Source organism: Trematomus bernacchii, unplaced genomic scaffold, assembly GCF_902827165.1.
Source record: "Trematomus bernacchii unplaced genomic scaffold, fTreBer1.1, whole genome shotgun sequence".
Lineage (NCBI taxonomy): Eukaryota > Metazoa > Chordata > Actinopteri > Perciformes > Nototheniidae > Trematomus > Trematomus bernacchii.
In genome coordinates, this window is record NW_022987727.1 from 12,735,518 (window position 1) to 13,023,875 (window position 288,358).

Below are 288,358 nucleotides of genomic sequence, written 5' to 3' on the forward strand. Positions count from 1 at the left end.
AAGTATCCAACAATGACTCCCCCTCAGCTTCAACTGTTCTTTGTGCTAAGTGCTAATTAGCAAATGTTAGCACATAACACGCTAAGTAACAATCTTAAAGAGTTCTGTATTGTTCTCCTTCGAGATCAGCTGTAATTTGCATGTGTGTTTCAGTGTCTCACTTCCAACGGAGCGCTGTCTGGATACATTCAGTAAAATAAGCTCACTAAAATAGAAAAGTACATTTCAACAAAATAGGAGTAATATCAGATTAGAATACAACTTTGAAAAAACTCATACTAACAACAGTGCCTTATAATGATCTTACTTAAAATAATGAAAGCAAGATCAATTAAGAAACTAAAATTCAAAACAAATATTGTGGATGATATTGAGAGTTATATTGTCATGCTTGTGTGAACATTAATATTCTTATATATTGGTAATGTTAACACCTCACTAGATCAAGTCAACATAAACAAACCTAAAAATCATTACAGAGTTTTTAACATTATTAAAACCAAATAAAATACATTTGTTTTACAAGGTTATTAATTATTAAATGCCTTTATTGCTGCAGCGGCTCCCCGGATTTTTATTTATTGTAGTCGTTAGAAAAAGCCTTTTAAAAAGAGTAGCAACCTGGACTTGATCCGAAGATAGAAAGAAATAGAAAAAAAAACAAAAAAAAACTGTCACAGTCACAACAAAGGAGGGAGAGGGAGTTACTTATCAGAGGGAATGTGGAGTCGCCTGTCATTCCTTCACCTGCAGCTCCAGCTGTCACACCATGGACTTCATGCAGCAGAGCACACAACAAATCAATGGTGAGTTTAATCTCCAAACCATGCTAAACTTCAAGATCTGCTGAAGAGAAAGCTGTGTTAATGCTTTTTGGTTTCTTTAAAATCAAATTAGTTTTTTTTGTTGCAATCTTTGTGCTAGATTACCATATGGTCAAATAATTCTTGCTTGGTAAGACACTTTCTAACGTGATTAAACCCATCCCACATTGGATGAATAACATCAGTTACCTCCACATAAATCAGATTTATATGTGAGTAACAACATGATAGCATTTTTATCATGTTATTCTACTGAAGACAGAGCCAAGAGGAGTTGCAAAAGTCAGGTTTTTTGCTCACCACTTGAATTACATTATGCTGAGAATTCATAATAGACTTTTCCCAATGATGGCCAAAATATAACTTCCTAATTCGTCTTTAATAACAATTATTTAGTCTAGTATTTTTCCTGAACTATATGATGACTGGTTTCCTTCAACGTTAACACAACTTCCATCTTTCCCGCTTCTTTTATTTCAGTTACCTGTCCTGGTTCTCTGAGTGATCGCAGATCTTTAATGTGTTTTTTATAATAAGTCACCTTTTTTTACCCAGGCTTTAACAATAGCCATTGCCAACTGAAGATTGTCAACTATGAGGCTGAGGAAAACAGCATTTCTCATGAGACACATGGCCTCAGCAAAAAACACCTGGTGGTGCGACGAGGGAAACCTTTCAAACTGACTCTGTGGTTCCACAGGCGGCTGTGGAATCCACACACAGAGTACCCGGTCCTCGAGGTCTTTCTGGGTAAAAAAAGATGGGATAAATTCTTCTAACATTAAGCATTAAACCAAGACTGTAGCATTTATGAAGGAAATAATTGTCCACTCCTTACATATGATAAATTACATCCAAAAGAAATAAAAAGCACACTTGTTTGATCCAATGCACTCAGGGGAGTTGTTACTATAGTTTTACTTGGTCTTGTACGACCAGTAGTTTAGCTGCAAATCTTAGCTAATGTTAGCAAAGTTCACAAAGTTATCACTGAGTCAATTTACTGACTTTTAGTTGTTTTACTAATTTAAAATATTTGGAAATACTGTTATTTACTCTTGAGTTAGGTGAGGAAAAAACATTATAATGATAATGCTCCGTTTGATAAGCTAATATTAGCCACCATTAGCTACTGGTTGTACAAAAACAAATAGATGTTGTAGCAAAACCCCTTGTCGTATTGAATGGAGAAATGTTCATATTGCTTATAAGTTAAACGTTTTTTTCTTAAGGGGAAAGTATATTATTTCTTTATTCATAATCTCACTTTAGGTAACTAGTATAATTATTTGTTTCACCTTGCAGGAAATCATTCAGACAGGATCATAGTCCAGATCTCTGACGAGCAACACGACCCCCAAGGCTGGTCAGCCAAAATCTACCCAGGCGACATTCATTCGAAGTCAGTCACCATCCACATCTGCTCCCCTGTTAATTCCCCAGTGGCTCAGTATTACCTCTTCCTCCACATTGAGACGATACATAGGAGCAGAAGTACCTTTGAAGTGGGAACATTTGTGCTACTCTGCAACCCTTGGCTGAAAGGTGGGACCATTTAGTAATATTCCTTCCTTTTATTGTCTAAATGTGTTGCTGTTACCTTGTTTTAGAGGTCACCCCGTTCCACTGCTATTGCCTTTCAGAGGATCCAGTGTACATGCCACTGAAGGCCCAAAGAGAAGAGTATATCAAGAGTGATCGCGGGATTTTGTTCACGGGCACCCCTCAAAACATTAATGAAAGACCCTGGATGTTTGGTCAGGTAGGTGATGCTCAGCTTTCATGAACGGGTCACAGCATTATGTGATGGTAAGAATACAGTACAGGAATTGTATGTTTCCATGTGTGAATATAAAGTATGAGCCTGGAGTCCTGGAGGCGTGTATGAAGCTGCTGCAGGTCAGCCAGTGGCACTTCAAGAACAAAGAAAAAGACTACATTCGACGAGCAGACCCCGTCTACCTCAGCCGGGTGATTTGTGCTATGGTGAGCGGCAACATTCACATTTACTCTTTGTGATGGATATGTAAAACATGCACATGTAATCCCTCTAATGTGAAATGTTTTTAATTGTATTATCAATAATATACAGAAGCCTCGTGAGGCAAATAAGTCTGATCGAAATAGTTTTTCTATATCTTGTTTATAACTTAAGAACAGGTTAAAGATTGTGCCAGTTCCATTTTAGGCACTTTTAAATAAGTTTTTAGGATAACATTTTTGGTGTAATTATTTCGGCCAACAAGGCAAAAGTGCTACTTAATAGGAAGTGAAAATATAAATATTTTCAGGACAATTCCTCCATGCACTCTAAACACAGGTACATATTGTTTGGTAGAAAGTTATGTGAGATAAATGTCATGACCAACTTTTAAATTGTGTATTGTTTATTTGCATTGGTCCTATTTTGAACATGGGGTAGTCGTGCACTTCAGCCTTTTCAGGTTGAAATTAGTCTAAAAAATATCACTTAGAAGAATTGCTCTGGCAAATGTATTTTAAGCCTGTTATTAAGACTTAAACACACACATTTAATCTAGAAAATGGATCACCATTTTTTCTGACACAGTTATACAAAGAATGTAATGTGTCTCTACTGTCTTAAGGTTAACTGCGACGACGACCTGGGTATTTTAATGGGAAATTGGTCAGGCGACTACAAAGATGGTGTCAGTCCCGCAGAGTGGAGCAGCAGCGCTGACATCCTCCACCAATGGGTCTTGTCCAACTGCAAACCCGTACGCTACGGACAGTGCTGGGTCTTTGCATCTGTCCTCTGCACCGGTACGGTATAAATTAGGACACTAGAGTTCTAAAATCGTGGCTGACAATCAAGTGTTATTTAGCCATCAACGACACCAAAGAGTTGCCTTACATGTCATTAAGTTTGAATTGGCCTATGATTAAGGAAGCTATCAAACTTGGCTTACAAGTATTATAAGCTAAATCCACCTGAACCTGTTTTAATCTATTATATTGATACAGTATTTGCATTGGCTTATGTTATTTAGTAGTTTTATCCCAATCCTTTGTTTCCTTTGTTCTTCTAGTAGTTTCTGAAAGGGCCAATCCTAGGATCATAAACCTAAATAAAGGGCTTTTCAACCTAAGCAAGCTGTTAGCCTGTTTCTAATAAATCGTTCATAATGGCACAAACCTGCCGACTTTTAGGTAGGGTTTGCTGTCCCTGCTTTCATCATCATCGCTACGTTATTTGAATAAAAAAGGAATGCTTTGTCTTTACAGGCTTAACATATCAAGCCATAATTTGTCATAACAGATCATTTCAAAATGTTGGTCCATCTAGTCTTATAGTGTGACTGCTTTTTTTGTGTGTTTTTTCCAGTGATGAGAGTGCTGGGTGTTCCCTCCAGGGTGGTGACAGTTTTTAACGCTGCCCATGACGCTGACAGCAACCTGATAATTGAGGAATATTTCTCAAGCAGCGGGGAAAAGCTCCCAGGACCAAAGGACAGCACGTGGTGGGTGTCTATTGCTCTCAAACAGTTGATCTTTTAGGATGATTAAACTATGCTTCGTCCAGACTTACTCTGGTACTCTATTACTCTAGTACATTAATAGTAACATTAAACTTGAAGTAATTTCCATCTTAAATGATTAATATATACACAAAACATTTGTACGTGCTTTGTATTGGTCGGGCGTAATATAATAGTTTAAATTATGTGTGTGGAAATCTCAGTTCATTTGTAGGGCTGCACGGTTATGGCCAAAAGTTTGCTGTAAATCTCACGGTAAATAAGTAAACAATTTGATCATAATCCCATTCGGTGATATTATGACCGATCATAACTCATCTTTATGCACACACATACATTTAGCATGGCTTAAGAAACGGGCTCTGTGTTACAAGACGGACACATATTAGAGTCAACACATATTGACCCTAAATATAGTCTATGTTAAGAATGAGAAAAGTTTTAACATATCGTTTTTTGTAAACATGACACATTTTGAGTGTGACGACGTCAGACCATCGTCCTAATTTAAACCCTGCCTACATTCAATATTTCAACATATTTCAACATGCATAATTTTCATTACTTCCAAAAAAGCTAAAATATAAAATGAAAGAACAAAGAAAAGGATAGGATAAAATATGGTTATCATCCCCTACACTACATCGACCAACCACACATGCATGTGCCTACTTGCAAAACAAACAACCCCCCTTCAAATGAAATAAAAATCCACACAAACACATTGATGTGAAAGACGAGCTAAAGATTATTGTTTTTCCTTTTTTTTCCTTCCCTAACATAATGACATCATTATGTAACACTCACGCTTCTATTGGCTTGCAGCCCGCCACATTTTACGTGATAGGGGCTAAAGGGCGGGACATCACACCCGGCCAGCTAACCAATCAGGGCAGAAAGAGGTGCTGCAGAACAGGCAGTATGAGAAAAATAAAGAGCTTTTTGTACATTAAAGCGTGGAGACATGTCACAGTAGAGACACAATATACAAATATGAAACCTGAAAATTAGCATAATAGAGCCTCTTTAATGTTAAGTAATATTACAGTTTTTGAGTGAAGGTGCTTCCTTATTTTCCCAGTTTTGCAGTATCAACTTTTTATAAAATAATGACGAAAAAAAGTGAGTTGGCTATCTTATTTTCCCAGTATATTTAATTTTGCATATTTGTTCATTTTTTTCAAAATGTGTGTGGTTAATTGACAGCATCCATTCGTGTTTGTCCTCTTGCAGGAACTTCCATGTGTGGGTTGAGTGCTGGATGAGGAGACCAGACCTCGGCTCAGCATTTGATGGGTGGCAGGTAGTGGACGCCACCCCCCAGGAGAAGAGTGGAGGTGGGTTCTCTGCTTTGATCAATTAATATCAAATTTGTTGACATAAGAGCTTCCTTTTTTGATTAAATGTCAAAGAAGGCGAAATACAATTGATAACTCATTTCAGAGGTAGTCAAATCGTCAAAATGGGCCAAAAATAAAACAAAGAATCATTCTATCCTGGCTATGTTGTTATGATGAATGTCTGATTTTCCATATAATTATTAGCATTATTTTCTTTTCTTTTTGATGTATAGACTATTTTGGAAAAGATATATAAGCCTTTTAATAAAACTGTTGATAAAAAATTCAAAAACATTAGCTTTCGATCAATCACAATCAGCATCTTAGCACCCTTAGAAACTAAAATTAAATGTTAAATTAGATGTTTTTATTGTGAAATAGTTGCCTTACAGTGTTAAGGCAACTATTTCACAATAAAAACATCTGATGAGTGATTTTCTGTTTTGTTCAGCAGGGGAATGAACGTACAATCAGTTTGCATCTTTCTCTCTCTCAATGTTTCGTTAACTGTTCATTTGTTACCCTTCTTTCTCTACATTCTACACAAAAAGCTCTATTTAAAACCATGAAAAGAAAGCAGGCTAAGAAACCATGTTTAACTGTATTTTGATCTCCTGCGCTCTGTCGCAGTATCATCCACGCCAAGAAAATTGTTATCCATCGTTCTAAAACAAGAGCTAAGCAAACATGCTAAGCTAAGTCGCTGTCTATGAATCTCTGCCTCAACATAGAGAGATCAATAACCATGTAGCACCATACTAGACTAATTAGATTTGTGATTTCTACATTATTGACACCCCTGGTGAGTTATTTGGGATTGTAGCTACTTAGCATGTACTGTAACTCAAACACCTTCCTCTGCAGGGATATACTGCTGTGGCCCTTGCCCAGTAGTTGCCATCCATCAACGTGTCCTTAGAGCCAGTTTCGACACCCGGTTTATCTACGCTGCTGTTGACGCTGACGTCGTACGGCTGATCATGCACAATGGACGGGTGATGAAGAGGACGGTGGACACTGAGACGGTGGGACGGCTGATCTGCACCAAGAGCATTGGCTCAGACCTACTAGAAAACCTGACACAGGATTACAAGAGCAAGACAAGTAAGGCAAAAAACAGTATTGTTTTTAAGGAAGCTATATTGTGTTAGAATGATTCAAATGCACTATTTAGAGAAAGTAGAAATAGGGTGGTTATCTTTGTTCTCTACATGTGTGGATACAGTTTTTCTCCCCATTTTTTACCCTTTCAGAACCACAAGCAGCAGGTTATGGAAGATACTCAGGTTGGAGAGGTCAGTGGTTGTGATTAAGCAATTTTATACCCATTCTCAATGTGTTTTGAGGTTTTTAATCCCCATTTTCTGTCTTTTTCAGGTGGCCAGGATCGACCAATGAGCAGAGATGGTGAAAATGTCATCCAAATTATCTTTGGAGTTTCTGTTAGCCATACCACAAATGTTTCTCTGTTTCTTGTGTTCTGGTGAGGGCATACCATTGTTGTTTTATGACAAAATCCCTTTTTCGCAGTTCGCAAGTCAGGTACACCTTTTCTGTCCAGTTCAGTGGGACATCAAGAAGGTAAGCTCTTATATTACAAATACTTTTTACATTTAACATGTCAAATTGCTATTATGCGACAATGTTTATTTTGGTGTTTTAAAATCAAAAGTACGCTCTGGTCAGAGGTTTCTCTCCCCACTGGCACAATATCTACCAAAAGGGTTTCCGCTGGGTTATAAGCATGCTTTTGATACTGGTTTTCAAATGACAAAATCCCTTTCATTTTTACAGATGGGGGTATTTTGGTGTCCCGTCAAATGTCATCACATTTTATGTCCTGTTCAGTGGGACATAAAGAAGGTAAGCTCTTATATTACAAATACTTTTTACATTTAACATGTCAAATTGCTGCTATGCGACAATGTTTATTTTGGTGTTTGAAAATCCAAAGTACGCTCTGGTCCTATACAGTCTATGCTCTGGTCAGAGGTTTCTCTCCCCACTGGCACAATATCTACCAAAAAGGTTTCCGCTGGGTTATAAGCATGCTTTTGATTCTGGTTTTTAAATGACAAAATCCCTTTCATTTTTACAGATGGGGGTATTTTGGAGTACAGTCAAATGTCAGATGGAGAAGGTAAGCTTTCATTCTAATCTAACGCTACAAGGTGTATTTAGGTGTTGCCACTGACAATAGTTTCATAGTCAGAGGGTCAGTTCCAACTGGCATCATCCCTACTAAAAATACCAACAAGTCCTCCAACTCATACGACCAAATAGGTTGATTGTTCAAGCCCTTATTACGACCAAATAGATAGATTGTTCAAGCGCTTATTACGACCTATAATCACGTTTTAAAGTTTTCTAACTCTAGTGCTCCCGTTGAATGCAAACGCTACGGAGGGTCGTATATTCACAAATAACCCTCTCTGGAAAATCCTAAATTGTAGGATAGTTTGGCCATTAAAATGCTTTTTGATTAGATTTCTAGCGAGAAGTGTATATTGTACTTTCAGAATCCACGTCCAGTGGATGTGTAGGATCTATAGTTTGATAGATTTTACGAAGATGATTTGAGGTCTCGCCAGGAGAAAGTGGAACGGCAGCGTCCATGTAAAGTTAGCGTCAACCCTCACAGGGTGAAAACAGTATTTCCGGTCTCGAAGTTTTCATAATAAAACCGTATTTCCCCCACTGTCAAATGATTTTAAAGCTATATCTGCAGTACTCATCCACTAGAAACATCAGTTTATACTTGTTAATTACATATGATTAATTGGTTTAAATTGTGTACAATGCTTTTGTGTTTTTCCCATAGGTTTTTGCCTTTCGATTCTGAGAGACACATTTCTTTTTTCAGAGGTTTTGATAAAAACAGGGGTGTCAAACTCAATTTCATCCCCGGCCACATCAGCATTATGGTTGCACTCAAAGGGCCGGTTGTAATTTTAATTATATATAAATATACATATGTAAATATATAATATATATTAAATAATGTATTATATTACATTGTTGGCCCTGCATTGGATTATTATCAGTTCTGGTAATATTTTCCTAAATAACTACGTCTGAAAGCAGAAGTCTAGTGCAAATAATTGAAAGTAAATATTCAACAATTACACCAATTGTATTGTATATTATATTCTTTGCAAGCTCTTGCGGGCCACATAAAATTAGGACGCGGGCCGGATTTGGCCCCCGGGCCTTGAGTTTGACACCCCTGGGCTAAAACATCGAACTTGAAGCTCGGTGATTGATGTTTTAGCCGCAATGCACGTTGGGATATGGTGTTTATGCGATATTAAATCCGAAAACATTTAAAAAAATAATAATAATACTTTATTACGAGTGTGCTTGCTTTTCTCTTTGGAAGTCATCACATAACGGCATTGTAATACACAGTTCGGCTGCATTAAATATTACATATCTGCCGTAGTTCTTTATTTAGAGAGAGAGGGCGATCAAGAGGAGAGAGAGAGGGCGATCAAGAGAAGAGAGAGAGGGCGATCAAGAGGAGAGAGAGAGGGCGATCAAGAGAAGAGAGAGGGCGATCAAGAGAAGAGAGAGAGGGCGAGCAAGAGAAGAGAGAGAGGGCGATCAAGAGAAGAGAGAGAGGGCGATAGAAGATTGAGAGGGTGATCAAGAGAAGAGAGAGGGCGATCAAGAGAAGAGAGAGAGTAATGTAACCTCCTAATGTAATGTATAACTCCTATGAAAATGTTCAAAAAGTGCTCAAACTTCACATGTGTGCTAACAGTCCAGCCGTGAAGACATCTACGGGACAATTTTGAGAGTTCTTCAAATGCCGTTGCCATGGTAACACGGTTTTCTCATAACTTCAGTGAAAATGCTTGAAATGGCCCAAAACTTCACAGGTTTGGTAACGATGCAGCCATCAACACATCTAAGCGTATTATGGGGTGTCATCAAATGCCGTTGCCATGGCGACAGATAATTCACCATCAAGTTAGTTCAAAGGTTTGTAGTTCAAATATTCTGCTGCTTTCCCAAGCCTTTTTACTTTCTTTTCTCATCTTAATACAAATTCATTCACTACTACTTACATCTGATATTTAACTCCTTCAGCCTATTTTCAGCTGCAGAAACCATTCAACTATTACATTATTCAGCTATTTCAGGACATCAAGGCTATACATGTTTTTTTAAACCTTTTCTTTTAAATATTAAGCTTTTTCTGCATTTTTGTAGCTAAAAGCAGCTACCATTCAGCTAATAACATATTCAGCTTTTTCTGCATATTCAGCTAAATTCAGCCACAAATGTTCACAGTTTACAGCATTCGCACGCATTTTCTGCAGGAAATGCATTTTCTAGTTTCACCAATAATTTGGCTCTCCATAACTTCAGCTTACTTTCAGCTACAGAAACCATTCAAATATCAAACTATTCAGCCTGTTCAGGAATCGATGGGAAACCTTCAACTTTTTAAAAATATTTGATACTTTTTGAAATATTCAGCTTTTTAAACTCTTTTTTTTAACATTGAAGTCAATGGGAGATGCCTTAAAATCCTCTTTTCCTACACTTTGCGCCAAATGCTACTCCTTCCACATAATTTCAGCTAGACACTTCATTCCAACTTTCAAATGATCACAACACCTTCAGCTATTCAAACTTGACTTTTATTTTTGATATCTTTTACACTTTTTGAGATATTTAACTTAGTTTGGAGCTTGGTAAAGAGGCTTTCTTCAGATTTTAACATTAGTGTGGATGGAGCAGCTCGTTAAGTCTAGAGTGATTTGATCTCAAAACAGAGTGCAGCAGTGCTCCCCAAAAAATGTTTTAAACTTGCCATAATTCCCAAACCCTACACTCCTCAGATATATTTTTTCATGAAAAACGTAGGAAAACCTCTCCTAGGTTGGAAAATAAAAAAAATGAAGAAGAAATATTAATCAAAATGCCTCATGAGGGCATGAAGAGACAAAAAGTCCACCTAGATCCCAATTGATTCCCATGTTAAATCTTTCCGGAACTTTCTTCAGAACAGAGAGAAGTACACTTTAGACAAACTGCTCGCATCTCCACATTTTACACACAAAACCAAAAAAAACAACATATATCAGTTCATTGGGGTTTCCTGATGCTCACGGTCTGGTAATCTTTTGATAGGAGCCATAGTTTTTGAACAGGTGGCAAAATTGTCAGATATAATCCTCAATGCATTCTTAATGGGACTCAGTGCTGCAGTTGGTAAATCGTCATAAGTCGTCACCATGGTAACCTTTCATCTCTGGGTTTACACACACAGGTGTTTGTAAACATTCATTCACTACTACTTACATTTAATATCTTTATTTAACTCCTTGAGCCTAATTTCAGCTGCAGGAACCATTCAAATATCAAACTATTCAGCCTTTTCAGCACATGATGGGGACACTTTCAACTCTTTCAAAATATGTTATACTTTTTAAAACATTCAGCTTTTTAAAGTCTTTTTTTAACATGGAAGTCATTGCAATGCATTTGAGCTGTAACAATTCACACACACACACTCACACTCACACTCACACTCACACTCACACTCACACTCACACTCACACTCTCTCTCTCACAGACAGACAGACAGACAGACAGACACACTCTCTCTCTCTCTCTCTCTCTCTCTCTCTCTCTCTCACACACACACACACACACTCTCCCTCTCTCTCACAGACACATCAAGAGAAGAGAGAGAGGGCGATCAAGAGAAGTGAGAGAGGGTGATAGAAGAGTGATAGGGTGATCAAGAGAAGAGAGAGGGCGATCAAGAGGAGAGAGAGAGGGCGATCAAGAGAAGAGAGAGAGAGGGCGATCAAGAGAAGAGAGAGAGGGCGATCAAGAGGAGAGAGAGAGGGCGATCAAGAGAGAGAGAGGGCGATCAAGAGTGAGAGGGTGATCAAGAGAAGAGAGAGAGGGCGATCAAGAGAAGAGAGAGAGGGCGATCAAGAGAAGAGAGAGAGGGTGATAGAAGAGTGAGAGGGTGATCAAGAGCCACGATGCTGTTACATCAAGGCTGAAAATTAGGATGAGCCAAACAGTCAAAAATGTCTTTTTCCCTCCCAGAACTACCAGCGCAGCGCCCCCCCAGATCTGGCGCCCTAGGCGACCGCCTATGTCGCCAGTGCTACGGGCCGGCCCTGACGCTGCATGAAGACGTAGTACACATTCTCCTGGCGAGACCTCAAATCATCTTCGTAATATCTATCAAACTATAGATCCTACACATCCACTGGATGTAGATTCTAAAAGTACAATATACACTTCTCGCTAGAAATCTAATCAAAAAGCATTTTAATGGCCAAACTATTCTACAATTTAGGATTTTCCAGAGAGGGTTATTTGTGAATAAACGACCCTCCGGAGCGTTTGCATTCAACGGGAGCATGTTGTTTCTTACACGACCACTAGAGGTGCTACACTTTAAAACGTGACTTTGGGTCGTAATAAGCTGCTGAACAATCGACCCATTTGGTCGTTTTTCGTAGGTCCTAGAGGACAGGCTGAAAAATACAAGTAGAACAATTGTAGTTTTACCAGCTGGTAGCTAGTTGAAACAATGCAGCGTTTTGTGTTTATGCAGCTTTTTTAGTAAACACTGCACATTTTTCAAGTTGGTGAATGTTTTCTTAATACACATGTCTTGTGAAGTTGGTGAAGATGTTCTTCATTTGCATGTGTTTTGACACATTTGTGTTTTTATATTTGCCTTGTTTTTGAAAGTGCATAACGTTTTCCTAATTGAAGTGTTTTAGGCCATTGTGGCGCGTTTGCCAACATAGAAACAAACCGGTATTACGGTTCAAGCACATTTGAGTCTCAGTTCAAGCAGGAGGCTTTGGTTGAAACACAGAAACAATAACATCCAACAAATAGTTTACATGTCAAACAAGAATATTTCAATCACTAGGGATATTTTTTAATCTTACTGGATTTTGGTCAAGCAATTGATAGCTGTTGTGTCTTTCCTTGTTGGCAGGTACATTTTTCACCTTCATAGTTAGCAAATTTGATAAATGAAAGATAAAAATACCATAAACCTTAATCTGATGTAGAAATAACAACTGATTGAGAACCCTTTCTTCCTCTCCCTATTTTTCTGGAGCAAATTTACAAAAGCCTAGTGTCGCTGCCTGATCCGTACTGGAAACCCAATAATCTGATTAGGTCATTTACAAAGCAAGATAAAAAGGTATGTTACATGTAAGGCAAATCTCTCCTTCATCTGCAGAAGAAATGCCTCCTGGTTTGGAGGTGTCCCTAAGCCTCAAGAAGGTGCCAACAGTGGGTGAGAGCATCGTCATGTGTGTAACGGTCAGGAACAACTCGAGCAGCTCCCGGGTTCTGATGGAGCACATCAACGCTCAGCTGAAGGAGTACAACAGAAACGCACAGGAGAGCTTCTGGAAGTCTCACAAAGAAGAGTGCATAAAGGCGGGGGAAGGTGAGAAGAGGATAGTATGAGTGTGTACTTTTTCTCATGCTAAAGAGGCCCTTTGGGGGTTTCCCTTTCCTGTAGCATTATAAAGGTGTGTGTGCATGTAAATGGTCTGCAAAGGCAAAAATCCCAAATATCCCTCCAGAGGGAGTTTCTCTCCCCCACACTCGCCTGAAACGCATCCATTGGACTCCTTTGTTTACTTCTCTAATAGTGACATCACTAAATAACACTCAAATCTCTAAACAGTTCACAAAAACCTATATAACACACTACAGGAAAGGGAAAAGGCCAAAACTGCATAAAAGCACCCCTTTAACAATGAATTATAAAGCTGGTAAACAAGAAGCTATACTATCCAATCATATTGTTCCTTTCTAAAAACTACAGGAATATCGATAGTTACGGCTGTAACTACGGTTCTATGAGTCCCGGATGACTGGCGGTGCTTTAGCACTGGATATGTCCATCGCACGCATGCACAGTTCGAGTACCTAATAACAACAAAGTCACCTGTGACCCACGTGACGACGGCTACATAGGCCGGCGTCATTAGCGGATCGGCTCCCAGAATCTTCTTGCGAGCACACAAGAATTCTGAGTGACAGGAAACTCTGGCGGTCATCCGGGACTCATAGAACTGTAGTTACAGCCGTAACTATCGTTCTATTTCGTCCCTACTGACCGCCAGAGGCGGTGCTTTAGCACTGGATGACCTATACCAACCATGTCATGAAGAATCAAAGCCCTTGCTCACTACTGTAAGCAGCGGAGCTCGGCAAAAGGACCACGCCCAAAGAATGCGGAGTGGCGACATTAACCTGATAACAACTGGAGAATGTGCCAGAAGACGCCCACGACGCCGCGGCGCAGATGGTCTCCAGGGGCACCACTCTCAGGGCAGCCCAAGATGTTGAGATGCTCCTTGTAGAGTGGCATCTCAGCCCTGATGGCAGGGGGCGGCCACTGGCCCCGTGGGCATGTGAGATGGTATCGACAACCCAGTGGGGAAGCCACTGGTTAGAGGGCACAAGCTCCTTTAGTGCCGCCATGGCAAAATCAAGAGTTGCTCCTACTGCCATATACAGGCAGTAGCCTCGATATACGCCCTTTGGGCACCCACAGGGCACAGCAACTTCGACGTGCCGTTCTCTTGAATGTCAAAGCGTGCCAGCTGGGCAGGCTGATTGAAGTGGGTTTGTGGAAGCACCCTGGGCAGGAATGCCACATTTGCCCAAAGGGCAACACCTGAGAGTCCCACCTCGGGCATGTATCGTTTATGGAGAGGACATGCAACTCCCCAACTCGCTTCCCTGAGGCTATGGCAAGCAGAAATGCTGCCTTCGTGGGCAGCCACCTAAGCCCCACCTGGGCTAGGGGCTCGAAGGGAGGAGATAATAGGGCATCCGGCAGCAGGGGTATGTCCCAAGCCGGAGCCCTCGGGGTGCTAGGGGGACGCTGCCGTAAAGCCCCTCTCATGAAGAGGGACACCGACCTGTGACACCCCGCCGTGCCGCCGTCGACCCGAACATGTCGGGCAGAAATAGCAGCCACATAAATTCAGAAGGGACTGCTGTCTGGGCAACAGCGTACCTGCTGTCCCAAGGAACACACACATTCTTGCCCCCCAGTTGGGGTAGAAAGTGCGTGAGTGCAAGCTGCACAGCCCGCAGCTCTAGCACGTTGACATGGCGTGCACCCTCCTGGGCAGACCACTGACCCTGAACGGTCCTGCCCTGCCGCACTGCACCCCACCCTGAGAGACATGCACCTATGGTGATGGTCTCCTGGTGGGATGGGATGGCGCCCATGGGCACGCCCATCAGGAGATAGGCCCTGCCCCTCCAGCGTGACAGAGAGTGGAGGCAACGCTGCAACACCCTGACTTTCCTGTGCCACTTGGCGTCCAAGTGAAGGCTGTTCAGCCACATCTGCATGGGGCGCAACAACAGCGGGCCTAAGGGCCCAACAGCCGAGGCAGCCGTCAGTCTGCCCAAGGGCCGGAGGAACTGAATATAAGGCACCATCTTGCCCGGCCCACGTGGAAGTAGGCATCCCTCAAGTCCACGGTTGAGAACCACTCCACCTGTGCACGTGCTGTGGTCAGCATATGGAATGGCAGCACCTTCAGGAATCGTCCAAGATCAGGCGGAATCCGCCGACTTTCTTGCTCACGAGAAAGTACGCCGAGTAGAACCCCCTGGGCTAAGCAGAGGGTCTACTGGCTCGATTGCATCCTTGGACAGAAGCACGGAAAACTCTTGGGCCAGAGCTAGGGCCTCTGCCGGATGGCTGACGACTGTCATTTTGGCCCAGCCGAAGGCTAGGGGCTGGAACTGCGGTTCGTACCCCTGGGTTAAGGTGAAAACCACCCAAGGGCCGGAAGTACAGACAGCCCAGTAACTGAGCTGCTGCTGGGAAAGCAGCCGACGACCGGCCCCGGGACTTCAGGGCCTAGCCCCCCGGCCCCCCGGCCCCTGGAGCCCCTTGGGGGGCGCCGGTAAGGCTCTGAGGCACGAGGCCGTCTGGAAGGCAGGCGACCTGGGGCACAAAAGTCATTGGGAGGCGGTTGAGTGGGCCGCTGGGACCTCTGTCGACTACCCCTGTAATCCGGTGGCGATCCGAGAGCTGCTGCCTGGTCTGCCTAGCTTGGGCAGCACGCTCCAGAGCCTCCAGGGCAGCTGACCCAAACAGCTCCCCTGGCTCGACTGGCACGCTACGGAGGACTCCCCTACATGTCTCCGTTAGTGGTGACTGGGCCAGCCAAACCTGGCGACGAGTCTGTACCAGAAAGCAGAGCAGCCCGCCTGTGACCCTGCACTGAGGTCGAGGGCACCAGACCTCAGGCCTTAGAGCCTCGTCAGGAGCGTCAGGGAGGCGATGGCAGGCTCAATGGGTGGTATGCCACCCAGCCCCACCCTCGCCGGATCCTGCATGGCAGCCAAGGCCCGGGCGTCAGAGCCAGCGTGGCAGAGGGCCCTGGTGTCCCTCCAGCATGCATGGAGCTCCCTCAGGTACTCCTCTGAAGGAGGAACGGTGAGGGGGACAGGGGCAGGGCTACGCCTGAAGAAGGCGCTAGCCTGAGCCAAGTCGGCCTGCGGAACCGGAATCTGCAAGTGCGCCAGGGTCGTACGAATAATGGCCGCCATGGAGTCGTCCTCCACGCCCTGCAGAGAACCCTGAGCAGAGGAGAGGGAAGCCTCCTCGAGCGGGACCTCGTCCTCCATCTCTTCATTGAAGAGGTTAGCCGAAGCCGCTAGCGACAAGGCATCCTCATACAGAGGTGCATCAACCGAAGGAGGGGCGGCAACCGAAGGAGGGGCAGGCGGCACGCTAGCAGCCCCTATACCGGGCCCAGGCCGAAGGGTCAAGAGGAGCGACTTCATCATGCCCATATCGGCAGCTAGCTGATCCACTTTAGAGGACAGCCTGTTTCTAGTCCTCCTATTGGGGGGAGCACCCATAGCCATCGCTCCCTCAAGTCGCCGGGAACGGCCGAACTGATCTGGAGGAGGATGTGACAAGGAGAGGTGTCCGTTGGCTGCTGCCAGACGTTCCACCTCAGTGATTCTAGCCACTCTGAGCGCCCGAGGCATGCAGCTACAGTTCATGCAGGCGTTTACCGTGAGAGCCTCCCTTAGATGCTCGAGGCCGAGGCAAGAGGGGCAGCGGTCATGGCCGTCCTCGGGCTCAAGAGAAGCCATACAGGCGCTACATGAATGAGCCATTCTGTAGGTAGCCAGATGCAGCGTAGCTGGCAGCGGGTGCGGGAACACAGCCTTCACCAGCTACCTGCTGAACGGAAAGAGTAGAGCGGTGCTGCTACTCGCCGAACAGAAAGAGGGATGTAATTACACCCACGTTACCGGCAGAGGGAGCGGGGGCGAGAACACTGCCTTCACTGGTTGAGTTAGAGACGAATGCCAGATGCAGCGTAACCGGGAGTGGGTGCGGGAACACAGCCTTCACCAGCTACCTGCTGAACGGGAAGAGTAGAGCGGTGCTGCTACTCGCCGAACAGAAAAAGGGATGTAGCTACACCCGCGTTACCGGCAGAGGGAGCGGGAGCGAGAGCACTGCCTTCACCTAGCTGGGTAAAATAAAGAAGCTTAACAGTACACGCAAGACGTTAGCCAAGCGGCTGCTGCTAACAAGCGAGATCAAGTCAAATAACACACATGTTTAAGACCAGATAACTAGCTTCTAAAGAAGAGAACAGCACAGAGCCATAGTTACAGCAGTAACCATGGCCAGTGCTTACACGGCATAGAACCGTAGTTACAGTAGTAACTATGGCCAGTACTTACACGGCTTAGAACCGTAGTTACAGTAGTAACTGTGGCCGGTGCCTAAAAGTGTCAGCCAAACGGCTGCACACTAGATAATATAATATTGGGAGGATGAAATCCTCTTTAATGGCCACACATGCAGAGCACACAGCACACACAGTGAAGATTGTTCTCTGCATATCATCCTAGTGCTAGGAGTCTAGTACTAGGAGCAGTAAATACAACGATATAGCGCTACTGCAATCAAAACCATGCGAGAGCACTTCCCTCACCGGCTGAATTAAATAATTAAGCTTAACAGTACATGCAAGGTGTTAGCCAAGCGGCTGCTGCTAACAATCAAGCAACCAAGTCAAAACACAAATGTTAAGACCAGATAATTAGCTTCTAAGAAAGAGAACAGCCCGCATAGAACCGCAGGCCATGGTTACAGTAGTAACCGCACATGCAGAGCACACAGCACACACAGTGAAGATTGTTCTCTGCATCTACTCATCTTAGTGCTAGGAGTCTAGTACTAGGAGCAGTAAATACAACGATATAGCGATTTATTGCCTGCGATTTATTGCCTGAACAAGTTAGATGCCGCCTATCACAGTGCACTGAGATTTGTCACAAATTGTAAAGCAATTACACATCACTGTACCCTGTATGCCAAGGCAGGTTTGCCATCACTTACTGTACGGAGGCTCAGTCATTGGTACACGTTTATTTATAAAGCTTTGTTGGGTAAACTCCCGTATTATATCTGCTCTCTGATAACACAGAGAGTTACAAGCAGCTATTGTCTGAGATCGCATGATGTAGTATTGTTAGATGTGCCAAGAGCAAGGATTGTCTTAGGTAAGACAGCTTTTATGTGCGCAGCTCCACTTGCTTGGAACAATCTTCAGCAAGAACTGAAACTGAGCAATCTCATTCCTCTGCATGTTGTTACCTTTTATACTGACGGTATCTCGGCACCGAAACCGTAGTTTCGGATACACACCGGTGGTTTCTGACTTGGCTCGTTGTCAGCCGGTAACCAGCTGTGCAGATATTTCGAGGGGGAAAAAGGATGAAGACGATGCGTTCGGGTGCCGTGGGAAGAACCTCCGTTTATTCACGTTCTTCAATTACATTGACACTGTATTGAATACATACAAACTAGACACTATTCCTTTTCTGACCACTTTCTCTATACTTTCGTCTCTCTCTTCATACCTCCGCACTTCGCCTTGGCCATCACATTTTTCACACACCGGACTTCCAAAAAAACCCACAACCCCTTGCGGCTGCTACTCTTAAAGTGACAGGCCAAGCCTGTAACAATGTTTTTAAAGCTAGGCTAAATGAAATGCTCGTTGATACTATGGGTACTTGTAAATGTCTATAACTATGTGTATCCTGTATGTATTTCATGTGGAACCTATATGCTGCAGGTCTCCCTTGAAAAAGAGATCTATGATCTCAATGGGACCATCTGGATAAATAAAGGTGTGAAATGAAATGAAATGAAAATAGCGCTACTGCAATCAAAACCCTACAGTATGTTACCGGGAGCGGGAGCGAGAGCACTGCCCTCACTGGCTGAGTTAAATAATTAAGCTTAACAGTATATGCAAGGTGTTAGGCAAGCGTCTGCTGCTAACAATCAAGTGACCAAGTCAAAACACAAATGTTAAGACCAGATAATTAGCTTCTATGGAATAGAACAGCCCGCATAGAACCGTAGGCCATGGTCACAGTAGTAACCATGGCCAGTGCTTACATGGCCTAGGACCGTAGTTACAGTAGTAACTATGGCCAGTACTTACCTTACTCTCTGCATCTAAACAAAAAACGGGCAAAATATGGCACCCTGGGCTTTCCATACTAAATTGAATGAGAGACGCAGCTAAAGCTGGGACTCAAATGCTAATGATAGCTCGGGCACAACGCCACAAGCAGAACTTTCAAAAGAGCATAATAAGGGCAACTTTATGGGAGAGGAAGCGGGAACACTGTCGTCACCAGAAAGTCTAAGCCAAACAATAAATAAGACAGCAATCAGGACAACTTAGCTGGGAGAGGGTGCGGGGACACAACCATCACCAACAACAAGTTGACACAAACCTGTCCGTCGAGACTCTGCACAGCGCACAGCCGGCCACAGCTCCTGGAGGACGCGTTAACAACCCGTAGCCCCGACTGTCAGTCGCTAAGCTGCACGCGGCCAGCTGCTTGCAGAGAAATCCCTCAGATCAAACGTTCAAACCTGAACGCTGTAGGCTACAAGAATGTAGCCGCGGTACTCTCGCGAAGCGAGAAGATGAAAAGGAGCCGATCCGCTAATGACGCCGGCCTATGTAGCCGTCGTCACGTGGGTCACAGGTGACTTTGTTGTTATTAGGTACTCGAACTGCGCATGCGTGCGATGGACATATCCAGTGTTAATGCACCACCTCTGGCGGTCAGTAGGGACGAAATAGAACCACCATGTTTTTTCAAAAGGCATCAGGCCTTCCTTTTATAATATGGTCTAATTTCTGTAAGGCCAGAAAAGGATAGAGGTTTTTAAGACAATATTTTTCCAAAAGACAGATATTTTATGTTTAGCTTGAAGAAGGGAAAAAACTTTGTTAAAAATGTGTTTTTTTTGTGTGTCCATATGCAGTTCTGAAGCTGGAACACTCCATCCTTCCCTCTGAGTACGAGTCTGTGCTGGCCGATGATGACATTATGAACGTGGCAGTTGTGATAAAGGACGTCCTGACGAAAGAAAGGTTCCTGGCCACGCAGGAGTTCAACGTAACCTCACCAAAGATAACCGTGGAGGTAGAGTACAGCAGCAAACTCCACCCTTCACAAATACACCATGCTGTGTTCTCTCTATTTCTTTTTCTTCTGCAGCGCTCTTTACTATGATATTCTGTATCCTGTTGGTTGCACATGACAAGATTAATATACGTAAATGAAGAGCATAAACCAAAATTTAACCAACATATGTTACTTTTTTTTAGGCAAACAACCTCCAAGAAATTACAGTTTTCCTTATCAACCAGCGCTTTTATTATAGGTACTTTTATCAAAGAACAATGTTTTAAAGGTTTTTATTTTTTAATAGATAAGCTAATATTGCCCTTTCGAGCAGAAAATAAAAATCCCTATGCTAGGTGGTAGCACTCAGTAGGAATGGTACTCAACTGTAAAGTGTGTATTGCACATGAGCAGCGCTATTGCACGCTATTGAGTTTTTTCTGTGGCTTTAGTGTGTCTTCCCATGTAAATACTTAATTTAAATGCATGTCAAACAAACGATAGGATCAGTTTTCAATTGATCTCCATCCGAGTCTGAAATCCAAATGTCCCACTATCAAACTGTGTTATCATTAAACTGTAGTCAGGGTAAGGGCATAAAAGGGATAAAGGCATGGGTTTGAAAAAGGTCTTTATTCTTTATTTTTGATCCACAATAGCTTCCATAAAGTGTTGTCCAACACTCTTTTTTGGCCAACACAAAATCAAAATAAATAAAAAAGTAAAGAGCAACAGGTTCCAAACGACCTAACTAACATAAATCAGTATTTGTTGATGGACATTTTGAAAGAAAATGTGCTTATGATCCATCTGATGTTTATGTGGAGGTAGAAGAAGCTTTAGAGAGCCAGTATTATAGTTTTATATCAGGCCCTGTTAGATGATAATCATGTTTTCATCCCACACAACCTTGCAGTGAATGTACAATGCACCACTTATCTGGCTGCTCTTGACCAACTACTTTCCTGTAATTCGAAAGAAGATGTTTTCTATCTGCTGGCAGCAAGAATGCTTGTTCTTTCTGTTGGAACAAAACCTCAACAGGAATGTAAAATGAGAATAATGACCTAAAGAAAAATGTAGTTTGTGCTGATTTAAAGGCAACTCGACCACACCTGCATTCTTTTTTTTGTAAAGAAGTGTAAGTGTTGACCAGCAAAGATTCAAAGGATTTGTTTATGTGTTTATTGATTTCACTATTTAAAGCATAAACACAACAGATAACAAAACGATGTTACGTATTGTAACCCTAGTTATATAAGCACAGGCGGAGCCCTCTACTGGACTCTATGGGTACTGCCCTTGACCTCACTATGCGAGCGTTCACCTACTGAGAAATCTATAAACGTAGCCGGCCCTGGGGGCGGGCCTACCTGAGTGCGCGCGCAGGCCCACAGTATATAAGGCGGCCTCGCCTCCCGACTGTCATCCTACACCCTCTTCAGCGAGCAGCATAGGACAGACAGGGCCCCCTAGTAGAGGGCTCCGCCTGTGCTTGTATAACTAGGGTTACAATACGTAACCCATCGTTATATCTCTCACAGGCTCCGCCCTCTACTGGACTCTATGGGTACAGTGGGTGGAACCCTGATGGATACACGCACTGTCATCCAACAACCCATCACACTGCCCCTGACAGCCACTGCACCACAACCTCTCCTCCCTCGGTTATGACCGTGGAGGAGCCGGGGCCGCAGTTTACTTGGCTGATAGAGCACACCCAGACACGCTTTCCTCGCGAAGGGTGTTCATGGGAAAAATAGTGAGGACGGCCCCTGCCTACAGATAAAACTTTATGAAGGGGCCTGGCGTGGACCAAGACGCCGCCGTGCATATGTCCTCCACACTCACGCCATTAAATAAGGCTGTTGACACAGCCATACCCCGTGTAGAGTGTGCACGGACCCCCGTGGGGAAGGCTCTCCCCGTCTGACCGTAGGCATGTGAAATGCACTCGCAGAGCCATCCTGCCAGGCGTTTCTTGGACAGAGCTTTACCGGCCACACCCCCCCCGAAGCACACAAACAGCTGTTCAGTGCGCCTAATGGCAGCCGTGCGCTCCACATAACATGCTAGCGCACGCACCGGACAGAGGAGGTGCAGTTTAGCTTCCCTGTCCCCAATATGGGGTGGAAGACTAAAGCCGCCCAGCTGTATAGCCCTTGACCTGAACGAACTCCTTAAGCTCTTGGGAGCAAAGGAGGGGTTCGGTCTGAGTGTCGCCCCGCTCTAGTCACCCCGGATCCACAGGCAACTCGGGTGCACCGACAGAGCGGTCAGTTTGGACACTCTCTTGGCCGAAGTCAAGGCAAGTAGCAACGCTGTTTTTAATGACAGTGCCTTCAGGGAGGAGAGCTCCAGAGGCTCAAATGGTTCTGTGACCAGAGCCTCGAGCACCAACGGCAGGTCCCATTGCGGGGCGGAGGCGTGCACTACTGGGCGCTGCCTCCTGACCCCCTGCAAAAACCGCGACATAAGCGGCTGACTGAACTCCTTACCTGCCGCCAAATCCCTCATGACAGGATGAAATGGCTGCTGCATACACTTTAACTGTGGAATAAGCAAGCCCTCTGTCCACCAGTAACTGTAAGTAGGACAGAATAGAGCCCATCATACATGATAGAGGCTCTAGACTCCCCTCTTCACACCATCGCTCGAACGCCAACCACTTTGGCCTGTAACAGGCTGTGGCGGATCCTGCTCTCGCTGCCTGGATAGTCTGGATATCTTTGTCAGACAATCCCCCCTGTCTCAGCCTGTCCCTCTCAGGAGCGAAGCCTGGAGAGGTTGGCCCAGAGAGGGTAACGCCCCTATTGCACCAGCCCCCTGAGACATCGCCCCCCAGACCTGAGGAACTGCCCAGGGCTGGCCCACCATCATCTGTGTCACCTCCGCGAACCACGGTGCCACACGGCGGTCTGGGGCCACTAGGATGACTGAGAGGTGTTCTCGTCTCACCCTCTCCAGGAGGGGGAGAATGAGGCGCAGCGGTGGAAAGGCGTAGAGCAGCTTTCTTGGCCATGGCTCGTGTGCAAACGCGTCCACCCCCAAGGGCGGATTGTCCCGCCGAGCCATGGAAAACCACAGAGTACAGTGGCTGTTTCGTCGGTTGGCGAACAGGTCCAGCTCCGCTCTCCCGAACCGGGCCCAGATCTGCTTCACCACCTCCAGGTGAAGCACCCACTCGTCTGGCAGGGGCCCGCCTCTTGACATGAGGTCGGCCCCCCCCGTTATCCAGTCCCGGGATGTGGAGGGCTCTCAGTGACAACACAATCTCTGAGGCCCATAACCACAGGTTCTCTGCTGTGGTCAACAAGGCGGCGGAGCGGACTCCGCCCTGCCTGTTGATGTACGCCAACTGCGGTTGTCGCTCCTCACCAGCACATGTTTGCCCTGTATTACAGGTTTGAAATGCTGGAGGACCAACACCACTACCCGCAACTCTAGGAGGTTGCTGTGTTGAGTCTCCGTCAGAGCCCAGCGACCACCTATAGCTCTCTCTAGGCAGGTCCCCCCCCATCCTGTCACGGATGCATCTGTGAACACTGTGATGTAGGAGGTCACTCGCCCCAGCGGAGCTCCCCTCCGGAGATGCACTGGGGACCCCCAGTACCGGAGGTTGCCCACCACTGAGGGGGAGATAGTTACCAGACATGTGCCTCTTGGGATCTAAACAAAGGCCGGCAAACCACCTCTGCAGACGGCGCATATGCAGCAACCCCAGCTGCACCACGGAGTGAGCAGCCGCCATGAGACCCAAAGTCTGCATGATAGTCAAAGCTGTCACTGTTGCCCCCTGTCGCAGTCTGCGAACTGCCAGCAGCAGGGACGCCTGTCTGATTTCTGAGAGGGTGGCGCGTAGCCTGCCTGCATCGAGCACCATCCCCAGATACTGCACCTGCTGGTGAGGTATGGGATTGCTCTTCTTCCAATTGACCGCAAAACCCAATTTGGTTAGGTGTAGGATCAATTGGGCTGTGTGCAACATTGCCCATTCCCTGGACCTGGCCATGACTATGAGGTCGTCCAGATAAAAGAAGACCCTCATGCCCTGGCCGTGCAGCGGCTGAAGCTCTGTGGCCACACATTTGCTGAATGTGCGTGGGGATAGGGAGTAGCCGAATGGTAATGTGCAATAGCTGCCGTGTACGGTGTACTCAACATATATTATACCTAACATAAAATGTTAATATCATAAAAACAGTGGTTGCTAACAAGTGAATAAATGAGACGACTAAACATCATCACGGCTAACATTAGCCGCTGTTAGCGTAGCGGTGGTAACGTGAATCATGTGACCGTTATGTAGTTTGTTTAGAGCAAACAGCATAACATTAGCTTTGAACTTCTTGCGATTGCAGTTCCAATGTGGTTAGATGCCTGACATAAGGACTGTGGTTAACCCTAGCTTACAAGATGTTTTTGTTCTCCGACCAAATATGTCAGTAAATGCTCGACTTGTGAATGTCCGAAGCTTCTATGTGTCATAAAAACAGCGGTTGCTACATAAACTTATAAACGTCATCACATGACACAAGTCTGCTTGGTTGTGCGCATCACCACCACCCAGACGATGTAGTTCGTTTATAGCTTAGCATTAGCTTTTTACTCCTGCCGATAAATGATAATTGTGGTATTAATATTTGGAGATTATCCTGCTGAACAAAACCATGTACCATAAACGTTTGTTTGCTAAAGAGTTTATTTTTTGCAACATTCAGAAGTCCAATGGTAAAATGTCATTGCTTTGTATGTAGGGAGCCATGTGCTAACTTCCAGGTTGACCTAACAAAATATGTCATTCTCTATACTAGACCACTCTATACTGTAAAATAAAATAAAACTGTAAAATATTTTTTGAATAATTTATAAAGAATTATTGCACAGAGCTTGTTGTCTCGCGTCTCATCATTTTACTGTGTCTCTTCCACAGATTGAAGGAGGGGACAGCATCCAGATGAAGAAGGAGTACAAAGCCCATGTGTCCTTCACCAACACATGCAGCAATAGTGTGAATGGAGCCGTGCTGACAGTAGAGGGGTCTGGCCTGCTGCAGGGCAAACAGGAAGCCAGGTGAGTCTGACACAAGGGCCTCAGGCTTAAACAATAAATAATCTTGTGCCAAAGGACAGGTGGCGTTAAAAAGAAACCCTCCAAGAAAATGTTGTTACCTTGGAGGGTTAGACATATCCTTCCTTTATCTGTGAGCTGGATGAAGAGTTGGTCTGTATAGTGTCTGAGGAATGCTGTCAGATCAGTTTGTGCAGAAGGATAACATCTGAACGTGTTTAACTAAAGTATGGACCTGTCATCCTCGTTAAATGCAATAATATATATGCATGCAATGATCCCCTCCTGACTTTCTAACCATTATTCAAAGTACAATGTTCTTCATTGGCAAAGCAGGTAACGATTGAAATCGAATTAAAAAACTAGATTTTTTAAGAGCATTATAATCTATGGCAATAGAAACTAATTATAAAATTGACATTGAAGTACATTTAAAAACACTTAAAAGGCCAAAAACATACAAACTACAACAAGGTAAAATAAATAATAACTGTTGAGAAATACAAGAATATAAACACTTAATAATGAAATGCAATGATGAGGGCCGGTTTCAGACAGAGGGTGAAAAGAGGTGCTCCAGCACAGGCAGTATGAGAAAAATAAAGACCTTTTTGAACATTAAAGCATGTAATCATGTCACTATGGAGCACGACGTACAAATATGAACCTGAAAAGGAGAAAAATAGTGCCCCTTTATGTTCAAATACACACATTAAAAACAAACTGGACCTATACACAATAGGCCCAATTTACACATACATTATTGTACTATAAAAGAAAAACAGAACAAAAGCAATGTTACCTTCCTGTAGGGACGTTTTCAAATTTGTATCAGCGGTAAAGAACACAGCAGAAACAAAGAAATGTGGTTTTGCAATACTTTCTTAGTCTATTTGCTCCATGCGGGGGCTTGAATCGTAGACCATCTTAACCCAAGCCAACCCATGCTGACTGAGCTAAACACAACCATAAATACTATGGCATGTGGGCATTATTCAAATTCACATTTTCTGCCTCGCCTTTATTAGAGGGATTTCATTTTGCAGTGATCGCTTTTACCTCTCACCTTTGTTTCTGATGTTTAAATTCCTCCTGATGCAAATTTGAGAAATGCCTTACAGGAATGTAACACTGGTTATGTTTTCTGACAAAGCTGCAACTGCATTTAGTTGTGCAATCCCATTGTGCAGAATGAAAATAACGGATCCATGAAACCTTTTATTTTTTAGACAATCTGTTTTTCTCTGGGTTCTCTGTCACTGTCACTAGTTCATTATGTTATAAGTCTTTGCAATGCATAATCAATAACACATTTTAATATCCATTTGTCTTTATTTGTTCATTTGTTTTTAATCCATTGTAGTGTTAAGATGTAATCTCATGTTTCCCTCCCAGACAGGAATAAGATTGCTAGTAAGAGAAGATATTCAGCAGAGTCATGTAGAGGGATGACTGTAAGAGGGATCAATGTGCTTTGGCATTGGTTTTATTAGCTTGAAGGGGCCCTAAATGTTCATATTTGTAATTGTTGCCTCTTCTGTGAAATGTTTACATGCTTTAATGTTCAAAAAGCTCTTTATTTTCATACTGCATGTGCTGCAGCAACTATTTTCACCCTCTGTCTGAAACCAGAGCCCAGTCTGCTCTGATTGGTTAGCTGGCCGGCTCTGTGGTGATTGGTCAACTGCCTAGAGATGTCCCACCCCTCAGCCTATCACGTACAATGTGTTGGAGTGCTGGCCAATAGAAGCGCAAGTGTGACAAAGTGATGTCACTATGTTACGGAAGTAAACAGAGGAGTCCAATGGAGGAGTTTCAGGCAGGGGGGGAGTGTGTGGGAGAGAAACTCCCTCTGGAGGGAACACAGGGATTTTAGCCTTTGCAGACCATTTACATGCACTAAAATCTATATATAGAGCACTACAGGAAAGGGATAACCCCAAAAAGCATAATAGGGCCCATTTAATAATCTCCATACCTGGTAAAAGATGTCTTGAATAACTTGAAGTATAAATCAACACTCATCGCCGACACACACAGAACTATTAGGATTGTTTTTGGCTATCTCACAACAACAATTGATCTCTGTTTCATGGCTGCTCTGATCATATTCTAAGTGGGTCCTTGTGTGTGTTGAAATGGGGAAAGATTACAGTTTTTTCTCTCTCTGTTAGGATGGCTATCCTGAAGCAGGACGAGAAGATAGAGAAGACAGTGACCATCATGGCCGCTGGCCCCGGCACTAAACTGCTGAAGGTGACTTTCTCACACAGTAACAACCCCAAAGCCATTTCCAGAACCTTCCACAAAGTCACCGTCGTGAGTGAATGACACTCATGAGTCCATCCTCCAGAAAAGCTCCAGGAAATTATTTTCTTTGCAGTAAGACCTGGACAGTGACTTTGTTTCATTGTTAAAATGTTGTGTTTTGGTAGTCTCCATTCATTGATCCATTCAAAATAATCGATATACACTATATTCTGTAACGGTGATCGGGTCCATCAAAGTCAAAGAACAATATTTCTGTATTCTATCATACATGGTTTGATCATTAAAAAAAATATCCAACAGGTTTTACATACATGTACCATACTATACACAAAACATTTTTTATATATGATAATATGAGTATATCATAGTATTTAGTACTTTTCTTCTTTACCTTTTCTTTTGGAGTTGCATACATACATTTCCCTCAGTAAACTCAACCAGCTGATTGTCTCAGAGATTTCAGGCAAAACGAAAAGTCTCTAATATGATTGGTAGCAACCACGCCTAGAAGAAATCACTTATTAAGTAGCCAGTTTCAAAAAGATCTGATGACAGCATTGTGAGTATATGTCTTCACACTGATGGTTCATATATAAAGAATACTCACTGTATACTTTTCACTTTATGATTATAAAGAAGGGGCCTTATGTGACTTATGATTAAATAGTTATCACAAAGATCGGAGATAATGCCATGAATCCTTAACCTCTAGTGAGTCAGATCATGGGACACTTAGTTGCCTTTAACTTCCTGTCTTGGTGCTCAGTGTGAGTTCAAGTCTTTGAGTTTCCTCACAAGGAAAGGTTTGACAGTTAAGACAGAAAAGCTTGAACAAATAAATTATTCATTAGAAAAAGAAATGTGTATACATTCAAACACACTGCCTAGTTTATTACTGATAACGTTAGACAGAAATCATCGGAATAAAAGTTCTTCATTTTCAAGTTGCCTCATAATGAATCTATTGTTTGTTAGGTATTTTCAAGCTGGTAGCACAACATTTTTACCATAAATAGCATAACAAAATTATATATATTTTGTATTAATCAACCAAATAGTAAAACATATAAAACAATAAAATTGTCTAGCAGACCAAATACCAACTGGAAAATGGGAATACACGATTATTTTGACTGATGTTGCAATTAGATATCGGAGAGATTCATCATAATTGAATGATTAAAAAACACATATAATACATGCTCATTGAGTGATTTTTATTTTCAAGAGGATCTGTACCAAACTAAAGGCTTTTTTAAGTCTGTAGAATACAATTTGTAGGCCGGTACTTCTCTGCTGCTTAAAAATACTTAAATCATATTGGGATTTTGTTTACACTTTTGATTGAATGTGCAGCCCTTCTGGAAGAGGTGCCAATACAGAAAATGCTCGATTTCCCTTTGACCTACTTCCTGTTACCCTTGCCAGTCAAGTTTCTCACCATTCATAGAAAATAGCAGTATAACAGGCATGTAATTAGTAGGTTTGTCCTGTCAACACCCCCAACGTGCCTTTGACTTTCTGCGAATGTCACTGAGTTCAAACCTGTAATCATGCATTACATGGGAAATGACAATAGTCAAGCCAGGTAGACTGTGTGCTAGATAATAAACGTGTAACTTGTGATTGTCCCTATACAGGTTGAACTGCATTTCTGTTATTGAGTATCAGCACTAGATGGCAGCATTGGAGTATCTACCAATGAGTCTGTGTCTGTTTTCTCTCTAGAAATCAATGATCTGCTTTCCTACGCTTTTGACTCTGGTTATTTTATCACTTTGCCTTTGGCACTGCCTGCGCCCTGTGATCATTAAGGGAATATTTGACATTTAGTCTCAGAAGTCAATTTAAATTAGTGGCTAAATGATTTTGCATGTGTTCCTTTGCCCCTTTTGTAAAACGATGTCTCAGCTGTCAGAGTTACAGTGCAAAGAGCATACACATTTTTTTTCCATGCACACCAATTGCTTAATGCATCTGTAATTAGTTTTTAATTGGCACAATGTCTTAAAAAAAATTATTTACTTTTTAATTGAAAAATGTTAGTTGCTGTGAACATCGGGAGAGAGAAAGAAATGTTAAAATTCCTATATTTCAGACTTATTTCAGAACTTATAATCACAGATTCTTGTGACTAAATTCTTTTGACTTGGACTGATATGGGTTGAACAGATAATTAAACTCATCAAATTTAGAAAAGGTCCCATCATGCATTGTTTCATAGTTAAAAGCAACCATTTAACACCTGCAAATAAGTCATGGCTGTTTCTCTGTTTTCTAAAATGTTTTTTTGTGTGTAGTGTTTTCACATTATTTTGACAGATGAAAATGTGGAGCAGAGAAAGCAGGGTAAAAAATGCAACAATTGTCCCAAAGCTGGAACCATAATAAATTAAACAATTCTGACGACGATAACGTTTGGTATAACATTGATTGTAAATGCTCCTTTGTTAACCTTAGTTTTGTTGTTACATCTTGTTAAATTTCAGGGATAATTGTGGTCAAGATTCATAGTCACCAATGATGACTGTCCCATTGTTTGTTTGTTTATTGGTTGAGTTGTCAGGGACCATGTACAGAAGAACATAAATCCCAGATGCGTTGTAGCAGATTATAGCAGTTTGCTCATTTCCATCTGCAGTCCACATTATGTAATTCGTCTTAAATTCACTTTACTATTTATTTACCTGTCTATTTGTCCTTCTATCATATAAAGTCAGGCTGATCCATTCCTCTTTGGTTCCGTAGTGTCTTGTCATTGACAAAAAAGCTAATTGATCAGCATATTAAGTGATATATGTATGTAACACCTCTTAAATGTCAGCTTAATTTAGCTAAACTCATATTGTTAGGGGAGCTAAACCCAGTTTAAATGTTTTTCTATAGTGGAGAAGCATTGTTAACTAATATAAGGTAAACTCTATTCGTGTTATATACTTTTCCAAACTCTTTCCATGAGTCTCCTGCATGTTGTACAGACCATTACCAGCAGCTCGAAGATCATTTTGGCCACTGAAAGAGAAGCTACTTTACTGGAGTAATTCCTTCCAGAAATAGGCCCATCAGAAAGCCTGTAAAACTATACTGAGTGAGCGCGGACAAGGGCACTTTACTGCTCACCCTGCACTTTTCCCTGTCAATATAATGGGCTTATAAATGGGATGATATAGAAGACCTCAGCTCTGTATTTGGGCATTTAATTTCAGGCAGCTCTGAGAAGCTTTCCACTGAGATGCTTCACGGATGCAGCTTCCTCCACGAGGATTGTTTTGACCTGAAGGATTCCAGGCTGACATGTTTGTACCGAGCAGCTTGTGATCTCACCTCGGTGTCAGGGAGATGGAAGCAGAGGCGTTGGCAGACGGAGACGATAATCAGACTCCACGCTTGCTGATTTTCAGACAAATTAAACGTCAGGGGAAAGCAGGGAGCGGGACCGCTGGGCTGCTTTGAAAAGCTGAGGCTATCATAAATTATTAATGGCTCCCCGTCACGGCCTCCCTCTCTGCATCCCTCGCTCTCTTCAACCATCCTGATCTTCATCCATCCTCGACTCTGTTGATCCCATTTCTTCCTTTCTTACTTTGTTCCTCTTCCTCTGTCATTTCTCCCTCCTCTGCACCAATCACCTCTTTTTTTAATCACTTCTTCTTCGCCTCCTTTATCTTCTGTCCATACCTCCCTCCCTCGGTTCTCCCCCTCATTTCTGCCTTCTTTTTGACTTCACTGATTTCCCTCCCTCCCATCCATCTGCTGTTCATTACCTCTACCCTCCTTAATCTTGATCACTTTTTCCTCTTTTGCATATCCCTCCCTTCCTTCATTACTTCCTTCACTTGAACCCTTATTGCCTCCTGTTTTCCCGTTGTTTTCTCTTCTGATTTGTCCTTTGTCATTGTAAGGCCAATAGTTAAGCTAGCTAGTAAACATATCTATTTTAGATATTGTATCAAACTTTGACTTTAGTAAAGATCCTCAAACACAGCCCACTATCCAAGCAATTCCAATCATAGACAATTCTGCACCCAACGATTAACAGCCAATACTAACATTTAGTAAAAATGCAGGTCTCCTATCATGCAAAATGCACTTTTTGATGTCTTTTATACATAAATACGTCAGGGAACTCACAAAGTGTCAGAAAACAAAACGTTCTCTCTTTTCCCCCGTACCCAAACCCTAAAAACGGGGGTACAACGGAGCTGATCCAGATTTGCTGCCGATATGACGTAATATCGGAGGTGTGGGCTGGCTGTACGCCCACAGCCCTATCAGAAACGTTGCTATCAGAAGGCTCACCAGCGTCTCTTCTTCTTGAGGGGACTAAAGAAAAATCACCACTCTCCTCAGATTCTGGTAAACTTGTATCGCGGCACCATCGAGCGCATCCTGACCAGCTGTATCACAGCCTGGTATGGGAATTGCTCAATGTTCAACAAGAAGGCATTGCAGAGGGTGACGAAAATCGCCCAACACATCATCGGTGTCCCACTCCCTGCCATCGAGGACATCCAGGGGATACTGTGTCTGCAGAGGGCGCGTAACATCATTAAAGACACCTCTCATCCTGCGAACAATCTGTTTGCCCTCCTACCCTCGGGGAGGCGCCTCAGGAGCCTCCAGTCCAAGACCAGCAAGTTCAGGAACAGCTTCTTCCCCAGGGCTGTTACCCTGCTGAACTCTGCCCCCCGATAACCCCATGCCCACACCCAATACTCACCCCTAAATACCTAGGTGTAATATTTAATCTTAAAATCTGTTTATTACATATGTTTTAAAGTTTAGCACCTCTAGTGGTCGTGTAAGAAACAACAATTTGCGGCATATTGGCTGATGCTCACGTTGATTGCAAACGCTCCGGAGGGTCGTATATTCACAAAGTGTATATTGTAATTTTATAATCCAGGTCCAGTGGATGTGTAGGATCTATAGTTTGATAGATATTAGGAAGATTATTTGAGGTCTCGCCAGGAGAACGTGTATATGCTACGTCTTTCCCCTATTAATTTCTATTGACGGCAGTATCCATGTAAAGTTGGCGTCAACCCTCACGGGGTATTTCCGGTCTCGAAGTTTTCATAATTAAACCGGAAGTATTCCCCTCACTGTCAAATGATTTCACAGTGATATCTGCAGTACTCATCCACTAAAAAACATCAGTTTATCCTTTTTAATTACACAACATTGATTGGTTTAAATTGTGTACAATGCTTTTGTGTTTTTAACCTTTGATTCGGAGAAACAAATAGTTTTTTGGGAGTTTAGGATGGCCGAAGGCACTACACTACCCATAATCCTCAGCTATCGTTTGGGACTACAACATCCGCTTTGCTTGACAAACCCCGTGATTAGACCTCAAGCTCTGTGATTGGATGTTCGAGTGGCAGTGCGCCAAGGTTACGCCGAGCGCCAAACAGCTCTTTGAAATGGAATGAAACCACGGCAGACTATCCAAAACTAGACTCGAACGGGTTCATAGCTGGTCTTATGTCTGTGACCCCTCCTGTTGTTAATTGATAAGCCTGAAACATGCACTTGTCAAGGTTCAGAGGCACATTTTGCAAATATGGCAGTAGCCATCGATCATCTTAAGATAAGATATACTTTATTGATCCTAAGTTGGGAAATGTTTTTGTTACAGCAGCATGTACAACATGCAATTTATTGTTACTTTGTAATTCTACTCCACTACAATTCAGAGGTTAACCTGGTATTTTTACTCCACTACATTTATTTTAGTTACTTTGCAGATTCTGATTAATGATGTGAAATATATTTTAGTTACACCTGAGTAAAATTCAGGGAAGGTGATTGTCAAATGCCAAAATAAACTATGCAATATATTAGACGTTAAGTAATTTGTCAGGCTTAATATTTATCTGTTGATACCCCCAAAGTTTTGTTGTTATTCAAAAGAAGACCATAAAGTATTCTTTAATGTTTAAATAAAGCCTTATTAGTTAGTCTGTTTTGCAAATCCTCCTATTAATATTTTTGGACGTCCTGCACTAGCTGTTTTATTGTAGAGATCACTACAGTATCTTCTTGATAGTTTCTATTCTATATTTCTATCATTGACCTTCTACTTTCCCCCTATTGTGTATGTAGGCTACTCTTAATATTTAAATGTTTTCATCAAATATAACATATTCAACAAAAAAAATTAAATAACGTACTTTAACCACTAGTATATATATATAGGCGGTGCGGGTTAAAAAACTGTCAAGTTTACAGTGTTAACACAATAAATTATACTTTCCAGTATCATTTACAGTTTAGTTTATGATGGATTTATTTGTATTATTAGTGTAGGACACTTATGTACAGGGGTGCACATAACTGGTACGCAGGTACGCATGCGCGGCACAAATCTGAATTGCGTAACGTCACTTGTGTCACTACGCGCCTTTGCGTACCTCAAAACATCAAAACAAAACACATATTTCGTCTACACGTGTTTCTTGTCAACACTCAATGGAGTAAACTACTAGGCATGTCAAAAAACCCAAAGACATTAAGCAGCTACGTTGCCGTTTCGCTCCCTGCAAAAAATCTTTCTATGACTGATTGAACTGGAGCTGGGTGAGCCGCGCAGGACATAACCGACGGACCTGTGAAGCTTTCCAGGAGGCACAGGCTTAGATCACTGGACGACAGAGTTGGTCGCCGTGTGCACAGACAGGGTTAACGTCGGTATAAACAACAGAATTGTGCCAAAAGTCCGCCAACTGGCTGCGGTGGGAGACTCCCCTGTGCACATTCTGTGCCCCGCGCACACACTGGAGAACTGCGCAAAATCATCTGATCACAACGTTCACGCTCTGTGGTCAAGCTGCTGCAGTTTTATTTACACCAAAGTGGAGTGAAACACACAGCTGCAAACTTACTCAGGGTGTTATGGAAGAGTTTGAAATCAGACAGAGGTGGAAGAAGTACTCAGATCTTGTGTAGGAATACTCAGTTACAGTAAAAGTCCTGCATTCAAAATGTTACTCAAGTAAAATTAGAAAAGTATTATCAAAATATAGTGAAAGTAGCGACAGTAAAAGTATTCATTGTGCAGATTGGTCCATTTCAGAATAATATGATATGTTTTATAATGATTGATCATGAAAGTGTTCTCAAAGCTGGTAAAGGAGCAGCTAGTTTGAATGACTTTGTATACTGCAGGGTAGCTTGTGAATTTACTCCAGGTGGAACTAAAGTCTGATTTAACACTTGATTAGATTTCACATCATTCATCCACATCTGTAAAGTAACTAAAGGTATTAAATACATGTAGTGGAGTAAAAGTAGAAGTACAAAGTAGCATAAAATAGAAATACTCAAGTCAACTACAAGTATCTCAAAATTGTACTTGAGTAAATAAGTGTGCTTTGTTACTTCCCACATTTGAAATCAGATATGACTTCAAGTCATGTGATAATTTCTTAGTATTTGATCCTTCAACTTGGCCTCAGGAAATGCAAGGACTTCACAGTTTTGGCAACAAGTTTTGGAGAAAGCAAATCGGAGGCTTAAAAAGAGACAGGGAGGTGCATCTTCATCATCTTCATCATCTAGCATGCAAGAAGTGTAAATTGAGGACAGTGAAGGAGACACTGAGGAGGACCACGCTTCGTGTGGGGTGAGTACCAAACGCTGTCTCTTGGTACTCATCTGAGTAACTCACTAAAAAAGTTATGTGCACCCCTGCTTATGTATGTATAACATCTGAAGATGTGTAGTTTTATTCATGTTTTCACATAATTTTACAGGATATTGCTATATTATTTCACATATTGTAGTTCTAGACATTAATATCTGATTTGCAAAATATCATAGACACAAAGGTATATCCGTCATTTAATGGTAAGCTATTGAAATTCTGATTCCATAGATGTGTCTCTCATCACCCAAAACCCCTGACTATTCTCTCAACTCAGTATTTACATTCTTTAATTCAAAGAAAATCAGTAATGTCTTTAAAAAGGTCCCTGTCTATCAGCTGTGCACCATTATGGTGTAAATATAGCCTATCTACCAATTGGATCAAATATAAAAGTCAGCCAAATTACTATTGATACTGCAAGGAGACGTATTTTGTGAAAATAAATGTAAGATGTTGTTTAATTGTTGATATATTTATGATCCACGTCACATATTCAGTTTTGGCGGCAGTTCTTCAAGTTTGTCCAGAAGTCTTCTCATTAGGGCAGATGTGTAATATTTAATGCAGCCGAACCGTGTATTACAATGCCGTTATGTGATGACTTCCAAAGAGAAAAGCAAGCACACTCGGAATAAAGTATTCTTTTTCTTTTTTTTTTTTTATGTTTTCGGATTTCACATCGCATAAACACCATATCCCAACCTGCATTGCGGCTAAAACATCCAATCACCGAGCTTCAACGATAGCTGAGGATTATGGGTAGTTCGATGTTTTAGCCTATCAAAACCTCTGAAAAAATAAATGTGTCTCTCAGAATCGAAAGGGAAAAACCTATGGGAAAAACACAAAAGCATTTTACACAATTTAACCCAATTAATGGCCTCACAGGGGGGCCCGCCCAACGCTTTTTTTTCGAGACTGTGTCTCAGGGCTTCTTAACATTTATGAAACTATTAATGTGTAGCACCAGATTAATGGGAAGAATCTCAGCTAACTGAAGATGCGAACCATTTTTACCAAAACAAAACACAAGTCTCATAAGAAGCGTCTTAATGACCCCTGAGCGATACAATTCTAACGCACTGCGGCACAGAACTCAAGATAAAGATACCCTTATTACTCATCGTAACTGCACATACAATATATCCGATTAAAGCTGAGACTCCACAGATTATATAGGTATTAGTATCATCACTGAGCGATCCGAACTTGCAACAGGGGAAGCAAACACAGACATCACAACACGTACCTTTACGGAGCTTTTACGGCAGATCGTCTCACCGTAGCTGTCAATTAGATCAAAAGACGTGTTCAATGGCATTAAAACGAGAAAAAACGAGGCTGTATAGGTTGATCCATGGGTTGATAATGTGACTGTCGGTTTGAAAAAATTATTTATAATCCATAATCTCCATTTTTATGTACATTTCGGAGCAAATAAGTTAGCTGCTAATGGTAGCCACCAGAGTGTATGCAGCTTCCGGTTTTGGCCACGCGTCACTCTCACTCCTTATTTGTTAACGTGTTGATGTGTGTAGAACTTCCCCTCGATTCCATTGGCTCTAGCGGTTATAAAGAGATTTCATTCATCAAAATCGACCAAGGGGGGCCAGAGATATGGAAAATCCACCCAAATGACCCCAGAAGTGTTTTTTTTTTGGCTAAATCTCTCTAAAAAGGTCAAATTTAACTTGTTTTGCATCAATCTTGATACAGGGTACTTATTATATGTTGTACTTTGGATTCCTAAAGCTTTTAGTCTACTAACCCATCATCCAAGGGTAGTTTTTACTATAAGTCAAAAACAAATTTGGACGGACACTATAATTTACAGTTTTTTACTATGTTCAATCTGAATTTTCTTTAAAATAAAAAACATCTATATTGATTCTGACTTTTCAACATCCAACTCACAGGTTTATCATTACTTTGAGAACAAAGATTATTATTATCCCTTTTAGAAGGGAAGATATGGTCATTTGTTCTGGGAATGTCATTTTCGAGCCTGAGACCTGAAAAACAGGCTCAGGTCTTAACAGGTTAACAAGGATAAACTGATGTTTTTTAGTGGATGAGTACGGCAGATATCACTGTGAAATAATTTGACAGTGAGGGGAATATGGTTTTATTATGAAAACTTCGAGACCGGAAATACTGTTTTCACCCCGTGAGGGTTGACGCTAACTTTACATGGACGCTGCTTGAACAATCTACCTATTTGGTCGTAATAAGCGCTTGAACAATCGACCTATTTGGTCGTATGAGTTGGAGGACTTGTTGCTCAGAGCTAAGCTGTACTGGAGAGACTGTGTAAAAAAGGAAGATATAAAAAGGCATTCACCTTGTGGTAAACCTGCAAGAGAAAAAGCATTTGAGCTCCATACTGTTTCAGAAATAATCCTTGATGTGGTTTGGAACATCATATGGCATTTAATCACGGCAGCATTTAGCTGAGTATCTGCCGGTAGAAATCTCTCTCTTCTCTCTGGAGCTCACAGTGTGCCTGCGTGATCCAAAGGGGGCGGGGCCAGCATCTACTGACCTAGAATTAGCCCTTCTCTAACAGGGCTGAAATAGAGGGATATGAGGGATGTCTAAAATGCATGATCTGGTTGGTATTTTGAGCAAAACACATCATAGACATGTTTTTTATATATTTGTATATATCTGAGACCCATAATGTATGACTAAAAATAGCATAATAGGACACCTTTAAGTGGCTAACTCAAGGGTCAACCTCCACTAAATCAAGTGCATTACACTTGCATTCTCTCTAATGGCCAGCAGGAGGCAACTCCACTGATTACAAAAATAAGTCTGGTTGTAAAGAAGCCTATGAAAAATGACCCTATACTTCTCACTGGATAAATTACCTAAGTAAACATTTTACTAATGAGTTTATGGTGTCAAATTGTTGGTTTTATGTGTTCTTCAACAAAGCATGATGTTCATCTTTTAAACTATATTTAAGTAGTAAAAAAGACAGCTAAGCAGGGTCTGCTTTGGGGCAGAGCTACCCTGTCATTGTCTGGTCTTGGTGTCTGTGTTTTCATCCTACGTTCACAGCATGTTTTCAGTTGATCAAAGTTAATTTTAACATTGTGGTTGCCTTAAAAGATGTATTGTTCAGGATTGTACTTTGCTCCACCGATTACTTCTGGTTCCAAAAAAACAAGATGGTGTTGAACAAGAACAAGAACCAAAGTCCACAAACCAATTGGTGACGTCTCAGTGACTTTGTCCACTTCTTTGACAGTTTTGAGCGAGATGGAAGGTAAGGCTGTCTCGTTTCGGGTGGTGGACTTGCATGTAGTTCCCATGCTTAAAAATATAAAAAGTAAGAATTGTAACATGTCAGTATTGTGTCTCTAATAAGTGAGAGTGTAACTGTTAAAACATGTGCTTCAAGCTCTGTGGCTCAGCTTTAGGTCCTCCTCCCCCTTCCTGCTATTGGCTGTTGAATGTGGGACCCTGCAGCCAATCACAGTTCATCTCTAAGTTTTTAAAGAGCTGCACCTGTGGAGGACTACCCGGCAATTTTCTGCTCCCTGCTTGCACCAAAACTGTTGGTTTTCCTTACCATTTTTAACTCCTACAATATGGTGAGTCATAAGCTTTAAATCACATTCTCTGAATACCAAACTGAAGATGTAATTGTCCAAAGAAAATCTATTACTTAAAAAGTTCTAATTAAATCATCAGTAAAATGTGACGAGTGGTGGAAGAGGAACTCAGATCTTCAGTTAAAATGCCTTTTTTACTTCAGTAACTGAGTGACATCACTATATAACACTTGCGTTTCTATTGGCTAGCCCTCCAACACATTGTACGTGGGGCTGGATATCTCTAAGCGGTGGACCAATCACAATATAGCCGGCCAGCTAACCAATCAGTGCAGACTGGGAGGCACAAAATACAAATATGAACCTGAAGATGAGCGTAATAGGGCCCCTTTATAAGAACAGCAATCGCTTATTTCAGGGTACTAATATGTCAAGTCATATCGCTGTGGAGAGCAAGTATAGTATTACATTGTTGATGTGCTCAGTGCTGCTAATCCACTCCTCCCTCTATCCTGCAGCCCGAGAAACAGAAGTTTGTAAACTTCCCGCTGCAAGTCGACAAGAGAGGGAGCGGTGAGGGAGCAGATTGATGGATCGGCGCTTGATGGATTCAGCTGAACAGATGGAACAGCTGCAGAGCCCTGAAGTGGCCGTCCATCCTCAAACTTGTGTGAGCAAACCGAGACAGGATTTGTAATGGGCCTATTCTCCAGATTTAGAGCTTGAGCTTCAACTTGTGATGGTTAAAAAAAATGTTTTCCGCAGGGCAAAATCGAGTCCATGTTATTTGAAATGACAGACCTACTCATTGCAGCCCATAACATATGAGCAAAATTGTTCCTAGCAATAAAGGCAGGGATATCCTTTTTCACCGTATTGTAATGGTCTATAACTGCTTGTAACAGTATCTGTCTTGTGCTTTATATTCTCACACACACAGTATATACCTCTACCAGCAAGCCCAGCAAGCTGCAATAAAGGCGGCGCTGATAATTATGATAATGAATCTAGCTTCTGTCTGCCGTCTATTGTCACCCCGTAATGAGTTTGTCCCGAAGGTCACTGCTGTAATAGCTCATTACCAGCGCTGGCTAATGCTGCTGTGATGTAGCTCACCATTGCCGGAGGGGCATTGGTCAGCCTGGGCTATTTGTTTGCTGTAGTGCTGAATGGCTGTTTGTCTGACCCCGTCTTTCACCGTTGATCAGTGTGGGTTTCATTACTGCTGAGGAGCAAAGTGGGGCTGGAATGAATAACAAAACCTGGAAATGACTTAGCATTTGACCACTTCCGGTTTACTTGTCTCAGAGTCAACGCCTTTTGAACGTGTTTTTGCTTACAGTCGATTCCTTAATTAAAATCTGTGAAGCTGAAAATATTTTCAATTGTGTTGTCATAAAACATAAAATAATAATCAGTTAATACTTGACTGGTGAATGTCCGAGGCTTCTATGTCATGAAAAAGGTGGTTGCTAACAAGTAATTAAATAAGACTACTAAACGTTAGCCACCTTTAGCTTAGCGGAGTTGAAGCGCATTAGTGTTGTTTGTCATTTTTAATCATCATACATATGTGTGCCACAGACCTTGTTGTAAGCAACATTCCAAAATCCCAATGCTTTTAGTGGAGAAAGCCCTTGCGATGCTAACTTCTGAGTAGGCCTACAAAAAATATTCATCACTACAATTACTGGTATATGTGGCAGAATTAGTTTTTGTGACAGCTTTCAAGGTTCCACAATATGTTGCATAAAACACAATGATACAAAATAAATAAAACACAATGATAACAAATGTATAAAACACATTTCAGAAGAATATGTTACGGCAAACAAAACATTTTATAAATGTTAAAGAGAATAGACGACAACAAACAAAAGCTCAGAAAATGTAATCTATCTGTTAAGCTCTGAGCCTGTTTTTCAGGTCTCAGGCTCGAAAATGACATTCCCAGAACAAATGACCATATCTTCCCTTCTAAGGGTTAAATTAATAATCTTTTTTCTCAAAGTAATGATAAACCTGTGAGTTGGATGTAGAAAAGTCAGAATCAATATAGATGTTTTTTATTTTAAAGAAAATTCAGATTTTACATAGTAAAAAACTGTAAATGATAGTGTCCGTCCAAAAATTATTTTTGATTTATAATGAAAACTACCCTTGGATGATGGTAAGGTAGACTAAAAGCTTTAGGAATCCAAAGTACAACATATAATAAGTACCCTGTATCAAGATTGATGCAAAACAAGTGACATTTGACCTTTTTAGAGAGATTTAGCCAAAAACACTCCACCTCTGAGGTGATTTGGGTGGAAATGTTTTTCTTTTCATATCTCTGGAACCCATTGGTCGATTTTGATGGTTGACACCTCTTTCTGATCGTTAGAGCCAATACAATCGAAGGGGGAGTCCCCCACATACACTCATTGTGAAACAAAAAGGTGGGGGCTTTGCTCATGTAATTTTGCATTAGAGTGAAGCTACAGTCTAGCTCTGACATCTAGAAACGTAAAAGCATGGATTATCCGTTTTATTGCTCATGGATTATCAGAAATCAGTTCAAAGGGACACAGACACATTGGATTAACCTATGGATTAACTTCAGCAGCGTTTTAATGCCATTGAAGACCACTTTGGAGAGACTACAGAGCCAAGGTAAGAATGTTAGCATTTTTAGCTACCTAGCGTCACCTGTTTTGATGTCTGTTTTTGTTTATAACGTCGCAAATTCGTATAATTCAGTGATAATGAGGGTACCCATCGATTCTGTGTCACCTCACGATGTGAATCGATGTCATGGATGTGGAGAAAAGATAAATAATAAGGTTTTGTGAGTGATTTTCGGTGCAGTAACCTGTTAGCATTTTTCGCTCGTTGCTAATTCAGAGGCTCAGTGTTAGCATTGTGGATTTTCTTTTGAAAAAAAAAAAAAATGATCAGTTAGATGAGTTTCTTCCCGTTACATGGATATAAAACATTCATAGTTTATTAAATGAACATGCCCTCAGACACTGTTTCCTGCAAGACGTTGCGGCAGTGCCCCGGTACCGGGGTCTCTCGGGCTTAACAGGTTAAATATACATAGTAAACTTTCATATTTAACAAAATAGGTAGTTTTAGAAGAACATAGTTCTTTAAAAAAGCACATTTAAGGGAGAAGTATTATTACAGAAAAATGTTACCTTTGAAATGCTGTTGTTGGCACTTAAGGGCCACCGTAATGTTGGCCTGTTTCTGTATCCTGTCTGTAGGTGTGTATGTTCACGCTTGCATGAGTAAAACTATGTGTGAGTGTGTGGTTGTAATATGACCACTACTCACTGACACAGCACTGCCTCATTAGCTCAGTGCAGACGGATGTCCTCGGTCACTGCATTTTCCCATAGACGAACTATTGCTATCGCTGCCTATGGGGCATCCTAATATAAATGAATTGGCCCCTGCAGGTTCTTGCTCAGGCACTTGGCAGCCCAACGATCACACATTTTCTCTCTAATGCATGCCTTATTTTTCACCCAGGGACCCATATGACAAATTCATCCTCATTCTGGGACCAATGCTCGTGAAAACATATCGATAAATTAGCCATGGAAGCATAGGTCACATTAGTTTCCTCATTTTATTCACAGTGACTATAATACTGGGAGTTTGAGAATAAATGTATCTACATAATCCTGTCAGGTACTAAAGTTATAGTTCTGGCCTTAAAATGAATCATAGACTTCCTGTTGTTGGATGCCTGCAGGAAAAGTAAAACTTTTAAATAACACAACTTTCATGTGTCAGTAAATCACAATTTGTTTATTCATTAATACAGAGTCAGTTCAATAAATCAATATCTCAGGATACGAAACTAGGTGGTCCATGGCACATTTCTACGTGTAGTTTACGATCATCACAGGGGTTACAGACTTATTTATTTTTGGGATAAGATATCATGTTCTTTCGTCTGGCGAATTCAAAATAGACTTAACCCTGGAGCTTTTAACTTGTTCGCTCCCAAGTCTTGTTGTCGAGGCATTGCACATGAAGGCATTGCACATTAAAGGGGACCTATCATGCAAAATGCACTTTTGTACGTCTTTTATACATGAATATGTGTCCCCGGTGTTCCAGGGAACTCACCAAGTGTCAGAAAACACAACCCTCTCTATTTTCCTCCATACCCAAATCTCTAAAAAAGGGGCTGCAACAGATCTGATAAAAACTGATCCAGATTTGAACACTGTCCTGACGTCAGGACAGTGGCGCTACGGCTATTGGGCCAACTCCACCAATCAGGAGGAGACAGCCATGGCCATTGCCGTTCGAAAGCCCTGGAGACGCTGTAGTACATATGCCAGGCCTGTAGGTGGTGCTGTTCTCACAGAATCAGCCCTTGCAAAAACAGAGCTACATTTTTTCAAATTGAGCGAAATTAGGCATGGATCAAATGCATGATCTGTTTGGTATTTTGAAAAAAAAAAAGTATAAATATGCCTTATATAGGTATGATCCTACACTATATTATTCAAATATAGCATGATAGGTCCACTTTAAACTAAACATTTAATTAAATGTAAATTAACATAGTAAATAACAAAAATAGACAATAACATAAACAATTAAATCAACAGTGAAAAATGTATAGAGTATCTCCATCGAATACACAATATACAAATACAGAATTGAAGGCAGTGCACAAAGCCAACCTCAAAATAACATAATGTAAACATAGGATACTATTTACATTTAGCGTGCAAAAGATAAATTACAAGATATTGTAGAAAGATGCTTTGCCCTTGAATGTGATTACAGTAGATTACTGTAGATGTTTTCCATAGTCACATGTTCACTGGTCTGACATATGCCCTCACTCAGAAAAATAACTGTTGCCACAGTTTGCTCAAACCTCTTGATGCTGAATGCAGCTTTGAAGATTGGCCTCCCGCTGTGCATTCTGGATCATAGCAATACTATGGACTCCTGCTGTGCATGATATACACCCTTAAAGGACTCCCAGTGCAGTCCTCATTCTCAATTTCAGCTTTGGCAACTGCTGTCCATGGTTCACATTTTAGACCAATGTATTTCTTTACATACTTTGAGTTTATAACCACCAATCGCGGTCAACAACGTTGATGCATTTTCTTGTCATATTTTTCTAGGTTGCTTCTTTTGTCCTCGCTTCCCTTTGAATAGCTACTTGGACTTTAAGTAATCTGAGGTCGCATTCACACCAGCCTTGTATAGTCCGGTTGAATCGAACCCTGGTGCGTTCACCGCTTGGTGTGGTTAGTTTGGGTTGGTGTGAACGCAGTCCGAGACCTCCGAAGTGAACTAAACAACCGGACTCTGGTCCGCTTAACCCTCCTGTTGTGTTCGGGTCAAATCTGACCGATTTACTACTTTCATCAATCATAGCTTTTTTGTTTTACATTCGATTGCATTTAGGCTTTATGATATCCTTCCCAGTAGACATTTGAACATATCAAATTGCTGATCACCACCTTCATTGAATTTTGGATGATTTAGTCAACTTTGTAACATCCATGGTGTTCCGCCATAAAAAAAGGAATTAGTAACCATCCGGATCAGATAAAACACACACACACACACACACACACACACACACACACACACACACACACACACACACACACACACACACACCCACACACACACACACACACACACACACACACACACACACACACACACATACTCTAGATGTGTTCCCCCCCTTATGTGCCCAATCCCCCCCCATGTGAATCACACCTGGCACACACAAACACACACACACAGAACAGAACAGAATTTCAATAGCTTACCATTAAATGATGGATATACCTTTCTGTCTGTGATGTTTTACAAATCAGATAGTAATGTGTAGAAGTAAAACATGTGAAATAATATAGCAATATCCTGTAAAGTTATGTGAAAACATGAATAAAACTACACATCTTCAGATGTTATACATACATAAGTGTCCTACACTAATAATAAAAAGTGGTTATGGCATTGTATGATGTGTGTACCTTGTGTGCACCGCCTAGTGGATAAAGCACGTTATTGAATTATTTTTGTAATGTTATATTTGAGAGTACATACAAAATAGGGGGAAAGTAGTAGAAGGTCAATGATAGAAATATAGAATATAAAAAATCAAGAAGATACTATACAATAAAACAGTTTACTGCCGGATGTACAAAGATATTAATAGGGGGATGTGCAAAACAGAAAAACGAATTAACCGAGCTTAAACCATAGCTGAGGATCTTCGGTAATCAGTTCAGTGGGTGTGTATCGCAATGATGTTCGAAATTTCCCATATGCCTACGTCTGTTTCCTGTTACTTTATTTTGAAATTCATTTCCTGACGGACGGCAAAAAAGCCAGAGATTATAGAATTAAACAAATAAATAAAAACAAGGATAATTGTGTGTTATTGTTGAGTAAATAACAGTGTGTTATTTAGAAAAGAATAACAAATTAGATGGAATTTTCTTTTAAAAAAATAGAGTAAATACAGATTTCAGTATTCTGAGGCTCTGAGCCCCATTTATTTTCCTCACGGACGGCAAAAGAATTCTGACATTATACGATTTTAAAATAAAAACAATAATCGTGGCTTGATATTGAGTAAGAACATGTTTTTATGAACCCCACAGCTTCCGGTCTTCCAAGACCCGACCGGACAAAAAGACGTGTTGCAGGCACAAAACACACTACCAATAGAAATACATTGCTTTTCAAATCGTTCTGTCTAACACTAAAAAAAGGGGAAAATCGTGTTGGTGAACACGAATCAATAGATTAAATGTTGTGACTATAACACCATGTACCAAAAAAAAGCGAAGCAAGACATTTTGGTAGAAGGGGTCTAAATTGAGTTGTATTTTTTATAAGATGGGAATGGCATCCAACTTACATTTAAACTAACTACAAGGTGTAAGGTTCAAGTTTGAGCTACATTTCAGTTGCACTTCGTATGTTGGGGATGCAAAATTCACAGATGCTAGCAGCTAGCCTGAGAATAAATCAAGGCCTGACCTGAACTACCACCAAAGATCGTTTCTTTTTTGATCATTTTAGCAAGTGGGCCTTAAGTTTTATCCTGTTTACTCTCTCACCCTTGCCCCAGACCTTTCTAACCAAAGTGAACCTTTTCACATTGCTTTATGTGGCACATTTAGATTCACCTTTCTATGTGAAAAGAAACCAAACAAAGGGAAAAACTATTTGGCCGACTGCAAACAAACCACAGGAATGTGAATTCCTGCAGGAGATGTCTATAGCTGTCTCATGTGCTCAATATAATTTGAATAAAAATAGAATAAAATAAAAATAGTGCCCATAAAATGAAAGTGGCCAATAAATTCAGGGAAATTGGATTGCAGTCAGCCATTTTGCAACCAGAATATGTGTCACGGTTTAATGAGTCAGTCGGCCATTTTGGCTTCAGGAGACACGACTTAATCAGTCAATTACAGCGACGGTTGATTAATACGACCGGACAGGGAGAATTCTCAGCCAAGAGAGAAATGGGCCGGTGAATGAGTAATGACCACCGGAGAGCTGGAGCGCTGCTGCGTGAGTTATAATCATCAAAGATTAAAGGGGGAAATAAACTCAGATTTTAAATATATGGCCCTGGCACTCAGTTCCTGAGTATGATGATCCATGGGCAATTTTTCTGAATGACTGGAGAAGGATAAAAGTTCAAAGACGGTAATTTGCCAATTGAACAATAAGGACATCTCTGGGGGCTATGAGGAGCAGAGTAATGAATCCAAAAATACTGGCTATAAATCTTTAGTCTCTCCTACTTTGTGTCACTTTCAAAAGACTGAGTAGCCCTTATGTACAATATGACATAATTATATGTATTAAAGGGGACTTATTATGCCAATTTTCAGTTCCATACTTGTATTTTGGTTTTCCACTAGAACATGTTTACATGCTTTAGAGTCCAAAATAGACATTAGGCGCGTTCACACCGCAGTACTTTTCCCACTTTAGTTCCGATATAGTTCCGAAATGTCGCGTTCACACCAAAAAAATCCGGAACTAAAATTAGAGAACCTTTTTACCACAATAGCCGTGTTCACACCGGAGTACTTTTCCTCGTACTTTTCCCCGTACTTTTCGCGTTTAGTTCCGTTAGTACCCCTTATGTCGCGTTCACACCAAAAAGAGTACTTCAAGCCGGGAACTTTTACCCCCATTTTTAGTGCCTGCTGAGAGATGGTACTTTCCTGGGGGAAAAAAGTGCCCCAGTTCTGATTGGCTGGGCGAATTGCAAACCACGCCCCGTAAAACTCTGAAATGTTTTGTAGAGCCGCCATTTTATTATCCTCGCATTAGCATTATTAGCATTAGCATTCGCCCAGCGCACAAACGCAGAGAGACTAACTTATGGCAACACAAAATAAAACATGGGAGTGGTGGAGTGATGAGGAGGTGTCGGCGTTCTGGCGATTTACTCGGAAGGCTTCAGTAGAAGCTGCTGGGAGTCCCAGCAGCTTCTACTGAAGCCAGTGCCCAACTCCGGGGACTTCCGGCCGGGGACTCCGGGTGGCAGTATACGCCGTGAAGTTGTTTGCGGCCTGCCAGTAAACCCAAAGCAGAAGAAGACGAAGTGACGTCAGCGGCTCATTTGCGTAATCTTCCCTCAGGGAACTTATTCCGGTGTGAACGCGATCTGTACTAAGTGCCCTGGGGTAATAAGTGCCGGGGCACTGAGTGCCGGCACTAAGTACGGCAAAGTACTTGGTGTGAACGCAGCTCTTTTCCGTCCCTGCTAGAGAGCAGGGACTTTCGTGGGAGAAAAAGGTTCCTATTTCTGATTGGCTGGGCGGATTGCAAACCACGCCCCGTAAAACTCCCAAAAAGTTTGTGAAGCCGCCATTTTATTATCCTCGCATTAGCATTATTAGCATTAGCATTAGCCCAGCGCACAAACGCAGAGAGACTAATTTATGGCAACACAAAAGAAAACATGGGAGCGGTGGAGATGAGGAGGTGTCGGCGTTCTGGCGATTTACTCGGAAGGCTTCAGTAGAAGCTGCTGGGACTCCCAGCAGCTTCTACTGAAGCCTTCCGAGTAAATCGTCCCCAACTCCGGGGACTTCCGGCCGGGGACTTCGGGTGGCAGTATACGTTGTGAAGTTGTTTGCGGCCTGCCAGTAAACCCAAAGCAGAAGAAGAAGAAGTGACGTCAGCGGCTTCATTTGCCTAATCCTCCCCCAGGGACTTATTCCGGTGTGAACGCAATCTGTACTTAGTTCATCAGAACTAAAGAGTTCTCATGAACTACTGTAAGTTCTGATGAACCTTTGTGGGAAAAGTACTGCGGTGTGAAAGCGCCTATTATTGTTCTCATACTGTCTGTCTGACTTTATCTATTCACCACAGAAACTGAAAAAGTGGGTTTTTCTTAACATGACCCCTTTTATTGTCAATACAGAGTAATTATCCATCTTTGAACAATGGATACATTTATAAATAATGATTGAGCTGTTGCCACCAAGGCAAAACATTTGTTACCTCAAATGTAATACCAAAACTTTAGTCCTAACTTTTATACCTTTCAAACAATAAGTTAGTGTGTATAGTGCTTGCATGGCATTATGTTTCTTCTCTGTGTAAGCTAGTGGCAATGCTACTGCTACAAAGATAAACCAGTAGAATGTAGCAGTAAAATATCATACTAATATTCAGTCATCTTGATGATATTTGTTTAGCCACACAGTATGCAGTATGAAAAGTGCTCTCTGACACATATGTACGGTGGCCGACAGGTGCAGACACGTTACCACGGCCCGAAATATTTCCATTAGGAGGAATGCGCTGCAGTTCTAAAAACTATGCAAATTATCTCTCTGTTTCCGTTGTGTTATGAGTTTCCTGCAGCGTCTTTTTATTTGCAGAATTTTGTATTTGCAGTGTTTCATTTATGCTTTTAGTAAACCCTGCACATTTCTCGTCAAGTTGGTGAAGAGGTTTTTTCATTGCATGTGTTTTGGCACATTTGTGTTTTTGGATCTGCTTCGTTTTTGAAACTGCTAATGGAAGTATTTTTTGCCTTGTCAGCCACCATACTTTTAGTAAAAACACACCTACCATATCTTCTTAATCCCTAATCTGGGTGCTCCAAAAGTGAATCAAAAATAGGAAGAATTGTGTAAGTGTGAATTTGAACATTATTGATGTTTCCCAGAAGGTGTCCCTGTATCACTTGCATCATAAAGGAAGATAGGATCACATACATTAAACAAACTGCACAAAAAACAAAACAAGTATGGACGACATTAAAGACCCCAAATATATAAGTGACCACAGTTGCTTCGAAGTGCATCAGCAAGGAATCTTTTCTCACACTTGTCTCACTCTTAACTTCTAAACCTGACAGCTTTAATGTCTTCATGGATGTTTTTATCCCTGTCACCAGGCGTCAGCGTCAGAGCTTAAGCGCCAGTTATATCTGGCTGTAATAATCACATTTTCCAGTATGGATTTCATATGTATTGCTCCGCAGCCTCATTTTTAAGGTTTGACCAGTGATAATAACCTTCCTGGTTCAAGTCCCCGAACAGACTTAACATATGGAGTGTGTACTGTTACTTGGAGAGGTCCCAGTTCACCTCCTGGGCCCTGCCGTGTTGCCCTTGAGCAAGGCACCGGACACCTCCCCACTCCCATTGCTCCCCGGGCGCTGTGCAATAGCTGCCCACTGCTCCTAGTACTGGGTCAAAAGCAGAGAACAAATGTCACTGTGTGTGCTGTGTGCATGAACATGTGTGACCATTAAAGAGGGTTTCATCCTCCAATTTTAAGGCATACATTACTTATGTGCTTAGAAGTAAGGTAAGGAAAGTGTTTGAGGTGGCCCACATTGCAAGGTCACTGAAGGATGTTTCAATCCTGTGTTAAAATGTAGTTTATTGTCACATTTGATGAATATAAATGAACTGCATTTTATTGGCTTTTAGCGATTTAATTAATGTTTTTTTCCAAATACAGCTTTTCCTCTTGTAGAGTTTTATGGTGCAGCATTTATTTTGCATACACAGTCATTTTTATCTGTTCTGCTGATTTTATCACAAATCTGTTTAATCCCTTTGTTTATTTAGTTGTTGTAACATATTAAAAAGCCCAAAAATAAAGACGGTGGCTGCAAATTAACTTCAGCTAGGCATTTGTGCATTACATCTTCTTGGTTTATGTTGGGGCTTATGCAAATTCAGGAGAGTTTATTGGAATTTTGCTTTGAAATCATTGAATCCATTTCATGTTTGATGTTTTGTGCTTTTGGCATTACCAATAATACTGTGGTTGTGCTTTTTTAAACAAACGATTAAATAACGTTCATACACAGTTGTCTTTTTACCTGCCCTGAGGATTGTGTTTGGTTGACATCTCCCTCATTCTTCCGTTGCACCTGTTAAGGCGGGACAACCTGTAGCTTTATCCTGATCAGAGGAATAACTGAAAACACCTGTGTGACTGAGCAGTGGATCATACGTGTGGGTCACTTTGAGGAAAACAGAAAGTCATGTTTAAGCTGGAGTATGGGCTATTCCTGAGAATGGTTCCTGTTTTATAGTTGTAAGAAGACTCATTCTGGTACGTTTATTCTTTAATACTTAATATTTATCTCTAAAAGTGATCAAATTTGAAAGAATAACAGAACCCGTGGTGCAAGATTTAGCTTCTCTGTCATTTAGCCCCTCTCACATACAGACAAGGGAGTCATTTTGTTTTAAAAATGTCTCTTTTTTTAAATAAATGAAAATCTTTAAAAAGGTAAGTGCAGTAGAGTAGTAGGCCTAACATATTTCCCAGCAACCCAAACGGCCTAAGTCCAAATGTACTACTTATAAGCTGAACTTTACTGTAAATCCCTGTAAAACGCAATAATCTTAATATGAATGCAAACCTTAAACTATTCTAGCTTGATCCTTTATTCTAGCTATAGCTAAATACTCAGTCAATCTAAAGGGTTGAGCTACATTCAGAGTTTCCAGTAAACTGATCACATCTATTATTTGATTGAATAGTTGAACAGTTTTCCTGCACATGTTGTGGACTGTTGCTTAGCCTTTTTTTGTGCGCCATATTTTTCAGAACATTTTAACAAATTACGACTATTATGTCAATTATTTGGTGGGCCATTTCAAAAGTTGTTTGTGACATGTCCCCAGTGTCCCCAGCGTAAATAACAACAATGCACACTGAAGAAATACTTCAAATATTAAAAACCAGCATTGAGTGAAACAATACAAATATGACAGATTCTTGCACGTTTAAAAAAAATGCTCTAGTCCCATAGCTGAATGGACGAAATACCGTCTACCTTTATCCTATGTGAACATCTGATTGAATACCCCTGCACTGTCTTCCATTGTTTTTTAATGTAACTTATATCATAAAATGTTTTCTGAAGTTTATATGAGGTGTCTTTTCTTTACAGTGTGAAGAGGTCGTAGTGGATGAGTGTCTCAACAGGAAAAGAAGCTGCTCTGTTGCCTGGCATGCAGATACTGGGGTAAGTTAAATTCTTATTCGAAACACAACTGTTGTTATGTAAATAATCAACTGGAAGACACTACAGACTTTTTGGTGATAGGTCAAATGTTGACTGTCTTAAACGAGGTCCCAGTGAACCTCCTGTTTACTACCACTTAAATCAAGTTTACATGGGATGAGTAATTGATGTAAAAATGGTTTTAAGGGGAATTATTCCTTTAAGGCATGAAATAAAAGCAAGGCTCCTCCAATACACTGACTGGAAAATAAAGTAAACTTTCTTCAACATGGAAATAGTCATGTATTCCGAACAATGTATAAGCAGTGAACAATTCCAGCATGAAATCAAATAAGTATAAAAATATGTTTTCATCGCATTGACTTGGACAAACTCCAACCTCATCAGAAGGGCACATTTATTTCAGAGTCCGGAACGCATTGGCTTTAATTTCACGCTGCGCACATTTCGATACGAGCAAGAGGAGAGAGGAAAAGAGGGGGACAGGGAGGGAGACAAAGAGGAAGAGAGGGGAAATATGAAGTTTATTTTTCTGCCAAAAGTCCTCTTACTAAAGAGAATTAAAGCTCATACACTTGCAAACAAAAGGAGCAAGAGTGGGGAAGTAAGAGGAAATGATGGTTTGTGTGAATTCAGGGGAGGAAATTGGAACTTTGTTTTAAAAATAATTTAATGTGTGCAGGTGCAAGTTTTGATGTCTTTAGCTTTGTGCATCTTTAAAACTTTTAATATCTGGGAGTGAAGACCAGTTATGAACACAAGGAAAATGCTTCTGTTGTTGTAAATGCTATTTGTGTGATGGACTTTCATTAAATAATGGAATGAGAAGACTAAGGGGTAAACATATTTGTTGTTGTAATTTAATGTTTTCTCATTGAAGATCAGAATGAATAGAATAGAATAGAAAATAATCCTTTATTGTCATTATACAGGTATACAATGAGATGAGTAGAGCTACTCCATTTTTTAAGGTGCCATCAAAAATACAAAAAAACAACTAGAGACGTACAACATTCAGTAGGAGACAACATACAAACAACAAGCATTCATACTTCAATATTCAGATAAGTTTAAAGTGCATGAATATATCGGTTTAAGTATGTATACAAAAATATATGTGTATATACAGTATCAGGGTTGCCAACTTTGGGTACCTGGCTGGAGTGAGATTTTGATATCATGGGTTTAATTACACATATGCGCACTAAATGACTGCTATCGTGTCAGCAGCGGGACCTTAGCATATATATAGGATATATATACAATATATACAAATACACAATATTGGACACAGACTATAAAGTAATAAAATTATAAAATGCAATAACGTGCTTTAACCAGTAGGTGTCCCTTTCTATCAGCTGTGCACCGTTATGGCGTAAATACAGCCTATCTACCAATTGGATCAAATATAAAAGTCAGCCGAATTAGTGTAGATACTGCAAGGAGACGTATTGTGTGAAAAGAAATGTAAGATGTTGTTTAATTGCTTATATATTTAAGATCCAAGTTTTCAGTTTTGGCGGCAGTTCTTGTTTGTCTAGAAGCCTTGTCATCAGGGCTCTATAAATAGAGTTAAAGGGCCCATGTCATGGCCATTTCCACTGATCATAATTACATTGGTGAACACAGTAGCTTGCCAGCTAATATGCTAACCTAGCTTTGTTTACCTTGGTAGCAAACACGATATGAACGCTAGCTCGGAGGAACGGCAACTATAATGTAGAGTAATAAAACGACTATGAACAAAAGCTAGTGGTTCATATTAGGCTAGCAATAACGTGTTTATAATTGCAATCTTATACGGGTAGTCTGCTACGTTCGGTCATTCATTGTAACGGTCATGAATACATTGTTTTTGCGCTAGCATGTATAGCTAGCCTCGTTAGCTATACTGTTGATATATTTAAACGCTAGCAACGTCGTTAGCCCAGTAAGCTGGGCTTGTTTAGTGTAATAAAACCACTATGAACAAAAGCTAGTGATTCATATTAGGCTAGCAAGAACGTGTTTACAATTGCAATCTTATACGGGTAGTCTGCTACATTCATTGTAGCTGGCATAACAAAAAAAATTCCCGAGCAAACCCATGTCTAGCTCCATTGGTTAGCTCGGTAGCATACACGCTACGCCAGCTATAATGTAATTACGTTTTGCGACTGACCGTACGGCAAATCACCCGGAGTATACTGTCTATGAGTATTTTGTGTGTGAATGCAGACATTCTCCTGCTATGAGATACATGTACTGTATGCAAGGTCATCTGCTGATATTAGAGTTGATATATGGAAACGCTAGCAACTTAGTTAGCACAGTTAGCACTGTGTCAATGGCTTAGCAGTCCGACACAGTTTATACATTTAAACAGTCTTGTTTGATAAATACACAAATAACAATGCAAACTTACAGGTTGTGTACCCGAATCTTCCCCTGCTCCAAACGGTCCAAACAAACTAGGAATAGCATCGTCCTTCAGTTTCAAATGCTGTGCATATCCGGCCTCAAACTGGGCAATGTTTTGGAAGCTTTCGTCTGTGAAATGCCGGTTCTTCGAACCTCTGAAGGAACAGTGTTAAAAAGAAATTTCAACCACTGACTTCGTCGTGGTTCTTCCGTCGGTAGGACAAACAGCTCAGATTTCTCCTCACATTTCAGGAAACAGGTCCTTGGCAGTGGCATGACTGGATCGATTGTGAACTGAACCAGAGCTTCCAACAGTAAATGTTAGGCTGGCAGAGGGTGCGGCCAGCGCCGCTGGGTGTGGCCATAGCTCTTCGGGATTGGTCCATTTCGTTCCGGGTACCGCATGACATCATGCCGTACCCGGGACTAAATGGGAGACTCAAATGGGCAGTGACGTATCTCCAACGAGGCGTTTTGGGGAGGTATTTTCTGTGTTAGAGTTTTACTCGCTACAGGGTGTACTTTGAGGGTTTTGACTCTGCACACCGTTTACATGCATAAAAACCTTCATAACACACAAGGGGACGGGTAATAACCGGAAAAGCATGACATGGGAGCTTTAACTACGGCAGATATGTAATATTTAATGCAGCCGAAACGTGTATTACAATGCCGTTATGTGATGACTTTCAAAGAGAAAAGCAAGCACACTCGGAATAATGTATTATTTAATTTGTTTATACAGTCTATGGTTGCTACAGAGGATTGTGGGTAATGTAATGTCTTCGGCCATCCAAAACTCATAGAAAATGACTTGTTTCTCAGAATTGAAGGGGAAAACGTGACAAAAGCATTGTACACACTAAAACCTATCAATGTCGTTTAATTAACAAGGATAATCTGGTGTTTTTGAGTTGATGAGTAGTGGATATATCACTGTCAAATCAATCGACAGTAAGGGGAATACTTACTTCCGGGTGTACAATTCTCCGTTATCCAATGGGAATGGACGCTCACATTGCCTTTAACAGCCTCCGACACAAACGAATGCCGTGCTTCCATGAGCGTCAAATCCCGCCGCAGATGGGAATACATTGCAATCAGTTGAAAGCTATTTGCGTCTGTTTATGAAGCTGAAGGAGCCTATGAGCGTCCCAACTGCACGCCTCGGGACCCTGACCAAGCGTCGCTCCTGGACGTTTATGGAGTGAGAGTGTGTTGGTTCTCACTGTAAACATCGCGTCGTCGTAGGTAAGTTTGAGAAACCGGCTCGAGATCGCTAGAATTTGAAAATACACAACCGGAGAAAATCTGCCACTTCAACACACTCTCACTCCCTAAGCGTCCAGGAGCGACGCTTGGTCAGGGTCCCGTGGCGTCCAGTTGTGACGCGCCGAGGCTCCTTCAGCTTCATAAACGGACGCAAAGAGCTTTCAACTGATTGCAATGTATTCCCATCGGCGTCGGTATTTGACGCTTAGGGAAGCACGGCATTCGTTAGTGTCGGAGGCTGTTAAAGGCAATGTGAGCGTCCATTCCCATTGGATAACGGAGAATTGTACACCCGGAAGTAAGTATTCCCCTTACTGTCGATTGATTTGACAGTGATATCTCCACTACTCATCAACTCAAAAACACTAGATTACTGTATCCTTGTTAATTAAACGACGGTTTTAGTGTGTGTACAATGCTTTTGTCACGTTTTCCCCTTCAATTCTGAGAAACAAGTCGTTTTCTATGAGTTTTGGATGGCCGAAGACATTACATTACCCACAATCCTCTGTAGCAACCATAGACTGTATAAAACAATTAAATAATACATTATTCCGAGTGTGCTTGCTTTTCTCTTCAAAAACACCAGATTATCCTTGTTAATTAAACGACATTGATAGGTTTTAGTGTGTGTACAATGCTTTTGTCACGTTTTCCCCTTCAATTCTGAGAAACAAGTCGTTTTCTATGAGTTTTGGATGGCCGAAGACATGACATTACCCACAATCCTCTGTAGCAACCATAGACTGTATAAAACAATTAAATAATACATTATTCCGAGTGTGCTTGCTTTTCTCTTTGAAAGTCATCACATAACGGCATTGTAATACATGTTTCGGCTGCATTAAATATGACATATCTGCCGTAGTTAACTCTATGTATAGAGCCCTGATGACAAGACTTCTAGACAAACAGGAACTGCCGCCAAAACTGAAAACTTGACGTGGATCTTAAATATATAAGCAATTAAACAACATCTTACATTTATTTTTCACACAATACGTCTCCTTGCAGTATCAACACTAATTCGGCTGACTTTTATATTTGATCCAATTGGTAGATAGGCTGTATTTACGCCATAACGGTGCACAGCTGATAGAAAGGGACACCTACTGGTTAAAGCACGTTATTGCATTTTATAATTTTATTATTAGATATTAATAGGATCCCTATAAAGTATATTCTTTACTCGTCGTTATTCTCTACTAATAGTTAATTAAAGACTGTATATAATGACTATTTTGCACATCCCATTCAAGATTTCAAGATTTTCTAAGGTTTATTGACATATCATATTATACACAACTACGGTGTAGTTATGCAATGAATGAAAAACTTAGGTCGCAGGTTCCTCAACAGTGCATTACAAGACATCTATCAATATGTGTGTACCTCCACCATTACATTGTCATATTCTGCACATTTCTTATACTATCTACATACATCTTATAAGAGTATAATACATATGTATAATATCAGTTAAAATAAGTGCTTAAACATAGTTAAAAATGCAGGAAAGCAATATATTAGACATTAAGTACTTTGTCAGGCTTAATATTTATCTGTAGATACAAATTTCACTGTGTGTGCTGTGTGCTCTGCATGTGTGACCATCAAAGAGGATTTCATCCCTCCATATTCATCTTCTATACCCCCAAAGCTTTTTTCTTATTCAAAAGAAGACCTTAACCTAAAGTATTCTTTAATGTTTAAATAAAGCCTTATTAGTTTGTCTGTTTTGCAATAACTGTCTCATACATGTTTGCGCCATCATATTCCAGCTTAAATCACAAGTATAAAGACAGATTGCACACACACTTGATGCTTGGGAATCCACCCTGACACATAAAGCGGAAACATTTAGCCATCAGAACATAATGTGCATCTATCTTCACCACCAGCTCATTTTGAAATGTAATATGTGCTACAAAGTGTGCAGTGACACGGGGACAATGATGGATGGCTTTATAAACCAAGTCCAGCATGAAGAAACATGTCCTACATGCACAAGCGAGAAAGCAATTACAGCAGAGATAATTCTCATGTACACACAAATGTCATCTCGCTCCTCTTCATCCAACATCCTCCGTCTGTCTGCCTCTCCCCCGCCACCACTCACTTTCTCAAATATTTAAACTGGTGGAGCTGCACTGTGTTCATATTTCACATGATTACTCGGCAGGCTTGAAATTAGATACATATTTTTTATGACAAGGAAACTGAAGCGTTGGAGTTTTTAAAATATTTAAAAAAGGCATACTAATTGGTTATCATTTCATCACTTTCAGCAATTTAACCATTGGAACCCATGTCGTGACAGAAAGTATGTCTATAATCAAAGGAAGTGGTTGCTCTACATTAGAATAGATATAGTTTATTTATTCTAAATTGCAATATATTTTTTTGTGTCAGCAGCCTATTACCAGGCATTACACATTAGTTGAAATACATTAAAATGAAATAAAACATATACAAAAAAATAAGCCGTGAATATATACATATCAACAGAAGGAAATGGGGGTGTAACAGTTCACAGAATTCATGGTTCGGTACGGGTTCGGTACAACAAGAAAAAGCAAAAAAAAGTCCCAAATGCATAATTCCAGGTTTGTTGTTATTTATTTTTTAACAGTAGTGCAAGTTTTCAGTATAAAAATAAGGAGCTCTTACATTTTGAATAATTAACTGTATTACACAGTTAATAAAAACAAACCACAAACAGTGCCACACACACTCGGATGGCCTTATTATCTATAATGGCTGATGTCAAACAGAAAGGTTTCATCAAGCTGTATAACTAAAAAGAATGTCTTGAAAATATTACAAAATAAATAATAAGAAAGTGTTTCAAGGGTGCATGCATAGCCGTTGAAATATATATGCCAATAGCTTCCGTTATTTATTTTGGTCTCTCAGCTTTCATGTCTATTGGCTTCTTAAAAACAGCGGGGATAAGCTGTTGAACTGCTGTTGTCTTTTGTCGGGCTCCGGTGATTGGTAAATCTGGGTGATGCCTTCTGATATGATTTAGCATGTTTGGCGTGTGTTACCATTAGCATACCGCATCTCTGTCGAACAACGCCGACACACCGTCCTCGTCCGATCCACCGTCCTCGTCCGATCCACCACTCGCACTCCATCGTTATTGTAGTCCACAGGGAACCCGAAATGTTCCCACACAGCTGATTTAAAAGAAGTAGGTGGGTCTTCTAGCTCCTGTGTGTTATCTGAAATCGCCATACTAACTTTTCTTCTTCTTGTATTTTGTTCGTTTTTCTTCTTGTTCTTCATTTGTTGTTTAACCTGTTAAGCACCAAGCCTGTTTTTCATGTTTCAGGCTCGAAAATGACATGCCCAAAACAAATGACTACAACTTAACTTCTAAAAGGGTTATATGAATAATTTATTTTATCAAAGCAAGGTTACATCTGTGAGTTGGATGTAGAAGTGTCAGAATCAATATAGATTTTTCTCAGTCAGAATAAATTCAGATGGAACATGGTAAAAAAAGGTAAATTCTTACCTCCGCCTAAAAAAAAAACATTACTTATAGTGAAAACCACCCTTGAATGATGGGATGGCAGACTAAAAGCTTTAGGAATCCAAAGTACAACATATAATAAGTACCCTGTATCGACATTGATGCAAAACAAGTGACATTTGACCTTTTTAGCCAGGTTTAGAAAAACAAAACCACCTCTGGGGTGATTTGGGTGTAAATGGGCGTTTTTACAGTTTCTCTGGAACCCATTGGTTGATTTTGGTGATTGTAATCTCTTCCTGACCGTTAGAGCCAATAGAATCGAAGGGGGGTTTTCACATAGACACCAACATTAACACAAAAAGGTTGGGGCTTTGCGCATGCAGGCTTGCATCAGAGTGAAGCGATCTCTCGCTCTGACATCTGTCAGATGCCGCTCATGTCTGAGGTCGGAAGGTAAACAGACGCCTCATATACAGCAGGTGGGCGTGGCAGTATATGCGGGAGGTTTTTCTTCTTCTTCTTCTCTCGGTTTTTTGGCGGATTGCAACTTTAAGGTGCATACCGCCACCTACTGTACTCGCCGTGAAGTTGTTTGCGGCCTGCCAGTAAACCCAGAGCAGAAGAAGAAGAAGTGACGTCAGCGGCTTCATTTGCCTAATCCACCCCCAGGAACTCATTTTGGTGTGAACGCGATCTGCTTTAGTTCATGAGAACTAAAAGAGTTCTCATGAACTACAGTTCTCATGAACTATTGTGGGAAAAGTACTTGGTGTGAACGCGCCTATAGTGTAGTGGATACTATTCGTCGTGTGACTGCATGTGCCAAACCGTGACGTCCGAACCGTGACGGCCGAACCGTGACGGCCGAACCGTGACGGTTCGGGACGAATACGGATACCGTTACACCCCTAGTCGGAAAGATGTTTATCAATCGAGTATCTAAAGAATACACAATAAAAAATGCACAGAACAACGAATAACTTAGTTACGTCTGTTAATATTGGACCATTCTTCAGGGCAGGCGCGGCGCCTGGGCTGGGCATCCGGGGTGTTTAATGTTTAAACTGTCAGTCGGACTCTGAGTTTTTGAAGACGGACATAAGAATTTCTTTTCTTAAAAAAGACGACAATTCTCAAGTGGTGGCTCACCAGTTGCGCCAGGTAAACAAGGTATGTAAATGTCAGTAAACTTCCAAGTTATGCGAACATGTAAGCAAAGCATAAATTACAGCTACGTTGTTGACGTTACTTTGAATCGCGCGGGTAAGCTAAACTGTTAGGAAGTAGCTATAGCTAGCCAGAGATATTCAATTAACACTTTGTCATACAATATACATTTTATGTTTTTTAGCGTTACCTGGTGATTGAAAAGAAAGCTCTCTGGAAAATGTTGACTTACTGTCAGTGTTCGACATGAAGCTAGAAGCTACTTTACATTACACAGTCACAGGGGAGTGATTTGTAAAATATCCATAAAGAAAAAGAAAATCTGATATCAGTTCTGTTTCATATGGGTGTTGAAAGATGTATGCATATCTCTTCATTTTGCTCTCAAAGTGCACCAGATTGATGCTTTTAACTTTTGACCCCCCTAGAGGAGGTGAGGACCCCCCTAGAGGAGGTTACCCCTGCTTACACCTATATGACGTGAGCTGATTATCGAGCCTTCATTGTAACAGTCGCGGGTGCACTGTGTATGTGCGTGTGGGGAGTGTTGCAGTAGAAATTTCCACTGTAGCGCCCGGTAGCTTAATGTACAACACACTCTCACTCCCTAAACGTCCAGGAGCGAAACTTGGTCAGGGTCCCGTGGCGTGCAGTTGGGACGCGCCGAGGCTCCTTCAGCTTCATAAACGGACGCAAAGAGCTTTCAATTGATTGCAATGTATTCCCATCGGCGGCGGTATTTGACGCTCATGGAAGCACCGCATCCGTTTATGTCGGCGGCTGTTTAAAGGCAATGTGAGCGTCCATTCCCATTGGATAACGGAGGATTTTACACCCGGAAGTAACTATTCTCCTTACTGTCGATTGATTTTACAGTGATATCTGCACTACTCATCAACTCAAAAACACCAGATTATCCTTGTTAATTACACAACATTGATTGGTTTAAATTGTGTGCAATGCTTTTGTATTTTTCCCCTTCGTTTCGGAGAAACAAATATTTTTCCGGAGTTTAGGATGGCAGAAGACACTACACTACCCAGAAATCCCCAGCTATCGTTTAGGACTACACCATTTGCTTTGTTTGACAAACCCCGTGATGAGTTCTCAAGCTCTGTGATTGGTTGACCTCCAACTGCATTCCATATGAAAAAAAACGTTTCGTAAAAGATAAAATCATACTTTATTCAGCAGTGCTTGCTTTACTCTTGCTTTTTGAAAGTCATCACATGAATGCATTGTGATAAATGGATCGGCTGCATTAAATATTACACATCTGTCGTAGTTCTTTATTTATCTACAGAGATCAGGCCTCAGAATAGACCGGAAACTATTCTTTTACCGTTCTGTTTTAATTTCACAATAAAGTTAGTAGTAATATTTTGTTTGATATTATTGTTTTTTATTAACTACTAGACAGCTGGGTCATGTTAAGACCATCTTTTCTGTGTTGCTGTGGGTTTTTTCCATCGCTTTTGTGTTACAAATATCAAAACAATAACAAAATATATCCGTCGTAAACTAAACCGGAAACAGCAGTATATTTTATTTTGTTAACACTATAAACTTGACAGCTTTTTAACCCAAACCTCCTACTGGTTAAAGCACGTTATTACACGATTAGAGTAATTGCAATGCAGGTAGATTGTGTTGCTTTTTAATTACTGTTTTTAAATGCCTTTTTCTTAATGTCTTTCATTTTTGTAAAGCACTTTTGAATGTGTTATATTTTATGAAAACATTTAAATATTAAGAGTATATACAAAAATAGGAGGAAAGTAGAAGGTCAATGATAGAAATATAGAATAGAAAATATCAAGAAGATACTGTAAATGGTATCTAGAATAAAACAGTTTAGTGCCGGATGTACAAAGATATTAATAGGAGGATGTGCAAAACAGACAAACTAATTAGGCTTTATTTAAACATTAAATAATACTTTAGGTTAAGGTCTTCTTTTAAATACATGTAAGCAGAAAGCTTTGGGGGTATCTATATTAAGCCTGACAAAGTACTTAACGTTTAATATATTGCATGGTTTGTTTTGGGACTTGACAATCAACTTTCCTGCAATGTTAACTATGTTGAAGCACTTATTTTAACCGATATTATACATATTTATTATACTCTTATAAGATGTATGTAGATAGAATAAGAAATGTGCAGAATATGACAGTTTAATGGTGGAGGTACACACATATTGATAGATCTCTTGTTGAAGAACCTATGACCCAAGTTTGTCATCATTGCATAACTACACCGTAGTTGTGTATATGATATTTCAATAAACCTTTGAAAATCTTGAAAGGGATGTGCAAAATAGCCATTATATACAGTTTTTGATGAACAATTAGAGAATAACGAGTAATGAATATGCTTTATAGCATTTTTTGTCTTCTCAAGCACCAACTATCAAATAACTCGCCTGATTGTTTGCACTTGACAATCACCTTCACTGAATTTTACTCAGGTGTAACTAAAGTCTGATTTAAGGGTTGTTTATATTTCACATCATTAATCCAAATCTGTAAAGTAACTAAAATAAATGTAGTAAAAATACCAGGTTAACCTTAAAGAAAGCCTTCAGGATTATAAAAGACCCCCATCACCCCAGCCACAAACTGTTCTGTCTGCTGCCGTCTGGCAGGCGGTACCGCAGCATCTGGACTAAAGGCCCAGACACACCAGGCCGATATCGGCCGTCTTCGGTTGTCTGGCGACAAAGCGTGCCCTGTCGCCCAAAGTCAATTTGGTATGTCCCGAACCCTCGGCCGTGACACGCCTTATTTGGCCTTTCACAAGCTATCGGGCCAAGAAACCACTCTGATCAGCTGTTCAGCTAGCAAATGAGAAGCGAAACGGAAGTGAGGGACATAAACAAACGATTTAAGAAGGCACAGGACAGCAGCTAAACCCCAGCAGGTGATACTTAAAGACATCAAACATAGCCCTTAAATGTCCTCTCTTACCTCCCACACATATCGGCGGGAGCGTCCCCGGCTGTCCTCTGCTGAGAGCTCCGTGATTTGTTTGGTCAAGTCCGGTTTTTCATCTCATCGGTTTATTTGTCAGTATAAAGTTGCAGGATTAGTCTCAAGTACCTCAACATTGTCCTTAAGTACAGTGTCTAAGTAAATGAGATAGTGTCTACTGCTGTTCATTTACCTATTGTGAGTCGCCTCGGATAAAAGCATCACATGGACATGTACATTTAGCAAGAAGTGGCCATTATTACATTACATACATTACTACATTGCTGACTCAATAAACTACACACCCGTCAGAACACTGCGATCATCAGATGCAGGTCTATTAACTGTGATTTTATAGTATGTCTGCACTTTATGTGCTCATTTCATCATTCATGTATTTTTATATTCTAAAACATGTTTTCGATGGACGAGAGTGAAAATGGAACGCACACGCTATTTGTTGTTTGTTTATATCAGTCTGTTCTTCTTCTCTGTCTTCCGGTTGTTGCCTATTTTGAATGACGAATACACACTACCGCCGCCTGCTGGTAAGGAGAGTTATTGCCACTCACGCATGCGCAGTTCGTACGTGCTCGGCTGAAGTCTTTGTGGTGTGTTCCAGTGCGACACATGGCCAAGACGCAGGAGAACTCGCCGATGCAACAGTCGATGTCGGTGTCGGCGAGTTCTCTGGTGACTGCCTGGTGTGTCAGGGCCTTTAAACCACCAGACTCAGGGACAGCTTCATCCCACAGGCCAGAAGACTGTTGAACACCTGAACTTTGAAACAACATCCATAACATTCATCTGGCTGCTACTTAGAAATTATTTGTCTAATATATCATATTCCAATCACTTGTATATAGACTCTTATTGCACTATATTACTTTTTACTATTTTACTATTTTTCTTTTTGTATTTACTTGCACTATTTTTTCTGTGTATCTGTTTTATTGTGTTGCACTGTTGGAGGAGCCTGTGACACATTCGAGTCTTGATTTGGATAGTGTGCCGTCGATGGGTTTCTTTCCATTTCAAAGTGCTGTTTGACGCGGTGTAAACTTCGCGCACTGCCACTCCAACATCCAATCACAGAGCTTGAGAACTAATCACGGGGTTTGTCAAACAAAGCACATGGTGTAGTCCCAAACGATAGCTGAGGATTCTGGGTAGTGTAGTGTCTTCTGCCATCCTAAACTCCGGAAAAATATTTGTTTCTCCGAATCGAAGGGGAAAAACACAAAAGCATTGCACACAATTTAAACCAATCAATGTTGTGTAATTAACAAGGATAATCTGGTGTTTTTGAGTTGATGAGTAGTGCAGATATCACTGTAAAATCAATCGACAGTAAGGAGAATAGTTACTTCCGGGTGTAAAATCCTCCGTTATCCAATGGGAATGGACGCTCACATTGCCTTTAAATGCCGCCGACATGGACCGAGGCGGTGCTTCCCTGAGCGTCAAATACAGTCGCCGATGGGAATACATTGCAATCAGTTGAAATCTCTTTGCGTCCGTTTATGAAGCTGAAGGAGCCTCGGTGCGTCCCAACTGCACGCCACGGGACCCTGACCAAGCGTCGCTCCTGGACGTTTAGGGAGTGAGAGTGTGTTGTAATGTACCTTAATGAACTGTGGGCTAAACCCCGAATGTTTCCAGGTCCAGGTTCCAGGTTTGATTTAGAAGAGGCTGCTCTGATTGTTCAATAGGGTAGAGGACACCATCATTATTCTAAAGACAGCAATTGATCACCTTGTTCCTGTTTGAAATTTGCATGATTTTATTTTTCTTCAGCTTAGGGTTTAGGTTTAACAGAGGAAATTAAAACATCTATGTGATTGTCACAGGGCTTTACACACATTATACACCACATTTCATCTACATTAGAATTATTATAAATATTTAAGTATAAATGTACTTTTGAAGGATGCAAGCACATCTCAGCTGTGCACCACTGTTCCTTTTATTGTCTCTTTTTCTATACCTCATGCTGCAGGATCAACATTCTCACACACGCACACGCGCACACACATGCGCACACACACACACACACACACATACAAACCCATGTAGGCCTACGGTACATAGACAGAAAGAAACACAGCATGTATACACTCTTCACACGACTTCAGAGACATACATATGCCCACACCCTGCAGAAGACGTGATTGCTATAGTAACATCCGTGGAGATACATAAAGCATCTTGTTTGGTCACTGCCCTTTTGAGACAGTCTTCCACTGAGGCCTTTTTCTGAGGAGATGAAAGTGCAGATTTAAAAGCGTCCTTGCATCTACAGCTCAATTTTTATAAACACATAGTGTGCTCATACATGTGATTACTTGGCATTTAATTCTCTTTACCCCTTTTCTTGACATTAAAAATATGCAGTATATATTGTATTTATCTTAGAAGAACAACAAGTTTGAGTCCAATTTAAAGATGGATACTTTCATGCATTGGAAGGTTTGGATGTTTTACATTATCTTTATTATTTGTATCATCATCTGCAGCAAATTTCATTCATAGCAGATCACCAAACATGAAAAGTTTGGACAAGAGATCTTAGAGACATTTTCTGCTCACTTTCAGGTTCATGGTTGTATTTTCTGCCTCTACTGTGACATGTTTACATCGTTTAATGTTCAAAAAGCTCTTTATTTGTCTCATACTGTCGGAGCAGCAGCACCTCTTTTCACCCTCTGTCTGAAACCAGAGCCCAGTCTGCTCTGATTGGTTAGCTGGCCGGCTCTGTTGTGAAAAACACAAAATAACACACCACGGGAAAGGGAAGCCCCTAAAAATCATTCTCTCTAATAGACAGCATTGGGTAACTCCAATGGTTGCACAATGAAATCAGATTGCATAGAAGTCTAAGAGAAATTATTCTACTTTTCACTTGATTTATTACCTTAGTAAACATTTTAGGGATGAACTTACTGTCTCAAACGATTGTTTCAAGTCTTCTTCAAGACCCCATGATGTGCATTTATTAAATTATAGTCCCACTAAAGTGGTATAACCTATAAAGCAGTGTATGCTTCAGTGTGTCAAACCTGCCTGTTCTTTGCCATGTTTGAACAAGTCCATTATATCAATGTAGCTGTTTTACCTTTAAATCCATTACCCTGACATGTTAGATGCAGAGACAGTGAAAACATGTTAAGAAAGTATTGCTGTCACACTGAGTCATACAGTACACTCTGTACGTAGCTGGCACGTCAATGTGAGGGCAGGCGGTGTGGGTGGTGATGCACTGAGGGGGGTCGATAGGGTTCACACCGGGCCTTCAATATCACACCATCACCCATCTCAAAGCTCCATCTTAACAGAGGTAATCATTTATCCTCTGTGGGTCCACTGAAATGACACACACACACACACACACACACACACACACACACACACACACACACATACACATACACATACACATACACATACACATACACACACACACACACAGACAGACGTATTAGTCAATTCGCGCTCCCTCTGCTGACACCATCACAGATAGAGTGATGAAATGATTTTCTCCTCCAGTGCTTTTCAATTCACATTAGGGGCAATATCTTGCCCCCCTTTTAAAACGATTGCAGGTAAATCAAACTATATTGGGTCCACTGAAAGTCAACCCTTGTCTCTTTATCAGCGCCATCCAGGGAGGGCCATATATCTGATGGCATATCTAAAGTGGAGAGTCATTTTTATTGTATAGTTTGAGTGCATTGGGATTTTTATGTGCAATCTAAATTATAATCATTTTGCAGGTTTTACCTCTCTTTCTATTGATTTTATGGCACAATAACAGAATCGAGTTGAACTGATTTTTGCTACATACTTTATCTGCTACCCCATATACACTTCTGTAATATGACATCTGAATGGCTGTAGGATATGAGAAAATAAATCTGCAGCCAGCCGTGATGATTTTCTCTTCCCTCTTCAAGGTGGCTCAGACCTGGAACTGTTACAAATTAAGGTCCTTACACACCGAGCCGATTTTCGGCGTCGATAGATGTCGGGCCGTCGATGAGCGTTGTGTCGCCCTACTCAGATTGGTGTGTACTGCACCATCGTGTCTTGTCGGCCGTGCCGACACCTTCCGCCGCCGATTCGACATGTTGAATTGGTAGGCTGTCGGCCAAAGGCCGTCGGCCAAAGAAATCACTCTGATTGGCAGTTCAGTAGGGGTGTAACGGTTCACAAACATTTCGGTTCGGTACGTACCTCGGTTTTTAGGTCACGGTTCGGTACGTTTTCGGTACAGCAGAAAGAGGCGACGTGAGGCGACGTTCCATCGGGACGTGTTCTTTGGTGTTCTTTGGTGTTCTTTGGTGTCAGTTTGGTGTGTAAAGCCTCTTAGTCAGTCAACTCACAGAAATTACCCTAACACACTTTTTACACAAACTAAAAGAAAACAGAGATTTCTATTAAAAACCGGCTGCAGAGAAGCTGATGAACAAACAGCTATCTGAACAAGAACAAAGCACTACAAAGCAAATCAACGCTCGATGCCAGCGTAATGACATCTGGGAATGAAATCACTTCAGAGAGCTGCAGTCAGGTATTACCATCCCACGCTAACTCCAAAAAAACACACCAACAAACTCTGCTATTCAAATAGAAGGCACAGAGTCAAAACAGTCTTTCTTCTATTTCCCTCTGGCACAGGATTTTTGTCCTGACTGTTTAAAGTCTTTAAAACTTGCCAGCAATAAGTTCTACTGGCCAAGTTTTGGTCTTCTGATTGGTTGTAAGCAGGCTTGAGAAGGAACGGATTTCATGTACTGTAACGGTATTGCATAATAAGGATTAAAAAGGGAACTGTATTCCCATTTTAGTAACATAAGTAAATCAGTTAATTGGTACATTGGAAAAAAATGGGATTACAAAGTTTTAATACTTTTTTAAATAAATATCCATATGTTACAAAGCACATGCTTGAAGTATGAATTAAAGTAAAACAGAGCATTTCCTCTTTGCTCAAATTGTATTATTTATTTGTAAACTACAATGTGGTCATGTGTGCACTTTCATTGTTGGTCTAAAGACTACTGCATCATTATTCTTGATGATTAGGGGCCCATCCATCCATCCATCCATCTTCTCCCGCTTATCCGTGGTCGGGTCACAGAGGTAGCAGTTCCAGCAGAGAGCCCCAAACTGTCCTTTCCCTGGCCACATCAACCAGCTCTGACTGGGGGATCCCAAGGCGCTCCCAGGCCAGCGAAGAGATATAATCCCTCCTCCTGGTCCTAGGTCTACCCCTCGGTCTCTTCCCAGCTGGACGTGCCTGGAACACCTCCCTAGGGAGGCGCCCAGGTGGCATCCTTACTAGGTGCCCGAACCACCTCAACTGGCTCCTTTTGACGCAAAGGAGGAGCGGTTCAACTCCGAGTCCCTCCCGGATGACTGAACTTCTCACCTTATCCTTAAGGGAGACGCCTGCTACCCTGCGGAGAAAACCCATCTCGGCCGCTTGTATCCGCGATCTCGTTCTTTCGGTCATGACCCATCTGTAGTGGCCAATTGTCCAAAAAAGGAATGTTCAAAGGCCACTTAGTCTAGGAGGCGAAATCGAGTATTGACTCGCGTATGTTCAAGAAACCCAAATACCTTGCTCGGTCCATTCAAGTGCTTTATTAGGAGGTTCAATGGGTCAGCTGGCGGCCCAATGCCGACGTGCAACCTGTACACGATATTTAAACATATATAAACAAACAAATCCCAGTCGTACGGATGTGTGCGGTCAAAATGTGTGATGAGTGAAGAAAAGAAGTAAAAAAGGCTTGGAAAAGCAGCAGAATATTTGAACTGCAAACTTTTTGAACTAACTTGATTGCGAATGATCTGTCGCCATGGCAACGGCATTTGACACCCCATAATACGCTTAGATGCGTTGATGGCTGCAGAGAGAGAGAGAGAGAGAGAGATAGAGAGAGAGAGAGAGAGAGAAGAAGAGATAAGAGCCATAGAGAGAGAGAAGAGAGAGATGAGATAGAGATAGATAGATATAGGCTATTCCTCTCTCTCTATCTCTCCTCTCTCTAGCTCTCTCGCGAGCGCTTAGATCCGTATCTCTCTCCTACTATATTACGATATCTTCTATCTCTCTCTACCATCTCTCTAGCTCTTCTGATCTCTCTCTCTTCTCTCTGGCTCTCTCTCTTCTCTCTCTCTCTTCTCTCATCTCTCTCTCTCTCTCTCTCTATCTCTCTCCTCTCTCCTCTCTCTCTCTCCTCTCTCGTTCTCTCTCTCCTTAATCTGCCTCCTCTCCTTTCCTCTCTCTCATTCTCTCTCTCTCCGTCTCTCGCTCGCTCTCTCCTCTCTCGCTCTCCGCCTCCTTTCTCTCTCTCTCTCCTCTCTCTCTCTCTCTCTCTCTTCTTCTACAATCTCTACTCTTCTCTCTCTCTCCGCTCTCTCTCTTCTCGCTCTCCTTTTGTTCTTCTACTGAAGTGTAATTTTTGTGTACTTTCGGGTTAATAATGTGGCCTTTTTGGCACTTTAACTAAAGGTGTGCGGCTGCTGCTGTGAGGAAGGAAATATCAGCCTGAAATTACAATGGGTTTTAAAGGAGACATGTGGAACGTTTTTGTCACTTCATGCCCTCAAGACACATTTTGTTTAATTATTTTTGCTTAATTATTTGTCATTTTTCAAGTTACGAGATGTTTTCCTACGTTTGTGATGAAAGATTATGTCTCAGGAATGTAGGGTTTGGGAATTATGGCAGTTTTAAAAAAATATATGAAGGCAAATTTCAAGATTTCCTACCCTCTAGCTGTGACATCACGCACTCTGCCTTAACGAGCTGCGCAATGTTAAAGTTAAAATGTTAAAAATGTGATGAATTATGGGATGTATCTCTGGAATTATGAAAGTTATGAATGATAAAAGTAATAGCCATCGATTCCCGACCGAGCTGAACGTTTTGATGTTTGAACGGAGTTTCTGCGATGTTGAATGTGGGAGGAGAAGAGGGACAAAATAACTGGACGGAATAATAAGAATTTTGTCCGTAGCATAACATATAGTTGGAATGCTGTATCAATGCTGTAACGTAAAATTGTTGTGGCACTAACAATTAAAAAGGAATTTATGTTGGATCTGCAATTTGCTGTTTGTATTTAACCAACACTGTCCGACAAAGTCAGCGTCAACCATTTTCCATGGATACAGTCCAATCAAATGGTGTTGAATTAGTACAATAAGGATGATCTTTAAAAAGAGGGATATTTTTAAGTTATTCAAAACTCATGTCCATCGAAGTCACCAAGTCACATCTTGTGCAGTTTTGGTTTCCAGTTGGATTCAACACCCACTGGCCAGCTGTGGTGGTGAAAGTGTTTTTGTAACTCGTATAAACCAATGTAGCTGGGAGAGAGCTGATCTACAAAACCAAAAATAGGATTATTAATGGGATTATGGAAATCCCATTGAAAATGAATTGATAACACTGGTTAGTTTCTCCCCAAACATTAACAAAACAAGACTTTCTTGCTAAGCCTTCCCTTTCTTTTACTCTAAAAGTGGTTCCTTTATCATCCCAGCTATTCATTAGAGACCACATTGCTTGAGCAGCTTACAAAATAGAAGAATTTTCAGTTAATAAGATAGAATCACACAGAGGTAATTATTTGGATTGATTTATCTGTCATAACAGAAGAGAGTTCTCCTCTCTCTCAGCTTTCCAATCACAAACACTCACACAAACAGGACGTGATGGGAATGATGGGAGTTGTGGGCCCAGTGTTATTACCCATAGTTCTCTGTGGGACATGTGTTTGTCTGATAAGGCTTGGGTTTAAGGTGGGGTGAGGTTAGACATATGAATCTGAAAGGGGCCATTACACACTTATACTTGTTATACTTAGGACGCGTTCACACCAGCCTTGTTTGGTTGAATCGAACCCTGGTGCATTTAACCCCTTGGTGCGGTTCTTTTGGGTTGGTGTGAATGCAATTCACGGAGATATAAACAACTATAAACATAAGCTAGGCTATATTTGCTTCTGTGACTGCTTGCCTCACTGGTCCCTTGTGTACAGTAAAAAGGCTGTGGTACAATCTCATCAGAGCCACCTGTCGTTGGTGAAACATCCTCCTTACTGCAGAACGTCTCTCATTATACGCATAAACAAACCAAAGCTTCTGAAAAATTAAACAATGTAACAAACTTGCTTCAAAGAAGCGGACTATAACTGTAGGTGTGAATGCGACCTTAAAGCACATTTCGATGCCAATACTTTTGTACTTCTACTAAAGCAATTTTTTGAATGCAGGAGTTTGACTTAACATAATATTCTTACGATGTAGTATTGTTACTTTTACTGTTTCAGGGCTCGTGACCAGGGACGTATTACAGAAACATCTGTCTTCACTTTAGAGAAGATACAAATCCTAACTAATTTATTAACCATAACTTATCTTACTTCATCAATTCTTATCTCAGGTTAGAAAATCCTAAACACTTAAATGTTATGTCTGTTACCTAGCAACTCACAATACCCTATGTTGTTTTTTTCCTCCCATTTATTCGTCTCATCCTTATTCAGAGTTTTGCGTAGACTACAGCCACCCGACCTTGGATGTATTGTCCTCCACCAAATGTTTAATTAGTAATATACACCTCTGAAGTGACTTGCTTGTAAGTGTCAATCTCAATAATTTCACTTCAGTTTTTCTGACGAATGGCCATTATGAAGTTGGTGGGGATTCCCCCGAAGGCACGTGCAGAGGGGAATACAAAGAGGGCAAGTTTAACAACTAATGAATTTTTCCGAGATCAGGTCCAACCCCTTATTGCCATGATTACAAAAAAGTTGTGATAGGATCAGAAAGTAAAGTGTCTGTTAATCAGCCCCAGGGCTAAAGAGCATGATTTTAGAAACACTGAGGTTTCTGTCAAAACTCCTCAAAGAAAGGTTTTATAATGTTTGACCACCACTAAATGGGGCGAAGCCTGCGAGCTAGTTCAGGCAGTCAACTCGGGCCCCAATCAGACATTAACACGTGACGCACCTCGTCCGTCTTACAACCAACCAAACACATTCTCCTAAACATGCCGCTCTATTTAAGCTGCCAGGTCTTCCTGCCTCTGCCTCGCTTATGCTGCTGCTGCCACTGCTGTGTTCACTTGCTATTGCTACGTTCATGTTCCTGCTGCTGTGTTTCATGCTGCTGCTGCTTGCCTGCCCCACCACCACCCCAGCTTCCACCTGTAGGCTCGGGGGATAGTTATCTAATCATCACTCAATGTTCTTTGTAAATCTGTGGAGTGATGAGGCCCGCCAAACTCAAACTATATGCTGCTTCTAATAAACATATTAAGAAACACGTGAGTTGTCTGACTGAACTAAGCCCTGTTTTATAACCTTTGCCCCACTGCCAGGATATAATGTTACCTTAGCCCTTCTTTATTGTCCAAAACAACTTAATGTTAACAACTTTATATAAGAATAAATACCAACCTACCTTTGCTAGATGAATTCAAATGAATGCTGATGCTGCTCAAGATGTTTTTCCAGGCAAGTTCGCAGCTAAAACATTAGCTATACTTTAAAAGCAGTCGATATATCAATGTTGAGTTCACAGCTTGTTATACTTTTCCCAAGTGCACTGCTGAAAAGAAAATCAATCAAATTTCCTTGGATGTCAATTAAAATGCACTGTAAAAAAAATATATATAATGATATACTACTGCTGCTGCTTTGAGAAATTAGTAGGCATGACTGTTTGTTTTAAATATAGGCACCCAGACGCTCTTCATCACGGGGCTGGTTCGAGGTAAATCCAGCTCTGCAGTTGCCTGTCTGAGGGCCCGCTGTGTGAAGAGAAGGACGTGCTTTGAATTCCTAATTTTCCCCAAAATAATGCCAACATCCTGAGTCTGTACGAACACGCAGACAACAAAGAGCTGTGAGACTTCAGAGACATTTGCTGAATCCACAGAACACTGCTTACAAAGACACTAAGTGAAGAATCGCCGTTTGGGGAATTTGCTTATTGCAATGAAATTAGATGTTAAAGATACTTCCCTTTTAATATAAAATATATAAAGTAATGTAACCATAGCAGCATGAAGTGGAAATTATGAAAAATACTGCAGCATGATGAGCAACAGCTTTTAATGTGGTTGTTATCAGAATTCATGAGGGAATGATAACGCAGAAAGATTCATCTGCTTTTAATGACTTTTGTAAGCATTTGCAAAACAAACTAATTCATAGCAATACATCTGTTTTACATCCAGGACAGAGAGCTATGGGGCATTAGCACAGGGAGCTGGAGAATAAAGAAAAACAGCGTACAGAAAAGACAGGCAAGTTAAGAGAAAGAGAGATTGCCACCTTAAATTCTCTGCCCAGGGATAAAGAGATCGCTACCCTCCATCTCACAAGTCTGTCCCTGATGAGTGGGTTTAGTCGGTTCTGCTTAGAGGTGGGCCAGCCGCAATTACTGGCAATCCACTTAACTGGTGACAGCTTCCCTAAACGTGATAAATTAGACTGGCGGTGCAGAAATAACATTCTAAACTTTTGTTTGATGAATTTGGTCTTTGTTTTGTTATAAAACTTTGCAAGGTAATGAGCGAAGTCCCACAGCTCCCAAGGTTTTTCATTGGTGTGTTTGGTCGTGATTGTTGTTTCTAAAGAGGTGTAGGAGAGTGTTTGTGACATTCATTTCTTTCTTTCCATCTATCTATCTATCCATCTATCCATCTACCCATCTATCCAACCAACCAACCAACTCATTAATTACAAAGTAACATATTTGATAACGATTTTTTTTGTCTTTGATAATAAAATCCAATCCATGTTCCATTTAATTATTTGGGGGACTGTAATCATTTTGTGTTCGTTGTCTACTGTCAAAGGGTCAGAAAAGGCTTGTCTACAATCTGAGGTGTTTGCCGGATGCAACGGTGACAATTCATAGCCCTAGTTTTGTTTGGACGTGATGCACAACTTCACAATGAATATTGGAAATTAAAGTATGTTTTCCGAGGGGAACTCTTGTGTTACTTTTCTGATTAGTATCCCTGCCAAGGAGGTTATGTTATAGGTTTGATTTGTTTGTTTGTCAGTAGGATCACGGAAAAACCACTGGCCTGATTTTCATTCAAACTTGGTGAAAAGGTGTACCATGGACCATTAGGGTTGGGGGATACGGATACAAATCATACATGATTTTTATCTTTTCATTGTTGGTAACAGCCTTTGAGGAGCTCTACGCTTTCTAATTTAGTATTGAAATCATGTTTCAGCCATTGTGTTGGACAGAAAGACTTGTTTGCCCGGTGAAGCTCATTGGTTAAGCCTGTTGTGATTGTGATACAATGCTGGTTTGTTTAGGTTTTTTTTATGGCCGACTTTCGTCTGCAAACATCCAATGACTTCTTGATGACTTAATTCCTTACAAAAGCAAATACAATCTGCATATTCACTGCTTCATACAAACATGAACCATTTCCTAAACACACATCATGTTACTCCTTTGAGTAATTCAACACACGTTCAAATTGTTTCGGAAGCCAGCCAGTAAAGGTCAATGGAGGGACTGTCAGTCGTGCAACCTCCTTAATTGGCTTTGAACGCTGATGCCAGTCTTGGCTCCTCGGGCTCCACAATGTCATGTCCAGAACCCAACTAACTTGTTCCTGACGGGAGTGAGGGACCAAGAAACACTGGGAAACACCAGAGGCTTTGGCTGCAAAGGCCTGGCAAAGAGAAAAGCTTTTATGCCTCGTTGTTATGCAGCAACAGCAGCACTGGATTTTCCTCTCTGAATCCTAGAGTTCATTAGTACAAGGGTACATTCATTACATGCTATGGTTTTGAAATGTTCTAAAATACAAAAATAGATAGATAAAACTATTAAGTGAAGTGCTATGGTATTTCTCTGTCTGTCTCTCTTTGTTTCTGGGACAAAAGATTGGTTTATGTTTTTCTTCATTCATCCATCCATCTGGCACATACACATTCGGAACACTGCAGATCAGATATTGATGTCACATGGGGAAAGAAGCATATTAACCATGCTGTCCGCTGGCATCACAGGCTCTGCCCTTGCATGGTTCAGGTCCTACCTGACAGACCGTAGCTTCTCGGTACAGCTAGGTGCCTTCTCCTCTGCCAAAGCCCCTCTTACCTGTGGTGTTCCCCAAGGCTCGATTCTGGGCCCCATCCTTTTTCTACTGTACATACTGCCCCTAGGTTCAATTCTCACAAAACATAACATTCCCTTCCACTGCTACGCCGACAATGTACAGATCTATCTGCCTCTCAAAGCAAATGTCAAACACTCACTACAGCAGTTGATGGACTGCTTAGCAGAGATAAAATCCTGGCTGAGCAAAAACGTTCTCAACCTCAACGAGAGCAAGACTGAGGTCATCTTTTTTGGACCGCAACCTCCAGCCTCTCCGGTTGATATTCTGGGCTCTATAAAAAAAAACATCCTCCCCTCGGTCATGAACCTTGGAGTGACCTTCACTAGCACTTTTAAATTCGACAAGCAGGTCAGCACCGTAGTAAAATCCTGCTTTTTTAAAATAAGACTATTGGCCAAAACCAAGTCGTATTTATCTTTTAATGACTTAGAAAGGGTTATTAACGCCTTTGTAACCTCGAGACTGGACTATTGTAACGCTCTGTATGTGGGTATGGACCAGGCCTCAATTAAACGCTTACAGCTAGTCCAAAACGATGCTGCACGTTTGCTGACTGGCCACAAAAAGCGTGACCACATCACCACTATTCTGGCCTCACTAGACTGGCTTCCAGTTCGGTTCAGAATTGATTTTAAAATCCTTTTATTTGTTTTTAAAGCACTAAATGGGCTGGCTCCGGCCTATATAGCTGAACTGCTCCAGTGCTACACCCCAGCCAGAGCTTTAAGGTCTGCTGACCAGCTGCTGCTGGTAGTGCCCAAGACCAGGCTAAAAACCCGAGGGCACCGAGCCTTCGCAGCAGCTGGCCCTAGGCTCTGGAACACTCTGCCCCTCCATGTGAGGTCGGCCCAGACCCTAGGGGTTTTTAAAACTAAACTAAAAACACCCTTCTTCTCTCTGGCTTTCTAGTTAGAGCGGAGCACGACTCCTGACTTTTCCGTGTGTTTTATTTTTATTTTGTTTTTAAGATATATCTGTTGTAATTTATTGTCGTTTATTGTGATTTGTAGTAATGTGTTTTTATTACATGTACAGCACTTTGGCTTGACCAAAAAATCGCTTTTAAATGTGCTATATAAATAAAACCTGATTTGATTTGATTTGATTTGATGCTCTCTACTACTTCCAAAACTGGGTTAGAAACACAGCAGTTCAACATTTTGAGAGATAAGCCTACAATCTTTTCAGAAATTAGATAAGAGGATGGATATTGATCTCATATCTGTGTATAAGATAACGAGCTGAAATGTTGAGTTTAGCTTAGCATAAAGGCTAGGGGAAAACAGCTTGTTTCAAGTCAAAATCAAACAGCAACATTAATGCCGAATTAAAATGTTGTATCTCAGCTGTACATGAAAAACTAATATAAACGTATATTTGTGATTTAATGGGACTTTCATTTGAACTATACTTGACGACAAAACTTTGGGTTGCTGTGCTCAGGCAATGCACCAGGCTGTTGTTTCCCCATAAATACTCAGGCTGAGTTACTCCCTCTAAAACCATACATTTCTCTGTTTAAATGTTTGTCTTCTGTGCTTGTTTAACAAAGTATATGAATCATGTTTTTCGACAGCAACAGATGTTTTTCCCTTCTTCTCAGTCATTTCGCTAAGCTAGGCTAGCCACGTCCTGATTTCAGCTCTGTGTTTAATGCAATTGATTCTCAATCTCACTGCTTGGCCTGAAATGGGATTTCTTTGTTTATGGGGTACAACATGTTTACCCTTTACTTTGTTTCCTTATGGATTAATATATATGTTTTTTGTTTCTTATGCTCAAAATGTAATCTCTAAAAACAGATGTCTAAAGATGAATGCACAATCTGAAGGCAATAGGAACAGATTTTGGTTACATGTTTATGCTGTGTAGAATTGATCAACCATCTGTGAGCAAGATTTAGTAGAATACAGGTTAAAGGTCTGGATGGAGGCAAAATTAATTGTCTGGAATGCAATCTTGGAACCCATTGGTTATTGTCCAACATTAGTTTTTATCATCCTTAAAATAGCTATAAAAGGTGTCTAGTTTCCAACAATCCGGTTGATGTTGTTTCTCGACTTTAACTCCATCTTTGCGTCTCAAGTTGCTTGTCAGCCTAAATAATGACCTGCACATATAAAAGGAATTATTCTACCATGAAGCCAATGGCTACACTTAAACCCCTAAATGATGTCTCCCTTTCCCCCCTGACAGCCAAGGGGTTTTGAGATTCCATTCTTCATCGTTATTCTTTCTCTTTCTTGTTCACCTTATGCTTTGTCTCTTGTGGACATCTATTTCGGACACACACAGAATCACTGACATTTCCCCCCTCTCTTCTCTCTTCCCTCTCCTCCCCCAACTCATTCAGATCCATGGCTGTATATTTGGCCTAGAGACAGCCTCGCTCCTGGAGGATTCTCCTGGAATCAATTTACCCTGCCAGTGCCAAGCCAGTGATCAACAATTTACAGGCCATCAACTGCTGGGCTGCTGGTTAACCGGTATATTAGGTGTCTGACATGACAGAGCATTTACAGCAGGTATAGTCTCTGCTTTAAACACCAAATGTAAAATACCTTTAGTATTCTGTCTGCACCATTACATATTATCCACAGCAGTTTCATTTACCCTGCAGTCGCTTTCTTGTTTGCTGACATGCTGCCTTTTGGGACCCGAGTAGATTCAATCGATAAGGATTTACACTGTAACACAAATGTGCTGCGGCAAACTGTTCAGAGCTCTAAGCCTGGATCTTGTAATACAAATATTATTGGGTTGATAAGCCAAAGTTCTTTGCATGTCTGAAGTTTGTTTGCAAGTTAGAATCGTACTCAAACTGTCAACATCATTGGGACAGAAAGATGAAGGCTAAATAAGTAATATAAAACACCTACAGCAACACCAGTCAAATGCATGGATATATTTGCAGCAGACATGCAAACCCCATTACAGAGAACATCACATGCCATTGCTTTCTTCTGTTGAACATTGCAGTATACCATTTAAAAAACCCTAGCTCTGTACTGCTGTATCCATGGAGATTAATTACATTCATTGTGGCTCTCTCCAGCGCTCTCTTTGTCGACCCTCTAAGCGTGAGTAGAAAGAGAAAGCGAGAATGAGAGGGTGGAAGAAGAAAAAGAAAAAAAACAAAGGAAGAAGTGGGAGAGACAGTCAGGCGGTTCAACAGACAGACAGGCAGATTGGAACGTGTTGGTTGCCATGCGACGGCTATATAGAGCAGTGATGGCTGTGGTAATGCTACCTGGCATTCTGTTCAGTGATTTAATCAGCTCGCCGGGCCGGCCATAAATCATCATCAGGCTGAGTTACAGAAGCTTAAAGGCGAAACACAGACAAACACCACAACTCACGTCACCGCTGCTGAAGGGAACGCTTGCTGCTTTGACTGCTGTGTTGGCTAGTCCAGTATTCAAACCATCCTTGACATCCTTTTTATGAAATGCTTTTTTTATGAGAATTCAGTATGTAGATAGGTTTATATATGCTCGTTGTTCTTTTGTCATGTTGTGACAATAACTCTTTATTCGTGTTTTCCAGAGAGAAAAAGAACTTTGGCCAGGATGTGGTCGTTTAAATTTAGCACCTTTTATATTTAGGAGCACTAGAAAATGTTGTAATATTTCCTCAGTTTCGAAGACTACACAGCTGCTGGGCGTTGGAACGTTGTTAGCTGTTGCTTGGTACCATCTGTAATTTTAGCACACCTTAAGTAAATCAGTGACTTCATACAACGTACTGTGCGTAGTGCTGAGGTTACAGGATTCTTCTTGGCCATTTGCAATCACTCGACCCATGAAAGAAAGAAGGCTAATGCCATCTATATGTCTTAAATACCAACAATAAATACCAATATCTAGTAGGGATCAGTGAATATATGAGTATATGTATATGTCAGAGGATGTAATCAGTGCATATATGCAACTTTTGGGGGAAACAAATTGGCGTTGTCAACTATCATCCGCTGCTCGTATTCGGCATTAAAAGAAACATACCACTTCTGTGTTTTAGTACGTTTTTCAAACCTGATGCAAATCGTGCCTGACCACATGAACCGTACTTAAGACCCCCTATTCAAAAGGAAAATACCAGGCTTGGTACGACAAACCATGCCCTAGTAGTTTACACAGTGTTAGACACTCGCCCAGGTAACTTCAAATACTCCCTTTTTTGACAAGCTACCACTAATGGAATTTTCTGATAATTATTTTGTATTATATTCTCTAAATGTTATCTCTAAATGACTTCTCCACATTTCCCAGTAGCAAGGATACCTAAAAGATCCGGCCTTTAATCTTTAGGCGTTCATTCCGGCAGAACTTCGCCTGTTCAGGACTGCGATGCCTAAGAACCCGTCAGCCCCGTAGAGAGCCCTGGAAGCCCTTGAAAACTCACTTAAAGTCAACTTTGTCTGTGACAATCAGCCACCAAGTTCTCGTATAAGGAACTTTACCTAACTTTTTGCCTCAACCATTGAGGAATCGTGTGCCTGAATGCCTTTTGTAAAACACATTTTCAGGTGCCATTAACAATGCTTTATCGTACATTGGAAGGATCTCCACAAACTTCGACAGAACTTGTACAGTATCTCGCTGTGTATCAGAAATTATCGGTTTGATTGTGTATTATTGGTGGAATGATGGTTAGGGGCTCAGAAATCCTCCTATCTGTCTATAAAGTATTGCCCTCCAACTTCCCTTTAAGCACAAGACAGATGGCTCCTGTGTCAACTAAGCTGTTTGAAGTTAAGAAGGATCCACACACAAACACGTGTGTGCACACAAACACACCTGCAGGTAGACTTGAACCGCAGGTCTTATCAGGTTGCCCCAGCTGTGTTGCCAGACGCTGGCCTCCACTCCCCGTCTGTCTGCCGGAGTTAAACTGGGGGTGTTTAAAATTAGATTTAACATCGATCATTTCCCCAGCCTGAATGGGGCCCAATGTCAGAGGCTGGCAGGGGCAATCCCTCACCCCCTGTCCGTCTGCCTCACCTCCACACACCATCAGTCAGGCCTGGGAGAGGGAGGGAGTAACGGAGAGAAAAGTAAAACAAGGATAAAGGAAGGAAAGGACAAATGGAGATAGAAGGAAAGGGGTTGATATGAAGGAAAGGACGTAGGAGGGAGCGAAAGATGATGGAGAGAAATGGAAGGCTTGAGACATGGAGGAAGAAGAGACAAGGAACGAGAAAAAAAAAGAAGACATGTTTTAAAAACACTTTAATTAAGTGTGGAACAAATTTAGGTTCAGACCGAGTTTGCAACAGTTACACTGAGTTTATTACAGGCCCTGGAATGGATAGCAGAAATTGAACAGCAGTGATATACACTGTAGCTGTCATTTACATGACTTATTTGCATTGAAATTGTATTTTCATGCTACGCTTCCCTTAATGCACTGTCACCATCGTGCAAGAGGCGGAGGTGATCTGCATATTAACAAGTTACAATGTGGGTAATGGTGCCACAATGTTGCATAATAGAATACGTTTATAATCTAACTGTTAGTGGATCATTGTCCCTGTGGTTTAGTGTTGTAGGTGCTTCAATAAAGGGAAATGTGGTTTAAAGTGTGTTAAGTTAACCTTGACAGTTTGGATACTTTCTTTCTCTATGTGACGTTCCATACAGTCTTTGAGGCACAATATAGACCTGGTTCTCGTGATCAAGACCCTTGATCACGAAATCAAAACACCCACTAACATCTGGCTTTTGTCTTTAGTGGGAAATGTTACAATTGGCAATTATTCCTAGGACAAAAAACTACGCAGTCACAGTATTTAGCAGCTCCAGCTCAAATTGGCATTGGTGGCAATAAACATGAGATCTCGGTAGACACAGACACTAATATGTTCCCCCTTTTCTGACGCAAACTTTGTGATACGTGTTTAAGTGAAATATATCAACAGGGATTTGGACAACTATTTAAAATGTATTAATGTACAAAACATCAGAGGTGGAAGAAGTATTAAGATCTTTTACTTAAAGTGGACCTATCATGCTATATTTGAACAATATATTGTTAGGCCATACCTATATAAAGTATATAAATATAGTTTTTTTTTCAAAATACCAAACAGATCCTGCATTTTAGCCATGCCACATTTTGCTCCATTTGCTCTTTCCAGCCCTGTTTTTGCAGGGGGCTGATTCTGTGAGCTGCAGCTGACCACGCCCCCCTGCAGGAGAGGGGAGCGTGCTCTGATCAGCTGCTGGGCTCTCAGAAGAGGGGGAGAAAAAGAGATCTCCGTCCTCCGTGTTTTATTATATGATTATATAGAGTCGTTATTCATTTGTTTTAAAGCTCAATAAATAACAATGAAGACCTTTGACCGGCACTTTTCTAATTTTGGCCGGAAGATTTAAACTTTAACGGACATCTTGACCGGCGAAAGAAAACCTAACTGAAACTCTGCCGCACGGTCCCCTCGTTCCTTGGAAGAGGCGGAGGGGTGGGTGTTTGTGATCTGCTGGTGGACTAACCGGAGAGAATTACAGTGCTTGCCTCGACGGGGAGGGATTGCATTGAATTAAAGCAGCGGGAGCAAACGCTTGCCTCGGGGAGGGAGAAAAAGAGCCACAGCGGAGAATAAACAGAAGGGCAACCATGGCAACCATGGCAACCATGCGCGGGAAGTCTTCTTCGCTGCTTTTGTGGCAGACTACAGCGCCACTTACAGGCCTGGCATATGTACTACAGCGTCTCCAGCGCTTTCGAGCGGCAATGGCCGGCCGTGGCCCAACCCCACATTCCCCTGATAGGTGGAGAGTTGGCCCAATAGCCGTAGCGCCACCGTCCTGACGTCAGTGAAATGTTCAAATCTGGATCAGTCTGTATCAGATCCGTTGCAGCCCCGTTTTTAGAGATTTGGGTATGGAGGAAAATAGAGAGGGTTGTGTTTTCTGACACTTGGTGAGTTCCCTGGAACACCGGGGACACATATTCATGTATAAAAGACGTACAAAAGTGCATTTTGCATGATAGGTCCCCTTTAAGTAAAAGTAGTGATACCACAGTCTGAAAATACTCCATTACAAGATAATGTCCTCCTACTTAAAGGTAGGGTAGGTAATTCACTTCAGAAACACTTTTTGTTATATTCCATGGAATGCTCTTAACATCCTGATAGCAATGAATACATGAAGTGCTTTGACAAAAACTATATTTCATCTGTGGAAGCCGTGGCGCTGTAAAAAGCAAGTCCAATTATCTGCCTCGGCCCGGCTAAAATAACTGGATGGCCTACCTGCCTGTCAGCCTTTCATCTTGGGCACAAACTTATCTCGTGCCCTCATTGGTCATGTGCACGTTCGTGTGTGTTGGAGGAGGGGCTCTGTAAGGAAGTCTGAAGGAAGGGGCAGATTTTTTTCGGTTGTGTACTTTCAAATTCTAGCGCACTCGAGCTGGTTTCTCCATTCTTACCTACCCTACCTTTAACTTATCGTTCGTATAATCAGACAAATGTACTATTATTAGAGAATATTATATTACCAGTCTATAGCATATTTTCAGTGGGTTTTCTTCCATCTGTAAAAAAAGAAACCCTGCATATACACACTCATTTTGTTTTAAAAAGGGTGTTAATGGCTGCCATGTTTTGTTGAGTCATGAAATAGAGACTCATCTGGAAAAATACTGTTAAATACACTTACCGTTTGGAATATGTCTTCAAAGGCAATGTAAAGTGTTACCATTCTGTATTGCCCCTGCCATATATCCAGTAGTTTATTGATACTTTTCTTTAAATTGGTGCCCATCCATTTAGGATAGACAAATTGTAAAATAAATAAAGGCAGGCTTTGTAGAACAGTAAAAAAAGAAAAAGATCTCTGATGTGCTGTCGGACCTTTTTGCAGTCGCCTTTTATGGAAAAACGCAGTAAAATCTCCCCAAGCATGATGTTCTCTCTGTAATGTCATCCATCCACCACACCCCACTTATGTCCTTGCAGCTATAATGCCCACTCATTGGACTGTCGCTATTAACATCAGCATCCCTGTTATGTTTGTGAGGCATGGCCTCACCAAATGCGAGGAACATTGATTTTTATATCCCAGCTTCCAGCAAGGTTTGTAGCATCTTTAGTCTTCCTTTCTGGCCTTTGCAGGGGCAATATTTCTGAATGAACATGGTAATTAAGCAGTTAAGGTCTTCCTGATAAACATTTGATGACCAAAATGAACTACTGTTTCCCTTCCATAGAACAAACACCCAACTCTGTTTCTGTTCATTCAAATCCTGAAGAGGTTTTGTCATTACTGTCTTAATGGTTGTTCAATTAAGAGTTCCCATCACTTTGAATTGAAAGTGTATTAGCCCAACACTGCAGTCTATGAATGAACTGCAGTCAACTCTTAGTAAAAAGGGACCATTCAGGATGTGAAAATGGATTTACCTCAGGGATGAAATCATAGGGCTGTTACCAAAATGGGAAGACAGTTTCATCCCCACATATATCGACTGTTGAGGGAATAATGTATCCAGCCATTTGTTTAGATTATCAAATAACGGAGACCCTTTGGGGTCAAATGGTAAAATGAGTGAATCTGTGCACACGATTTTGAAATCTATTGTATCTTGTGGAACTTGTAATGTATCTGTGGAATTGAATAGTACGTTTTTAAGTGACCTTACTTTACTTTTGGGTGATATGGGATCAATTTATTACGGTGCCGTATTATTCCTACTGATTATATCAAATCATGCAGGGTGGTGAGATTCAAGTTTATTCTAGGGATGGGAACGATTAATCGAATATTCGAATATTCGAAATTATTCAGGTATTCGAATGAGAATATGAGTTATGAATATTTGTATTGTAATATCAAATGGAATAATTCAATGTATACGACAGTGCCATAGCTAAATGTGTTAGGTCTAAAGGTGTGTTTTGCTCCGCTCACCGGTCCCTCACAGCGGGCAGAGCTGCAGGTGCTGATCTCTCTCTCTCGTCTGGTTATACTTCACTCACGTTTATGTCCAAATCCATCAGATCTAGCTAGTTCTAGCTACTGATATGGCTGCTGCCCCTCCCTACACGCAGATCACGCAGACTCAAACCTCATCTTATGCCCAAATTCCAGCTGAGAGGGTCTTCTCTACAGCTGGCCTGATTGTGAATCGTCTCCGCACCCGCCTCTCCCCTGAGCATGTACATGAACATGAACATGCTCATATTCTTAAACAAGAATGAGTATTGAATAGCTGCATTCTGAGCATAGGCCCTGTTATAAGTTGTTGTTCTCTGTTGTAATAGGGTTACGTTACCCTAACCCGTTATGTTGTTCGTGTATGATCCCTCTTTAATTTAAAAAACAAGTTATGTTTTAAGCATGAAAGCTATAGGCCTATAGCTGTCAACTGTTCAAACTGTGATCACCAGTTCAATACATTTGACAAGTTGTTCCCACATTTTTTTTTTTTTATAGGATATGTACATTTCGGTTAATCGGTTCACCGTTTTTTTGGGGGTCGAATATTCGAATATACATTTGCTTTCAAATTCCCATCCCTAGTTTATAGTACACCATATTATTCCCATACTACTTTTCTTGGCATTTGTGACCTTGACATTTTTTGCTGATCTATTGGATGGATAGCCATGCAATTTGATGTCACCAGCAAGTCAAATTTTTACTAATCTGATCAATATTTCAACATCTATGTTATATAGTGGCACCTTCATCAGATTATAATGTAAGTAAGACACTAGAAGATGGTGAACATGGAAAACACTAAACCTGATTAACATTAACATGTTAGCTTTATTTAGCATGCTAATTTTAATGTTTAGCTAACACATGCAGAGAACATTAAGCTAGAGAATTTTTCTATTTAACATTATTAAGGCGTACAAGTTGTCTCTTTCCATATCTCTCCTTTACTTCCATCCAAACTAAGTTAATTTTCTTTTTTTTCATTGCTGTCTTCCTCCCTCTCGACCCCTCCGCAATACCCATCAATCCTTAACTGTTGAGGGACACACTCATTTCACAGGTCAATTAATTTTAATCAGAGTGTGTCAATTTAATCTGAGTTCAAACCGCTAGACGGACACTTTGTAAAAATCTCATTAACCTTCCCATTTCCAATCTGCTCACTTCATCAGCAGGGCAGAGCCATGACTCAATCTTTTTCAAACCAATGCTTTTTTTTCTTAGGTAAACAAACTCCTGAATTTGGATATATCACAGGAAAAGGAGGGGAAAGGCACAACATCCTCTCACAGCACAAATGACACTGACATTGAATTAGTGTCCTCATGTACCACAGGTGTTTTGATAGCCGTAACAAAATCAATGTGATTTCGAGATAAGGTTAAGGTTAAATGATTGCAGGATAAGGGATGACTGCAGCAAGCAGGAAGAGGGTGACATACTGTATAGAAAGCACAACAAAGGGGACATGTAATGTTAGATAATGCAAAAAATGGTGCTGAAGATTAAACAGCAAGAAATAAAACAAGACATAATTTCTTCGTCAGACCAACAGTAAACGACTATAGAAGTGTCCGCACTACAAATAAAAAAGATGTTCCTGCTGCATAAATTCTGATACCGCCACAGCTAAAATCTTGGATTGAGCCCTTATATATATAATATGTTTTACATTATTTTACAATGACAACTATGTTCTTCTGCAATAAAACATGTTTGATAGCTGACAGGTACAAACAAGATACTTCAACGGCCGAAAAACATTTCCACTAGGAGAAACGCGCTGCAGACACATGCAAATGAAGAAACATCTTTAGCAACTTTACAACACATGCGCAGCATTTAAACGCTGCCAATAAAGAACGCCACAAGAAGCTCAAAACATAATGTTTTTTAAGAATGTGATTGCATGATTCCTTCTGATATTATTGAAGGTCTGCTGTGAGTACAGTTAAAGTAAGTAAAAAATTATAATTCTTAATTAAACTGCTTAACTAAAGTATTATCCTGAAAACTGTGTTATAAAAATCAAAAATCCCTTTTATTTCATTTTTGTTATTTAAAGTATGAACGCAGCAATTAGAGCAGAGCAGATGTGCATGTGTGAAGAATGAGCTCTTAATCATTATCCCATACAGATAGAGCCAAATAGACATATATATAGTTATACGCATGATCATACAATATAGCAGCTTTCACTTAATGGTTTGTAAAACCGACACCAGACTATAAAATGAAACACTGAAAAATAATGTTTTAATATGCTGAATCTTCATGCACATAGATAACATCTCCTCAGTCGAGGGTACACGCTTTGACTCCTGCTTAGTGCTTTTTTTTCCTAGCCGTTGTAATGTGCTCGACAGACCAAAGCAAGCGCGTCCGACCATTATTTGGACTTGGGTGTCATAAAGAACTGATAAGATGCAAGCTCATTTGCATGTGAGGCCGAGACACCCTTCAGAAACCACGGAGCCGTGCAGGCTTTAGTCAACACTGGCCTTTCATCTCTATCTCTTTTACTCTCCCATTCTCTTTATTCACACGGGCACTCACTTGCACCGCCAGGCACAAATGAATAATAGGCAAGAAATTACAAGGTTGGCACGAGATTGTATTTCCTACCAAAGCTTATCAGGCTAGTTTTTAGATAGTTTCAGTCAATGCGCTCTCCTGAAGGCTCCAGAACATCATGTGAATTGTTTCAGGGCATTATGCTTCAAAAAAGAGAAACTACCTTCGAGTTTTTTGTTAGTAGACGTTATGATTATTCCCTAAGAGAGGTCATTTAAAGTAAAACTAGAGGAATTCAAGAGAATGAGTATAAAAATACCCCCAAAGTGAGGATAATAATTATTTCAAAGAAATAAAAGCCTTTGTCAAGCTTGTAATTTTCAAAGTGCAGGAAAATGAGGACACAAACAAACACACACACAGCTTCCTGCTCCCTTTATCTCTCTAGCTCTTTCAGGTAAAGGCACTCTCTGGCCTCTTTAGTATTCTGATGTGATTTGAGATTCTCTGTCAACATTGGACTTCACAGGCGGTGGGGATCAGACTCACACAGAGAGAGGCCGACCGCTTGTGGCCCGCGGCTGCAGAGGAATGTCAATCGGGATTACATGGTTGTCGAGACGGACTGATAGAACGACATACATACAGACAGACGATGACTTTCTTACAGACGAAGTGACGTGATCTTTGACCTTGTACGATCTGTATTGTCCGATACAAAAGTAACAGCGAGACGTAATCATCTGAACTGTGGCGGATGTTTTTGACCCCGTTTTTTTTAGCTATGGTGTTGGTTGCTGTCACAAAATCTACCGATTCTGTTATCGGTTGTTATCAAAACCATTCTAATGGTTCGGAAGGGGAAGAACAGCCTTGCCTCGCTATTTTTTAACCCTTTTTTCCAATGTTTTTGTGTTTAAGTGACTGAGGACAACTATTTATTCAGTCTGGTATTGGGTCTAACTAACATTGTCGAATCAGCTAAATATTCAGCCATGATAGTTTTCTTTTAAGATAACCCTAAGCTCTCTTTTCTCAACAAAACGAACTGACAACTCATTTCTCTCTCCAACTCCCACACAAAAGTCCACTGTTGTCTTTCCTCAACGTGACACAAAAACTACGAGACCAGAACAAGTGATAGGTAAAGAAATATGTTTTATTGCTTTGTAGGGTCATTTCCATAATGTTGTCAGCCGTTATAATATAAATCTAAGGCCCTCAGTGTCAAAAACCAAAAAGTCGACATACATTAACAGTGAGGAATTGCCCTGAGAATTACATTTCAGCACATTTAGCGGCTACCCTATGTAGCATTATTCTTTAATAGTCGACCAAATCATTATTCACGTAGACACAAACACAGGGGAATAGAGGGTCCAGGCAAAAAATTCCTTAGTATTCTTTTAAATGGCGCAGTTTTGAACAGGTGCTTATAATGTGAATAAAAACGAAACAACTTGTTTTTAGTTCAGGCAACAGATTACCTGACTTCCCTTTGGCTCTTTTTCATAATTGAATGGCCACTAGAGGGTCACATTTTGTATTTGTATCAGTATCAACCATGTCAATAGAGTAAGCCCTTCTAAACCTAGTAGTAGGTCTAGCAGGCCCCTTGTCAACCATATGAGGCTGATAACCACTCATAACACCTATCCAATATTCTGATAACATTTGTTGCGGTTGACAAAACAAAAGAGTCAGAGACAAATTACAGCAGAGGACTGGACTACAGATAAAGTATGTTCAGTTTTCACCACTAGACTGGCAAGACCACTTTTACTTATAGCCCCTTTAACATTCATCTCACATCCAGTTTGCTTCTGGATATGATTCAGCTGGAGTACATTTATGGCTGACATTAAAATGCGACAGCGGTATACACAGCGAAATTGGATTTCTCTGTCCCTCGCCCAGATGCAGATCTCAGATCTGTTTCCATTGGTCCAAACAAAACTTGTATTAATCCAAATATAGCCTACTTATTCCATTTCTTGTTGGTTATTATATGCAGGCTGTAGGCCTACCCCCTAACTGAATGGCCGTATAGGTTGTCTGTGCAAAAAAACTTGATTTGACCCTTATTCACACAATTCACAATTATTGTTAGACTATAGCGGCTTTAGTAATTATGCCAGACAAAGGAAGAAGTCATGTGATATGAAGAGCGACAGCCGCTTGTGGAGGAAATTGGGATCTATGGGTAGGTTAAATAATAGGACCTTCACCAAGGAGTTCCTTATTTGGCCCTTACTGTAAGTACACAATATAATTTAGGTACAAACCTTATTTACATAACAAACATACTTATTGTGGGGGAAACTTCTGTGTAGCAATGCATTGGGAGTCACCGACTCAGGAAGGAGACACGGTGAGAGTTGGAGCTTTTGATGTCAAACACTGATGGGTTTATTCAGAGTATCGGCCGGAGGATTCACATCACAAGTCAAAGAGTCAGAGGTTCTGACTTCACGGTAGAGTTGCCACGTCAATTCTGAAGAGCCTCTCTCTATGCTAGACCTTTTAACTGGTTCACAGAGAGTAATCAACATCTCTGAAGGAGTAGACTAAACAGCTGGGAACACTGAACCACCTGCGTCCGACACTCATGGCCTCAAAGATTTCACATCTTAGAGTCCACAAACACCGATAAAGAAGTGCCTCAGCGTTCTCACAACAATTACCATTCGTGCCAGACAAGTTGACCGGTCACAAACTGGTGACAACAACACATATGGCACCAAGGCCTTTCCTTAAAGGAGATAACAGACGTCAGAGTAGATCATAAAACGTCACAGAGCAAAAGGTTAGATATCTAGAAGAATTATTCCTTAACACTTATTTGATCCCAAACAATTATATTTGCCCAAAACTAAGTAGTTTTATTTCAATTCCAAACGTTATGTGTTTTAAACTTGCGCTCAAGTTTCACAACTATCATACATGACATTTTGACAGGAGGACCTATTGTGTCATTTTTTAATAACAACGTGTTGGTTAGATTGATACACTGTCTGAATGCAAAATATGGAGCTAGAGCCAACAGGCAGTTAGCTTAGCTTAGCATACAGACTGTAGCAGGCGGAACAACTAGCTTGACTCTGTCAAAGGTTTAAAGAAAACCTACCTTCCAGTAACTTTGTATTGGACTAATCAACACTAAATGTCTAATTTAATCCACACAGAGACAGAACATTTGAATAATAAACATTGTGATGTGCTCGTAGGACAAAAGACAAGCTAGCTGTTACCGAATGCTTTTAGCCTTTATGCTAAGTTAAAGCTAATCGCATGCTGCCTCAAGCTACATGTCTAGTGTACAGACATGAGTGGTAGGCTATCTATCTTCTCATCTTATTTTCAGCAAGAAAGCTAATTAGCATGTTTCCTGATTTTTAGTCCAAGTTGTACTTCAGGTAAGTGTAAGCCACCATGGACTTTAACCAGGGCTGCCAACATTTGAGTTCAGCTTGGAGTGAGATTTTTTTTTTGGTGAACCGAAAAAAGAAACGTTCATGTGTACAGTGTTACAAATGTATTGAACATGTACAAACTAGGGTTTCCCATTAATGTACCGGGCGCTGCATATAGGTGTAAAACAGAGGTAAAGTGCTATTTTATAAGTGTGTCACCTCCTCTAGGGGCAGGGGCGGACTGGCCATTGGGAATACCGGGAGTTTTCCCGGTGGGCCGGTACCGAAGTGGGCCGGTCGGGCAATTCACTGTATATACTGTATAGTATAATAGTAAAGTTATTTAAGATGATGCCATATTTATCGAAGATTTACATTATAAATATTCCCCAAAATTATTCAAAAGCATATTCTTCAAAACTCCTTGCTGTAGTATGACCACCAGGAGACTTGATGTGTGTAGTGAGTTTGGTAGTAATAAGCTGTATAATAGTGATTGAATATTATTGTATTCTCTTTTTTCGGATTTGCACTTTGCAGACGGTCCCTGACAGAGACCAATGTAATGTGTCCAGCTCGGAGGACGGCGCATATTGGCTTTTCTTTTTCAAAATGTGATTGTAGTTCGTTGTCAACCTTAACCACGGTACTTAGGAGACGTCATTTGTGTCTGAATAACGTTTTGTTCATGAGTTATTGATCCGTGAAATCAGAATCTCCCAATATCGTTCCAACTTTACTGAACTAAGCCAAAAGACCGTCTCATTTCGTAGACCGCTCAGTTTGCTGTTCCTTCACTTTATTTTTATATTTATATACATTTATTTTGGACGAAAACTTAGCGTGAGGAAAGGCAAGTGTGGCGTGAGTGCGTGAGATATGGGTTAATTGCGTGACTCTCACGCTCAATGCGTGAGTGTTGGCAGCCCTGCTTTAACAGTGTCCTCGTATTTGATTAAAAAAAACTGTTCAGGCAACCATTACAACCCAGTCTCACGGCATTTCGTGTTATAGTCACGAAATTAATTTAATCTATTGATTCGTGTTCACCAACACGATTTTCGCCTTTTTTTTTCGTGTCATACAGAACGAATTTTTTTTTGCCGTGAGACTGTGTTGACCATTAACAACTGAGCTCATTGATGCTTTTGTTTTCAACCATCAGTTCTTTTTTTATCTCTTTTTATCGTATTATTTTAAAGCTGACACATGCTGCCTGTCGGATTTAAGTTAAATGTGACTGCCTTGATAGACATTTCGCTTTTTAGTAGTTCAGTTTTCTGTGTTTTTTCCCACTCTGACTTGTTTACTGTATCACTTGAAAAAGCTCTGATGAAATTATCTCAACGTGTTCTTGTATATAACCTGCATCGTCAAAAGGGATTTCCCAAAGGATTTGAGCACATTTTGGAGACAGAAGAGTAGATTGTCCCTGTGCTCAGCTTGATTGAAAAGTGTTTCTATTCACTCACCCTCTGCTTTCCTTGTTCTCTAATTGTCAGGAATTAATCTTTTAACCCCAAGCTTAGATTAAATATTCGAGGGCGCTAACATGTATTGCAAACATTTCTCAACAGCTAATCCCGCTATCAGATCTCTGTATTGTGTTGTGATGATGTGTGTGAAAGCATTTGAGTGAGGGAAAGATAAAGGGAATCTAAACGGGAACAAGTGTGTGCAACTCATACATGTGGATGTTCATGTGGTTTTGTGTGTGTAAATGTCATTAAATGCAAAGATTCAGGGACTTGATCCTGTGTGTGAGCGCTAAGAATGAGCGATGGAAGGATTAATCAGAAGAGATTGCTTCAGTGTTGTGAACAATTCATTAAAAAATTGGAGATAATGACGGATTTGATTTTCAAGCATCACTTATGACTATAGCTCGCCTCTTGAAGCAGTCAGTAAAGGCAGGGGAAAAGAAGACTGCAAACTAGTAGTAGTCTTTTTGCTGAGATATAATATCTGAGTGGAAGCATGCTTCCTTATGGAAGGTGATCATTTGGTGAGAGTAGAACAAAAAAATAGTCCCTGTGGGGGAAACTTCTGTAGCAATGGAGGAGTCAGGACTCAGAGAGACACGAGGAGAGCTGGAGCTTTGATTTCAAACACTGATGGTTTATTTGGAGTATCGGCCGGAGAATTCACAAGACAAGTCAAGAGCCAGAGGTCTGACTACAACCTAAGTCGCGTGCCATCCAGTTTCATTACTTTGAGAAAAAGCAGAAGTCTTTATGGCCAATGTCTCCATCACTTGGCAACTGACATAAAAAAAATCTAGACTAATATATATCACTGCAGGTAAGACGACAAAATGATGAGCTCGAACCTCTGTATTTGTGTCAGTCGGCTGTTGAAATTGTAAAGTCACAACTTTAAAAATGTCTTATTCTGAAGAGGCAATTGAAATAGAAGCTGCCTGCGTTTGGTGGCTTTGTGACTGTAAATCGGGTTTCCACTTACTATACACAGGGGGTGAGCAGATTAATTAAATAAATGAATTGTAATGCCTTTAAGGAGCTGCTAATCCACCTAAAATATGTTCATCAGTTTCATTGGAGACTTTTTTGTATCACATCTTGTTCTAGATTGTGTTTCAGAGGATGTTCAACCCAGCTCATAAAAGTGTGTGTGTGTGTGTGTGTGTGTGTGTGTGTGTGTGTGTGTGTGTGTGTGTGTGTGTTGTGTGTGTGTGTGTGTGTGTGTGTGTGTGTGTGTGTGATGTGTGTGTGTGTGTGGGTGTGTGTGTGTGTGTGTGTTGTGTGTGTGTGTGTGTGTGTGTGTGTGTGTGTGTGTGTGTGTGTGGTGTGTGTGTGTGTGTGTGTGTGTGTGTGTGTGTGTGTGTGTGTGTGTGCAGGCTGCTCCTATAAGGTACCCCTGGTTCGCTATCACCATCACGCCATCATAATCAGAATCAGAAACGGGTTTATTGCCAGGTAGGTTCACACATACGAGGAATTTGACTTGATGTCATGGTGCATACATAAAATATAAAACAAAAACTCTCCATATAAAACAAAAAATCTTTAAGGACACTGTAATAAAATATAGTTAGATAGCAATAAAATAAAGCAGTAATTTACAGCGAAATAGAATGCAGTGAATTACAGAATATAAAATATGAAATATGAAATAAGAAATAAGATATATGGGCAGTAAGCAGTATTTGAACATTGTGTGCATTAATGTAATGCATATAGAGTCTACGTTGTGGCTGAGGTAAAGTGTCAGTGGGGGGGCCGGGCCTTGTTTAAGAGGCCGGTGGCGGAGGGGAAGAAACTGTTCAGGTGGCGAGAGGTTTTGGTCCTGATGGAGCGCAGCCTCCTGCCAGAGGGGAGGGGGGTGAACAGTTTGTGTCCAGGGTGGGAGGGGTCGGCCACTATCTTCCCTGCCCGCCTCAGGGTCCTGGAGGCGTGCAGGTCCTGGAGGGATGGCAGATTGCAGCCGATCACCTTCTCTGCAGAGCGGATGACACGCTGCAGCCTGCCCTTATCCTTGGCTGTGGCTGTGGCTGCAGCGTACCAGATGGTGATGGAGGAGGTGAGGATGGACTCCATGATGGAGGTGTAGAAGTTCACCATCATCGTCTTTGGCAGGTTGAATTTCTTCAGCTGCCTCAGGAAGAACATCCTCTGCTGGGCTTTTTTGATGAGGGAGCAGATGTTCTGCTCCCATTTGAGGTCCTGGGCGATGATGGTGCCCAGGAAGCGGAAAGACTCCACAGCAGTTACTGGGGAGTCATTCATAATGGAGATAACATTTATTTACTTATCTCTGCATGCCACTCTGCACCTACACTATTGCTTGTTCTCCCTCTCTCCTTCTCTCCCCTCCCACATACTTGTATCTCTTAAGTGTAGTGTGTCCTGCCTTTTATTTGCCCCCCCCCTCCCTCTCTACCATGTTATAGCAGTCCCATAGAAGCCTCCTGCTTCCATCTGCATCAGGTTTATGTACAAGACAATGGAGAGGAAAGCTTGTAGGCACTTGCTAGCTTCCTTGAAAGCATGTACAGAAAAATAGGCTTGATTGTGTCCATGCTCCTTTTTATCAGTAAAGCACCATGCTGCCACGCATCCATCTATCCGTTATCGCCCATTGCATTGTTTTAGCACAATGCAAAAAAGTGAATTTTCCTTATTCAATCCTTCAAATGAGTGCTTGCTTGAGTTAACATCTAAGTTATTAAAAGAGCAATATAAGAGTTTGAAAAATGTCTTTGGGATGTATAGAGATGAAAATGTAATGCTGCTTTGACGTCATACAGGAAATGCCCTCAATATGACTTAAAAGGACACTTTGGAAGTACTATAATCTGCTTTTCCCATATCTTACCACATTCTGGGTTTCACAGTAAAGCAAATATTGCATACACACAAATAACACCCACTCTCCACTACCTTCAAAGCGTGAAATAAAAGGAACTACAGTAAAATAGTTTACAGTGCCGTATATATTAAGTATTAAATATATGGAATGCTAGCTTAATAATGAACACATAAATACATATTGAAATTAATCTGGAATTAAATAAATAAATCTATTAATATATATATATATATATATATATATATATATACGATGCAAATGCAAATAAATGAGTAAGTAAAGTTTAGTGAAAAATTAAAGACATATATTTTGAAAAGGGGCATTCTAACCCATTTTATGACTAATATCTCTTTTGCAGAGACATATTTTGTGATTCATGCCCCTTTCATTTGAATATAACAGATTAAATGTGGAATTATCAAATGAATGTCCCCTTGAAAAATAACAATTAATGCATGTAGACTTTAATTGAAATTAAATTATGAACTATTTTGAGTCATTTCTATATTTATTTATTTTTTATTATTTCTGTATGTATAATTGACATGCATTGTTATATTTGATTTTGATACATATTTATTTATTTAATATTGGTTTGAAAGAAATGTCTGTTGTTTCCAATTAGAGCTGGCCTTGAGCTTTACCTGTGTGTAAACTCAGCCAGTGGCATGTGGTTTCTGAAACGCCTGCCTTTCTTCTCCCATATACTGTAGGTGTATTGGACATTTCTATGAACCTTCACAAACAGACAATTTATTTAACACTACGGGCAGAAAACAATGACCGCTAAGCTGTGAGGTGGGGGTTTCCAATTGGAGGTATGTATTATGTTTCCATCCATCCATCCTTTTTCTAAACAGGCAGACTGACATTTCAGTCACAGGTCCACTTAGAACTGTGTGGGAAAATGTTGAACACACACAACTCGATGGATGGTAGGAAATCTCTTAGCAAGTTATAAGCTGGTAAAAAAAGAGAGAAGTCGCAATACAATAAACAGTCTCTTCACGCACAACAACTAAAGGAGTCAAGCACCATTTTTAATTCAGATGGTTAAGACTATTACTTTTTCAAAATGTTGTTACCTTCAACTTTTTCCAAATCATATAGTTGCCATGCAAGGAGGATGAGCTGGTAGAGAGGCTAGTTGCTTGCTCATTTCTAGAATAGAGTGGTGCAAGAATGAGTCCTAAACCCGGATTTGAGTTAGCATTTTAGCACCTAAGATTCCATCGTCTCAAATTAATTTCATTTTGAATGTGTATGTCATTAGATGTTTGTGGTTAACAGAAGCTTCAAAGATGTTGTCCTACGACAGAAAGTAAGGCAGTAAATATGTGTCACTAAAACGGTAGTTGCTAACAAGTGAAAAATAACACTACTAAACGTCATCTTGTAAAACATTAGCCACAGTTAGCTTAGCAGTGGAGACGCACGCACAGATGTAGTTGAGTTATTGCATATTATGTTAGCTTTTTACTACTGCCTATTGCATTTTACTTCAAAAATCACAAAATGGTGTTCATATGTTGAGACTACTGTGCTGAACAAAAAGTTTAAGTATAATTAACATATGTTTGCCACAGATCTTGCAATATCCCGAAATCCAATTGAGAAGTCCCATTACTTTTTGAAGAGGGAGCCCTTGTGATGCTAACTTCCGGGTTGGCCTTCAAAAATACGTCATCACTGCACAACTCTATACCATTCTACTTCCTGACACATACAACTTGTTAACTCTTTAGTGTCGCGGAAATCCCGATAAGTACCTTATCTTGATCATTGTGATGTGATTTGGAACTGAAATCTAAGAGAAGAGAAAATCAGTTGATTTTACACTTGACTTAACTAGGGGGAAACGATAAGCCCAATCACTCCTCATCATCTCTCTCTCTTTCTCTCTTTTTCTTTTAATGAAGCATCGCCACTCTGAATTTTGAGCACACTTATGTTGGGCTCCACCGCACGATACAATCACCCTAACCTCCTCTGATTTAATGCAATCAGCCCTCACAGCTTGTGTGAAATTGTATTGTTCTGTTTCAAAAGAAACAGGCTATAATTCTGTGGATGCGACACACAGAGTGGCCCCAGAATAAGTCTGCGGGGAGATGATGAGGCGATGTCATTAAGCAGACTGTGTATGAAAAGCTTTTCGGCTCCTTCAGGGATTTTGGAATGTGTTAATCATTGTGTAGAACAAAAAGGATTTGTAATAATGGAGCTTCAAGCTGCAGCAGAGGAGTTAATTCAGTGTTGATTCCTGGCTTTCCGGTGACTGTACTTCGCTTGTTTGTATAGAAATATACAGGGCCTCATGCAGTTTGTAGCATATTTTTTATCTTAGAAGAAAATTAAGAGATAATATATGAGAAATTGAAGAGAATGTCGCTGCATGAGGCTCAAATTGTCCCTTAAGTTAAAGATTGTTTCTTGCCAGTCTTTAATTTAAAGAATGTCCTATTAATCATATACTGAGACGATTTAGGACCAGGAATAGTTTGATATTTTGGAAAAGATAAGGCTCATTTCATATCTTGATTATATAAGAGAAATGTAAGAGAATGTTGCTTTAGGGGCCCTAAATGTTACTTATGTTATATATTGGTGCCTTGCTGTCTTTAATTTAAAGTATGCCTTGTTAATTGTATTCTGAGACAATTTGGGTCAGGAATAGTTTGACATTTTGGAGAGATAGTCTTATTCAATATCTTGCAGAGAGAGGACAAACACTTCAAATGTAACCCAATGGCTGCATAGGAAAAACGATGTATTGAACATGTCAAGACGGGATTATCACTTGAGGTTTCCCTGCAGTTGTTGTCTTTTAATAGTGCGGCTTCACATGAACATGTGGCTCATGATTATTGTGTTCATGCAGTGTACATAGCTGCAAAGATAATGTGATGAATACACATCACATTTTTGACAACTCACAATCAAGACTCAATTAAGCAGCATTGGCAATATATAATTTGGGAAATTATGGTCTGATCTAACTTTAATTTGTATATGCAAAGAGCATATAAGTAGTTAAAGTAATTATTTGTAATCCAAATTAAGCTGTCAGCTTCATAAAAGAGTTTCTCCAGTTTGCCTAATCAAGGCTGTGTTTTCATGTGAAGCTTTGGGATTTCCATTTCAATTTCTCTGTTCACCCCTTTTGCCCCTTTTATTCCCTTTCACTCCGTTTCTCTTTCCTTTGATCAAGTGCTTTTTCCCTCGTGTTTTCTGGGTTGTCAAGCTTGACTGCTTGGCAGTGGCCCTTCCTTTTTAAATGTTGTTTCCTGTGGCCCCACTGTCACAGATCACTGGCCAGAGACTGGAGAGGCAACAGAGGCTTCTGCACTGCGCACCACTACATCTCCCAATGATGCTCATTGAAAAGGTGATTTTCTGCCTGTCTGGAGCAATACGACAGCTTGGCATATAAAGCTCTCCTGGAATGAATACAGCTAAATTGAGCCCTTAAGACTGGGATTTGTGTCTGATGAGGAAACGGTCATGTCTAATTTTACATGTATCATTAAAGGGGTTTTGGTAATTGAGCTTAAAGGATTTTGTTGCTGTAAAAAAACAGACTTTTTGTCAGGCTGTATTATTTTGGGCACAATCCAGTCCAATCCACTTTATTTCTAAAGCACATTTAATAACAACAGAGTTGAACAAAGTGCTGTACATCAACAACTGTATAAAAACATTGCATAAATACATAAAAAACAGACAGGACATGAAACAAATGTAAAACACGAGACAATGAAACCAGATCAGAAGCCACAGACTGAAAAACTCTCCTACATGACGTAAAAACAATACAAAACACTAGTAAGATAAAAACCCAAATTTAACAGCACAAGTGTCATACCTGGTCTGTGAATGCAAGGGGAAAGAAGTGGGTTTTTAAACGAGATTTAAAAACAGGCAGAGTTGGAGCAAGTCTAACCTGGAGGAGCAATTTGTTCCAAAATGTTGGAGCTGCAACAGCAAAGGCTCTGTCTCCTCGCTGCTTTAACCTCGATTTAGGGACGACCAGAAGGAGTCTGTCAGCAGACCTCAGTGACCGTGTGGGTGTGTATGGTTTTAAAAGATCTGCCAAGTACGGTAGGGCTAAACCGTTTAGGGCTTTGTATGCAAACAGTAACATTTTAAATTGTATTCTAAAATGGACTGGTAGCCAATATAAAGAGGCGAGTACAGGCGTAATATGTTCACGCCTGCCTGTCCTTGTAAGGAGGCGTGCAGCAGCATTCTGGACCAGCTGTAGGCGAGACAGGGAAGCCTGGCTTACTCCAATGTACAGAGCATTGCAGTAATCCAGTTTAGTGGATATAAAACAATGTATTACTTTCTCAAGTCATTAAAAGAAAGGAAAGGCTTGACCTTTACTAAAATTCTTGGCTGAAAAAAGCTGGATTTTACCACAGAATTGATCTGTTTGCCTGGTTTAAAATCACGTCAATCCGTACACCCAGATTTGTTACAAGATGCTGTGTCACACTAGAATTTATTTAAACTGCAGACACACAAACAGTATGAAAATAGAAAGAATTATGTCTGCATAATGGGTCTGTGCATCCAGTGTGGCAGCATCATTTCGAAACACAGTATGTTAGAGCTCAGATATTAAATGCCAGTATTCCTTTGGGAAAAATATAACAAATATATCAAAAATCTAATCTAATTTTTCAAAAAATAAAATACATACAATTTCTAATTATGTTTTGCTTTACCATTACAGAGTGTCACATCACAACATGAAATGGGATTCATTTTTGCTGCAGAGTGGGACCTCACAAACCCTTCATATGCCTTATCTGTCATTATCGTTAGGCTAGTGTCAACATAATTATTCTAATTATTATTAAGGGATCCTTTAAAAAACATATAGGTCTTTAAAGGGGTTCCCTTTTTTTTGTGATGTTAAGTTGTTGTGTTATATTGTTATGATATGTGTATTATTTACACATGCCCCTGAATCCAAAAATGTTTTTAATCAAGGATGGCCATACAAAATAACCAAAGTAGTTCATATATATAAATAATTTGTTGAATTTTTTCAATAATTAATTAGTTTTTTAGGTTGGAAAATAATAAATGTAGATATATAAAACATATTTAGTTTTTCTCAAAAAGGATGTTGAACAATAATGTGAATTATTAAATATTCATGGCTTGAAGCAACAATTGATGTTTAAGGACAATCGATGTATTTCATTACATTGTATAGGATGCAAATACAACATTTTTATTCAGTGGTTTGACTGAACATATGTCCAACTTTGAAGTTGTTTGATATCATTTACGGCAGTTTACAGCAGTTTACAGCAATATCTTGCTACGACACAACACGACCATTGTACGGCAAGCATGTGTATGTGGAAAGCTTGTTGTTAGCCGTACAGCTAACTGCTGAAGTGTACGCTCTTACTTGTTTTCTAAGCTAAAGGAACACATTCTTACGTTTACACTTTTGACCCCGGAGACATGGATGTTGGAGAGCTCCTGAACTATCAGGTATGCATCTTATTCTGTTCACAAATGCTTGGGAAACGCTACTTTAGCTGATACAATTCTCATTCTTCGGTTGCTTGCAATAGCATTGCGGTTAGCGGGCTTCAGTTTAACGCTATTCTCGGCATTTAATTTGTTGTATGTGTTTTTGTTAGTTAGTCAACCGTCGGGGAATTGCTTGCTCGGAGTTAACTTGTTGTATGACACAAGACCAACCTAACTTTAGGTCGTGTAAAACGAGATACTACGTTAGCAATTAGCATGCTAGCTGGACATAATGCTACCTCTGTGGCTACAATGAATGAATATAATCAGAATCGAGAGGTAAACAATAACTTACATTGTAGTTGCTATCATTTCCTGAACCAGTTGTACATGCAGAAACATTGAGTACACCGGCACGAGGGATATTACTTTGTAACGTCTTCTTTTCATATGCTAAAATAGCAAACACATGTAGCCTATCGTAATTTATGTAGTTTAGTTATACATGTCATTTGCAACATTCATTTGTATACATGTTAATGGTAAAAGCTTAAAGAGCTGATTACCTGCATGCCACAAAGACTGATGTTCTAATATTTTTGTACGATGTGAGGGTCTAAGGACAGAGGGTGTCGTTTTCTCATACTGATATTCTGCACAAACTGTAAAGTGTCTGTACTGTAGGGTATTTTTTATTTTATGTACAGCACTTTGGCTCGACTAAAAATGTGCTATATAAATAAAACTTGATTTGATTTGCACATTTAAGTAAAAATCTAATTGAAATTAAATGCATTTTTCCTTTTTTTTGTATTGATTGTTATAATTTTACTCAGCCATCATGTTATGTTGGATGTCAATCCACTTACAATGACTTGACAACTTTGAAACTTGCTAAATTGTTAAGTTTCTTTTAGTTTTTCACCCTTCTGTCAGAAGGGTGAACACCCTTCAAGTGTCAGAACTTTCTCCAATTAAACAAAGATAAAACTGAGGTAATGGTTTTTGGAGCCAAGGCAGAACGTATAAAAGTTAGCGCTGAGCTTCAGTCTGCAATGTTCAAAACAACAGATAAAGCCAGAAATCTAGGTGTAGTCATGGACTCTGACCTGAGTTTCAACAGTCACATTAAAACAGTTACTAAATCAGCCTACTATCACCTAAAGAACATATCCAGGATTAAAAGACTAATGTCACAGCAGGATTTGGAAAAACTTGTCCATGCTTTTATCTTCAGTCGACTCGACTACTGCAATGGTGTCTTTACAGGCCTCACTAAAAAATCCATTAGAAAGCTGCAGCTAATTCAGAACGCCGCTGCTCGAGTCCTCACTAACACTAAGAAAGTGGATCACATCACTCCTGTTCTGAAGTCCTTACACTGGCTTCCTGTGTGTCAAAGAATAGATTTCAAAATATTGTTGCTGGTTTATAAAGCTTTGAATGGTTTAGGCCCAAAATACATGTCTGACCTCCTGCTAAATTATGAACCATCCAGAACTCTCAGTTCTTCAGGGACTGGTCAGCTTTCTGTCCCCAGAGTCAGAACTAAACATGGAGAAGCAGTGTTCAGTTATTATGCTCCAGATATCTGGAACAAACTCCCAGAAACCTGCAGGTCCGCTGCAACTCTTACTACTTTTAAATCCAGGCTGAAGACTTTTCTTTTTGCCGCTGCTTTTAATTGAACTATTCACATCTTAAACTGCACTGTAACTTTTATCCATGTATTTTTTCTTTTAATGTTTACTTTATTATCTTTTATTTTTAATGACTGATTTTAAATGCCATTTTCTTAATGTCTTCCATTTTTGTAAAGCACTTTGACTTCTGTAGAACACCGGGAAACAAAAATGTTGGTGGTTTATAGCACAAATCATCTGATTTAATGTGATGTAAAATGATTATATAATGTGTATGCAGTTGTAACATGTTATTTACGGTAAGGTACTGAAAAAGCGTAGGTTCTTGAATTTTATGTTAATGTTTTTATCATACCAGACATACACTCTAAACACTTTATGAAGAAATACATTTTATTTATCAACTGCTGCTTTGTGTAAAAAAATAAGCAGAACATAATGATTCATGAAAGATTCTGATGTAATGTTTACTCAAAAAGTTTTTGTTGTTTGATTATTCTTTTTTAAATTTGCATTTTAAGAAATTATTCACAAAGCAATACATAACAAAAATAAACACATATAGGTACATAAATTAACTACATAACAGTTGACAAATCCGAAATGAAATAATAATAATAGTAATGTTTTATTATTCTGGTCAATTACATGGAGATATATACGTTTGGGACATCACGGTGCATTTTCTAATTATGGGGAATATATAATTTTGTGTGAATTGTGAGGAAGAATACCTATTGACTTTTAATTTCCAGCCCATTTTATGTGAGCCTTATGTTAGTCATCTCACAACATCCCTGTATATACTGTACTCTCCAAATAAACAATATACCTGTTTACACTCATTACATTTCACCATCTGCTTTCATCCCGCAGCCTGATAGAGGAGCGAAGCGCAACAGGGACGGGGATGGAGGGGCAGCGGGCGCAGATGAGGACTCCAGAGGAGGAAAGCAGCACAAAGGGCTCAGTGCCAGGGAAATGGCCAGATACCGGGAAGCAGGAGTAGGAATAGAAGGAGGGGGAGAAATGAGGGACTATGATGATCTGTCCCAAGACAGGAAGAGGATCCTGGAGAAACTGATGGACCGGGATGAAGAAGAACCTGAGGTGGGTTTTTGTTTTGTTTGTCTCTCTGCAAGTGCTTTTGGTTTAAAAGAAACCCTCTGTCACACTATTTACCTTATTATCACTCTAATTGTGTCTCATCAAGACATTTATTGCTCTTTACTATGAATAACAGTTTTCATTTAAAAACCCCACTTTATTGTGCATTTTTAGGTGTGGTTGCTATTTTCTCATTGTGGCTTCAGTTGACTTTTTCTACTTTAGATACAAAATAATGGAACCCTTTCTTATTCATTAGTGAGCAAAAGTCATCATAGACTCATTATTATTATTATAATTTTTCTTATAGGAAAGTGTGAGGTTAGCATGTTGTGCCCACAGTTTCAAAACTCGAGTGGAATTATTATTACAGGGGTAGACATTAAGGCCTCCGAGCCAGTAGATTTTCATTCTCACTGTAATAATGAAGAAAATGAACACATTTGTTGCAATAGTAATTCATGCACAAACTACATTACTACTTGTACTACAACATTTTAATCATCAGTACTTCCTCATTTTCCTCAATTGTTCATATTTGGTTTATTAAAATAATTATATTGTGGGCATTGTTAAAAAAATTCTGCTATTATCATTATGAGTATTATTATTTGTATAATGCGCTTTCTGCCTTCCTGTCATTAGGAGTTAGACATGTAATGGCTATGTAATAGATTAGATTAGAACCTTCATTATCCTAAACTGCTGGGACATTTCCCTACAGCGAATATACCTTTTATATTTTCTACTCTTCACTTACTTGTCAGCATAGGTCGGCATTGATGTACAGAGCCGACAAAATACCTTGTTTATATTGGCATCATATTGAAGCCAACTCCATCGATCAAGCCAGTGTGGCTGAAACTTTCTCTCCCTCTTCTTCTCATACTCCCTGTCACTCTCCTTTAACTCTTCCGGTGACATTCTTTTATTTGAAGATTGTTTTTTGCCCGGCGCTTGGCCGGCTACTGCTGGTATTAAAAACATTTTGGCGAATGGTTAGGTGGCGCTAAAGTCTGTAGTGAACGAGCGCGCTCACGGGAGCCTGCTCGCGCTCACGGGAGCCTGCTCGCGCTCACGGGAGCCTGCTCGCGCTCACGGGAGCCTGCTCGCGCTCACGGGAGCCTGCTCGCGCTGCGCTCTGCAGCAAACAGCTGTTTGCTTTTCACCCAACAACGACAACCGCCTCACGAAACGCTATGTTGTAGCATTAATAAACGAAACAATTTAACAAAATTACTTGTCAAAATACCAATACCACAGGAAACATTTTTTTTTTTAATGCAATATTTTTAGTGGCCCGAGCGAGTGGAAAGTACGTTATGCTGGCCCGGGGTGTCTAAATATTGCTTCCGGGCCAGCGGGCCATTTATAATGTCGAGCCCTGGTTATTATTATTATCTCAATTGCCTCTGGAGTTTTACTTTTGTCAAAACCAAAAGTATCCACATCTCAGCCAAAATACAGTATTGCAACTGTAATACTATTGTTTTGCATGGATTTGGTCCCCTGATTCACTGTATGCAATAAGCCTCTGTAAAGGTGGTTAAAGCCAGAAGCTTAACCCAGCCTGGCTCACATTTAGCCTGCAATACGTAGCATAATGTTTGACCTTTCCTTATATTGTCAGTTTCTCAAGTACTGTCTAGTGTAGTCTTTTCATTGTGTGTCTGTTCACCTACTTGCTACTGTAGGTGTATGTATATTGAGTGGGCGGTACTTCTCTTTTTCTCTATAACAGCTTCAGTGTCATTGAAATCTTAAGTGCTAGGTTCCTTCAACACTGCTACATACAATAAACTAAAATAGGGAAGTAAAATTGTGAAATAGACATGATGGTGCAAGTAAGTTGTGGGAATATTAAAATAAATATATATATAAAACGAAATAAGATGAAACGCATTGTATAATACTGTACAGAAGAAAAAATATTGTAATATGCGGAATGATGAGATGCACAAATGAAAAGTGTGTTATAAATATACAGTCTGTTGAAGTTCCTTTTAGAAGGTCAAAATGTAATTCATATCAGCTACACGATGTGAGAATAGCCAAAACTACTACAGCTCTGGTTTCAGACAGATATATATATATATATATATATATATATATATATATATATATATATATATATATATATATATATATAAATAATTGAAACTCTGGACTAATAACGTTTTTTCGGTGGTTGTTTCTGGTAAAGAGAAACTGTTGTCAGTCCCATCGTTGCCATTATTATTAAGTGCATTACAAAATGACGTGTTCTTTTGCAGCCTTTTCAAGTATTTGCTGTTCCAAGAGCTACTCAGCGCAAAGTGCTGCACGCATCCATAATGTCAGACAATTATCATTTCCTAACCTGTTATTATCTGTCTGACACTTTACAGGCTTTTAAGCCATCAGGCTTTAACATTTCCAGTGAAAGTGATTAAAGAAAGAAACTTCTAGATAGTCTGCTCCAGCCACATAATCAGGCTGACACTATCTCTGTGTCTGTTGTTTTTGCAGCAGTTACCTCAGTAAAAGGATTGTTGTCCTTTTCTAAACTTTTCCTTCCTTCTTCTTCTTCTTCTTCTTCTTCTCTCATGTGCCAATCACACAGGCAGAGCCGGTGGATGAGAGTTCAGTGAAGAAAATGATCCTGACCTTTGAGAAAAGGTCGTACAAAAACCAGGAGCTGAGGATTAAGTTTCCAGACAACCCAGAGAAGTAAGCCCATTACCGACAAAGCTTTGCTGTCTTTGTCATATATAAGGGTTTCATTCAAACCCATTTAACATGGATTACTTTTGAATTAATCCAACTTTCATGTGGATTTATTAAAGACAATTTTTGCAAATGCTATTACACGTTTTCTGGTAAATGTATTCAGTATGCCTCACTGTAACCGACGTATTTAAAAGAGCAACACTTAATAACACTTGATCTACTGCACTTTGAGTGAAATGGTAACCTGGAATTCTAAAATGCTAACCAATATGTCTCACTCCTCAAACCAGGTTCATGGAGTCTGAGCTGGATCTGAACGACATCATCCAGGAGATGCACGTGATCGCCACCATGCCGGACCTCTACCACCTGCTGGTGGAGCTCAATGCTGTCCACTCACTGCTGGGCCTCCTCAGCCATGAAAACACTGATATCCTTTCTATTATAGAGTGATCGTTTCATTTCGATCCGTTCACCCTGTATACAGAATTTGGTGTTTAACATTGGTCTTAAAGGATTAGCGTGGTAGTATTTTTCTTGTCAAATTAAATGAAAAACACTACATACATTACATACAAGTATTGCCTGTGCAGCCAAAGCCTGAAACTATGTTTTCTGTTACACAAAGCTCCAAAAACATGGCCACTTTAGTTTATTTTAAATCAATTCCACATTCAAGCGCACCAAACTCGAGCTGAAAATATTTCCCATAATATTAATCTTTTACTCAATTCAGTTATACAATGTTGAAATAACTGCAGCTTTTATCATTTTTTTTTTTTTAATACAAAACTGTATATATATATTTTTTTTTTAAAGGGATCAGGCAAAAGACCGTGATCCACAGATGGGGTCGGGGAGTCAAAAATCTTTTAGCGTTAGACTTACCACAAAAAGCTTAATCATTTAGTATGCATAGCACTTTCATTAAAACTATGCAATGTTTCTGTACATTTTACTTAAACAGGCCAATTTGAAAAACAGTAGCTAAAAAGAACAAACGGCAAACATTCAATATGTAATGCCTTCCCACAATTCCTTACGGCAGCTACGTTAAAGCAAAGCACCATTGGGCTGTGATTAACATCTATAGGAGGTGTGATGTTATTCTAACTAGGCTAAGGAAACATTTTTAGGGAAAGCGTGACAGTTGAATTGTCAAATAATATCTTTTCCTGACCACTTTTGCCTAACCTCTGTGAAAACGTCATGGGGTTAGAAAATATGAATATGAAAATTCACCAGACTTAGGGAAAGACAACCATAAGGGCCTAACACTGGGTGACGTAATTATGTTGCGCCAGTTGATGTTTTGATTTGCTTCTGCTGTAGGAAATTAGTAACACCTGTGCTTTTCTGACCATGCCTTTTCATACAAGTCAAAAATATGCTGGAAAAAAGCCCATTAATACAATGCGTCATTAAATGTCCTCCTGAGATGTTGGTGGTCTGGCTGCATTGTTGGTACTGCTGATGCCACATTTTGACAAGAAAGACCAATCTATTTTGATCCTTTTTTATTTTTCAAACTGTCAATATTAACTGAGTGTTGTAGAAGTGCAACACTAAACTGGTTAACTTCTCTTAAATACAAGCTTATATCCTTAGCGTGCGCCACATGTTGCCATAGCAGTGGTGGACCTGCTGCAGGAGCTGACAGATATCGACACGCTGCAGGAGAGCGAGGAAGGGGCCGAGGTGCTCATAGATTCTCTGGTGAGTTCAGGATCCTCATGAGTCTTTGCTGGTATTGATGAGGCAGCACTTTGTGGAGTCAATTCTTTTTGAATATTGTAAAAATGATGTGTAAATGATACTTACATATTTTGTTCATCATGATCATTTTAACAAATTACCATCCTTATAAGAATTTTTGAAGCATAAATGCAATCGCTAAAGACGGCTAATGTTCGATAAGATGACGCTTAGTAGTCTCATTCAGCCACTTGTTAGCAACCGCCATTTTTGAATATATAAAAGCTTCAGACATTCACCAGTGGTGGTAGTGAGGTAGTTTACTGACATGTTTTATGCCCTACAACACACATTTTAATGACTTAAACGTGTTATAACCACAGATCTTGAATCAGGCTTCTAAAAAGAAACCCATTAAAAAAAATCTTGGGAAGAGGGAACCGGAAGCGCTAAAATGCTAACTTGTTTCCAGGTTTATATAGCAGCACTTTATATGCTACCGCCTTGTGCTATCTTTCATGGTTAAATAATAATTAATTTAGATGTCTTTTGAGCTTTATGCAAATGGGGGTTATTTAAATTAATTTAAGATTGAATTCACAAAGAGACACTCAAAGTGTAATATCAACTCTATAATTATAGCATCTCCTCTCTCACTTTCTTTTGTCAGTCCCCCTCCATGTGTTATATCAAATATTCTCTCTGTCTGCTTCTCTTTCCTCTATTGAACCCTCTCCCTCTTTCTGTCAATGTCACCCTGTCTATATGAACTAGGGAACATTTTTGACACCCCATTATGCGCACTGACATTTCGAGCGACACAGACAAAGGTCAAACAACTATGATAACGTGCTGATGTTCATATAACGGGGGAAAGAAGTGTGTGTGGCCATGCTCCTTGACGGCCCTCACTGTGACACTTTATCAAATAATCTGTTTGCTTGAGGGGGCAGAGTGCTTGTTATTTTCTAAATAAATTACTTGATTTGATAATGATGTTTCAAGGGTATTTGAGCAGCCTAACGGGAAATGAATGGTTTTAGTTTGTCAGTGTTGAGCCAATTTACCTGCAGGTACTGGGTTGATTAGAAGTACAGTACTGCTATATTTATATATGTTTGTGTTTTTATGTCTAAGAAGTAGCTTGAAACTGTGAGGGTTCAAGAAATGTAGTGGAATTCATGTATTTGTAGCATAACATGGAAATACTCAAGTACAAATATGTCATAACAATAATTTTCTTTATTAAATGTATTATATTCTAGCAGAGTCCTACATATTTTTGTCTTTCAGAGACATTACACTGAGAAAAATAAAATACACTTAATAAGAACACATAATTAACCCAATGGTTGGTTTCTTTAAAGGCAAAGGAGAGAGTTTTCAGAGCAGGGAGAATGTGAGCCTCTCGGAGGAGCGCTGATTATGACCTGGCTGACCAGCCCAGAAAGGAGGAGGCGTGGTGTGACACTGTGTGGGCAGCTGTCTGCCACTCAGCTATTTATCATCACTCCTACAAACACGTCCTCTCACAGATCTATTGCTGCAACCGACACCAAAAGACTATTTTACATTAAAATGGCAATAAAAGAAGCGCATAATTACATTTGCTTAAGATATATTGTAAGTAATTACAGTTTAGAAGACGAGATTTAAAAGATGGAATCAAATCTTATAAAGGGTCAGTTATGCAATCCTGCAAAATTGCATATTGTTCCTGTTACCTGTACTTACTAAGAGTTGGCTTACTTACCTGCACGTTTATTGCTGTTTTGAGTTTGTATCATTATGTTGTTTTCACTTAAAAGTGTAATGAAATGTTTGCTTGTGAGTTGACATGTGTTGGAGATGTTGGCCATGTCTTCCTTGTCTGAAATGTAATGGAACCAGATAGCCCTCTGCTTGCGTTGCTCAAAGCCAAGACAAGTCTTACACTGACTTGTGTCCTCTAGAATGCAAGGTAAAGGGGATAAAAGTTGGAGATGACAAAATGTCTTGCTGATTATTTTTTGACTAAGATTTGAGGATTCATTGAAGTGAATCATCTTAAAAGAAGCCCTATAAACAGGGGTGCACATAACTTTCTTAGTGAGTTACTCAAATGAGTACCAGGAGACAATGTTTGGTACGCAAGGTTATGTGTTCAGCCCCTCTGTTTCGCGAACGTCGGCTGGGGGGGTGTGGCTGGGGGGGTGGTATTGAACGTCGACGGGAGGGGTGTGGCTGGGGGTGTGGTATTGAACGTCGACGGGAGGGGTGGAGGTGGGCGCTAGTGGAGCACTCGCGTGGAACTCGCGCCAGAAGTTGTGGCACAATTCCGTTGTACACACCGACGTTAACAGCAGCCCCGTCTGTGCGCACGGCGACTGACTCTATCGTCCAGTGATCGAAGCGCCTTCTGGAAATGCTTCTCAAATCTGCCGGTACGCAAATGCGCTTAGTGAGACAAGTGACGGTACGCATTTCAGATGTTTGCCGCGCATGCGTACCTGCGTACCAGTTATGTGCACCCCTGCCTATAAAGCTTTTTGGCTTATCCCTTACCTGTAGTGTGTTTTTGGTGGTCTGCAGAGGCTAAAATCCCTGTGTTCCCTCCAGAGGAAGTTTCTGAACATTAAAGCATGGAGACATGTCACAGTAGAGGCACTAAAAACGAATCTGAACATGAGCATAAAAGTACCCCTTTAAATAAAGACTGCAGGATAAACTTGTAAAGAGAATGGCCTCAGAAAAGATGGTGCCAGCAGCGTGGTCACATCTGTGCTCCGGTTGGTTGTCATTGACCATCCTTCTTGATCAAGCTTCAATTATTCATTCATTGCTTCAAAAAGAATGTCCATCACAGGAAGGAATGAATGTCATAAAGCCTTATCAGAAATCCTCCAGTTCATGTGTGTGATTTGCTCGTGGGCCAGACAGTAGCTCAGATGGCTCCGGCGCTCAACTAGGATAAAGGCATAAGAGCAGTCTAGTTACCATGCAATGGAGCAACCCGTGAACCACACTCCTCTTTGCAGCTGCTTCCAAAGGCAAACGGTTCCAGGGCAGAAAGTCCCTGCTGCTGTAAGCTCCAGCTCCTCTGTCCTTGTAGCCAGAAGGCCAGGTGCTATCCTTGATAAGACGAATCGAAATGATGCAAGGCGGTCTCCGGTGGCTCATAAATCGCTGTCAACTGTCCGTTTTCTTTCATCTGTAATGCTACTTTTATGCCGCCAGACGGCACCCCGCAAGCTCTGTTTGGCGATGACTAACATCTTGCCTCGACTGATAACACTCAGACAGGAAACACGTTTATTTTTTCTGCCAAGACTGAGGCGTTTAAGTGAACATTCACTTTGTCATCCGTCATGCCGCTGCATTGTTTTACCCTGTGTGAAATGAGTTTGTCAGTTTTACTCTCAAACATTACAGCATGTTGCAAAAACATATAGAAAGAATTTAGGTGACAGACTTCAGACACAGTGGAGAATGTTGGCGGTGGTGAGATTATATTTCATGTGTATTTCATTCGAACACATTTTGCACTCAAAAAGCCCTTCTACAGTAAGTGTACCTCCATGGATACCAACTCGATAAACATACATCTTTTTGGGGATATTAGTCTGCGAAACTCTGACAAAGTTCAATAGCACCTATGTTGAGTTAGTAGTTTCATTCCTGTTGAGCTTAAATGTTATTCTCAAAGTGGTAAACGTGTCGCAGCCTGACTTTCTGTTTTTGTGTCTGCAGTTGGAGGGGCAGGTGGTGGCCTTGCTGGTGCAGAGTATGGAGAGGCTGGATGAACAGGTGAAGGAGGAGGCAGATGGCATCTATAACACACTGGGTAAGGACATGTACACCATAACAGTGACTCTTCTACGGTGGCCGACAGCTGCAAACACGCTACAGCGCCTTACAAGAGTTGCACTTTCAAAAACGATGCAAATATATAAAACAAAAATATGCAAAAAATAAATTCAAATGAAGAAACATCTTCGCAACTTGACGAAACATGCGCAGCAACAGAATCAGGGACACTAAAAGGTGATGCACACAGATGGGACCGGAATGCTTGTTGACGTGTAAACCTACCCGGTAATAAACCTGTTTCTGATTCTGATTCTAATGGACATTTTTTGGGCCGGTCTAAAGCTGTTGCACCTGTCAGCCACCACACTCTTTGAATACAGAAACAAAAATGCTGTTTTATTATTATCTCCGTTCCCCAAAATGCGCTGATACAGATTGGAATTATAGCATTGAACTAAGCATAGCATATAAACTGACTGTTCTGAGGCTTGGATAAGGATAGCAGCTAGTTTGAAATAATCAGACAATCTCTTCAAGAGAGAGTTATGTCTTTAGATGTGTATGAGCCAGTGTTAGCACGCCTTGCTAGCAAGTGTCCAAGTGAGAGATGGAGACGCTGTAGTACATATGCCAGGCCTGTAAGTGGCGCTGTAGTCTGCCACAAAAGCAGCGAAGAAGACTTCCCGCCCATAGTTACCATGGTTACCCTTCTGTTTATTCTCCGCTGTGGCTTTTTTTCTCCCTCCCCGAGGCAAGCGTTTGCTCCCGCTGCGTTAATTCAATGCAATCCCTCCCCGTCGAGGCAAGCACTGTAATTCTCTCCGGTTAGTCCACCAGCAGATGACAAACACCCACCTCTCCGCCTCTTGCAAGGAACGAGGGGACCGTGCGGCAGAGTTTCAGTTTCTTTCGCCGGTCAAGATGTCCGTTAAAGTTGAAATCTTCCGGACAAAATTAGAAAAGTGCCGGTCAAAGGTCTTCTTTGTTATTTATTGAGCTTTAAAACAAATGAATAACGACTCTATATAATAAAACACGGAGGACGGAGATCTTTTTTTCTCCCCCTCTTGACTTGATCAGAGCACGGCTCCCCTCCTGCAGGGGGGCGTGGTCAGCTGCAGCTCACAGAATCAGCCCCGTAGACAGCAAACAGCACATAGAGCGAAATGAGGCATGGCTAAAATGCATGATCTGTTTGGTATTTTGAAAACAGAAACGTATAAATATACCTTATATAGGTATGGCCCTACAATATATCATTTAAATATAGCATGATAGGTCCACTTTAAATGTTTTGGCAAACACGTTTTTATAATTTTTTGAAGCGTGAACTCTGAATTACAGATTTTTATTGCGTTTTTAATTTTATAGATTTTACTGCATTAAATGCAAGTGCAAGTAGAGGGCAGGCAGGCAGATAGTTTGAGAAGTCATGGCCTCCGTATTTAGCCTCGCGTGAATCAGACTTTTCTCCCTCTCAGCTCTTTTCATGTCGAGATGATTTTTTTCCTTTGTTGCCAGATTGGGGCCGGGTGTCAGGAGGGCTGTTAGGTGTGTGTGTGTGTTTGGCTTTGAGTGCCAGTGTGGGTTATACCAAGGGAAGCAGAGCCTGTGCATCTTCTATTCAAGTTTGTGTATGTGTGTGTTAGTGTGATATCAAGGGAGCTCTCCTAGCTTGAATAAGCCTTTTGTCTGCCTTGGCTGCTCTCTGCTCTGAGCCTGCTGTCCACCAGGGTGCTGTCTGTCTGCTCGCTTTGAATCCCTGATAAAGGCCCATCCTCTTCCTCCCCCAGCACCCCCCCCTCTCATCATTTCTCTATCATCCACAGCTCTCCAGATGTTGCTCTTTTGTAACATTGTATTTCCTTTTTATTCTCTCCCAACCCTCTACAGTTTTCGTTGTGCTCTTGCTCTCAGCATCCCTCAGCATTCCACCCCTTTGCCTCCCTTCTGCTTTTCCCCTCTCTCTTTATTTACCTCCTCTATATCCCCTTGGTTTCCCTCCTCTCCCTCCTTTCATCGCCAGCACACCACAATCTCTTTTTATCTCTCTATCTGTCCCCTCCTGCTGCAGTCTGCTCTGATAGAGATATCATGGCAGAGACAGCTTTCTAATATAGATAGATAATGTTAGAAGTAGCCGGGACAGAAACCGCTATAAAAATATGACTGATGCATTCCTTCAACGTGTTTGCATAGCATCAGTTTGTACTAACTTATGACTGATAGTATTTTTACAATCAGTCATAGTTTATTTTTTCTTAGTACATACCTCTCCTTTCCTATAGTTATTAATTAGAGACGCCAGCCTAGAGAAAACATCAGCTAAAAAGGTTTTCCCTCCAATTAGATGACTTTTTTTGTTTTGAGTTATTTACAAATATCATCTGCCATCTGACCTGTCGAATGTGACCAGGCTTCGGGAGTAACGGATTACATCAGGATGTTTGCCTTTGCACACCATCTACATGCACAAAAGCCTAAATAACACACAACCGATAGGGAAAACCCCAAAGAGCATAATAGGGCCTCTTAAAACGGGGATTGGTCATGCCTGGCTGCCCATTTAGATCAGAATCTGTACAGGTTATCGGTTGATTCTGCTTGGTGCATGCGTATTTTTGGATCTTTGTCAGAGAATTCCATGTGTCTTTTTAGGATTTTTAAGCACACAAAACTTGAAAGTTCAATTTAGATTTTCTTTCAAAGATTCAAAAGGTTTAATGTCATGTCATATACATTTATAATATTATGTTTTTCTCAGCTATCGTAGAAAACATGTCAGAGTTCAGACCGGGCCTTTGCACCGAGGCAGCTCAGCAGGGACTCATGCAGTGGCTGCTCAAGAGAATCAAGGTAAGAAAGTGGCCAAACGTTTGATAAAGTTGTATTTATTTTAAATACTTGTATTGTTTTTGAAAGCTCTTGGTGATCTTGGTCCTAGTCTTTTAGCAGCTTTGCTTTTAACCTATGAACCCCTTAGAACCCTCCAGTCTCCTGGTACTGGCCTTTCAATGATTCCAAAAGTTAAAATAAAGACCAACGGTAAGGCGCCTTTTTATTATTGAGTCCCTCGATTGTGGGAGGCAGAGAGCGTTTATACTTTTAAGAGTAAACTCAAGACCCACCTTTTATAATTCTGCTTTTAATTCAATAGTATTGATACTTATTTAATTTTTTTATTCTTGTTTTATTCAGTCCTGTGTTTATGACTTCTGTGTTTTAAATAGAAAACGTATGTGTTGCTGATTATTGTTTTTTGGGTTTGTTAAGCACTTTTGTGTATTAAAGTTTGATTTTATGATTTGATATTATTTAGAGCTGCATTTAGTCAATTAATGTGTTAAAATAAAAATTATCAGCAACTTTTTACAGTGTGTTATTTGTTTGAAGTCATCACTTAAACACAAAAAACTAATATTTCTCATGTTCAAGCCTTCGAATATGAACATTTGCTGATTGGCCTTTCTCAAAATGATGATATTATTCAGATGTGTATTGATTAAGAAGATAATCGCTTGTTGCAGCCCTGGTTGTTTTCTGAACATTTCCTGCAAAATTGCCTATTCCACAGTTATGAGTAGTATTTCATGTAGTTTTAAGTCAGTTCTTCTTTAAAAAAAAATACATTTGAAATAGATAAAAAATGTTTTTGTGTGCAATGAAATGTTTATTCAGGTAACCTTTTACGGAAACAATTTCATGCATAAGTTAGAACATTAATACAAAGGTTCCTTTATACCATTTCCAAGCACAACGAGGAGGCAGGAGGTTTGCTCCAATTAAAAGAAAACATATTTTGCTGTATAATACTTTGTGATTGTTGTTATCCTCTGGTCTCTGGAGTTTCTGAAGATGAGAGGTAATTGGATTTTGGTCTCTCCCCCTCTCAGGCAAAGATGCCGTTTGATGCTAACAAGCTGTACTGCAGTGAGGTCCTGGCCATCCTGCTGCAGAACAATGACAGTAAGTGTGTCTCGCTAAATGCTTTGTGGCTCCAAATGATGTTAGTTTATCTTCCACTCCTCTGTCCCCTCACAGCTTTCTCTAACAGAGAAACCACACTATCCATTTTCTCTCTGTGCTGTTTTATTTCTCATTTTCTTTTCATTTTGTCACATATTTCATCTTTCCTTCCGCTGTCTCACTTATTTACTTCCTCGCTCCTTGTTTATTTGCTGCCTCTGTACCCCTCCCTCAATAAAACCCCTGTAAAGCCTCATATAGCCATGGGACTATCTGGTCCTTGGATATGTTCTCATTAATGGTACAAGCCATATTGATATGCAGTGGGTGTCCTGTCTCTTTTTACAATCTTTCTCCTCCTCTTCACCAGCGCTGCCTTTATTCATCCTCTCCCTCCTTCCCTTCAAAATCAGAATACAATTTGACCAAAAAAAGTAATTAAAAAAAAAAAAGGATAAGTGCTCTCACGAATAATGTTCTCTTTTTATAAGACTGTCAGTGTCTTGAAGTAAGAATAAAGCAAATCACAGACTACTATTAGAGGAGATGACAATTTGGGAAAATCCTTGATGTGCTAATTTAAATGTAATTATTGCGCCCTGCTGTCAAATTTGACTTAAACCCCTACTCTCAAAACCTCGCTGCTTCTCATCCCTACTAATGATTTATTCCTGTAGATTCTTTCATTTTTTACAATGAAATGCTTCTGTTTTAGAGAAAGTAACAAATCCAATTTGCAAAATATAGTTTTGTGATGTGTTTTTTGTGACATAGGCGTACGTATTACCACTTCCTGACTCCTAAATGTACAGTACTTATTCCAGTTGTTAACCAAAAGCTGTAGTAGGTTGATTTCTTTTTTTACACCCCCGTCTGGCAGTGGGTCTAATAACACAAACACTGTTGATGTGTTGACGCATCCACCTCTTGAAACTTAATAACGGTTCTTTTAGTTTTTTTCTAACATAACTGTGTCCCTTTTTACTTCCTGCCACCTTCAGCTCATGCTTCCCTCCAGAGGGAGTTTCTCTCCCTCATAATCCCCCCCTGCCTGAAACGCATACATTGGACTTAAATGTTCTTTTTAAGTACATTTTGTTGCTAAAACTTTACTTAATGACACTTTTGAAATCAGGCCTTTTATATGAAAAAGGAGTATTTTAAGACTATAAAGGGGTCATATCAAATTTCTGAAAATGTTTCAGTTGGCTTAACAGCTCCAACTGTGGTCCTGCCTGTGGTGCTGATTTAATCGATTGTTTTTTTAACCAAGGAACTGCTGTTGTCTGTCATGAAGCCAGACACATTTGTGCCCACTAAGTGAAAATAACTGTATTGTGTGACTTCAAAAATCATTTTAATATTCTGACCAAGGAAGAATAACTTGGGGAGTGAGGCAGTACATTTTACACTGACCCAATTTATTTATTTCCAGAGGTTGAATGCTTTATGTTCGTCGTGTGGCACTCATTCTCCCTCTCTTTTGTGTTTGTTGTGCCTCATTCCTTTATCCACTTATACATTTTATTCTCACACTGCTTTTGGTCCTTCCTTTCGCTTCCTACATGTTTTTTCAACCATCCCATTTTAATCTGCCTGTTGTGCCATTACTCCCATTTGTATCTTTACCTCACTTTATATTTTATTCTCTTTTCCACAGACACCAGAGAACTTTTGGGCGAGATGGATGGCATTGATGTGTTACTGCAGCAACTATCTGTAAGATTCAGCTTCTACTCGCTATTTTTAGTTACCACTCCCCGTCATCCGTTTGAGCCTCAAAGCATCAGTCATTTTTTTCAACATCTCTACATGCAAGCTGTAACATGAGTAGTATACTGTCTGTATAATGGTGTTCTAACCTGTAGGTCCACACCAAACCCAGTCTAATGCTAAGCTAATATCTAACCCTATTCTTAGTCTTTTAATCAACCCCACTCACACACACTTCAAATTATCACCATCCAAATTAGCTATTAAAAGTCCCATTAGTAGTGGCTCTCTAGCTAATGTTTCCGTCATGGTAGGCTTATTCCTTCTCATGATTAAATAAGTAAATATCGCCTCCACACTCCCAAGTTACTCTATTAAACAATGTCACCAAGAATTTCCTTGTCACGTAAAAGCAACATGGCTGCCAGTGTTTCCTTTTCTAAATGCTCCCTTCCCTCCCTCTCAGGTGTTCAAACGGCACAACCCGTCCACGGCCGAGGAGCAGGAGATGATGGAGAACCTCTTCGACGCTCTGTGCTCCTGCCTCATGCTGGCAGCCAATCGGGACCGCTTCCTCAAAGGGGAGGGGCTTCAGCTCATGAATCTCATGCTCAGGTGAGACTGCAGTACATTTAAGGAAATGCCATTAGTGGCGGCAGAGTCCTCTATCGGGACAGGTACCCGTCCCGATGCAGGACATTTAATAATGTTTAAATCCTCAGACCTCTCCCCCGCGGGACCGCGCATAATCATAACCTCATTCTGCACCGCTGCCGCATCAATCTGCTACGGAGCGCGCCACATTCGAAATGGCTGAGGTGAAGCTCTCTAGCGGAGAATACAGCATTGTCAATAACTCTTCCTCAAGAGCGAAATCCAACGTCTGGGAGGCTTTGGGTGTCATCCTAGATGGAGAAAATAACCAACATCCCACGCTTTTTGAGCCAAATACGCAGCTGCATTGTTAATAATTGCATGTTTTCACTGCTCATAGGATATGCGGGTTCGGGTCGGTTTGCGGATCTTGTGCCGACGGGTCGGGTCAGTTTGCCAAACTAATTGTCAATATGTGCGGGTGGCGGGGCGGGTTCAGTATTGCATGTCGCGGGTGCGGGGCGGGAGCGGGTCTTGAAAATCAGACCCGTTCAGTGAGTGGCGTTCACTCGTAGGCCACTTGTTGAGCTTTTGATCAGTTAAATACCCTGGCTGCATGAATTAGTATTTTGTGGCATTCAGGTGCTTGCATTTGCAAACAAGATGACACACTTGACAGCACATTTCTCAACAGCAATGCTAGGAGTACACAAGTGCAATGTCACGCCATTCCAGTAAATATAGAAACTTTTTGCGTTAGCTCTGTAAAATACTCTGTGTTAAATACTTTTTTGCTGTGTAAAGAATTTCATTATCGTTGAACCTTGTGAGGTCGAGCATAAGTGTTTTTTTCTGTGCTATTCAGTCTGCATGCTGCTTTCGACATCAACCCTGTTTGTATTTTAATCTTTTTAAGAAATTCTGATAAGTACTGCTTCACACAGATTATAGTTCAAATGCTAATTTGAAATAAATTGATTCAACTTACAGTTAAATATATTTTCAGTTACCACACTAAAACATCAACATCCACAACTATGGTTACAATAGAGCAGGGGTATTCAACTAAAATTCAACGAGGTCCAGTTAGAGAAAATCTTTATGAATTAGTGTGATATATATTGAAGTAGCCTGTAGCTTTATCAACGTCTGCATGTAATCAACAACTGACTGCCAATCAAATAAAGTACAATTAATAAACAACAATATTTATTGTCAATTAACATTGAACTATACAGATATACAGTAAAATACTGTGGATATGTGTAATGTTCCTCTCTGGCTGCATTTAAAAATAAAATGGGAGAAAATAAATAAAATAGCTTTTGAAAATATGTGCATCTTAAAAGTGCTTAATTTTAGATAAATAAAATAAAGTGTAGCAGCAGCTTGAGTTTCTCTTTTTCTTTGTTAACAGTTTCAGACGATTATAGAACAATATCAGTCTTTACACATCAAAACAATTGAACAGTTTTAAAGTTTCTCTTTCTTTCCCTCTTATATTGCAGTCCCTCACTCACCTTTTTTTTTAATTCAGTGCGAGAATTGAGCTCGAGCTTGTCCTGCCAGGAGTTTAAATCTGGGCTGAAATGGTGTCAGGGCCATTCTCATACACATGCAGGTGCTCATTGGTTAGCCTTGGTTAGCCTGCCCTGGAACGATATTTAGTTTTAATTTTGATCCTGGTGGACTGATCATATCGGGCTCTGAGACTGCTTATGTTTTGTGACCTCAGTTCTGACTTGAGAGGGAATGTTTGGTCAAACACTTTGTGTTTTGTCTCATAGTGGCGTTTTGGCACTTTTAATGAGGAACACGGTCTCTGAACAAATGAGACACACTGGTTCTGTGCTCCCAGTGGGCAGGATGAACATGAATGAGTCCACTCAGGGTTAAAAGCTCTGTTCTCACTGTCCACTTTCCTCTTCTTGGAGAGCGCCATGTGTAATTATTTGTCTCTCCCTGTCTGCCTCTAACACGCCTGTTCACTCTCCTCTCCGTCTTCTCTCCCTGTATCGCTAATTATTCTCTTCACTCACTTTCCTCTCCGCTTCTCTCTGCCGTGCTCTCATCTCTTCTTCTGTGTTTCTCTCTCCCTGTATCGCTCACTCGTCTCTTTCGCCCCCTGTCGGCAGCGGTTAAAATAGAATCGCCCTGTCAAAATTGAAATCCCCTATTAATGTATTGATTATAGGTCCGGGTCTGTATAGGTCGGCGTCCGGGTCCGGATCCGGACCGCGACCGCCTGTTGCCGACCCCTGCAATAGAGCTTCCTTGTTTGCATTTAAAAAATGTTTAGCACGAAATATACATTTCATGCACCTCTCACATGATCACTTGTTGCTTTCTTACTCTTCTTGATGGACATCATTGCAGGCTACTGGTACAGTTATGGATTAACTGCTCACCAAGTATTTATGCTAAATTAGGTTGCTTTGCAGACAATATTTACAATGCTGTTACCAAAAAATACCAATGTAGACACAATTGACAATATTTGATGTAATACTGCAGTTAATCAGTGTCAATAGGTTTATTTTGCTAATACTTTACACCATTCCTAGAAACACAATTGCATTATGTATGATGTATGTTCATGGTGTGATATTAACCTCTTACAACACACTCAAGTCCTGCAGTAATGTAGATCTTACAATAAATTGATCTTAGTGCTAGACGATATTCTCTAAAAGGAAAATCCAGGCTGGCCCTCGCTGCTCCTTTCCCTCAGTGCTTTCTGCACTGTGAAAATGTGAACACTAATAGCATAACAGTATTCAGCGCTGCACAGAACAGCACGTCGGTCCACTCTCTGCCTGCCGAGACTGCCAGTCCAATCAATCAACAGTTTGTGGAGCGCAGCAAGGCAGAGATGTGACCTTAAAAAGTCATAAAGACCCATTACACGCACTTATGAAACCTTCACAGACGCTACACCCCTAACGCTGATTATCACATCATTGGACACGTAGATTTAAGGCTTCGATCAATATCTCATTATTGGATGCAAAAACCCTTTTCCCTTGAATTGTCTGCTCGAGATACTGAAGAGGAAGAAGACAGAAGGGGGAGCAGGACAAAAGGGCAAATCAAGATATTACTTTTTAAAATGAATTGTGAATTTGTAAGAATGCTACATTTTGTATCTCATGCATTCATTTACAGTGAACAATATTAGCTTTTTTTTCATGATGGAGCTATAATTTTTCTATATACTGGCTCGGACATAGGAATTGATTGATAGTTAAGTGTTGGATTTCACCTTCTCATACCTCCACCACATATTAAGCATTAGCCTTATACAACTATGGTATCAATTACAGTCTTTCCTTTACCTTTTTATATAAAAAAAGGAAATGTTATGGTTCATTTAATGTTCAAAAAGCTCTTTATTTTCCTCATACTGCCTGTGCTGCAGCACCTCTGTTCACCCTCTGTCTGAAACCAGAGCCCAGTCTGCTCTGATTGGTTAGCTGGAGAATAAATTACATGTTTGATCTAAAAAGAGCTTAATTACGATGGTCAGTCAGGCAAACAATTACATAATGTCACTGGACATCGATGATCAGCGTCTATATATGGTTACATTAAAATCAATAGGTGATCGATGTCCTTTCTCTCCAATGCTGAACTAGTGGCAGGTAACAGGCTTAAACTTAAACTGATATTTCCTTGGTTGTCAGTGTTTTACATTTCAATGCAGCATCTACATTCACTTCTTCCACTTTTAACATTACAACTGTTTACTTTGATGATTGACGAAAACCTCATAAGCATCATTTAGTCATGATGACGTGTTTTCCACAGTTGTACTCTTGTATGGACTGACCGGGTCCCATTGTTTATGATTTTGGTCCTATCTCTGGATGGCCTGAAGCCACATATCTCTTCTTTTACTGTCCTTTATCCAAGTCAAATTCAAGAAAACCGTAACTTTAGATCTTTCTTTCTATGACGTGCAAAACATGACAAAGCAAGTTTTAGGCAGGATGAAACTATCTATTTATCTTGGCACAGATTCTTTCTTTGTATCGAAAGCGGGCAGGGCCGTCACTTGGCCAGTGCACATACTGTATGGGCCCCAATGGAGATTGCCTGAAGATTCCTGGAAGATCTGACATTATTGTTCTATAGAGTCCGGACATTTTGACTTCATGCGCAACCAAGCAATTTTCATAGGAATGAACCCTTCCCCCAATGCTGTATCCAGTTCTCTTGATACATCCATGGCTCGTACCCATACTACTAGATGTCCACTACGGCATAGTTGACAACTCTGCGTTGTTGAGTTAAGTCACCTGTCTCCCGGCTCAATTGCCTTGTTTCCCTTCAGAAAGCACACCGTGTATTGCTTGCTCCCCCTCTGGCCTCTTCAGCAGTCCATCATATATAATGTGTCTGTCTGGAGGACCAGACTCAACTGCCTGAAATATGTGTCCCTCCTCCGAGATAAACACTGTCATCTGTCATTGGCGGGAATGGAGGAAATGACACTGTAACAGACAGCTACATTTCCCGAGAGGAGGCGTGAAGTAGGAGGGTGTAGACGGAGCATTTGGTCCCACTTATCGTGCCAATGCTTCGATGATAGAAAACGGATGAATGTCTTTATTACATTGTTTTTACAGAACACATATCCATTATTTTCTATTGTGTTAGTTTACTGTTGTTCCTTGTTACCTTGAAACAAGTCTTCAGAAATAACATGGAACCCTTTGCTTGTTCTATCTTCTTTTTAAGTTGCATATTTCTTATTTTCCTCGACAGGCAAGGTCAGAGGAATTATATTTTTGGGTTTTCTTCCATCTGTTCATTTACAACATGCTTGTTTACTCAATACGTCTCAGACATTTCATGCTGCAACATGCTGGATTTGAATAGGCTTACTGTACCAACTCCAATTCATATAAATTAACTATATTTTGTTTTGCAGATGTGTGTAGGCTGCAGAATTGAATTACATTTTTAGCAAGTTGAGTTCATGCAAAAACATGTTTTTATTATTATTGTAGAGCTCTTCCTAATTCACTGCAATGTTTATTAGTATTTAGATTGAACAAACTCTCCTTACTTTGTAGTCACTTCATTGCAAAAATGCATGTTTTATTTATATACATAGAGAAAAACAATAAGTAACTTTACATTTCTTCCTTTCGCTGCAGAGAAAAGAAAATGTCCCGCTGCAGCTCTATGAAGGTCCTGGACCACGGGATGATTGGAGCAGAGGGAGCCGATAACTGTCATAAATTCGTGGACATCCTTGGCTTGCGAACCATCTTTCCACTTTTCATGAAAACCCCAAAGAAAATGAAGAAAAGTGTCTCTTCAGAGAAGGAGCATGAAGGTCAGTCATTAATTAGAACATGGCAACAACAGACACAATTTCCTGATGAAGGCTGCAATCCGCTGCAATCAGCTGCCAACTGGCTACTCTGTCTTGACCTCTTACAGTACTGTGACCATTTTAATTAAACACCATCAGTAGCAAAATTATATTTCAAACATTAAGGAAAAAAACACCAGTTTCCTTTCGAAAATGACATATTTGAGATGAATAGCTTCAATGCCTACAATAAAAAAAACTGTTTTATTTCCCACATGCCCAGGCAAATCTGGACGCAAACTAGTTCAAAAACTGTAAATGGTTGAAAAATGAAGATATTTGATATCTGGGAAATATGCAATTTCAGGACAGGAACGAGTCCTAAAACCCGGAAATGAGTTAGCATTTTTGCTCTTCCCCTCAAAGTTAGCGGTGTTTTGAACATGGGGGGGGGGTTTAGAAGCCTGAAATGAGTGATTTTCATGTTTTGTTCTACTTTGTAAAATACTCCACTCGTTAATGTATGAAGCTTTTATGTGTCATAAAAACGTCACTTGCGAACAAGTGAACAAGTTTAACGTCATAATGCAGACACTAGTCAGCCTTTAGCTAACTTCTGGGTTGGCTTTCATGCATGACTTAACTATACAATAGCTTGCACATCATTCTAAGCAGTATGTGTAAGTAACACGTTTGATTTTGGACAAAAGATTTGCACACTGTATAAAAGTCATTCTTGTCATGTCATGCAAACATCCTTTTTCAGTAATATATTTACATTCTACAGAATACAGATTTGACTATTTCTGACATATAGTCTTTTAGATTGAAACGTTGCATTACAGGGAAGACTTCAGGGAAGTGTGAAAATGTTTTGTCTTATTCTTGCCTTTATTATTTTATTTGTATCCAACTCCTGTCAAAATTGTTGGTATGTACACTACCCATTTACATCACAGTTTATTTCCCAGAAGATCTGTTCCTGAAAAGCACAAAATAACATCAAAATTAATTTAAAGTTTCAATGTGACATATTATTGAAACTATAATAAGATAATTCCTGATGTATGAATAGCGTAAATGATTATTGCTGGGGCTCAAGCGTCCTCCAAATATAACATTTCTGTTTAAATTGGTCAAGTAAGAATCTTTAGCTTGCTGACTAATTAAAGTGATTGCACTAATCACAACAGGTTCATTTCTACTGCTTCTAGTTTTCCGCACCATCTAGTTCCAGCCGTTCCCTGCAGACACTCTGTCCTAATCTGCTCATGTATCACGCTTTGCTGCCTCTCAGCCTGTCAGTTTACACTATCAATCCAATCTTGATTGATTTTCCTGTCTGCGCTCTCGGACCTCGCTTGTCTAAGAGTGAGAGGTGGGAAGCGCAAACAAGAGGCAGAGAGGGAAGAAGATGGGACGTGGAAAAAAGAAAAGAAATAAAACCCTGTCCATCTCTCTGCTCTCTGTTTGATCATCTACATCCAAAATGTGGAGCCCCTCCTCTTTCTTTCTGTCTGTTCTAATTAAGTTTGATTCGTCCAGCGGGGCATCCAAGCCCTGCAGAGGAGAACAAATTGTCTTCAATTGTGTCCCGTCTCACCCGGGGACTGGACAAATTAACCCCTGACCTCCCCGAGCAGCAGGAGCAGGAGGAAGAGGAGTGGAGATAACCCGTCCTAAAAGTTCAAGCTGCTCCCCCTGTGTGTTTAAAGCTGAGGGCAAGGGAGAAATACACCGAGAAGAGCAGCTTTAAAAAGAGATGTGTAAATCCACCCTGAAGCTTTTTCCTGTGAGGATTGGCAGGTGTGGTCGCGATAGATTTGTGAGTATTTCTCAACCACAGTAGATGTAAGGAGTATTTATTTGATGTGGAAACTGGTGTGCTGCTGTTTGTTGCTGGTTTCTGCTTTGATGCTCAATAGTACAATTAGTTTAGGATACTTCAAAGCCAACCATCCAAGCTTTTTGCACACACTTTAAAATATGCTATCGATTAAATTCGAGACAAATATGTCCAAGACATTTGTATAACACAACTATATTTGCATTGTTTTGTTATTTAGACATAAATAATAGCATAAAATAACAGATAAATAAAAGTAGGCCTCTTTTAAAAGGTGTAGTCCGAGGCGTCATTTAACCTGCAAATCACTAAACCAGGCTATAAGCTGTTTTAATAATAATCCTCAACATCAGTATAAAAGTGTCTGTTCAGTATATTAATTTGTATACATCTTCATGAAATCTTCAGTTTCCAACAAAGATTTTGCGTAATAAAATAGAATTCTGCTTCTGAAAACTCACACATTTCTGACTCTCAAAATAATTGTGTAATATAACACTTATAACAGTGCAAGAAATCGTTTCTTGAAAGTTGGAACTAGGAGACAACTTCCATATTTTTCCTGTGGAAGTCCGATATAAGTCGTATGTTAATGTTTATTTTGATTGTATTACCCCATAGCCCATGTCAAAATCATTCATTCATCTTAGGGAGGATGTCATTTGGCATTCAAACTCTAGATTGAAACTAAAAGGCACTCGTATAGGGCAAACCTCTGCCCAGGCCAAGGATGCATTCATATGCTCCTTGTATGTACGTAATTCCCCTGTTGGGAGGTTATTCTTTCCGCCTTTGGTCAGTTCATGAGCTTTAACAAACAACATGTTCAAAAAAGACATGTCGAATTTGTATCTATTTTCTTAACATCGGCACACGTGTCCTATAAACGGTGTAAAAAAAAAAAAGGAAAATGTATTGCATACAACCCGTTATTTAAATCCACTCTTAAATTGTATTTGAGAGTAATTAGTCATGTTGGCCTTGTCTGTTATTGTGCTTACAAACAAACTGCTGTAAACACTATTACTAATTTAAAATAAAAGCTGTATAGAAAATCATTACGCAGATTAGCCCATATTCAACAAACAAATGAACAGTTCCCACAATTAAATATGCTCAAATGTTATTTGCGAGTGAGTTTTCCATAATCAACGCAGCCTGTATAGGAATACACATCAGGACTCCATTGGTTTGTCTAGCAGCTATAGGCGTAATGAGATGCCTGTCGTAACATGAGGCGCATCGAGTGAGACCTCTTTCTCAGGCTACTAATTGAAAATGCCGCAAATCAAGTGGTTCTCCAAGAATAACACAATAACACTGTAGATGAATAACTATCAGCCGCTTCAAGCAACAGTAATTAGGGGTAGAGACCTCTCCGTCCCGCTTTTTCTTAGAGTTCTCTCTGTCATCTCGGTGCATAGATTGATCCCCATGAAATTGACGCAGCCCAAATGACCAGCGATTGCTCGGCCATATTAGCAATATTAGCAAAAAGACATTATCATTCATAGAGACATTGTAATTGTCGCAATTTCTTCTTTTTTATTCAAATCACAATTTTTCCTTATGAATATTCCTGTCACGACACTGCCTTTCACCTTGTTTCTTTTTGCTCTCAGTTTATTGGTGTGTGTACCCTGTCATTACCAGTGGAATGAGGAGTGTATGATGCAAACTGGTGGCAGCCGGTTGTTATATTTAGGCGACTAATGATGCGAGCGAGCGTGAGAGGGAGCAGAAGTAAACAACTAATTTACATGTCGAGGCACAAAAGTCATAGCTCCGTCTCCCGGAGAGCGTTTCCTCGTGTGCATGTCGGTGTTTGTTTGACGGAGAGAAAGAGCACACGAGGGAGAGGCTCAGGAAGCGGAGGCTTTTGTAGTTAATATGTTTGGAATGGCACACAAACACCTTCCAGTGTAGCGAATGCCCTCGTCATGACCCTTATTTTTTAATGAATGCTCTAAAAAAGGTAATGAGTGAGGTATGTTCGCAGGAAGAGAACTGTATTACAGAAAAGTCACATTTCGAGGCACTGGAGTTGTGTTGGAAGTGTGCAAAAATGTAAATTAGATGCTGTTATTAAAACATTTTCTCATTCAAATGATGGCAGTTTCATTACAAAGATAAAAGATGATCCCATTACTTTATCCCCAGTATCTGTCCTCTGATATTAGCACATGGAGATTTAGAGAGCATGGCTACATAGCAGAATATACGAGACGAGACAAGTGCCTGCAATAGAGAAACTATGTTATCTGGATTTAAAGTGGAAACTTGCATCACGGACAAAAGCAGAGAATTCAAATGATGCTCTCATTTGAGAGTGACATCCTCAGGCTCAGATTGAGATCAGGAGCATTTTGCATGACTCAAGTTTGATTGGAATCTGTGTTGTCAGAGTCATGCTGTGTAATCCTATTATTAGTGTGTTTCAGAGGGAGAGATTTGCGTTTAGATCCCCGTGTAAAGACGCATCTAATTAACATCTTCACGTTTGGTCTTTCCTCTGGTGGGGATTGATCATGCGCTATCTCAGTAATTTCACACTGATGAAATATGCTGCGGTATATTTAGATGTATATTAAAAGAGTGGAGTTAAAAAATGCCTTTATCTGTTGAGGACAGGATTTGCTCAACACTTGTTTCACTAAGTGTTTTTCATTAAAAGGACCCATTAATGCTCATGTGTGTGAGAATCCTGAGAAACAAATCTCTGTTCATAATCTCATTCTAATTCCACATCCGAAGAACCGTCAACAAAGGGCTAATAAGACCATTATAAAATAAAAAATGGACAGCAGTGACGTTTTAACCAGTGGGAAAGCCTAATTTATTTTATGGCAAACATTTAAAACTGTACAACCTTATATGGATAGTAGTCTTACCTAAAATTATTCTCAAATATATGTACACCATGTCCTGCTACGTGTCCTGTCTCATCCAGAGTCAGGTCTCAGTCCCTCTCCTTCAGCCACTAGATGCAGTCTCTATAACCCCTGACAGGTTACCCTGTGGTGCTGGGAGGCTAAATGCTCCCCCAGGGGTACATATAGTTCAAGTCTCTTGGTAAAGTACCACTTAATGTTCTCGGACTACAGAGCACTGCCTACAGTCGCCAATCTATAAATTAATCCTGGCCACTCAGGGTTATTTGCATGTGCATTTAGTGCATTGCATCTCCTTGGGCAAATAGGGAATTCTTATTGGAGGATGAGTAAACGCAAACATTTTGACATGCATAGTGCTATTTGATTGCAAACATCCCTAGCGTGAAAGTTGACGGAGAACTCCAGGTAATGGGTGGGTTTAGTCATTTCCTTTTTGAGGGGGCACATCTAACAATACTATGTAGCTATTAGCTTAACTATAGATTGCTCTTATGTGGATCATACCTTCTGGTCCCGTTCATGGCCTTTGTGGTACCTTTACCGGGGTTTACAATGGGCGAATGCATCAGACCATACAAGAAGGAAATCTCGCATAAAGAACTTTTCTACCGTTGGATGTTTCTTGGCTGGTTTAGAGCCTGCACCAGATATTTTTGCAATTCCTGGCTCTGGTACACGGACCCAAAAAATGGCTCAACGAAAGCACCAGCTCTTTGCCTGTCTAGCACCATAAAAGCAAGGATTGATAAGTCAGCTGGGGTGGGAGTAACTTGAGCAAAAGGTTCATGGTGATTACGACAATGAGTACAACGTTGTTTTAGAAGATCAACACATTTCTTTGAGGAGTCCAGCTTGGAATTCAATCCTGTCTCCCTATGAGTTTAACATCGGCACAGTTCCAAAGCGGTCCTCCATTGCTGTTACTGTGAGGGACCATTTTTCCTGCTGTTGCTGGAAAAAGCAGCATTGTGTACGGTGACGTCATGACGTGGTGCCAATGGGGGCTCTAGTCAGTGAAAAAGCAAAACGGGTCTTTCGGGGTTCCCAAGTTAAGCCAAATGTGAACCAGCACTAGCCCTAGCATGAAATCCGACCAGAACTAATTTGAGTGAAATTAAGTAATAGAGATCCGACTTGAATTATTGTTGCATTAAACGGCATGACAATGTGTGACAGAACAGTGCAACGCATTGGGAAACACTGTTTGGTAGCAACTTTTTGAAAGAAATTGTCGTAGATGATGCTTGTTTCCAAAGTAAATGATAGAATTGTCCTTGCTTGTTCTTTGTTCCTTGTTTTATACTCAAGAGTGTGAAGCAAAACATTTAAATGCAGTATTGATTGGACACCTTTCCTAAAGGCTATTTTTATCAGCCTTGTCCTCCATCTTGTACCTTGTGTTATCCTGCTTCCAGCCCTTCACGAATCTCAGCGGAGCAGCTGCTGCTTAGTTTTAAAGTCTTTTGGAGAGAAGAACATTCCACAGCCTGCGATCAATACCCTCCCCGGCAGGGCGTGGAGGTGGCGACATCAATTACCGCTCGGATCAAGTTGATAAAGTAGCGTCCTTTCGGAAATGGCAGTTAGCCTCCTTGTCATTGTATACAGGAAGTAAGGTTGTCTACATTAAAACAAGGGGACCTTGGGGCAGAAACTACCTGGTGTACAACCAGAATCACTAAGTCAGCAAGGAAAACTGTGAAGTGCTTTCACAGTTTTTACAGACATGTAAAGGGTTTTTACTTCATCTAATTCAAGTGGTTTTTATTTTTACCTTAAGCCAAAGTGTTCTGGTTAACAGCTTCAGCAGACATTAGATTTACTTAGTATAATATATGTTTCCTACTTGTCCTTCTTTTAAAGACCACAACTTGAGTTTGTTTTGTTGTGTGTTTCTGTGCAATGACCTGCCTCTTGTGCTGCAAATCACAATTAAAATAAAGATACATATTGTGTATATTCTGAAATATTTGCAAGCGTTATAGACTTTAATTTCCTCAGCCTTCAAGGAATTTTGTGCGTAAGGGCGCTGCGGGTAGAAGGGGAGCGCACAAAGGGAGCTGACGGCAAACACGACCCCTTTTTAAAAAGCAGAAATGGGATTGATTCCTTTACTCCTGTTGCTTAGCAACTGCAAAGCCCCGATGAGAGTGGATATTGACCTCTTGTTGATAAAGTCCAATTACATTTTTCCCCAACTCGGTATATCTGGAGATTTTACAATGTCATATTCTGTCCACCACTGTGTGCACAGTGCATTGTTCATTCAATATCTTAGACACATATTTTAAAGCTGCAGCCTGTGAGTAAGAAGGCCTTTGAATGAGATTACATATCTTACATGAATTGGGTTTACATGACCACTCAACGGGAATAACTAGTTTTTCTTGCTAATTTAGTCAATTAACATGTTTTCAGACCGCCCCCCTTTGCTAAATGGCCCCAGAGAGAAATGTAATTCAGCCACAGCCGAAACTGTTCCGCATGTTCCAGCCTGCCCTAAAAAATGAAAATTGATTTCTAATTTCATTAACATTTTCTCCTCCTCTTGTTCTGTGCACCCTCTGTAGCCATGCTTAGCTTTCCGTAATTGCAAATGATCATTCGCTAATCGATTTGTTCTTTCTGGGGGCTGTGAATGAGCTTTTCAGAAGTCTTTTTTTTCTTTTCTCTGTTTAACTGTTTTGAATAAGGAGCTGAGAGTTCATGTTTTAGTTAAGGCACACGCACATGTTGGGTTTACTGAAAAATGCAAAGTAGCTCCTTGATCTGTTATCATGAAAGGCTTACACACTGTGTGGCAGGTCCTTACTATCTCTTAATAGTATGAAAATAGCTTGATTTAGTTCTGTTTTTACGGTAAGGATAATGCCTTAATTTGAAAATACCCCCTGAAAAAATATTTATTTCAAACGTAATCTCATCTCAACATCATCTCCATCAATCTCCTGTAAACCTAAAAAGAAAAAGGACATTTCTGACATGAATCAATCACATTGTCGTATTTGTTTGTTGTGTCAATCTTGCATTGATGATAATATGATGAAGTCTTTGAGAGTCAGGCAATTTTTGGTTTTGGTCACATAAGAAAATGCTTGAATTTGAGCTGAAATCTCCATTTGAAGAATATTTGATAAAACTAAGCAATTTGAAAAATCTGTTTTGTGATTATAAACATTTTAAATATTCTTTATTTCTCATTTGTCTGTCCTTAGAACACGTCTGCTCCATCATCGCCTCCATGCTGAGGAACCTGAAGTCCCAGCAGAGAAGCAGACTGCTGAACAAGTTTACAGAGAACGACTGCGAGAAGGTTGGTTTTGAATCCTCTTCTGGCTAATTTCCTCTTTTGCCCTTGCCCTTACTCCTCCTGAATCAAAACAGCTTCTACATTTTGGAAAACACTACTTTTAACAGCTGGTTTAAAGTGGCGGTAGCTTTGCTTGAACATTTGATGAACTAATCAGAAATATTTAAACAAAATGTGTCGACAATTGTTGGTTTGGTTACATATGTAGCTGGGCCACTGTCTAGAAGAAATGTTGACCTTAAACCTTTAATTGATGTTGGCTTTATGATGTCTCTTTCTGATCTTTACCTTGTGCGTGGGAGAGAAACTCCGTCTGGAGGGAAAAAGGAATTTTAGCCTTTGCATACCATTTACATGCACTAAAACCTATATGACACTTTACAGGAAGAGAAAACCTCAAAAAGCACAATATGGCCTCTTTTTTAATATTTAATTATAAGTAGCTTAAACATGTTTTGCTAAAAAGGCAGTGTAACATTGATAAATTGCTCTAAATGTGAATAATTGTATTTGTTTAGGACATGCTATTGTCTGAACTGATGGTTAAAGGTCCCATGTCATGCTTTTCTGGTTATTACCCGTCCTCTTGTGTGTTATGTAGCTTTTTCTGCATGTAAACGGTCTGCAGAGTCACAAACCCTCAAAGTACACCCTGTAGCGAGTAAAACTCTAACACAGAAAAGACGTGTCTACTGTATGCTGCCCCAGAACGCCTCGTTGGAGATTTGTCTTTTTCCATTTTATTCTTCCGGGGCCTATTGACGTCACTAAGTCTGGACCAATTGGCACACAGCTATAGAACAATAGGCACACCCTCTGCCAGGGTGGACTCCCAAGCAGCTCAGGAGTCCGCCCTGCGAGGCTCCTGGAGCGGACAGTGTGAGGTGGATTTCCCACTGTGTTTCCCTCGATGCTGGATATAGACTAAGTGCCATGTTAGCGGGACATTACAGAGCTCAGGCTGAGCTCCGCAATGTCCCGCTGGCATGGCACGCAGACCCCACGCAGCAACCGGGAAACGACACCAGTATCCAGCTCACACTGTCCGCTCCTCGAGCCTCAAAGGGCGGAGCCGCGAGCCCCGCAACGTCCCGCCAACACGGCACCCAGACCCCACGCAGCATTCTCATCCGTTTGTCATTACTGGTGTCATTTTCTGGTTGCTAACAAACGCCATTGTAACACATAAACACTGATGTTCCGCTGTAACGTGGTTGACTCATCAGAGCACAGTGGGCTCATAGGGGGAGGGGGGGGGGGGGGGGGGGGGGGGGAGGCAGGAGCTCCAACAAGCCGTGTAGGACAGAGAGTGAATACACATACTATACAGAGATGCTGTATGAGAAAACCAATGTGATTTTGGAACATTGAACAATGTAAATCTATTCTAGTAGACCTCAACAATGGAATTATGATCAGTAGAAATGGCCAAAACATGGGACTTTTAAGAAAATCTAAAAGTAAAAACGTTTAAAGTGACATGTTACTTGTTAGACGCTTTTATCCAAAGCGACTTACATACTCAATACTGTGGGCAATCCCCACAGGAGCAATTTGGGGTGAAGTGTCTTGCTCAGGGACACAACGACATGCTGACTGCAGTGGGACTCGAACTTGCTATACTCTGATGCGAAGATCAGCGCATTAACCCACTGCGCCACACGCATCCCTAAAATGATGCTGTTCCCTTCAGTGCTAGATAGCACATGCTTTAACTTGATTTATATCTGGGTTTGTATCACTCTAGTCTTATTTTTAACCGGTGAGAACGGCGGGTTAAACACCTTCAGGTCACAGGGACTGATACAAAGTTCTGCCTCGTATTACAGAACTCGAGAAAGTAGATTGAAACATCAAGCCTGACACCTCTGCTGCAGTTTTTGTTCTGTTACTGCAACAATTCCCCTCATAAAGCATAACAAATTCTCATATCCAGTGTGTTGCTCAAGGCCATTTTAATAAGCACATCACTTTTTCATGTAGATGCCTTTAGTGCATTTCGAACGTGGATGTCTTCTACAACTCAGCCATTTGAGAATATAATTTGTACTCTTCAGATTCCTCCGTTATTTAAATATTTTATGTGGACATTTTCTTTTTTCTTTTTAAAGGATTTCTTTTGGGGCAGTTATAGGGTAGACACGCAGAAAGGGACAGCAGAGTCCCTTCCCCCATTATGTGGGGAGTTTTAAAGTGTTAATACTAATTTGTTCATACAACACATTTATGTAAAAATGTATATTGACTTTGTTTTCCACTTTATAAGCCTGTAGCAGTCCAATATTTTTTCAGCAAACTTTGAAAGTTAGTTAAAGATGTAATGAAAATGAGTCATTTAAACAAGGCTAAAATATAGCTTCACCATGCATATGTATTATTATGTGTTAAATCATGATAAGATAACATTTGTCTTATATCCTGATATTTTCTTCTCCTCCAAATCTCATTTTGATCTATTTCCCACATGTTCTCCTTTCCCCTTATATTCTTCTTATTATCCTGTTGCTTTCTCTCACTGTCGGCCTCTGTTTCATTATTGTCCAGGTTGATCGGCTGATGGAGATGCATTTCAAGTACCTGGAGGCAGTTCAACAGGCAGACAAGAGGATCGAAGGAGAGAAACACGTAGGCACCTCTCCCTTTCCTCCCATCCTCTCACTCACCGTCCTTCTCTCTGTGTGTTATATCAGAAATCTTGTTGGACGGATGAACCCACATGACAAACTGCAGCTGATGCATCACTGTGGCAGAGGAACTTAAATGTTTAAGAAAAAGAAGGAAGGGGAGAGACACAAAGACTAGGGCTGCCCTAAGATTTTTCTAGTCAACCTGCCAGTAGTTGCCTGTTTAGTCAACGAGTGGTCCAACGGTTTTTGGGATGGTTTCAGGTCATAACATAATGAAATAACTACATTACACTCGCGCGAGAAAAATAAAGCACGTTTTGAACATTAAAGCATGTAAACATGTCACAGAGTAGAGGCACAAAAATAAATAGAGATTTTTCTTACCAATGTATGACTTAATGACCAAAGCCAATATTTAAAATGTTGCACTTTTAATGCAGAGAATATTCACGTTTAGTTTTGGAAATGTACAACTTTAATCTTGGAAATGATAGTTATTTCCCAACACCCTAATACGCCTTTGTATGGGCCTAATCTAACCAATGTTGGAATTGTCTTCTTTCTAAGAACCACAGACTCCAGTGCAAACCCACCCCGAATTCATTGTTTTCTTTATCACCAACTCTAAATGCTAATGTCATTATAGATGTTTAGATGTTTGATGGAAAGGTCGTTTTTCAATGGTAGATAAGATGAGCAGTTCCACACAGTCTCACATCCAAAGCCATGAGGGAAGAAGAGACCAGAAAAAAAGTGTGTGTGTGTGTGTGTGTGTGTGTGTGTGTGTGTGTGTGTGTGTGTGTGTGTGTGTGTGTGTGTGTGTGTGTGTGTGTGTGTGTGTGTGTGTGTGTGTGTGTGTGTGTGTGTGTGTGTGTGTGTGTGTGTGTGGTGTGGGTGTGTGTGTGTGTGTGTGTGTGTGTGTGTGTGTGTGTGTGTGTGTGTGTGTGTGTGGTGTGTGTGTGTGTGTGTGTGTGTGTGTGTGTGTGTGTGTGTGTGTGTGTGTGTGTGTGTGTGTGTGTGTGTGTGTGTGTGTGTGTGTGTGTGTGTGTGTGTGTGTGTGTGTGTGTGTGTGTGTGGTCAGGATAATGCCTTCAACAGAGAGAGAAAGACCCGAAAAGAAAGGAAGATAAGAAAAACTGCACACACAGATACTGTAAATATGGATTTAAAAAGGAAGAATAGAAAAAAAGATGGAGAATGAATTTGACTGAAAGAGGCGACGATGAGGGCGAGGAAGGTGTGGGTGGAGACAGATCTGTGTGAGATTCCCATCTAAAGATGACAGAAGATTAATTTCTCGGACAGACATCGGGACGGGATTGCCGAGAAGAGGCCAGACAGTTTGACATTTTCTCTCCCTCCATCTCTCTTTTCTGTCTCATCTTCTTCCATCGCTCCCCTGTCTCTTCCTCTTGGATGGCGAGAGCATGACCTAGTGATAAGAAACCTGGTCTGTGTGTGGCGCTATCTTTGAAGCCACACTGTTGGCCTTCCCCTGTTCTCAGCCTAACTGTGATCCAGCCACACACGAGTCACTATGTGATACTAGAGCCATTGTGGCACAACAATATTCTTTATGTTGTACACCAACATGGAACATGTTGTATATGTATCAATAGATTAGACATATTTTCTGCTAAACATGGTCTGTTTACAGCCTCAGGGTTTCCCACACATAGACTTTACTTGGGCGGGCCGCCCAGGTATATTAACGGCCGCCCAAGTATATTTCGCAACCCATTTTGTTTTTTTCTGTCCGTGACCACGACGCCATCTGCGATCGATTAACTTGTGGACAATGATCCCTCGCTCTACGCCTCCTGTACCCAGTCCCGGACTGGCCATCGGGAGGACCGGGGGGTTTCCCGATGGCCTGTTAAGTGGCCTGCCTCACACGGGGTGACTGGCTGTCTACATGATGTGGCCTGCCGACATGGCCACTGTCATACAGATCATAAATCAAAGCCCTCGATTGGTCTCTGTGGGTGTTTCTCAATCGCGAGTACGCTTGCTTGGTAGCACATGTCTGCCGAGCATCTTGCTTCAGAAGCGAGTCAAGAATACTTCCTGGCATTCGGAAAACGAAGAGTGGAACACGCTAGCAAGTGTGCAGGTGTGCGTCATATGAGAGGCCCCGCCTTACATCTTCCGCCACAGATTTGGGAAAATTGGTCCGTGCGCAAAGCATTGTGGGGATTTTAAGACCGCGGAGTCTACTCATGTGCAGCCTCGATATTTCTCCAAACGGAGTACGCCGGGCTCGGTAGATTTCCAAGTATGCTGGAGATTGGAACAGTACTTCGGCGGCACTCGATGACGTAGTATGCTTGAAATAGTGGCTCTGAAGCAGCTTTACTCGCGATTGAGAAACACCCTCTGTGTCATTCAAGCTCGGGATAACCTCAGCTCAGGTGAGGTAAAGGACTCTGAGTGTTTAGATAGTTAACTTAGTCTAAGTTCTCAGTGGGTCTCAAACGGTTTGGTCACCATTTATGTAAACACATATTTCCATTTGAGGGGGTAGTGATTAGTAAAATATGCATGAATAAAAAATAAAAAAGTTAACTAGGTGAAAAAAGGCAAGATACACTTTTAAAACTTGTTGAGAGCTAAAACTAGTCTTTGCTGCTGCCTCAAAGAGGAGAAGGAGGGAGACAGGAGAGGCTGGTTCAGGAGCCCAGACACACTCGCAACTATAAATGAACCAAAAATAAACAAGTTTCAGTGTTTTTTCATGAAATGGTATGTTATTGGTTATGGCCATGATTTTATGATTATTGAAATGTATACAGTTCTGTTTCATATAGGTGTTCTCAGAACAAATCGTACCGGTGGTATGCCCCCGGACCCCCCTAGAGGATTTGAGGTCTACCCCTACTTAAAATCACATGGATAGGTTCCTAAATACATAAACCATTTTTTATTTTTTTTAATAGTAACCCATCTCCATATGTTTATTTGTGGGTAGTAGATTTAAACTATAGAGCTATCACTATGGGCCCTGCCTGTACCTGTTCGCTCTGCCATCGCGTGAAGGGTCTGCTAACAAGCGACCAACAGAAAGGTTAATGTTGTTGCACGTCACAAAGGCACGTCCCCGCTACCACCACCCCCCCAAGTATATTTCAGATCTGTGGGAAACACTGAGCCTCTCACAGCAAAAGTGAGGCCATTAAACCCATATTTGAAACATCTTTCGGGAGACTGGTATCTTAAGAATCAGGGTACTTCCGTTAAGAGCGGTATAACCCAATCAAACAAAAGCAAAGGGTTTCATTCCTACTTTTAAAACTCTGCAAACACCCCTAGGATTTTATATTGGAGGATTTTATATTGTTTTGCGAATCGCAGATTCCACCAGTTTGATAAAATAGGGTTAAAAAGACGCATCACAACCCCCTGCTTTTGGCCCGCTAATCTGAACGGGCTGTCGTCAGCAGCCATGTTTTATCTCTCTGCCGTGCCTTTTGCTTCCCCCTAGTTAAGCCTGATTTTAAGGGGCGGTAAGCAAAATGTTATTTTCCTCTGCAACATATTATCCACAGATTTCTCAGGAGGAGAGCAAAGAAAAAGCTGCTGCTGCCTTTTCTCCCTGTCTCCAGCCCAGTTCCCTTTTTAATAAGCTGCTTATTTCCCTCCCACCTTGGTATCTCTCCTCCCTTTCTATCCTTCTCCTCTCCCTTAAAGATGCTTTTCCCATCCTTCATTCTTCCTCCTTTCAAGTCCCTTTTTGTGTTTACTCGACCTCAACATCCATTCCTTCTCCTCCCTGGTCTCTAAAGTGTCCTGTTTTTCTCCTCCCTTTGAAGGCTTCTTAATGTTCTTACCCTTTTTCTTTGTGTTGCATCTTCCCTGCTTCCTGGTGATCAGGGGCCTCATTTATAAAGGGATATACGCTCAAAAAATGGCGTACGCCAGTTTCTACGCAATGTTTGCGATTTATAAAATACTAACTTGACGGGAAAATGTGCTGTCCTCCACGCAAACTCTAACCCATGCGTACGCACTAAGCACAACAACGGGAGAAACTGCGACACCGTTGGCAGAAGGAAGAATGGAGAGAAATATGTGGAAATAAATAAAATGTTACCTCATTTATCAAATATGAAGAATTCATTTTCAAACATTGATTAAAGCCAATCTTAAAATGATTAAACAAACGCCTGTTTGAGACTCCTCAGTGCACACAAAAACATAACTTGGAGAAATAAATAAATACGGATGCTATTTAAAACCACCTCGAATATGTTGTGTTAATGTTATGAAATGTTTTCTCATAAATGATGCGGTAAGCAGGAGGACAGAATTACGTCTAAACTGACGCCGTTTTGCATTTCTATAGGTTGTAGATACGAGCATGGTTTTATATACTATCACGTTTAATCGTGTTTTATGCCGTTTGCCAAGACTTGATAAGTCGCTCGTAAAACACAGGAGGTATGGAAACTAAGAACACCATATGTGGTAAATTGTACAGCTAATATAACACAACACATTAGTTGTATTTCCTTTAACTGGTGGATTATGGATATATAGTTGCTGATCGACAGCTGGAACACAAACCACCAAATACAACAAAATAATTCAGATCCAGTCGTCATGACTCCACTCCGGAGGGATTCCCCGATCATTTCTTACAGTTTCTCATCAAGGGGGTGTCTCCTGTCCCCGGGACAAACACACTGCCTGAGGAAGGTTATGTGTATTTTTTTTGTCATTAACTTTTTTCGGGCCACTTATTTATTTATTTTGGTGACGATCCGAACTCCATGCTGCTACTCTGGTTCAAACTGCATCCACCAAACAATATGATTTATCTCGACCTCCCCAAAATAACCAAAATCTGACACGGTGTGAGATGTCTTTTTTAGCTGTTCTGTCGTCATTTCCTGCGATCTTCTTCATGCAGTCAGTCAAAATGAATGGGCGTTTCTTTTACTATATATAGGCAAATATGGGCGTTACGTGAAGCCTGCAAAAGCTGCGCCGCATTTCGAGTCGATTGTGATTTATAAAGGGAAACAGGCGTAGGAAGTGCCGGTACGCACTTCCCTCGCCGGTACGCAATGTTTTGTGAATCGGAAAATGTCGGAACATTTCTGTACCTATTTTTTTGCTTTGTACTACGTAAGCAACCTTCTCACGTCAATCCTACGCAAGGCGTTATAAATGAGGCCCCTGATCAATTCAACCTTATTTTGCATCCTTTTTCTGCGTTTCCTCTATTTCTGCCTTGCTTACTTTTATATTATTTCCTCCCTCCTCCTTCCCTCCATCACTCCTTCTAACTGTCCTTCTCCTATTTCCTTCTCCCCTCTAACATAACTGCTTTCCCCTCTCTTTATCCACCTCTTTTCCTTCCCCCCTACTTAAGGCTTGTTGGTAACAGCTCTTGGAGATTGATGAAGCTCAGCGAAACATGTCCGAGGCCGACCTCAATACTGTAAAATGCATCAGTGCACTTTCCTAGCACCTAAGAACCCAGTTTCTCTCTGTGTTTAGTGTGTGTGTGTGTTCGTTCTCTACTGGGCCGTTGCAAGAGTGCACTGAAGAAATGGGCTGACGGTAGAAAAGTCTTTGTTAAGTTGGAATTGGTTTGGATGTGGTATATAGTTTCTCTATCAAATCTGAATCCTTTCAAACCCCTTATTGAACCAATTTACGCTTAAAGTTTAACTTTTGAAGAAACTACATTTATAAATAACTTTAAAAAGTAACAGTCTTGAGCGGTATAGCCTAATTATTATTCACAATCCTATATTTAAAAAGGGATAAGATCAAACTCAGTTCATCTCAAAACCTATTTTTGTGACAAAGATTCTACATATGAATTTGTTGTAAAAAGATTAAAAATTGTATTAATATTTATCTGGAAATAACAGTAGCATATTCACAGCTAGACTTTGTTTTTCTAAAGCAATTTTCCCTTCAAATACTAAAGGTCCTTATACAGAGTTGTTGAGCGCTTAAACTAAATAAATGATGCGATATTAAAGTTTAACAGGGAGATGCTACTGCCGATTTATGACATGATCAATCAATCAACAACTTTATTAATCCCGCAAGGGGCTAATAAAGTTGTTGATTGATTGATGATCAGCCGAACCATTCAAATATGGAAGATGTAGTACTTGGTTTGTATTCGTGTTTTTTTTTGTTTGCTTTATCATCTTTCTCACTCTAAATAGGACGATCATTTACAAAGTGAACATCATGAAGTATTGAAAAAGACCTCAAGCTAGCCATTAAGACCATAAACTCATTAGAAAAAAATGTCATGTGGTTATTAATCAGAAGTGATTTTCGCAGGGACAATCAGACTTCTTGTCCTATGGCTTTATTGGCTCCACTTGAGGCTTCATCATTCATCCAATACGTTTTTACACAGTCCATGACTCGACCCACGGTTGTAGGAAATCCCCTAAGAGCCAGAGGGGGCGTCAATGAGGCCAAACATTTGATTTAGCTGAGATCATGCCCCCTCGCAGTGAGCCAGGCGTTGAAGCACATTTTTATTGTGGCCAAACGGTGCTATTACACTTCTGTTACAGAATTTTGACGAAGTGGAATTTGTTTCAATGTTAATCAACAAGCTAGCACAAACACTTGAGTCAAGCCCATATTTAAATTAGGGCCTAATAGTGTGAGATGTTTTCCCTCCCAGTGATGCCGAAGATCTACAGAAGATCACGTCATTTTGGCTTTATGTGCCACTGGGCAACTTGCTTAGGGATGAATGGAGCTCCCCCTCCAACACTCTATTCAGTTCTCTCTATAAATCCATCTCTGAAGTGTTTTTTCACATGTTTTGATAACACAAGAGAAGGAACTTAAGGTTGAAGACGAACTGATTAGTTTTGCAAATGCTTGTCTTTTTAACTTCCCCACCTTTAATAAAGAGCAGTTCGCTGTTGCGTTCCTAAGCTGAGTAAACCATCCAGGACATTCTCCGACAAAGTGTATGAGAGTCCTGAACGCTGTTCGGTGAAGATATTAATACATTTCAGGAGATGAATTACTGAAGAAATGCAGACAGGTGCATCCTCCCCAGCACAGACTCAATAGGGGAGTATTCTCGGTTGCAGGCACCGCCTCCCTCTTGCTAACACTGCTGTTTTGCTTTGTCCCACTTTGTGAACAAACTCTGAATTGATTGATGTGCACACTAGGCACAGGGCTGTTTAAAAAAAAATTCTCTTAGACTCTTATAAATTGAAAATCAGCATGTTGCTTTGCATTCTCACAAAGATTCATTTTGTTCCCCGATAGTTTATCCTCATTGTGAATTGTCATCACTGTTTTAATGAGGATATCTTACCTCTTGTGGCATTTGCTTTAGTCTTAAGAAGAGCAAGCCACACACACACACACACACACACACACACACACACACACACGTTAACACACAGTCACAGTGGGATTTAGCAAAGTGCTGACAAATAATTCACTTTAATTGTAAAAAATCACACTCGCACACTGCCTCATGCTCAGAAAAGCAAATGCATTTTCTCATACACAATACTTCAAAACTCCATATACATGCATTAAGGAACACACCTCGATAAAGGTTTTGTTAAAGACACACACAGTACAAATGTCATACACTGGTTAAAACACATACACGTTTTTTCTAATATGCACCCACAGTCTTTCATAAGTTACACAGACACACACCCACACACACCATGCAGTTGTGATACAGCAGACGGAGTGAGAATCACTGCTTATTACTTTGTCCGTACTGTAGTGCGGCTGCCAGCCTCCCCTGAGGTTGCAGTAATTGTCTGGTCCCTCTTTTTAACACGTTATTATTTTCCCCGCTCCTTCCGTCCCGCTTTGGCCAGAGGGACCCGACTGCCACACATCAATATATTGTCTGCAATGTCAAAACTCACAAGTGGACAAAACTCTGTCGCTGAAATGAATACTGCCACCGTGCCCCCCCCGTCTGTTCCAGTTTTAATATCCCAAATGTTCCTGCTCCAACGCTCGCAGTGATGAATATTTAACGCACCTGTCATTGTTTAAAAAGTGTTCTCACCCCGCACACACTCAAAAGTCAGGCTTAATTCACCGTGTGTGTGTTGAGGATCTTTTCTTGGTTCCATTACATACACTCCTACACTCCCTGGAGGGAGCTACAATTGACTCGTCAACCTTCTTTGAAAATAGTTGTTTTCTTCTACTCCTTGACGTGTCCACTTATTTCTATAAGTAGTTATAGCAGGTGTTGTGTATCAGAACAATATAAGGTGACTTATCGTGCTGGGCAGATGGGAAGAAGCTGAGGTGCATACATTTTTCTGGTTGAGGCAGAAAATTCCCTTTTTGGTTTTCTACAACTCGGCCCGTGTCATTTTCCCCTTGATTCCTGTCCAGTGAACATAGTACACATTTGAGATGTCATCTTAGCTTTCTGATCTGCTGCCTTTAGGCCTTCTAACTCATAGAAATCACTGCATGTCTTTGCCTGACATTTTCTGTCTCATTCTAGTCTTAACTCTAGTTTTTTTTCTTTGATCTTCCAATGCCATGTCTTCACTTTCTTAGGCTTGGAAATCCCGCCTTCACCCAATGACAGAAAGGTTTATTAAATTAATGTGTTCTGTATTTGGGTATATATTCTCTTCTTTAGAGTTGGAGCTGATGAAGCACTTAACACCATTTAAATCCTGGCTAAGTTGATATGGATGTTGAGGATCCCCCTAGTTAAATATTCTCTTTCTCCTCTGTTTTTTTGACATACGATTCAGGGTTTCCGCCAATGTGAAAGAGAAAGATTTCTTGTTTGTTGGCAAGTGGCACCACATCCACAAAATATCATTCTAATTTGGTGCTTAAATTGAAATGACTATTGGCATTCAGTATGTTATATCTCAGTTTTGCAAGCGCTAGGATTTAAGGAGACTTTATCACAACATCCGGTACATGATATCCTTTCTGGATTGCTTAAAGTTATCCAGGTGGAAGCTTCCTATGGTTTCACTAATTAAATTCTCAGTCATGTGTAGCTTTAGTTAGGCTGTTGGAACAAGGATTTTGAGCTTATTGCAACTGGTAGCTTACTGCTTATTGTGACAATACATTAAGGAAATATCAGCATCATGCCAATTTGGATGGTTGTTTTTAACCTCAACCATCAACCCATAATTCTGTTTTATATAACACTAACCGTGTATTGTGTCGAAGGAGGTATCACTACAAAAAGTCTTCTTTATTTATTTGCCAGTCTTTACTGCTGCTCCGAAGAACTGCAGGCACAATATTTCATATGGTTGGGATATATATTCCCATTCCTCTGCAGGCTGACGGCTGTAATGTAACATGTGTACGTACAGTCATTCAGTTATCCAAGGCCTTCACAGGAAAAGCCTCCAGCTCTGCCTTGCAGTGTTGGCCATGAGCGGTGATGAGTTAGACAGGAAAAGACTTGCATGCTGTGAGTTGCACATATGCACTGCTGCTTTTTAACTCTCCCTTTATGAGAGTACGGTTTTGATGTGTCCTCTATCTTATATTAGTCATTAATGTCCTGTGTATTGTGTCTTTGCTTAAGTTGGCTTGTAAAATGTGTGTCATTTGCCTCAAGCAAATTGCTCAAAATTATGAAAACTGTCCTGGAAACCGAGACAACCTTCTCTTTCCTACAGGAAATGGAGGAAACATTCACACTTCTAATGGGCGCTGCACTAGTTTACAGGAACAAGGCAGTGCTTTGGGATTATGTTACAATGTGATAACCCACCGCTTTGTAATAAAACAGAATAATGGGCCAGTGGTTTACCCAGAGGACACAGAAGAGAATGCCCTACATTCAATGGCTTTATTAAAGTCTCTTGTTTGAATCATCCGCATTGTTCTGCATCTTTAATAAGATGCTGTTGACATACCATCAGCTTTTGTTCTGAGGTTGTATCTTTTCTTCTCTCAGGATGAAGTTATTAAGTAAAGACGTCATGCTGCTTTTAGAACACAATGTCACAATATTGGATGTGTTGTTGTGCGTCCCGAATCTTCTCCCAGAATAGTCTTGTACTGTGGGAGCTGCCCTTTGATTGAGCCGTGATAATGATCTGAACTTCACCGCTATAATGGGCTTTTACAGTGCAATTGATCTTTAAAGACGAGGCCTTTTGAAAGCTTTCATTTTCTCTGAGATTAAATCATTAGGATGTAAATGCCATGTGTGGTACCCTTTATCTCCATGCTGAAAGCTATTTGTTTTCATGAGGAACACTTTGAAAAGTTGCCCTTTTTCTTGATTTACTGTGTCTCTTTTGTGGGGAAATGTTAACCCTTTCGTTTATTTGTAAACTGTTCCGATAAACTATTTTTTTTTTATTGTTCAAAAAACATTTTTAAAGGCAACTAAGACATGGGTAGGTTTATGAAAAATGACAGCTTAAAGCCTATCATGTACAATGTGTTGGAGCACCAGCCAATAGAAGCGTGAGTGTTACATAGTGATGTCATTATGTTATGGAAGTAAACAAAGGAGTTCAATGGAAGTGTTTCAGGCGGGGGGGCGGGAGTGTGTGGGAAAGAAACTCCCTCTGGAGGGAACACAGGGATTTTAGCTGTTGCAGACCATTGACATGCACACAAACCTATAACACACTACAGGAAAGTGAAAACCCCAACAAGCATAATAGGGCTTCTTTAAAAGTCAGAAGAATTCTATAAAAAAGCATTTATGATGGTATTTTATATCACATTTTCATATTATAGCTAATCGCTTCTGTTCTACTCATGCCATGCCTCTGTAAGTCTGCAATTTTATTATAACAAACAGTTGTGGAATGTGAAATCAGTCTAATTTTAAAAATAAATAAAAAAAATAGAGTACATGCTTTGTTTTTCTCGTTGCAACATTTGAACGTTTGTATGGCTTTAACTTAAATTTTTATGCATACAAGGCCGTCAATCTGGAAATCAATCGTATTGGAGAGAATATTCATTGATGCAATATTAAGAAAGAGTTTCATATTCTGAAATCCAAGACTTTGGACTTTGATTTGAGCGGTTCGTATTTTGCCTTTAAAAAATATTGCTTCTCCTTGGATTTTGATATTGCAGTAGTCCAAAATGCGGTTTCAAAACAATTCTGATTAACTGTCAAGCCCTACATAAAGGTAAAACTGTGTGACAGTCATACATTTAAACACACTGTCTCTGCACCACTCCAACAGTTTCCACTGCAGCCCCCCCCACCCCCCCCCCCCCCCCCCCCCCCCCCTCTCCCCCTCCGGTCTGCTTCTTAATCACTAATGATGATTAATGTGGGCTCTGTGCTTATTGGCAGAACTGTGTTATTGGCATTCTGACAGGGTTGTTAAGATGGATAACTATGCAACAGTGTGTATGTGTGAAGGTGGGAGCCCCAGCAGCGGGGCCCCTACCTCTTGCAGCTTAGCCTCCAAATCAATTTGTGTGTCTGGTCGATGGAGAAAATGGAGGAAAAGCTGAAAAACAACAACACCTAAATTAAACTAAGTCTCTGTTTGTTGAATCTGTTTTAAGGCAGCAGAGAAAAGAACATTGTGATTTATGCACTTTGCCATGCATGAAAACATTGTTTTCTGAGTGTGTTTTCCCTGGGTGTGTGTGTGCAGGAGATGGTTCGTCGGGGGGAGATCCTGGATGACGGCATTGAGGATGATTTCTACATTCGCCGCCTGGACGCCGGGCTATTCGTCCTTCAGTTAATCTGCTATATTATGGTGGAGATCAGCAACTCGGGGATAGCACAGGTACACACACAGACAAATTAAATAGGTGTTTTATCGTCAATTCAACATGTTTAAGACAACAAAAGTTAGTTAAGTGCCTCTGTCCACATATGCCCCTTTCACACCGGCGCTTTTCCAGCTCCTGCTGGGAGCTAGAGCCTGAAAAGCGCCGTTTTTTCCTGTTCACACCGCAGCGGCGGCGCGTCATAGCTCCGGAATGCGGTTCACTTCCAGCTCCAAAAAGTTGTCGGTCCAGAGGCAAGAGCTTTGGAGCTATGACGCGGCGTCGCTTACGTCGAGGCGTGCAGGAAACCTTACTTTGACCATCCGTTCGCTGTTATCGATCATTGTGGAGAGCAGGCAGACGTTTTGTTTGTTATTATAGCAGCTATCGGATGGAATCAATACATGGGCTGCACATGTTGTCTTGTCCGACTATCACAAGTAGAATCATAATGAAAAATACGCCGGTAAAAAGTGCCTGGAGAAAACGGCTTAGCAAGTAGTCAGTTTAGCTTCGGTTGCTATGCTAACATCACCCATGTTATACCAGAGAAACTTTCATAACAGCGTTGTGATGCCAAACAGCGTCAATTCAGACTGACACACATTCACTTAAGGGGAATTGGGGATATGTATCAGCTGCTTGTGTGACAGTCAGACAGTGAATACTTTAGAGCCGTGTGAGCTAACCCGGAGCTAACGGGAGAATACACTCCCGTGGAAGAGCAGCCAGCACTGCAGCGGTCGGTAAATGCCGCTGAAACACATTAATAAACAATGAACCACGGCACTCTGGAGAAAAGTATAAGGTTGGAGAAGTCGTTATTTAATTTAATCTGGCTTCGTATGATTAAAAGCAACACGATCGTCGACCCGACGCAGTCCCCGGCCCGTTGTTGTTGTGGGAGAAAATCTCTCGGCGGTGTGAACAGAGCGGGAGCTGAAAAGGGAAACCGGAGCTGAACCAGAAAAGCTCTCGCTAGGAGCTAGAAAGGGAAAAGCGCTGGTGTGAAAGCCGCAATAGTGTCTTTTTTTGAGTGCCAGCTAAATTGTTTCAATAGTTTATACTGAGGAGAGAGAATTTGCTTTCACATGAGAAAGAAGTATATATATATATTATTTCATAGCAATAATTCATTTTATTGTGACAATTTCTTCATCATGTTTTCTCTGCATTTAGCTGCAGCAGAGGGTCCAACAAATTCTCAACCTGAGAGGAGGCTCCGTCAAAGTAGTGAGACACATCATGAGGGGTAAGTTATTTCATTTCCTTTCCTACGCTCATCACCATCACCTGTACTTTTATGGTATCCTGGTCAAATAATCCTAATAAACATATATTTATTCATCCACTATTATAACATTTTCAGGCCTTGCTCCACACAATTGTTGCATTGAGTGTTTTTTAAATCTTCTCACTAACTGATAAATGAATTGAGATTAACTCTGCTTTCCCATCTGCTGTTGTTGTAACCCTTCTTGCAGATGTTTCCCAACAGCCTTCACACTGTTAATGGGCTTTGAATGTGAAACATATGGTGGAATTGTGAACAACATAGTTTTTCACATAAATATACAAATATACCTATAAGGTTGATACTCTATGTTATATAACAGGGTGAATTAAAAATGAAGGCAAGCCGTGTGATGTTATTATCCAAAGTGACGATACGATTATTCAACCACGTGGACCCTAAAATTGCAATAATCATGAGAGTACATCAACTTCATTAAATAGGTTGAACTGCTTCAGGTGCTGCTCAAGGTATTTAGGTAGGGGAATGTGGGGTTGGGCCACGGCCGGCCATTGCCGCTCAAAAGCGCTGGAGACGATGTAGTACATATGCCAGGCCTGTAAGTGGCGCTGTAGTCTGCCACAAAAGCAGCAAAGAAGACTTCCCGCCCATAGTTACCATGGTTACCCTTCTGTTTATTCTCCGCTGTGGCTTTCTTTCTCCCTCCCCGAGGCAAGCGTTTGCTCCCGCTGCTTTAATTCAATGCAATCCCTCCCCGTCGAGGCAAGCACTGTAATTCTCTCCGGTTAGTCCACCAGCAGATGACAAACACCCACCTCTCCGCCTCTTCCAAGGAACGAGGGGACCGTGCGGCAGAGTTTCAGTTTCAGTTTCTTTCGCCGGTCAAGATGTCCGTTAAAGTTTAAATCTTCCGGACAAAATTAGAAAAGTGCCGGTCAGAGGTCTTCTTTGTTATTTATTGAGCTTTAAAACAAATGAATAACGACTCTCTATAATAATATAATAAAACCATAGACTGTATATATAAATAAAACACGGAGGACGAAATGAGGCATGGCTAAAATGCATGATCTGTTTGGTATTTTGAAAACAGAAACTTATAAATATACCTTATATAGGTATGGCCCTACAATATATCATTTAAATATAGCATGATAGATCCACTTTAAAGTAGTTTACATTTTACGAAAACAAGTTGCAGTAAAACATGTCCAATAGAAGTAAACAAAGGAGTCCCATGGAGGCATTTCAGGCAGGAAGGGGGGGAGTGTGTGGGAGAGAAACTCCCTCTGGAGGGAACTTTGGGATTTTAGCCTTTGCAGACCATTTACATGCACAAAGACCAACACACTACAGGAAAGGGAAAACCCCAAAAAGCACAATAGGGTCCCTTTTTAAATAAAAAAAATCCTATTTGTTCGTTATGCTTTGATAAAACACCATAAGTGCTTTGGGAGTGCAGAAATGTGCATAAAACCTAAGGTAGCTGCTCCTAAGGAAAGTCCTATCACTTTCAGAGAAGCCATTTTTTTTTTTTATCCTGTCTTTCGACCTGGCAGAGTAGCTACATTTCAGGGGGAAATGTCAGTATAATCACTGCTCTTTGGCTCTGGTTGTTATTTGATAGTGAGCCCACGCTGTCCGCCGGCCAAAGCGCTTTTGCTGGAACATAATGAAAAGCTATAAATAATGTCATTCTTCCTTATTCTTTTATACAAAGGAAAGAGGCCTGAGCAAACTTTGAAACGATGGTGTTTAAATGCAACTCTCTTTTGCTTTTTTATTCTTTGAGTAATTTTTTCACATTATCTAAGCACCTGTTTTGGTGTGTTTCTGTGTAGTAGATCCTTCATGTTAACACTGACATGGCAACAGTAGTTAACACACTGTCCCCTATCTGATGCTAGGAGAGCTACTGCAGCACAGGAAAAGAGCATAGAAGAATATGAAGCTCATCAAGAGGCGCTTTCACACCGCAGTACTTTTCCCACAAAGGTTCATCAGAACTTAGTTCATGAGAACTCTTTAGTTCTCATGAACTAAGTACAGATCGCGTTCACAACGGAATAAGTCCCTGGGGGAGGATTAGGCAAATGAAGCCGCTGACGTCACTTCTTCTTCTTCTGCTTTGGGTTTACTGGCAGGCCGCAAACAACTTCACGGCGTATACTGCCACCCGAAGTCCCCGGCCGGAAGTCCCCGGAGTTGGGGACTGGCTTCAGTAGAAGCTGCTGGGAGTCCCAGCAGCTTCTACTGAAGCCTTCAGAGTAAATCGCCAGAACGCCGACACCTCCTCATCTCCACCGCTCCCATGTTTTCTTTTGTGTTGCCATAAGTTAGTCTCTCTGCGTTTGTGCGCTGGGTGAATGCTAATGCTAATAATGCTAATGCGAGGATAATAAAATGGCGGCTTCACAAAACCTTTTTGGAGTTTTACGGGGCGTGGTTTGCATTCCGCCCAGCCAATCAGACATAGGAACCTTTTTCTCCCACGAAAGTACCTGCTCTCTAGCAGGGACGGAAAAGGGGGTAAAAAAGGTTCTGATGAACTCATTTTAGTTCTGGCTCTTTTTGGTGTGAACGCGACATTTCGGAACTATATCGGAACTAAAGTGGGAAAAGTACTGCGGTGTGAACGCGCCTATCGACTCTATATATAAAGGTGTGAACACAACATTTCGGAACTATATCGGAACTAAAGTGGGAAAAGTCCTGCGGTGTGAACGCGCCTATAGTTAGACACAAATGGGTATACATTTTTTTTTTAAAGATGACAAGAAATATTTGTTATTTTGCTTTTGAGAATAAGATCAGAAAATTGCGATTATTTTTTGTATCTGTTATTATTATGTTTTTTGAGAATAAGTTACAAAAGTAAAGTTAAAAATGAAATGAAATATTAAAAATAAGGTTAAAATCGCAGTATTTACTGGGGAGTTGGCTATCGGTCAGAAAATAAATTCATAATTACAGCCCCTTGTGCCAGGCATGAGTGAACTTGAAGGTCGGAAGATGACGTGTTGTCGAGAAAAACTTTAGCAAACTTAATTCTTCCTCTGGATTAAAAGATGTCTTCCATTTATAAACACAGTAAAATATATCATAGAAAAAGAAACGGGTGGAAGATTTTCATCTTTTTCCATTTTGACTACAATCTAATGGAAATATCAATACAAAACATCAACTTTAGAGAATAAAACAACTATCACACAAAAAAATAATCTCATTTTATGGCCTTTAAACACTTCTGAATTAAAAATGTCAGTTATGGCAGCAATAAGTAACATAATAAAATGTAGTTTGTGAAAATTTTTTGGAGGAGGAAGGTTTTAATCTTTTTGCATTATGACAACAGTCAAATTGAAAAATAACAAGAAAACGGGTCAAACATTTAAGAATCAATCAAACTACTTTACCATACACGGAAATTATTAATTCTAAAAATCTCAATGTAGGCATAGCCCTTAAAACTCTTGTCTGGATATACATTGTAGTTGGAAAACTTAGAAATGTAACCATGGCAGCAATTAATAAACAGTAAAATGTAGCATGTGAAAAAAACGAAAGATTGACAATTAACGTTGGTCTTTTTAGAATAAATCTACCCACTTGCGCATCTTCTCAGTTTGACTTTTCTCAAAAAGCATGATACATTATGTTTTTCCACCTCTTAATATAAAACACAGGTGTAAAACAAATGAATGTCAAAGTTATGGAGCAGTAAATAAACACCGCTATAATCAGCATCAGAAATATCCATGCGGCCTGTTCATCATATTACCTTTGTACAGATGCTAACACATCATACATCCCGGCGTTCGTATATGCGGTGTAATCTAATCATTGTGATATGAGGTTAGGCAGCCCTTCAAACAGTCTGTCACTCATTCTTTATTTCCTGTGTGAAAGACTTCCTGTCCTACCACATTACTTTTCGGTTTGCTCTCCAAACACCTAGCAGGTGTGTTATTTGCTTCCTGGCGCGACATCCATCCTCCCTGTATCATTGTCGGATAAAGCTGGAGGACGAGTCTCCGCTCACACAGCCTCTGGCTCTCGGTGGCATGTAGCTCTGTAGATAGAGCCATCCGTCACGCATGGCGGTGCCAGCGAGCGTGGCATTCCTCCAATCCTCACTGAGTGTGTGTGTGTGGGAATGTTAAACGTGTTACTTTTGTTTTCATCTGTTCATTTGCATACACATCCGAGGCTTGTCCGGCTAGTTTCCACTGGTTATCGTTGCTTACTAACATGATTGTGTTTGTGTGTGCACATCATGATGACTGTTTACATTTATATGAGCATACATATCCTTTCAATCTGCAGGTGTGTACTGTATGCTCAGTTTTCCTTTCATATTTAATTCATGTGTGCCCTTGCATGTGTGTACTTAAACACATCATACATATTCATTGCGTGTTGTGTGTCCTTGCATGATCTTCACGCAACTGATTTATTTATTTATTGTTAATTGTGTTTGTGTTATTTCTACGAGCTGTGTGCTTGCACTGAGTAATGCCATTACTCCCCTGCCATAACGTTGCTGGATCTGTGTGTGTGTGTGGCTCGTAGCGTGTGCCCTCACCTCTTCCATTAAGGCGAACTGTGGAGACCTCCCATTTAAACTGCCCGCTTGGTCAATATGAAACTTTAGAAAAAGGTTAAGCACATGCAGAGTGTCTGCCATCTTGACCTAAATGTCTTTAGCTCGCTTGAATTCGAAGCAGCTATGCAGGAACGAAGGTTTAGCTCACTCTAAGGAAGATCACTAATGTTGAGACAATCTGATGCAAAGTTTTCCCCTTTCAGAAACATTAGGTAGGTTGGGACAACTTTGATACTATCTTTTAGGATAACACTAGATACTATACAAGAAGAAGAACATGTATGTGTTATGAAATTGACTCCATGGCCCTGTACAACACCACCAGAGAATGTGATGGATTTCCCCAAGGCACAAGCTAGTTTTGGGGTTTTGTCCTTTTGCCTTACGGTCAGTTCACGCTCGATCAGAACTAGTTTCAAGGACATCTCGTCAGGAGAAAGTTCATTGCGGTGCCAAACAGCCATATTGGAAGGCAAATACAAAAAGCAAGCTGACGAGAAGATGTGATATCATTTAAACACAAGGATAACTCCTGGAAGACATTCATAGAGTTTAGCTGACTCTACTACAGAGCACTACAGAGGAATTCAAAGCCTGAATACTTTCTCACCTTCACAGGGAAGGTGTGTGAAGTGGGTGTGAGTGTAAGATCGTCGGTTTTAGAAAGTTACAGATATTGTCTGACACAGCTCCACCAGTTCCTACATCAGAGAAGTGTGAGGGCAACTTTACCCTCTGGCGTCTTGTGCTGTTGTGGGTCAGTCACAGTGTGTTGCTCCTTACCTTGTTGGTATCTGTAATGTAGTGGCACTGATAACCTTGGCATATATATTATGTTTCAAACAAAAAAAGATAACGTAGAACTGTTTTTGTTTATTTTATAACCAATTCACGATTTGAACTCTAACAATCAAACATGCTGGTAAAGTTATTTAGTCATTTGTTACCCAGTGTGGCTCCTCCATTACATACATTTAGTACTTGTAAATACTGGCAAAAGACTTAATATAGCAAATTGAAAGACATTTTTGCAGTCCCTATTTGAGTTTTAACAACTGAAAGCTAAAACATTTTAAAATACATTTTTAGCCAACTAAAATGTTACTTTTTTTTTTTTTTATGAACTGAAAACATTGTTTGAAATATTTTAAGTCATCATGCCCTTAAGCTTACCGTACCCTGGTTTATCGGGAATAAGTCTTGAAAACTAGCCACTAAGACCATAAACTTGTCAGGAAAATCCGTTTTTTCATAGACTTCTATGCAAATTGACTGCTTTCTGCACCCAGTGGAGTTTAGCCCCCTGCTGGATATTAGAAAGAATGCAGGTCAGGGTACTGCCTCGTCTGCTCCACTTTTCAGGAGGTCGTTGCTTACTGCTTGCGTTTTTATTGAAAACTTTTTGTAAATAAATAATCATTTCCAAACAGATTACTTGCTAAACGTAACATTTTCGACAAACATATTTCAAACATTGCATTATTTCCGACATTGCATCTTCATATTTGCCTGTTCCTTGTATAAAGAATCGTGATACAGGAGATGGATTCAACCCATTTTGAAAGCCTTATGGTGGTTACATTAACACACCAGAGGTTGATTCTGTGCTGGCTGGATCAGACCAGTTTCAGGCTGGTTGGTGTAACAGGTTTCTAAGGAGTCGTCATACTGTAGCTCCCTACACCACAGTGCCCCCCCCCCCTTCTGCTGCTGCAGCAGAGTCTGCTCCTGGAAATGATTCTCCTTGTACTCATGGCAGATCAGTCCCAGTCACTGACCTGAGTAATGGCCATGCTCAGTACTGTATTGTCCTCTGCCGCGTTGCCGTGGTGACAGGAGGAGAGAGTACCAGCATGCCAAAGAAAAAGGTTCTGCGGAGCTCCGAAGAGTCACCCAATCCCTGACCTTTCTGTCTGCGCGGCTGACTGCGCCGCCATTTATAGACACGGACACACACTGCACAATGACAGGCCGCAGTGAAAGAGGCTGTCGCTTTTTCATGTTTCTGTTGGGTCGCTTTTTCTCCGTGTTCTCTTACTTGCTTTATCAGTCAACCTTAAAATTCAGCCTTTTTTTACTTGAGTTACATCCCTCGCCTCTCTGGATCAAATGCAAATCCTTGTTCCCTGCCATTCAAGGCCGCTGTGGACTCTTTCACCTACGCCTCCATTAGTGGTCCAGCCTTACACTTTTCTAACTTTCCAAGCCAAGCTCTCCTCAGAATACCCAATGATGGACTGACCTCTGGAGTCAGAGTGGACCACCGTCACACTAGGTGTCTTCTGACCACAATCTAAAAAGTATATCTCAAGAAACCATTCACGTACCGTCCTGCTCAGCCTACCTTGACACTCTGATATCTGGTGCTGCTCCTCTCTTAAATACATACCGGATTTCTATCTTCACTCCTCCTGTTATGCAGTGGTAGAAAGTAACTTCTTATAAACGTGCATGCAGCTTTGAGATCATTTTTATCCAAAGCAACTTCCAAGAAGTGCATTTAACCGTGAAAAAACTAACTCAAAAGCAAAGAGGCTGCAGGTACACTAGCCGTCAATTATCCAAACCATGTTTTTAGTGCTAATGCTTTAAGTACATTCTAGTCGATGCATACCATGTTTTACCAAGATTTAAATCAATAAAAAACATTGTGTATGAGAACTTGTTTTTTCTGCCAAAATAATCATTTTAAGTAGTGTAATCTTTGAGTCTTTGGAGAACTCCTAACCTAAACTACATTGCTGTATTTAGTACTGTTACTATTTAGGTTAAGATTTTAAAACATATAATAGGCTTAAAAGCTTCTACATTTGTTATATTTGATTCAAATAGTGATGCCCCACCCTTTTGGTCACCAAGTGTTTTGTTGTGGTCACTTGATACTTTAGAAATACATTTATTCATTAACTAATTCATTATATAAGTCCCTTGGAATATTCTAGGATAACTTCTAACAACCGTGCAATATTTATTAAAACAGTATCTATGTTGGTTTAGGACTTAAAGCTTGTGTAGGGCCATTTCTGGTTTATTTAAACCTGTGTCTTCATCAATAGTATTGGTAATCCTGCAATCAAATATTAGGCCCTACATTTTTTACCTCAAAATGTATCATTTTTTATACAATCAATGGCTTGTTCACATCCCTTTTGATGCATTGCCCAGTCAAACTTTGTTGCAACCCGTTACAAAAAGTGTGTCCAACGGTATCATATCATAATTAACCAAAAACAAGACACCATTGTAATTAACCAGAATGATCTGAAGTAATCTATACAAAACATCTCCTTTGTCCCATTAAGTCTGTCACCATCTAATAACATAACCCCCCCCCCCCCCTCTCGTGGTGTCTTTGACAGCCATGTCTGGTCGTGCTAAACCTTGTCAGAAAAGCCTCCTCCATTCTCTCTACAGTGTCCCCCAGACAAGTCATCTTTTTCATCTCTCCGTCTCGACATCCCTGGGTTTAGTGTGTAATCCCTGCCTCGGAGGCAGAGAGACTCCACCGGGGCTGAGGCAGCTGCAGCTTTCTCTCTCAAACATTAGACTCACAAATCGACCGTCGCACGGTCTCCAAGGCCTCATCGCACGAAAAATAAGAAAACAGTGAAACGCTCAGAAGCACACGATGAAGTATGAGCACTGCTCAGTACACCTGGACCGCTGACTGTTCCTGAAATGAGGACAGTTGTTGTCCTGGGACCTCATGATGTAGAACCTTTTTTTCTTCCAGAGGACACATCTTGTAGTATACATTTTGTTAGAAGGGATGGACAGACTAAAGACTGTCTAGACTACAGTGAAAGGATGTTTGAAAATGGTTCTTTAATGGTTCTCTTTTATACTACAAAGAATAGCTTCATTTTGCCGTCATTCTTAAGTGGGTACAATGAGATCTACTGAAAAGCTTTCTTGAAGTTACAACATCTCTTGACTTCTTCTTTGGAAGTATTTCAAATGGGGAAAGGAGAGATTATTGGTTGAGTTTACCTCTAAGGAACAAGTGAACCGGGGGGGGGAAGGACAGCTGGACTGCAGCCCCAGATCGTCATCTTAAATTGGATCACATACAAATGGGGAACGCAACAGAGACACATTATGCTCATTTTCAGGTCCATATTTTCTGTCTCTACTGTGACATGCATGGAGACATGTGCTTTCATGTTCAAAAAGCTCTTTATTGTTCTCATACTGCCTGTGCTGCAGCACCTCTTTTCACCCTCTGTCTGGTTGTGATTGGCCAAACATTTCAAGATGTCCAAAACCCTTGGCCTATAACGTACAATGTGTTGGGGTGCTAACCAATAGAAGCGCAATTTTTACATGGTGATGTCACTATGTTACGGAAGTTAACAAAGGAGTCCAATGGAGGTGTTTCAGTCAGGGGGGGGGGGGAGTGTGTAGGAGAGAAATTCTCTCTGGAGCGAACTTTGGGATTTGACCCTTTGCAGACCATTTACATGCACTAAAACCTATATAACACACTACAGGAAAGCATAAAAGGGCCTCTTTAAGCTGCTTTTTAAATGATTCTACATTGTAACACCATTTTCTCCTTATGTTTGGCGTTCAAGTAACTTACATTCTCGACCAGAAAGCCTTCCCAAATCATGCATTTCATTATTAACCTCACATCTATCTTCCATTCTCTTGTGTTTCATGCTTCAAGGATGTTCTCTGTGACCTCAACAGCCACGCCCCCATGTGACAAGTCAACTAATCCTCCGCCTCTTGTTTTTCTTTCAGAGTACGCAGAGAGCATCGGAGACGGGAAGAGTGAGGAGTTCAAAGAGGCCGAGCGCAAGAGGATCATGGACCTTGTGGAAAACTTCTGATCTCACACACTCAAACACACACAATGAATTCCAACTTTTAAGAACATTTAAACCCTGCTGGTCTGATCTGGGACTGATGGTGACTTCCTTTTTTTCTTTGACATACTAAACTAAAGCCCTTGGGTATGTTTACATGCGCTGCAATCATGCTAGTTTGTTAACCGCTAACTGGATCAATTTCCATGGTTACATTTTTGGCATCCAATTTGGATTAATGAATGAATGAAATACATCAAATTCATCTTTATCTGCCAGAGAATTGGTGAAGATGATGTGATTGCTGTGCACGTAAAGCTGCTCAGTGTGGGAACAGCAGGATTGGAGTCTGAAGAGCAGAAGACTGTATCTTTATCTGAAACCCACGGCGAACACGAGATGTACTCGGAGCCGCAGCGCTGTTTATTTTCTGTCCCGTGGCGTTGAACACCGCGGAATAATTAACGGGCCGTTTGCACAGATCTGCAAACCTAATATATCCATCTCTCGGCTCCCCTGCTTTACCTCGTTTGTTTTGGGATTTACGTGTAAAATATTTTCTAATAAAACATTGGGTAATAAAATCCTGATTGCATGTTTGGTTTGTTTGATTAATGTCACACTTTACTGACTCAGATTGGCACTGATGAACGTCTGCACACGATTTTCATTACGCCTGAGCTTGGTTAGTGTTGCATGGAGACGACAAACGTATATCTGCAGAGAGATTCTTCATTTGTCTGAAGCCACCCACTGCTGGATCTCAGCAGCCTCTCAGCCCACTGCTGTCTCTCTTTGTGATGCTGCTCTCACATCAGTGTGGAGGTGTATTATGGAAGAACTCTACACACAACAAACCTACCGTGTTATTCTCCCTGTCGGTGCAGCATCTCTGTCCCTGTAGTTTTGCTTTCTTTATGCGTAGGAGCATTTATGTGCATTTTTTGTGTGTGTGAAAGAGAAAGCTGACCAACTTAAACTCCACTATTTTTAGGCTGATATTGATCTATTTGTAATTTCCGTGGCAAGCATTAGTGTCAGAGAAATTGTACTTTAGGGACTAAAACATCCTTGTAAATATATGTTACATACACATGTTACACCCAGCTTTAACATTAGATAAGTCTTCCACCTAATGTAAGGAAGCAGCCACTGATGCAGCCCCAGTGGAGGGAAAGGCTCTTTGCTATAGGCAAAATCATAATACTTGTAGCGCTAATTGGTCCTTAAACCAAAAGGAAATAAACCATGACTAACTCAAAATCAAGCTGTTGGTGCAGCAGGTAGCTAATCTTACGCATGATAAAGTAAATTCTCCAATTGTTTGCAGAATTTATATTGTAAAGCTAATAACACCTTTTCTTAGCATGCAACTCTTAACTGTCTCTCACATAAAACTAAAAGCAGTATGACTAGAATGTCCGGCAGTGGAAAAAAAAAACAATTAACTCGGTATGTTCCGTAACTTTTTGATTACCTCTATGGTGGCCAACAGGTGCAAACTAGCTACAACAGCCCATAACACTTTACATTGTGAGAAAAAAACACAAATGTGCCAAAACACATGCAAATGAAGAAACATCTTCTGTTGGCAGCTGTAGCCTGTTTCATAATTGGAAGTGTTTTGTCAGTATATTTGAAATGACTAGGTTAGCTATGTTAGCTAGCCAGCTTACAGCAGATCTGCAATAATATCATAAGGAATCATGCGATCACATTGTTTAAAGTGGACCTATCATGCTATATTTAAATGATATATTGTAGGGCCATACCTATATAAGGTATATTTATGCATTTCTGTTTTCAAAATACCAAACAGATCATGATTTTAAGCCATGCCTCATTTCGCTCTATTGGCTGTTCTCCAGCCCTGTTTTTGCAGGGGTCTGATTCTGTGAGCTGCAGCTGACCACGCCCCCCTGCAGGAGAGGGGAGCGCGCTCTGAACAGCAGCTGGGCTGTCAGAAGAGGGGGAGAAAAATAGATCTCCGTCTTCCGTGTTTTATTATAGCCTATTATTATATAGAGTCGTTATTCATTTGTTTTAAAGCTCAATAAATAACAAAGACCTTTGACCGGCACTTTTCTAATTTTGTCCGGAAGATTTAAACTTTAACGGACATCTTGACCGGCGAAAGTAACTGAAACTGAAACTCTGCCACACGGTCCCCTCGTTCCTTGGAAGAGGCGGAGAGGTGGGTGTTTGTCATCTGCTGGTGGACTAACCGGAGAGAATTACAGTGCTTGCCTCGACGGGGAGGGATTGCATTGAATTAAAGCAGCGGGAGCAAACGCTTGCCTCGGGGAGGGAGAAAAAAAGCCACAGCGGAGAATAAACAGAAGGGTAACCATGGTAACTATGGGCGGGAAGTCTTCTTCGCTGCTTTTGTGGCAGACTACAGCGCCACTTACAGGCCTGGCATATGTACTACAGCGTCTCCAGTGCTTTCGAGCGGCAATGGCCGGCCGTGGCCCAACCCCACATTCCCCTGATAGGTGGAGAGTTGGCCCAATAGCCGTAGCGCCACTTCTGTGACGTCATAGAAGTGTTCAAATCTGGATCAGTTTTTATCAGATCCGTTGCAGCCCCTTTTTTAGAGATTTGGGTATGGAGGAAAATAGAGAGGGTTGTGTTTTCTGACACTTGGTGAGTTCCCTGGAACACCGGGGACACATATTCATGTATAAAAGACGTACAAAAGTGCATTTTGCATGATAGGTCCCCTTTAAATAAGCCAAACTTACATTTTAGGTAAGCTTCCAGTGACAGTTGGCCGACTTTATGATCTGGAACGCAAAGAAGCGATTTTGTCCCAGCGGTGTGCATCACCTTTTAGTGTCCCCCTTTTTTGTTTTCTTTGAGCTTCTTGCAGCATGTTTTATTTTAAGCTTTTTGTTTTTGTAGTGTTTCAAGTTGGTGAAGATGTTATCATTTTAATGTGCTTTGGCATATTTTTGTTACTATCTTTCTGAAGCTGCAGCTTGTTTCTCCAAATGGAAATGTTTTAGGTTGTAGCGTTTGCACCTGTGGGCCACCGTATGCCTCAATATCAAATGTGATGCAAACAAATAAAGGAGAAAAAAAACATCAATAAGATGTTTTTTACTTAAGTGTATTATGGAAGACAACAGAACAACATTGGAAAAGAAGAAACAAAGACATTTAGTAATAAAATGTGTTATCTGAAATTATAGGCTGTGCCCACAGAATAGTGTAGTTTACAAATGCTCTTTTAGTTAAATAGATATTTAAAAGCAAATAGTTGTTTTTAATGAAAACATTAAAAACAAATATATTTAAAATAAAGAATGAAAGTAGCTTATGACACCAAAAAGGGAAATTCAGGCTGTACGTATTCCTTTAATTTATATGAATATTTATTTTAAAAAGTCTTGTAACATTGTTAATCTGCTAGTAAACTAAGTTTTTTCTTAGGCATGTGACAGTTATCTGATTATATTTATTTTTTCTTTTGAAATTATTTGGCTAATCAGTGCATTTATTGTAGAGACAGAGGGGATGACATGCAGCAAATGGTCCCAGGTTGAATTAGAACCCGGGTCCTCTGCATGTGGAACAAACCCCAGTACATGGGCCGTCAGCTCTACCAACTGAGCTATGATTCCCCTTATTTTAATGCAACTGTTGGGGAATACCGTTTTTTTGTTTCCTGATTACGTTATCCCACATGTATTCTGTTACTCCCCAAGCCTGGGATGTCTAGAGTTAATTTCTGTATCATCAATCCCTCATTTAGTGCAACATGCCACCACCCTTTCTGGATTGCTGACTATAATCCTTTAGGAGGAAACGGGGAGGGCCGTTCACCGACAGCTGTCCTATCTATCGACTTTCATAGTGTCTCTACAAACTGCAGTATCACTCAGTAACAAGATGGGTAAAGCGGCAGGGCCTCGTTTGCGTTTTGTCAGAGGAGAGCCGGCCCCATGCATCTCTTATCAGTGATTATGACTGTGGCGTGTTTAACAGCGGTTGTACAGCAATTTCACAGCCGAGGGGAAGGAGAATAATTGTATTTTCCGAATGACTGAGTGCAAACACTGTGCACCGCTGTGCTTTTGGGCTCCTCTCTTTTTAGTAGGCCTACGGAAGAAGGTATTCTGTTATTGAGAGTAAGTACAGGGCATTGCAACTTAAAGATTTGGTGTATACAGGCCTTTAGGAACTGAAACTCAACAAGAACACCTTTTTCTTTGCTGAGGTACTGTGGAGCTTCCTTCATTGTTTGCTCCCCTGATATTCGTTCTCTAAAAGGTCAACTCAGTTAAGAGTCCACAGTTTTTCAAAGGGGATTGCTAATTGCTGCTATTCCATTGCAATAACATGATTTTGTTCTATAATTGTGGTGTTATGAAAGATAGTGGTGCTTTCTCTGTAAAAAACTAGCAAAAACCTCCTAGTTGAGAAAATGGTAGGAAAAAGAAAATTGCTCATTTAATACTAAAGACATTTTTTCTTTTAATAGTATTAAAACATTTTGACTTTCATTAAACATTTACCTGCTAAGGGAATATTTTGTATAATATGGTAATTACTTTAACTGATGATCTTGCTTCTTCTTCCACCACTGAGAACAGGTAAAGCCCAGGGGCCTCATTTATAAAGCCTTGCGTAGGATTCACGTGGGAAGGTTGCTTACCGTAAAATGTCTGTGCGTATTTATTTGCTTTGTCCTACGTAGGACAAAGCAAATAAATACGCACAGACATTTTCCGATTTATAAAACACTGCGTACCGGCGTAGGACGGTACGCACATCCTACGCCGGTTCCCCTTTATCAATCACAATCAACTCGAAATGCGGCGCAGCTTTTGCGGGCTTCACGTAACGCCCATATTTGCCTATAAATAGTCAAAGAAACGCCCCGTATTAATATTCATTCTGACTGACTGCATGAAGAAGATCGCAGAATGAAGACAGAACAGCTAAAAAAAGACATCTCACACCGTGTCAGATTTTGGTTATTTTGGGAAGGTGGAGACAAATCACATTGTTTGGTGGATGCAGTTTGAACCAGAGTAGCAGCATGGAGGTCGGTCGGATCGTCACCAAAATAAATAAATAAGTGGTCCGAAAAAGGTTAATACACATAGCCTAACCTTCCTCAGGCAGTGTGTTTGTACCGGGGACAGGAGACACCCCCTTGATGAGAAACTGTAAGAAATGATCGGGGAATCCCTCCGGAGTGGAGTCATGACGACTGGATCTGAATTATTTTTTTGTATTTGGTGGTTTGTGTGTTCCAGCTGTCGATCAGCTGTGCGCAGCGTCTCCACTGCAGCCTGTGCATCTCAACCCCCCGCAGCAACTCTATATCCACCAGTTACAGGAAATAAAACGTATATGTTGTGTTATATTAGCTGTACAATTTACCACATATGGTGTTCTTAGTTTCCATACCTCCTGTGTTTTACGAGCGACTTATCAAGTATCGGCGAACGACATAAAACACGATTAAACATGATAGTAAAAGTTAAAACCATGCTCGTCGTAACCTATAGAAATGCAAAACGGCGTCAGTTTAAAGTAATGTTGTCCTTCTGCATACCGCATCATTTATGAGAATACATTTCTTAACAAGAGAACATAATCGAGGGGTGATCAATAACATTTCCGTATTCATTTATTTCTCCAAGTTATGTTTTTGTGTGCTCTGAGGAGTCTCAAACAGGCGTTTGTTTAATCATTTTAAGATTGGCTTTAAGATCGTTTGTTTTTTATAAATCACAAACATTGCGTAGAAACTGGCGTACGCCATCTTTTGAGCATACGCACCGTTTATAAATGAGGCCCCAGGACATCAATCCTTAAAAAACAGAAAAGTTAATAAGTTGGCTGTGTAAATAAATGAATGAATTAATTAATATCACAGTATGGCTACTGTGTACCAACAAAATAGAGACTCCTTAATCAATATATGCAACTTGGAATACAAAATGTACTTTTATGGGAATAATAGGGTCATAAACTTGAAACCCTCTACACTGCATTATTGGATATAAGTCCCTGTAGCAACATTACAGCCCCATATCAAATTGATACCATAAAAAGGCCCAACAGTACAGAAAGATCACAAAAATGTAGCCTATTATTCAGTATCACAAACTAATTATAACAACAGAAGAGGGAAAGATGGCACAAACTAAATATGTGTATGATCTAAACTCCACCAGTAGTATTTGAGCCTTTGACTTTATTATCCCTGAACATGCACTTATAGGTAGTAAATGTGAGGATCTGAGTCACATGACTTGGACTCAAATCACATGAAAAAAAAGGACTTGTAACTCTGCTTGGAATAAAACACCAATGACTCGTGACTTCACTTGAGCCTTTTGACTTGAAATTAATAGATAGTCACCCAAGCCCAAAATGTAAACAGTATGGAATTTTAAAAGTATTTATTTCCTTTCGCAGTGATCATTTAGTCCGGTTAAGGAAATTATATGGAGGCCAACAAAAACCACTGTTGAGACTCGAGACTTGAGTATCTTGACCTTGCACGTGTCAGGTGTGACTTGGGACTTGAATTTTCTGCCTTCAGTATAGACTGTCTTGACACTTGACCGGTCCCTATTTGGACTTGAGACTTGGCAGCTCCACCTAAGGGCTTGTCTAAGAATTTCATTCTTCTTTTTAGTCTTGACTTGTGACTATACTTGGAACTTGTAGGTGTTGAATTGGGACTTTAGTTGGGACTTGTCAGTGTTTACTTGGAATTTGTCAGTCTTGACTTGAGCTCTAGAAACAATGACTTGGTTCCACCTCTGGTAGATAGTAGCAGTGTTTAGAGGCAACCCTGAATGATCATGTTCCTTTGTTTCTCTCCTCATTACCATGCCTTGCAGTCATAAACAACTTCCCAAACATAAAGCTGTCAAACCCGTGGGCTCAGATCAAAGCTTCCATGTCCGACAATCAGACTGGTCAGCAGCACATGGCCCACGCTCACTGCTTGATAACTTATTTCCACTAAATTGGCCACTCTCACTGCCTACGCATTATTGTACACTGCAATAACACATTTATTTCCCATGATGGTTTTATTGGGGCATAGCAAAGTATTACTGAGGCGCACTCCACAGAAAAGGGGGTCTAATAACACCCCAGAGGTTAACGGACCACCAGTAAGTGATCATTATGAAGGCATTGCAGCCCGCAAGTATATTATATATTTTCTTTCGTAACACCCTGCAGTATATGTGTTTCTAGTTTCACTGTTTACTATTACGTAAGAACAGTTTGTCCTTCCTTCTCTCTCTGTGTCTTGGACTGAAGAAAGAGCATGAAGGTCTTTAAAATGGCTTTTATTAAAGGGGGTCATTGGAGTCAGGTTATCTAATCAGTGTTGACATTCAGATATGGTTATAGCGTTGTCCCTGAATCTGTTAAATCTTCACCAACGCTTGGTTTTGAAAGGAGATTGCTCTTCACAGCAGAGACCCAGTGAGGTGAAACTTGCCTCTATCCACAGATTCCAGGGCATCAGGCGCCAAATATATATCTGAAATGCCAAAGAACTGAAAATAATAACGAACCTTCAGCGTGTTATGCACTTGCTTATGCCTGCATTCAATGGTCCCAAAACAACTATAATTAAAAAAGGAGGAAAAACTATGAAGATTGGTGTTAAAGGACAGAAAGCCCTCAAAAAATATACAATTGAAAATGACGGCAAGGACAGGTTTTATAAGGCTATTGGAACACAATGCTGGGAACAAATTAGGAAAGTCTTCCAATTTTCAAGGGTGCAATGTTATGTTTAGAAGAATAAGAAAAAGCACAATACTCACATAAACCTGGAGGGAGATCAATATGGTTTGTTGTTTAACTTGTTTGCTGGTCCAAGCTACAGTGGCCGACAGATGCAAACGCGCTACAACAGCCCAAAACACTTACATAAGGAGAAACGCGCTGCAGCTTAAAAAACTATGCAAATACAAAAACACAAATGTGCCAAAACCCATGCAAATGAAGGAACATCTTCACCAACTTGACAACACATGCGCAGCTTGTCAAACTTCAAAAACACACAGCCCAAAACATCTCGTAATGGGAATGTTTTAGGGCTACCACTGTACCAAGTAGCTTCAATTTAGGGAATTATTAAAAAGGAACTTGTCATATTAAAGCTTTGATTTTAAACAAAATTAAATTTTTGTGTGAATGATACACACAAATGTGCTATCTCACATCCCAATCCTTTATTGTGCAACACAAATATCAACATTATATGAATAAACCTTGATACTTTATTTATGATTCAAATTAAAATACAGCTAATGTATTTCATACAACCCGATCTATTTACACCAAACAAGTCTCATATGTATTGCCCTTTGTAGAAAAATGATGGAGAAGTGATTGATGTCATTACATGTTACTTGTTAGACGCTTTTATCCAAAGTGATTTACATATTCAATACTGTGGACAATCCCCACAGGAGCAATTTGGGGTGAAGTGTCTTGCCCAGGGACACAACGACATGCTGACTGCAGTGGGGTTTGAATCTGTGACCCTCTGATCCGAAAACCAACACACAACCCACTGCACCACACGCACACTATGTCGTAGTATGTCCAACCATACTCCATGACCTTATGTTTAATGGTAAAACGTTTGAATTATTAAATGTAGAAATGTGTTAAGCAGAGGCTAAACGAAGGCTTTCTCTAAGTTGAAATACAGTGGGACAGGTAGTTTATCATTGTACCTAACAAGGTGGACATAATCCCCCCTGGTTATGCTGCAGTGTTGTGGAAAAGTGCTTAAGATCAATGACGTTTAAAAAGGCACTTACAGACTGTTCCATAAAGTCCAATAGCCCATATCATAATGTGGCTGGTCACTTGAAATGATATCTTCTTCTTCTGGTGACCATCACTGCCTCCAAGAGTGGTGTCAGTGAACACACCATCCTGCAGCTTTAGTGTCACTGTCCATGGTGCTGAAATCAGACTCAAGCACTCACTACATGTCAAAACCACCGATGGAGCTTATCACAGTAAGAGGACTCTCTCAGAACCTCTGTAGTCCAAACACTTTGCTATTAATGGAAAATGAAATGCATTTTAGACTACTTGCTAATAGTCATACCCATTATAAATAGGCTTTCCACTTTGAAGAGTAGAGTATTCTTTTTATTTTGTTCTTTAGAAACACATCTGTATTCCAGACTTGTGGGAGTGTTCAATTGGAGATAAGCTGTGCTGCATAGGTCTAAGCTGGAACAAAATGTGTAGGGACAAAACAAAAAATGTAAAGTAATACTTACATTTGGTTGTCAGTGTCAACTGCTGCAGCTCTTTTAAACTGATTCTAAATGTGGGTAAGGACAACAAATACTTTCAATCAAAAGCTATTAGTGGTAAACTTGTGACAGTAATAACTTATCAACTGTCTTTACATTAAGATTGAAATGTTGTTAAAGTGATATTTGAGTTCTAAAACCTGGATATGAGTCAGCATTTTTGCACTTCCGGTTCCCTTGTCTCAAAGAAATTATTTTATATAGTTTTTTGTTGATGTGTCTTAAAAAGGTGATTGCTAACACATTGCTTAATGAGACAAAAAGAGGTTGTCCTGGACATTAAATGTCATCACACAGAACACAAGATTATTTTGTTCCAACAAAATGGGTAAGTATCGTACACTTTTGTTTGCCACAAAGCTTATTTTCTGCATTACTCTAATCAACAGACAAAAGAAAATGAAACTGAATATCTTATGTAAAGGTTTTATTTTTAGGGATTAAAGCAAAAACAAAAAAAGGAGCAGGTCTATTCATCAATTTTGGATGCTCTAGGCTATTTATTTTTATTTTATTTCACTAAATCTTATTAATTATTTATTAAATAAACAAAATCCTGATCAACACTAACTGTAGTCAGATATTGGTCAATTCAGTCTATGAATGAGATACAAATATGTGAAGCAGGCTTCATGCTAACTCTGTTAGCAAACACACTGTTAAGCTAATGCTGGAGCACTGAACACTCAAGTGTATGATTGCGGATGTTTATCAGTTTATTATTTAGTTAAAATTAATAAAACAATTACGTTTGTTTGTTTGGAGCTTTGAATTTGTAATTGTTATCTTATCATACCATAATATTTCATTTGCTTGTCGAAAAACGTTGAAAAGTTGAAGGTTCCTGAACGTGTTTCTAATATCCTTCCTCTCAAAACCGCAGCACCTGCGATATTGAAGAAGTCCCTCCGCCGCATGTAGAGCCAAGTGAACGGAAGCAGAGGCTCAGTCAGTCTGCTGGCACACAGAGAGGCTGCAGCGACTCCTCTCATCTTCAGGTATTTCACTCTCTTTCCCGCTAGAACAAATTACCTGGATTTAAAAAAACAAACAAACAAAATAAAAAAATCTTTCTTTATCGACGTGCACTACCGGATCTGAAACAAGACAAGAGGGGAAAGGAGATAAACCAGAGGAGACATGGGAGCGTTCAGAGTGCTGCTGGGGAGTTTACACTACATGGGACTCTACATGCAACTTAGTGTCTCCACAAGGCACGCTGGACACGGCGAGGTGGAGAACCACATCTCCGGGAACGGTAAGAGTGATCATTTATTTTTCTTTTATTCGGGGGCATCAAAGGGTCTGTGGAGAGGACGGCAGAAGTGATGCCACATGCTCACATGCAGAGGAGGAATTAAACAAAGAGCAGCACACAGGCTGAGAGGCTGTTGCTGATAATATGCAAACTAATGCAAAGGTGTGTTTTCTTTGATTGTGTGAGCAGGCATTTAATGAAAAATAGTTTCTGGCTACCTGTCAGTGCATGTCTATCCATCTTATTAGCAATGTTTGGAGAAATGTGGATGTTCAGACACATTTGGAAGGCTTAATGAATTTGCGAGCATTGATATAATTGGCTGTGGATCATTCTGTGATGTATGTCTGACAGGATTTTGTTTTCTGTAAGAGCTGCAGCTCTCTCCGGATCAGTGGGTGATTCATCCAGGAGGAGCAGAGTGGTGGGTGATGTCAGCTGATAGATCGAAGTTAATATGCTCATTGAGTATACCCATGAAATCTGTACTCAATCCTTGGAGCTGTCTCTTTCTCTCTATCTCAAGGAGCTTCCCTAAATAGCCTCCAAGTGTTTACACAGTGTTACATCATGCAGACTAACACATATGGAGTATACACAGTTTGTTTTCGGTCACTTTGGCTCGGCCTGGAAATCTCCACAGGTGTCACGATGCTGGTTTGGCTTGCAGATGTGTGTGGGTTGGAAATAAAGGGAGGAAGAGGAGGAGAAGGGGTGGATGTGATGGGAAGAAAGTCGAAAGTAGATGATTCACTGCCCTTGAGGTATTACATGTTGGGTTCTTATTCCGTTAATGTGCCTTATTATCAGATCCTTCCTGGTAACAAGTCCCCCTCTATCACCTATGACTCAAGGGGTATCCTGCACACCTGAACTGTTGGGTTTAAAACACAAATTCCTTTTTTCCTTTTATTTAAAAGTGGATTTGGTAAAGTCAGGTATCATCATGTCTGGACCTGAAACCTGAGAAGGGTGCGTTGAGGACTAACCAATTTTATATGAAGCACTGAACCAGTCAATGATCCAGAGAAAGCAGTAATGTTAGATCTTTATGACAAAAAACGAAGAAATTCTAGACAAAAATGAACTGCACTCATACACTTTCTTGCAGAGAAACTAGTTGCGGTATTTCTCAAATGTTCCTAGTCAGGATGTTCTGATCAAGATTGTTTTAACCGAGTCCTTTCATAATTCACATGGCTGTTGGACATGTTGGACTGGTATCTGTATGTATGTGAATATAAAACGTAGAACAAATTTGACATTGACACATTGCAACACATTTGTCAGACTGAGGTGACCAAAAACATTCCCATAAAGAAAATGATAACATTTTTAGAGGCAGTATGTTCATTTTTTCATAGTGAGGTTTGAGTTGTCGTTCTTGTGTGATCTTAGTTTGGACCTTTGGTTACGGCTGTCCGTATATCGGCATGGATAAATGACTCACCTGGCATTCACCTACAACATATCACAAAAAAGACATGTAGTAACCAAGAAGAGACTCGGAAGGATCACAGAAAGAGAAAGACTTTAAAAGGGGCAATGAGCACAATAAGACACACAATGACAAAAAAGACACACCCAAAGTGACTAGAAAAATTGGCAAACCAACCACAGACAAAAAATAACTACAACGAGACAGAAAATGACTACAAATAGACACCAAAGAGATGCGTAATGACTACAAAGAGACACAAAACGTGTATGTAGGATAGGTGGTAGAAGCTTTTGCATCTCTGCAAATAATGCGCCAATATACATGGAGGGATTGTAACCTCTGTCTAAAGGCCCTGACACACCAGGCCGAAATCGGCCGTTTTCGTTAGTCGGACAACGAAGCGTGCCTTGTCGCCCAAACTCAATTTGGTGTGTCCCGCACCGTCGGCCGTGACACACCTTATTTGGCCTTTCATGCCTTTCACAGGTAGTCGGACAAAGAAATCACTCTGATTGGCTGTTCAGCTAGCGAATCAGTGCATGAGAAGCGAAACGGTTGCCTGAGAATGTCTTCCACAAGCAACACTCCAATGGCTGATAGCTCCAGTACCGCACGAAACATGTTTTCGATGGACGAGAGTGAAAATGGAATGCACACGCTATTTGTTGTTTGTTTAGATCACAGTCTGTTCTTCTTCTCTGTCTTCCGGTTGTTGCCTCTTTTGAATGACGAATACACACTACCGCCGCCTGCTGGTAAGGAGAGTTATTGCCACTCACGCATGCGCAGTTCGTACGTGCTCGGCTGAAGTCTTTGCGGTGTGTTCCAGTGCGACACATGGCCAAGACGCAGGAGAACACGGCGACGCAACAGTCGGCGTCGGCGAGTTCTCTGGTGACTGCTTGGTGTCTTAAGGGTGATTCTAGTCTTGTCAGTGGTATCCTCCTTCATCTTCCTTGATTCGTCCACTGTCTCCTCGCCGTTGAAATTTGACTCCTTCCCAGTTAATGCTCTTTGTTGTAGTCGCGCTGACGTCTGCCTTAGTGTTAATTAATTCTCTTGTCAACTTTGCTGTTTCATCCATGTTGTGTTCCTCCCAGCTGTAATATGGGATGTCAAATATGACTCGAATCGTTCTCTCTGGAGTTCGTTCCCGGTCTTTAGGTTGTACCAGCAGAGATCATAAAGTGTTGAGTGGCTTTTTGGGAGTGCTTACTTCCTGTGACAGCAATGGGCCCATATGGGAGTCCCACTGGGATGCTACTGAGGGTTTCTGTTGATTTAGCAATGCCCACCCGCTCTAAAGATTGTCGATATGGGTAATACCTCCCGACAGGTTGCGCCAACGCATCAGAATATCTTTCAAGCTGATTAATGTGAGAGAGATTTTCTAACAGTTAGTGTATGGGATTTTTATGGAAATGAGTGTGTGCTGATACACTTGTTTTCATGTTGTCCCTCAGGTAGTATGAGAGGAAAAAAGCAGAGTCATGTACTGTATTTCTTTATTATAATATAAAATGGCCCTGAAAGTATGATGGTTTGCAGAGCATTAGTGATGAAGCGTTCAGGGTTGAAGATGGGGATAAACCTTTATATTTTTAAACTAACATCCATAGTGAGGTGAATTCACAGCGCTTGCTACACCGCAGCAAGTATTATCAAATGAATGGAAAGAAGACAAGGTCAAACGCCTTCATTTGTTATTGCTGAGAATATACTGCAGGTTTTGCTCGTATTGGTGGATTCCGAGCCCTGTTGGGGGTGGGGGGGGGGGGTCATAATTTATCCTACGTCTCCCGTTCTGACCCTCCACCAGCTGGAACAGTGAGCAGTGATGAAAAAGAAAAGGAAGTGTCGAGAATGAAAGAAAATAGATCTAAAAATGTTCCGGTCTGCCTAAACGCTACTTTAGTCATTGATTTTATCTTTTTATTTAGCCTTTATTTATACAGGTGTAAAATCTCATTGAGACACAAGGTCTCATTTGCAAGAGAGACCTGTCAGTGGTAACACTACCACACAAAGTTACAGACAGGACACTAAACACAGAGGCAACAATGAAATACAACATCGGAAAAAAAGTAGTCATTGAAATCCATACAGTAGTCAGGTAAAGCAGGTGCAAACACCCACAGATGATTTCTCCAGCTTTTTTTAAATGAGTTTAAAATCCGTGATGGGTATCAAAGTGGTCAGCTTAAGTTCCTGCTGAAGTGTGTTCCAGGTCGAGGGGGCAGAGTATGATATGGCTTTTTTCCCAAGCACCGTGCGAACTGAGGGGACGGACAGAGTGATGTAATGTTGAGATCGTAGGCTATAGCTGTACTGTTTGTGTGATATGTAAGATATGTAGAGGGGCAGCAGTCCAAGCATAGCGGTATAGATGAGTTTGTACCAGTGCAGTGATCTGCGCATTGATAATGATGTCCAGTTGACTAAAGAGTACAGCGTGCAATGGTGTGTGAGGGGTTTACAGTTTGTTATGAACCTCAGAGCCCCATGGTAGACAGCGTCCAGCAGATGAAGGGAGTGAGCTGAGGCGTTCATGTACACAACATCCCCGTAGTCCAAGAGCGGCAAAAATGTGGCAGCTATAAGCCGTTTCCTCGCACTTGTGGAGAAGCAGGCCTTGTTTCTAAAAAAGAATCCCAGTTTTAATTTCAATTTCCTTAAGAGATTGTCAATATGTGGTTTGAAGCAGAGATTGTCATCTATAGTGATGCCTAAGTATCTGTAGGTGTTAACAGCTTCAATGGGGTTATGCTGTGCAGACATGATGCAGGGAAGAACAGTTGGTAACCTTTTCTTATTGGAAAACAACATGACTTTTGTCTTATCTGAATTTAACACCAACCTAAGGTGGAACAGATGTGACTGAAAAGTGTCAAAAGCAGACTGCAGACGTTCAAATGCAAGGGCAACAGTGCTAGCACAACAGTACACAACAGTATCATCTGCATATAGATGTACAGAGGCATCAATACTTTGACCCACATCATTTATATAAATAGTAAAAAGGGTCGGCCCCAAAACCGAACCTTGAGGAACACCTCTGGGCACATTAAGAAAGCTTGAGGAGAGACCGCTGAATTTTACACATTGCTTGCGATTCGAAAGATAGTTTGCAAACCAACCAACAGCTTGGTCAGACAGGCCTATATAAGATAACTTCTGGCATAGAATGCCATGGTCCACAGTATCAAAAGCCTTGGATAAGTCTATAAAAAGGGCAGCACAGTAGCTCTTTGCGTCCAAGCTTTCAACAATGTCATTCACTACTTTCAAAGCAGCCGTTACTGTACTGTGCTGCTTCCTAAAGCCTGACTGGTGAGGAGATAGAATGTTGTTCAAGCTTAAATATTCTTTGATTTGATCATTCACCAGCCTTTCAAGTACTTTAGCTAAAATAGAGAGCTTGGAAATTGGTCTGATTGATACTTTTCAATTACTCCTAATTAGGGCATGGTTATCCTGCGAGGCGATTATTCCGGCCAATCAATGTCCTCAGTAATCAGTGAAGAGTAAATGAGCCCTTGGGCCAATGAGATGCTTTTCTTTACAAAGGAAAAACATATATAATGAGACACTAGGAGTAACGCAGACAGACTTTTGGATCTGGGATGCACTAGCCGTTTTTTCAGCCGATACCAATTACAACTAGAGAATGCAATTCCTGAAGAAATTGCTGGTGGGAATGCTTTATGCTGAAAAGCTGATGCTGAATTGCTATGCTGAAATGTAATGTGTAAGAAGAAAGTGAAGAATTTAGATTGAAATGATACATGAACACTGGGGGCTTGAATGTGTGATGAGAGAAGAAAAGAAAGTAAAAAGGCTTGGAAAAGCAGCAGAATATTTGAACTGCAAACTTTTGAACTAACTTGATGGTGAATGATCTGTCGCCATGGCAACGGCATTTGATGACACCCCATAATACGCTTAGATGCGTTGATGGCTGCATCGTTACCAAACCTGTGAAGTTTTGGGCCGTTTGGAGCATTTTCACTGAAGTTATGAGAAAACCGTGTTTCATGGTGAGCATTGTGTTGCCATGGCAACGGCATTTGAAGAAATCTCAAAACTGTCCCGTAGATGTCTTCACGGCTGGACTGTTAGCACACATGTGAAGTTTGAGCACTTTTTGAACATTTTCATAGGAGTTAAATGGGCTTTAATGGAGACAAGTTTTTGTCACTTCATGCCCTCAAGAGGCATTTTGTTTAATAATGTTTTGCTCATTTTTCAAGCTACGAGATGTTTTCCTACGTTTGTCATGAAAAATTGTGTCTCAGGAATGTAGGGTTTGGGAATTATGGCAGTTTAAAAAAAAAATATATGAAGGCAAATTTCAAACTGTCCTCCACTCTAACTCTGACATCACGCACTCTGCCTTAACGAGCTGCGCAATGTTAAAGTTAAAATGTTAAAAATGTGATGAATTATGGGATGTATCTCGGGAATTATGAAAGTTATGAATGAGAAAAGTAATAGACATCGATTCCCGACCGAGCTGAACGTTTTGATGTTTGAACGGAGTTTCTGCGATGTGGAATGTGGAAGGAGAAGAGGGCCAAAATAACAGGCGGAATAATAAAGAATTTTGTGCGTAGAAGAACAGATAGTGGGAATGCTGTTAACAGCATTCCCACTAAATGAATCTTACGTCATTGTATTTGAAAAATAATTTAATCAGCTGTAGTTTATGCAGGCATTAGGTCAAGAAAGGCATCGATCTTGTGAGCAAAGATGGTTTACTGATTATTCCGTAGACTTGACCTTACCAAATCAGCCTTCGGGGCCTTTTGAATATTCATTATTTGTTCTAGATAACTACATTAAAAAACGTTACAACTTCACTAATTGCAATTTTGTTGTCTTCTTGTTAAACTTTAAAGAAGTTTGTCTCTTAGTTTTCTGGGCTTGTTATCGTTCTTCTTTTCTGTGTTTATTTGAGGATTCAAACCAACTTTACGGGTGCATACACTGTATTGTATTGTGGATGCTGCAAATCTTAAGTCAATTTAGCTTCTTACAATTGGCTTATTAATATAACTTGGATTGATATATCTGGATATCAGTTTATTCTTCGTCTGGCTAGCTGGTTGGAGGATGCTTTGGATAGTGATCGACTCAACGATGGCTGCCATTTTTTAAAACCCCATTCTCTTTTCTTCAATGTTGGTTGGTGAAATTCTCTTATTTACCATACGTGCTCCAGCAATGCCAAAAAGACACAAATAACGTTTTTCTTTTTATCCAAAGTTCAAGACATCTCAGTGGACTAAAAACAACTGGGTGGTCTTATTTCAAAGTTTCTGGGCCCCCTAAAAAAGTGAGTTTGCCCCTCCTCAGATCTATTTTTGGCTCCAATAGCCGCTTTCACACCAAGTACTTTGCCGTACTTAGTGCCAGCACTTAGTTCCCAGCACTTAGTACCCCCATGGAACTAAGTACAGATCGCGTTCACACCGGAATAAGTTCGCTGAGGAAAGATTACGCAAATTAAGCCGCTGACGTCACTTCTTCTTCTTCTGCTTTGGGTTTACTGGCAGGCCGCAAACAACTTCACGGCGTATACTGCCACCCGAAGTCCCCGGCCGGAAGTCCCCGGAGTTGGGGACTGGCTTCAGTAGAAGCTGCTGGGAGTCCCAGCAGCTTCTACTGAAGCCTTCCGAGTAAATCGCCAGAACGCCGACACCTCCTCATCTCCACCGCTCCCATGTTTTTTTTTGTTGGTGCGCGGGGCTAATGCTAATGCTAATGCTAATAATGCTAATGCCAGCATATACAATGGCGGCTTCACAAAACTTTTCAGAGTTTTACGGGGCGTGGTTTGCAATTCCCCCAGCCAATAGAAATTGGTACTTTTTTCTCCCCAGGCTAGTACCACCTCTCTAGCAGGCACTAAAAATGGGGGTAAAAGTTCTCGGAACTAAGTACTCTTTTTGGTGTGAACGCAAAATTCCAGGCACTAACGGAACTAAACGGGAAAAGTACGGGTAAAAGTACTCCGGTGTGAACGTGCCTAATGACTGGACGGAAAAAGATATCCGTGCCTGTGAGCCTTCACTCAGGGCTAAGTCTCATATCTCCACCCTGCTTTGACCTCCATCACCAGAGAAACCGGCCCCATTCTGGCTCCCATTATCAGATTGGATTTGAACCATTCTTTCCAATTCAACAGGTGAATCATTTACCATTCAGCGAAAGACAGAATCCTTTATGGCTGCTGCAGCACCTTGAAAAGGCTTCAGGCATGGCTGCTCCTTCTGACAGTATTTGAGAGGAATATACTGGAGAGTAAACCCAGGTCTGGCACAGATGCAATCACAGCCTGCGATGGTTAAGCCTCCTTTACAATCCTGTCTTTCCACCCTTAAATGGCCTTTTCTAATAATGTGATTTATAAATGTGGTGAGGGTCTTCCTCTGAAAGCAAACTGGAGCACAGAGGCAATGACATCACTAATGTTAGTCTATTAAAGATTTAACAGTGGCCAATGCAGTATCCCTGGCAAACATTCAGCAGCAGCTTGTGGGGTTTACTGGAGTCTTCTGCAGAATTAGACACCACATATCCCCGTCTGCTCCTCGGCTCAGTCTCAGTCCTCACGGCGCCGGTGTATTGACACCACAGTGAGTTTCAGACGTCCTCACAGCAGAGAGTATAGAACAACAACTGTTATGACAGAAACTCAAAATCAAATACGCTGATAATGAGTTTTTTAGTTTTTTTACTTCTCTGTCAAGTACAAACACAGTAATCTAAATCAGCTATAATGGGCACAGATCCAAGAACCACTGAAAAAAAGGAAAACATCTGCTTCATCACACCTGAGAGAATTTGTAACAAAACTCAGCAAAATGAAAGAGCATTTGAATAATACAGGTTCAGTCAACATTTAAGTATAAATTGCTGTGATTTTCTCACTTTGACAAGATAAAGTTGATTGAATCTCAAACTGTTGGTATTAGCCACCAGCAGCTAGCAACCAGCCTAGCAACCAGCCTAGCAACCAGCCTAGCTTACTGATAGAATATACAGTGCTAGCTGTAGCTTAAAGGAACATGGAAAAGTTGTTCCTTGGCCTGCTGCTGAACTGATACATGTTAATCTGTTCTCAGACAAGTTGTATATGTCTAAAAAATAGACATCCATAATTGCTAGCAGTTAACCACCATGGGTGATTATTAATGAGACGACAATTTGTTGATGATAAGGAAGCTAAATGATGAGGAAATTCAGCAAATTTGGCAATCATCTAGTTATACATTTAGTAGCTACATGTACATTATGTGTAAACAACGAGACCAATAAACGATTGGTATTAAAAAAATATATATATTAATGTTACTGTAAAATGTTCTGGTTAAACAGTAAAGTTCAATTGTCTCTGTAAACAGTGACAAAGAAGGTGCTGACTGACTCAAATGAACACGTGCATCAACAGGTCAGAATCCTAGATGTCTGTTGTATGAAATATCTCGCTGTGATGCCTTTCTTTGAACCAATATCATCTGGTCATGGTTGTCTTGCCTGAGTCTTTTACTACTCCGTGCAGTGTTTGTACTAATAGCACTGAGATTATATTCAGTATATTTGATAATCAGTCAGGACAATAAGCAGTCAACTCGCACTTCCAAGATATTGAAAAGCATTTTTCCTTATTTTTTTAATCAAAGACTAAGCAATAAAAGACAAAAAGCCCCTTGAGTGCCTCTACCTTCCTAATTATTTGAGATTTCAACGGACCTAGACTTTGCCTTGATATTCTTTATGTAAATGTAGCCTTGTTTTATTTCAGAATTCTGATACTTGGGTGGTTTTTATTCTCTGTCTGTCTGCCACTGTGTGTATACACGAAGAGACATACAGTAGAAGGAGGAAAGTGTCAGAAGGAACAGGAAGAGAGTAGAGGACAGAGGGACAGGCTGACAGTTTTAAAGCTTGTCTGTGCTCAGCGGCAGGTAGCCGATGTATTTAGGTCCTGACCTCAGTATATACTCCGCACTGAGAAGACAAGCGCTGCAGGACAGCCTGGATTAACTACAGCGGGTAGAGGAATGATTACTGTAGCTGCAGCACACCCCCGCACTGTTGTGGCAGGAGCTAAGAATCAATCTTACACGTCTACTGGCTTTTACTGAACATACCTTCATGAGCAAAGTGTAATTATCCTTGACATTTTCATATTAACAGGTGTTGATTCTGCCGCTCTCCACCATTCACTGATGCCATTCAACACTGGCTTAAGATATATGTATTTCATGATAGTGGTTTTGCTGGGATTAACATGTGACAGTTACATGAATTTCAGAAAGGTCGTTTTTTTCCATGATCCTGCTCTCAAACAGGACGACACTTTTTGCAGTATTACATTAAAAAAACGTAATTAAAAAAACAAGTTTTTATCACTAACAGATACATGTAAGAGCATTGGTCTGCAGAGGCTAACATCCCAAAGTTCCCTCCAGAGGGAGTTTCTCTATAGACTCATTGAACATTAAAACATGTAAACATTTCACAGTAGAGGCACAAAATACAAAAATGAACCTGAAAAGGAGCATAATGTGTCCTCTTTAGGTATTGAATAAACGTGCTTGGTTACGTTCCACATCTGCATGGAAGCAAGGCATTATTATGCTTCATGTAATGGACATTTACTCTGAATTTACTTTGAACCAAGTCTACACGTGGAAACTTGTGTGGGATGTAATTACAAAAATCTCAAGGAAAAGATTGCCAAGGCACATTCTCCATACCGTGCCCGGCTGAAACTATTTTTGGAGTCAACAGTCAACATGCTGACAGACGCCGCTACGCCGTGATCAGGGAGACGAGGATTCACATTGAAGAGTGCGAGAGAGAGGAACTTCAGAAAGCCCTCATACAAGGCAGCCTGGCTCTGTGATGCAGAGGAGGGAGAAGGGAGGGCTGCCAAAGATGCCAGACACACAGACAGTCATCCAAGTGAGTTCATCCAAATAAACTGCGTGGTGAGCATCGTAATGAGGACATTCAAATAAATAAGATGCCTGGTGATATGAATGCTTCATAGATAATAGATGAACTATAGCCACTTCTTCACGGAGAGTTCATACCTCATTCCTGATTTGTTTTCAAACAGATGGAGGGTTTACACGAGTTATTAAATTGAGTTATTAGGAGGTTCTAATGATAGCGTAGCCCTAAAAAGGTTGAATACATTTCATTTGTACGAAATAATGTCCATGGCTTAAAGCATCCCGTTAGGAAGACAGAACTATTGAATTAGCTGGAGAAAATACTTTTCTCAAAGTTTTTAATACAGGAAGAACACCAAATTAGACCTTTATTTGCAGATTAGATTATTCAGATTATAATATCCCTATCCATCTCAGGATTGATGGTTGAGTAAACAAAGTTGCCTCTTTGTGTACACTTTATACCAACTATTGTCACAGCATATTCTTTTGTCATTTCAGTACATTTCAGTATTCAGTGGCTCTCCAGAATTCACTTTTGACTAAGGTGGGAACGATAAATGCGGCAGGGTTTGCAATTTACATGAAACATATCCAATAGCGCTGCACTGTGATAGGTCTGTAAATAAATAATGAACTTACAGTGAAATAATAGAACAATTTAAAATAATGAATAGAATATGCCTGCAACCTAAACTTCACTCCGTCGTGCCGTAGCTGCTGTGAGTGAGAAAGTGGAATGAGAGTGTCTGACACACCCGGCCCATTTATCAGCCTCCCCCTTAAGAAAAGGAACCCAGCTCAGGTGCTCATTGTTCCACCATGTGGACTCAGACCTTTCGGTGTCCTCTATCATTCTTCCTTCCTTTCCTCACCTGTCACTGCGTTAACTCTGAAACCTCTCCTCTTTCTCCCCCTTGATCAGAACGCTGTCTTTTAAATCGACACAAACAAGCTGCAGGGTCAGCCGGCAGTCAAGGACTCTTCCTCCGTCTTTCTCTATAAGTGCCTTCTGCTGCGCCCGTCTTTCACTCTCCCACAAAGCACTTCTCTGTGAGTGTGTGTGTGTGTGGATATACTTTAGAGGAGGAATGATTGCGGGCAGCTTTGAGAAGGCGATCCAACGCTACACTTTCTCTAAGGTGTGACTCAAACTAATCGCCGGGACTCACCATATAGGGGTGTGTGTGTGTGAGGCTTTCCGAACTTTGTGCAAGAGATGATAAAGGCAGCTTTGAGAAAGTGGATCCAAACCTTCACTCTTGAATGTGTCTGCATGGGTGTACACTGCGACGTGTGTGTGCTTGAAGATATGAAGGGTGGGAGAGTATTCCCTCTACTGCACTCAGCGTGATGATGTTGGGGGGGAAGTGCTTGGCTGTGAGACTTGTCTGTTGCTTATCTTCCATTAGGCACATTACTGCCAACGTTGCCATCAAAGAAACACACACACGCATATAGACTCTCAGATTCAGCGAGACACACGAACACTTCTCCTGGGGAGGCACTTGGCAGGACCCATCTGTTGGCAGTGTCACTGAGGGAGGGAGGAGGAGGGGGGGACGTGATGCATTCGTGGTCCAGGATCAGTCATTTGCAGCCTGAAAAAGCTCTTCAGCCTCCAGCAGGCAGCCACATCATTTAGTGGAGTGTCATTCTTCCGTGGAGAGTCTCCGTCTGTGTCTTGAGACAATGCAACTCCTGCAGATTTCCCCCGTAAAATGTTACAGTGATGCGAGAAAACATCATTTCTGTTCGTTAACAACGGTATAAGTACTCCAAAAGAAATACTGAAGTAGTATGAAAATCGTTTCAAAAGACAGCTTGGTTTTTATGGAGCTCCGACGTCGCGTTGTTGTTTACGTCTGCGGTGCCATCTTGTACACGGGCATCATTGATATATCTCATATACAAGATCACTATCTATATTTTTCTAAAAAAAAACCTGACATCAAACAATCTTTGCTGTTTCCCACTAACAATTTTGTTCTGCGGCCCAAAAGCTTGCGTTACTTATTCTTCATTGTAGCTGCCTTTATAAAGGTGGCTTAATGATAGCTAAAGCACCTGCAGGATTATTGATTTTGAAGATGTTTTTCATCATTAAATGCAGATATTGTTATTCACATTGGATGAAAGCAACAGTTTAAATGAAATGTAGTATTCACTAATATTTCCAAATGATTGGTCATGTATCCCTCCCCCCCCCCGCCTGTGGAACCTCTGATGAAAGTATACCCTGCTTTTCTATACGCACTGATGTTATGGCCCCGTGTCAGCCCTTTGAAATCATCCCATCCCATAATCAGCGGGCGGCATCACATGACTTCAAGCATATGGGGGAAACTGACTTTGAAGATTGCTTTAATGTGTTTGCTTCTCACACTGCCTTTCATGTGGCTTTCTGATATGGAAGCGCACATCCACATTAAGATGATTTCTGATGCACTGTTTAAAGGATAGAATGATGGGAGTATTACATTATACATTACAACACACGCTTTCGATATTCTACTTTTCCGAGACCTCTTTAACTCTGTTATTGCTTCCAATTAGCTTGGCCCTACATTCATTTACTTCAAATTATAGACAAAATGTCAACATTTCCAAAGATACCAGACATGCGGATTAAAAAAATCATGCAGCAGCCAGTAAATATTTATATTTGATTTAATTGTGCAAACATCAAAACATTACTGTGCTCATATCTCAATATTTAATTAGGCTTTATTCAACTTTGCTTTACAGTAATTGCACAAGCAAGGGTACTGAGACAACAAAATGCAGTTTATCCTCTTACCAGAAGATAAGGTTAAATTAATTTAAAGAGTATGAAAACATAGGCATCATAAAGCCTCAAATTCAAGTGTTACAACATACAAACAACATATATCAATTTGTCAAATTGCCTTTTAGTGTGGGATTTTTGGGTTTGTTTGCAAGTAGCATAACCCACCCACCTACAACATGATCCCACCATTTCTTCTAATCCAAAGTAGACAAAAAGTGTTATATTTGGGTTATGCAGTTAAAACTATAGAAAGGAAGACAGTCAACTATCAAAGGTTACACTTAACTCTCAGATTACGGATAACCTGCGAGGTCGAGAGCGTAGCACTTTGTGTCAGAATTAAAAAAAAAACGTTCAATATAAATGTGACTGGTTATCAAAGTCCAGCCCTATCTGTTACAATGTCCAACCAAGTACTGTATAAGCAACAAATGTATAAAAAAATGCCATAACTTCACACTTTATGCCTCTTCTTATGTCGTTGCTCTAAACTTGTTGCTGTACTTGCTCTTGAGTTGCCACTTCCTTAATCATAACTCCCAAAACAAAGTAGTATGTGCTTTTACCTTAAAGCATATTCCATCCATCAGCAGTGACAGCAGAGGGCCCCTTTCCCTGGGCACATCAACCAGCTCTGACAGGTGGATTCCAAGGGGCTCCCAGGCCAGCGTGGAGATATCATCCCTCCACCTGGTCCTGGGTCTGCCCCTGGTCTCCTCCCAGCTGAATGTGCCTGGAACCTGGCATCCTTACGAGGTGCCCAAACCACCTCAACTGGCACACTCGCACTCGGATACGAACCGATCCAGATCAGGTCATAGACAGATGACGCCATCAGCAACCACATCATCTGCATAGCAGTAATGCAATCTTTATCCAATCGAACTGCAGCCCCGCTCCCCCATTCATATTCATATCTTAATGTTAACTCTTTTTTAATGTCTGACACTTGTACGGGGCTTCAACTCAACGTTTATTAGCTGCATACGTAATCCTGCAAGAGCCAAAAAAAGCAAACACCAGGTTTGCCGCTTTTTTTTAGCCTCCCTTGTGAAGAGCACATGACACAGCATGCTCAATTATGTGTGCTGCCCCCCGGTCATTTTCAGACAGGGTTATCCATTACAACATCTCAGCAGTGACCAGGCCTAATTACACCGCTGTGGAGAGTCTCTTTGCTACACTGTGTGTGTGTGTGTGTGTGTGTGTGTGTGTGTGTGTGTGTGTGTGTGTGTGTGTGTGTGTGTGTGTGTGTGTGTGTGTGTGTGTGTGTGTGTGTGTGTGTGTGTGTGTGTGTGTGTGTGTGTGTGTGTGTGTGTGTGTGTGTGTGTGTGTGTGTGTGTGTGTGTGTGTGTGTGTGTGTGTGTGTGTGTGTGTGTGTGTGTGTGTGTGTGTGTGTGTGTGTGTGTGTGTGTGTGTGTGTGTGTGTGTGTGTGTCCTGTGAATGACTCTCCTGGTTGGTTCCACAATTACCCAAACTGGAGACAAAATAACTGGCATACACATGTGTAAAGTATTGTCCACACACACACACACACACAAACTGACAGGCACATTTAGCTTGAATCCAATCATGCGCTTTCCCTCCTTTAGGCCGACTGCCAGTGATTCCCATATTCTGTCTTTCATGTCCGACTAATAGCCTCTTGGCCGTCTTTGGTGTTTACTAAAGTCTGCTGTGTTGGACAGCTTGATACCTGTGGGCAGTGTACAATGAAACATGTAAACACTCGCACACACACACATTAGCTAATACCCTTACACTCAGCTTGGCGCAGTGGAACAATGTAAAGTAAATGGTATTTTCTCAGTGTGGTTCGTAATGGTTGGATGAACTGCAGACCACTGCCAAAGTCCAGACACACTGAATCCTCCTCCACTGTCTCCTAGAATTTATTTTTAAGTATTGGTCATTATTAAGGCTGTAACTTGAGTGTTTCTATTATCCTTTTTTTGTTGTTATATGTGAATAGGGGAAAAAATAACATTGATTGCAGCTTCCAACGGTTAAAAGTACAAAGTCACTTAAATAATACTGTATCACAGAGAAAGGCAGTATATTTGTAATGTTGCAATAGCTTGAACCAATGAATGTTTGGCATCCTTACTTAATAAACACATGCATTTTTGACGAGTCTATCAATAGACTCGTCGCTTCAGCTCTAATCTGTGTGTTGGCTTGATCACTGAAGTGTGAGATGCAGACTCCGCAGAAGCAAATTCTTCATTTCATTTAATCGTTTATTTGAAGAGGGACAGTGCACATTGATGAACATTTTTTACAATTAATGCTTCAAAATGTAAATATGCCGGATTTGAGCTTTGAGATAGTTTCCATCCGTAGTCCCTCACATACAACATTTAAGAACATGACATTTATATACATAGCAAAAATAAATACATGATGCAGAAAGAGCATGAGCAGCATACAAGTATCAAAGTCAAGTATCCTACCACATGGCAGTACAATGTAGCAGCTATGACATATAAAGTGCAAGATAAGATAAAAGTGCTACATAAAGTGCAAGATAAGATAAAAGTGCTACATAAAGTGCAAGAGGAGATGCCCCTGTATTGAAGTGCATCTAGCGGTGATTGCACGTCTGTTTGTTTCTCAACCATTCTTTTAGTTGACCTTTAAAACTGTTCAAAGGTGGTCAATCCCGTAACTCAGTTAGGAGGCTATTCCACGAGGTCAACATCACAACCCAAAATGTGGTCTTAATATTAAATATTTGATTACTCTGATTTTGAAAAGAATACATACTTTGTACAACAGCTAAATATTTAATTTGACAATTTGGGAACTTGCAGCAGCAAGGATTCAAGATTTTCATTTAGCTTAGCGTAACGTCCATTCATTTTTATGGCACTTTCATGACCTCCAAAGTCTGTTTTCGGTAGGGAATTTGCCCTAAAGACAGATTCAACTGTGTGGAAATAAGTTGTACAGACTGGAAGAAAGAGGAAACGACTAACCTGGCTCTGAACAAACCACAAACTTGTAAATAAAATATGTTTTATCTAATATGTGAGCCTTATGCTAAGCTAAGCTAACTGTCAGCCCTAAATCACTGCAGCAAGTGACTGCTACTGCTGCTTGTTTTCCTAAATGTTCTTTCAAATATTCCTCTTGAGAAAAACATGTATCTTAAAATTAAGTCCATATACAAACTGATACAAAATAGAGGCAAAAAAGGCCTACTCCAGTCCCCAAAACTATCCTTTTAAAAAGTCATATGTTTATATTTTAAATTGAAGCCTTTATGAACCATGCCTCTAAGAGACACAGCATTTGGCTCCACAGGGAGTTGGCAGCAAAGCATCTTAATGCAGAGGGAGTCAGGGGGACATGCTGAGGACATTGGACAGAGAGGAGGTGGACGAGGCTGCTCAGAGCTGCTCTTAGCTGTCCCCCGGGGGGGTTCAGTCTGCAGCTGGCTGTGCTGCTCATAGAGGAGGAACAGTTTGTCTGTTGCTTTAACCATGAGAGCGCTCAGTGCTGAGCCTCTAACTCCAGACAAGGGATTAGAGATGAGTATATGGTGCATATCAAATCACCTTTTTGACTGGAGGGATGATTTACCTAGCAGTACATTTCCACTCCTGGTCTCCTCTCCCAGGATTATTGGCCTCGCTTGTTAGAACAGCAGAGTCCATTTTGCCTTCTCTCCAGTTACATTTTGATGTAATGTCTTCAGGATCTCAAAATGGTGTAGAAGCAACATGCATGACAGAACTAAAATGGCATCATAGGCCAGAAAATCTCATTCTAGACTCTAGCTTCTGAAGAGCCATTACACAGTACAGAGCAAGGACTCTGACAGCCTCTGGATTCAATTGGTTACACAGGTCTAATTTACTGTAAAATATGTACATCACCCTGTCACACACATCACTGTACGACGGGGATATGGCGGCAATTTGTAAGCTAATGTGTTTGTGCTAGAATTTTCAGTAAATCATACCAATACTTAATGTCTTCCATTACATTAAACTGACTTAATAAGCTGCTATAGTATTTTTACTTCCTGTTTTTGTTACGGTTTTGTATTTATGTTTTCATTTTCCACCTTTTGTTTTGAAATGTTTTCCTCCTTGTGTCTTCTCTGTTCCTTCTTCCTGTGTTTGCCTTCCTGTCATTAGTTCCCCTGGTGTGTCTGATTGTCTGATTGTGTTCACCTGTTGCCCTTGTGTTTCTGCCTCCCTTACCCCAGCTGTGTCTTGTCTTGTGATTACCCCTCCCTGTATTTAGTCTTGTCTCTTCCTGTGTTCCCCTGTCGGTTCATTGTTGGTTTTTCCTGTCTTCCTCCATGTCAGTCACGGTTGTCTCTCCTGTCTCCCTCCATGTGGGTCACGGTCAGTTTTTTGTACAACCCATTTGTTTCATGCCTTGTTTTGATCAGCTTTTAAAATAAAGCTCGCTTTTTGTTACGAGACCTGTTACCTTTTTGATAGTCTGCATTTGGGTCCTACCCTTCCACGCCATCCTAACAGAATGAACCGACCAGCTTTGGACTCAGCAGACTCGGATCGTTTTGCTCTACAGGCAGAATGTCTTGGGTACTCTCTGGAGTACATTTTTTATACCTGGAATGGCGCCTCTTCTAGACGTGGTAGAGAGGCTGCGTTGAAGGAGGCACGTCAGGAGGTTGCTCGCCAGCCCTGGCTTAGGAGCATGTTGCCTGAGTGGCTACAACTTTTCACAAGTAGTCCTGAGGACTTGTCCGAAGCCTCTAACCCTTTCCTGGGGTATGACCTGGGGCCTCATTTATAAAGGGATATACGCTCAAAAAATGGCGTACGCCAGTTTCTACGCAATGTTTGCGATTTATAAAATACTAACTTGACGGGAAAATGTGCTGTCCTCCACGCAAACTCTAACCCATGCGTACGCACTAAGCACACAAACGGGAGAGACGAGAAACTGCGACACCGTTGGCAGAAGGAAGAATGGAGAGAAATATGTGGAAATAATACCATAAATAAAATGTTACCTCTCATTTATCATAATGAAGAATTCATTTTCAAACATTGATTAAAGCCAATCTTTAAATGATTAAACAAACGCCTGTTTGAGACTCCTCAGTGCACACAAAAACATAACTTGGAGAAATAAATAAATACGGATATGCTATTTAAAACCACCTCGAATATGTTGTGTTAATGTTATGAAATGTTTTCTCATAAATGATGCGGTAAGCAGGAGGACAGAATTACGTCTAAACTGACGCCGTTTTGCATTTCTATAGGTTGTAGATACGAGCATGGTTTTATATACTATCACGTTTAATCGTGTTTTATGCCGTTTGCCAAGACTTGATAAGTCGCTCGTAAAACACAGGAGGTATGGAAACTAAGAACACCATATGTGGTAAATTGTACAGCTAATATAACACAACACATTGTATTTCCTTTAACTGGTGGATTATGGATATATAGTTGCTGATCGACAGCTGGAACACAAACCACCAAATACAACAAAAATAATTCAGATCCAGTCGTCATGACTCCACTCCGGAGGGATTCCCCGATCATTTCTTACAGTTTCTCATCAAGGGGGTGTCTCCTGTCCCCGGGACAAACACACTGCCTGAGGAAGGTTATGTGTATTTTTTTTGTCATTAACTTTTTTCGGACCACTTATTTATTTATTTTGGTGACGATCCGACCTCCATGCTGCTACTCTGGTTCAAACTGCATCCACCAAACAATATGATTTATCTCGACCTCCCCACAATAACCAAAATCTGACACGGTGTGAGATGTCTTTTTTAGCTGTTCTATCGTAATTTCCTGCGATCTTCTTCATGCAGTCAGTCAGAATGAATGAATGAATGGGCGTTTCTTTGACTATGTATAGGCAAATATGGGCGTTACGAGTCGATTGTGATTTATAAAGGGAAACAGGCGTAGGAAGTGCCGTACGCACTTCCCTCGCCGGTACGCAATGTTTTGTGAATCGGAAAATGGCGGAAAATGTATGTACCTATTTTTGTGCTTTGTACTACGTAAGCAACCTTCCTACGTCAATCCTACGCAAGGCGTTATAAATGAGGCCCCAGGCCTGGGGAGGCCCACAGATCCTCCAAAGAATCTCTAGGAGACGCAAGACCAAGATTCCAGCCCGTGCTCCAGTGGTTCCAGCTCCATTCTCTGGCCCTTTTTTGGGATCCCGCCTGGCGTTTGGAGGTCCACGGAGCCTCCAGGGGGCCTCGGAGAAACGCAAGGTCGGGAGGCCGGCTCGTGGTCCAGTACCGGCCCACACAGCCATGGATCCGTGCACCAGTACCGGCCCACACAGCCATGCTTCCGTGCTCCATTACCTGGCTCACACAGCCAGGGTCCAGGCTTCTGTTCCATGCCCAGCAGCCATAGTCACTGCTCCAGAACCGGCCCATACAGCCATGGTTCCAGCCCCAGTTCTGGCCCCAGCAGCCATGGTTCCGGCCCCAGTTCTGGCCCCAGCGGCCATGGTTCCGGCCCCAGCAGCCATGGTTCCGCCCCCTGTTCCGGTCCCAGCAGCCATGGTCCCGACTTCAGTTTCGGCTCCATTACTGGCTCCCCGGCCGACGCCAGCCCCCCGTGTCCTGTCGGTGGTCCGGCCGACTCCAGCACCTCGTGTCCTGTCGGTGGTCCGGCCGACTCCAGCACCCCGTCTCCTGTCGGTGGTCCGGCCGACTCCAGCACCTCGTGTCCTGTCGGTGGTCCGGCCGACTCCAGCACCTCGTGTCCTGTCGGTGGTCCGGCCGACTCCAGCACCTCGTGTCCTGTCGGTGGTCCGGCCGACTCCAGCACCTCGTGTCCTGTCGGTGGTCCGGCCGACTCCAGCACCTCGTGTCCTGTCGGTGGTCCGGCCGACTCCGGCACCTCGTGTCCTGTCGGTGGTCCGGCCGACTCCGGCCCCCCGTGTCTTGTCGGTGGTTCGGCCCACTCCAGCCCCTCGTGTTCTGTCGGTGGTCCGGCCGACTCCAGCACCCCGTGTCCTGTTGGCTCTATGGCCGACGCCTACCCCATGTCCTGTGATGTTGGAGGTCCCGCCGACTACTCTTCTGCCGGGGGTCCTGCCAACCCTATGTCCTGTGCTGTTGGAGGTCCCGCCGACTACTCTCCTGCCGGGGGTCTTGCCAACTCCATGTCCTGTCCCATTGGGGGTCCCGCCGACTACTCTTCTGCCAGGAGTCTTGCCAACTCCATGTCCTGTCCCATTGGGGGTCCCGCCGACTACTCTTCTGCCGGGGGTCTTGCCAATCCTATGTCCTGTCCCGTTGGGGGTCCCGCCGACTACTCTTCTGCCGGGGGTCCTGCCAACCCTATGTCCTGTGCCGTTGGAGGTCCCGCCGACTACTCTTCTGCCGGGGGTCCTGCCAACCCTATGTCCTGTGCCGTTGGAGGTCCCGCCGACTACTCTTCTGCCGGGGGTCTTGCCAATCCTATGTCCTGTCCCGTTGGGGGTCCCGCCGACTACTCTTCTGCCGGGGGTCCTGCCAACCCTATGTCCTGTGCTGTTGGAGGTCCCACCGACTACTCTCCTGCCGGGAGTCTTGCCAACTCCGTGTCCTGTCCCATTGGGGGTCCCGCCGACTACTCTTCTGCCGGGGGTCTTGCCAACCCTGTGTCATGTGCCGTTGGGGGTTCAGCTGTGGGTCCTGCCAACCCCATGTCCTGTCCCGTTGGGGGTCCCGCCGACTACTGCTCCGCCAGGTTTCCTGCCAACACCAGATCCTGTCCTGTTGGGGGTCCCGCCGACACCTGCTCCACCAGATTTCCTGCCTACACCATGTCCTGTCCTGTTGGGGGTCCCGCCGACACCTGTCCCGCCGGGGGTCCTGCCAGCTCCATGTTCTGTTCTGTTGGGGGTCCCGCCGACACCTGTCCCGCCGGGGGTCCTGCCAACTCTGTGTCCTGTCCTGTTGGAGGTCCGCCGACACCTGTTCCACCGGGGGTCCTGCCAACTCTGTGTCCTGTTCCGTTGGAGGTCCAGTCGACACCAGCCCTTGCTCCATCCGGGGTCCCATTGACACCAGTCCATGTCATGTCCAGGATCCCGTCTACGCCTGTTCCGTCGGCTCCGGTTCCTGTCTGGCCGACAACGGGTCCTGCCCGGCCTCCGGAGCTGTCCCGTCAGCGCCTTCCTGCCCGTCCTCCGGAGTTGTCCCGTCAGCACCTTCCTGCCCGGCCTCCGGAGCTGTCCCGTCGACGCCTTCTTGTTCGCCCTCGAGCCCGGCCCCCTGAGTGCCGGGGCCTTCGCCCTCGAGCTCGGCCCCCTGATTTCCCCAGCCGTGGCCTTCGCCCTCGAGCCCGGCCTCCTGACGCTTTCAGCCGCTGCCTTTGCTCTCATGCCCGGCCCCCTGAGTTCGCCCGCTGTGGTCTTCGCCCTTTTTTGAACTCTGCCTTGCCCCCGGGCCGTCCGCCCGAGACCCCATCCTTGATCGCTGCCTTGCCCCCGGGCCGTCCGCCCGAGGCCCCTTCCGGGTCCTCCGCTGTGCCCCTGGGCTGTCAGCCCAAACCCGTCCTCCAGACCCCCTCCACCCACCCTGCTGGAATTTTTTGGACTTTTGGGGGTTTTCTTGGGACGTCTGGAATCCGTCCCTTGAGGGGGGGGGGTTCTGTTACGGTTTTGTATTTATGTTTTCATTTTCCACCTTTTGTTTTGAAATGTTTTCCTCCTTGTGTCTTCTCTGTTCCTTCTTCCTGTGTTTGCCTTCCTGTCATTAGTTCCCCTGGTGTGTCTGATTGTCTGATTGTGTTCACCTGTTGCCCTTGTGTTTCTGCCTCCCTTACCCCAGCTGTGTCTTGTCTTGTGATTACCCCTCCCTGTATTTAGTCTTGTCTCTTCCTGTGTTCCCCTGTCGGTTCATTGTTGGTTTTTCCTGTCTTCCTCCATGTCAGTCACGGTTGTCTCTCCTGTCTCCCTCCATGTGGGTCACGGTCAGTTTTTTGTACAACCCATTTGTTTCATGCCTTGTTTTGATCAGCTTTTAAAATAAAGCTCGCTTTTTGTTACGAGACCTGTTACCTTTTTGATAGTCTGCATTTGGGTCCTACCCTTCCACGCCATCCTAACAGTTTTACCTTCTGACATACACCAACTCAGCTTTTGAAAGCGCTTGTGGACTTGTGCCTTTTCCTCATGACAATTTACTGAATTGTTATTTGTTATTACATTAATATATCACGCACCAGCTACTTGGTAAGAAGTCTTAAAAATGCATGATTAAGTTGGTTGCATCATATTTTTGCAGTGCTACTGAAACCCCTCAAACATTTGCTTTGCAGATATTGCGAGTAGCCGTAGAACATGTTGGCGTTCAAGTGTGAAATCCCTCAAAACAGCTGACATGTTGGCTCTTTGCTCCATTAGTTAAACCGTTTACCATTGTGCTGCCGATGCAGTATGCTCCAATGTAATCAGATAGAATTGAATAATCAAATCCATGGTCACTGATCCCCAATCAAGCTATTAGAGTCAGTTTTAAAACAGTGCTCTTGTATGACTCAATGTTAGCAACCTCATAATCCTTTCAAGATTCTATTAACCCATAGAAAGCATAACAAAAATTACCAGAATTATATTTTTAGATCCATCAAAAGATACATTATTTACTTACTTACATCACTACATAACAGAATCACTGACTGGCTTGTTACAGACTTGTCATTTAACTCTAAAGTAGGTGGCAAACTTACTGATCTCTTCTACAACTATGTTGATGATGTCATTCAATCATTTTAATTGAGAAGACTGTGTGAAATGGTCAAAAGCTTTAAAACGAGTATGTAGGCCTTTAGTTGAGAGTTGGTTACTGCGTTCTTTCTACAAGTGTTTTTTTGTATAAAAGTGCAATAGCCAGAAGCTTTCCTAATCCTATATAACCCATGTTCTACTTAATTCTGATGCTTTGGTGCATGTCTGTTCAGATATGTATCCCAGATGTAAGCAGCTCATTTGTCATGTCGTTCCCTCTTGATTCAATGTTATTGTGTGTCCCTGATAAGCTCAGATGTCTCGCTGCTGTCCTTAGCTGTACAATATGTCAAGATCATTAGCCTAGCCAAATAGTTCTTTGAGAAAGTCAAACACAATCACGCTGCGCATAAAATCTCCCGCAAATGAAGCTTAGCCTGGGCGATGCAAATAGATTACAACAGAGGAGATGTATTCCCAACGTCGGCTCTGATTAGCGCCGCGGAGACGCAGCTCGGCCTGTTTTTAGAGAGAGTTGTTCCAGTGTGACAGCCCCCGTCTCAGAGGACGCTTGATGTGTCGTGTCCCTATTAGCTGTGACACTTTCCGCGCCTGTTATTCTTTTTGTAATCTGTTGTGTCAAAGTCGTGCTCCTCTCTTTGTTTTCCGCCATTGCCTCAATCTGTTCTGGCTCTGTCTCTAACTCTCCTTTTTTCTTTCTTTCCTTCCTCCTACACGTGTTAATGTGGCCCGGTGTGAGCGACACTTGCTTTTTCCCACCTCTGATTGATAGAATGTGATTTACTTAAAAATTCTGTGTACGTTTTAAAAAGCAGTCCAGGTGTATTTCTTTTCCCATCAGCTGCTCCGTCTGAAGTCCTGCGGTGCTATTAACTTCGATTTTCTTTTTTCTCAATGTAATGAGCTGCACTGAACTGAGACTGCAGTTATTTGAAAATGATGCCCTCTCTTCCAAGTTTGCTCGACTAGTTTATCACACAGTAAAGATTGTGTTAAGCTATTCTTTTTTATTTATATTGTATTAGCAGTTCAAGCTATGAATCTGTGTTCGGCTTTATATTCAGTATGTTGAAGAATTCACTGGGAAACAATAACTTAGAGCCCTGCCAGACTTCTAACAAGTGTTGCATTTATAAGCAGAGCACACAAATTCGCCATATCCCCTGCCTGAAACGTCTCCATTGGACTCCTTTGTTTACTTCTGTAACATAGTGACATCACTATGTAATACTCGTGCTTCTATTGGTTAGCGCTCCAACACAATTGACGTGATAGGGTAAGGTACGGGACATCTTTAAGCGGTTGACCAATCACAACAAAGCCAGCCAGCCAGCTAACCAATCAGAGCAGACTGGGCTCTGGTTTCAGACAGAGGGTGAAAAGAGGTGCTGCAGCACAGGCAGTATGAGACAAATAAAGAGCTTTTTGAACATTAAAGCATGGAGACATGTCCCAGTAGAGACACTACATACTAATATGAACCTGGAAAATAAGACAAATAGGGCCCCTTTAAAACCCCCTTCTATTTAACTTTAACTGAATATTCTAGCCACTTTGTAGTCAGACATTCCCTGCATAAAGCCTTACGGATTTAGAGTTCTGAAGTTGGAACATAATGATTTCATTTTAGGAGGAAACTTTCCTAATGTTTGGTTTACAACAACTATTTCAATTTGAACACTAGAAAAAGTGTTAATGAATTTTGGGTAACTCCTCAAACCTTCTGTTGGAGCTCGGTTTCCTTATGCTGCTTACAGCTATAATTTGATTCTGCTTTTTCAAATGTCATTCATTACTTAAGAGTCACCGCCTGGCTCCAGAAAACACAAGACATTTCTTATTTATCGTATGCAGTTACAGGGAGAATGAGATGGGACATAAACTGTGATGATATTTTGAAAAGCTGAGTCGAAAAGTCTGAACGTATTATTGTTACCAACTATTTTTGGAAAACTGTGAGCATGCATTTAACAGCCCTAGCATCATTATGCCAACACCTTATCTAAATATATTTTAGTGGCTATAGTTCTTCTTGGAAAATGGGATGAAATATACTGTTTCATGTGTAAAAAGCTTGTTTCAAGGATTCTTTTTTGTAAAAAATAAGTTGACATTAAAATACTTGCAGCTGCATTGCAAGTCAATTCATCCCAGCACTATCAGAATGTGTTTTAGGAAACCTAAGATAAGGCTGAGCTGCAGTATCTCCATCCTTTTATCTTGCACTTGACAGCTTCAGACAAAAGCTCTGTTTTGTTTTATTTCAACCCATTAGAACAGGAAAAGCTTATTTACTGTTCATTTCTGGAATCTTTTTTATACCCTGTGGGTCAGTGATCTCATTGAACAGTCCCACGATTATATAAATGTCTTTTCAGCTCCAACGTCTGGGTTTAAATGAGCTGAATACACAGAGTTGTCTATGTTAATATCTCAGCTTGCCTTATTGCTTCTATACATTTTTTAACCCACGCTTACTGGACTGCAAAGTACATATATTCTAATACAGTACTTGTGTACAAAACGTGAAAAATAACAACAACAATCTATAAGGCTACAGATTGTATGCTAGTTTATTTTACCTTAAATCCATGTTGAATTAACAACAAAAGACTCATTATTTACTCAGCCCTGTCTGCCATTATTGGTTAATCCTATTCCTAACAGGTTCAGCACCTCTGGAGTTCAGCAGATATCATCCTGCCTCTCCTGCCTCCTCCTGCCTCTCCTGCCTCCTCCTGCCTCTCTCCTGCCTCCTCCTGCCTCTCTCCTGCCTCCTCTCCTGCCTCCTCTCCTGCCTCCTCCTGCCTCTCTCCTGCCTCTCCTGCCTCCTCCTGCCTCCTCTCCTGCCTCCTCTCCTGCCTCCTCTCCTGCCTCTCCTGCCTCTCCTGCCTCCTCCTGCCTCTCTCCTGCCTCTCCTGCCTCCTCCTGCCTCCTCTCCTGCCTCCTCTCCTGCCTCTCCTGCCTCTCCTGCCTCCTCCTGCCTCCTCTCCTGCCTCCTCCTGCCTCCTCTCCTGCCTCTCCTGCCTCCTCCTGCCTCCTCTCCTGCCTCCTCTCCTGCCTCTCCTGCCTCTCCTGCCTCCTCTCCTGCCTCTCCTGCCTCTCCTGCCTCTCTCCTGCCTCTCCTGCCTCCTCATGCCTCTCCTGCCTCTCCTGCCTCCTCTCCTGCCTCCTCTCCTGCCTCCTCTCCTGCCTCCTCCTGCCTCCTCCTGCCTCTCCTGCCTCCATCCTGCAGGGTGTAAAGTTCCCTGGGCGCTCTCCGTGTCTCTGTGTTTGATAACATTCGTTCTGTGATGAATCTAAACGGCAGTCCGTCCTGTAATCTCAGTCATTCATCAACGTCAGCCTTAATCGAGGCAGAGAAGGAAAGAAGAGTGAGGGAGTCTTGTTGGTAAACCTCCAGTGACTGCCTACATAACTGCTAGTGTCTGTGCAGATCTGACGTCCTTAAAGAAGCACATTTTGAGTTATGTGCATGCAGGAATATGTACTACATTGACCCAGTATCCTGTCCACTCATTCATAGATATTTCACAACAGTACCCTGTAAAAGAAAAGACTAGCGAGAGAAGGAGGAGGAGAAAGAGGAGGGACATGTATGTGAAGAGGATTTCTACCACTCCCTGCCAGACAGGGGGGCTCGATTCCAGCTGTCTACCAAAGACATTTCTTCTCGAATACTTGTTTCAGCCTGATGAAGGTGAACCTGATCAGGAGGAGAAAAGGAAGAGACATACTTGATTAATCCTTCTAGGAAATGTCTCTCTGTTGTTACACATGATAGTCGTAATACACAAATGCACACATTTAATGGAGAGGTGTCGGAGCGTGGGGGGTGCCATGGTTAGGCACTCCACGTAGTTGGGGGCTCATTGCATTGCTTAAAGACACATTTCCCAAGAGGTGAGCTGGCACCTCTCCAGCTACAGGTCCACACTGTGTATATTTTGGTCCGTGCAGCATTTCAACCGAGGGAAAATCACTTTGGATTCCCCTTTTAGCGCATTTTACAACTTTTAAGACCTAATGTGGAGTATGAATAAACTCGCTGGTTTACAGACGTCTCGTTCCTGATGTAAGTCAGTGGGAAAAAGTGTTTTTGGGCCCAAATGTTGTTACGGACTTACATTGAATTTGCCTCAACACACCGTTCACCTCCTGAGGGCGCCTGATAGATCGTTTGTAAGATTGTGATTCTGTTAAGTTATGTTGACTGATGTTGTGGAAGCACAAGCTGAATCTTGATTTCCATAAGAATTGATTTGCTAATTTCATAATCATTGTAGTTTCTCAAATATGGAGATGTCCGGCTTTTCTATGTATTATATTATATTAGGCTGAATATCTTTGGGTTTTGTACTGAGAAAAGAAGACATCAAAGTCCTTTTAGAAATGTTGATGGATATTTTCACTATACATTTTATAGACCAGACAATTAATCTAGAAAATAATTCTGCAGATTAATGGAAAAAGAACATTTCCACTGAGCACTGTGGTTATCAGTTGTTGCTTCCAAGGTGACTTATAGTTTCCATATTTACTTAACCCCTGCCCTTTCCTTCAAGTATTGTAGGATCAAGCAGGCCACATCCTCTTTTTAACAAGATGAACCCTACAATGGTTTTGTCAGTGCATTTACATAATCCAATACTCTCCAGAGTCCAGTAGCTTGTGGTGATTTGTACACTGTAAAAATATTCACCGTGAATTCACAATAAATACCTGGCCAAATTTTGCATGACTTTCACTGTAAGATTCACAGCAATTTACTGTGAATGTCTTCACAGTAATGTATTGTAATTTCACATCCATGATATTACAATGCATTGTTGTAAAGGTAAAACTGTATACTGTAATTTCACAGCTTCAATGACTAAGGAATTACTGTGATATTACAGTATGTTACTGGGTAATTACATCATTTTGTTGTACATGCATTACAACAAGGGCCTGTACTTTTACATTTCTATTGTGAAAGTAATGCAAAAGAGTTGCCAGTAATTTACTGTGAATTTACAATGTGTACTGTGAAAGTAATGCAAAAGACTTGCCAGCAATTTACTGTCGATTTACAATGTGTACTGTGAAAGTAATGCAAAAGACTTGCCAGCAATTGACTGTCAATTTACAATGATAGACGTGCATAACTGTACTCCCCAGCTCCGGTACTTCCTGGAGGAAGCTCATACAATGGTTTCCTGTCAAATACTATTGGATGACGTGATTAATCACGTCATCCACATACAGCAAGCAAAAATGCACAAAAAGCATCTCACCCGTGAGACAACCCATTGTCTTAAAATGTTACATTCAAATACCTTAAATAAAGTTCTGAAGAGAAAAAATGTTTTTTACATTTGTTTTATTAGATTTTTATGATCAAACACAAAAATAAATACAGAACCTAAAGTTCTACAGGTAGAATACTGTTATTTTACAGCTTTTTTCTAACATTTTCCAATCAAACACGTTCAATAAAATGACAGGACAAAATGTTCTGTAGGGAACAATTACTATAAAAAATGTAAAACTTAAAATATAAAACTATTTGTATAATTATACAACCATTAATGAATACAGCATATAATATTTAAACATCTACTTATAAACAGTATAAACAAAAAGTAAATTTAATTTTTTAAGATTACTTTGAAACATTCCCAACTGAAAATAACAGAAATTACAAAATGGCTCCTTCACATTGTCCATTTGAAGGAGCAGTGTGCAGGATTTAGTACGTCTAACAATGGGGATGTAGGTTCCAACCAATGGATAACTTGTATCCCAAGTTTGTAGGAGAATGTATGTTAGCTGCAAAAAACTTGAGGCCCAATCATGTTTCCTCTGTCCATTCTGCGCTACTGTAGACGTGGCAGTGCAACCTAGAGGACAAAAAGACAACAATTAGTAAACCATAATGATGAATGTTATTATCAGCAGCTGCCAATAGATCCCCTATCTTGTATGATGGACCTTTGAAGCAGGGTTGGAAACTTAAACACACAGACACTATTGTTTGTAAAACAGTTCTTGATAGTATCCCAAGGGAATTGATCGAATGCTAAACCCCTTCCAGAACACCAACTTTCTAATACCTTAGAAACTACAGCTAGGCGCCGGCACGAATGTAATGGTGCGTTCACACCGGACGCGATGCGATGTTTGGGGGCGGCGCGATTACATGTAAAGTCAATGCAAAGACGCGGACAGACGCGAATTCGCTCCGACGGCGAGCATGAAGCGGTGGACGCGGCGCGAATCACGCGATTGAACGGTGCCGCGTGAAACGCGAGAGTTCAATTTTTTCAACTCGAGCGTCAAATTCACGTGACGCGTTCTCGGGGAAGCCAATCAGCGGTGAGGATCCCAGCCTGCCGTCACTGACGTTCAACCAGAAAACATCAGCCGTTAGCTGTTAGCAGTTAGCACACAGAGCTCACAGCTCCTCATATCTGTTCAGAAACTGGACAAAAGTTAAACAAGTACAAACCACAGACTGTCTGTGTCATGGCGAATACAGTCGCTGGTTTATTTATGTCTGTAAGCCGTTGTTATGAGTGTGGAATGAGCATATACAACGTTAGCTTAGCCTGGTCGAACCGATCGTAATTCAGAAAACAAGCATTTTAAAAGGTTTTTCTCCTGCCGTCTGTCTGCAGACTTGTCAAAGCATTAATTCATGGTTTTTACTAACCGGTATCAGTATGTTGTTACTTCGGCATCATTTTGAAACGTGTATTACAATTTAATCACGGTAAAATATGTTCATTTTGTTGTAGTTGTAGCTCCCGAGCCAGCGCGTCTTGTTTGAATGATGGGAGTAAACACAGCTGGCAGCCGCGGTGAAACTCGAGTGTTTAGAGCGATGCGATAGGAGCGATTAGAGCGAAGCGAATATTCGCATCGCGTCCGGTGTGAACGCAGCATAATGCTTCAGCTTCCTACAACTTTAAAGCTGTGTGGACGTGGCTCTATGAAGAGTCGTTCATATTTTTCTCATTCATTTCATACGTTTAGAAGCGGGGAACATAGTCTAACAACAGTTAGCTTTCGTTAATGTTACCTCGAGCCAAACTTGTGAGACTTGTTTCTGAAATCCCTTTCTCTTAAAGTGAATACATACAAAAAAACAATGGAGCTTACCCTAAAACTAACCACTGGATTGCTTGTCTAACATGTCCTAGTCCATAAATTAGGTAACGGTGGGAACAATCAAACGCACCCTCCCAGGCACTGCGTGTTAGCGAAGTACAACTGGGATTTCGAAGAGGAAGATATGCTTGGTCAATTCTTAATAAAAAAGCAAAAGTAACAAATTGAGCACTTGAGTTTTCATTAGCAGCGCCTAGCTACAGCTGCGGAGCTTCGGTCAATACCACTAACAGTCAAATTCAAGACCAGTAAATATTGATTGATTAAACAACACTAAATAAAATGTTAGTGTTTTCTTCAAACTCAGACTCTCTGCTGCGGCTGTACCTTAAAAGACAAAACAATTGTCTGATGATCTTTGTTGAACAAGGTCTGATTGTCCTGTACATGTACAATGTGGGGTATTTCTAAATACTGTACTAAACCACATTCAATATTATGTTAGACACAAGTTAGTTATTACTCACATATCAAAGTCTTTTCATCTGCAAGATGGAAGAAGAATAGCTGGGTGCTGCCTGGAGAGACTGATGAGAGGGACACCGGCTGGCTTCAGCAGCTTTCCACACAAAGCCATCACATCTTCTCTTCCATAGTCTTCACTGTCCACTGGTGCTCTGTCAAAAGAGTGAACATCACAGCTGTCATGGTAACCCTTTGTTACACAACATACAACCAACATGCGTCAAAAGTGACCCGAATTAGTTTTAATTGTAAATATCTTTGCAATAAATTACTTTAATCATTCAGGATTCCAGGTATTCCTCAATTAACCTGTTTTGGATCAACACCAATTCAAATTTTTATTTTTCCTTTCTTACTTTTTGAATAAAAATCATGTTTGTATCACTACACTTCTAAGAATTATCGTATTCTTTTGCTATGTTATTTCATGCATGGCTGAGTGTTTCTTTACTATACATTTTCAAATCTATTTCTTTAGTCATTAATATTCAAAGTATTAATTAAATACCTTGTTTTTGATTACCACAAATCATTATTTTCATTCTCCTGTTCTTAAATGATGAACTAAAATAGTTTATGCCAAGTGTGATAAAAAATGCAACAAAAAGACATACTATAATAATAATTTTGTTAAAAATAATTATTTTAGCAGTGATTTGGACCAAGTAATAAGTAAGTATGATGTAGTAATACAAAAAGTATTTTAGTTCACACAGTGTGACATTAGCTAGTCATGTTAGCTTGTAATATATAGAGCAGAGCTAACTAGCAAGTTAGCCAAACGTTAGTGGTTAGCCGTTTATGCTATGCTAGCTGTTGGCTACTGAACATTAACAAACTGGATTCCGCTGTAAGAAAGCTGTGAAACTTTACATTAAACTTGGCGACAACACTGTGACACCCCGCTGCATGTTTATGTGTAATTCTCCCGTGTTGGAGACGAGAGGGTGCAATAAGCTGTAAGCTAATGTTAGCAGCCACCTGTTAGGTTTCCCAGGCGCAACATCTTGCAAGAAACAGCATCTCAGGGCTTCTTAACATTTAAGAACCTATTAATGATGCATACCCATTTAACGGGAAGAAACTCAGCTAACTAGAAGAAGAAACGTAATACAAAATAAAACATTCACAAACTAAGGATTATCTAAATACATGTTTAACTCCATTACAGTTGCAGGACTCACCAGATATCAAGTCTTCTGTTCTTTGTTGACGTCCCGATGCTCATATTTAACGTGTAGATGTAAAACGATCCCGATATTAATCCATAAACTCCTGCAGTAGACATACAGACAGCTGTAGCTCCGAAGGAGGAGACCCGCTCAAACTGACGTGCATGTTTCAAATGTGAACGACAGGCGCGGACAGTTCTCATTGGCAGGTTTCTTCGATGACGTTTATATTAACCAATCAGGAGTGTTGTGGACTCATTCCAAACATGCCTGACTTGTCTGCCGTGTTTTGGCTGAATTCTATTTCAAGTGCCGTAGCTCTGGCTGTCGGCCAGAATCCGAAAACCATACATTATACTGCATGTAAGACTAAGGCTTATTACTGTATATTGATCAATGAAAAAAAAAAAACACTGCAACAGAACACATAAATAAAACAAGGATAACTGTTATTGTTGAGTAAATAACAGTGTGTGTTTTAAACCTGCAGAGATATCTTCACTTTCTATGATTTTTATTGTTTTAAATGATATTGTCAACTGTAGATGTTTACAATATAGTAAGTTAGGAATTTAATGAAAACATATTTATTTACTTTTGTTTCAACATTGGATATTTTGTGTTTGTGGTGGATTCAATCGAATATTGAGAAAATGATTTATGTAAAAATGTTTTACTTACATTTTACGTTTTTTTTATTTGACACTTTTTTTTTACAGTTTTAAGTTTACCTTAAAATTAAAAAGAAATATCTTAAAGTCTTATAATAGTAATACACTTTTATATTACGAGTTACATATTTAATTACAGATAATAATTTTTATTTTACGTACATCTGCATGTATTTTCTGAAAGTGCAAAATACTGTAAATATTATATAGTAAATTTACTTTAAATGAAATAAATGTTATTTGTTGTTATTGTCAAAATACTTAAAATAATGTTTTGGGTTGTTAATTTATAGTTCATATCTGTAATTTTACAGGATTTTGCAAGTTATTTAAAAAAACATGATAATTACTATAAAACATTAATTATTTCCTGTAAAATTAGGATCTTTTTTTACAGTGTATAGAATGTCTCAGTTCAAATCTTCCAGACGGTTTGAGAAGTAGGCTATGCTGCAGGACACACAGAATAGTCTATTCTGCACATGTGCAATGCTGCACAATTCAAATGTTACAGTAATGGGTTGTGCTATTACAGATGATTTTGAGTACAGTGCTTTACTGTGAAATAAGTTAAAAAATGGGAAATCCAATTTTACTGTAGTTTTATAGATATGTTGTTGTGATATTACAGGGGCTTTTGATTACAATATTTCTCTGTAATATGATACTCTTAAATGCTGTGAAATCCTTGCAATGTTTACAATGTTGTTGTGATATTACAACATTTGATGTGATATTACAGAGGATTTTGATTGCAGTATTTTATTGTGAAATAATAGTTAAATGCTGTGAAATCCAAGGATACAGTCCTTTTTACATGTATTTGTTGGGATATTACAGGGGGCCTTGATTACAATATGTCACTGTAATACTGTTAAATGTTGTGAAATGCTGGTACATTTTTACAGTGATATGTAACAAAGAAAAGCCAATGGCTTTGTCTTTCCCAATTAGCTGCCTCTCTTTACGTACATTGAGTACTGTGTTCAGATTTGTACAAGATTCTTGCTAAATTGGCACTTTTTCTACTTAAAAGCCCCTGGAAACGAAGTGATTAACAAATAAGACAAGCCCAGCTGATTCAGCCTTTTTAGATCTCTTTCAACCATGCTTCCTTCACTTGCCGCCCCTCTGTTCTGAGTCAGGTGCAGTGGGGAAAGCCTACCTTGTAATGGGGCGCTGGGTTTGAGCCGTGCAGCTGTCGACTCCTATCTATCTGCCTGTGTCTGAGCTGGAGAGGATACTCCAGGGTGCATTAGAGAGGGTAGGGAGATTAGATACTGAGTGCTGATATCTCCTGTCTCTCCCGCTGTCTCCTCTCTGCCGCCGACGCCTGGCCCGAGAGAATAGGGCTGGTGGAGGCAGCTTTTTAAAGAGGCAGAGGAAGAAAGATGCTGCCTGTTGGGATTTATTTCATTGTGCCTCGTCTGACTTCATCATCTGAAACTAGTCCCCCTCCGATGCCTGCTTTGATGCTGTTAAAAAATAAGAATATACTGCAATAATACCAAGAGAAAAGAGATATTTAAAAATGTATGTTTATTGTTCTCTACAGTGATTTTCTGTGACTATTGGGAGCTGCTATAGATTCACCTTGGAGATGGCTTTATTGATCGCTCCGTCTCCCGGGGGGAGATACACTCCTTCAAATTCATTGACTGGATGTTTGTGAGCTATTTTAATTGCTGGGTGCTAGTTTACTGAGATGGTGGAAATGGAAAAAGTGAACCATTTGAGAGAATCAGATGTCAGAGGAGATATACTGCAGGGCACATAGCAACCAAGCCTTAAAACCCGAGGGCCACCATGAGTTTTTTTTTACTGATAAATATTAGATGGCTTGCCATTACATTTTGTAGATTTAGTACACACAAATAGAAGAATATTCTCAGATTATAGTTTGTTGGTTTTTTGTTGTAAAATTTGAATGAAACTTGTTCATTCAAATCTAAAATATAGTCATCATCGGTTGAATTATATCTGTTGTAGCTAACACTGAGGAACAGGTGGTGGAATTCATAACTTTAAAGCAATACAGTTTAATTGCGTGTGGTTTTCTTTCTAGGTAAATTGTTTCAAAATTATGTATTCCCACAAGTCTCATTTTCGTGTTGTTATTTTTGCAATTACATTACATACCGTTTCTATTGTCATGAGTGGCATAGTGATGTTTGTGATATTTAAAGGTCCCATGTCATGCTTTTCCGGTTATTACCCGTCCCCTTGTGTGTTATGTAGCTTTTTCTGTAGAAATGGCCATGTCATGGGACCTTTAAGCACTTGTGCTGTTTTTTTTATTTGAATCATTATTCCAAAAACATTAAACTTTTGTTTAAAAAAATAGTGTCATATATAACTCAGCGTATTGAGTGAACTATTTTTTAATTGTTTATTTTCTCTTATTTACAAAGATCCTCCTCACAGATGCTTGGTACCAAATGGTGTAAGGCTCCTTAGCAAATGTTAGCATGCTTACACACTAAACTAAGATGGGGAACGTGGCAAACATTATACCTGCCTAACACTGTCATTTAGCTAAGAGCAATTAAAGAGGCCCTGTTATGGGTTTTCTCTTTCCTGTAGTTATATAGGTTTTTGTGCATGTAAATGATCTGTAAAGGCTAACATCCCAAATGTCCCTCCAGATGGAGTTTCTCGTCCAAACACTTCCCCCCCTGTCTGAAATGCCTATACTTCTGTAACATAGTGTCATCACTACGTAACACTTGCACCCCTATTGGCTTTACCTCAAACACAATGTACGTGATGGGCACGTAAAGGGGCAACCAAACACATAGAAGCTCCTTCTTGGCCATTGAAACAATAGGTTTTGCAAAATAATGTCAAATCGACCAATATCGACATATAAAGACAGTCATTCATTTTAACATAGGTACTTAAAGATACATTTTGTGCTGAAAGGTCTTTAGTAAAATGGGTACTGGTCACATAAAGTTTTAAATATCCGAATCTTGTGGTGGAAATATCCAATTCTAGATAACCTTGGTGTCTTTTATTAAGTTAGAGACTCAGTATGCAAGCAGTGTGTCTTTTACAAACCCTCATAACATGAAGAACGGCTCATAAACACGATGGCATTTACACATGGCTGTTTAAACCTTCATATCATCCATCACTGTTTTATGGCTAGTGAGCTCTGCTCCTGCTGGACGGCCCGTACACCCCCCACAGGGCATTTTCATCCAGGCTTGTAAAAATCATTACACACCTCACCTTTTCAGTCGTTTTTTAGGAGCTGATATTTTTGGGGGTGTTTTACGGTGAAGCATTAATAGAAAAATCAATGGGAGGTGTTTGCTAAATCACTGTTAATCCTTCAGAATTACAGTTTTTTCTAAACTTCTATAGAAGGTTTCCATTATCTTCTCATATTAGATTTTTAAAGAGGACATATATAATGCTCATTTTCAGGTTCATATTTGTAATTTGCTCCTCTACTGCGACATGTTTACATGCTTTAATGTTCAAAAAGCTCTTTATTTTTCTCATACCACTTTTCCCCCTCTGTCTGAAACCAGAGCCCAGTCTGCTCTGATTGGTTAGCTGGCTGGCTCTGTTGTGATTGGTCAGCCGCTTAGAAATGTGTTGGAACTGCCCGTCCCTTAGCTTATCATGGACAATGTGTTGGAGCGCTAGCCAATAGAAGCGCACCTATTACATAGTGATGTCACTATGTTACAGAAGTAAACAAAGGAGTCCAATGGAGGCGTTTCAGGCAGGGGGGGAGTGTGGGAGAGAAACTCCCTCTGGAGGGAACTTTGGGATTTTAGCCTTTGCAGACCATTTACATGCACAAAAACTGGAAAACCCCAAAATGAATAATAGAGCTTCTTGAAACTAGTCCGATCATCTTCAACATGGTAAATCCATGACAAATACTGTAGCAGGATGTGTGGTATTTATTGCCAGACTATAAGTCTAAGCAAAGGAGGCTGTGGCTCAGTGGTTTTGTGTGCTGATCTTCGGATCAGGGGAGCACTGGTTTAATCCCCACTGCAGTCAGCATGCCCACAGTATTGAGAGTATGTAAGTTGCTTTGTGTAAAAGCGTCTAACAAGTGACATGTAATGTAAAGTAACGATAGGAAGTTGGCTTTGGAAAGAAAACATATCTTCCTTCCAGAAAGGTCTATTTTTTTATAATAATTTGAAACTGAATCCCTAAATTCGCCTACCCCCAAACTAGTTTATAATGCTGTGGAAGCACATTATTTAATTGTGTTGTTTGGACTGCTGATTAAAGTTGTGAAGAATTGTAGACCTTTGAGTAGGCAAAGTCCCACTGTGCCGTTCCTGATTTAATTCATTTGTGACTACTCATTAGCGAAAATGTTCCAAAAATGCCAAACTTAAGACAAAACAGTCGTTCACATTGTGCGGGCTCATGCTGGTTTGTCTTCGGTTTGCTCAGGCTTAAGGCTTCCGGCAGGTTCTCTGTGTAACCGATGGCAGCTGTTTACTAGGGAGCTGTGCAGAGGCTCATTATCAGAGCGTGAAGCTTGTTATGAGGCCGTGTGAGAGACTCGTTAGGCGCTAATTATTTCTGAGGAGCTGCCTGGCGAGGAGGGATGGAAATTAGTATAGAGAGGAGCAGAGAGACGGTGCGGTAGAGTGGGAGGATGGATGTGGAGGTGTAGAGAAACTGAGGGATCAATATGTCAGGAATTACTGCTGTGTGTCTTAACCTGAAGGGTTTTCTTTTTGGACTTCATTCAATTCAAAGTTCAGCCTGTCGCTATATCAAGAGATTTAAATAATGTTTTTCTTTTTTGTACAGGTGATTCCCAACTTGGGAATAACAACTCCCCAAGGGGTCCAAATATATGTCATGAAATGTTTCCCAAGGTCAAAAGATGATTACATGGATAATATTGAAGCAATCAAAGACCCAACAAATATGTATTGAAAAAAACCCATATAAATAACACATTTCTGTACATTTCAGTACAGTTTGAATCCTTGAAAATACAACTTCTTGTGGTGAACTGTTCCTACTACTTCCAATTTACATGTTGAGCAGGCACAAAGCAAAAATAGGATTTGTTTGAGTCATGTTAAGTGCCTGTTGAGTCATGTTTCTGCTGTCATTCCATTTGATTGAATGCACTTACCTGGATACTGCAGTGTATTTTTCAGCTAGTTACCAACTTTATTTGCTTCACTATGAGCATTATAATTAAAGTATGTTTATAGTAGCTTTTTTTGCTTCATAAATGAATGCTTCTCCGTCTGAAAGCCAACCGCAATGAGGGCCATAAAACATAAACAAATAAGACTGAAAAAGCACTAATCCTGGATCATTTGTCCTAAAAGTGGATTAGCTGAAATTGTCTGTTCGTTCTTAATGCATTGAAATGCAAAAAAACAAGAAGAATCAAGCATCATCGTAACTTAAAGATTCAGGTACTGATAATGTTAGTGCACTTGGGAATAAACAAATGTTTTTTTGGGCTTTTGCACCCTGCTAAACTTTCTCAAATAAGACATAGAAACTCTCAAAGCACCCACAAAGAATGAAATCTACTAACTGCGCTGCCTAGCAAATAGAGTTAGTATGCATACATTTTGTGCATGATTCTCCCCTTACCAGTAAGTTGCAGTGAAAGTTGGTTGTGACTGAAGTGCATTAATACTGACAGACTGGCATAATAAATCCCAGGCTGGCAGTTGTTGCCTCAGCACCTTGTTGCCCATCAACTGTAGCTCGTGGTCCGAATGGTCTTTTTCTTTTTCTCTCTGCCATTGGTCTGCCTGCTGTGTTCTTGGTGCAATGGCACTATTTCAACTTGGAAAATTGATATTTGCATCACACGCGAAAAGGGCAAATTGCAGTCCCATACAAAACTTTAAGGCCATGTTTGTGCTGTCATTAGCACAATATATTTTGTGAATTGGACCTTGCAACGGGCAGATCTCCCTCCTTAGCATACTGTGGCTGCAGTTAAAGGAAGCAGAGAGCTGTGTGTTAATGTCCCCAGTGTCTCTGCATTTCCAGACTGTTGATGCTGTTGCCCACTGTCTGGCTGTCATCAACATATTAGCTCCTAAATGTCAGCTCCTCCAGTCCATTTTAACACTCCCTTGCTCTCACTTTATATCACACCTTATTTCAACTTTTCCTTGTCCTTATCTTTCCTTTCCTTCACATTTACTAGTCATAAGAATCACTTTGTCCAATCAAGTGTGTTTAAGATCAATGTATCTACATGGGCATCTTCAAAGGTTTATGAGTATCTATTTGTATTCTCTTCAGAATGTTAACAGTCTGTAACATTGCCAAAAATGAGATGAGATGACATTTTAATTTACCCCATGGAATCTGAGTTTTCGCAGCAAAACAATATTTGGTGAAGATACAACAAATACAAAGAAAAGAACAACGTGTTAAGAAAACAAGATGAAAATATAAATGTAGGAGGTGGATGTGTAAATATGAGTCAAAGCAACAACAATCAATTATGGATGGAGACTTTTTTTCCCAACTCCACTGGTTAAAAATGTTGATCTCTCATATCTGAAAGAAGGTGGTCTGTTTCTGTGCCTCTCACTGTTTCCAATTAAGATTGGAGACATTTTACAGCACCTTACAGGCTGCATGTTTTTTTCATGCAGCGCAAACGACAGAAATAGCCCCATTTCTGCATTTTTAAATGTTCAAAACAGGAGCTCTGAACGAGACCTGATTGTTTTGGAGAGGAAAGAGTAGAGTTTTATAGCACAGAGAAATACTGCTTCTATGATTACAAACACAATTTGCCGATCATTGAATGTTACTGTACTGCCATATCGGGTTATTCAGCATATTGTTATTCAGATATTGTTTGCAATCTCTTGAATGAACCCTCTTCATGCGCCTGACGTCTCTCTCGGATATATACGTGTGGTGAAACATAAGATACTTTCACCTCCAACAGCTTTTGTACTACAAAGGCATCATTGTTATTCTGAACTCCCTGCACCCGTTGTGTTTTTGCGAGGAAGTAATCGCTTGAGTGTTGATGTGGTAATAATTTCTCTTGCAGAGGTGGCACCTTTTGTTACGTTGAATTACAGGGAATAAAAGGACTCGTCCTTGGTGTTCCGGCTGAACCCTCTGGCTCAGGAAGCTATGTTCTCCTTTTAACCTTTTTCATTTGATTAAGAGGGAAAACAGTGTTTGACCTGCGCTGTGGGGAGGCAGGCCGGCAGCTGGGGTTTGGGCCAAAACAGCAGGAGACTGAGCGCTAGTGGACGAGCTAGCAAAGCCAAGGGTGGTGAAGGTGGAAGCACAGAAATGTACACATGCGGGAATATACATGTGATACTGTGTTGCATATTCTAGGTGAAAAGTTGTATGAGAATTTGCTGGAATTTATGGAAAGAACAAGAAGAAAATAGAAATATATGCGGAAATTTGCTTCGCTGGGCTTACAAAGATAGAAACAGATCTTTTAACATATCATTAGCCGATAAATTCATTAATGTGTCAAATATAGATAAGTTAATACTGTATAGTGTAAAATGGGCCATGTGGTGAGTTATCAAGCTAGCAATTAGCTAATGGGGAAAGATTCAAAAATATAAATATTTAGGGTTATCTGTTCATGCTGTTACCATGCCATATGCAGGTAAAAACATATATTTCCCTATATTATTAGCAGATATAAATACATTAATTTGTCAAATATAAATACTGCTTAATATGCCATGTGGTGGTAGCGAGCTACCAAGTTAGCTAATGGGGAAAGATTCTTAATCTTTTTTTTTTACCAGCAATGTGATTTGGAGACAAAAAGAATGAACAGCTAATTGATAAAAGACATGCATTGCAATAGACGATGAATTGGAATAGCTTAATTCAACTCAGCATGCCAATTAGAGCTACAGTACACCCCACATGGTAACAGCTGGCTAGCAAAGACTAGCAGTAGCAGTTAACACATCTTTCACTGTGTTGTGATGCTATCTGCTGGTTAACTCAGTTGGTAGCAGTAGTGTGGGCTGCTGATGTTGATTCCTATTTAATGGGATGCTGGCAAATATGTGTACTTGTAATGAAAGAGGGCAGCTGAATGCTGAGCACACTTCAAACCAAAACCTGCCGAAGACCCATTATTGCTATTTAATGTGTAATTTCCCCCCAAATATGTTTATTATTTAAAGATTTGTGTCTTTTACAGTGGAAAAGCTACAAGAAACCAATTTGTTGCCTGCTTGCCTAGAACCAAATGGTAGAGAAAGTATTACCTTGAACCAAATGGTTTAGAAAGTAAGCAGCTTGCTGGGCAACCAGGTCAAACTCGTAGCAACCGAAGAAGGAAGAACCATGTATTTTACTGAGAAAATGTTGCTGGAGACCAAACCCAAGATGAATAAAAGATGAATATATATATACGGAAAATATGACTGATGGAATGCTAGCGATGCTTAGTGTCGTTCAGCTTGTTTCTGAGTTCTCCAGCCCTGTTGTGCCAATAATTAGTTAATTTAGTATAATGTTAAAAGCCTACTAATAAAGAAAAGATTGAAAACCTTGGAAGCTCAACAAGTTGAAACGGACATCTCAACACTGTACTCGCAGAATTAAAACTTTGCAAATATAGATTTTACTGAATTTGTCAAGGTTAACATAAAGGAAGTTTTGAGTTGGCATTAAATACGGATTCATTTTTTCTATATTTTCGTTTTATAACGAGTTTCCAAATAACAACTCTGCGCTCTCGATTAAATCTCTGTAAATGAAGAAAGTATACTGACAATTACTTATTTACTGTGTAGGCTACATACATTGCTGTTGCATCAGCTGCAAACACAGCAACGTTATGTTTTGATTTAAAAAGAACATATGGCAAATGCAATGCCTGTCTTACGTAAAACTCCAGCATGCACAATTTCCCATCTGCTGATCTTAGATAAGACACGCACTTATGATACAAGTGGTTCTTCTTGTGAACTTCTTATTGAAATCCAACAAGGATTTCAAAACATTATTTTAAATCTAAAAGAATAAATGATGAACAGGGGTGCTTGGAAAAACATCTTGTAAGTATGTACTGTAGATTGAATTGCATCCTCTCTACTGAAGAGTCCTTAAAAAGATTAAAGAGTGGAGTAGAGCTTGAGGAATGTATTTCCTTAAAAATAATAATACTGTTTTTTTTCCTATCGTACATCATTGATCTCCTTTGGGTTGCTTCCCATCATGCCCTAGTTTTACTGTGGGCTTGAGAATTCGATTCAGAGGCCATTTTCCTCTAAGCCATTCAGCAGACTTTTAAGATATGCAAACACAATAGATTTACCTTCTACCATTTGAGTGAAGAGGTAACCACAAATGTATTTACATTTAAATATACAGAGGCTATGCATTAGGGAATATTAGTTAAATTGGGGTCGTAATGAAAATACAATTCTATTTAGCAGAGGTGTAATTGAACAACACAACAATATATTCCCTTCTCCTTCCCAGAGAGGGGCCCATACATCAGCCTAATTACCATAATAAAAGAGACTAGGATCTTGCCATTTCCTCATCTGTTGTTATGAAGCCATTTGAAGACGGTGAAAAGCTCCTGAGAGCACTGTATGCGGCCCGATGCACCACAGCCATCTCACACTCTGAGCAGCATTAGCATTCAGAGGCTGAAGCCGCGGGCTGCCCCATCATGCTGCAGGCGGCGTCTATTTGGCAACAAATAACAAGTAGAAGAAGGCATATGTTCATTTTCTACTTGTCTCACAGGATCTTGTTGCTTACACTGTGGCAGTAAAAAAGGAGAACATTATGTCTGAGACTACAATCAAGTGTCTTTCATTTTGCTAGCTTTACACAGTTCATACTTGTTTAGTTTCTTTACTGTGTTGCCAACTAGATTTGTGTCATGTTTTTTTTATTTCAGCATCTTTATTTTTACCCTTCCAATTCTTCAAACAATAGATGCATCGAGGCAGTGGTGGCCTTTAAAGGGACTATTAAGGAATAACCAAGGTTATTTATTAATCTGCATCAAAATACAGGATATATTCCCAGCATTTAAAAAAATACAGTTACTAATCCAAGGAGTCTGATTTTAGATTAATATCAGTTTTAACGGACTGACTGGTCTGGCACATGTTGGAAGTGGTTACCACTACCAAACAAGAAACAATGTGACTCACTGTAATTCCAAAGTGGTCTTATTTACATTGTGCTCTTAGCTGATGTGCTAATGCTTACTACAGGTACGTTCGCAATCATTTGTCAACTGTACAAAGCACATATGAACCAACAAATACGTTTTGATTTCTATTAAGAATTTCAAGTTAACTGATGGGCTGACTGCTTGGTAAACCATGTGTTATTTTCAGTTTTTCAGCGTGGTAAATACAAAACTGGGACAACTGTGACATGTACAATAAGGGTAGAGCTTAGTTTGCTTGAGCTCCAGCCAGTGGAGGACCTCCGAAACAGTGTGTGCATCCCCGAGAACATGAAAGGAAATTCATGAATTATATTTTAATCATCCACCGTCCATTTTATGACTTTCAAATGCCTCCATTTGGTAGTCGGCTATTGCGTCAAATTGCGCCTTGCATGCCATCTGTCGGGTTAAGCTGCTGTATGATACACAGTATGCTATTTGCTCACCTGAGGATGGGCACAGAGCATTGCCTTACAGCTAGTTAGTTACGTTTCTATAGTTACCCCTAACCCTAACCCTGCTAGCTTGCTTAACTTCATGTGACTGTTATCTGATTGGTTACGCATTGAAGGTTCAGCTGTAAGCAATGTCAAAATGATTTGAACTTTTAGCGCAGCGCTCAGCAACCGCCACCGCTGGTCACGTGAAGCAACTTTAGAAATGATAACTTGCAGAATCCTAATCGTTGCATGGTAACTAATGGTACTTACTGCTTGTGCTGTAAGGTTGAGATTATGGTAGACAACTGGGCAGTTCATTGTAGTAGTGATATGTTTGCAATTTGCCTGTGCTGCCTTCAATCCCATGTTCGTTCTCTTAATTGGCCCCTAGTCATTAAAACGTAGAGCTGGCTGTTATACAACTTTGACAAAAGACCCTAATAAGCTCTGTGAAGCTGCAGAGTCAGGGGTTTATTCTGTGTGGGCTCATCACTACGACCAACCCCTTCTTAGAATAATTTCATTGAGTGTTGCTATACAAATATTGATTAGTGGAGCTTTAAAGTTATTAGTTACCTCACAGTTTGACAAGACAAAATATTCAGTCCATAGTTTATTGATTTGCCTGTCTGTTGCCACAAATATGGCCCATATTCATTAAACTAAACTTGTGTGCATTATGTTCAGTATACAGAGCACTACTTTTGGAGTAACTCCTGGGATTTTTTATTGAAACGTATCGTCCTTCATGTACAAGAGTATCCTTTTTTCTTTTTAAATCATTGTCATTTTGGAGTGTGTGATTACACGTTGAGGACGCTTTGACATGTTGACTATAGGTTTGAATCAAACCACAGACCCTCTGATTGGTAGATAAACACACTAAGCCTTAATGGGCAAGCACGTGAAAATATACTGGAAAATTAATTAATTGCTATTTTTTTTACATGTCAAGGCTAAAATGACAAAATGTCATGATTGTTTTTCTGACATACACTCTGTATCACCGAGATATATTGCCCACTTAGGGTATACTTTTTCTATATTATTGAACCTATATTACACTCACATTTCACCCATGTTACGCCTATATTACACCCATGTTACATACATGTCACAACCTTATTACACCCATGGTACATCTATATTACACCTATATTAAGACCATCTTACACCCAGGTTACATTCATGTTAAACCTATATTACAACTGTATTACAACCCTATAACTAACTATGTTCTCCAATGTTACACCAATGTTACACCCATATCACAACCCTGTCACACCAATGTTATAACTATATAACATCTACAGTATGTTACACCAATATTACACACATTTTACACCCATATTGCACATATATTACACCTTTATTCCACCCATAATAAAACATTGAACACCCATATTACACCCATGTAACGTGTATATTACAACCATATTATACTCATGTTACAACCAATTCACACTGATATTACACCCATTGTAAACGAGCTAATAGATGGAGTAAGTTGGAGGCCTAGGGAGAAAGACAGAAAGAAATAATCTCCTGCGCATCCTTTTATCACGGCTGTAATTACCACATTCCATTTGTCAAAGAAATAAACAATCACAAGGGCCCCCCCACAGCACCCGCCCACAGCTATCTGCTACCTCACACATTGTCCTTCATCTTCCTCCTCTTCTTCTGCCTCTCTCTTTCTGTCACACGCACAGGCTCATATTAATTTGTCCCTTTATCCTTGCGATATATTAGTCTCTCACAAACACAGAGGCTCCCTCTCATAAACGCCAACCCACTCATTCATTCAATCTCTGGTGAGGATTTATTTTTATGCTCATCGCGCAAAAACACACAGAATCTCCTGAACACTCATCGTCATTTCTCCGCCATTCTCCCCTTCCTCCCGCAGTAAATGGGTTTTCACGGATGTATGCCGTACTGTAGCTCTCAAGCACTGATTTGCAGCGATCGCCTAGGAGCCTTTCAATGTTTATCTTGGAGATAATGATAATGCTTCAGGGTGAGCAGACCCAACTCATCGCAGCCTTTTATGGCCTCAACAATGACAGTGTGGATCTTAGAGATGACTATTACTGAGAGATACAGCATTAGATAGCCACCCCAGAATCACTGGAATATAGAGATTTGCAGAGCTGGAGAAGATTACATTTAAAGTGGTTTTATTTTTATTTGTTCACTAAAATATATTTTTTAAGCATCAGATATGTGCTGAAAGGAAGATGTTTTAGAGAGAAAGGTTGGAAACAACATATCACATGATCAAATGAGCAATTACTGTGTGGATTTTGTAAATTGCTCAGTGTTACATTATAATGGACTAGTGATGGCTATCACACGTATCTGTATTCTCCAAATGGTTGGATTTGGTGTTTTGCGCTTCACAGCTAAGTGGGGAAAGACAGATTATCATTGCTGAGAGCAACTTCAGAGGCTCTTTCTCATACACAGCAGTTTGTTTTATGTCCCAGCTTTGAATATTATCAACAAGCAAAGAGCCGTGGGCATTGTTGCTGGCTCTGGCCGTGTAATGCCACATCGATACCTTGTGCGCTTCGGGTTTCACAAATGAAAAATACAAGCAGATTTGATCAATGTACAAGAGGGATGGATGACTTGAGGCTTGTACTTGCTCTCGTAATACAAGACAGATCCATAGCGCCGCCTCAGTGCTTGAAGAGTGGAGGAGAATCCATGAACCGTACTTAGTTGGTGCAGGTTGGACTCGTTTTTATTGACTGCAAATGTTAAAAATGTCATAAATTGATTCATTACAAACACACTGACTCCTGTGAAGTGTCACTTTTCTGTCAGGAAAACACTCAGAACAGAGGATACACTTCAGTGGTGTTAAATAGATAATTTTACATAAATCACGTGTTGATAATCTTGCTCTGGAATCAATCTGAGACCCAGGATTTCCCCAATTTAAAAAACACATCTGATCTACCAAAGTAGTTTCACGGGAATTCCCACATGACGAAACAGTCCCAGTGGAGTTGAAAGTGGAGTTCCAATTAATTGTATAAAGTGATTTCTGGAGCTAGTCAATGCCTTTCATTCAAAAACTATTGATTGCATCCACCTTGTATAAAAGAGTTTCAGTCCTGCCTTAAGGCAATTTGATTTTCACTATATTTGAATAATTATTTTAAATAAACCGTAGTGCTTCTTGTAAATCAAGGCTTCTTCTACTATACCCAGGGTTGGATATATTTACCTTAAATGTACCTGTATCCGTTATTTTGTATTACCTCAACACAAAATGAGGGAAAAAAAGACGAGAGAAAAGAAGAATACTTTTTATTTGAAGCAGAAATGCTGAACAAAATGGAACAGCAGAATGCAAGTTAACAGCTGGAAACATTTTATTATTCTCCAAGGACTAGAATCACACATTAGTGTAGCCGAATTTTAGCTTAGAACTAAATTAACCAAATGCAAATGTCATAGTTTGGCCTGAATTCTTCCAATCAAAAATGGGATGAGTCTGCAAAAAGAATCATCCTGATGAACTCAAAGTACAGTTAACATTGTGCTTTGCAATAACTTGCACTGTACTCTGATGTTGTTTGTGTAGTACATGCTGTACACATAATAGCAAAATCCATCAAGTGAAACCATTTTCTTCTGTAACTCTATATGGCAAAAAGAGTGTAAGATGTGCTGAAAGGCTTAAACAATCAGTAAATGTGCCTGTGAAGATTTCTTTAAGCAAGACTCATGTCGGCAAACTATGCTCTCTAAGGTAAAGAATCAAATGTCTAAGGAACTAAAGAGCTCACTGTGCCACTCCTATTCCGGAAATTCCCACTATCTTTTTACAAGTAACATAGTCTTGATGAAAAGAAAATCCATTCTTAAAAATAAGTATTTTAGTATAAAAATAATGACCTGCCAAGCTCCACTAAAAAGAGAATCCTCTCTTTGAGTTTGACTGTTGAACTTGACTCTGTGGTTTGAGAGCTCACTGATCAGTGATTTATGAGTTGCCAATTTTAGGGATTTCTTTACAACCCATGGAACTGTAAGACCGTTTGGACAAAACTGTCAACGATAACTGACATTCACCATTCAGCTGGAGCCTTATTCACATTTGATCACTCTCCCACTGCCTGTACCTTGCCAGCACAGAAAAAAAGAGCGGGATCCCTAACCCTAGGGTTGTTTTTTATGAGACATGAGTTTACAGCACAAGGTGTGACCGTTCACTTCCACAAGAGATGAACAACTGACACATTGTGTACCTTAGTAATCTTTATAAAACAAGATTCACATTCATCTTTCCCTTGAAAGTTAATCCAGTCGTTGCAGAAGCTTATTGAGAGATATACAAATATTTATAAAACGGATAAGTCAAATCAAGCAATCTGATTGGTTCTTAGCCGTGATATAATGAGCGTATATCACGGGTAGAATTGTAGTTACTTTTCACAAGTCATGTATCCCTCCGCGTCTGAGAAAAAGCTACAACCGTTACAGCTGTTACATTACGTCCGTTACGAAACTAACTAACTAACTAACTAACTAAGCTTAAGATGGAAACATTTAAGGTTAACTTCGACCTCCGGGGTGGTCTTACTATGGAGGAGTGGATTGAGCAGTGCCTATCTCCAGAAAAAAAAGCACCTAAACGACGACATGCAGAGCTACGTGATATATGGTCATTATATCACAACTAAGGGCCGTTGTTCGGCCCGACCATATACCACGGCCTGTCGTGAGCTATTGCTTAAGTATATAAAAGAAGAAATAGTTAATAGGAGTTACATACACTAAAATAAGAATAGAATACAAATTGAATCATTGACAAATGCCATTAAAAAGTGACATTGGTGCTCACTAAGGCGCCGTTTACACGAGGAGAAAACTGCTTGTATCTGCATAGTTTCGCGTGCGTATAGCCCTATTATTTACACGAGGCCGATAGAAACTGACTCCACAAACGATAACGGGTCCCAAGGTGGATAGATTTGCAAACTAAACGCTCTGGGGGGTCAACCGAGTCCGTGTAATCGCCTCTATACGAATATTTCCTGAAAAAATAACGATAGCCCCACCTCTCCCCACCTCTCCTGCTCACTGCTGTAGCATGGCTGTGTTAATTAAACGCACAAGGGGTTCTTGAATGAAATAATATTATAAAAGGCAAACCAGAATTGTTAACGCCCAATATACTCCTTAAACAAAATAAACAGAGTCAGATTTCATGCATTGATCCATTATATTGACAAAGGAGGATCTCACCCGGTGTTTGTAGAGAATATCTCTCTTTCTGAGCCGTCCTCTCCACAGAGACGTGCTTCTTGTTCGGTCGATGCAATATCCACAGATTCGGTTTCTTTCAGTTAACTTCCCCGTTGCATTTATCCATATGCTGAGGAAATGACTATATCCCGCTGAATACCAGCAATCGCCACACACTTCCTCCTGTCAGTAACTACTGCTAGTGCTACTGCTACTGACCATGCTACAGATATTAGTGCAAAATCTACAGCTCCTCTACCACAACCATCAGCAACAAGTGGACATGGAGAATTACATGAACTACATGTTGCTAAATACACCGCGGGGCATAAACAGAAGGGTAGCCATGGCAACATTGCAGCGGGGCTGCTCGGGCTGCTCTTCTTCGCGGCTTTTGGTGTATTTTGGTGGAAGTTACAGCGCCACTTACAGTCCCGGCATATGTACTACAGCGTTTCCAGCGGCCTCGTTTGAACAGACACGTTAAATGAAACAAATGCATGTGAACGGAAGACTTTTTTGAATACGCATACTGTGCATAAACGCAAACGGTCCCGTGTGAGCGGGGCCTAAGTGACAGCTTTGTGATTAACACAAGAAGAGTCAACAGGTCTCTGTAAACAATGATAAGCAGGAGCACTATCCCTATATGCTTTAAGTTGCTTATGAGCATTCAGTCAAAGTAGCAGCATGCAGGGCTCAACAGTAAGTGTATATTTAGCTTTAATGTTTGCGTGGTGTCACTAAAGCTAAAACGACTTCACTTCATGGTTTCCTCACCAGAGTTCTATTGAGGTCATGATGGGCTTGTTTTTGAAATGCTGTCTTTTTAAGTGTTTTCAAGGCTTTGCTATTGGCCTTTTGTTGCTATGTTTTTGTAGCAGAGGTGTCGTGTCAAACCCTGCCCCTTTCAAACAGTCTTTCTTCCTGATGCTGGCATCGCCTGTCATTTCTTTGCGGGAGGAAATGTTAGTGTAGAGTACACTTTTCTTGTCATACTATAATTAATGGAAACCTGTCATTTCTAACGATCCACCCATTTTATGTCCTCACAGTGGCAGAAGGCTTAGTAAAGTAGAAGAGACGTCCATCTCCAAGCAAGTTGGGTTTTGTTAAGATTCTCCTGTAGGATCATTCCTTAGTAGGGCTGTTAAAGTTAATACGTTAATCGTTGCGATAAATCAGTAAACATTGATGTGTAAAAAAAAAAAAAGAAAGTATTGAATCCTGTTAACAAGTTTGATCCTAACTTCCTCCCGTAATGCCAGCACAGATTTCCACCATTAAATGTATGGTAGTGAAGCAGAGAAATTGGCACAAGAGACATGTAATGCACTGACTGGAGACTTCTGGACATCAGTAAGAACCATAACTACTTCAGTGTAACAGCACAAATTACCCATGACAAATGTTCTAAGTTCGCTTTAGGTGTGGTGAATAAAAAGTTGCACAGGAGGGGGAGATGCCGGACGAGTTCACCACTGTAGGAACAGATAGTGCTGGCAATTTGTTATCAGCTGCAACAACACTGCCATAAATGGTACATGCCTTTGGAGTAGTTGACATGGTTACCTCTGCCAAGGATGTTGTGTTTTGGCTTGGTCTGTTTTTCTGTCCCCTCTAGATTACAGAAGAAAGAATGGCCTTATTGTCATGAAACTTTGTGGAAAGGTGTAGCATGGGCCAAGGAAGAAACCATTACTTTCCGTGGGGATCCAAATCACGGGGCAGATGCACAGATTAGGTTTCATTTTCGTTAACATTGTAAGATCCAACCTTCGTGATGCAATTCATGTGGTGACAAAATGGTGGTGTCACATATTCGACTTATCTAAGAAGCCTTTGAATGCAGCATCTGCGCTCTCCCAGTGTCGTCGACAATCTGACATTTTCCACGTTTTCTACACTTCCAAACTAACACTAATATAATACGTAATCCTGTATAAACCTGTAATTGAAGTCTTCTTTGACTTTATATATCTTCCCAACATTCCAGATCAAGCCTTATGGAAATGTACCTATTTACCCTCTTTGTAATCAGTTCACAGTGAAAATGGATCTTCCTGAATGCTGATGCAGACAGCCTTTGTTGCTTTTTATAAGTTAAAATACTAGATTTAGGATCTTTACTCAAAAGACACTTCATAAAGCCTTCACCAAAATTAGAAACAACTTGTAATTAACATAAGTGATCTACTCCTCCCTCACCCTTTCACACACACTCACACACCCCACCTCCCCTTTTAATCAATCTCAACATCACAGGAACTCGTGGAAGGTGTCACCTTTTCCCATGTTTGAGATCAGTGTTAGGGCTGCTTTAATATGTGTTCTCACACTGACACCTGTTGACTGTCTCTGTGACTGTCTCTGTGTCTGTCTCTGTGCAGCCATGTTCACGGAGGTGCCTCATGATATGATGGCTCAGAGCGGTCAGGACGTGGAGATGGCCTGCTCCTTCAGAGGGGCCGGGACCCCCTCCTACTCTCTGGAGATCCAGTGGTGGTACATCAGGAACCATGCGGACTGGACGGACAGACAGCCCTGGACAACCAATGAGGTATGACCATCACAGGAAATCTGAATGCCTTCTAATGCTCATTTTCTTTTGGGATATGATTGACATGTGTAAATATTCACTCATTACCTGGTGTTTTTTTTTAAACTGCAACTTCTTTGCACATTTTATAATGTGTTCATCTTTTATTTAAAAGTAATAGGTTAGTCTATTATAGAGTTATAATAAGGCTGCTTGTTTGTTTTTTAATTCATTAGCAATGTCTTTTTTAAATGCTGCTGTAACAAAAATTCCAAAATTGGATCAATAAAGTTAGTTATATAATCTAAAGGTGAACACGGCAACATTGCTTAAAGAAGATGTCTGACAGGGAAAGAAACACAAGCAGTTAAACAATCAACAACTCAAGAAAATGAAGCTTAAAGTCAAAATTGTTACTCAAACAGTAGTAAATATCCCTCACAGTTTAAAGACGCACTGCAGTTTTGGATCAGACCGTCTTTCTGTGCAATGAATTCTTGTTACCAGAGCTCATTGTGCCCACTGTTGTTTTCATTTCCCAATATGTAGTTTAGATTATTCAACTGTTGATGATTGTTTAAACGATTATGTTTCGTACCCTTTGTACCAATTGAAATGTACAAAAATAAGATCCAAGTTGAAATAAAATGATCCTTCCCAAGGTCTCTCTTTGTACAACACGTTATGTACTGTGATTTTAAATTAAAGCTTTTATTTGTCCTTTTGAAGCTGAATTATGTTATTATTATTACAATTATTACATGGGTGGCCATTAGGGGGTAGAGAATAATCAATACAGGGAGACAGTCCAGCAACAATGACCATTTCCCCAAGTAAAAATGTGTTTTGCTTTGTGTTAGCAACATAAAGAGACATTAGCATTCATTTAGATCAGGGGTGTCAAACTCAAATACACAGTGGGCCAAAATAAAATAATCGGTTCTCGTCGAGGGCCGGACTGGTTCAATGTTTATTGCAAAACGTATTGAAATGAACTTATTGCACATATTAAACCTGGAACTAACAAAGCTTAAATGATTGCCTATAAAAACAACATGAAACATTAAATAATCAGTTGCATTCATTTCTTATGGCTCGATCTGCAGCTTTTCCAGAGTCATTTCTTATGATTACATTTTTCCACAGGCCAACAACATCTTCAAAAAAACTATTTCCCTCAAAGAACAAACCAAACATGCCCTGTTGTCGTGAGAGGAAAAGTACAGAAGGAAACATCCATGTAAACTCAGTTAGCTGCTCTGTGATGCTAGTTCAAGCAGATACTTGGCATCTCATCTTGGGTGCAAGGTCATCAATGTTTGGGGTCAGGCTCTGAGCTGAGGAAATCCTCAGGATTGAGTGAAGGTGTGCGTGCAATATACCGGAGGGCCAGATCTAATAGTAATTAGAAATTATCCTGCGGGCCGAAATTAAATCCACCAAGGGCCTGATTTGGCCCCCGGGCCTTGAGTTTGACACATGTGATTTAGACTTCTCAGACAAACACAGGTCCAGTATTAACTCTTTTGAAGCTTTTTCAGTCATCAAGAAAGAGAGAAAAATAAGCTGCAAGATTGTTGACAAAGCTACAGTAACACAAACAATTTGATCAATGTTTAAATTAAAAACAAAATGATCAATGCAGCTATAAAATAGAAAGGGTAAACAGCATTCCTGATTAAAGCATAATGCTTTAAAAACCAACATTTGAGGAAATCCTAGCTCAATTAAACCAACACATGATTATGTACTGTAGTACATTTCTTGCATGGATTAATGGGATCTTTTTTTCTGTTGAATTTTGGATTCATATATTCCCATTGTATGTTTTTAACACTATCACATTTTCTTCTTTTAGGTGGCTCCTGATGAGGAGATGCCAAAGGATGCTACAAAAATAAGTGTAAGTAATCTGTTAAACCTCTCTGAGAGAAGCCTTATGTTTATCCTGGGTGTGATATTATGAAATTAGCCACAACTCCTTTATACATGAAAACATCTTGCTCTGAATGATCAGCAGATGTTGTACGTATGCTGTGTTACACACACACACACACACATCTGAGTTTCAGCTGCCGTCGACGCTCCGTCCTTTATGGGATGTAGAATCACTGTGTCAGCCGAAGAGCCGGCAGCGCTGACGTGGGGGGGGAGGGTCCTCCTTAAGGGAGCACCACCTGCAGTGCATCATCTTTGGATTCTCATAAACACTTCCTGTATCTTTATGAGTACACACCCAATCTGAATAATAAACAATGAGGGGGACAGTGTGGGAAGTCAGCAGAACTTTTTATATCTTCTCCGGTGTCTAGGCACACAGTTTTCCCACAACAAGCAGCCAGGCCCAACAGTGCGCTAGTGAGCACGCTCATGAACTGTTCGCCGGAGCCTCGCAGCGGGGTTACTGTGCGGAGCGCATAAAGCAGACCCTTCACACGATAGCGAGGGGTAGAGCGAGGGATCGCAGATGCCGTCGTGCTCGTGGACGGATACAAAAAATGAAACCTAAATGGCTCGCGAATTATACTTTGTAAAGTCTATGTGTGGGGAACCCTGCTATCTTACCAGTTAAATGATCCGGTGCTCTTTTTTTGGCGGGGGGTGTGCATGCGCACCTGCGCACCAGTTATGTGCAGCCCTGATAATAGGGCCCCTTTAAATTGCTACAAAGCAGTTATGTATGTCAAAGTAAAAATAAAATGCTGTGTTAAGTTAAAAATATCACATGCGCAAAGATGGGTTGTGAGGAAACAAAAGCACACAGAAAACATGAAGCCTCTCTTCTTCCTCCCATGAGGCTAGATGCTGCTGATACGCTATAATGAAAGCACCAGCTGTGGTGTGTGTGTGTGTGTGTGTGTGTGTGTGTGTGTGTGTGTGTGTGTGTGTGTGTGTGTGTGTGTGTGTGTGTGTGTGTGTGTGTGTGTGTGTGTGTGTGTGTGTGTGTGTGTGTGTGTGTGTGTGTGTGTGTGTGTGTGTGTGTGTGTGTGTGTGTGACACTGCAGGCTGTACAGTTTGAAAATCATTATGATGTTTATGTGTATAATGAATGTTGGCCCACATTCGTGCAGCAGTATGAAAACATGCCTGATGAATAGTGCTACCAAACAGCATTAAGCTAATTGTCACACACACACATGCAGGGAGCAGCAAACACACATACTGCATGCTACCGTCACAAAGAGGAAGGTGGATGATAAACAAAGTTGTATTTATATCTCAGTGCGTCACATGCCACGATGTCCCCAGACTCTCATCATCTCAACAGTGCTTATCTTTGTACTTGCAAAGCTTTTACTTCTACTTTAAAAGCCACAAATATATTTTTTAAGCAGCAGCTTTGTCTGAGTGTGTGTGTTTGTGTGTGTGTAGGAGTAATTTGCTGAGAGTTGCTCTAGAGTGAATCCAGGCTTCAATACATCTTTGCTGAAGCTCTCATATTCTTTGTACCTCTCTATCACTGCATGTATCTGTCTTCCAAAATATGCATTATTTATGATAGGCATCCATAGAGTTCAGAGATATATTGTGTTTTACTAAGTCTGCCTAAATGAACATATTAAAACAACTAAAAGATAAAGTATACGATGTTCTCTTACCCTATTTATTCTATAGTTACCTAGTTATTTATAAAATATACAAAAAAACTGACATACTGTATATGTCGAAAATATTTAAAAAAAAAATACGTAGTATCGTATGTTGAAAATATGTATGTCGAAAATCTATAAAAAAAACGACATATAGTATGTCAAAGATATATAAGAAAACAACATAGTAAAGTATGTCAAATACGCAAAAAAACGAGGTAGTATATTATGTAAAAAATATTTTTTAAACGGCATAGTATAGTATGTCGAAAATATGCAAAAAACTACGTAGTATTGTATGACGAAAATATATTTCAAAAACGAGTTTTCCCTGAAGTTAGCTCGCTAAGCGAAAATCCGGCTTCTTAGTACAGGCCTCTGGAAGAGCATCAGGACCAGGGCCGTTTCCTGGACCTGGAAACATTCGAGGCTTAGCGGCGGCGCCAGAGATTTTCTTTTGGGGGTGCTGTGGGGTAGCTTGACGTTTCATAGAGGGTGCTCAAACATGTAGGGTTTCCCATTAAGGTACCGGGCGACAGTGGAATTTTCTACTGCAACACTCCCCACGCAAATACACAGTGTACCTGCAACTGTTACAATGAAGGCTCGATAATCAGCTCACAGCATATAGGTGTAAGCAGAGGTAAAGTGGGCGGACCTAACATCCTCTAGGGGGGTCCTCACCTCCTCTAAGGGGGTCCGGGGGCATGCTCCCCCGGGAAGACTTTTTTTTAAATATTGAAGTTAAATGCATCAATCTGGTGCACTTTGAGAGCAACATTAAGAGATCTATGGATACATCTCTCAACACCCATATGAAACAGAACTGTAAACAGATTTACTTTTTCTTTATGGATATTTTACTAATCACTCCCCTTTTAAACTGTATTCTTGTTTTACTGTCATATAGTATTTCATAACTGTTTTTCATTTATTCTCTTATTTTTTTTATAACTATAATGATCGTGTGAAGATGTGCCTCGGAAATAATCTTTTACATAATTTGTGACCAAACCGTTTGAGACCCACTGAGATAACTTAGACTTAAGTTAACTATCTAAACAGTCCTTTAGCTCACCTGAGTCTCTCAGTCTGACTGGAGAGGACTCTCCTTCAGCTTGTTGTGGAAACAGCTCCTCCGTTAGTGCAGCTAGCTAACCAGATACTAACAACACGGTCCCTTCCCCTGGTGCCCCTGGTGCCCCATGGTCCCTGCTGGCACCGGTGCGCTCTCTCTCTCGCTCAATCACACTAAATGCGCTATTGCCACACAATACACAGAGCCGAGCTTGAATGAAACACAGAGACCCAGAAGTACTTGTACTGTATTTCCATGATGCAACTCTCTGATTGGTCTGGTGTCTTGCCTCTGTTGCATTCACTGAACACGGGAAATTACAATCCTGCCGTCCTCATAGTGTCATGATGAGGTTGAGGTAAAGCATGGTTAATGTATTATATTATTGAGGGAGAATTGTCATGCTAAAGCCCAGGCCAGGCGACGCCACTGATCAGGACACACTGTTTTAGGCATATTATAGCTATGTGATTAACATGATGATTCAGCCTCCATGGAGATAGACGTGGGTCTTACTGTAGCTAATCTGAACTGAACATTGTATACTGCTTTGAACCGGTATGCCTCCATCTTGTGATTGTAACACTCTCTTGTAAGCATGTGAAGGACACTGTTCAGGAATTAGTTGTCCCATATGCTCTGTATGTGATCACTACTTCCATTCTTGAGAGGATGATAAATACATGTATCCTGATATTGAAGCTCAAGCCGGTCCGAGTGATATTTTTTCTAACGACATATTATATTATGTCAGAAATATACAAAAAGACCACATTGTTTGGTATGTCGAAAATATATTATGAAACTATGTAGTATAGTATGTCAAAAATGTGCAAAAAAATTATGTGGAAAATATACAAAGAAAAGACATAGTATGTCTAAAATATACTGTATACTGTCATTTACAATAATATGACTTTTCTATTATTTTAGGACATGTTATATGACTTTTCTATTATTTTTTGTATCAATTTGTTCATGACCTTCCTTCAACACACTACGCTATGACATTTTTATAGTATTTCCGACATACGCAACTATGGATGTTTTTCACATTTTACGACATATTACTTTTTTATTACTTTTTTCCACATGCTATCCCTTTACTTTTTGAATGATATTTTTGACATTATCCTGTAATTGCCAAATATGTGGCCACCAAAAGTTCTTCAAGCTTGTATTAAGTAGGTTTATTTCCCGGTGTAATCAAATTATTTATTTATTTTCATCTGTTTATCTCTACCAGGTTGTTAAGGTTGTAGGAAGCAACATCTCCCATAAACTGCGGCTCTCCCGGATCAAGACGTCGGACGAGGGCACCTACGAGTGCCGCGTCATCGACTTCAGTGACGACGTGGGCTCGCGCCACCACCGCGTCAGAGCCCGCCTGCAGGTGGTGCCAGAGAGCGCCGTCAGAGAGGGAACCAACAGCGACAACTTCGAAGCCCTGGACGACACCAAGGGAGGGGCCGCATTCGAGGACGAGTCCCACGGCGGTGCCAAAGAGCACGTCCATCACCAGAGCCACGGGAACCACCAGGAGCACGGCAGGCGGCCATCGGCGGCGGCGGCCCCCCCCCACGGCCACAGCCACAGCGGCAGCAGCCAGCAGCACAAGGCGGGCAGGGAGCTGAGGAAGAGGGACGTGGACAGGAACCACAATGACTGCTCCAACGAGCCAAGCTGCAAGCTGTAGACATTATTACACCTGAGTGATAGATTACACAAGGATTGCATTACATGATGTGTGTCACCGCATAAAAAGCTATTCTTCCCACACAGTGCGAGCGTGTGCACAAATCCAGAATGCCTAGAAATGGCTTATTCAGGGCACGGTGCTGTAAACTGTGCTGGGGAACGTAGCTTTTTCTTGCTGTGCATGGGACTGTCTGCTTCACGACGTTCAGCAAAGAGGGGCTGATGGGTAGATCTAAGCAGCTCCATTGTTTCTGGCCTCAGCTCTTATTTAAAAACAAAAAGACTTACTATAACTCGACTCTTAAGATACTGTAAATGACACAACCCTGCTTTCAGGCTCATTCTTCTTCCACTGCCTTACTCTTTCGTTTAATACACCCTCAGAAAAAAAGGATTTAAACTTTTTGCAACTGGGTCTATGCCCAGTAAAAGAAAAATGTTCCTTTTCTTCTAAGAGTGCACTGAATGAAGCTAAAGCGCCAGTAATTCTTCCCTGGATATCTTTTTCCGAGTCTGATTCCTTAGCGTTTTTACATTCATCTGCATCTTTTTTATGTTTTAAACAACGATCACGAATCTGTATGCAGCTGATTCTTCAGCAATGTATTCTGTGTTTACTCGCAGGGGAAAGAAACATGCTTTCTTCAGCAGAAACTCATCAAGGTCCCAGAGCTGCAGTGCTCATCAAGGACAGATACAGCCTCAATTCATTTGCCTTGGAGTGAATACAGTGGCGGTGTGGAAAGTGTGGGATTTCTAACAAAGCACAGGCTGTATATTCTTCTTTTGAGATCATTAATCTGCAGCCCAACAGAAAATGTGATTTTTGTTCACCGCCTCCGCAGGTTAAATCCATTCATGGCTATTCAGGCTGAGAGAAATCAATCATAGGGAAGATTAACAGTTTGGAAAGCCATGAAAAGATCAAAATCTGTGCTACTAAACTTAAAAATCTGACTTGGTGTGCCTCTGAATATACTCCTTCTTGTCTAGAAATCAATGAAACCAAATTATCTTTTTGGGAAGAGTGTTGCTATATTCCTATCCAAGCTTAGTTCCCTTATTTAAAATGCTCATCAATCATTTAAAAAGCCTCAATCCTCTCCACTACAAGCCTCTAATCCACTCTGTATATATGACTGTATAATATGAAATAAAGTGAGTGCATGTTCAGTAATTTTCTTAAAAACTTTTTCAACCAACCATACACAAAGACAGTGTTAGGGTATTTTGTCATTTATGTATTCGGTTAAATAAAGAAATATCCATTCTTTTTTTTTTCTACTTTAAAGTCCTTTCAAATTGTTTTTAAAAGCAGTTTTCTGTTGCTTTACTGCTCTCCAGAAGTGCTGTACAGACCGATGAATGACATATTCTTTTCATAGCTGCACAGAAAGGGGTTCCCCTTATGTATCTTAGTACTTAAAGCAGTATTTATGAAACTACTGTACTGTATGTGCAAGGCCGCCAACATGAGTGTTACCTTCTTTCAAGCGTGGAATTACTTTTGTGCAGTTCAGGAAGATTGGAAAAGCCGTTTTACATCTGCCAGTTTTGTAACTCGATGATAATCTCTTTGCTTGCGAAAAGCATTCTGAAAGGGTAAAATGGGACAAAGTGAAAGTGGGAAATAATACCGGATACAACCTTGAGCTTCTTGAAAAAAAAAAGAGAGAAATGTTGTTAGGGAAACACTTGTATTTATATACGGAAGAGGATTAGGGCCACAGGAAAAAAAATGTGGGGATGTTAAAATGTATTTTTATTTTTTTTAAGTCAGAATTCTGACTTTTTTTCTTAGAACAAAAATAAAACATTTTTTTTCACATCCCCAAATCATTTTTTTCATGTGGCCCTATTCCTCTTCCATTGGCTCTTGATACTGCCTCAAAATAAAGTGTGTCTCAAGGCCATGCGGGGCTTTACTTCTCTGCTCCATGACAGGAGTACACCCCTCCTGTTATTGTTGGCAGACCCAGTAATCTGAGAGGGTGGAGCAATGATCAGTGAGTGGGGTTGTTTTTATTCCAACGACGATTTGATGTTTTGTAAAGATTCTAAGAAGTCACTGTAAGAAAAAAAGAAGGAAACATGTACATTTCTTCAAGAATGTTTGGTCTCACTCTTAAGTGTATGGCTTTATCAAATGAAATAAATTGTATATGAAACAACAGTGAATCTATGGTCATTTTCTTATTGATTTAATGGGTATGAAAATATCCAAAAGGTTAGTGTGGGTATTCGTCTACGTTAGCCTGGGTTTAGCTTTGGTCCCTGCTAGTGTGCGTTAAGGAAAAACATTAGGCGGTGTGTAATCGGTGCTGCCACAGCCCCACTCCCATGCTGCTGATGACTAATGGTGCCACTGGCAGCCCTGGCAGCAGGATAAATAGCAACAGCGCAGTAAGAGATAAAGAGGCGCTCTGCTAGCGTTAAGCCAGGCCAGCTAAATACAAAACACGTGGCGATCGTGTTTCACTCTAGAAGCCTCATACATTCATTACGGAGCGATGAGGCGCGGCTCCGGGGTTCTCCCGTCAGCGAGGTGAGGAGATAATGGAGGTGGCTTCCTGTTTCCTTCATTTTAAACATCCCCTGCTCCCTGTAGGGCTCTGAGTGATAACAGGTACAATGTTAGATCGGCCGCTATCCCTCTCATGAGGCGTTCAATTCCTTTGTGCTTACACAACCTGCCTGGTGCACCCTGTGGCCTTCAAGGAGCCACACCTGCAGACAGCGTTTCAGATGTGGGTGATGGGAGGAGAGCTCAAAGGTTAGTGAGAGAATCGTCCATCATCATTTATTTTTGTAGACTTAAAGGGGTCCTATTATGCTAATTCCATAGGTTCCATAATTGTAATTTATGCCTCCACTGTGACATGTTTCCATGCTTTAATGTTCAAAAAGGTATTTATTTTCCTCAAACTGCCTGTGCTGCAGCACCTCTTTTCACCCTCTGTCTGAAACCAGAGCCCGTGCAATACCGAACCCGCCCCGCCACCCGCACATATTGCCAATTAGTTCCGCAAACTGACCCGACCCGTCGGCACAAGATCCGCAAACTGACCCGAACCCGCATATCCTATGAGCAGTGAAAAAATGCAATTATTAACAACGCAGCTGCGTATTTGGCTCAAAAAGCGTGGGATGTTGGTTATTTTCTCCATCTAGGATGACACCAAAAGCCTCCCAGACGTTGGATTTCGCTCTCGAGGAAGAGTTATTGACAATGCTGTATTCTCCGCTAGAGAGCTTCACCTCAGCCATTTCGAATGTGGCGCGCTCAGCAGCAGATTGATGCGGTGCAGAGGTTATGATTATGCGCGGTCCCGAGGGGAAGAGGTCTGAGGATTTAAACATTAAATTAAATTATTATTATTTTAGTATATTTATTATGCAACACCCGCGACCCGACCCGCTTCTTCTTTGTTTTACCCAGAACCGAACCCGGAAAAAAATGTTTGAAAAAATACCACCCGCGAATCACACTTTTTGCGGGTCACCTGTCGGGTACCCGACCCGATGCAGGACTCTGGTGTGGGTGTTTGTGTGTGTGTTTTATCTGATCCGGATGGTTACTAATTCCTTTTCTTGATGGCGGTCATTTTTGACCGGGAACACCATGGGTGTTACAAAGTTGACTAAATCATCCAAAATGCAATGACAGTGGTGATCAGCAATTATATATGTTCAAATGTCTACTGTGAAGGATATCATAAAGCCTTAATGCAATCGAATGTAAAACAAAAAAGTTATGATTGATTAAAGTAGTAAATTGGTCAGATTTGACCCGAAGACAACAGGAGGAGTAAGCTAATTCAAAGAAAATACTTTACTACCCCGTTTGTGGCATTTTATATAATTTTGTGCAGCTCCCTCTGAAGGCATAAAATGCTTGAGTCGCATTTATGCAGAACTATTTCAAAGGCCTGTAAACAGTCTTTGAAGTGTAACATTGGTGGAGTTCCCCTTTTAAAGTAAAAAGGTTATCAATCTGGCCACGTTTAATCTATTCCATATTTCATTTAGTTTGTACCATTTGACACCTAGCCCTTTGACTGCAACATCACAACATTATTTTACAATAGTTGGGATTATTTTAATTAAGAATGTTTCACAAAACAATCATTTCATCTGGGTGAACAACAGCCAAGTGGTTCCAAGTAAGGTATTTCTTGAGAAATAAATGGAATAGCAAGCATTATAGTATATGTATGTGCCTTCACATGGAACAAAGAGCCTCAGCCCTCGGACTGCATGTCTCCTCATGTAGAAGACCTGTCAGAGGTGTTGCTTGTTTTCTACACCTGCAGCAGCAGAGATGCCTCGTTGACATGTTCCCATTGTACCTCGCTGCTTATCAGAGCCCTGCAGAGCGTGAAGGTTATCACAGCCGTATCTGATGGCTCTTTTTTCTGGCACAATTGTCAGATTTTCTTCCGTCAACTGACTTGTTGGAGTCAGCGGTTCAATGAGCGCTCCGTGTGAGGGACGAGTCACATCAATCATTAGCTCGTTAGCTCACTGGCTGCTCTTTTGTCTCAGCAGCAGAGCCAAACTCCTCCCTCAGCAGCCGGAGCGCGTTGTCCGAGAACTCGTCTCTCGCCCGGCCCATTCCGCTCAGCTGGATTGGGTGGAGGTCGGGGTGGGGGGGGGTGTAGGAGGACGGGCAGTGCAGCTCGTTGAGAGTAAACCAGAAGGCATCCGGATCCACCTGGATTAAGTGCTGGAAAACGCTGTGGAGTGGAAAGAAAGATACATGGGGAGAGGATTAGCTCTGGGCTATATTCTGCTAAGGTTCATAATATGGAGAAACACCTTCCTGTAATCCAAAGTGACAGACTGAGCACAACACAGCAGGTTTACTCGCTTCATTCCTACAATTTGCCTATAAACGTCTTTATTTTCTTTCCTTCAGGTGTGTTTAACAATTCCCAAAGGCATTTTCAAGGCAAAAATGATCACAAAATCCATCTCAACAACAAAGGCGTAACCAAGGACATACTCAGAAATAATAGCTCCTCTGAGCCGCTGTGTAGCTCAATTGGTAAAACTGGTGGCCCATATACTGGGGCTTGGTCCCAAAGTGCTGGACCCAGTTTTGAATCCGGCCCAGGACTATTTGCCCAATGTCTCCTTGTTTCAATCCTGTCTTTACAACACGTTTTGATAAAGTCAGACTGAAGCACTCCTTAGTGCACCAGTCAATTATAACAGTAAATACAGACAGAGCAAAATCCCAGGTCAAATGCACGCTAAAGGGTCTGCATTTGACGCGTAACATCACAATCTCTCAGTGATTGTGATGTTACGTTAAATGTTTGTTTTTATTGTATTATGTCTTAATTTGTCCTTGGTAATGTTGCAAAAGGAGCTGCGCTCAAATTTAAAATGCCAGACTTGATCTGACCATTAAAGTAATATCGTATCCACTGTTTCAAGGCACTAGTTGCTGTGTTTTCTTTGTATGAATGTTGTATGACAGAACAACCTTAAAGGTGGGGTATGTAATTTTGGAGAAACCAGCTCGAGATCGCTCGAATTTGAAAATACACAACCGGAAAAAATCTGCCACTTCCTTACAGAGCCCCTCCTCCAACACACACGAACGCGCACATGACCAATGAGGGCACGAGATAAGTTTGTGCACAGATGGAAGGCTGACAGGCAGGTAGGCCATCCAGTTATTTTAGCCGGGCCGCTAAAATGATTGGTCGTGCTTTTTACAGCGCTACGGCTTCTACAGATGACATTTTTTAATGTATTTATTGTCAAAGCATTTAATATATTCATTGCTATCGGGATGTTAAGAGCATTCCATGGAATATAACAAAAAGTTTTTCTGAAATAAATTACATACCCCACCTTTAACAAGATTTGCCCTTATTATTCATGAAACTAACAGCCACTACTTTATTGTAGATTTAATATTAGCTGCCTCCAGCAGCAGGCAAACTAATCAGGTTAGAGTCTTAAACTTACCTCTGCCCAGTAACATGACTTATAAAGTGCAGTCAGCTAAAAGCTGCATATTAAGCTTTGCTGTCATACTGCACAGTCCCAAGTACCAAAACCTTTTTTTGGGTTTAAGCCAACAAATAGTTTTATGTATATCTAGCATCTTCTTTAGCACCCGGAAATTCACATAATCCGATAAACCGCTGATTTCAACGTTAGCGTGCTTTCTTCTATCAAAGAAACTCAACTGCATCTAAAAAAGAGATGAAAGTACAAGCTAATTCATTGATCAGTCAATCAGAAAACAACGTTCAATATCATTTCATAATTACTATTTCAACCAGAGTTCAGCATATTCTCTTTTCCACCTTTTTTTTTTATCCCATGTTATAGTTGATTGAAAAATGATGTGATCCGAAATGTCCGACCATGCAAGCTATTTTAAGATATAACCTCGGGCTTTAGGAAACTGTGACTTCACAAACCAAATGATCAATGGATTTATCCAGAAAATAATTGGCAGATTATCTGAAAATGAAACTCATAGTCAGTTAAGGAAGCATCACCCTCATAAACTTGCTGAGGGAGAGCTTTTCAGACTAAGGGTCCCCTCAGCAAAATCATATGTTAAAACCTGGGGGTTTAACATGTGATTTTGCTGAGGACGCACCTGCACACGCGAGCAGGCAACACACACATGTGCTGCAGGATCTGAAACATGAATATAAACATCCTCTTCATGTCTTGGCACATAAAATGGAGGAAGGAAGTGATTTAATTATTCGGCTTCAACGATAGACTCAGTATTTATTTTGTTTGAAATATGTCGCTATGTGAAAGCAGCACTAAGAATACCGACATACAGACATACTGTATGTGGAGCAGACATTATACAGAAGGTGATCACAGCGACACTCTGTGTGTTTGTCGATGCTTTAACTAAGTGTGACTTCATGGCAATGATTCAGATATGATCAAAGCTAAACGGAGATGTTATAATAAAATGAAAACACAGCCGATTTCTCCTGCCAGTTTTTCATTAATTATTTACAACACCACACGTGTATTTTTTTAAATATTCTGTTTTTCTAACGTTTAATAAATCCTAATTAATGATGTATTTGTATTGTAATTAACACGATAAAAAATGTTTTTGAATGTATTTATTTTTCTTTCTATTTTATATGTTAACTCCTAACCAGTGAAGTAACTAGTTAATACAGCAGTTTATTGAATTTAATAAAGTATAAAAGGGCATTATCTAGCAGGATATAGAAGGACATAGCTCACCTAATGGCAGCCTCCTGCAGTCTAATTGGTTGTCTGCAGCTGAGGTAGGGCAGGCAGGCCTCACAGACAGCATCCAGCTCTGCATCACCTAAAACAAAACAAGAAAAAGGGACTATTTCTACATCTCATCCTCCATATTGTCTTTAAGAGCCAAATATCAAACGGCATTCAAATTTATTCGTCTTCGCAGGACCTATTTTTAAAAATATGTAATCAGAATACATTTCAGGCCAATATTGATACACTATTTAAATACTGTGCCCAAATGTCCACACGTTCCCAGCATACAGACGGTAGATTGGAAAGTGAAGAAGGAAAAGAGAATTGGATGAAAGAGAGGGAAAAAAGAATTAGATCCTGCCTGGACTTTACCTTTTCCTACTCCTAATGAGCTGAGAAACTGCTGAGAAGGCTGAGGAAACATTTCACAGCGGGCTTTTTCCACATCTCTGGATTTCACACATCCAGCCTGCCCCTCTTTGAGGAGCGAAAATGGTCTCCTTTTCCACCATCCTTCATCTTTTTTTTCTTCACTTCCTGCAGTTTTATGTACACAGCCACCTTCTTTATATGTACCTTTTTATAGCTCCCTCCATCCACTTGACTGCTATCCACTCTTTCATCTCCTCTCTCCCTTCATCCTTTCCTAGCAGACATTTAGTGATTCCCTAAGCTGCAAACTGGGCTGCCTTTCAAGCCTCATTTCAAAACACGTCTCTCTCCCTCTCTGCTTACTCCGTTTGCCAATCCTACCCACACTCGGCTTGAACCAGGCCTGCCTGCTGTGTGTCAAGAATAAAAGCAGCGGTTCACATTTCAGAAGTAAATGGGATTATTTAGCAGCCGCTTTTATCCCTTTTCTTCCTTCCTCTTTCTGGCGCTGCACTCCTAGCCTGTAGTGTTTTGTGGAATCAAGGTGCATGCAGGAAAGTGGGAAAGAGAAAGAGGGACAGGTGTCAGTAGGATTTGTGGTACATGGATAACAGGGTGGAATTGGAGCTGAAGCTGGAGCTGCTGCTGAAACACATTATTTGCTTCAGTCAATCTGTGTTTCTGTCTTCCTCTCTCTGTGACTGAGGCTGGGTAATTGGCTTGCTGCAGGCGTCCCTGAGGTAAGCTGTAGCCAAATCGGTATTCACATGAGTAAGGCTGCAGCTTCGCCCCTGCTCTCTCACATTCTCTCCTTCTCCAACTCCAAATGTCTCCCCTTCAGATATGAAGGAGGGCAGCGTCGAGTGCCAGTCAGAGAAATCATGCTGAAGCATGGCCAAATCTTAAAAGCAACATGTTTTTACTTCATGTCATTCCAGTTATAAGAGGGTTTTAACCAAAACATTTTAAAGAGGCCCTATTCTGCTTTTTTGGGTCTTCCCTTTCCTGTAGTGTGTTACATAGGTTTTAATGCATGTAAATGGTCTGCAAAGGCTACAATCCCAAAGTGCCCTCCTGAAGGAGTTACTCTCCCCTTTGTTTACTTCCTCAACATAGTGACATCACTATGTAGTGCCCCATATTGGCTAGCACTCAAACACATTGAACATGAGGTACAGGAAATCTCTAAGCGGTTGACCAATCACAACTGAGACAGCCAGCTAACCAATCAGAGCAGACTTGGTTCTGGTTTCAGACAAAGGGGGAAAAGAGGTGCTGCAGCACAGCAAAACAAGTCCACTGAGTACACATACTGTATTAGGCCCACAGAACAAGGCCTAGTGGGCCGACAGGACCAAACATGAGTAGCCAATGGACGGACAACCAATCCTTGAGTCATGCACCTTGCACGCCACAAAGTCAACCAGCCCCTCCTCTAACAGGTTAAGTGGCACTATCACACAGCCTGCAGCCCACTACCAGCATATGACAGTATGGCACTAGTGCTGCAGTGGACCGATCCGGAAGTTTGCCTTGCAAGTTCTCCCTCTGCAAAAAGGTAAATGGGGTTTTTCCGAGTATTACCTCAAAATAGATCTGTGGCAAACATACATTAATTATACATAACACGTTTTGTCCGCCGGCGTGGAAAGGAGGATTTGCACCGAGGGCATTGCGGAGTGGCCTGAACGTTCTCCGCGTTCAGGCTGGGGCCTGCTTTCTGCCTGTCTTGTACTGCTGTAGCGGAGGCCTGCATCCACCTGTACTGTGCTGCTGTGGTGAGGAGGATTTTGCCCCGGAGACGGAGTGGAGAGACGGAGCGTCTCCACGTTCGGGCTGGGGCCTGCTTTCCACCTGTCAGTTTCTGGTGTAGCGGAGGCCTGCTGCTGTGCCGAGGAGGAATTACCCCGGGGACACCGCGGAGAGACCGGAGCGCCTCCACGTTCGGGCTGGGGCTGTGCTGAGGAGGATTTGCTCCAAAAACATCACGGATACTGTGCTGGTCTGGGAAAATGGCCTTTATCGTGATTCTGCTGTGCCTGTTGGCTGTTTTGGACAGTGAGAAGTTCTCTCGTGATCCTGAGAAGTCGACTGGATTCAGGTCTGTTCTGCCGCCCGCTGTGGGCATCCCCTGCAAAGGATCGGGTGTGTTTCGCGAACGATTTCCAGTTGCCTTGTCTCAGTCAATCAGTTTGGCAAACTGTGTTTGTCTATTTCGCTTGCCTGCCATGACTCAAGAAGCAGGACTGCTTCTTGAGCTCAAATCACACTTTCACAGACCTTGCTGGTGATTTTAAAGTAGATGACAATTTAGGTGTGGCGATTAAGAGAAAAAGATGCCTGTTTTTTTTGTTATTATTGCTATCTGGAAATGTACAACCTAACCCTGGTCCGCCCAGTAGTAGTAGTCAGATCGCTACTCCTGCTGATTTTAAATCTAGGTCTGGGTTGGGATTCATCCACTTGAATGTGCGCAGTCTTTTACCTAAACTAGATTTTGTCCGCATTTGGGCAAGCTCGACTGACGCTGATGTCATTGTTTAATCATCTTTTTTCTCAAAGCAATGATAAACCTGTGAGTTGGATGTAGAAAAGTCAGAATCAATATAGATTTTTTTTATTTTAAAGTAAATTCAGATTGAACATACAAAGAAATGTAAATTATAATGTCCGTCCAAAAAAAAAAACATTACTTATAGTGAAAACCACCCTTGAATGATGGGATAGTAGACTAAAAGCTTTACGAATCCAAACTATAAACTATAATAAGTATCCTGTATCAAGATTGATGCAAAACAAGTGACATTTTACCTTTTTAGAGAGATTTGGGTGCATTTGCCATATCTCTGGCCCCCCTCGGTCGATTTTGATGATTGACACCTCTTTTGAACCGTTAGAGCCAATAGAATCGAGGGGAAGTTCCTAAAATCCATCTAAACATTACCCATTGGTGAATAGAGGGATGCGTAGCCAGAATGCCCAAAACCGGAAGCTGGGTTGTAGCTCTAATAGCAGCTAATATGAAATCTCAGTTTTTGACAAAAATGGAATGATGGATTATCAGTAATCATTTCAAAGTGAAACAGACACATTGGATTAACCTATGGATTAACCTTCAGCAGCGTTTTTATCGTTTTAATGCCATTTTGATCAGAAAAACCGCAACGGTAAGACTTATTTTTCGTTTTTGCTCCGTAAAGCTACGTCGTGTGATGTCTGAGTTTGCTTCCCCTCCCGCGAGTTTTGATCGCTCAGTGATGATACTTATACCCCTAGAATCTGTGGAATTGTTTGTGCAGATCCGATAAGTAATAAAGTATTTCTACCGTGAGTTATGTGCTAAGTGCGTTAGCATTTTTTCGATCAGGCCTCATTTAGACGCTTCTTGTGAGACTTGTGTTTTGTTTCGGTAAAAATGGTTCATATCGTCAGTTAGCTGAGTTTCTTCCCGTTAAGTGGGTATGACACATTAATAGGTTGTTAAATGTTAAGAAACCCTGAGACACATTTTTGTGAAAAAAAAGGTTAATTAAGACAATATTTTCAGTTAATTGACTCGGTAATTTGAGCTAATGTGACTTTACCACACAACTAATTATCCCATCAACAGACACAATTTGAAGTTTTTTCATGAGGTTTGACTGACACAGTGGGAGGTAATTACAGATAAAGATCCACCACTTCTATATTTTTTTGTAAGTGACCGTGAGATAACAATGACGTACATAACAAGTATAACTATTTTGCAGTTTTAAAACTCACAGCTGAGTCCAGAATCATTTATTTTCCTGTTTTTTATTTGTATTGTGTTGAATTATAATGCTCGAATAAATAAATAAAATTTAAGTAAATACATTTTGCCCCTTGGAAATAAAAGATTATTATTTTTTATTCATGACTTTTTTAACTCTGACTTGTTTGCAATACTGTGATGATATCAAAGCGATATCCCAGTATGAAACAAACTGTAATCTAAATGTATCATTTCACCCCCTAATGTTGTATCTGTGGCTGCAGGCAGGGTTTTTTGTTCTGTCTTGTGGGAACCTGGGAGAAAAAAGAATAGGCAAACTTTGGTATCCATGCGAACACACCCAGAGCTGCTGCTTTTAGACGGAGACCGAAGGAATGTTGAATGAGCTGGTGAGATATGGTTCCAATAGAAGGGGTCAACCTTAGGGGTTGCGATTTGCACTGTATGAATGTGTCTACATGTGTTTTTGTTGATGAAAAGGTAGGTATTGTATCAATAAATGCAGGTGGGTTCTTTAGAAGTGTCTGTATTTTTAATGAACATAACTTGGGCTGTCGAACAAAGAACTCTTTCATTGTAGTATTGTGAAAACACTTTTTGCTATAAGGAGTATGTAAGAACAATCCGGAGGCTTCCAACAAATACATTAGAAAGGTTACCAATTTTCTTCTTTAAAGAGGTACAGAACGGTGTGTTTTAGGGATGCACCAATAGCAATGTTAGGAATTACAATTTGGCCGATTCTGATACAGATGCCAATTAACTAATCACATGGGGGGGTATATTCTAAGGACTCTGCAATGGTTATGGGAAGGGGATCCAATTCTGAATGTCTTGTTGAATGAAGTGTTTTCTGACTAAGGCACCCCACAAAAATTCACTGGGTTGTCTTATTTTACAGTATTGGTAACTACCAGAAAACCTATATGCACAATTAATAAAAATGTGAGAATGTTTATGATATGTCCCCTTTAAATCGTTACATTTGAATACCTGTCTGCCTGTATTTCAATATACGTGTGTCTTTTGCATATAATATTCTATGTAAGACTTGTTTGTTGTATGAGAGTAAGATACCATGTTGTTTTTATAGATAAATAAATAAAAAAAAGATCAGTTTTCACTGAGATTGTATAATCCCACAAATCTGTCCTGCTTCAGGAGGAAATTATTTTAATAATAAGATTAATGTAATTTACAGTAGGCAAATTCCCTTATATTCGATATTATATCTTTAAATCAGAATTAAATATGTTTTCACTTCAAAAGCACAAATAATGAGCCCAATGAATCAGAGCAGTGTCAAACCATTGTGTGCTGATTTATTACTGCTACACCCCATAAAGCACTTATTGCATTCTCTTTGTCCTTGGAAAAAGAAGTGATTATGATCACCACCCAATTAATAAAAAGGCCTCTTATCACTGATTGCAAACCACCACTTCTTACTGGAATTAATGAGCATGTCATGTTCATTACATAGTTTGAAAAACACTTATACAATCAAACCTGCACACAAAAAAGAAACCAAACTGGTGTCATTTGGGGTTCAGGTTGCTCAGATTTTCCAACGCCGCTGTGTGACAGGGACATGGCTGCTTAATGAACACAATGATCTATGAAAAATTAAACAAGCAGCTCCTAATTATATCATTAGTAGCACACTGGCAATGAGTCCCCAGGACACTTTTGGCTGAAACCTTCCAGAACAGTCTGAAGCTATGCCATGCACAATTGTAAAAAAAAACATATTGCATTTTTGAGTTAATTCATTAAATTCCCTCCAACCCTGTCGCTTTTTGATTCGCTGATTGCTGTGCAGATTTGACAGCTTGATTGTGGTGAATTGGAGCTTGAGGGAGAACAGTTGCCTGCAGCACTTATCCAGAGTGCAACTAAGGATTCTGCAGCATCCTGCTGTCTCAGTTGGCTACGGTCTGCAGTCAAGTTCCCATCAGCAAAAACACGTCGGTTTGCTATCCTGGTGGAATGAGCTCCCCATTGAAATCAGGACAGCAGAAAGCTTACACATCTTCCGGCGCAGACTGAAAACTCATCTCTTTCGACTCCACTTCGAGCAATACAATTACTAACAGAGCACTTATATACTAATAAAGGACTGGCTTATCTAAAGCCAGTTGAGTAGCACTTGAAATGTTTTGGCTCTATGAAACCTGATGTACTTATATGATTCTGTTTTCTTCAAGTTTGTATCTTCTTGGTCGAATGCACTTATTGTAAGTCGCTTTGGATAAAAGCGTCAGCTAAATGCAATGTAATGTAATGTCTCTAAAGTTGTCTTTAAAATATGTTGAATTTAAGCCCTGCAACAGCTGGGAACCCTTCCTAGTCAGGAAACTCCTATACGGGTACTGTGCCATTTTATATCTGAGTGGGAATGACATAAGTGTTGAAGAGTGTAATGCAAAGGGCATGCTGGGTGCTGCTGGGAATAAAACATTACTGATCTGAGAAGTTAAGGAACAATCAGAAAGTGTATTGTCTGTCTTGTTCCAAATAGTGACCCACACCAAAAAGAACATTATGGTATGAATAATAAGACATTTTAAAACTGGATCATATCTTCCAAGAAAAACAAAGCAGGGAAATGGAGATACACAAACTGCTCCCATAATACTCCTGACATATTTGTACCGTTAAACAAGATTGCCATCTGCTGGTAAAACAAGTTACTGTTTGTGTGTCCTGGGTGCAAGATTCTGTGACCGAATCCCAGAAATTAGGTGGCTTTTGTGGCTGGGAGCAGAAAAGTGTTTACTTCCATCAATATTTAGTGTAGAATCAATAAAACTAAATGTATATTTTAAGGTACAACAAGTAGTCCCAGCAGAGTTTTTGAAGTATTTATCTTTCTTTTTTTTTGAGCTTCCACATGTCTTTTCATGACCATAAAGACTTCATGACAAGGTTGCCAGATATAATACTCACAGAGAGCCAAACAAAAACCTAGGACTTAGTCAGAAATAATATATAGCCTCTTAAAATCTCAAATTGTCTTATTTTTATTCTTTTAACATTTTTTCAAGCATTATTTATTTTCGGGTTAAAAAAAACAAGTTACTTTTAAATGAGTAAATAACACTGCTTCAAACCTTTTTTAACTGTAGGCAATTTGACTTTAGGCAGATTTGGTCAGTAATTTACCTCTAATCAAGTTTTACGCCTTCCTTTACTGACCCTATCCTGCCTAAAGCTTTATACTTGATGTTGAACTATTCCTTTAATACAGAAGTATAACAATTTGTTAAATGAGGATTATTTAAAATAAGGCTGCACAAAGGATGATTTTGCATGAATCTTTATGATTGAAGATTATACCTTGTAATGGCTTGACTTTCAGAAATTTCATTTTGGTTATTTATCAGAGCTTAAATTATGTCAGAGCCTTAAGTAACTATACTATATACTATACTATACTATTACAAATAATATGTAATTATTTATAGAGTAGGTTCCAGTAATCTATCCTGAATATGTTGTTGCTCAAATTGCAATAATGTTGCACCAACTTTCTTCAGGAAAAGTACTGTGTCAAGTCTAAATTAACCATGATCAAGTGACCACTTGTATCTGGTATGATCACTTTGATATTATGGATCATACCGTGCACAATCATAGAGGAGGATAGTGAATGGTGTGTCTTTGGCAACCTGTGTGTGTGTGTTTATTCTCTTACCCAGACTCAGCCTCTGGCACAGGGAGCCCAGGCCCTGCAGCACAGCCAGCTGCAGTTTGTAGTTCAGAGTGTGTGTGTAGACGGGCCCGGCCTTGGCGCTGGTCGGGGCCTGCCGCAGCAGAGAGGAGCTCAGCTTGGGCAAGACCTCTTTGGAGACCCTCCTCCTCAGGAAGTCGCCACATGTCTCACCCAGCGTACACAACACCTGGCAGAAAGAAAATGCACATCAAAATGGATAAAATGTCGATGCAATGTTTGTTGACAGATCTGACAAATGACACTATATTTACAGAAACATTGAAGAAACCCAAAAGCTTCAGTTACTAAATGACAAGATACAGATGTCTGATGTTGTCAATTCATCAGGGAAAATGTGACAAAAATATATAAAAACTGTCAAACTTAAGACTAATTCACATTGACAGTAGGATCAATTGACACCTGTTCTTTGCAAAATGATCACAAACAAGTGTGATCTTTAACCGAAAGGGAGCTCTTTGATTCTCTGAAATACTTTAATCAGTCAGCTCTTGGGAAGAAAATCAACCAAAGAAAATGATGTTCCTGTCTTGTTAGTTAAAAATGTTTTGAAATAAGATTTATGAATACTGCTTATCGTTAACAGTTTTCAGGAAAAGGCTTCTTTTTTTTTTTTACAATCATGATAACTGAGTAAAGTGCCGCTTGTTTTACGTACCCTGAAAGCTCGGAGGACCGCTAAAGGGTCATCGGCTGTGAGTCTCTGCAGGAGGGGGGGCCAGCAGCGATGGGCCATTGGCAGCAATTCATTTTCTTTCTCACTGAGTACACACACACACAGCTCCAGCACATCTAGCACCTGAGGACAGAGACACGCAGTATATACATTGGTGTATATTTGAAGTATATACACATACATGTGTACAAGTAGCTTTAAGGTAATTTGACCTCTGGAGACCACATGGAGGTCTGAAGCTTGTGGGAACCAATATTTTTCTACAGCAATACTTTCTACTTGCCTGTATCAGCTGATATGTACAGTGGGTTATTTTTTTAGAAAATGTCTGTCTATTATCTTACTTAATACTGATTGTTTCGGTACTGTCACTGTTACAGTTGGGAGTTGTCCTGGGGAAGTTAATTCACTAATTCAATATTAATAACAGCATTTGGAGGGATTGAAATGTGGTTCATATGTTAATGGTGACTGCACAGTGAACCCAACATCTTCAGTTATCCACTGGCACCCTCATGAGGTTGATATTTCTGGTTTTGAGATACATTTCTGGTACATTATTTGCTACTAATTCCATCATCAGGATGAACTTTAATATCACCAGAACATTGGTTTATGACCAAATACCTGCCGAACGAATCATCAGCCTCAGTGTTACTTTACACTAAGAGGTTATTAGCAGAGGTTAGCATGCTATACGCTAAATTAAGATATTTAACTTGAGATGGCTGACTTATATTTGCTTAAAAACAGCCACAAACTAGCAATGTCATTGTGAACATGTTAACATGCTAATATTTATGGGCTCAGAACAGTCTCATAATACACACATGCACACAGAAGGATTCACACTTGTATTTCATGATCCACAAAAGGACTCACACTTGTATTTCCGGATCCACACTTGTGTTTTTCAATGCACACACAAATGTGTTCCGTAGCACAACTGTAGACTTTTCACTTGTAACTTTTAGCTTGTTAGCTCCATATATTTCTGTCGTTATAACTATTCATGGAACTAAATCTTGAACTGGCTGCACAATGATGGCCTTTTTCTTCAGCTTCTATGGCTTAGATCTAGAGTTAGGCATAAGAGATGGACGTCCAACCACAATAAGACACTCTGAATCGAGTGATTAATTATTAACCAAATACTGCATTTGCTAAACAATATAACAATCAGATGAGTGCATCCTCATGATGGTATCATGTATGGCTCTGTCACAACAATGTCAAGGAAAGAAATTCATTTTTTATAAAAAGATCTACAGGTTCCTTTACAATGTTAAACAATCCTCTCTAGGAGTATTATCATCAAAACCAAAACCAGACCCCTTCTCACTGAATCCCACTACAAACAGTACCTTGAGCCTGAGTCTGAGACTGGGGTCCGACAGCAGGTGAATGCAGCGCTCCATTATATCTTTAGTGACGCTGAGGTGGAGGGGGAGCTCTGCCTTCACATCAGGACCACCAATATCATCAACATCCTCACACTCCAGGGGAGGGGGGTTCTCTGGAGAGACACGATGGTAAGATGGATCATGTGTGAGTTATCAAATTTCAGATTGTTCATACTTGGACAAACAGTTTTTAGAGTTATAAGCAGTATTTAAGTGATTGTAATTCAAAAATACTGATACATTTCAACTAACATAAACCTATACAAGAGTGAAATAGAACTTCCTATGTTGTCCTCATACAGACACCATACTGTGTTACCGTTAAGATCTTCAAGGTCGTCCTCTATTCCAATGCCCTCTGCCAGCTCTTTCTCTTTCTGGTGATCCAGCATGAATTGTCGGATGTTGAAGAGTTCTTCATGAGGCGGGTTCTGCTTGGGTCTGACGGAGTTACTGGTCCTACTAGAATTTGAGGGGAACCACCTTGCTAAAGGAAAAAGAACAAGAGTGGGTTAGAACAAGAGCAAGATATTTTTCTTTATTTTGTTTTGTTTGTATCACCTGTTACCATTTGACCCTAACCTTTTTCACGCTTGTCACATGTGATAAATGATTTGACATGTAATGGAAATTGTCGCATTAAAGTGTTGATAAAGTGTAATCCTAATTAAATATAACTTATAACAAATGGTTTTCTAAAGTGATGTAACATTTGAGATAACAGATGCTTTGATTTTATGGTAAGAGTAACGCATTATTTGAGAAAACAAATGTTTTGCTGATGAGGAAGAATTGTTTTTCTTACCACAGGAGGAAAATGGTAAGAAGGCTTTTATGACATCGTTTGGAGGAGTTTCTCTGCCGAGTCATTTATCTTGGGTTTTATAGTTATTTATTACATGGCTTGGTTGAATACTCAGTTCTGAAATTCAGAGGTCTGCTCTTTCTCGATAGCAGAACACTCCTAAGGACGCTCTGAACTGAATACGATGTGCAGTCAAATCAATCCGCATCCATACAATTTACTCACCTACAGTATCAGTTGCCTAAAAAAACGGATAATCTTTCTGTCTGATACTCTACATGAAAAACTCGCTGGAATACTTTCATTTTTATATATATTTTAAAGGTGCGTAATCGAAGGAAAGAGGTAAAAAGACACAGAGAACAGGAGGTCACAGAAGTCAACAGAAGTAGACAGACAGGATGTCACTATAGAGAACATGGTATGGGCTCTGGTGGTGATTAAAGATGGAGCACAAAATCTTTATCAATGCTGCCATCACTTTAGGATAAGTTGGAAAATAGGAATATTGTGTTTCCGTGCATTGGTTGCCTAACTCATAATTTCTCTAGATGGTAGGTGATTTTAGGTAAAGACATCACTTTAGAAAGCTCACCCAGAGCCTTCAGGAGCGCGTGCAGCACGGAGCAGAAGAGAGCAGCTGTGTGCTGGTAGCTGAGATCCAGAGCCATCAGCACGTCCTGGACGATGTCCCCGACCAGAGGCAGCAGGCTGCAGTCAGAGTGAGTCAGCATCACTGTCAGCACCCGGGGAGCCTGGTCACCAACACACAGATATGATGAAACACACAGCTGCCAGCAAACCTATAGAGACTTACTAACAGTGTTCAGAACAGAGGTGTGGACTCGTGACTTGGACTAGAGTCAAACTCGTGTCATGAATATGATGAAATATGTCTTGACTCGGCAAAATGTACTTTACTTAATACGGTTGACTTGTGACCTCATGTGACTAAATGATTACGGTTATTATTCTGGCCGCACCAGGGAGATTTCTGATGCTCATATTATGAAATTTGTCATTTTGACTGTCTATGGTGTAAATGTATTATACTTTTAAATCTTTAGACACTACATCTATTGCACGTCTCTCCGTCCTGAGAGAGCTACCTCTGCTCTGTTGCTCTCCACTTCCATTTTTTTCTCCATTAATTGTGCAGTTTCTTTGGGAGTGTTTTCTTGTGCGCTTCAAGGGTGTAAGGTGTCATATAGATTATACACTGAAAAGACCCCTGAGACAAATATGTAATTTGTGATAATAGGGTATATAGATAATATTTGATTGATTGATTTGACTTGGAATGTTTAGTTTAGGACTCAAAACACACAATAGAGGATTTTAACTTGGTAACTTTAACTTACCTTGGACTAAGTTCTGGCTCTTATAGTTATAGTAGACTTTTTATGTGTGCCATATTCATTCATTCATCATCTGTTAGTACCCCATAAAAAATATAAACAGCTACTGCTATTCCTGTGGGTTGACTGTGAACTGATCATGATCTACAAAAACGTAATCTCCAAGATCTCTAAATAATTGATCAAATCATTCATCCAGCAAAACAATTATATTATTCACTGTTTTCTTATTTTCGTGTTTTTGACTTTTGGATGGACGAAGCAAATGTTAAGAGATCATTTTTTATAGCATTTTTGTACATTCTATCGACGACATAATTTTTGTCAGACGACAGATATATTGGTAATATAAATAATTCTTAATTGCCGCCTTATTAATTTGCACAACCATTTATGCTCAGGTAATGTTAAAATATAAATATGTATAAAAACTATACCATCAACAAAAGACCATAACAATTACCCTCAACCTTCTTTATTTATTTTTGTCTCTTTTTGTCTCTTTTTGTCTCTTGCTCCTGTGCATTGAGCAGCATACTGAACGTGTTACCTGTGGATGCTGGCTGAGCCTCTGCAGGTTCAGTGAGATGTCGTTGAGCAGGTAGTCGCAGTTCTCAGTGATCAGCTCCTTCAGGGAGGGGTACCCGCAGGCCTTACTGATGTCCCACATAGAGCCCAGCGCCGCCTGGCTCACCAGCAGCGTCTCCTCTCCGGCCTTCTCCAGTACTGGGTACAGTGATGTCATCAAAAGAGGCCGAAAGTCCCGCCCCAGTGCCTGAGCGAAGCAGGCGATGCCTTCCAGTTGGATACACAGCTGCCAGATGTTGCTGTTGAGCTGGTGGAGGGCGGAGGTTGATGGTGAGGAAGACTGCGAGCCGAAGGATGAAGAAATCTCTTGGATGGAGTTTGTCTGAGTGTGGCCGACGTTACTGTTGGATATGGAGAGGAGGCTGGAGGGGCTGAGCAGCTACAGAGAGATAACAAAGAAATGTCAGTGTCATGCATCATAATGTTATTTTTTCAATAGCGTTTCAATTTGTAAATAAAAAGGTCAATAAAAAAAATGATAAGTTTACATTCTTCTTCTTCTAAGGATCTTAAAGGTACCCTGTGGAGTTTTTTTATCAGAAGTTGAGCAATGTTTATAAAAGTGAGTCCTCGTTGACAATTTGTGTTGGTAGTAAAGCACAAAGAAAATATAGTACATTTAAAAAAGAGGCAAAGAAGACAGCCAGCTAGCAAACATTAACGCAAACATAATAGGCTTCAAACCTTTTTTTTTGTACTTTTACAGTATGAGAAAGCAAATGTTCTCAATATGTTAGTCTCCATGTGGTTCTTTTAATCTTTACAAAAATATTGTAAAGGACACCTATAATTTTACAGAAATACTATACAGGGCATCTTTAACTTATAAAATATACTGTACAAGGCATATTTTATTTTATAAATATACTATACAGGGTACCTTTAATTTTTTATTTTCCAAAGGAAACCTCTACACCAGGGCTTCTCAAACTCCGGACCAAGGTCCTTGTGTGCGCGAGCGTCACACGCATTGCAGACCGCAATTTAACCGCAAGTTTACCTTGACTTACTAATGCTTCCAATGCCTTTTTTGCAGAGGTTCAAGGCATTGGCTACAGACAAACAGTGCCATTTCTCCCACTAGTTCAAGCCACCATACTGTATGTATGTATTGAATGTGTGTGTGTATACACGGGCGCCGTTTGCCGACAGGCAAAGCAGGCAAGTGCACTGCAACGACATGTCGGGAAACCCCCTCAAGAAACTGCTTCTTAATTTCAGTTTCGTTTCTCCGCTCCGGAGTAAAAGTAATGCTTTACTGGCATTGATCCGGACCAGTGACCTTGTATAAAATTCACAAGTGGACCTTTAATAAAAAAGTTTGAGTACCCCTGCTCTACATGGTACCTTTACTTAAAGGGGACCTATCATGCAAAATGCACTTTTGTACGTCTTTTATACATGAATATGTGTCCCCGGTGTTCCAGGGAACTCACCAAGTGTCAGAAAATACAACCCTCTCTATTTTCCTCCATACCCACATCTCTAAAAAAGGGGCTGCAACGGATCTGATAAAAACTGATCCAGATTTGAACACTGTCCTGACGCCAGGACAGTGGCGCTACGGCTATTGGGCCAACTCCACCAATCAGGAGGAGACAGCCACGGCCATTGCCGTTCGAAAGCGCTGGAGACGCTGTAGTACATATGCCAGGCCAGTAGATGGTGCTGTTCTCACTGAATCTTCCCTTGCAAATCCAGAGCTAAACATTTTCAAATTGAGCAAAATGAGGCATGGCTAAAATGCATGATCTGTTTGGTATTTTGAAAAAAAAGTATAAATATGCCTTATATAGGTATGGTCCTACACTATATTATTCAAATATAGCATGATAGGTCCACTTTAAAAGAAAACTCTACAAGGTACCTTTAATTTGACAAATAAAATATGTTACGTTCATTTCAAAAACATGCATAGCCGAGTCAAATCAATATCACTACATTCAAACATTAAAAACAATACGTTACAATAATGCATTTACACTAATGGCTGTTCAAACCTCCAATCAATAAAAGCCTATTTGTTTGACTGTAAACAATGAATATAGCTCACATCAGTCATTGGTAACTAGCTGTTATTATGATTTATCATTACACAGTAAAGACAGTGTCTGTGCAAAACTTTGCATTAAAACTGTTGTCAGCATAAACAGCTAACTGCCTGTAGTTTCTACCATGTTCATCTATTCTTCTTTCCTTTAATGATTGTACTTTGACTGAAGGAAGGACCCCACAGCCGTCTCTCAGTGAACAAACCCCCCCTCTCACTGGTGTATATTTCTGTCCTTGGAATACTTTTGATGTTGGTGCCTCTGGGCTAACACTTTAGCTGACAAAGAGAAACTGCAAGTTTATCGACAAACTAGCACAGTACTGATAATGTTTTCAGGGCCTGAAATATATTTCTCTACCTGTCAGCTCAAGAATTCAGCCCTGAAGGTTGAGAGCAGAAACCTGGGAAACCTGCTCAGAGTGTTCAGGCATAAAAGCACTCAGCGCTCAGTCCAAGGACAGACTGTGAGCGTGAATACCTTCCTTTGTTTGGAGCGAATTGATCTGACCATGATCGGAGTCTAATATCACACTTGATTAGAAAGTGTTCACAGAATACAAAATGAGATCAATGAAATTAAAAGTCAGGGTATCACTCGTGCTTCAGAATATCATTCCACCAAGAGCGGGATCATCCATTACACATGATGATTATTCCCAGAGAGATAGCTGATCAGTGAATTTAAGATGGTGATGATGATGCAATATTCAAAGCCCAAAGGACGATACATTGCAACCACCCCTATTTTACAATTTAAAGGACTTTAAACGGGCCCTTTTTTGCTTTTGGGAGTTTTCCCTTTCCTTTAAGTGTGTTACATATGTTTGTGTACATATTTATGTAACACACTACAGAGTTTCTCTCCCACACACTACCCCAATGCCTGAAACGCCTCCAATGGACTCCTTTGTTTACATTATACATGATAGTCTAAGAGACAGGACATCTATAAGCAGTTGACCAATCACCACAGAGCCGGCCAGCTAACCAATCAGAGCAGACTGGGCTCTGGTTTCAGACAGAGGGTGAGAAGAGCATTAAAGTATGGAAACATATCACAGTAGAGACAGAAAATACAAATACAGACCCTAATAATTGTTACAATTCAAAGAAAGTGAAATTGTGATTCAGGACAAAATATTGACGCTGCAGGTCTGAAACTCTCCTCGGTCCTTCCTTCATGCAGCGGTCAGACTATGTAACCACCACGGCCCCTGGTAGACCCCCACACACACAACAACACAGACTATGCTATAACACCCCTTGTTGTGAAATACAAATGATGTGCAATATATATATATGCCGTTAATAACTGTGCAATATATATACATGGCTGCTTTATCTTCAAAACTGTTACAGGGTGTGTATTTTTTTTAAATGGGTATCTTTAATATAATATTTTTTTAATGCATGCTTCTTAGTTAATATTAAGCTGTCTTTGGCTCTTTTCTGCTGTAACAAATGCACATTTCCCCAGAAAAAAGGTATTCTGATTCTGACCTGCTGGTCTTGTCGGTCTCTTTCTGTCTCCTCGCTGACGGTGATCAGGTGCCAGTTGTTCAGACTGGTGTACTCCTCCATGATGGACACCACTGCTACTTTAAGGTCGTCCTGGGTGACAGACTTTCCCCATACTTGACTCTCCAAACCCTGAGCTTCTGTTGCCACGCTGATTCCTGCTGCGCCCCTGACGATCTCATTCAGCACCATGGCAGCTTGCTTCCTGTACGCTGAGGACTGCTGGTACAGATCCAGGAAGTGATCTGTCAGCAGGTAAATGTTGCCGTAGTAACCTTAAGATAAAAAGAGGGAAAGGTACTTGTTATATTTTTGTGAGGAGAAATTCAACACAGAAATAAAGTATGCAAAATTATAAGAAGTTTGATGATTTTTCTACAGTCTCTTCCTATAAATATCAAAGAGCGCTCATACCTAATGTTCTACAGATCTCCATGAGTAGAGAGAAGATCTTCTCATCTGTGAAGTAGAGAAAATGCCTTCTCTGTATGCGAGCAGCGTAGGAATTATAAGAGTCTGAGCTGGTCTCTATGGTAGCAGCGTAACTCCTTTCCTCCACGATGCGAACATCCATCACATCCAGCTCCAGCACCTGTAAAGCACAGAGTGTTTGTTGTGTTTTTAACAAAAGTGTTACATCTCTATACTGTGGTTTAAGTTTGCTTTCATTATAAAATAAGGACAGAAACAATAAAAGCAGGCAAAGTCAGATTCAGGGAGGGGTCTCATATGAAACTAGTTGTTGTTTGAGTGGGATGAGATTATTCAGTTTTTTATTGTTAAAGTGGTGTGTTTTTATTGTGTTTATTAATATATAGATTTTAATGACAAAAGTATTTAAACAAATCAAATATTGTATTTCTGAGATATTGTATAATGATTATATAATAAGCTATTTACATTACGTGTTGTTTTTTTTAAATACATGAAAGGACTGCAATCACAATCTCTACATTATATTGATACCTTTGCAAATGTAAAAGGGAATTTTGTAAAAACAAGATAAAAGTAAACTGTGATGTGGGTTGGGTTAGCTTTAAATAAAAAAATAAAAAAATGATAACAATTCTATTATAGTGACACTAGAATCCAAATACTTTCTTACTTGAAAGTACCAAGCCCTGTCAGATATGTCATAAATAACAATGAGAATATCATATGCTTCAGTATTATTAGGGTTAACAATGACATCATAATGACACTTGGTAATGAAGATCAAGATATCAGCTGTGACTCTGGTTCAGTGACGACACGAGATCTTTAACTTCCTTTAATCAGTGTGTATAATTTAGTGGGAATGCTGATATAGCATTCCCACTATCTGTTATGCTACGCACGAAATTCTTTATTATTCCGCCGGGTTATTTTGCGCCTCTTCTTCTCCCACATTCCACATTGCAGAAACTCCGTTCAAACATTAAAACGTTCAGCTCGGTCGGGAATCGATGGCTATTAATTTTCTCATTCATAACTTTCATAATTCCAGAGATACATCCCATAATTCATCCATTTTTTTTACATTGAAGTCAATGGAGAAACTCTTCAGACTTGAAAAATCTTCATGCGACTTCAACTGCTAACTGTTCATTCATACTTTCACTCAGAAACCTCATTCCAACTTTAAAATGTTACACATCTTTCTGACATTATTCATGTTAAACAACTTTTAAATCTGATTCACACTTTTAGAAATATTAAACATTGTTCAGACCTTGGTAAAGAGGCCTTCTTCAGATTTTAACATTAGTCTGTATTGAGCAGCTCATTAAGGTGTGTGATCTCAAAGCTAGAGTGGAGGACAGCTTGAAATTCGCATTCATATTTTCTTTTAAACCTGCCATAATTCCCAAACCCTACATAATTTGTCATGACAAACGTAGGAAAACATCTCGTAGCTTGACAAATGAAAAAAAATTAAGCAAAATAATTAAACAAAATGCCTCTTGAGGGCATGAAGTGACAAAAACGTTCAACATGTCTCCATTAAAGCCAATTGTAAATTCAAGCTGATCTTTCCGCACAGCACACCTTTAGTTAATCTGCCAAAAAGGCCACATTATTAACCCGAAAGTACACAAAAAGCACACTTCAGATGCTCAACTTCCTTCAGATGCTTCACGCTTTTAAATTTCACCGATATCTGTTACGGTTCTTCAACTAAACGTTCACATGTAAGAGGTTTATCTCTCATTCAGGACAATGCAAATGCTCTCCTCTCACTGATTACTGCACATAACCATGGAAACCTTTGATCTCTGGACACGTCGTTAGCTCAAATATAAACACCTGTGTCATGGAACACGATGATGTCATAACTCCAACTGACATGCTCAGAGCAGCAGACTTCAGATAATGGTTAATGGTCCAGCCTTCAACATGTCTATGTGCCATTAGTGAGTTTTCCTCAAAAGCTGTTGCCATGGCAACGCATCCCTCGCCGTAAAACACGATATTGCTATAACTCCTATGAAAATGGTCAAAAAGTGCTCAAACTTCACATGTGTGCTAACAGTCCAGCCGTGAAGACATCTATTTGACAGTTTTAAGATTTCTTCAAATGCCGTTGCCTTGGCAACACAATGCTCATTATGAAACACGGTTTTCTCACAACTTCAGTTCAAATGCTCGAAACGGCCCAAAACTTCACAGGTTTGGTAACGATGCAGCCATCAACACATCTAAGCGTATTATGGGGGTGTCATCAAATGCCGTTGCCATGGCGACAGATCATTCGCCATCAAGTTAGTTCAAAAGTTTGCAGTTCAAATATTCTGCTGCTTTTCCAAGCCTTTTTACTTTCTTTTCTTCTCTCATCACACATTCAAGCCCCCAGTGTTCATGTATCATTTCAATCTAAATTCTTCACTTTCTTCTTACACATTACATTTCAGCTTAGCAATTCAGCGTCAGCTTTTCAGCATAAAGCATTCCCACTAGCAATTTCTTCAGGAATTGCATTCTCTAGTTGTATTTGATGATCAATTAGCTGGATTTACTTAACCTAATCGGATATACAACAGTCATGAAGACATGCATTATTCTGATTCCCATTCAAACAGAATATGAAGTGTAATCTGACAGGTTACCTGCATCAAGGCTTTGGAGATCCTCTGGAGATGCGCAGCAGAGTTCAGCACCACGGAGACCTGCGAGCCCAGGACCTTTAAATAACCCAGAAACACGTTGAGGACAAACAGCTTCTTCTGGTCGTCAGAGGTCCTCATCAGTCTGGGGAGGGAGGTGGCCAAAGAGTGGAGGTTCTCTGAGAGGATGTCAGTGAAGGTCTGAGCACTGCTGCTGTTCATATCACTGCTGCGGCTCTGGTTCCTCTGGGAGACCTCTCTGAGAACAACCTCACACCTACAGGAGAGGACAAGTTTCATTCAACATATTTTATCAAGTAGTCTGAGTACCAACTGCTTTTTTTATGAGATGGTGTTAGATCCAAATGCTGTTAGTGAGAATATTGTTAAAGTTCGTTCACTTAAAGATCATTTTTTTGTATACAATTTCCCAGATTTGCTATAGTTTTTAAACGTGTTTCTCACTACATTCATCAGAATAGCATTCATGGCAAAAAGGAATAATTTCTTTCAAGGAGGTCTATTAAAATAATGTATTCATGCTGTCCTATTCATACCTTATTGTTAACAAAGTTGAAAGAAGTTTATTTCAAATAATAGATATTACCCGGCCGATACACGCAGAATTGAAAAAAGACATTAACGCAAAATGTTCTTTCTGGGATTAACTTTTAGAAAGTGTTTTGCAGATTTATTATTGATCATTTTTCTTTTTTTGAGAAGAAATGTGGTGTTAAGAAGATAAGATGTTTTTTCATAATACATTTAAGAATGATGTTTTGTTGATGTAACAATAAAAACAATACATTTTTGTTTTCCAGTAGGATATCAAGCATTATGTGAAACTACTTCTAATTAGACCAACATAAAGGCTTTCAAGAAACTATACAGTATATATCTGTGTTTTATAATGAATTTGTCTACTGTAATATACCTCAGGCTTTTTTGTTATTGTCTATTTTAGTTATTTTCCTTTATCGCATTATGTAATGTATTTTTCTTTTTATACCTTAAGTGTTTTATACGAGCATTGTAGCACTATTGGAGGAGCATGGTACTTAACTTTTCATTGCCAACAACTATCCTGTAGCTATTGTGTATATGACAGTAAAACCTTTGAATCTTTATTCTATTTCTTGACTGAAGCTGTATTATGTAGTTTTGTTCATTTAAAATATAAAATCAGTTTATTTCACAAAAACGTAAATCAAATCCAACCTCTTCCTGACTCTGGGCTCCTCATCGTTGACTGCCCCCACCAGGGCTTCCAGCAGCAGCCCCACACACTCCCCCAGTGAGCGGCTGCACCGGGCCAGCAGGTGTTCACCCAGCTCCACCATCTCCAGCCGGACCCTCCAGTGCTGGTGAGCCGAGGAGCAGGAGATGATCTTCTTCAGGAGCGAAGAGAGTCTCCCCGCGGTGCTCTTCACCCAGTCCTGAGAGCGATGGACCATCAGCTGAGAGAGTCTCCCCAGGTCTGGTGGGGCAGTCCTGCAGGGCTCACCGGCCTGGAGCTGGGCGTCCTCCATCACCAGCCCCACAGTCCTGTACCAAACCTGAATGAGAACCACAGTAAAGGAGATTAAAAAAAAAAGGAATCATTGAATTACATATTTAAAGTGATTTAAACACTTTTGTTTCACTCTAAAGAAGAGAAGACATGTTTGCTTTAGGCAATTACAAAGTTATTGTAACAAATCTATACAAAGATCGTTATACTCTCTGTAAAACTGGAAAGGTATGATGGACATTCTCCTTCTGCATTTTTGATTACAGTACATTAAGATGCTTTTTAGCTGACGATCTTATCCAAAGCAACTTACAAACATTCAATACTTTAGCAATTTGGGGTTAAGTTTATTTCCCAAGGACACTTCAACATGTTAGCTACAGGGGCTGGGATTGAACAGCTGACATTCTCATTGGTAGATGCTATTTAGCCCCCGCGCCAGAGTTTAATTAAAAATTAAGTAAACACATAAAGTCTACTGATATATAAACTGATATATAAAGTGGGTGATTCTGTAAACATGTCATGAATTAAAATAAATAACTGCATCCTGCCTTTAATGTTATATGTGGCAGCGTAAAAAAGCCAGTATATAGTGTTAGGATACACTTGAAGTTAATATGACAAAAACATTATTTTCTATCATCTTAAACTTTTGGACTGTGAGTTCAAACTAAAAGATGTTTTGATGAAGTCCCCTTGGGTCCTCACAACTTGGGATATCTTATCAATTAATCAAGAGAAATAATCAACGTATTGACCATAAATTACAAGTAACCAAATAACTTTGTAGTCTCTAAAAGATCAGAAAATAGTAAACATGTCAAATAAAGAAAAGTAGCAAGTATTCATATATATATATAAGAAGCTGCAAGCATCAGTTGCTTAGCATTTTTTTATTACAAATGGATTAGGAATCCTTACTCACAGTTTTAATAATAACACTAATTGTGTAGTAATATATTATGTATGTGGAATCCATTCATAATTCAACAATACAGGACTAAATAAAGATTCAGACCTGAGATACCTCACCACAATGAATGACCTGTAGCAAGTTTTGTTACAAAATGCGAGCTTGCATCATCACATAGGGAATAAAAGTGAACACAGGTACCTTTATCGCCCTGACTGTGACTGCATGGCCATGTCTCAGATCTCCTGTAATGATCCTAGATACAGCCATGGTAATCCCAGGTAAGAATGAAGCCATGGTGCTGCCTAGAGCACCTCTCTCCTGTGACGATGGGACGACATGCTCCTGAGTGCAGTCACACTGCAGAGTCAGAGCCTGGAGGCACTTCAGCGCTGCTAACTGTACGTCTCGAGATCTCTCCTTCTCTCCCAGAGCCAGCAGCAGCGATATGGCAGATCCAATGCCGGGAAGCATGATCGGTTCAAAGAGTTTGAAGATTATATCACCATAAGCGGCATGAAGCAGTGCGTCCAGACACCTCAGCAGGGCAGATTTCAGCTCCTCTGAAGTCTCTGCAGGTTTCCCAGGATCGGTAGGAGTGCACAGGCAGAGGCAGAGCTCTGACAGGAGGTCCCGGAGAGTCTCCCAGCTCTGGACACACGTGGTCTCCAGGACGTGGCTCATGGCCTCAGCCACAGCCTGCACCAGTTTGTCCTTCTTTGTCCCAGGGACTTTGAGTACGAAACGAAGAGGGAAGAGGACGTACTCTTGGAGCTGCTGTAACGTGGCATCGTCGATTTCTTTTAGCTGAGCGCTCAGCGTCTCCACGTCGGTCACTGTGGGAGCTTTGGTGAGGAGGACACAGGCCGGGCGCAGGTAGGCAAAGGCGATCTTTGGATCACTGATCTGATGCATGATTGTAGGCATGATTGCAGGAGTCACTTTAATGAAGAAGTGCAGAGGGATAGAAGATAGATCAAATAAGTATTAATGCACAAATTGAAAGAACAGGCAGTATTGCAGTTCACTGAAATTGTACTAGTCAAATAATAAAATAAACTAAATTGAATTTATTTTAGAGCTAAAATAATCAACATTATAACTTTGAGATTAAAACTGTGCTGGTCACCTGCCATGTTGGCCAAGTACTTTTTGCGGTGATATTTAAATGTACTTTATGTAATCAGAAAGTTACATTGACAATTGTTTACAAGTAAGTAAACAATGAGTTAGTACAGACAGTATATCATAAAAATAACGGTTATGAAATTAAAAATGTTGTAATAAAATTGCAACATACATAGAGAAAACCGCACAAAAAAACAAAAGGTATAGATAGGAAATTCAAGCATATTATGCAAAAAACCTATCTTTATTTTTCAGCTCTGTCCTACAAAATAGACCTATTGAGATGAGTATTTTCTGACCTAACGGTATAACAATTGTTAACACTTGCACTGAAAATGTTATTGACCAGCCACCAATCTTACCTGCTTTTGACTTCTTAACTAAATGTTATATCTAATTTAAAAAATTGGTCAATCAGCCTTTAGTCAAGAAAATTGAATTTTGGATTGTATTTTGTCTGAATGTTGACACTGTCCTCTGGACATTCTTATTGAGGTCAAAGCTGAGCCTGGTTATGGTGTTGCTTCTGGTCTTGGTTTTGTTTTGTATTGCCAGAGACATTGTTGATGTATTTTGTTGTTCCAAGGAAGTAGTAAGTTGTCTGGACAGTGCTGTATTATGTACTTATTATCATCTACCAATTGCCCTTTAGAAAAGTTAAACGTTAAACTATTAGCGTAAAGAAACAGATACATAGCAATACTATGTACATGCAGTAACAGTAGAACATGCATCGTGCTAGTTAGCTGACAGCATCCTGCATGCTGCTGAGGCTGCGGTACAGGCGTCACCAGACAGTTAGCCTACCTTCACATTAGCAGAAGTTAGTGGACCCGCTGCAAGGCCAAATAAGCCTATATAAATGGCTTTATTATAAATATAAGATTTTAACATCACATTGGTGAAGTTGCTGAACTCCACCCACAAGAAACGTCATGTTTCTGCGTCCATGGCGCTCGAATGACGTAGGATAACATGAGTTTTCCTGCTCCGTCGGTTGGATTTTCAGAATAAAATAATATAAAGCGCTACTGTGAAAAAGAAAACCGTATAGAAATCTATAATAAACAATACCTATACATATATAAACAAAACAATACAATACATTCAGCCTCTGACTGCCAACTTCGTATTGTCAATACGTAGTTAGCTGTCGAAAACCTCCACCATCTAAAGCCAATTTTATTTTGAAAGGAACTGATATAATTCATTCTCGTCTGCTAGCTTGCTACAGGACCGGTCCATGTTGTCACTGTGCTGATCCATTATGTGAATTCAGCTAATGGTTTTCTTCTTTTCCTAACATAGCACGTTGTTTTCATGGCTGTGACGTTTTCCGTCTTTGCAGTGGATGTCAGACAGCTAGTCTAAATACAAAGGTGTCTACTGTTATTATGCTCAGTTGTACGTTAGCTTAAAAACGGCTAATATTTAGCTAACACTACCTCTAAAATTAACCATGGTTTGCTATTAAACGTTAACGTTCTGTTAAATTGTTTTGCAATGGTACCTAATTAGATATACGGGGGATTTATGAATCTTACGGAAAACATGCCCTAACATACCGCTAGTGTATGAAGCAGGACTAGTTTTGTATTTACCTTTTAATACAGTAAATCATATAATGTTAGTTTAGTGGTAACGTAACTGTATTCCTTTGACTTCAGTTATCTTGTCATTGACTGTGGCCTTCCCACTCAGTCTGTCAATGTCCTTGGACCATGTTATTAATAGATAGTCACTAAAATACGCATTACAGGAAATGATTGAATTCTCATGTGATCTACTCATTCTGCTTTTATCTCTTAACTTATCTCTACTTTAAATCTATCATCTTATTTTTCCTCAGTGGTCTTGGAGGCTTCATGCTGTCCATTCCTGTCCCTGTCCTGTGCCAAGTGTCAGCATGGATGAAGGAACCCTGGAGGCAGCCATCAGTGCCTATGGTGCCCAGCTGCAGCAGGTGGAGACCGCCCTGTCAGCTGGCCTGGACCCTTCCCAGCAGTCGGACCTGCTAAAACTGAAAGACGACCTCAGTCAGCTGATAGAGCTCACCGAGTCCAGCCTGGTGTCTGTCAAAAAGAGTAAGCTTCTGGCCAGCCTGGAGGACATCTATGGATTTCAGGCGAACACCTCAACGGCAGCAGCTGGCACAAACGGAGCACACAGCAGTTTGAACGATGAGTTTGCTGCTTTTTACACTGAACTCGGGGGGTCGTCAGGTAGTAGCTCTGACACTAGAGAGAAGGACAATGAGGAGGAAGGTGGGGTAGAGTATGGTGAGGATGAGGAGGAAGAAGAAGAAGATGCACTCAATGGCACCAAAGTAAGAGCACCGTACCGGACATCATGGGGGACATTGGAGTATCACAATGCCATGGTGGTGGGGGCAGAACCAGCAGATGGAGAAGAGGCACAAGTTAGAGTTTTCTACGTCTACCCCACCCAGAAGTCTATGAAACCCTGTCCATATTACCTGGAGGACAAATGTCGCTTCCCGGATACTTGCAGGTAAAGTTCCAATGTTTTTACACTTAGACCTGCAAGGGGTTGTTTTATTGTCAGTATTTGCCTGCCTCCTTTGTAATAACAGATATCCTCCAGCAAGTGTCACCCATTGTCCACATAATGCAGGCTGACCATAGCTACAGAAATCAGTCAAAAACTCTGAGAAATGTTCCTTCTTTTGCTACTTTTATTAAAAATTGAGTTGTCACCCTATTGATCTGCTTGTTATGTGGTGACCCATGACTGTCTAAATGACTGTCTAGTATTTTTTTTTCCCATTTCACAAATGGGAAAACATTAATATGGATTCTATTACAGTTTGAGCTCCAACAAGCACTGAAAAATCAGCTTTATCTAATTTCTGTCTTCTGCTTCTTGAAGGTTTTCCCACGGTGAAGTGGTGTATGTGTCGGAGCTCAGAGAGTTCCTTGAGTTCGACCTGAGCAATCTTGAAGCAGGCTCGTCCTGCTTGGCTCGACATGAGGACGGCCTCTGGTACCCTGCCAAAATCAAAGGTATTGTGATGACAGGGCCAGGTTTTGATCATGAATTTCAAAGCAAACTCACAGTTTGGGCAGTAAGTGTCCACTATACTGTGATATACTGAATGTAAAGTGTCCAATAGATACATTTCCTTGACAATCATCAGTTATCTGAATATCATTTACAAAAGGTAATAAAATAAGTTAGTTTAAAACTTTTTCTGACTAAACTTTTCTGTTTTCTCTCACTGTAGAATTGGACAGTGGTTTCTTCACTGTGAAGTTTGACTCGGTGCTGCTGAAAGATGTTGTGGTGGAGGCCGACTGCATCATCCCTCCTTTGAGAGAGGACGACCTGCCCTCCTCCTCTGACTCTGACGACAGTGGAGATGAAGATGAAGATGATGTGGTTTTTGCAAAAGGTGTCTATGGTTATGAGTTGCTATACCTGTCAATCAAAGCCATAACTAGTCTCAGAAACCTTTTAAAAGCTGGTAATGCAATGTATGTGGAAGTAAAGTTTTGAATTTGAGTGAAAGTTGTGTAACTAACCATTTCTTCTTGGTTTTCACTTGTTACCCAATAGTTATGGACTCCGCTGTAGATCCCACAGAAATGTTAAGAAGTGCAGATTTCGGTGGCTGGGAGGCCCACACCAGAGGCATCGGATCCAAGCTCATGCTCAAAATGGGTTATGAATATGGGAAAGGTAAGTCTAAGTGCACATGAATCACATTTCAGTTTCTAAAGTGGTAACGTCCTGTTCTGATCGTGGCACTTATTTATTGATTTATTTTCTTTCTTTTTTTAGCAAGATAAGTCATTTACTGCATTACTCTCCATGCAAATGTCTCACCAGCATTAAAGGAAGGTCATAACAAGTTTAAGAAACATTAGTTTATATCTTCTTTGCAACGTGCATGTGCCTTAGTTGCGTTGTCATCTTACAGAAAGAAGGTACGGGTAAGAACCCGGCCAGATTTTGCATGTTTCCCCCAAGGTTTCCTCCTTCCCTAAACACATGCATGCTAGATTGACTTAATCCGTCCTTGACAAAGCATTGGCTTTAGGATTTAAGTTGGTCCCTACGCTCTGCACTGTGCTGCACTTCAATATTTAGGAAGGGTTAAATGCGGAGGAACAATTTGGCTGAGCGCCCAGGCAACAAAACCTCAGTGGGATAGGTGCTGTATAAAATAAATAATCAATATCATTGCAAAAGAAGGAGTACCTCACATAAGCCAGGACATCCTTATAATGAGGTTACTAATAATTAATATAGATAGGTATTGAAGTTTGATTGAAAGGGGGTCTTGCAAAAAACTCAAATCAATGGGTCACAAAAGATACAATAAAAAAATGGTTGATTTGATTTTAGTAACTAGATTGGTAGTAGGAGACCTTCAGCACGGCTACTGACACATTCAAATGCCTCGGGGCGTCCCATTTCAAGAGTTAAAAAGTAGTTCTTATGACTTTGGTGTGTTCATGAGCTTTTACTATGTGAAAGAGGTGCTGGAGCCAGGCAGTATGAGAATACATTTATTGGACATTGAAGCAAGTAACCATGTCCCACTAGAAGCACAAATTAGGGGTCCTGAAAATGAGCATAATATGTCCTCTTTAACATGTCAAATTTGCAGAAAAGTGTAACGTGTGTCCCTTGTGTTCTCTCAGGCTTAGGAAAGACGCAGGATGGTCGACTAGAGCCAGTCATGGCAGTCGTCGTGCCTAAAGGGAAGCCTCTGGACGAGTGTCCCGAGCTCACCCCGAGACGACCCCGCATGAAGTCTGCCAAAGATGGCAAGGGGACAGGCCGCCCGAAGAGGAAGCCTCGACGCAGAAGGCCACGGGGGGGCGCCACTGGGGGGCGCAAAAACGTCTTTGACTTTCTCAACAACAAGCTAGGAGGCAAGAGTATTGGTCCTGCTGAGGGGGGGGCTGCTGCTGCTGGGGTAGCGATCGGGGTGGAGGCTTACAGGGGGGGGAAAAGCATAAAGAGGACTCTGAATGTAAAGGTGTTCCAGGCTGCTGAGAGGGTGTCCCAGACTGAGAGGGAGATCCAGAAACTGACGCAGACCCTCAAGAGACAGACGGGAAGGTCAGTACGGATCAGTTGTTCATTTATTATATGTCTAATCTGACTTCTGTGAAGGCTGGGAGCTGAACCAAGAGCCAAAACAATCATAGATACAGAAATGCACGGCTATAATTTATTCTGGGATATGAGCACACTACAGGCTACAGAGCTCCTGTCAAGATGGCCCGTGGGAGTTGTGAGGAAATGTAAATAAGCTGCAATGTTCCGAGGCTAGAAACTCATTTCCGTTGCCGGCTCATTCTGGAAAGTGCAGCTAAAACCAACCAGTGTCTTCCCACTTGCTAATCTATTTGTTGTTTGTGTGTGCAAAGGGATGCCTCCAGAGTGAAGCAGCTGGAAGAGAAGCTGTCAGAGGCCCGCCGGCTGCTGGCCCAGCAGAAAGCCCAAGAGCTGTCCGTCCAGGGCGAGCACAGGAAGTCTGACACACACAAGAAGATGACAGAGTTTTGAAACTCAGTTCTTCTCAAAGACTCAAAGAGGGTAACTGGAAGCACGGCCTGCCTGAAATGAACTTTTTTCCCCCGCCTGTTGTCAGTTTTTTGCTCCAGACATTTCTTTTAACATTATTTCTCACCGGCATCATGGATTCAAGCTGGCAGCCATTTTATGCAGAATGCAGCATTTACTAATGATCAATTCTGCTTCTCATTTTATTTTGAAGCACAGAGCGGTTTATTTTGTTCGATCGGTTGGTTTAAAATTGTACAGTTCACACTTATGTTACAAACCTCATTTTGTTTGTGATGAGCATTATGTCTCAGTGTATTTTGTGTCCGTCTATTTCTTTTTACCAACCTTATCATAAAAACCCTGTTTGAAGAAACTACAGTGCATTGTTCTTTCTTTTTTAGCTACACGCTGTTACACAGCTGAGACTGAAGTGAAAATAAGTTTTTCTCTACCACAGAATACTAAATGTGTTCTTTTGCTATACTTTGCTGGCCAGGGGCTGCTTCGATGTTTAGTGCAGTATACCTTGACGTGGTTTTCTGACTGACTTTTAAATTACATCCTCTGGAGTTTGGAGACCTTTAACAGTTTTGAAGTGAAGCCCCTCTATTCGCCCCCGCTTCTTACCAGCTCGTACGCAGCGTCTTTGAAGCTATGACCGTAACCTCTGTTAAATAATGAATTTGGGGAGCAGCTTGTCTGCTCGTACATCGGCCATTGTCTGTAGGCGGTGGGTGGGTAGGGACAGCGTCTACCTTGCTTCCCTTCATTCTCAAGTAAAAGGTTAGGTAAGTCTTGTTGTTAGGTAGCTGAAAATGAGGTCTTCATCCTTTTTATAGGCCATTTCCAACTTTGAATGTGATAGAAATAGTTTTAAAAAACAACACAAAACTAGTATATTTGCTGCATATATGAAACTTGTTTTTATTAAATGTTTTAAGTATAGGTTCTATATAAATACTATTGATGTAAACATTAACAGAGGCCAAAATTCACTACTTTGCCTTTTAATTAGCTGTAAGATATTCCATAAGGTTTGATGTCAAAAATATATACTGTATAGTTATAAAGTTAAGGTTAATGTGCTGATAAAGTCGAGTAAAAGTGGGATTTGTCAGGAAGGAGAGCCCTCAAGCCAATCCACATAGAAAGTATGTGAATGATACGTTTTTGAATACACATTTGTATTGTATGTCTATAGAAAGGGGGTCCAGGCTTAACAGACAGGTGGAGGTGATGACTTCTGCTAGTGGAATTTGGAATATTGCAGAAAATCAGTCCGTCAAAGACATTATTTTTGATAGTTACACATTTTGTTCAGCAGGACAACCTTAACATATTAATGCCACTTTTATAATAGCTAGTGTGACTGCAACTGCCAGAAGAATAACGCTAACGTTAGGCTGTAAAAAACTAAATGGCGGTTACATGACTTCATATCACCATTGCTAAGCTAAAGGTGGCTAATGTCCAGCGTGAAGACGTTTGGCGTTCTTATTTAGCCACTTGTTAGAAACCACTTTCTACCACACCTAACAACTTCAGACATTCACCAGTGGGGAATTTACTGAGTTTGAACAATTTGTGAACAATTTTGTGTTAACTACCAGACCTTTTATTCGGGAATCTAACCAATATCAATACAAAAGGAAGCCTGAAAATGCTAAAGTGCTAACTCATTTCCAGGTTAAGGACTTATTCCTGAACCATTCTATTACAGGGACACTCTTCTTGTCATTATTTCCTATGGAGACCCAATTGTTTTTTTTTAAGGCTTCAAGTACATTTGGCGTGTTTAATGTCCAGCTAAACTTAATCTGCATAGACAGAGGTTTAAACATCCTGCTGTATGTGTTTGAACTTTATAGCCACATGTAGCCTACTGTACTTTGATTGATCAAGGATCCCAGTCTGTCTATTTCACTACAGGGAGATTTCACTCACTTGCTACGGCGGGCGCTGCTCACATCTTGCTTCCAATGGGGACGGTGTAGTTTGACAGCAAGGAAACATGACTAGGGGGTGACATTACTTTTCTGATGAGTTGAGTATCTTGATGTCGATGGCATCAGCTGGAAGGAACGCCTGGCTGTAGCACACGAAAAATGAACTCCCTTGACATTATTATGATGAAACTGCCACTCAGATTTATTAACTTATTTAATTAAGTTGCCAGAAAGCAGTTCCAGATGGTCGCAGCCCACTTTAACCTGTGGTTACAGTCCCCCAATGCAATGACAGTGCAAAACGCTGAATGCAAGAAACCAAACTATAAACTTGATGATTAGCATAATATGTCTCCTATAAATAAATATGCTGAAGTAGTCAATGAAAGACAGCTATAAAACGTGTGACCATCAGCAAGTCACAGCGGGAGTGTTGTCCCTAAGGGGAAATAAACAGTAAATATCTCATGGTAAAGTGATAAGCAGGGATGTACAGTGCCCTTTGTAAGCCCTCCCTAAAGTCTCTGGATGGACTCTTGCGGGGCAGAGGGCAGCCGCACACTCGGCCCCCTTGGGGAAACCCTGCACACACTCTGATCCGTTGAGTGGCAGCACTTTTAGATTGCTAGTGACTGGAGGGATCATATGAAAATTGCTGATCGTTGGGGGAAAATTGTAAAATACAGTGTGTGAGTTGATTTAATGGGATCCCGTGAGGGTCTGTGCTTCACACTTTACCACATTTATGAGCCCCGGGTCCTTGAGGGAATCCGCTGCACAGCCAGCAGCAGATTCACTGTGTGTGATGTGTGTCTGGGTGTTTTGGCCATATGTATGCTCTGCACACTCCTGCAGACGTCTGTCTTGTGTATGGATTCAGACTGGCCTATTAGGGGAGTTTTCGCTGCTAATCGGCACATATCACAGCCTGGATTACGCGATTAAGGAGATGTGATGGGGAAATTGATTGGAAGGCTACCTTGACAGATGTTTTACATAGGAATTCACGTTAAGGTGTCCATCTGAGGCTGCTAGGCTACAGAGGACCACCTATGAATGCATAGAGTACAATTATCTTTTTAGTGTTTTTTTACCTGGCTCTGTGAGGCACTGTTTTGCAGTTTGACATGGATCCCATTTTCGAAATACTAAAACAAGTTGTAGTATTCATTGTTTTGTATCTTACACAACTACCACAACATGTTATATGCTAGCAATGGTTTCAGGAAGTTTTTTTAATTAGCTTTAGCATCAGCCTTTAAGCATTTTTATCATCTAGCCATCATGTGTACTCTCAGGACCCTTTTACAGGGCTTGTATTTTAATAGTGAACATATCCACATTCATACCTAAAATAAATACAATTGCACATACAGTATCTACAGTATACATACAGGCGGGTATCTCCTAACAGTTTATCAGGAAGCCACCAGCAGCATTACCATTGGGTTCATCATGTGCCAAGGTTTATTAATTTGTCTCCTTGTCTAAATGAATTATCAAAGCCCTGGTATATGTATCTGCAAGACAATCACTTAATTGAAATTTGCATTGAAGGTCAATTTTTCATCAAGGTAAATGTAATAAGATGACATTTAGTTGTAATTAATAACATTGTGTACCTTAATGGAGCCCTGCCATCTGACGTACACATTTGTAATTTGCACAAGTATTTAATACTGAAATTATGGATATTAAATCCCTGCTGAAAAGGCACGCCTTATGATTTAAATTAGCTCGTCGTTTCATGAAGACCATCCTCATTTCATCGTAGGATTCAATATACAGCGGTATTGTGCTTCCATAGGAAACTCGAAGGACAAATGGAAATGAATATCCGTTCATATATGAATGCATACAAACACTAAGTTAACTTGTCGTTTTTATGAAGCTGAGCTTTTTCTTCATTTGGAGTTGCAGGAATGTGCTAATTTGTATTTCAGACTTTCATCCAGCCTTTCTGGATCACTGCTGGAATCAATGAATAAATACACAGCACTGCCTCCATTTCACCTTGTTTAAAGTGCTGTCTTTCCATATTGTGCTTAATTGCAATTTTCTCCTGTCTGTGTTTTACATTAATGATCAATGGGTGGTTCTCTGCTGAGTCAGTGGAAATACAATCGTTTGTTGGCTGAGGTCAACTTTCAGGTCATCACTACGGGCATTCAGGTGTAACGTTACATGCTTTTAAATCTAATTGGAGGTTTCACAGAGGCAGAGCAGCAGAAGGCAGATATCTGGGAACAGAATTAAAGTGGAGAGGAGTTGATAACTTGCTGATAACCGTAGTTTAATAATAAAATGATAACAATTTGTTTTTGGTGGATACAATAACAATTCAGAAAAGCTACATGTGATTGGATGCTTGTTTTTTTAAGAAATACATGCACATACTTAAAAACACCTACTGTAAGCATAATTTATAAAATCTATTTGTTTAAGTCAATTGTGGAATTAAAATACATTTAAATGTACCAAACTAAAAGTAAAAACTAAGTCATTTGAAATGTACTTTCAGTAAACAGCACTGACATTTTTTTTTTAAAGGGAAACATCTACATCACACCACATAGTAGATTTCTTTTAGCATTACAGAAATGTTTGAACAATATGTCAAATTAAATGCTCTTCCCAAATAATAATAAAATAGACAGAAAACTTTTATTTTTTGAGAGCCATTAAATGTCTGCTATAGAGAAATAACAGATCGCAGAATGTCCAAATTGACCAATCAGAATTGAGTATTCAACAGAGCTGTGTAGTAATTATAAAATAAACTCCGGTGTGAAAACATAGGCCTATATGAAAGCAATGAGAGACTGTACAGTCATACACACCCTGTTGCCTAGTCAACTCAGTGATTGTTGGCAGTGTCATCTGTCGAGAAGGTTCAGTGAGTTTGATTTACTCACCTGTCTGAATGTCATTTTGAGAAACTTGAGCACCGAAAAGTCCTCCCGAGTCTGCTCGACTTCCCTGCTGGTTCATTGTCGAAGGATAATATAACCGTAAACTGTTTATAACTAGTCTACTAACACTCTCTGTTTTACGAAGCCCAGGAGTTTCCAGAGGGATAACAAATATTAATTTTGCAAACAAAATGTATGGTATGGCCTAAATGTAAGTACTTCATACCCATGTTTTGTGCACACCAAATGTGTACAAAGCGCTACTATACCAGATCAGCCTTTTTTCCCAAATGAAGTACAGTGCACCTGCTTAACCTGTTAAGCCCCAAAGCCCCCGTCGGCGGGTCTTTTTTTTTCACAAATTAATTTTTTTTTCACAAATTAATTTTTTTTTTTTTTATTTCTTTGGCTGGAATGAATACCTATGGTGATAATTCAATGTAATACATCATTTTTATAGTCTGGTACCTGAAAAAGGTCAAATGACACTGATGGAACCAGATGTACCCAAATGTGCCGAAAGCTTATTCCGCCTGGAACTTTTTTTGCTAAACCTCTCTAAAAAGGTCAAATTTAACTTGTTTTGCCTCAATCTTGATACAGGGTACTTATTATATGTTATAGTTTGGATTCCTAAAGGTTTTAGTCTACCATCCCATCATTCAAGGGTGGTTTTCACTATAAGTAATGTTTTTTCTTTAGGCGGAGGTAAGAATTTACCTTTTTTTACTATGTTCCATCTGAATTTACTCTGACTAAGAAAAATCTAGATTGATTCTGACACTTCTACATCCAACTCACAGATGTAACCTTGCTTTGATAAAATAAATTATTCATATAACCCTTTTAGAAGTGAAGTTGTAGTCATTTGTTTTGGGCATGTCATTTTCGAGCCTGAAACCTGAAAAACAGGCTCGGGGCTTAACAGGTTAAGTATTGGTATTATTATGATGCAAGGGTTACACAGGTTGCTAGCTCATGAAGATGTAAATTATCCTGGAAAGAGATAACCAGTTGTGGAAATACTTCATCATCTACATAACTATATAATCCCCAAGCTCTCAATGTCTTCGCTAATTACCTTTTATCAACAATAATCCATTGCAGAGCTAATGTTGTCAACATGTCTCGTTAACTCGTCCACGGCTAATGTAAAGCTTAATTAAAAAGCTTCTATTTATAGCCAACTAAAACTAAAGACATGTGCCTTAAGCAAGTGGTGGATGGAATCAAAACATAATAATAATAATGCATTTATTTTATATAGGCGCCTTTCAAGGCTCTCAAGGTCGCCGTACAGACACATAAAAAACAAGATACACAATACATAACACCAGCATAAGAGACATAAACAAGACAATGCAGTATATAAATCAATCAAATAAATAAAACAGAGGATGTGTGATGGATAATGATCAGGGTGGATATGTGAGTGTGAAGAGATATGTTTTGAGGCGTGATTTGAAAATGGGGAGAGAGTCAGTGTTGCGGATGTCAGGTGGGAGGGAGTTCCAGAGGCGGGGTGCAGAGCGGCTGAAAGCTCTAGACCCCATGGTGGTTAAACGGAAGGGGGGTGCAGTGAGGTGGAGGGAAGCAGAAGACCTGAGTGTGCGGATGGGTGTGTTGATGTGCAGGAGGTCGGAGAGGTACAGAGGAGTGAGGTTATGAATGGCCTTAAAGGTGAGGAGCAGAATCTTAAAAACGATACAGGATTTGACGGGGAGCCAGTGAAGTTGCTGAAGAACAGGAGTGATGTGGTTAATGGAGGGGGTTCTGGTGATGATGCGGGTGGCAGAGTTCTGGACCAGTTGAAGTCTGTGGATGGATTTGAGAGGGAGACCAAAGAGAAGGGAGTTGCAGTAGTCAATGCTGGAAGTTACCAGGGTGTGAACAAGAATGGCGGTGCTCTTAGGGTTAAGGGACGGGCGGAGGCGGTTGATGTTGCGTAGATGGAAATAGGCAGACCAAGTGATATGACTGATATGAGATTTGAATGAAAGTGTGCTGTCGAGGATGACACCCAGACTCTTAACCTGAGGGGAGGGGGAGACTGAAGAGTCGTCTATTGTAATTGAGAAACTGTCAGGTTTGGTTAGGGTGGATTTTGTGCCAATGAGGAGAACCTCGGTTTAATTGTCGTTAAGTTTGAGAAAGTTAGAGGAAAACCAGGATTTGATGTCCTGTGTTACAAGCTGGCTCTGCTTGTAACAAAAGGACAACAGTTCCACACAGGAGTTGCCCAAAACAATCATTTATTTATCCCAACGCAGTGGTTACAACCAACAATAAAACACACAGAGGAGCGGTGGCCTGGTGCACCGAGCAGGGCAGCCGAGAGAGAGCGAGAGCCTGTTCTGCAGCCCTCTTAAATAGTGGAACCAGGTGCCACAGGTGGGTCTCATCACTGCTGATTACAAGGAAAACCCAGGTTACAACAGCACCACATGGTGGACAACCACAGGGTTGTCACACCTGTAAGCAGTCAGAGAGGGAGGATGGTGGTTGGTTTGGAGGACAAGTAGAGCTGGGTGTCATCCGCGTAGCAATGAAAGTGGATGTTGTGTTTACAGAAGATATGGCCAAGAGGAAGTAGATAGATGATAAAAAGAAGAGGCCCCAGGACAGAGCCCTGGGGAACACCGGTCGTGACTGGAAGTGGCTGTGATTTGAAGTTTTTGAGTTGGATGAACTGAGTGCGGCCAGAGAGATATGATTTAAACCAGAGGAGGGGTGTGTCAGTGATTCCGATGGAGGTCAGTCTGTCAATGAGGATGCTGTGGGAAATGGTGTCAAAAGCTGCACTAAGATCAAGGAGGATGAGGATTGTTAATAGTCCGGAGTCAGCTGCCATAAGGAGGTCGTTAGTGATTTTCACCAGTGCTGTTTCTGTGCTGTGATGAAACCAGATTGAAATTGTTCGTAGAGGTTATTGTCAGACAAGTGGGTATGGATCTGGGATGCAACAGTTTTTTCCAGGATTTTTTAGAGAAATGGTAGGTTAGATATGGGACGGTAATTATTAAAATTGTTGGGGTCTTACCAGGTTTCTTCAGTATGGGCGTGATGGCGGCTGATTTGAAAAGTGAGGGAACAAGACCAGAGGTGAGGGAGGAGTGTATGATGGCAGTTATAAGGGAGGACAATGAAGGTAGACAGGCTTTTACCAGGGGGTTAGGAAGAGGGTCTAACTGACAGGTAGATGGCTTGGATTTACTGATGAGGTCAGATATTACAACAGCAGAGGGAAGTGTGAAACTTGTAAGAGAATGAGAGAGAGGGTCGGTGAAAACAGGGAGAGATATACTGCAGGTGGTGTTAGGAGTTAGTTGCTGGTGAATGTTTTCTATTCTGTCATTAAAAAATGACATGAGGGAGTTACAGTAGGCATTTGAATACTGATGAGGTGGTCCGGTGGTCGTAGTATGTTCTTCACTGTAGAGAACAGGGCCCTTGTGTTCCCTTCGCCAGAGCTGATGAGAACTGCGTAATAGGATGATTTGGCTGTAGAGAGAATGTCCTTGTAGTGGAGAATGTGGTTATTGTACATTTCTTTGTGTACAACAAGTCCAGTTTTTTTGCAGAGACGTTCTAATCGACGGCCTTTTGTTTTAAGTTGGCGTAGTTCAGGTGTAAACCAAGGAGTAGAATGGGTGAAGGAAACAGACTGGGTTTTTAAAGGAGCCAGGGTATTGAGCAGATTATGAAGGTTGTTATTGTAATGAAAAACCAGTTCATCAGGCGGGGATGAACAATTTATGCTGGGGAGGTTGTCAATGCTACTGGAGAGTGTAGTTGAATTAATATCCTTGATGTTGCGGAAGGAAATAACACGTGACAGATTTGTTTTGGACAATGTTAAGTTGACAGTAAAGGATATTAATGAGTGATCAGAAATTGGAAGATCAGTTGCAGTACAGTTAAGAGGAGTGACACCAGAACAGCAGATCAAGTCCAGAATATGTCCTTTGGAATGAGTCGGAAAATCTATATGTTGCTGCAATCCAAAACTGTCCAGGCAAGATGTGAAGTCCTTTGTGAGAGCATTGTTGACAGTATCCATATGTATATTAAAATCTCCCAGCATTATTATGTTAGGTGAGGGTGAGCAGAGATGTGTGAGGAAAGCAGCAAATTCATTTATGAAATTGTTGGGAAAACATGGGAACACTTTAATTAAATGTAGGTAACGAATGAGTGTATATCTTGTGACCACGGTTAGTCAATCATTAGTTCAGTATTCATATATGTTTTTCTCTCTATGGCCACTCCTAGTCTCAGTACTGCTTCAATGTGCACCTAAAATAAAATAAGGATTTGCAGTCAGGACGGTGGGGATTATTTCCAAGAACAGCACCTTACTGAAGGAAAAGGTTCCCCACTGTTGGAGGATCCACTATTAGCACTTTAGCATTTTGCCAGGTCCATGGGTGGCATGTGGTGGGAGGGGTAATTTTGGTCACAGAGTGTGGCTGTTGGGTTGTGCATTGTTTTTTTTAACCATGCAGACATACAATAATGCTATGCTAATAACTATATCACTAACAGTTGTGAAGTCATTTTTGTTTTGCAATCCATGACTTGACGTGATTTGAAAAAAAAGCTTTACGTTGCAAGGTCTCAAAGTGTGTGCCTGATTTGTGTTTTTGTCAACTTGAATTTAGTTAATTTGCCACTTTTGGAATGAGCTAACCACACCGTAATCTTGAAAGCAGTTTATCAAGCTCAACTTGGCCTTTACCCAAAGAATAATCTACAAGAGATATTTACTCCTAACACTTGCATGACTGAAACTGAAGCAGAATACGAAAGTATCTTTACCCGACTGCTGATCAATTCTTAAATTGACCATCATAGCGTTACACTGGAAAATCGTAAATAAATATGTAGCTAACCTATTTTGACAGTAAGATGGACTAAATAACATTGAAAAACTAAAATGTAGTCAGTATTCTGATAGCAATCTAGTATATTGCATCAATAGAGGCAGACTATAAATCGGTGGTTGACCAAATATACAAATGATTGGAAAACATGAATAATATATTGTTGTCTTCATCCTTGAGATCAAATAAACTGATCCCATATTATATGCATGCATAATTCAGCTAGCTTGTTGAAAACTCATGAACGTGCACACAGAGAACGGCCAAAGTGTGCACTGCTACCTCCTGCAAAATCACGCCTATCTGGACTTTGTTAAAGTACCTGAAGTAAATGTGTTTCTTGCACCCCTGTACCTGTTTTTCTCCCCACTATATGCAGCCCATTATCCTCTGCCAAGTTGTTTTCTTGCAGTAGAATTCATCTTTGCTTCATAGTTGTAACCGTTTTGTGCAGAATCAATGGTCTTATCATAAGTTAGCAGATATTGAAAAGATTAATTAAGCAAAGCAGCATAAGTCAGGCACTATCTAAGTTAACACAATGTGATGCTATAAAAAAAAGACCTATTCAATTATGAAATCTCTTAAAAATCAGCCTCATGTATAATAATTGCATACTTTTTTCTGTATGCCACATTTTTTACGTTGAAATATGTAATAAATTGGTGATAATTAACTTTTCCCCAAAAACGTATTTGCCCCCTGGCATCGCTTCAGAAAAGTTTCTCTTTTGTTATAAATATTCAATAGTGTCTTCATCAGCCTTTTTACTCTTGCCACCGCCTGAAACCTCCAACTCATTGGCGCTTCAATGACTGCTTCTTCATGTTCAGCACTTTTAAAGCCATTTGATTTCCTGTCAGATCTGATTCCATTGTACAAGGTATAAAATACACTGTAGGGGCTGGTTATCTTCAATCAAGATAATAAATACAAATATCTCCCAAAATAATGTGGCAGTTATTTATTGATATTCACCACTCCTGCTTTACTCATTTATCAAGCAATAGAAGTAGGAAATAGGTGGCCGGGGTTGAGGCGAGGAAGGTTAATTTGCATGACTGGAGAGAGTGACTTTAATTCCCTTGCTGTTAACACCAAAGTGCTGCGGTTGGTGACAAAAGGAATATTGAATAGATGCGTTTAATTTAACTGCTGGGATTAGAAAATCAGAGAGCTTCATGTGGGTTTAGCTAAACTGTGACCACTGCAAAAAAAGCGTCACACCTGAACACACACACATTTTTCAAAGATTATTCACCAAATGCTGCCAAATCAGGCAGCTCTGAAATGTATATATTTTATGAATATTGTCAGGGTACTATATCATTGAAAGTAGGAATGTTATTGTAGATTCAAACCAAACCTTATACAGTTTTATAAACATCTTACGTTCTCAGAAAATAAAATATTTTTCCTGAGTCTTTGATTTTTCTGCAGTTGTAAATGGTTCAATCTCTATTCTTTTCTCTTTTATTTTTATGGTGACAGCATGAGCTATACTGCTCAATGTCAAAATGGAGTGGTGTGAAAGGATATTTTTCACTGTTGGCCTTTTGCCCTCATAAAGAATTGATATGCCCCGCTGGAATCGATGGAATTTATTTCAACTCGGTTCTCCGTGAGTAACCTTTTGATAACCCGGGCAAGACCGAGAAGTAGGGCTAGTAGTTCTTCTGAAAAAATGAAAAGGTTAATGATAAACCATTCTTTTTTTTATACAAGACAGTCAGTGTTTGTTGCCTCTCTTTCCTTCAATGCTTCTAGATCATTCCAGCCAGCCAAGGAGGAAGGAAGAGTCCAACAGATCCCAGTATACACACCAGGACAAACATCCAGAGGAATATCCTGTCAATGACCATGGCCACATACTTCCAGTCCTCTTTCACCTAGCAGAGGAAAGAGACACAGCAGAGAGGGGACATTTCAAGTTCCACACCACACAATCTCTCTATTTTTTTTTTCTTCCAGATGTCAGTTTTCACCCTTGATTGATTTCTCTCGAATGACAGATTTTTTCATTATGAGGCACCTATCGCCTAAATGTCAGTCAATTTTGGCTCGTCTCCTGATGAAAAATTCAAGGTAAAATTCAAGTGGTCCCATTGTTCCAAAGACGGGGGTTCTCTGGCTAGATAAAGACAGTGCATTGTAGTGCTAACAATGGCTGGTGTCACTGAATACAATACCTTTTTTATTTAAAGTTTGGTATGATTGGTATGACTTTTCCCCCATTTACATAAACAACCTTCAATCTTCTCAAGAGACTCAACAATGAACACTGAATCAGAACTGTATGGACAAAAGCCTTTTGCTGCTTCCTTATCAAAATCTATTTGAACTGATAAACATTTCAAATAAATAAAGATGAGTAATGTAACTATTTACATTTTCATCACCAGAGAACTGTAGTATTAACAACCAGCTCTTAATTTTCTGATGAACACTGGCTCAGGGAAATTCTCAATTATGTTATGCAAGTTAGTTTTGTAACAACTTGCAAACTTGAAGATTGTGCTCGTATTTAATTTCTATACGATTGCGGATATAATATATATAATAATATCCTCTTTTTTCCCACCAAATCTCTGGTGACAGCCCTAATGCATTTGCTCAGGAGATTGCACTTTCTATAAATAGCTACAAATAGTGTGTATATTTTTTTGAAATATAAGCATTACATTAACATTTAGAAACCTTTACATGTTTAACAAGATTTTACATGATTACTTAAATGAAGATGATTTCAACTCACTGAAAAATCTTCATCCTCTGCCCTGAGATGATCAGCGACGTACTGAACTCCCTCTATGGCCCGCTGCATGGCTGGGGAAATGCTCAGACCCAGGGTCTGTTGGGTACACACGTGTTTAATGGCCTCCACTCTGAGGGGTTCTGTTGGTTGATCTGTGACAGGCTGTTTCTTCACCCAGCCTGCGATTCCCATGATTCCTGGCCCTTCATCGTGCAGACAGCAGTACTGGAAGCTGCTGGAGCGACACCGATGGCCAGCTTTCTGAGGAAGCTCCTTCTGTTGGTCAGACATCTGCTCTGCGCTGTGGGAACGACCATTTGGGGCCATTGTGTGTATTTCTTCCCTGAGTGGGCACATTGGTAAAGTAAGGGGTAAGGACATATGGGAAGAAGACGAGGCGGCAGAGTTGAGAACCCGTAGGGGTTGTTTCTCAGAGAGAACCGAATACTGTCCAGATCCAGGGCGGGAGAAAAGGTTGGCCTTCATTGGGTGATCATTCCCGTTGTGGTTCTCAAGAGGGGAAGAGGGTGGGGAGGGTGAGCACACATGGATGCTTGGACTGTCGGATGGAGTCTTTGGAAGGGTATCGTTTACCTGGCTCATCTGTCTGAACCCCGTCTCTAACCCTGTCCAATAGGCCAGAGAGTTGCCCGTCGCAGATATAGTGGTCGGACGGTGCATCATCTCGATGAGCTTCTTGCAGTTCTGCTTGGCGGTGCCAGGCGGACGCTTCATGAAGAGGACTCGAGGCACCATGTCCAAGAATACTCTCCGCACCCAATGAGGCATGCTGTGGGTTTGTGGGGACCGGTGATGAACGTTTAACACAAAGACAGTAATTACGATGGAAAGCGTGACAAAGACCATGGTGAACAGAAGGTATTCCCCAATTAATGGAATCACCAGCGATGTGGACGGTATAATCTCTGTGATCAGCAGGAGGAATACAGTTAGGGACAGTAAGACGGAGATACACAAGGTGATCTTCTCTCCGCATTGCGATGGCAAATAAAACACCAGCACAGTCAAACAGGAGATAAGAAGACAGGGGATGATGAGGTTAATGGTGTAGAACAACGGAAGCCTCCGGATGATGAAGTAGTAAGTGATGTCCGCGTAGATCTCAATGCAGCACTCGTACTTTTTGGTGTTGTACTTGCCCACTGCGTTGATAATGACCCACTCCCCGCTTTCCCAGTAGTCCATCTGATCCACATCGCTGGCCATGCTGATCAGATCGATCTTGGAGCGGTCGTAGGTCCACGACCCAAACTTCATCTTGCAGCTTTGCTGGTCAAATGGGAAAAATGTGACGTCTATGCTGCACGAAGACTTGTAAATGGCCGGTGGCATCCACTTTATCCGACCGTCATGGAACAGGTGGGCCTTTGTGAGGTGAGTTACCGCAAAGTCGCCATCAGCGCTGCACATAAGAGGGGAGGAAAGTGGGAAATCTTTTAAAATAAATCTTTATTAAGAGTTGCTTTTATTAAAATGTTATTCCTGGCCAAGTTCTTCAAGCTATACATTTCAGAGGACTTAAATCTTAACTCAAGTGGACCGTGAATCTTAAATAAAAATGTTCTTGTTTGCAAACACACGTCAAGCTTGTTTTAAGTAGATGGTGAACACACAACTTAGAACAATTATAGTCCTAAAGAAAAATTCCGTAAATACTTAATTCGAGCTTGACTTTAAGTAACTACTAGCTAAATGTTTATTTTTTATTTGAATAATTAACATAAGAAATAATGAAACCTTCTGTGCAAAGCATATAAATAGCAAAGTTTTATAGACCTGATGTTTAAAAAAATGATGGCAGAACATAAAAGGAGACTAAAGTACTATGATTTTGTACATAAATGTACATGTCTGAACATAGGATGTGCAGTGCTGTGCAATTTACAATACAAGGAAAAAAAGAAATTTGGCACAATAAATTGTTTTTGGTGCCAAAGATAAAATACTGGAAGCAGGGGATGTCATATCTGAAGACGGTCATGGGGACAGCTGCCCCATCCTGCTCTCTGCTCTCCCGCCTCTGTAGTCTGATCCATCTTTGTTAGAACCCTCTCATTACACACCTGAGGCTCACCCATTACTTCTCGCTCAGCTCATCTTCTAACCTAGTCATCTGTCCACATTGTTGCCAATATCTTTAGCACAACGAGATTAGTTCGGCCTGTATGTGTTTTAGACATATGCCTGCCCAGCCTCCTGGGTTCTTTCTTGTCGCCAAATGTAAAATTGTGTTTTTGTTTTTTTTAAACGACCACTTAAGGGCCAATGTAGTCTCACAAAGTAATGCAATAAAGTGTATTCAGTTATATTGCTGTATTTATAGTCTCAAGGCCTAAATTCAGGACTACACCAACATCAGCATTTTACCAACAAAACAATATATCAGATATAAGAAAATAGTTGACTTTGTCAATCTTTAGTCTATATCTTCAGTAGGATTTGAAATCAGACATCTATAACTCCTTCCGAACATTTAGTTTCTCATGTCTAAGAAAGCTGAACAATTCGTAAATTGCAAAAGGTTAAAGAAAATGTGTTTGTTAAAGAGGCCCTATTATGCTTTTTGGGGTTTTCCTTTCCTGTAGTCTGTCATATACATGTAGGTTTGTGTGCATGTAAATGGTCTGCAAAGGCTAACATCCCAAAGTTCTCTCCAGAGGGAGTTAATCTCCCACACTCCCCCCCCTGCCTGAAACGCCTCCATTGGAATCCTTTGTTTACTTTCGTAACATAGTGACATCACTATGCAACATTTGCGATTTTATAGGCGTGGTTATAAGTGGTTCACCGATGACAACAGAGCCGTGCAGCTTATCAATCAGAGCAGACTGGGCTCTGGTTTCTGAATGAGGGTGAAAAGAGGTGCTGCAGACCAATAAAGAGCTTTTTGAACATTAAAGCATCTAAACATGTCACAGATAAAGCACAAAATACAAATATTAACCTGAAAATCAGCATAATATTTCCTCTCATTTTGTTTGTCATCCTCTTATATGAAAAAATTGCAAATATGATATTATATGAAATGCGCTTACGATGACGTTGCAATGCCATAACTGAGCCTTAGATCATATTTGTAAAACGATGTGAATATAATGATACAGTTTTTCATATCCGTTGATCTGTGGAGTGAAATAAATACAGGTCTACCTGAGGCACGAACATGGATGCTTTTAATCTGAGGCCCTTTGAAAACCATCCAAATTACATTTCATAGTCTAATTCTTAGCCTAATGTAATGCTTTGTGCGATGTTTCGAGCGTAGTTTGTAACCACATCCATTAAGGCTGACCTTGTCCACATTTATTCTGGCTAAACAACATTGGCAAAGGACACAGTTTGGCACCGCAACAAAATCTTCACGTCTTCCATCTGTTGGAACTAAATCATCAAAATGCAAACATTTGTTGCTATATATTACCAGTAATAGATACCAGAATCCTCTTTACATAAAAACGAGCTATTGACACGTCCTTACTTGTTGTAGAGGACAATGTCTGGCCTCCAGATGATTTCTGAGGGAATCCGGATGGAGGTGACGTTTTCGTATTCCTCCGGGTTCCAGCGTAGTTTGTAATCATCCCATTCCTGTTCGAAAATATTCTTATAATTTACTGTAGGTTTCTATTTGAATCTTTAGCATGCGTTTTATCTTTCAATATGACATACTTGCTTGACCCAGACATTTGTGGTCATCATCTGGTTCTTCTCATCCTAAAAAGGAAGAGAACATTATTTTGGCATTCATCTTCTTTCAAATTGGAATTGTATGTCTGGACTTCATCATCACATAGGTCTTTGAACATATTGATCTTTCTATAGCACAAATCAGCAACACGGCCACTGGGAAAAAACACATTCTGCAGCCCTTTGTGCACAAACGCCCTCACTGCACTGTGTCTGTTGCTTTGCTGCAACTTCTGGCATCTCCAGCTTTTTCCCAGCAACATCTAACACACAGCAGTCAGTGTGAACCCACTGTTGGAGAAGACAACTTCACCAAGAGCTGACTCTGTCAGGCATGTGGATTATGTTCTATCAACTAATTGTGTGTCAAAACGTATAGAATCATTGCCAAAGCCTGCAGGCTGCACATATTAAATCTTGAAGCTGCACCAGGCATTTTTGCATGGCTCACGGCAGTTTAAAGTGTTTAAAACAGTTTTTACCTAAGTCAACAGAAACCCTTTACCATAATAATGTCTGTAATGCAGCGATAAGACAAGAATGAATGAAGATGTTTTTTTGTTTAGACCAACGGTGGCTGGATTCGAATATTTACTGCCAGTGTTAGCATACTTGACAACTGAATTTAATTTGGGAAAATAATTCAATCTCTGTATCTTCTGTTGTGGTTTTCATATCCGCTGATAAGCGATCTGTATTTAGATTTATCTCTCTTAGCTTTGAGCCGGTTGCCATTATGAATCATAATGAATACAAAACATGAGACAGATAGAGTACAATTGAAATGTATCGTTTACTCAGCTGCAATGCACCAACATCATGACATTCATAACACTAAATCCAATTTTATAAGGCCACACAGCTTCTGAAGTGATATTTGCAGGTACGTTTACATGTTTTATATATGCTGCATTTGATGAGTTTATTAGCTATTCACCTTGCAAACCGGCATTAACAGTGCACCTTTTTGTATGAATGTTTGGTGGCTCGTTCCACAAGCTGAGGTGCGAGACAAGATGTGTGTTTATGTTTGTGAGTTGGATTATAAGGAGACTTTAGCAGGAAAGCTAATATCAGAGGTCTTTGGCTCTGGTGTTGTGTGACAGCCTTCTGTCTGCTTTCTAAAGAAATGAAAAAGGAACCAATGCAAAACCAATCAGCCAAGTTGCAGTTAACATCCATGTCCAAATTGTAATCATAAGGTATTTGTATGTAATTTTCATAATCAGCAATTAAATTCATAAGTTGTGGCAAAAAATGTGTTTTGCTGCGAAATGAATCTTGACATTTGACCGCCAAATTCAGGTCGGATCATTCAAATCAGTTCATCCTTGAGTCCAACTGGACGTTCGTGCCAAATATAAAGACATTTCCTCAAGGCTTTCACAAGAATGGGTCGGACAGACGGACATACAACCCAAAAACATAATGCCTCCGGCCATGGCTGTTTCAGCATTAACATTTCATTTTCAAAATGTTTGTTCCTGATTTTTTCCTCAGAGAAAACCACAAGACAATATTTAAACAGAGCAGATATGAATGCTAATAAGTAAAAGAAGGAAACTTTTTTAATATCAGTTGGACCTTAAAACTGGTATCCGGTGTTTCACTATTGGTAGCACTTAACAATGCCGTGTGGTTTTACTCACCACGTCGATAAGCTGGGCGATGGACAGTCCAAAGTGGACGAGCACTGCGTCAGTTGTGTTTTTCACAGGCCGGGACAGCTTATTGTAACTTGCAAACAAATCATGGAGAAGTCGCTCCTCGCCTTGAGCCCAAGGTCCAACTTGGGAAAAAGCTAAGGGGAGAGAAGAAGAGATTAAACCCACAAGGAAAGCTCTGTGGCCTCTTCTTTAGCCCTAATGTGCCATTTCATACCTTTGCTTAAGACTGAATGTAATTGTACATGCATCAGATAACATTGTTCCTCCTTTGTGCCCAATCATGACAGGGCCTATAGACTTTTTTTGCACATTTAGACTTAACCCTTAATTTCAAATGCATAACATTAATACTGGATATATTTTCAAGCATGTACAATACATTTGTCTATAATGGATTTAGCTGATCCTTGCCACCGCCAAGAATTCACTGGACAGAGTGTAATCTGAAAGGAGGGTGACCTCTATTATACAGGTGGCGTATGGTTACAGGAGACCGTATCTGAGAGATGAGGGGGGGGGGGGTGCGGGAGATGCGAGCAGAGCAGGAAGCATGAATGCGAGTCTGAGGACATCCGTTGCGTCTCTGAACAGACGTGCTGATGGAGGGATCTGTCCAGACGTCTCACTAGCCCCCCCCCTCTCTTACTCTCCTCTGCCATGGAGCAACTCAACCCCCCCACACTGAGGATGACCTAACAAGGTCTGGGAACAATTCAGGAGATGAGGAGCGTCCCTAAACTAGCATAGCACAGTGTCCTTTGTATTCTGATCTTTTGTTTCATATTCAATAAGGCATTTTTTCCATTTTGGACATTGTGCTTTTGTGAAGGTAATTCAATAGCAAAGTAAATTCATCAAAGGCTGGGATTTGATTTCACCAGCCTCACTGAAAGTTCATTATGCCAGGCATATTTCTATGTCCTTCTTCTGTGGAGAGCGCTGTATTGTATATATTGCATATATCTATAGTCATGCTAATGCAAGGAAGAGTCTTGATTCATCTATGCATCTACCTATGTTCGTCAGAGGTGGTCTGTTGTTCCATTTGTGTTCCTAAATCAGGGACAGCGGTGTTGTTGTCATGCTGTCGGACTTCCTCTCGGGTTCTCCTATGCTATCAATCAAAGCTGATGGACTGTCCTTCAGTTGCCTGAAAACTGGCATCCTCTGTTTCTAAAGGCTTGGGATCAATATCTTATTAAACGGATACATTTTCCTTTCTTTACGTGTCGAGCCGCTCAACAACCTTGAAACGTCACTGGGTTTTTCAGATGAAAAAAAACAGACAGGGGTATCTTTGTTTCATCACATCAGCCCCAGAGTGATATCTGTTGAATGCCACTGATATTCAATAAAACGGGGACGCTTCAGTAGATTCTAAAGCAGCGTGGCAACTAATGGGTTTAGGTGAGGGGAGCTCGCAGGGTCTCGTGACTTTGACAGCTTGCGGGTCAGAGCGGTGATGTGTGCAGGAGAAGGCAGGTAAGTGTTGGATGAGTTTACTTCTGGACAATGTGCTCTACAGGACACTATGAATAGGTCTGGTACCGACTGTGATGTACCGGTCACTCAGACAGCTGGGATGTTCAGGTTTCTCCATTCTGTCATATCATGACTCAACTTTATTTTTTCTATTTCAGTGAGAACATCCAGATTGTTTACTCTAAACGATTACTTTCCCTTGGATGCTTCTCTATGGTATCTGTTCTGAAGTTTATTAATGCATATGATGAACAAAAAAGGAAACTAATAATGTTAGTCATCAGAAAAAAGTCTTGTTGAAAAAGCAAATATCCTTCTCCAGTTAGGTGTAATTTCTGAAATGTTCACACCAAAGACAAGCCATTACATTGTCAGATCTGCCAGTTCTGTCCTCATTAGATAAATGTTCTCTAGTTGGCCACATTTTGGAGTTGAAGCAAATATCACTGAACAGACAAATATCGTTACCAAGTCACTAAGCAACCGTTTCTAACTCCTTGTCCAATCAAAACAGCAACGTTTTTGTGAATTGAAGGTTGTGTGGCCTTTCAGAAATAATAAATCAAGGTTTTGTAATGCAACACTGGGACTGGAGCAGATAAATTGTGCATGATCATTGGAATCGAGAGGGTGGTGGGCTGAACCTTACATTTAATTGTATTTAAAGAAATGAAATCCTCCAATTCCTTGTTTATATTTTCTTTAGACTTTATTTTCTTACGAAAAACAACATTATCTCCTAAAAACGTTCCTCGACAACTAAACTGCACTCTCAAATACTTTTTTCTGGAAACAAATGTTCTCCTGGATTACCGTTCAAATCATTTAATTAACAGTGTAATTGAGACAAAGAGCGAGCAAGACAAAACAACACAACTACTCAGTTATGTTTAGGTAACAAAACTGGTACTTTAAGGTTGGTTAGAGATCATGATTTGACTTATAATAAGCATGTTCGTTGCATTATTGAACTGACTGATTTTAATTGAAATAACTGCACATTTTTTGTTTCATTTGAAGGACTCGAAGCAGCGGTCTGCCGGAAAAGCTCCATTGTTCTGTTTACCCATCCCTCTATCAATACTGACTAGATTATGAAAAGTAACGAGAGAAAATAAATGTATCTTCTAATGTGACTGATTGACATTAAAGGACATTGATGAAATGTCTGTGTTGTAACAGACATTTTCTGAAACAAGGCTGCAAAGTAAATATTCATGGCATAAACACATTTCAAAGAAATTCAGGAAATAAAACCACAATTATCCATGTATCAAATATTGCGATAAATAAATGTTTACTTGAAAAACCAAAGTAAAACTTGATTTATTTTATTGCAGGGTCTGATTATTATATTTTTGACACTTTAAAATACTACTATCCTACTAAAATGCTGTACAAATCAGATTTATTATTTAATAAAGAACATTTTTTCAAGTAAAAAAAATATATATATAAAGCACCCCCTCCCCAAAATAATCGTCACATAGTCCCTTAGGTTGTTAGAGACAAGTGGAAAAACTGTCAGAGGATTCAAATATTTACCTTCTGAAGGAAGAATGAGGAAAAGTACGCTCAAACATTTGTATAAATCCATACTGAACTCCCTCCAACTTCTGCTGGATGTCATTCCCGATGGTGGGTCATCAGTCCGTCAGGAGGTTCAGATCAGGGTAAACAGCCAGATGGTGGGGTCATGTCTCAGCTGAGGGCCTGGTGCTCCACCTCGCTCCATTCCTCCATCTCTTCAGTGTGCCGAGCGAAGGACCACGGAGCTGTAGTTCCCCAGATCCAACACTTAAAAGTCCCTCCTCGTTCCACAGGAATCCTTCATCCAAGTGTGGCTTCTCCCTCTCTTCTCCACCCTCCCAGTCTACACCACTCCCTCCCTCGCCTCTCATCTCTCCGCCTCCTCACCTCATCTCCCTTTCTCTCTCTCTCTCTCTCTCTCTCTCTCTCTCTAACACACATACACACACCTCATTTCTCTCTTTGGATTTCCCTCCCACTTATTTGCTTTTCTCCTTGTTCGAGTTTTCTATCTCTCCTTCACTTTTTTCCCCATGAACTTTCTTATGTGCAAGGGAAAAAAAGAGAATATATATACAGGCCAGCATATACTGTATGCATGAGCAGTGTTGTGTGTGTTTGTCACTGTGTGTTTTTGCTGCCCAGATATTTGTATGTGAGAGCAGCCTGCGTGTTCATGTCTGTCAAAGTCCAGTGTGGAAGAAGTGCCGTGAGTCATAGGACCTCTGGATACTCTCTTTCTGCCCTGTCTCCCAGGAGCATATTATCCCCCCTCTCCCTTTATCTTACCCCCCCCCTACTTTTCTCTTTTAAACCACCCCCCCCTGACCCTCACCTGCTGTCAAATCTTCTCCCATCATAATGCCTTACACACGGACAGAGTTTTCCCTTTCTCTGCCACCTCTCCGTGCTTCACGGCCAGTCTTCTTTACAGCTTATACGTCAGCAGGGCTCAGTGCCAGGGCTGGCCATCTATTGAGACACTTACATTTCCTTGAGGTGTGTTTACTGCTGTCGCACATCATTTTACATTTCACCGGCAATGCCAAAATGTCATGTGTTGCTAACACAAAGGAAAAGGGAACATCCGAATCCACTTAAAAAAAACCTTGACTCAAGAGTCATGTTTACTTTCGATTGGAAGAAGACGTATTCTGCCTGTGTTACATGAGAGAGTGCAACAAAAAGCGCTCCTGGTGGAGATATATTTTGTCAGATGCACATCTTTCAATAAACTATGAGCCCACAGAGAAAAGCCCCCGCAGTGTACACATTGATTTTTTCTAATCAAAGACACGGCTCTCTTGATCCAGTGATGACTAACAGTGACTTGACAGATGATGAGATTCTCACCGGTGTGCCGCCACATCGCAGATGTACGTTTTTAACCATTAGAGATTTGAGAGCTGATTATTTAGTTGGATGGCTGACAGGAGTCCAGCAGGAATTTCTAAAGTGGGACAACGCAGCAGCAGGGGGGCCGCCGGAAGTAGAACATTCACTTTAAGTACAGGGCAGGGTTCAAATATAGGCCAAATAGAGCCCGGTGGCTGTCACATACTACATTATTTTATCTCACACCCACATATAGACACATATAAGCTCCCTCTGGTCACCTCAGCTGAGAAAAACCTACCATCTGTGTATGCCATCCTGTGGCTGGATTCCTCTCTTTTAACAACTTCCTTAATAATTCAACAAAAATCCTGATATGGGAAAGGATTTTGTGAACCCAATGCAAGCCCTCTGACCTCTGCTTCAGATTGTTTCAACCAAAACACAATTGCTGACCCTTTTTGTAAGGAGTAGAGATGCATGGCTGCTATATAAAAATTCCTGAGGTTAACAATCTGGGAAAAAAGCTACAATGAAGCATTTACATATATTTCTAGAGACGGTACCATTTTACCCCCACTTTGATCCTGACCCAAATATCTCAACATCTATTGTATAAACTGCCATTTAAATGTTGTGCCACATTCCTGTTTTCAAGGAATACATCTTAGTAATCTATTTTTGTTTAGTCTTACTCGTAGTCCATTGACAAATATCCTTTTTAGTTTTGATCATATTAAGAGAAGTCTGGTTAATTCAAAGAAAACCGTTACTATTTTAGTATCTTTAAGTCGATGAAAGCTGTAGACGATTGAGACTTCTTTTTGTCATTAGGTTATATTGAACATTGATCAAGCCCTGTTGTTGTCACTATTTACCTAAATAAATAAAACAGTTTGAGTCCTGACTCTTCTCATTATGTGCCTCAGGTGTAGTCCTGGTGTGTTGCATGCAGCACAGAAAACGGAAATTCTGCATTGAAAAAAACCGTTGACAATCATATCAATACGATCAAACGAGTGTAATGATGTAGGTGTCGTCTAGTCATCTTCTTATCTTCATCAGGTAATAAAGGTTATTACCAAATATATTAGTCATAGTTTTTATTAACATGAACACCGATTCCAAGGTTTGCCACTACAATTGGAAAAGGTGGCCAAAGATGCTGAATTCAATAATGATGGTGATTGCCTTTGATCATATCCGTTCCATTCATCCAATGAAAATCCTCAAAATCAACATTTCACAGAGATCCCCTGACTTTTCCAGTTAAGCCACTACTTTTGCGTAACAAAAATTATACATGCTTATCAACTTGAGAACTCAGGTCAGAAAAGGTATGCACTCATTGCAAATACTTGTGAGTGCCAAAGTTGGAAATGTTCACATTGTACTAATATATAAGCTTTAAACATGTTTGACTTTTGCTATCACTCCCACACTGACATAGCAACCCCTTGCACTGCTTTGTTCAACATATCACCTCACAACAGTTTGTATGATATCCAACGTGAAGATTTCTTTTTTATAAATTGCGTTTTCTACAACATGGAAAAGTAATAAACATGTCCATGTTTATTTTAACCCAGTACACAAAATATACTCTAAATATACTCTAAATAAGTTAACTTGTTTAGCGATCTTCTATCATCACTACATATGAAATAGTTACGGTTATGTATAGTTATGGTGAATCATTTTTCTTTGGTATGAGAAGGAACACTAAATGAGAAAAGACTGTTTTGTTGTAGAGCTATATCGTTTTGTGGTTATAATAAAGTGGAACACCACAGACTTGAGACTCAAAGGTTATTCAGACTTGAGTCACATTTGAATTCCAAAACACATTTAAATTAAAAACGTAGAACTCTTGCTTGACTTAAACAACAACCTCTCAAAACTCCACTTGGGCTTTAGCCTTTGGCTTGAAATGAGCCGAGACCCTGCCAAACCTAGATTATTCATCGTGATAGTTTGATTCTGCTTATCATTGTGTTACTCATGGGGGGGAAAAGGCAAGATTGTTAGAGGGCAAAACAAGAAATACTATGCCTATGCTGCGTCAGTCTGTGCATGTCATTTTATATCCGAAAACTGATAAAGAATTGAAGCAGAGGCTTCTTGGCCGTTTGAGTCCTGTGCTAAGCGGTCCAAAGGTAAGCTCAAAGAAAATTAATTACTGAGACAATGTTATAATCATCAGTATTATTTTAAGAATTGATTGATTGGTACATTTGTTAAGGGAAATTAATGTACATATTAATGTACATAAGAACTGTGTTTTGGGACTTTAAAAAATGAAATTGCCTTCAATGCCACGACTTGACATTATCCCACCTGAGCTTTCCTGATGTAGCTTTGCTTCAGGTGATGTTTCTTAAAGTAAGAACATGCCTCAAGATGATACCCAGTGGAGTAGAAACTTAGTAAATTCAGATTGAATAGAGGCTGACAACACATCTTGCTTTAGCTGAAAATGTTTATACTGTAACTTTGGTCTGGCCTAAATGATATGTTCTATTTGATTTTATGTTTGCTGATAAATAACCAAACTTATACATTGTATCACTATGTAATTGAAAGCATTTATTAACCACACAATGCAATCATAACAATGACAGCTAGAAAGGCTCTTGGCAATAGCGTTTAAATGTGGTGAAAATGGCACATCATTTCAGACAGCCACTCATGGGAGACATTCATTGTGTTGCATTCAGTTGTATACACAAAGTGACAGAAATAGTTTTGTCAATAATAAAAAAAGCTGGAGAAAAAAAGTTTAAATGCTGCCCTCTTTTTCACCTCCCCACAGCTGGCCAAGTGGGATTGAGTGTTGGATTGTAAGCCTCTAAAAAGTTACAGAAATAGTCTGACACAGCCAACCCAGCGTCTGAAAGGCTGGGGGTCGGGACAATTGGACCATCCAAAAAGCATCTCTGATGTAGTATGCTGGCCCCTCAAGGGTACGGCATGAGGTGCAAATGGAATGCCCATCGTAAAAATTGAGCAATGTGACCATTGGGAAAAAAGCCAAAGGAGTTAGTGCCCATCCTTAGAGTTGCTCCAACTGCAACCTGCCACTGATTGTCCTTCAGAAACTCAAGCTTAATAACCTTCACTAACAACTTAACGATTCAGTTCACTGCACTACTCTGTGGTCATTAACAATGATAACGACATAGATCTTGTACATCGACGTAGCCTCGTTAGCAGGGATCTATATGTTGACCAGACAACTCTCAGTAACCATAAGGGGATTGAATCATACGTGGGAATAGTAGCATTATTGATGTGCCTGAAACCGTGAAGCATCTGTAATATTGATCAGATCCCAGAGAGAGTTGCCTCTGAAGCCAGCCTCTGTGAGGATAGCTCCCTGGAACAGCCCCAGGATCTCAGATCACCAGGTCAGCTGGCGCTCAACAGCCAATGGTTTGCCTTAGTGACTCACAAAGCTCTCTTTGTTACACTCACACTAACATGCATCCACACAAAAAACCCACACGGACACAGGGACTCATCCCATGCATGCATAAACACCTAGCCCACTCGGATTGCCAAGACCACACGTCAATCAGGGCTGCTTTTCCTGGATTAAGTCTAACCAATTAAAAGGGGTTGTTTAGCGTGTTTGAATTAGGGTTGTATGAGGTAATCAGGTAAACCGCCGACAATGAATAATTACCTCATACCGTACAACCGCCCTTACAAACTATTCCTTTAAGGTGTTTCAAATTAACCTCTCTGTGAAATAAATATAGAAAGTAAGCTTAAATAATAATAGTGTTGTAGCCCTTTGCTGTCACATAGTGTTTTTTTCAACTTTGCTTTAAGGATGAAGTCAAATTGGATGAAACCAGCACCCTGAAGCAGTGGATGGATTATGAATCCATTCTGAAGGCTGTGGGCAAAGGCAAATGTTGACAAAGTCAGATGCCAAGTGCTTAGGGGTAAGCCGAGATGGCCGGTGAACAGGTACCAACAAAGATGGGGCCCTTGCGGCACCTGTGAGGTGAGTGCCATCTGTCAGCCTATTGCAACCAGACACAATTACATTCATTTAACTCCATTATTTATTGAAAGACATCAAGTTTGTCTTCACTTTTACAACAATGGGACAATTTATACTTTCACAGTGGTTGATGCCAGAAGCTTGTATTAGTGCTGTTGGAGGTCAATATGATATTGATTGCAGTAAAAATCAATATCAAACACCATCAAACTAAATGATTCTATGTCTTGGGATAATACATTAATCATCAAGATGATATCACAGATCCATAACAACGACCTTATAATGGTGTTAGTGGATGTCACAAGTTAGTCAAAGTAATGATAGGTGCTCTTATGGCAGAAAATTGTCATGTCAATGTTGGGGCATGCACATTAGAACGTATGAGTGGGGGGCGGAGGGCTTGTCTCGACTTATACATTTTACATTTATAGAGAAAATTGTGTGGCTACTTCCCTGATGACTTAATTTAACATACACTATTTTAACTCAGCAATAAATACAATGATACATTATTTGCATGTATAATGGCAGTTAACCTGCTTTTTTAAAATGGTTCAGTGATTCTACATGATTATTGTAACATTGTTTCAGCAAGGTAAAGCCAAAGAATAGCACACTTTATTACCATTTCATTTTTATGAGCCAATACTCAACTGGCTTGTTTGCCATGATTACTGAAACACAGTTTTGTTTTCCTGCGGCAACAAATACAAAACTCCAAGCAGTATTCAGGACACCCATAGCGTGAATAACCTAGCCCTTCCATTCAACACAGAGTACGTTTTTCTCTATGAACATATTGAAGCATGCCTAACAGAAGAATGGCCGTTTCGTAATTCTCCATAAAGGAAAGAAAACAATTGTAATGGTAGTCGGAGTATTATTGATCAGTCATGTTTAAGATGGGTTAAATGCAGATGAACAGTATGTGTGGAGAGGAAAAGAGGCTGAATGCATCGGCCAAAATGTTTTCTTGGAAGAAATGTGGTTTTTGTTTGATAATGATTTAGCTTTTCTAGCGAAAAATTACCTGGTAAACTGGCTAAATGTGAAAAGACAAGTCATTAACGTTGTCTCTCAACTCCAACATATTTTTGGTGTATGCTAATCGGACTGTAAACAATGTGGTGTGCACTGAAAATAAACATTTTTCATACCCCGATAACCAACGGCTTTATAGTTCAAAATCAAAACCACAATAAATACAAAGCTAATCAGTGGAGCACATGCACCCATGCCACTAGCTCTATAGAAAACATCCTGTAACCGTAATTACTGACAAGGTTGTGTGTTGCCTCATAGCTTTGTAATTGGAACCAGGTCTTAATTTATTTCTTTATTTTTTGATTTTTCAATATCTAAATTAGACTTAATTACCAGCAACCTGAGGCAGGTAAAGCTAATACAGTCAAATATGTTTGTACACAGTGGGTGTAGAAAGAAATCAATTATGGTTTAATTGCTACTGTATACACAGAAGATTTGAGCCCTGTATTCTTGCTGACTGCAGTATTTTCCAAGCAAGGGCATGCTTCTTGTAGATATGCACACAGAGGGACAACGTGCGTAAGAGATGTTTACGGACGGAATAATTCAGTGACATTCTTGGATAACTTTTTTTGCCTCTGTAGAATGAGTTAAATATGTATCTACTCACTCTATCTAACTTCTCAGGTAATAGCTTGAGCCCTGGAGGGAGGCATTTGACAATAATGCAATATTGCTTTATATGACACACATTTGCATCATAGTGAGTTTGTGAATGCTTGGGGCACGGCATAATTACAAATGGTAAATCACAGGAAACTGTACAGTAAGTGTGCCACTATTGTTGTTATTCCAAAAGGGACATATTCATCCGCCTTGGCAGAGGAACACCCACTGCAATGTGTATTCACCTTTAACCCTTTGAGTACTGAAGCCACATATTTGAAAATAAACAGTTTGAAAAGCATGGTAAAGATCTTGCGCAATGTCTTCAAAAGATGAGAATTCATGTCAACACTATTCATACTGTGCATTCACACCCACTTGATGTTGAGTCATGGCAGGGGCTGTTGATCCCTCTGCTTATAAACCATATAGAGGAAGTATACTCACATTGAATTAATACTTTATTTAAACTAGAATAGTAATAATTATGTGAAACATGCCCAATCCTTTCAAAGGGTTGTTTGTGGCTACACCTATATCATTCTTCTTCTATAAACACGAGCTGGGAGAAAGACTGTCATTGACAAGAGCAAGTCTTATTCAAGAACCAGCAAAGTGTCATACAACCCCTCCTCCACTTTGATTCAAAAAGGAATCCAATTGAAATGCTTACAAAAGCAAGAGACACTAATACTTTGTGGGTTAAGCATGCACAAATGTTTCCCTCATGTTTCTTTATTGCCTTATAATGCAATAAAAACTAGCCAACAATATGGCCATAAATCAACGTCCTAATCATGTTTCGGCAGTAAATAGCCATGACGAATATTTGCTCCATGCATCAACAGTATGCCACCCAATAGTGATATATCTGGAGGATGTGTTTAGAGGATAGTGTTGTATGTGGGGGAGTATGGTGTGAAGTCCTCGGTGTGTCAGCAACAGATCAGTAAAACAGCTGAGGAGGCTCCTCTGGGAAACAGTGCCGGGGCACAAATTCACCATTCTCTGGGGGGGGGATTCAATTATCTTTTTTCATTTTACTGTATTGAGCACATTAGTTTATGTATGCAAACTACAGTGGATATGTGTTTTAATTATTAAGAAGTGTTACGAAGAACCTTATCTACAACTAACATTTGACTTTAAGATTTGAAATAAACTCATTTAAGGCAGACTGCACATTACGTCCCCATACTGTGTATGATCGCTCTCCTTAAGAGTTGTTGTTCATAAATGCAATAATTCAGCAAGATATCTACACACATAATATAAACATAAGCAGCAACAAACAATAAAACTGCCAACATTGACTACTTCAAAAACATATAACGTTCCCATGGAAACAGCCAAGTGAGTGTAAGTTTGGATAATGCATCGACTACATCTGTCAGCATTTCTATCATGCATTCTTATACCGTTTGCATTCTTGCCATTTATTTTTACTTTGTGAGTTATTTTAATTATAAGCAAGGCAATATATACAGTTCAGTGTTTCCCCTAGGTTTACTGCTTTGGGGGGATGCTGCCTGACCCGGGGGGGGGGGCATTGGGATATATATTGTTTAAATCCTCTGGAGCAGAGAGAGGAGCTGTGGATTATTGTTATTGATTAATGCATCAGTGTTTCTTAAGGTCAAAAACACTAAACTCGGGGCTCTGTAGGCGGGGCGCGGGGCTCCGTTGGCGGGGCGCAGCACCCCTCCAATACAATGGTAGGGGAAACACTGCAGTTTTAACATGTCTGAAAGAAGGCCCCTATAACTCTGAGATATGGGGAAAGACGTCCATAACAAATCTACAGAAAATAATTGTATCCCAAAACAAGGTAATACGAATCTAATAGGTAAATATGAATATACAATAATATATACAAAAAAATGTGTTGACATTATTGTAAACAGCGTTTGTCGTTTGTATATCCCATAAGGAAATGCCTCATAATGCCACAAAACACTTACAAATGAAAGTCAGTGAGTA

The 288,358-nt window shown here is 40.6% G+C and overlaps 6 protein-coding genes across 6 annotated transcripts; 4 read left to right on the plus strand and 2 right to left on the minus strand.

Moving 5' to 3' along the window:
* Positions 1 to 705: 705 nt before the first annotated feature.
* Positions 706 to 29,946, plus strand: LOC117494455 (protein-glutamine gamma-glutamyltransferase 5-like). Its single transcript, XM_034145378.1, has 18 exons — positions 706 to 806; positions 1,380 to 1,574; positions 2,130 to 2,369; positions 2,468 to 2,586; positions 2,682 to 2,810; positions 3,431 to 3,608; positions 4,171 to 4,306; positions 5,558 to 5,661; positions 6,529 to 6,768; positions 6,918 to 6,959; positions 7,042 to 7,071; positions 7,195 to 7,245; positions 7,459 to 7,527; positions 7,763 to 7,804; positions 12,905 to 13,117; positions 20,036 to 20,196; positions 25,112 to 25,251; positions 27,423 to 29,946. The coding sequence occupies exons 1-18, from the start codon at positions 770 to 772 to the stop codon at positions 27,577 to 27,579; spliced, it is 2,283 nt and encodes a 760-aa protein (XP_034001269.1). The 5' UTR covers positions 706 to 769; the 3' UTR covers positions 27,580 to 29,946.
* A 69,331-nt stretch (positions 29,947 to 99,277) lies between these two features.
* Positions 99,278 to 155,656, plus strand: ctnnbl1 (catenin, beta like 1). Its single transcript, XM_034145240.1, has 16 exons — positions 99,278 to 99,453; positions 101,955 to 102,188; positions 104,788 to 104,894; positions 105,185 to 105,324; positions 106,513 to 106,610; positions 110,319 to 110,412; positions 113,143 to 113,234; positions 114,272 to 114,344; positions 116,005 to 116,063; positions 116,524 to 116,672; positions 121,814 to 121,995; positions 129,930 to 130,027; positions 132,569 to 132,649; positions 144,264 to 144,401; positions 145,564 to 145,636; positions 154,992 to 155,656. Exons 1-16 carry the CDS (start codon positions 99,424 to 99,426, stop codon positions 155,078 to 155,080), a joined length of 1,737 nt encoding a protein of 578 aa, XP_034001131.1. The 5' UTR covers positions 99,278 to 99,423; the 3' UTR covers positions 155,081 to 155,656.
* Positions 155,657 to 165,319: 9,663 nt separating this feature from the next.
* On the plus strand, positions 165,320 to 223,976 carry LOC117494013 (V-set and transmembrane domain-containing protein 2-like protein). The gene is made up of 4 exons (XM_034144635.1): positions 165,320 to 165,646; positions 216,289 to 216,458; positions 218,296 to 218,340; positions 222,352 to 223,976. The coding sequence occupies exons 1-4, from the start codon at positions 165,529 to 165,531 to the stop codon at positions 222,799 to 222,801; spliced, it is 783 nt and encodes a 260-aa protein (XP_034000526.1). The 5' UTR covers positions 165,320 to 165,528; the 3' UTR covers positions 222,802 to 223,976.
* A 2,782-nt stretch (positions 223,977 to 226,758) lies between these two features.
* tti1 (TELO2 interacting protein 1) lies at positions 226,759 to 253,895 on the minus strand. The gene is made up of 14 exons (XM_034145191.1): positions 253,759 to 253,895; positions 252,025 to 252,764; positions 250,616 to 250,953; positions 249,401 to 249,674; positions 246,729 to 246,906; positions 246,297 to 246,589; positions 242,706 to 243,122; positions 241,393 to 241,552; positions 240,312 to 240,479; positions 239,954 to 240,105; positions 238,572 to 238,712; positions 237,875 to 238,079; positions 230,052 to 230,139; positions 226,759 to 227,539 (listed from the first exon to the last, which is right to left on the minus strand). Exons 2-14 carry the CDS (start codon positions 252,748 to 252,750, stop codon positions 227,320 to 227,322), a joined length of 3,360 nt encoding a protein of 1,119 aa, XP_034001082.1. The 5' UTR covers positions 252,751 to 252,764; positions 253,759 to 253,895; the 3' UTR covers positions 226,759 to 227,319.
* A 282-nt stretch (positions 253,896 to 254,177) lies between these two features.
* Positions 254,178 to 258,870, plus strand: zgpat (zinc finger, CCCH-type with G patch domain). The gene is made up of 7 exons (XM_034145192.1): positions 254,178 to 254,330; positions 254,801 to 255,462; positions 255,841 to 255,974; positions 256,196 to 256,363; positions 256,528 to 256,650; positions 257,619 to 258,042; positions 258,354 to 258,870. The coding sequence occupies exons 2-7, from the start codon at positions 254,858 to 254,860 to the stop codon at positions 258,490 to 258,492; spliced, it is 1,593 nt and encodes a 530-aa protein (XP_034001083.1). The 5' UTR covers positions 254,178 to 254,330; positions 254,801 to 254,857; the 3' UTR covers positions 258,493 to 258,870.
* A 10,344-nt stretch (positions 258,871 to 269,214) lies between these two features.
* LOC117494009 (neuronal acetylcholine receptor subunit alpha-2-like) lies at positions 269,215 to 279,656 on the minus strand. Its single transcript, XM_034144629.1, has 6 exons — positions 279,391 to 279,656; positions 276,346 to 276,497; positions 274,679 to 274,723; positions 274,488 to 274,597; positions 270,989 to 272,411; positions 269,215 to 270,122 (listed from the first exon to the last, which is right to left on the minus strand). The coding sequence occupies exons 1-6, from the start codon at positions 279,473 to 279,475 to the stop codon at positions 269,997 to 269,999; spliced, it is 1,941 nt and encodes a 646-aa protein (XP_034000520.1). The 5' UTR covers positions 279,476 to 279,656; the 3' UTR covers positions 269,215 to 269,996.
* Positions 279,657 to 288,358: the final 8,702 nt, after the last annotated feature.

Bases quoted from the DNA above. Each gene is read 5' to 3' on its own strand.
- LOC117494455 (XM_034145378.1), top strand. From the start codon at position 770: ATGGACTTCATGCAGCAGAGCACACAACAAATCAATG. The intron at 2,811-3,430 runs GTGAGCGGCAAC...TACTGTCTTAAG, and splicing joins GCCGGGTGATTTGTGCTATG to GTTAACTGCGACGACGACCT. The intron at 7,246-7,458 runs GTAAGCTCTTAT...TCATTTTTACAG, and splicing joins TTCAGTGGGACATCAAGAAG to ATGGGGGTATTTTGGTGTCC.
- LOC117494013 (XM_034144635.1), top strand. From the start codon at position 165,529: ATGGGAGCGTTCAGAGTGCTGCTGGGGAGTTTACACTACATGGGACTC. The intron at 165,647-216,288 runs GTAAGAGTGATC...GTCTCTGTGCAG, and splicing joins GAACCACATCTCCGGGAACG to CCATGTTCACGGAGGTGCCT. The intron at 218,341-222,351 runs GTAAGTAATCTG...TATCTCTACCAG, and splicing joins AGGATGCTACAAAAATAAGT to GTTGTTAAGGTTGTAGGAAG.
- ctnnbl1 (XM_034145240.1), top strand. From the start codon at position 99,424: ATGGATGTTGGAGAGCTCCTGAACTATCAG. The intron at 116,673-121,813 runs GTGAGACTGCAG...CTTTCGCTGCAG, and splicing joins CTCATGAATCTCATGCTCAG to AGAAAAGAAAATGTCCCGCT. The intron at 130,028-132,568 runs GTTGGTTTTGAA...ATTATTGTCCAG, and splicing joins CAGAGAACGACTGCGAGAAG to GTTGATCGGCTGATGGAGAT.
- tti1 (XM_034145191.1), bottom strand. From the start codon at position 252,750: ATGCCTACAATCATGCATCAGATCAGTGATCCAAAGATCGCCTTTGCC. The intron at 241,553-242,705 runs GTAACACGTTCA...GTTGGTGACCAG, and splicing joins GGCTCAGCCAGCATCCACAG to GCTCCCCGGGTGCTGACAGT. The intron at 238,713-239,953 runs GTACTGTTTGTA...CTCTGTCCTCAG, and splicing joins GTCTCAGACTCAGGCTCAAG to GTGCTAGATGTGCTGGAGCT.
- LOC117494009 (XM_034144629.1), bottom strand. From the start codon at position 279,475: ATGACATCCAGCAGAAGTTGGAGGGAGTTCAGTATGGATTTATACAAA. The intron at 274,724-276,345 runs GTGAGTAAAACC...CTTCCTTTTTAG, and splicing joins TCGCCCAGCTTATCGACGTG to GATGAGAAGAACCAGATGAT. The intron at 272,412-274,487 runs GTAAGGACGTGT...TCTTATGTGCAG, and splicing joins GACATTGTCCTCTACAACAA to CGCTGATGGCGACTTTGCGG.
- zgpat (XM_034145192.1), top strand. From the start codon at position 254,858: ATGGATGAAGGAACCCTGGAGGCAGCCATCAGTGCCTATGGTGCCCAG. The intron at 255,463-255,840 runs GTAAAGTTCCAA...TGCTTCTTGAAG, and splicing joins CGCTTCCCGGATACTTGCAG to GTTTTCCCACGGTGAAGTGG. The intron at 258,043-258,353 runs GTCAGTACGGAT...GTGTGTGCAAAG, and splicing joins CTCAAGAGACAGACGGGAAG to GGATGCCTCCAGAGTGAAGC.